Source organism: Budorcas taxicolor, chromosome 6 (genome assembly GCF_023091745.1).
Source record: "Budorcas taxicolor isolate Tak-1 chromosome 6, Takin1.1, whole genome shotgun sequence".
NCBI lineage: Eukaryota > Metazoa > Chordata > Mammalia > Artiodactyla > Bovidae > Budorcas > Budorcas taxicolor.
The window spans coordinates 92,301,703-92,567,338 of NC_068915.1; the positions used below are offsets into that span (position 1 = coordinate 92,301,703).

General features: G+C 39.6%; 2 protein-coding genes across 2 annotated transcripts; one reads left to right on the forward strand and one right to left on the reverse strand.

Annotated features, from left to right (window-relative positions):
- Positions 1–8,877: 8,877 nt before the first annotated feature.
- Positions 8,878–14,557, forward strand: CXCL13 (C-X-C motif chemokine ligand 13). The gene is made up of 4 exons (XM_052642365.1): positions 8,878–8,941; positions 10,509–10,641; positions 14,129–14,206; positions 14,503–14,557. Exons 1-4 carry the CDS (start codon positions 8,878–8,880, stop codon positions 14,555–14,557), a joined length of 330 nt encoding a protein of 109 aa, XP_052498325.1.
- A 113,665-nt stretch (positions 14,558–128,222) lies between these two features.
- Positions 128,223–220,193, reverse strand: CNOT6L (CCR4-NOT transcription complex subunit 6 like). Its single transcript, XM_052642050.1, has 12 exons — positions 220,108–220,193; positions 187,650–187,771; positions 184,130–184,316; positions 181,659–181,744; positions 167,770–167,859; positions 157,213–157,281; positions 154,801–154,958; positions 152,362–152,516; positions 139,952–140,103; positions 136,520–136,747; positions 133,589–133,791; positions 128,223–128,483 (listed from the first exon to the last, which is right to left on the reverse strand). Exons 1-12 carry the CDS (start codon positions 220,176–220,178, stop codon positions 128,271–128,273), a joined length of 1,734 nt encoding a protein of 577 aa, XP_052498010.1. The 5' UTR covers positions 220,179–220,193; the 3' UTR covers positions 128,223–128,270.
- Between the last annotated feature and the right edge of the window lie 45,443 nt (positions 220,194–265,636).

Consider the following 265,636-nt stretch of genomic DNA (forward strand, 5'->3'; position numbering starts at 1 on the left):
TAGTATTGAGATATATACATTACCATGTTTGAAATAGATAGTTAAGTGGAAGTTGCTCTATAGCACAGATAGCTCAGCCTGGTGCTCTGTGACAACCTAGAGGGTGGGATGTGGTGGGAGGGAGGTTCAAGAGGGGGGTGACATGTGTATACCTATGGTTGATTCATGTTGATGTATGGCAGAAACCAACACAACACTGTAAAGCAAACCTTCCAGTTAAAAATAAATTAAAAATGAAACAAAAAGTCTACAAATAATAAATTCTAGAGAGAGTATGGAGAAAAGGGTATGCTCCTACACTGTTGATGGGAATGTAAGTTGGTATACAGTAACTCCTGAAAACAGGATGGAGGTTCCTCAAAAAACTAAAAATAGAGTTGCCATTTTATCCAGCAATCCCACTCCTAGGCATTCAAACTAGAATGCCTTTTCTAGTTTGAAAAGATACATGTACCCCAGAGTTCATAGCAGCACTATTTACAATAGCCAAGATACAGTAACAACCTAAATATCTACTGACAGATGATAGGTAAAGAAGATATGGTGTATATAAATGATGGAATATTACTCAGCCATAAAAAGAATGAAATAGTGCTATTTGCAGTAATATGGATGGGCCTAGAGATTAACACTTAAGTGAAGTAAGTCATAAAGAGAAAGACAAATATTATATAGCATTACTTATATGTGGAATCTAAAATATGACACGAATAAGCTTGTTTACAAAATAGAGACAGACTTATAGACATAGCAAACAAACTTACAGTTACAAAAGGGAAGGGGGAAAAAAAGGGAAGGGGGGAGGGATAAATTGGGAATTTGGGACTAGCAGATACAAACTACTATATATAAAACAGATAAAACAAGGTCCTGCTGTATAGCACAAGGAACTGTATTAAATATCTTGTAATGTACCATAATTGAAAAGAGTATGTATGTATAACTGAATCACTTTGCTATACACTGGAAACTAACACAACATTGTAAATCATTTCCAGTCCTGGTGCAACACACAGTTATTGAGAATAAATATAACTGAAGCCATAGGAATAAGGCTAGAGGAAAAAACTTTAAATATCCAGGTACAGCCAATGATGAAGGAAGTATTCATTTGGAATACAAAATTAAAATCTTTAAAAAGGTGTTAACCTGTGAACTTCAGACTCCTAGTTGGGGGTGGTGGTGGTGGTGAGGGATTACAAGGGGTCCTCAAATCTATCTTTTGAAAGGTGGGGTGGAGAGCAAGGGAGTGAGGCAAGAGATGGAATTGCAAAGAATGTCAGGATCCACAGAAGGGCTGATGCATATAAGGACAGTGAGAAGCTTCTAGAATACCAATGACATAATCAATTTTCTGTCCTGAAAAGATGATTCTGGCTGCAGTGTAGGAAATGGGTCAGAAGGGAGATGGAAAGAGAGCAGTTAATGGGGCACTACAGGAGTTCTAACAATGGTGGTTTGGAGTAAGGGGTGGCGATAAAAGTGAGGAAAGTAGGCAAAGCCAGATACAAGTGGCTGCTCTTGGAGATAAAAATGGAGATTAAAGGTTCATATAGTCAAAGCTATGGCTTTTCCAGTAGTCATGTACAGATGTGAGAGTTGGACCAAAAAAAAAGCTGAGTGCCAAAGAATTGATGCTTTTGAACTGTGATGCTAGAGAAGATTCTTGAGAGTCTCTTGGACTGCAAGAAGATCAAACCAGTCAATCCTAAAGGAAATCAATTCTGAATATTCATTGGAAGGATTGATGCCGAAGCTGAAGCTCCAATACTCTGGCCACCTGATTGGAAGAGCCAACTCACTGGGAAAGACTCTGATGCTAGGAATGATTGAAGGCAGGAGGAGAAGTGAGCCTCAGAAGATGAGACGGTTGGATGGTATCACCGACTCAATAGACATGAGTTTGAGCAAACTCTGGGAGATAGTGAAAGACAGGGAAGCCTGGTGTGCTGTAGTCCATGTGGTCACAAACAGTCGAGCAGGACTTAGCAACTGAACAACAACAAGGGAGAGGAAGGAATTAAAGATGACTTACTGGTTTCTGACCAACTAGGTGAATGATTTCATTTACTCAGACTTAGAATACTGGAGGTAAAGCAGATTTTAAACTAAGTTCAGTTTGGGATATGATTGGTTAGAGGAATCTCAGAGGCCTCTATTAGCCATGACCGCCAGACTATTGAATAGATACTGATGTGAATGGACTTCCATCTAAATTGGAAGTAGGGAAGAGACAAGTTTGCCTTGGGGGAAACTGCACAGTAAGAAGAGAACGTTGAAGTCTGGTTAGAGAAAGAGGAGACACTGACAAAGGAATACAAGGACAAGAGGATTATCTAGGGACACCTGGGGCTGTAGAGCATTAGACATTACAGAGTGATACACAGAAACCTTCTAAGTTAAATAAAGGTGCTCTTGCTGGAAACCGTTGACTTTTATTCTTAGCATCCAGAACCCCATCCATACATGGCGATAACATAAATGCATTGACAGCTAAGATAAAGGGCTTCCCTGGCAGCTCAGTGGTAAAGAATCTGCCTGCTAATGCAGGAGACACAGGTTCAATCCGTGAGTTGGGAAGATCCCCTGGAGAAAGAAATGGCAACCCATTCCAGCATTCTTGCCTGGGAAATCCCATGGACAGAGGAGCCTGGTGGGCTACAGTCCCTGGGGGTTGCAAAAGAGTTGTACATGATTTAGTGACTCAACAATAACAAGCTAAGATAAAAAGGCAGATGATGAGTTAATATGTTCATTACAGAGTCTGAACAGCAGAAAGAGAATGACCTTTTTGTTACAGCTCACTGGGCTGAGCTGGAAAACTTGACCATCACTTTGACATTGGTAGGGGATAGCCTCACTGTTCTCAGAAAACTTTCTAATCTCAGAAGCTTCACACTCAGCTGCTGCTGGGCCTAACGTGACTGCAGAGCAGACAACTGATGCACAATCTGATTTTGCAATCTCAGGGCCAAGAAGTTGGACAGGGCCCAGAATTTGTTGGATTACTTCAGAGTTTTAGGGGTTTTTCTCCCCTCTTTGAGGAACATTTCAGCCTAATGAAGAAAGTCTCAAAACCCACAATATTTAATTTCTTTAAAAAGCAATCAACCAAAATCAGATAAAGCTTTGAACACAGAAATAATAGGCAACATAGCCCTCTTGTCAGTACTGCAGGATCTTTACCGGTGGGCCTGCCTTTCCCTTTCAGCAGGCTGGTTTGGTAAGTAACATCGCCACCTAGCAGTTTTCTGGAAAAATCACCACCCGAGTATAGAGGAAAGAAGATTTAGACAGTTTAGATTTGTCTGGGATTCACTATATGTGAGATGAATTTGAGCAAAACTTGAAATATGAATGTAATTACCTTTGAAAACAGCTTTTCCTCAAATATGGGTATTGAAATGATTGTCTGATAAACAACCTTATAATAGGCTGTAATAAGCAATTCCGTCAAGACGAAAATGATGGCAAAAGGCAAAACAGTCAATTGATAAAACCTCAGTACATTTGTAGCTAATACAAGCCTCCACTGGTGGCTTCTTAGGGAAAAGAGATCAGTAATTTTGTTCAAAGTGTATAGTGGGGAACAGTTTTTTGGCCAGAGAGCCTTTATATAAGAAATCACATGTGTTTAATGGAAACCTAAGTGACATTTTAATTCATGTCAGGAGCTTGACTCACAAACTAAGCCAAAGTTGCTTCTAAAAAAGATGAATAAGCACTTGAAAATCTGCTGGACCAGACTGTACCTATAGTCAACACTAATGTTATTATACACTTAAAAATTAAGAGGATAGATTTCACGTTGTGTTCCTATCACAATAAAACAAATTCAAAATAATAAACTTTGGTGTTTTCACAAAGGTAAAAAATCGAACATTTATTGAGTGCTTACTGTTTGCCTAAACACTGAGCGAAGCACTTTTCCATCACTGGTAGGCTTCCTGTGTTGCTGTTGTTTAGTTGCTAAGCTGTGTCCGACTTTCCGACCCCGTGTACTACAGCCCACCAGGCTCCTCTGTCCATGGGATTTCCCAGGCAAGAATACTGGAGTGGGTTGCCATTCCCTTCTCTGGGGGATCTTCCTGGTCTAGGGATTGAACCCAAGTCTCCTGCAGCTAAGCCACCAGGGAAGCACCAGGGAAGCCCCTATAGGTCTCTCCAAGAAGGTCTCTGTTACTAGTGCCAATGGCACAGAGGAACTGAACCATGGGGACAGTGTAAGGCAGGTAAGTCTTAGAGTGAGGATGCAAACCCAGACAAGTCTGATTTCAGAACCTGAGCTCTTACCTGCTAGGCTATAATACTTTCCTGCTATGCTAAAAGGCTGAAGTAAATGTCAGATGTGCAGCAAGTTAAAACACTAGTTAACAGAATAGAGAAAGTTTCTCTTTTCTAGTCGAGTTGCTTTTGAAATGGGATGAAAGAAAATGCTCTCAATTTGGTCACAATGGCATTTGTCTCCTATGATATTACAAGCTGCTTAAAAATTACCAGGACTTTATCCCTTGAATCATTTAAAACTCTGCCCTGGATCCTCTGTTCAATGCCTTTAACTAGCTAGACTGGTAGGTACTTTGACCAATCATGCTGTCTCTTTAGTGACATTTTGCTATTTTTTTAAAGATTTTTTTTTGGATGTGGACCATTTTTAAAATCTTTATTGAATTTGTTACAATATTGTTTCTGTTCTGTGTTTTAGTTTTTTGGCCGTGAGACATGTAGCTCCCCAACCAGGTATCAAACCCACACCCCCTGTGCTGGAAGGTGAAGTCTTAACCACTGGACCACCAGGGAAGTCCCTCATTTTGCTTTTTGATATCTTGAGAGAGAATTCCCTTCTTGTCCCTGTCACGGCTGTGCCTTTAGCCATGTGAGTCTGTCTGTCCTGTCCACTTTCACGAAGGGATCTGAGTATCATACCCTGAGGGGATGACTTGTGCAAATATTTCTCTGCAGGTAATTTGTATATTGCATATGGCTCATGCAATACAGATCAGTGCTTCTCAGACTTTAAGGTTGCATTTAAATCACTTAGGAATCTTGTTAAAATGTAGGATCTGAGATTTTGCCATTGTAACAAGCTCTTAGACAAAGCGAATGATGCTAGTCCGCAGACCACAATTTCAGTACCAAGGTGCTCAAGTATTCTTGCTGGGAAATCCTTGGACAGAGGAGCCTGGCAGGCTACAGTCCATGGGGTTGCAAAGAGTCAGACATGACTAACTGAGAAAACAACAATAACTCAAAACTACCCAGTTTTCCTTGGGTCTAAGAGAAAATCTGGTTTGATTCCAAATTCATGGAGAAAAAAAAAAAAAACCCTCCCTATCATTTTCTCATTTTCCCTAAGTTTGTATATATATGATCATAAGAAATCATATTTGCTATAAACCAAGTTAGGTTTTTATGTTTTCAAACAAAGGTATCTACAAAAATTACTTTTTACCTAAAAAATTTCCACGTGGGCCCTAAATCTATGGTTTCAAAACATTTTTTCTTCTTGGCTTCAAAGTTTTTGAAATGTATATCCCTATTGTAAATGAGATCATGGAGAATTTGATTTGAAACTTCTAGAACCATCTGGCTACTAAAGAGCTGCCCATTCTCCAATCCGATCTTGGGGCAGGCAAGTATAAAGTTTCTTCGGTCAGTATACGCTAAATCACAAACTCTGGACAATAAAAGGAACAAAATCAGATTTTAGAACTGTTGTGAAATTAGCTCCTTGACAGTCCTTTTTAAATAAGAGCCAACTGTGGAATTTCCTGGATTTATTCAGAGTTCTCTTTCAGTTACCTTTGTTCCTACGCTCTTCCTGTTACTGTCAGCATCTCTCATTTTTGTTCTGACAAGGAGATATGCAATCTCCATAACAGAGGCAAATGGAAAACTCCTACACTTGGGTCCCAAACTCAAATTGCACAAGCGGCCACAAATGAAATGAATGAGACATAGTCAGAAATTGATCACATCAAAAGAAAAACAAATCATTCCCTGAAAATTCAATATAAATGACCAGAATAATGTTATTCAGGGGAATGCATTAGTAGAAGAACAGTGCCTACGACAAAGGAGGTGATGGGTTTCCTCTGTTTTGTATTGGCAAAGCTATATTTGGGCTAGTGTGGTGTTCAGAAGTGTGTGCATGCAAGAGTGCGTATGAGAGAGAGTCAGAGAAGGCCTAGTGAGACAGAAGGAGGGGCAGTCATGATTTTAGGAGAAACAAAGAAAAAGATGAACAGATTTCAAAAAGATAATCCAGCTGGTGGTTTATCTTTCTGAAGATAAATGATTGGAAAAAATATGGTGAGAAAGCTTCAAACTGTCATAGATTAAAAGGATATTTACCTTTGAAATGTGTTCATTTGGGTTTTAGAGTGAAAGTTAAACCTATTGATAATGGATGAATTGGTGGATGGATGGGTGGACACACAGGCCATTGACTGAACACATTCTAGGTGCCATGCACTCTGTCAAGAATTCTAAATAGACTACATGATTTTATTCTCCAAAAACAAATCCTTTAAAATTAGTATTATCCTCATATGAAAACTGATAATTCTGAGGCGTACCAAACTAAAGTCATTGGCCAAGTGACTCCATACTTTGTACTGTTAACATCCAGTTCACAACCCTGTGCAGTGATCATTGGAAGTTCACTGCTCAGATCTCCCTCAAAGAAACACCTTGCTGGCCAACTGGCAGAAGTGCAGTCAGCCGACAGTCTCCAGCTGCTGACACCCTCAGGCTCTGCCCCAGCTTTCTACCAGTGACCGTGCTGCTTCTGAGAAGCCCCTGCCAGTGACTGGACATGCCAGTGTCAGGGTAGAGGGGATGGTAGGGCTGGATCTCTGTCCACCATGGAGCTCATTTGATGGACAGTCTTTTCTTGGGAGCTCCCGTTGAATTGTCCCAGACTGTCAGATCAGTGTTGCAATCAGACGAGTGTTGCCTCACTGGGCAAACCCACCCCTGTCTCCTCCCAACTTTGATCTATCCTAGGAGTTAGTTGGTCTTCCCAGATGGCTCAGACAGTAAAGAATCTGCCCACAGTATGGGAGATCCAGGTTCAATCCCCAGGTCAGGAAAATCCCCTGGAGAAGGGAATGGCTACCCACTTCAGTATTCTTGCCTGGGAAACCCCATGGACAGAGAAGCCTGGCAGGCTACGGTTTACGGTGTTGCAAAGAGTCGGACACGACTGAGCAACTAACACATACATATAGGAGTTAGTCAACAAGGAAAAAAAAAGGAAGAAAGAAATTTCTTCTCCTCCAACATCCATCTCAGCATCTGTTTCCTGGGAGGCCCAATTCACACACCGTATCTTCAAATATTTGGAGTCCCATCACATGAAAGAGCAAGTGCTTTTATACAGTGGTAAGCGGTTGAATTAGTATTATAAAGTGACTGGAATAGTAGGGAAGTGGCTTTTATATACACAGAAGGAAGAACTTTCTAACAACTGTTGTTGTTTAGTCGCTAAGTCATATATGATTCTTTGCAAACCTGTGGATTGTAGCCCGCCAGGCTCCTCTGTCCGTGGGATTTTCCAGGCAAGGATACTGAAGTGGGTTACCATTTCCTTCTCCAATTCTAACAACTAGAACTGCCCAGACAGTGAAATGGGCTGACTCAAGACTGATGAGTTCCTGGTCACCACAGTCATTTGGGCCAGTTGGAGGACTGCTTGGCATATGAAGGCTGTATGCCATTATTATTATCCCCATCCCATACACACGGGGGCATCTAACATGCTGAACATCCACAGTGCTGAGTAGCAAAAATCAAATTAATTAATTAGGAAGCCACACCAGGAGGACCAAACCTCTGAGTTCTCAGTGGCTCCAAGCTTCTGGGTTCACACATCCACACTTGTAGACTTCCAGGGCAGCCCAGAGGTGCTCCCGGACAGATCAGCCTTTGCCCACATATTTTTCTTTTTCTTTTCTTTAATCAAAGCGCTCTAACAAGTGAGTTAAGGCTGTGGTTCATTAGGTCCATGGGCTATTTAGCCGGATCAAAACCAAACTGCACACATGCTTTATTAAACAGACTGTAATATGAGGTTCAGTTATTTGATGAAATTCTAATGATGCCCTCCACCGACACCCGGTTCTCAAGGTCAATACCTTGCATACCAGAGCTAGAAAGATTCTCCTTTTCAGAGCTGTTATTAAAATTCTTCTCCCTTCAAGACACACCCACATCAATGAGGGGATACCCACTTGTCCCCTTCCAGGACTTCTATGATGGTGAGATTACTTAAGTAATCATATATTTCAGATAGTGAAATAAGGTGTGGGAAAGTCTGATAGAAAAATAGTAACCTAGTCAGCATAGGGATTTGTCTATAAGGAGATATTCATTATGTCTACAAATATCTACTGAGCACCTATCAAAGGTTAGGGAAGCTTGCAGAAACACAATGATGTGCCTGACAAGTTTCTGATTTCCTGGAGGATATAGTCAGATGCCATTGAGACAGCCCACTGACCCTTCATTGAGAGCAGCAAGCAAAGCCACAATTCCTGAGTGTGAACCTACAGAGAGAGTGCCGGGGAGTCTCCAAACTTCCCTCTCTCCCACCTCCAAATTCCAGCAGCATCCCTGCCATTTAGAGTCCACATTTTCAAGAAATACTTTATTATACTACTAGTGCTCTGAAGCAAATGCATAAAATTCGCAAGAGGGGTTTTAAAAAAAAGCAAGCTCAGCATATTGGGGAGCTTCTAAAACTGATGATGCAGCTGACCTCCTGGAGACAAAGGCAGTGGGAGGGCTTTACTGGTCTAAATAAATAGGAGTCTCTGGGCTGAGAACCCACAGTGTGGATCTGAAGCTGAAGCGGGAACTCCACCTTGAGGCAGAATGAGGTTCACCCCTGGAGCTCTGCTTCTTATGCTGCTGGCCTTCAGCCTCTCTCCTGTCCATGGTGAGAATCTTCACTTGTGTTATCATTTGTTCTTTGAGCTCAAATGGTCTTCAGCCATTTCAATTTTTTTTCCAATCAGAAAATGAGGGGAAGTGTGAAAGAAGAGGGGGAAACTGCTCAACTGCTCCTAGATTTCTAAAAGTAAGGTGTTCAGAGATTCAGCTCTTAGAGGCCGGAAACATTTGTATGTTTCTCCGGTGGAGGTGCCGGAGGCCCCAAGTCCGTGGGACTGACACTCGGCTGCCAATTCCTAGCCTCTTTCAGATGCCACTCTGCCTATAACTCATTTTTTCCAGATATCTCTTCTTTACTTTGCCTCTCAACGCTACCCCTTTTTGATCAAACGCTATTGACTCCAACCCATTGGTCTCCTGCAGAGATAGTCTAATACAAATTTTTAGGGTCAGCTCTGACATGAAACATTGCAAGTACAACAGGAGTACTTGAGTACACACTTTCTGCCAAGAAGCAGACTTCCAAGTCTAAACGGGGAGGATTTCTTTGTGTAAATAGGTAAATATCTAGCTGAAAGGTAAATTTTTATGCAACTGAAGGGATCATGAAATTCCACCAGGAATTATCATGTGTAGGATGAGATAATTTGCTCAGGTGCAGAGGACCAGTTTTTGTTCTTAAAATGTGGGCATTTTTTCCCCCGATTTTAACCCTGTTTCACATCATTTCATTCTTTAAGACCCTCGTCTCTTTCTCCTTCCAGGAAGCTTTTCCATGGCTGCTGGCAAAGTCCTCTGTTCTCATTCATGCAGTTTGGACCTTGGGGGAAATGCAGCATTGTGCGATACTTTTGTTTTTGTTCCTTTGTTTCCCCTACTAAAGTGTAAACACCTTGAGAGCCTGGTTCCTTTAATTGCAATTCTGTGTCCAGCGGAGTGGTGGGCACTAGGGTTAAAGAAAGTAGAATTCCTTAAAGTGCATAAGACAGGTTACCTATTAAAGTACCTAGCACATTTTTTGTTGTTGAATACAAACAGTTGACTTTTTATTATTGGCAGTTTTTGATAATGGTTTGCAACTGAGCTGGAGGACCAACATATTAAACAAAAAAAAAAATATCTTCATGGTATTTCCTTAGAGAAAGAGGGCGGGTTGGGAGAGTAGGGAATAATGATAAGAAAGAGCTTGATAGAGTTACAACTTGATAATGCTCTGGGAGACTCAGTTAACTAGTTCATTTCTGGTTCTTTATGTATTGGGAGTGAAGATTGATCAATTTTATGTTGCATGAATTATAACTGAGTTGTAAGTTCCCACAGTGGCCGTTCTCAAATTTTATTATATGGGCAACCACCTGAGTATCAATATAATGCTGTCACAAATTTTAATAGCTATTGTGTTTTTAAAAAGCTGATTTTATTTTTAAGGTTTTGATAGAAAATGTTTGAAAATAAGCCAAGACAAGCAGAAATGCACAAACTAAAGGCATATCGGTGGAAGCATTGACTTGAAATGTTTAAATCTTCAAATGCACAGTATGAGAGATTACTGATTAATTCTAGTTGTGAATTATATGCCAAAGGGATTAAAGTAACTGATTCTGTGTTTATAGGTGTTCTGGAGACCAATAACACAAACTTAAAGTGTAAATGCATTGGAAAGATTTACAACCGTTTCCCCATTCAGCTCATTGAAAGACTTCAAATCATCCCCCGTGGGCGTGGATGTCCAAACACAGAAATCATGTAAGTTGCAATAAAAAATAATGTATGATTCCTCAAAGTGATTAATTTGGAGTGTTACTAGCAATTAATTCTCAAACTAATAATGAGAATCAGTAAAACTTGTTAAGTACATACTTTGTGGGGGTAGGGGTGAGGTTCTAGCTAACGCACATGCTTCGTGAACATTCATTCACTGTATTCTTTCAAGAGCCCTTTCAGATATATCTGTTGTTACCATTCCTTTACAAATACAGAAACTGAGGCTTAGGGAAGCTAACTAACTTCCCTGAGACATACCACTAGACAGGGACAGAACCAAGATTCTTCTCTATTCTGTCAAAATCCAATTGCCAGCAGAAGCAGACAATTTGTTCCCCAGAAGTTAAAGAGCAAGAGAATAAGTACCCACATCAGTCCCTGGTCAGAATGTCTGTCTATCTTATGGAATCATCCTTTAGGTTCTGTCAACTGTGAACCCCTAACTCTGCTTTAAAAATTAGGCTAAGGGGACAGTAATGGCTACAAGAAATTTAATAGACATTTTCTTTTATTGAGATGGTATATCCCCTTTCAATAAGCCCTTTCCTGTACTCCCAGAGACATCTGTGGAATCCTTTATTAGGGCATTTTCCACGGCATATCAAATGAGACAAACATTGCATGTAAAGCCCCTAGTACAGTGCCAGACAGAGTAATAAATGTTCAGTAATTGTTAGCTGTAATTATTTGGCATCATTGTGTTGAAACATTCAGGTTGGTTTGTCTGTTTTTCTCTTTTATTCCATCAGAAAATAAGTTCTTTACAGATAGGAATCAGACATTATTCATTTCCCTATTCCTGATGTTTGTCCCTTTCTTTTCAGATGTGAGAGGGTCAACAAATGTTGGATTGACTATTTTTAGGGGAGCTTGTAGATCTTTTAACTATCACTGCCTAGAACTGTGATTTCTTCTTCCTGGATCCACCTTGAATGAACCAAGGTGCCCCGCAGCACCTTGAACTACTGTCAGAGCAGCCTTCTCAGGGCAGCCCTGGCTTGGCTTTCATTAGCAACTCTTCCCTTGGTTGCTTTAACCTTTGGAAACATTTGCAAGTAGCTACTTTTTGTTTGGGCTTCCCTGGTGGCTCAGATGATAAAGAATCTGCCTGTAATGGGGGAGACCTGGGTTCGATCCCTGGGTTGGGAAGATGCCCTGGAAGAGGGCATGGCCACCATTCCAGTATTCTTGCCTGGAGAATCCCATGGACAGAGGAGCCTGGCGGGCTACAGTCCACGGGGTCGCAAAGAGTCAGACACAACTGAATGACAAAGCACAGCACATTTTGATATTAGGGCTTTGGGTTTCAGACTAGTTGTGCTTAACTTGTAATAAAGAAGCATTCAGTTCAGTTCAGTTCAGTCGCTCAGTTGTGTCCGACTCTTTGCGACCCCATGGGATAGCAAAAATAAGTAGGGACATTTTTCATTAGAAAGACATTACCTTTTTACTACTATCATTGACAATAAAAATTCTGACTAAACCATGATTATTGCCCTCCAACTTGGAGATGTGAAGTGTAGTCATGACCTGGTTAGGAGTAATTCCTCTGGCTGTCTAGAGCATCAGTTCCCAGTCTTTTGGGCACCAGGGACTGGTTTCATAGAAGACAGTTTTTCCACCGACCAGAGTTGGGGGATGGTTTTGGGATGATTCGAGTGCATTACATTTACTGTGCACATTATTTCTATTATTATTACATCAACTCCACTTCAGATCATCAGATATTGGATCCCAGAGGTTGGGAACCCCTGGTCTAGAGAACAGAGGCTTCCTTCTGTTTTTTTATTACCAGTTTCTCTGTCATGAGTTAAGTCTCTCATCTCTCTACCAGGGGAAGTAATACACCCTAATTTTCTCTACTTAAACCTTAATTGTTTTAAAGTGATAAAAATTTATCTTCTCACCAGAGTCTACATTTCTGAATTTTAACCAGATATACAAGCAAAAGTTGCAAATAATTATGAAAAATTCATGGCAGTCAGTAGTGAAAATACTCTAGTCCAGACAGTCAGAAATCTGTATTTCTATCATGAATTCAGAAACCAAATTGGAAGGCTCTGGCCAAGAGCCCAACAGGTCTATGACCTCTGATTCTGTAGTTTTCAATTACAAGAGTAGAGTTTCAAAGCTAGATGGATGGATCTTTGCCATCTGTCATTTTATAGCTCAAATGAGACTCATCAAGAAATCACGTTTTGTACAAAGTCACCCCAATGGAGAGTAGACTCTCCCAGTTTGCTGTTACCTGGTAAACCTCATTTCTTTCACTGCTGGTAAGACATTTTGGCACTTGGTAACCATTCAGATATGCCCAGGTGGAGCAGCGGCTAAACTGGGGGTTATGGAGTCAGCCAACCTTTATTTGAATCCTGCTTTATCATGCATTTCTTGTGCAATCTTGGGCAAATTATTTAAAGTCTTCTTGAGGAAGCCTCAAGTTCCTCATCTGAAGGTGAAGAAATAGTATTTCCTTTAGCATAGGATTGTTGTGAGATTAATTGAGATAATTCATATTACCTGCTGAGCATAGTGGCTGGCACATTTTAAGTGCTTGATCAATATCAATGGATGATTATCCCTACTGCCTTTGCTGTTGCTTAATTTTCAGAACATTGAAAGTCTTGCTCACTGATGGTTCCATCAAATGCAGATGTCACTCAGAGCAATCGGCTCTGTAAACCTCTCCCACAATAAATTTCATTGGATTTTTTTTCACATAAAATGTCTTTAAGAGAGAGTTTTCTTTAGTCTATTTTGTTTTCCCAAGCTCAATGGACAAATACATTTTAAAGATATTATGATACAGCTTTTGGCGAGGGAAATGGCAACCCACTCCAGTACTCCTGCCTGGAGAATCCCATGGACAGAGGAGCCTGGCAGGCTACAGTCCATGGGATCACAAGAGTTGGATAAGATTTGGTGACTAAATGGGCTTCCCTGGTGGCTCAGCTGGTAAAGAATCCACCTGTAATGCAGGAGACCTGGGTTTGACCACTGGGTTGGGAAGATCCCCTGGGGGAAAGGCCCACGGGAAAGGCCCATTCCAGTATTTTGGCCTGGAGAATTCCACGGACTGTATACTCCATGGAGTCACAGAGAGTCAGACACGACTGAGTGACTTTCACTTTCACTTTAGCAACTAAACCAACGTCCTAAAACTTCAGGAGTGAGCCAGACTTGGAGTCAGTTATTTGTTCCATCTCCAATTCATTAAAGGTTGTCAGCAAAATACTAACCTCTGACAACTGAGAGTCTGTCAATTCATATTCAATTCCACCAACTCACACAAACAGTGAGTCTCAAATGGGGTTTTTCTTAATGATCAGACTTCATGCTGCAAATCACCTGCTTCACATCTAAAACTGCCCACCTCCAAATACACCTCATGTGGGAATCTTTATTTTTATACTCAACTCTTTCCTAAAATGCAGGACTGATTGCTTTATTTTTATTTATTTCCCCCCAGAGTCTGGATGAACAATAAGCCAGTTATCTGCTTGAACCCTCAAGCCAAAAGGACACAAACACTAGTGAAATTGTTAAGGTGAGTCAGGCATATCCACGGTTTGTAGATTTCAATTGTACCGAAGGGTTTCCTTTTTCCAGATAGTCAAAATGGGGATCACTTTAAATTTATGAAACACTACTAAGACAAATACCTGTTCTTCACTATTATTACTTATCAGATGGAGTCGAGATGGCTCATTCTGGCAGCTCAGTAAACTAAACTGGAAACCAGTGGGCACAAAATTCCTTATTTGAAATCTCCGGGGGAAAGCCAGTTTCTGGCAAGTCTTTCTCTAAGCCTGACTCTCTTGTTTTATTTTTGTTTTCTCACAGCAAACATATTTTGTCAACTTCACCAGCTCCACTGGTTAAGAAAAGGAGTGCCTGATGCCAATATTCCCATCAAGGACACCTGTGTTCCCCCATCATTCCTGCTCTGGGTTTTAGTTTTGTGTTTGGTTGAATCTTTTCCAGAAAAAGATCATCCCCATCTGCTTTATTTTAAAAATACAGTACCCTACAAACTCAGAATTTGGAGGAGGAGTCATTAAGGAGGAAAGTTTCTTTAAGGCTAGTTCCTTCATTATAAATGATAAAGGTTACTTTCAATAATATACCTGTTGTTGAATGCTGAATTTTCCTACAAAACAAGTGGCTTGAATTAAGGAGGAAATGATGGAATGCGTTTCAATCATTTTATACCCTAAGAATAGCAAGCTTCCATAAGAGATTTAAAAAGCTGCCTGGGAAACCCATGGAATTTTAGCCTTACAAGGAACAGAGAGTTCACATAATAGACATCCTTCATTTAAAAGCTCACTATTGAGAGAAAAAAGGTCCTTCTACTTTTAAAGAGTTTCTTTATAAGATTTACTCTCACAGATAAAGCTTAAGAACACTTAAAGACCCCCAGACTTAAATTCATAAAATTTTCAGGAAAAGCATTTAAAGGATGATATTTAGATGTATTCTTTCATTCTTTCATGCAAGTTCATCAAAGTTCAATGCATGAACTTTGATGAACTTTTTTTTTTAAATCACATCTTTTGCACAGACTTCTTTTCCTTTTTCTTTTGGTCTTTGGAGTTCAATTCTTTAATGCTTTCTATTAATCTAATGCTGTTCAATAAACTTAAGCAAATGTTTCATTTAACTATGAGCAATTCATTCTTAATGGAGCATTTTTTCAGAGGACTGCTCCTGAAACCATTTACCTCAAACCCAGCCAAAACTCAGTTTAGGACTGGAATTCACATGGCCAGGGCTTGAACCCAGCCAAAACCCATGATCTTCCAACCGAGATCACAGACTGGTTTCAGGACCTAATGAAGTTCATATTCTTGATGTCTCATAGCAGAAAGAATTCAGTGAGAGACTAGGTGATAGCTAAGAAGCGGATTTATTCAGAGAGAAACACATTCCACAGATAGAATGTGGGCCATGGCAGAGGGCAAGTTAGTGGTCCCAAAATGTGGCATGGTTAGTTTTTATGGGGTGGGTAATTTCATAGACTAATGAGTGGGAGGATTATTCCAACTATTTTGGGGAAGGAATGGAGATTTTCAGGAGCTGCCCACTCTTTGGTCTTTTAATTGTGCCTTGGGACTGTCATGGTGACTCTCAGTGTCTCATTTAGCTTGCTGATTGAGGATCAAGGTCTAGTTGAAGTTGACTTGTCTGCCATCTTGGACCCATGTAATTCTAAGTGGTATGTGTTGTGTCCTGGGGCTATGCAATTCTTTCAAAAGTTGTTCCCTGCCCCCTTCCCTCCTGTTTCACTCCCAGCATGCTCAGGTTCCAAGCTCTACTTGGTTCCCTCTTTTATTTTTTGCTTTTGCTTTTTAGATTTATTTTTACTAAAGGTTTCTTGGGAGGGAGTAAAGAGTATCTATAAATGCTACATTTTCTGTTGTCCACAATTCAATGTTTACTTCTTTATTCCTAACACACACGCACACACACACATGCAAGGATTATAAAATGCCATCAAAATCCTGCATTCATTCTTTAGTTTGATTTTGATCTTTTTGAGAATGTAGCTAGCATTCAGGGCACTCAAAAAAACCCCCAAACTTACTCTTGCAATATTAGGTGGGTTAACACCCTGGGTTTGCATATGTAGAAGCTGAGACAAGAGGGGTTAAGTTACATGCTCAAGGCCTTACAGCCACTAAACAGCAAGTCAAAATTTGGTGCCAGACTGCCTGGGTTCAGAATCCCTGATTCTAACACCTCCACTAAACTGATTCCATATAGGGTAGGTACCATCAGCTTCATTTTACAGAAGCAGGAACTAAGTCAAAGAGATATTCACGAGTTCCAAGTCACATAATTAGTAAGAAACAAAACCAGAATTTGAACCCAGGGCCACCTGACTCCTAAGCTAATGCTCCTAATTGTGATACTACACTGCCTAAAGTCTTCTTGCCCCTAAATGTGTTTTTTACTCCAATTCCTCACCTCCTCCCCTCCTTTCCAAGACCAATCAGAGCCAGAAAAAGGATGGGAGTTCCAGGATGTTCAGGCCTCCACCTGAGTTGGCATATCTATTGAGCGTGACCCAGGGGGATTGGACAAGTGGGAGGGCAAATGCAGAATGAAATGTAAAAATCAGGGCCCTTGAGGACCTATAAAATTGCTTTAAAAAAAAAAACAAAAAAAACCTAAGCACCCATTCGTCAAAATTCACAGTAGATTAGGGGTGTTTGGCCTGATTTAGAACAGGAATAGTAACCCATAATTAGATGCAGGATAACTTGTTGAGTCAGTTAATTGAGTGAGGAAAAGGGATCCTTAGCTGATCTGAATGGGTTGGGGTCTAGAAGGGAGAATGGTGAAACAGTAAGGCAGAATTTAGGCCATTCATGTCTATATAAATACGTTGTTGTTGTAGTTTGGTTGCTAAGTCATGACTGACTCTTTTGCGACCCCATTTACTGGAGCCCACCAGGTCCCTCTGTCCATGGGATTTCCCAGGCAAGAATACTGGAGTGGGTTGCCATTCCCTTCTCCAGGGGATCTCCGTGACCCAGGGATTGAACCCGCATCTTCTGCATTAGCAGGTGGATTCTTTACTGCTGAGCCACCAGGGAAGCCCACACACATACATATAAACACATGAATTATTTAAAATCCATATAAGATAGAATTGAAGAGAAAATACAAGCTGATCCTGACCAAAGCAGAATGTTCAACTCTGGAAAAATGGAATAAGAAGCTGTAAGGCCAAGCTACACAGGATCTTAGATGGAGAAAACAGGGAACCTTAACGAAGTGAGTTGAGCCCCACTGGCTCTGCCCACACTCCTCTGAGCAGCAGAGGCCCAAGGGCGGAATCATCTTGATTCTCCAAAGGAAGCAGAATTCTCCTCTGTTTCAACTGAGGAAGCTCAGCCCCACCTCACTGGGAAATGGGCTTCCCAAAACGATGAGTTCTGTCCTAGGGTTTTCCTTTTCCCACTGCCTTCCTTTCTACAATTCTCCCCTCTCATATGACATTTTACAGCTCCCAGCTCTAGGTAAGGATTGGCATACAGCCTAAGCTTTACTTGCTCTGAGATGACATTTAGAGGTACTTTGGAACAGAATGAGTGGTCAACAAAAAATCTGGTAGCATTGAGAAAAAGAGATGGGCCGTGAATCAGAAAGGTAATATTTGAGAGACATGCCCTTTTGTGACCCTCAAGGACAGAAGTTCTCTTGTGTAGTCTCTGTGAGAAGCAGCATCTGGAAACTTTTTAAAATATATATTTCTCAAGCTCTTCTCCAAACCTAATACATAAGACACTCAGGAGTTGGGCTCAGCAATTTGTAGTTAACAAACTGTGGTATAATAAAAATTATATTTGGTCCTTGTCCCTGGTTCCTGGCATAGCGCTCCAAAAACCCTTGGAATTGCCTGACTGATAGGAGTGTTTTTGTTATTCACAATGAGCCCTGTTCAAACACATCCAATTTTATTCTAGTGAGGTGACTATTGGTGAACTCCTGAATAACTTCAGGGTCAGGGATGGTTGCCAGAAGAACCAACCACGATATTAGAGGGTTGGAACTTTCTGGCTGAGTTCAGTCATCAATGGCCAATGGTTTAATCAAGCATGCCCCATAATGAAACCCCCGTAAAAACTCCTAAGCAACAGCATTTGGAGAGCTTCTGGGTTGGTGAACACACTGAGATGCTGGGAGGGTGGTGCATCCAAAGAGGGTATGGAAGCACCTCCTCCCTAACACCTTATCCTAGACAACTCTTCTATTTGGTTATTCTGGAATTGCATCCTTTGTAATAAATCTGTAACAGTAAGCAAAGCACTTTCCCAAGATGTGTGTGTCATGCTAGCAAATTATCAAATTGGGGGCAGGGGAGAAGTCATAGAAATCTACAAATCTGTAGGTGGCAAGGCAGAAATGTGGGTAGCCTGAATACCCCATTTGCAACTGGTGTCTGAAGTGGGGGCAGCCTTGTCAGATTGAGCTGTCAGGATGTAGGGTCTATGCTAACTGCAGATGATTAGTGTCAGAATTGAATTGTTGGACACCTAGTTAGTATCAGAGAATTGGAAAGTTGGTTGATGTCAGTAAGCACTTACAAAAAAAGTTTGACACATCCTCCAGGTGGTTATGATGCCAGTAAAATTTGAAAAGCACTGTTGTAGGGTAACCATTTCCAACGCTTACAGTATATTAGAGCTATGTAGGGAGTTTTCTTTTTTTAATATTAGGTTAATTGTTATAACTTACATACAGTAAAATTCACCCTCTTTAAGTTTTCAGTTCAATGGTTTAGTTTGAATAGTCCCTTAGTCAGCTTGGGCTGTCCTAACAATGTATCACACATAGATTGGATGGCTTATAAACAATAGAATTTAATGTTCACAGTCTGGAGCCTAGAAGTCCAAGATCAGAATGCAAGCATGACAGGATTCTGATGAAAGCAGAGAAGTGAGTTCTCTGGTGATCCTTGTAAGGGCACTAATCCTATTCAGGAGGGCTCCGCCTTGACATCATTGTAATGCTAATTACCTCTCAAAGGTCCCACGTCCTAATATTATCAGAATGAAAGGTAAAGTTTCAACACATAAATTTGGGATGAGACTACCCAGTGAAGAGTGATGAGACTGCCTGCAATGCAGGAGACCCAGGTTCAATCCCTGGGTTGGAAGATCTTCTGGAGGAGGACATGGCAACCCACACCAGGATTCTTGCCTGGAGAACTCCGTGGACAGAGGAGCTTGGCGGACTACAGTCCGTGGAGTCGCAAGAGTCAGACACAACTTAGTGACTAAACCACCACCACAAACATTCAGTTCATTGCAGGCTCAGCCCCTGTTCTGTTCCTATGATCTTGTCATTTCCAGAATGTCATACAAATGAAACCATACCATGTACAGTCTTTTGTCAATTTTCACTTTGCATAATGGCTTTGAGATTCATCTATTGTTGAAGGTATCAATAGTTTATTCTCTGTTATCCCTAACTACTGTTCCGCTGCATGAATATGCCACCATATGTTTAGTCATTCACCAGTTGATAGTTCAGTTGTTTCCAGTTTTGATCTATTGTGGATAAAACAACTGCAAATATTCATGCACAAGTCTTAATAGAAACATATGATTTTGTTTCTCTCAAGCAAATACTGAGAAGTGAGATTGCTGGGTCATGTGGTATATGCATATTCAACTTAATTAAGAAGCTGTTAAATTGCTTTTCAAAATAGAATTCCAGATAATCAATAGGCAACTCTTGTGCAAAATGAAGAATGTCTTGTACAAGGTATCATCTGGAATATTTAGGAAATAATTGTCTTTGTCATATTAGCTAGAACACACGACTAGGAGAAAACAGGACCTAACCATGTATTTTTAACTGCCATTGTGCCCTGAACATGCCAGTGGGTTTGAATTAATTGATAATTGTTATTAAGATTTAATGGCTTCCCAGGTTGTGCTGGCACCCCACTCCAGTACTCTTGCCTGGCAAATCCCATGGTCAGAGGAGCCTGGTGGGCTGCAGTCCATGGGGTCGCGAAGAGTCAGACACGACTGAGCAACTTCACTTTCACTTTTCACTTTCATGCATTGGAGAAGGAAATGGCAACCCACTCCAGTGTTCTTGCCTGGAGAATCCTAGGGACGGGGAAGCCTGGTGGGCTGCTGTCTATGGGGTCACACAGAGTCAGACATGACTGAAGTGACTTAGCAGTAGCAGCAGCAGCTGCAGCAGGTTACGCTAGAGGTAAAGAACCTGTCTGCCAATGCAGGAGATGAAAGAGACCCAGGTTTGATCACTGGGTTAGGAAGATCCCCTGGAGAAGGAAATGGCAACCCACCCCAGTATTCTTGCCTGGGCAACCCCATGGACAAAGGAGCCTGGCAGGCTATAGACCATGGTGTCGCAAAGAGTCAGACATGACTGACTAAGCACACAACAGCACATTAAGATTTAATACAATTTCAAATTATTAAGATTTTCAAGTTAAATTGCACTAAAATTATTTCATGATATTGATACTGTGCAGGGCCCTGTGGGGCTTCTGGGCACAGAGCCTTTCTGTTTTCCCAATTTCTTTGATTATAGGAAACAGCCTTCATTCAGCCTCCATGACCTTTGTGCTGTGTGCTTAGTCTCTGTCACATCTGACTCTTTGTGACCCGATGGACTGTAGCCCATCAGGCTCCTCTGTCCATGAGGATTCTCGAGGCAGGAATACTGGAGTGGGCTGCCATGCCCTCCTCCAGGGGATATTCCCAACCCAGGAATCAAACCCAGGTCTCCTGCATCACAGGCAGATTCTTTACCATTTGAGCCGCCAGGGACGCCCTCCATGATCTTTGCTGCATCCCAGTGGGCAGATCTAAGCAGCTGTTAATTAGAGAAGGGAGGGGGTGCAAGACCAACGAGAAACAGTCAAGAGCAGCCTTGGGGCAAGGCCCCGTTTCCCCATCCATGGATACACACAATAATATCTGAGCTATTTTGCAGATACCGAAACCCTTTCCAGGTGGGAGAAGCGAACAATTAATGATGGTGTACTGTCCACAAGAATGTAGACCTCAGACCAGTTGGACCTGAAGGTTGATGATGCTGACTCTAACTTAGCTCACCAACAATCCATCAGAAGAATGTCCATGAGCTGCTTGCAACCTCTTTGGAAAAATTACTAAAAAACTTGTTGTTATCTTCTACATATGGCTTTGAGGGCATTACCCCACTGTGTCCGCCTTGACCTGGCAAAGCAATAAATCTACCCTTTTCTACTTCACCCAAAACTCTGACTCTGAGGTTTGATTTGGCACTGGTGTATAGAGAACCTGAGCTTTCAGCATCAACATTAGGGTACTAGTATATATTACCGTAAAAAGAAAAATCAAGAATGCATCCATTCTCATCGGAAGTTTAAGATGACCAGCACTTATTAGATTCTTACCTGTGGTATTATTTAGGGTTCCACCAGGAAAAGCACAGTCAGCTGGGACTTTGAAGGAAAGTCATGGAGGCACTGTATCAGATGTATGGAAGGAACCAACAAGGAATGTCAAGGCACCCAAGGACTAGCGGGCATGACTACATCTGAAGGAGAAGGGGAGGAAAGGGTTATGGAAGAGTGTTTGGAGAGCTGCTGCTTGGAAGCTAAATTTCCTGAAAGGAACCCTGGTCACTGAGGGATCAACCCCAACCAGAACTGAGTACAAACAGGGTGAGGAGGGAATAAATTCTTCCACTTCTATTTTCTCCCACCCTCTCATCTTCTCCCCTGGCCCCGCCCCCAGGACAAGGAAGTGTTTTTAAATGACTGGTTTTTATTTGTCTGCTTTTGGCCATGCCCCAAGGCCAGTAAGATCTTAGTTCCCTGACCAGAGATTGAACCCAGGCCCTCAAAAATGAGCATGGAGTCCTAACTGTAACTGGAGGGAAAGGAGCAGGGCACAGCTTTTGAAAGAACAGCATAGCCCAAGGACACAACATAAACTGATTAGAATTAATGGGACCAAGATGGCAGACAAGACTAGACCTTGATCCTGAATCAGCAAGTGAAATGACACACCCAGAGGCACCATGACAGTTCCAAGCCATTGTTAAAAGACCAAGGAGAAGGAAGTGGCCCAAATCCTGGAAACCTCTGCCCCTCCCCCAAAATAGTTGGAATAATCCTCCCACTCACCAGCCTATAAAAACTAACCATGCCAGACTTCAGGCTGAGCTGGCCGTCCGCAATGGCCCACACTCTATGGAGTGTGCTTCTTTCTGTATCTGAATAAATCCACTTCTTACCTATCACTTTGTCTTTTACTGAATTCTTTCTGCAATGATACATCAAGAACCTGAGCTTCATTAGGTCCAGAAACCAGGTACTATGGGTTTTGGCTGGGTCTGAGTCCCAGCCACATAGTTCAGGTCCCAAGTAGGGTTTTGGCTGCGTTCGAGTCCCAGCACATGGATTTGAGTCCCAGTCTGTGGTAAATGGTTTCATAATCACTGAACTGGCAGGGAATTCCTAGGAAGCATTTTTTTCCCAGAAAAACACCTGCAGCATAATTTTCTCTCTTCAAAACAGAGAGCCCTATAAAATACAATCTCTATTTGTATTTACCCAGGGAAATTAGCAGCTGGAAGGGGGTTAGAATGGGAGAAAAGCCAAGGCTAATTCTATTTTAAAAAGCAAGAAACTGCATTTAAAAAGGCGACACTCCAGACTCATCCAGATGGGATCAAATGAGGAAACTAAAGTTCTGAGGGGTTAAGGAATTTTCCCAGAGTCACACAGCTATGAATGCCAATTCTGGTATTTGAATCCCAGCAGGCAAACTCCATATGCCACAATCTCATTATTTTATTTGCCCAATGAAGGACTATCCCCACTACAGCTCATACAATAAAAGTAAGGAAGCCTACATATTAAAAATAGTTCACTCCTATGATAGAAAATCAGTTTGATTTGCAAGCATTTTTTTTCTCATCTGGATGACAATGTCTCCATTGGAGATCTGAAGATCAAATAAATAAACATCTTGTTATATTTCTAAATTGAGTAGGTCTAGAAGCTCCAGGTTGCATCCCTGATCCAGCCCTCTCTCCTGGTGAACTAGACAATGGGACTAACATCTTTGTCCCTCAAAGGTGAAAGATGAAGTGGGATGGGGCCACTAATAATGCCTTCCTGGCCTGATTCTTTCTGGTCATCTCTGGGCAGTGCTCCCAGCAGGGGCTCCAGTCTGACACATCCTCTGACCTGGAGGCCATTCTGTTTCTCATCCACTCCTGAACAACTGCCCTCCCCATCAATCCAGAGGCTAACCTAATGCCTTCTGGTGACCTCACATGGCTCTGCAGCTTTCAAGGAAGCTCTTCAGCACCTCCAGGTGGCTGGTCCCCAAAAACACCACGTTCAAATTGGAGACTGGGACAATGAGGGTGGTGACATCATGCTGGGTATGAAAGCCCTGCTTCCTTCCCTAATCAGAGTGAGACCCCTAACTGCATCTTCCAGGGGTTGCACACAAGTGTCAGTGCCCAAACTCAGGACCCTAGTGTCTTGCCTCTCAAAGTCAGATCCCCCAACCAGCAATATTGATATCATTCGAAAGCAAGTTAGAAATGCAGACGCTGAATCGGAAGCTACAGTTCAACAAGATTCCTGGATGATTCCTATGATTTCTATCATTTCTATGAGAAATGATGTGATCACTAATCTAGAGCCAGACATCTTGGAATGTGAAGTCAAGAGGGCCTTAGAAAGCATCACTGCAAACAAAGCTAGTGGAGGTGATGGAATTCCAGTTGAGCTGTTTCAAATCCTGAAAGATGAAGCTGTGAAAGTGCTGCACTCAATATGCCAGCAAGTTTGGAAAACTCAGCAGTGGCCACAGGACTGGAAAAGGTCAGTTTTCATTCCAATCCCAAAGAAAGGCAAGGCAAAAGAATGCTAAAACTACTGCACAATTGCACTCATCTCACATGCTAGTAAAGTCATGCTCAAAACTCTCCAAGCCAGGCTTCAGCAATACGTGAACTGTGAACTCCCTGAGGTTCAAGCTGCTTTTAGAAAAGGCAGAGGAACCAGAGATCAAATTGCCAACATCCGCTGGATCATGGAAAAAAGCAAGAGAGTTCCAGAAAAATATCTATTTCTGCTTTATTGACTATGCCAAAGCCTTTGACTGTGTGGATCACAATAAACTGCGGAAAATTCTGAAAGAGATGGGAATACCAGACCACCTGACCTGCCTCTTGAGGAATCTGTATGCAGGTCAGGAAGCAACAGTTAGAACTGGACATGGAACAACAGACTGGCTCCAAATAGGAAAAGGAGTACGTCAAAGCTGTATATTGTCCCCCTGCTTATTTAACTTATGCGCAGAGTACATCATGAGAAACGCTGGACTGGAAGAAACACAAGCTGGAATCAAGATTGCCAGGAGAAATATCAATCACCTCAGATATGCAATGACACCACCCTTACGGCAGAAAGTGAAGAGGAATTAAAAAGCCTCTTGATGAAAGTGAAAGAGGAGAGCGAAAAAGTTGGCTTAAAGCTCAACATTCAGAAAACGAAGATCGTGGCATCCGGTCCCATCACTTCATGGGAAATAGATGGGGAAACAGTGGAAACAATGTCAGATTTTATTTTTTTGGGCTCCAAAATCACTGCAGATGGTGACTGCAGCCATGAAATTAAAAGATGCTTACTCCTTGGAAGAAAAGTTATGAGCAACCTAGATAGTATATTCAAAAGCAGAGACATTACTTTGCCGACTAAGGTCCGTCTAGTCAAGGCTATGGTTTTTCCTGTGGTCATGTATGGATGTGAGAGTTGGACTGTGAAGAAGGCTGAGCACTGAAGAATTGATGTGTTTGAACTGTGGTGTTGGGGAAGACTCTTGAGAGTCTCTTGGACTGCAAGGAGATCCAACCAGTCCATTCTGAAGGAGATCAGTCCTGGGTGTTCTTTGGAAGGAATGATGCTAAAGCTGAAACTCCAGTACTTTGGCCACCTCATGTGAAGAGTTGGCTCATTGGAAAAGACTCTGATGCTGGGAGGGATTGGGGGCAGGAGGAGAAGAGGATGACAGAGGATGAGATGGCTGGATGGCATCATGGACTCGATACCCGTGAGTCCGAGTGAACTCCGGGAGATGGTGATGGACAGGGAGGCCTGGTGTGCTGTGATTCATGGGGTCGCAAAGAGTCGGACACGACTGAGCGACTGAACTGAACTGAGTGAGAAACCTATATGCAGGTCAGGCGGCAACAGTTAGAACTGGTCATGGAACAACAGATTGGATCCAAATAGGAAAAGGAGTACATCAAGGCTGTATATTGTCACCCTGCTTATTTAACTTACATGCAGAGTATATCATCAGAAATGCTGGGCTGGAAGAAGCTCAAGCTGGAATCAAGATTGCCAGGAGAAATATCAATAACATTAGATATGCAGATGACATCACCCTTATGGCAGAAAGTGAGGAGGAACTAAAAAGCCTCTTGCTGAAAGTAAAAGAGGAGAGTGAAAAAGTTGGCTGTAGCCTACCACGCTCCTCCATCCATGGGATTCTCCAGGCCAGAATACTGGAGTGGGTTGCCATTTCCTTCTCCAGAGGATCTTCCCAACCCAGGGATCAAACCTGGGTGTCCTGCATTGTAGGCAGACACTTTACCATCTGAGACACCAGGGAAGTCCATAGCTTTTGTCATAGCTCAGTTGGTAAATCTGAATCTGCCTGCAATTCAGGAGACCCTGGTTTGATTTCTGGGTCAGGAAGATCCCCTGGAGATGGGACAGTATACCCACTCCAGTATTCTGGCCTGGAGAATTCCATGGACTGCAGAGTCCATGGGGTCTCAAAGAATCGGACACGACTGGGCGACTTTCACTTTCAAAAACCTGTAAAATTAGGATCTCTTATGCCAGGAGACGTAAAGAGACACAATTTCAATCCCTGGATCAGGAAGATCCCCTGGAGGAGGAATGGCAACCCATTCCAGTATTCATGCCTGGAGAATCCCCATGGACAGAAGAGCCTGGTGAGTTATAGTCCATAGCGTCGCAAAGAGTTGGACATGACTGAAGCGACTTAGCATGCACACATGCTTTAGTTATCTATTCCGTATATAGTAGTGCATATATGTCAGTACCAATTTCTCAATTTATTCCTTCCTTCCCCCTTGGTAACCATAAGTTACCAGAGTCCAGCCCTGGTTGGAAGACAGCGTCGGCATCTGAAGTGTGATGGCATCGGCAACTGAAAGAGATTAATTAGAGATATAGGGAGAGATAAAGAAAGAATATTGCAGTTAAGAAAATAGAGGAGAGAAAGAGGCTGATATACCTTGGTTTGTGCAGAAAACCAATAAAGCCCCAGCATGGGACTTGCTCTGTTCACGTAAGCCACAGGTGCCCTCTTGAATAGCGGAAGGTGCCTCACCTTGGGCACCTTCTCGAGTGGGTCTTAGAAGCCTGGGCAGAAAAGTGAACTCAGAGAGCCCCTGCGCTCCAGGGAGTCAGCCTGAAAAGGAAGAGGAGGAAAGAAAGAATGGCTCGGGGTGACCAAGCTTCAGTGAGCAAGGCCCATCACTTTATTTTCAGAGGGAGCTTTTATACCTTAAGTTGTACATTGAGCAACGTGAAAAATGCAGTCAGCTCAACATTCCATCAGTATTAACTTTTATCAATACCAGGTTTCTTCCTGCATACCGTTTCATAAACAAGGGTCTTATTTTTTGTACATTATCTTCTGGCCCAGAGGACTGTTGACATTTTATGACCCATTTTTGATAAAGGTTGGTCAGCTAAAACACTTACTTTTCCTTGAAATGTCTTTTCTTAAATTCCTTAGCCTGCATTACCCTTAAAGTACAGAGTTACATTTGTATGGAGCAAAGATTCAGTGGGTTACAGCAAAGAAAGAACTTATTAACTCAAAGTCTAATGTTGCTAATGCTAAGGCTACTACTTGTTTTTTCTACATCTTAACTATATGCACTCCCAGCAACACAATGAATAAGGGATGTGGAAACTTAGCAGCAAGCATTGGCTCAACAATGTTGCAAGAGTCTAGATAAACCTGCCAAGTAAGCTAAAATGCTAACAGGGGGTTTGAAATGAAATACTCCTTTCATGCCCAGGAGATTTATCAACTAGAGCCCTAAGTTAATTTTTTCCAGAAAAAGGTGGTCGGGGATAGTCCCCTGTTAATGTCAGAAGAGTTGGTGAAAGGCATAAAATAGTAAGACAGATAGATTCTGGTTTGCGGGTAGATGCTTGAGCAGGTCTGGGGGGTCCCTCGAGTCCTGATTCGCCTTTGCCCGTCAGGTCTCTTCCTCATGACCTTTGTCATGGGTGGGATCTGCCCAGGGAGTCCCTTGAGTCCTGAAGCCTTGCTTGTCAGGTCTCCTTCGCATGACCTTGTCATGGGTGGGATCTCCCATGCTGGCTCCCGGTAATGTTTGTCTTCTATATCTGTGACTCAATTTCTATTTTGTAAATAGGTTCGTTTGTCCCGTTTTTTAAAGATTCTATACATAAAGAGATATCATATGATGCCTGTCTTTCTCTGTCTGACTTTATTCAGTATGATAATCCCTAGATCCATTCATGTTGCTGCAAATGGCATTATTTCATTCTTTTTTATGGCTGAGTAATATTCCTCGGTGTATATGTACCACATCTTCTTTATCTATTCCTCCATTGACGGGTATTTAGATTGCTTCCGTGTCCTGACTATTGTAAATAGTGTAGCAACGAACACTGGGAAGCATATGTCCATTCAAATTAGAGTTATCTCTAGATAAATGCCCAGAAGTGAAATTGGTGGATTGTATGGTAGCTCTATTTTTAGTTTTTTAAGGAATCTCCATACTGTTCTTCACAGTGGCTACACCAATTTACATTCCCATCAACAGTGTTGGAGTGTTCCCTTTTCTCCACACTCTCACCAACATTTATTGTTTAGATTTTTTTAATGGTGGCCATTCTAACCGGTGTGAGGTGATACCTCATTATAGTTTTGACTGCATTTCTCTAATGATCAGTGATATTGAATATATTTTTGTGTGCCTCTTGGCCATCTGTATGTCTTCTTTGAAGAAATGTCTATTAAGGTCTTCTGCCCATTTTGTTGGAGAAGGCAATGGCAACTGACTCCAGTACGGTTGCCTGGAAAATCTCATGGCCCGAGGGGCCTGGAGGGCTACAGTCCATGGGGTCACTAAGAATTGGACATGACCGAGTGAATTCACTTTCACTTTTCACTTTCATGCATTGGAGAAGGAAATGGCAACCCACTCCAGTGTTCTTGCCTGGAGAATCCCAGGGACGGGGGAGCCTGGTGGGTTGCCGTCTATGGGGTCACACAGAGTTGGACATGACTGAAGTGATTTAGCAGCAGCAGCAGCCCATTTTTTGACTGGGTTGTATTTTTTATATTGAGGGGCATGAGCTGTTTGTATATTTTGGAAATTAATCCCTTGTCAGTCACTTCGTTTGCAAATATTTTCTCCATTCAGCAAAGTTTGTTTTTTTTTAAGTTAAAGCATCTCCCCACATTCTCCCACCTAAGATAACCATATATGCTGATATACTTTTCACTAAAGTCAATGAGAATCTGACAATCTCAATCTCAATGAGGACATAAACTGAGGCTATGAAGATTCACTGTGCTACAATTATTCTATCCTGGGTGCAAGTCTTTTTCTTATTGTCAAAAATAAAAATTTTTTAAATCTTCCTTATTCATGTCCCCTTCTTTACTATCCAACTATGCCTTTAGGTTTAACAAAAGAAATTTGTTTCTAAGTACTTCTTAGAGCATGTGTGTAATGTGAAATGAGTGCTATGTGGTAGTTTGAGCATTTTTTAGCATTGCCTTTCTTTGAGATTGGAATGAAAATTGACCTTTTCCAGTCCTGTGGCCACTGCTGTGTCTTCCAAGTTTGCTGGCATATTGAGTCCAGCACTTTCACAGCATCATCTTTCAGGATTTGAAATAGCTCAACTGGAAGTCCACCACCTCCACTAGCTTTGTTCATAGTGATGCTTCCTAAGGCCCACTTGACTTCACATTCCAGGATGTCTGGCTCTGGATGAGTGATCACACCATCGTGATTATCTGGGTCATGAAGATCTTTTTTTTTGTACAGTTCTTCTGTGTATTCTTGCCACCTCTTCTTAATATCTTCTGCTTCTGTTAGGTCCATACCATTTCTGTCCTTTATTGAGCCCATCTTTGCATGAAATATTCCCTTGGAATCTCTAAGTTTCTTGAAGAGATTTCTAGTCTTTCCCATTCTACTTTTTTTCCCTCTATTTCTTGGCACTGATCACTGAGCATTTTGAGTAATGCTCAAAATTCTCCAAGCCAAGCTTCAACAGTATGTGAACAATGAAATTCCAGATGTTCAAGAGGGTTTTAGAAAAGGCAGAGGAACCAGAGTTCAAATTGCCAACATCTGTTGGATCATCAAAAAAGCAATAGCATTCCAGAAAAACATCTACTTCTGCTTTATTGACTATGCCAAAGCCTTTGATTGTGTGGATCACAACAAACTGTGGAAAATTCTGAAAGAGATGGGAATGCCAGATCACCTGACCAGCTTCCTGAGAAATCTGTATGCAGGTCAAGAGGCAACAACAGTTAGAACTGGACATGGAACAATAGACTGGTTCCAAATAGGGAAAGGACTATGTCAAGGTTGTATCTTGTCACCCTCATTTAACACATCATAAGAAACACTGGGCTGGATGAAACACAAGCTGGAATTAAGATTTCCAGGAGAAATATCAATAACCTCAGATATGCAGATGACTCTACCCTTATGAAAGTGAAGAGGAACTAAAGAGCCTCTTGATGAAAGTGAGAGGAGAGTGAAAAAATTGGCTTAAAACTCAACATTCAGAAAACTAAGATCATGGCATCTGGTCCCATCACTTCATGGCAAATAGATGGAGAAACAGTGGAAACAGTGGCTGACTATTTTGGGGGGCTCAAAAATCACTGCAGATGGTGACTGCAGCCATGAAATTAAAAGACTGTTACTCCTTGGGAGAAAAGTTATGACCAACCTAGACAGCGTATTAAAAACAGAGATATTACTTGGCTGACAAAGGTCTGATTAGTCAAAGCTACGGTTTTTCCAATAGTCATGTATGGATGTGAGAGTTGGACTATAAAGAAAGCTGAGCGCCGAAGAATTGATGCTTTTGAACCATGGAGTTGGAGAAGACTCTTAAGTGTCGTTTGGACTGCAAGAAGATGAAACCAGTCAATCCTAAAGGAAATCCGTCCTGAATATTCATTGGAAGGACTGACATTGAAGCTGAAACTCTAATACTTTGGCCACCTGATGCAAAGAACTGACTCATTTGAAAAGACAAATGGCAACCCACTCCAGTACTCTTGCCTGGAGAATCCCACAGAGGGAGGAGCCTGGTAGATAGGCTACAGTCCATGAGGTCGCAAAGAGTCAGACACGACTGAGCAACTTCACTCACTCACTGATGCTGGGAAAGACTGAGGGCAGGTGGAGAAGGGGACGACAGAGGGTGAGATGGTTGGATGGTATCACCGACTCAATGGACATGAGTTTGAGCAAGCTCCAGGAGTTGGTGATGGACAGGTAGGTCTGGTATGCTACAGCCCATGGGGTTGCAAAGAGTTGGACATGACTGAGCGACTGAACTGAACTGAACTTCTTAGAGAGACTCTTTAGTATGCAATCTGTAGATTCCTCGAAGGAGCACCCCTAGTGGCTTGTGAGGCAAGTAATTGTGTGTTTATCTACTGGTGTGATCAAGTCAAAAAGTATTAGTCGCTCATGGTGTCCAACTCTTTGGGACCCCATGGACTGTAGCTCACCAGACTCCTTTGTCCATGGAATTCTCCAGGTAGGAATTCTGGAGAAGGCATCTTTCCAAACCAGGGATCGAACCCTGGTCTCCTGCACTGCAGGAAGATTCTTTACCATCTGAGCCACCAGGGAAGCCCAAAAGGCAGGTACGGGGATTCACTTTCTATGAATGCCTGTGGTTCCTGGAGACTCTGGCCAGTTCTAAATCCTACTGACTGAGAGGGACCTTAAAATTCCCTCTAGGTCTCTTTTGTCACAGTAAGAACTAGAAAGGTGGTTTTTTCCTAGCCAAAACTAAAATTCCAAGGAAGATTAAAATTGAGGAAGTCTCCTCACTCCTTTTTGCTCCCTTCAATTGTCTGTGTCCTCCAGTTCCACACTCTTGAGTTCCTCAGAACAGAACTGGGACCTCGGTGTTAACCCATGACTAATAAGCCCATCCAACCAATTTAAAGTAAAAAGTCTGTATAACTTTGGGAAAACCTTGGCCAAAATCTGTGTTGGTTTTTGGCAGTGCTAAAGTCAACATGTATTAACCACAAAAATACTGTTTTGTGTCCTGCAACTTTGGGATTTTGACATCTAGCATTCGTGTTCATATCTAGCCCATGATGTTGGTGGAGTGTGGCATCTAACCCAATGCAAAATAGCTAGGTTGTTGTGTACCTGCCTGACTTACAGCTTTAAAAATAAAATCTCCTTATCTTGCATCATATCACCCCAGGCTGTGAGCAAAATCGTGGAAGCAATTTTTCTACTCTTTGCTTTGTCTGTCAGTGTTCCAGTACTGGCAGGACAAGAACAATGTCTCCAGGATCCCACTGCATCCTGTCTATTTTTGAGACAGATAAACTGAAAGGAAGTGAATCCAGGAAAAAAGCATGTTTGTTACTCTCTAGCTACATACACTGGAAAAACTTTTTTTAATTGAAAAAGAAGATGATTTCTGAGTCTTGGTCTCCTTATTTGTAAATGGGAAGAATAACAGCTGCTAAGGCATCTTCCAGTCCTTAGGGTCATGCTGCTACCCTCCAGGCAGCCTTTCCTCCTCCAACATTCCTGTTGGCACTACTATTCATTAAAATTAAACCCAAGTGCCATTTTTGACATTCTCTCCTTAACTTTCCTCTTTCAGTTACTCAGCAAGAGCGACTGACCCCACTTCCTTAATACCTCTGGGATCTGGCCACTCCATTTCCACCACTGTGTTTGATCATGTGAATGAACTTGTTCCTTAGTTGAATAAGTGACTTTGTAAGTCAGGAAGGCTTAAAATTACATTTAGAGCTGATGGAATAAATCAAACTCATGTATTTGTAAAGTCTGAAAGAATTTGGTCTCTCAGAGAAATACAACTTCAATTTGATGTGTAGCTATTTTAAGTCTGTGATTTTCAAGCTGAAAAGTTTAGTATCAATTTTAAGTGTATTAGAGTATATAAGAAAACTTGGTATGTAAAAATTCATCATTGTATATATTTGATTACAAGATTTTCTTAAGTAGTCAGGAAGACCTGTCAAGGTTGTGATTTTTCTCACGTATTTGAAATACCTAGAAAAAGTGGAATATATTAATATTATATTAAGATATTCTACAATCTTAAGAGGAATTTATTCATGTTTGTAAAGATGAGTTTAAGATGAGTTCTATTTATTGGACTGGAGTTGAACATTAAAATCAACTAAAATGGATTAATATTTATATGAATCTTAGAATAAGATTTAGAGGTTAAACCTGATAAAAATGTAAATTTGAAAACCTAAACTTTAAAACAGCATTAATTTTAAACCCAAGCAACTGTTAATAATAGTTCTCTCTGCTCTCAAAATTCCCCCTCCAGACACTGACTTCACTAACAATAGTAAAAAGAGTACTTTTATCATAGAACTGCGAATGCATAGGGATTTCATCTGAAACACTGTAACATGTATCTTGTCTCAATTAAATACATGAGTGCAAAGTCAAACCAAGTTCCAGAGCAGACACCAATTTAAATACTTTGGTTCCAGTATAACTTTTTGTGATTCAGGAAGAGAAAGCCACAAGGTATCTCTTGGGGTCCTACTGAATTGCTGCACTCCAATGTATTTCAAAAACAGAGAAAATACCTTAGCCACTTGATTTTCTCCAAACTACCATATAGGCTTTACTAAAAACTTGTGATTCACTCCATGAAGCTAGAGCAGCATCTAGGCTGCTTCTTTGGTCTGGCTGGGGCTTGCTGCTGGTCAGATGATAGTCCTTAAAGCACAGCTGTCACAGATGGATACAATTTATAATACAAATTTGGTTAGCCTATAAGATGTTTGTCAGGTCTCTGGGCAGCACGAGGAAATTTCTCTGTATTCACTTTGCTGACATCCCCACTCTTATCATCGGCATTTTACTTTGATTCCCCTTGAATGTGCTTTATCATTTTAAACTCAAAATAAATAAATTGTGAAGGAGTGGGGGTGGGATGAATTGGAAGATTGTGATTGACATATATCCACTACTACGTAAGTGAAAGTCACTCTGTCGTGTCTAACTCTTTGCGACTCCATCCATGGAATTTTCCAGGCCAGAATACTGGAGTGAGTAGTCTTTCTTTTCTCCAGGGGATCTTCCCAACCTAGGGATCGAACCCAGGTCTCCTGCATTGCAGGCGGATTCTTTACCAGCTGAGCTATCAGGAAGCCCAACTACTACGTATACAGTAGATGAATGAGAACTGACTGTGCAGCACAGGGAACTCTACTCAGTGCTCTGTGGTGACCTAGATGGGAAGGAAATCCAAAAAAGGCACATATATACGTGTATACATATAGCTGATTCACTTTGCTGCACAGCAGAAACTAACACAACATTGTAAAGCAAGTATACTCCAATAAAAAGTAATTTGCTGAACTATCCAGGTTTCTTTGAAAACAGAAATATTTCTATATCCAACTGTCTTCTCTCAGGATACTCATGTTCATTAACAGGAACTGGCAAAACTGGACCAACCTGCTTGTTTCTGTAAATAAAGATTTACTGGAACACACACACACAAAAAAAAGTAATTTAAAAAATAAGCAGCGAGAACTGAATGAAGGGTTCTGCTACTTTACAGATTATCTTTTCCTTCACTTTAAGAAATTTTGGAAGGAATACAGCTTGCTACACTCTGACTCATAGCTGAGTACAACTTTATGAAGCAGGAAAGTTTGTGGGGAGAATTCCCGAGCCAAGTCCTCACAGAGGCCTGTAACCATGTGCTGAACTGAATGTGAACAAACCAAACATGAATCTACGTAGAAAGAAATCCACAATGTGGCTCTCCTCTACTTTCTTACCCCCTCACACAACCTTGCTTCACAGCCCACTGGATGTACCTTTGATGCTATTCCTTTATAGAAGGTAGAAAGTGAAAAGACTCAAGGATTATCTTCCTTTGGTTTTTCAACAGGAGAACCGTTGGCATGCTGAGTCCTGGACTGGGTGTGTCCTGTGCATGGGAGATGCTCTCATCTCTAGCCCCTGGCCCCTAAACACTACTAGTCATTGAAAATCTATGGGAGTAGACTTGTTTGCCAACAGCATCCCACCTACGAGGGCAATTTTCTTCCCCCATCTCTAAGAACCACTTACCACAATAGAACCGAAAAAACCTTCCACCTTATTTTTAACCTTTTGAACTCTGTGTAGGGGCCAAGCTCTTTGCCTTGTCTCTGCTTTAACACAATGAGTAGCCTCATAAACAAAGGAAGTAGTAAGGCTCATCTGTGCAGACATCTCTTACCCCATCCTTCTGCTGCTGGACACAGAGCCCAGGAACAAGGAGACGAAGGAACTTATGTTGTGACATGAGCAGGAAAGGAGATGGTAGAACATTTGAGTTTGAAGGGCGCTTAGTAATCATCTATTCAAACACCATCACTTTAGAGATGAAGAAAGGTTGTGACTTGTTGCCTGTAATAAGTATTCCAAATGTGATTTATTACTGCAATAGCTATCTTAAAACTGCCTAGCCACATGCAAGGCTGTTTTAATTCAAAAGTTCTCCAATTCAAGGATTTGGGTGAAAGAACAGTAGCTAGAGATGATCCAGGCAGTCAGTGCAGTGAGGATTGGGGAAGTGATATGGGCTGTGAGGACTGTGCTGGGCTGCCAGATCCACCCTCAGGGCTGAAGCACTTACTTCCCCCAGTTGCAGCTGGCTGCAGCTGACAGTCTTGGAATTGCTTTCACCCAAGACTCCCTTCTCAAGACTGGTCAATGCGAGTGGGTATATGTCCCACCTTCACCTCCCTACTCCCATCAAATCTGAATGGTGACCTAGCTTCAAAGCTGCCTTTGGGGGTCACTGATGCCTTTGCTGTAACTGCCTCATGTTCAAAGCCTCCCACTGCCTAATCTTGCTTCCTTCTCTCTCCCTACCAGGGTTAATCCTAAAACACTCCCAAATCAATGTTCTGCTTGCTAATCTCCTTATCACTATGATTAGCTGGGGAGCCTACCCTGCAAAGGTGGGTACCAGATGTTGTTAGAGAAAGCAGAGGCTAAAAAGGGATTCTGGAAGTGAATTCCCAACCAGCCAGCCAGCAGTAAGGACCACATCCCTGGGAGCCTGCCTGGCCCCTGCCCTAGGTAGTAGTGCAGTTGTGAACGCTTTGACCTGTTGTGAACTGGGATGGATGGCAAGCTGGTAAAGAAATGTTTTAGGAAGTGGATCTGAGAAATATTGGGGAATTATAATTCTAAGAAAAATAGAATTGGATGGCTATGCTGTAGGCATTAGATAATTTGGAAAAAGATCATAGACGGCACAAAATGATTAATCAGCAAGTAGACTAGATATGAAAGGCAGACAGCCTCCTTGGAGCACATCAGATCCTCCTCTTCCCACTGGCAAAAGGCAGGGAAATCGAGGGACCACATCCAGGACTTAATCATAACAGTGGCAGAGCTCCAGAGAAGGTTGAACTCAGCCTAGCCAGGTCTATAATCTTGGGACCCCACAAACTGAGATGACCACATCTGGATTAATGCACTAGAACATATTAAACTCTCAGAATCCACACGGGGCCCTGAGCCTGCAGAAGTGGGCAGCACTGTTGAAGGCAGCACATTCCCACTGGCCGTGCATGAGGACAGGGGCCTCCTTTGGTCTCTGCCCCACCCCACCTCCTGCCACCAGATCAGCAAATAGAGTGAGTTCACAACACAATGCGAAGGAAGCAAAGGATTAAACCCCAAAGGACCTGCAGCACCAAGACAGGACATGGGAAAGTCAACTCCAAGATGTCAAATCAAAGGGCTGGCTGGTAGGACACAAGTCAGGGTTAGAAAGAGTTTACCAATATGGGGACACACTCTTGGGATAAAGGATTTAACACCATGGCAAACACCTCAAGGCAGATACATTTCTGGGGTGGTTTAGTCTGGGCCATCACTTTCTCAAGCTCCTAAATGAAACAGAACTGCCAGATTTGCTGTAGCAGACAGTGAAATGGGCGATGAAAAGGTTCAGGAAAGTGGGTGTGCTAAAATGGATATGCTATAACACAGGAAACCTCATCACATAACTATGTTTAGTGGAAGGGCCTTCAGTTTACTGAAACAGTAAGGGATACTGCTGGGCAGGCCCCTAGCATCCCTGAGATGCCTCCTCTGTAGGGCAGGGCACTTATAAGGGAGGCCACTACACAACTAGTCTCCCTGATAAAAAATGAGGTTGAAAATATATACAGCGGCATATTACCCAGCCATAAAAAGGAATTAAATTGTGCCACTTGCAGAGTGTGGATGGACCTAGAGGCTCTCATACAGAGTGAAGTAAGTCAGAAAAAAACAACAAATATCATATATTAATACATATATGCGGAATCTAGAAGATGGTACAGATGAACCTATTTGTAAAGTACAAATAGAGAAATAGAGACATAAACATTGACAACAAATGTATGGACATCAAGTGGGTAAGTGGACGTAGGATGAATTGGGGGACTGGGATTGGGATTGACATATATAACTATTGATACTACATATAAAATAGATACCTGTTAATAATAAAGAATGCTCAAACTACCACACAATTGCATTCATCTCACATGGTAGTAAAGTAATGCTCAAAATTCTCCAAGCCAGGCTTCAGCAATACGTGAACCATGAACTCCCTGACATTCAAGCTGGTTTTAGAAAAGGCAGAGGAACCAGAGGTCAAATTGCCAACATCCGCTGGATCATGGAAAAAGCAAGAGAGTTCCAGAAAAACATCTATTTCTGCGTTATTGACTATGCCAAAGCCTTTGACTGTGTGGATCACAATAAACTGTGGAAAATTCTGAAAGAGATGGGAATACCAGACCACCTGACCTGCCTCTTGAGGAATCTGTATGCAGGTCAGGAAGCAACAGTTAGAACTGGACATGGAAAAACAGACTGGTTCCAAATAGGAAAAGGAGTATGTCAAGGCTGTATATTGTCACCCTGCTTATTTAACTTCTATGCAGAGTACATCACGAGAAACGCTGGGCTGGAAGAAGCACAAGCTGGAATCAAGATTGCCGGGAGAAATATCAATAACCTCAGATATGCAATGACACCACCCTTATGGCAGAAAGTGAAGAGGAGCTAAAAAGCCTCTTGATGAAAGTGAAAGAGGAGAGTGAAAAAGTTGGCTTAGAGCTTAACATTCAGAAAACGAACATCATGGCATCTGGTCCCATCATTTCACGGGAAATAGATGGGGAAACAGTGGAAACAATGTCAGACTTTATTTTTTGGGCTCCATAATCACTGCAAATGGTGACTGCAGGCATAAAATTAAAAGACGCTTATTCCTTGGAAGAAAAGTTATGACCAATCTAGATAGCATATTCAAAAGCAGAGACATTACTTTGCCAACAAAGGTCCGTCTAGTCAAGGCTATGGTTTTTCCAGTAGTCATGTATGGATGTGAGAGTTGGACTGTGAAGAAAGCTGAGTGCCAAAGAATTGATGGTTTTGAACTGTGGTGTTGGAGAAGACTCTTGAGAGTCCCTTGGACTGCAAGGAGATCCAACCAGTCCATTCTGAAGGAGATCAGCCCTGGCATTTCATTGGAGGGAATGATGCTGAAGCTGAAACTCCAGTACTTTGGCCACCTCATGCAAAGAGTTGACTCATTGGAAAAGACTCTGATGCTGGGAGAGATTGGGGGCAGGAGGAGAAGGGGATGACCAAGGATGAGATGGCTGAATGGCATCACTGACTCAATGGACGTGGGTTGAGTGAACTCCGGGAGTTGGTGATGGACAGGGAGGCCTGGCGTGCTGCGATTCATGGGGTCGCAAAGAGTCGGACACGACTGAGCGACTGAACTGAACTAAATAATAAAAACCTACTCTATAGCACAGGGGAGAAAATAAGGTACAATTTACTTGTAGGATAAATATTGTTAAGCTTAAAAATTCATTCCAATATATATTAGGTACAGACAAATACTGTTTGATTCCACTTATACAAGGTACTAGATCTTCCCAACCCAGGGACTGAACCTAGATCTCCTGCATTGCAGGTGGATTCTTTACTGTCTAAGCCACCAGGGAAGCCCAGTCCTTGGCCTGTAGGATAAGCACTATTATATCATGAAAACTCAAGTAGAATGCCTGCTTTTTTATAATCAGGCAATATAGTAAATAAAAAAGTATTGTATCACTTGGAAAACGGCAAAGATTAGGACTACTCTTAAAGACCTAAGGGATGCAGGAGTGATGGTCCCTTTAACTCACCAGTGTGGCCTGTCTAAAAGCCAGATGGATCCTGAAAATAGCCTACTACAAGTTTCACCAAATATTTGGGGCTTCCCAGGTGGGGCTAGTGGTAAAGAACCCATCTGCCAATGTAGGAGATATGAGAGATACAGGTTTGATCCCTGGTTGGGAAGATCCCCTAGAGAAGGAAATGGCAACCCACTCCAGTGTCCTTGCCTGGAGAATCCCATGGACAGAGGAGCCTGCCTGGCTAGGCTCTAAAATCCAGATGGATCCTGAAAATAGCTTACTACAACCTTCACTAAATATTTACATTAATTGTACATTGACCAAGGTGTGGTATTTTTTAATAGAGCAGATTAGGAAATCCTCAGCTACATGGTATACAATCATTAATCTGGTAAATATTTTCTTTTCTATTGTCATCAAAAAGGAAAATAAGAACAGCTTATGTTCACTTAGAACAGACTGTAATGTACTATAAATACTATAATTATAGTCTTGCCCCAGGACTAGGCTTAATTCTTGTCCTCCGTCGTAATATAATCTCACTCCCCAGCCTTGAATTTCGCCCTGGCCCACACTGTGGATGACATCATGCTAACCTGACTAGATAAGTAACAAGCGGCAAGTGTGTGAACAACCTTAGTAAGACACATGTTCTCCAGAGAGAGTAAGACAAAACCTATGAAAATTTCAGATTCCTATCAACGAAGTGTTTAGGGATTCAGTGGTCTGGAGCTTGTCAGGACTTCCCCTCCAGAGTAAACGATGAATTTTTGCATCATGCACTTCCCATCATGAAGAAGACGCACAATGCCCAGTGGGCTTCTAGGGTTTCCTGAGGAAGAACAATCCATATCTGGAATACTACTTCAACCTGTAAATTGAGTGAATGAATGGCTGTCAGCTGAACATGAATATGTTCAACAACAGTCCCCTGCTATAGTCACATGGCTTAGATTTTTGCCCATGTGACCTAGCACAACTTAGGTGTTAGCAGTATCTATGTGGAGTTTATAGCAAGCCTGAGAAATCATAATGTAGACCTTTAGGGTCCAGGAGCAAGGTTAGGCCATCTAAAGTGAAAAGTTACCCTCTTTCTGGAAAAAAAACAAAGTTTCTAATGGGTGGCTCAGATGGTAAAGAATTTCCCTGCAATGTGGGAGACCCACGTTCAATCCTGCGTTGAGAAGACCCCCTGGAGAAGGGAATGGCAACCCACTCCAGTATTCTTGCTTGGAGAATTCCATGGACAGAAGAGCCTGGTGGGCTACAGTCCATGGAATTGCAAAGAATCGGACACAACTGATAGACTTTCACTTCCTGTTAGCAAGGGAGCGACAAGCTATCATGTGGCCAGAGCTGTCATCATTTACAACCCATAGGTTGTAAAGTCAAGCAGGCAAGCAACAATCCACTGTGAGATGAAAGTTTCATATTTGATACCGGCCCTGGGTGGGTGGAGCTAGGGGTGGAGAATAAGAAAGCAGTATGATCAGGTATCCCAAGTCCTTGTCATCCACAGCTAATCCACCAGTACCTCACCCTCAGCTCACACCTATGGCCACACTCAAAGTGGGGAGCTTCCCTTACAAATAGCTCATCAGTTCAGTTGCTCAGTCATGTCTGACTTTTTGTGCAACATGCTAGGGTTCCCTGTCCAACGCCAACTCCCAGAGCTTACTCAAACTCATGTCCATCCAGTTGGTGATGCCATCCAACCATCTCATCCTCTGTCATCCCTTTCTCCGCCTGCCTTCAATCTTTCCCAGCATCAGGGTCTTTTCCAATGAGTCAGTTCTTCATATCAGGTGGCCAAAGTATTGGAGTTTCAGCTTCAGCATCAGTCCTTCCAACGAATATTCAGGACTGATTTCCTTTAGGATGGACTGGCTTGCTCATGGAGAAGGATAAAAGCTGAAGTGAGTCCACACATGTGCAACTCAATACACCCAAATTGACAGCAGCTGCACTTAAGCTTGATCTTGGGTGGGTTTGAAAGACAGGAGGAAGGGGAAATCTTCTCAACATGCCAATGAAGAGAGCTTTGAATGGTGCGCTTGATCATTCACTTTGTGTGGAAAGACAAGTGGCCTGAAGTTAAAATGTATATAAACTGCTATAGATTGAATGTGCTGCACCCCCTCCAAATAACATGCTGAGGCCCTAATCCCCGAGGTGATGGTATGTGGATATGGGCCTTTGACAGGGATCCAGAGGTAGATTTGGCCATTGTATCTAAGCCCTGATGTTGTTTCTTATTTTATGTAACGCAAGTGCCTGACTTAGGCAGCACCACCACCAACAAGGGCTTATAGAGTATTTGTTCCACATCACATCACACCAGGATGAGTGATTCCCTTTACAGAAAAGGAGATGTGGCATTGAACACATGATCTCTGGATCTACTGGTAATATCCCACACCATGCCAGGCAGATGCTGCTAGTCTAACATTGGGATGAAAGGCCTTCTGAAGGTACAGCTGAGGTGTCTGCTCAGAGACAACAGACAGGGAGGATGAGGCCCACTCAAGGATGCACACTCACTTGAGGGTACACTCAAGGATTCAGTGCACACTTTAAATCAGTGACCACTCTACGGCTGTGTCCTCAACATGTGAATATGTGGTTCCAGAAACCAAGGGGTAGGAGCAGGAATAATATTTATCATTATTTCTAGTGACCCCCTTTGGAATATTTTGCTTCCCATCACCCTGGCATTTCTAGGCCCTACGTGTTGAGGTATACTGGCTCTGGAAAAGAAAAATGTTTCTACTTGGGATAAATCGGGAATCCCATTAAGCTTTATGCTATAGCAGCCACTGAGAATTTTGGACTACTCATTCTGAAGGAGAAGCAATCAGGAATTGTCAATCAACTAACCACTCACTCAATCAGAGTCACTTTCCTGGCAGATCACTGGAGGGATATCAGGCTTCCTTTACATGCAGAGAGGCATACAGAAATATGTTAGGCACCCAAGAAATTCACTTAGGCATCTCCTGGTATTATTTCCTTGCCCAGTTTTGCCTGTAAATGAATAAGTATAGCAGCCACAGCTTGAGAATGGAATGGGACCAGCCCTCAGGAATGAGTTAAGCAGAAGTGCCAGCTGAGTGTCAGGGAAATCCACCGTGGATAGTAGAAGAGGGAGGAAATGGGCATGAGTCACGACTTTGAGACGAGCACTAGTAATGAGGCTGCAGCTCATCCATCTAACTTTCCTCTTAGTTTACCCCCACAGTATGCCAGAAGCACACTAGAATTCTAAAGAGCTGCTCCAGAACTTAGATGAAGGGAATCAGAGTGGTGCAAGGGGCACAGTGTAGTGAACACTGTGATTGCTGCCCAGCTCTGCCTCCATGATGGAAGGGTCCACTCCCCAAGCTGCTCAGTTCAGTTCAGTCGCTCAGTTGTGTCCAACTCTTTGCAACCTCACGGGCTGCAGCACGCCAGGCTTCCCTGTCCATCACCAACTGCCAGAGTGTACTCAAACTCATGTCCATTGAGTCCGTGATGCCATCCAACCATCTCACCCACTGCCGTCCCCTTCTCTTCCCGCCTTCAATCTTTCCCAGCAGCAAGATCTTTTCCAATGAGTCAGTTCTTCACATTAGGAGCCAAAGTACTGGAGTGTCAGCTTCAGCATCGGTCCTTCCAATGAATATTCGGGACTGATTTCCCTTCGAATTGACTGGTTGGATCCCCACGCTTCTGGGAGTGCTGGAAAATACCTTCTTCCTCAGCTGCCAACACACTCCAAATACTGCCCTCAGCTAAAAGGACCTGTTTCACAACAGGTCTCTGTCTCCTAGGGACAGAGTGAATTTGGTAATAACTTGTCCATGCAGGGGTATCATGGTCTTAGCCCTTTGATCCAACTGAGACAATTTTGAAGACTGATCTCCCTAAGGGGGTCAGTGGATGCTTTTCTAAATTACATGACTATTTAACTTCTCCCTTGGCTCAACCCTCCGTCCTTCCTACCTTCCTTCACATGCACTTATCCTGAGAGCACTTTCCAGTAAATTCCTTGAATGCTAATCTCATTCTCACAGTCAGCTTGTTGGGGAGCACAATCTGCAACAGACAGAAGGAAGGTGAAGAGGCATGTACATACTGAGAAGCATGTAACTACCGTGAACAACTGGGGCTCAGACTCCCTTGAGTCCCTTCAGAAACATGTCTTGGAATTTCCCCATTGAGGAATGAGGGGGTCAGAGTATTTATCCACAAGTTCCTACCCTTCACTGATTGAGGGGTTCCCTCTGGGGGCGTTTAACACTCTGACATCTCCTTCCTGCTCTGTGTGTGGGCTGAGGAAGCCCCAGCAGCTAGAGGGCACCATCAGGTAGAATATCTTAGGAAGCCAGTGGTCAATAAGGGGACTGTCCACAGGGTAGGTGTAGCGGTTACAAGAAGAACATTGTAACATCATCTGCAAGAAGTCACACGAAGCCATGCAGTTCATTTCCACTGAGGCGGAAGAAAGCTAAATTATGCTTGTGAATGATGATAGAAATGGACCCAAGATGATGGCTGGAATAAAGCAGCACAGGTTGAGGCCGTGAAGAGGGAAAACATGGGACGACTCTCTGTCATCACGTGTCTTCAGGATGGGGTGAGTGAGACAGCACCAGGGAAGGGTGCGTGTGATGGGGAGCTTGGGAGGGAAAGGCATGTTATGACCACATTTTACAAATCTACAAGCATTTTACTGGCTCCTGTCTTGAAGCAGAGACAAAGCTCTTGAAAGGAACCATCATGTTCATCTTCAATGTGGACGAATGGCAAAGGTTTGGGGGCCCCTCTTCCCTCACTGGCAAACATCATGATTGATGTCATAAGAGAAAAACTGGACTTAGATATCAGCTCTGCCACTCAACAGCTCTGTGGGCTTAACTCTGCTACTGAAACTCTTGAAATCAGTATTATCTCACTTATAAAATGGAGATGATAGTATCTATTTCATGGGGCTGTTAAGAGGAGTCAAGGAATATGAAACGACTGATATGACTCTCAGCAGATAAGGATGCTTAATAAATGCCCACTGCCCTTTCTTCAGAAAAAATTTGGGAGTGAGTGAGTGAATGAACCTAAACTTACCTGAAAAGGTAACATATAAATTCATAAGTTGTCATAAAAGGATCAATGAAAGACTAATGTCATGCCATGACAGAGCGTGGTCCACTGGAGAAGGGAATGGCAAGCCACTTCAGTATTCTTGCCTTGAGAACCCCATGAACAGTAGGAAAAGGCAAAATGATAGGATACCAAAGAGGAACTCCCCAGGTCATTAGGTGCCCAATATACTACGGGAGATCAGTGGAGAAATAACTCCAGAAAGAATGAAGGGATGGAGCCAAAGCAAAAACAATACCCAGTTGTGGATGTGACTGGTGATAGAAGCAAGATCTGATGCTGTAAAGAGCAATATTGCATAGGAACCTGGAATGTCAGGTCCATGAATCAAGGCAAATTGGAAGTGGTCAAACAAGAGATGGCAAGGGTGAATGTCGACATTCTAGGAATCAATGAACTAAAATGGACTGGAATGGGTGAATTTAACTCAGATGACCATTATATCTACTACTGTGGGCAGGAATCCCTCAGAAGAAATGGAGTAGCCATCATGGTCAACAGAAGAGTCCAAAATGCAGTACTTGGATGCAATCTCAAAAATGACAGAATGATCTCTGTTCGTCTCCAAGGCAAACCGTACAACATCACAGTTATCCAAGTCTATGCCCCAACCAGTAACGCTGAAAGAGCTGAAGTTGAATGGTTTTATGAAGACCTACAAGACCTTTTAGAACAAACACCCCCAAAAGATGTCCTTTTCATTATAGGGGACTGGAATGCAAAAGTAGAAAGTCAAGAAACACCTGGAGTAACAGGCAAATTTGGCCTTGGAATGCAGAATGAAGAGGGCAAAGACTAATAGAGTTTTGCCAAGAAAATGCACTGGTCATAGCAAACACCCTCTTCCAACAACACAAGAGAAGACTCTACACATGGACATCACCAGATGGTCAACACAGAAATCAGATTGATTATATTCTATGCAGCCAAAGATGGAGAAACTCTATACAGTCAACAAAAACAAGACCGGGAGCTGACTGTGGCTCAGATCATGAACTCTTTATTACCAAATTCAGACTGAAATTGAAGAAAGTAGGGGAAATTGCTAGACCATTCAGGTATGACCTAAATCAAATCCCTTATGACTATACAGTGGAAGTGAGAAATAGATATAAGGGCCTAGATCTGATAGATAGACAGCCTGATGAACTGTGGAATGAGGTTCGTGATATTGTACAGGAGATAGGGATCAAGACCATCCCCATGGAAAAGAAATGCAAAAAAGCAAAATGGCTCTCTGGGGAGGCCTTACAAATAGCTGTGAAAAGAAGAGAGGCGAAAAGGAAAGATAGAAGCATCTGAATGCAGAGTTCCAAAGAATAGCAAGAAGAGATAAGAAAGCCTTCTTTAGCGATCAATGCAAAGAAATAGAGGGAAACAACAGAATGGGAAAGACTAGAGATCTCTTCAAGAAAATTAGAGATACCAAGGGAATTTTTCATACAAAGATGGGCTCGATAAAGGACAGAAATGGTCTGGACCTAACAGATGCAGATGATATTAAGAAGAGGTGGCGAGAATACACGGAAGAACTGTACAAAAAAGATCTTCACGACCCAGATAATCATGATGATGTGATCACTAATCTAGAACCAGACATCTTGGAATGTGAAGTTAAGTGGGCCTTAGGAAGTATCACTGGGAACAAAGCTAGTGGAGGTGATGGAATCCCAATTGAGCTGTTTCAAATCCTGAAAGATGATGCTGTGAAAGTGCTGCACTCACTATGCCAGCAAATTTGGAAAACTCAGCAGTGGCCACAGGACTGGAAAAGGTCAGTTTTCATTCCAATCCCAAAGAAAGGCAATGCCAAAGAATGCTCAAACTACTGCACAATTGCACTCATCTCACGTGCTAGTAAAGTCATGCTCAAAATTCTCCAAGCCAGGCTTCAGCAGTATGTGAACCGTGAAATCCCTGATGTTCAAGCTGCTTTTAGAAAAGGCAGAGGAACCAGACATCAAATGGCCAACATCTGCTGGATCATGGAAAAAGCAAGAGAGTTCCAGAAATACATCGATTTCTGCTTTATTGACTATGCCAAAGCCTTTGACTGTGTGGATCACAATCAACTGCGGAAAATTCTGAAAGAGATGGGACTACCAGACAACCTAACCTGCCTCTTGAGAAATCTGTATGCAGGTCAGGAAGCAACAGTTAGAACTGGACATGGAACAACAGACTGGCTCCAAATAGGAAAAGGAGTATGTCAAGGCTATATATTGTCACCCTGCTTATTTAACTTCTATGCAGAGTATATCATGAGAAACGCTGGACTGGAAGAAACAGAAGCTGGAATCAAGATTGCCGGGAGAAATAGCAATTACCTCAGATATGCAATGACACCACCCTTATGGCAGAAAGTGAAGAGGAGCTAAAAAGCCTCTTGATGAAAGTGAAAGAGGAGAGCGAAAAAGTTGGCTTAAAGCTCAACATTCAGAAAACGAAGATCATGGCATCCGGTCCCATCACTTCATGGGAAATAGATGGGGAAACAGTGGAAACAGTGTCAGACTTTATTTTGGGGGGCTCCAAAATCACTGCAGATGGTGACTGCAGCCATAAAATTAAAAGATGCTTACTCCTTGGAAGGAAAGTTATGAGCAACCTAGATAGTATATTCAAAAGCAGAGACATTACTTGGCCGACTAAGGTCTGTCTAGTCAAGGCTATGGTTTTTCCTGTGGTCATGTATGGATGTGAGAGTTGGACTGTGAAGAAGGTTGAGCACCGAAGAATTGATGCTTTTGAACTGTGATGTTGGAGAAGACTCTTGAGAGTCCCTTGGACTGCAAGGAGATCCAACCAGTCCATTCTGAAGAAGATCAACCCTGGGATTTCTTTGGAAGGAACGATGCTAAAGCTGAAACTCCAGTACACTGGCCACCTCATGTGAAGAGTTGACTCATTGGAAAAGACTCTGATGCTGGGAGGGATTGGGGGCAGGAGGAGAAGAGGATGACAGAGGATGAGATGGCTGGATGGCATCACGGACTCGATGGACATGAGTCCGAGTGAACTCTGGGAGATGTGATGGACAGGGAGGCCTGGCATGCTGCGATTCATGGGGTTGCAAATAGTTGGATACAACTGAGCGACTGAACTTAACTGAACTGAACTGAACTGAATGTCATGCTGATTGCTGTCATGACAATTCTTGAGTTGTCATGGAAAAGACAAATTTGTGTTAGTTCTGATTTCAGTGAAATTGTCAGAGAGAGTTTCTAAAAGACTCCAATATGGACAGTATTTAATTTTCAGACTACAATATGTTTAAGTGAAAACAAAGTGACAGCCACAGTGGTGATTGATTAGCTCATTAGGAATCTGTTTATTATTAGAGTCTTTAAAATGCCTTTTTGAACCAAGGCCACTCTACTCAACTTGATCTTTTTATGACAGCTCAAAATTTAAGAGAGCATGTTCCATTTCTCCAGAGCTGGTTTTTTTTTTTTTTTTTTTTTTTTTACTATTTTTTGATGCATTATACCTTAAGTGGGAGAACAAAAAAAAAACCACTTAATACTTAATCCCACTAATTTTTCCTCTGTAGAGTTTAATTCATCTTTCTAATCATTCCCCATTCATTTTACCCACTCAGTGATACTCAGCATTATAAAGAATAAAATAACTTATTCAAGGTCCCTGGGTGAGAGAGTTTTAGGATAAGTTTGGGTGGTTTTTATTCATCTTCTTGAAACTTCAAATCCTTACAGTTGCAGCTACACCCCAAACCCCTGAATCTGTCATCACTAGATCTTTAAAAGAGAAAATACAGAAAGGTCTTGTGCTTTGAGGATTGAAAGAAATATTCTCAACTGATGGAAGTCTTCAGAAAGTCATACACACACCAAAAGAAATGCAGTAGATCCGGGGAAGGATGCCAAGGAAGCCGGGGAGGACAAGGCAAATAAAGGTGATTTGTGGTAAGAACTGAGAGTGGGATTTAGGTTTTGTAATCTGCTAATCACTGTTTCAAATTTATCAACAGTCAGAAGTGGCTTAAAGCCATCTCAATTTATTTGCAAATGGCAAGCAGTAACAATGATTAAAAAAAAAAATAGCTAATTTTGCTGAGTCAGTAGTCAATGCTTTGTATTAATAGTCAGTATTAATACTTTGTAACATTAATACTTTTGTATCAGTACTCAGTAAACTGCTTTGCACTAAGTGTGTACTTACTAAATATTAAGTACAGTGTCTACTGTGTGTATTGGGGATTGTCAGGTGGCTCAGTGGTAAAGAATCCACCTGCCAAAGCAAGAGAACCAGGAGACATGGGTTCGATCTCTTGGCTGGGAAGAGCCTCTGGAGTAGGAAATGACAACCCATTCCAGTATTCTTGCCTGAAGAATCCCATGGATAAAGGAGCCTGGAGGGCTACAGTCCATAGGATTGCAAAGAGTCAGATATAACTGACCAACTGAGTGCATGCACACACACACACACACACATACACATTACCTTGTAGTAAGTTCTTTACAAGGGTTATCTCAATCCTACTCCTGCTCAATGAATTGAGTTCTTTTATTATTGTTGCTGTTTAATTGCTAAGTCATGACCCACTCTTTGCAATCCCATGGACTGTAGCCTGCCAGGCTCCTCTGTTCATGGGACTTTTTCAGGCAAGAATACTGGAGTGGGTTGCCATTTCCTTCTCCAGGGGATCTTCCCAACCCAAGGATCAAATCTGAGTCTCCTGCAATGGCAGGCAGATTCTTTACCACTGAGCCACATGGGAAGTCCCTCTTTTATTAAATCCATATTATAACAGGTGAGCAAAATGAGGCTTACAGAGGTCATGTCATTCAGGGTTCTGACAGGGAAAAAATGACCTCCTAATGGGTTTATATAATGAAGCTTCTCTTTGGCCTCCTTTATACAATTGTGTAAGAGCTGACTCATTGGCAAAGACCTTGATGCTGGTTAAGATTGAGGACAGGAAGAGAAGGGGATGATAGAGAATGAGCTGGTTGGATGGCATCATTGACTCAATAGACATGAGTTTGAGGAAACTCTGGGAGATAGTGAAGGACAGGGAAGTCTAGTGTGCTACAGTCCATGGGGTTGAAAAGAGACATGACTTAGCAACTGAACAACAGCAACACAACTGTGGGCAGAGCTAAACGAAATCAACAAGGGAGCCAGCAAGAGCTGGAATCATGAAAGATGTCCACTGCCAAAATCCTGGCCCCACAGCAGAGGGGGCCCCTAACTCCTGCCCTCAGACATATCTGGTGTTCCCATTGGCTAAATCATCCAGATACCAAAGGGCAAGGTAGTCTAATTGCTGCACTTGGTGGAAGTAAGCCTCCCAGGGCACAGACCAAGAAGGAGAAGGATGGAGAACAGATCCAGGAGGGCAAATGGTGAATAACTTTGCTACATGGCCATATAGTTTGCTCATGGTCACTTGGCAAGAGTGACTTGGAGATTCATGCCATGTGACATATGGTAGGTCCAAAGGAACTGCTTCATAATTGTTCCCAGCACAGGCCCTAGAAATGAAGCTGAATATCTTACCCAGCCATACTCTACCTGGGACAAATTCAACCTCCATTCTTTTGAGCCTGAAGAGACAGTGGAGACCAGAGAGGGAGCCAGCTGACCCCCAGAGCCCTTAGAGGTAGATGGACAGGCCTGGCCTGTGTGGGTTACCAGCTTGGGGACCGAAGAACAAAAGTGAATATCTCCCTACATTCTCTCAAGGCACTGATATCTCGGGTTCAACAAACAAGACAAAGTAATTTCATTAGTGTCGCCACCATTCTAGTTTAAACTTTGCTCCTTCCTAACATCTTCAACAGATGACATAAGGCGCAAATACAACTGCCATCAGATCCTTTAGACTTGGAAAGGATATTCAGATTAAAATAATAATAATAACATTACATTTCAACGAAGCCAAGGCTCCTGCAGCCTTTTTAGTTTATTTATTTTCAAATGCATTAGTTCAAGGAACGTTTAAAGCAGTCCTATGAAGTGTCAAGGCAAATATTATAAGCCTCCTTTATAGGTGGCCCTTAAGTGGCAGAGATGGGGTTCAGTTCAGTTGCTCAGTCATGTCCGACTCTTTGCGACCCCATGAATCGCAGCACGCCAGGCCTCCCTGTCCATCATCATCTCCCGGAGTTCACTCAGACTCACGTCCATCGATTCCGTGATGCCATCCAGCCATCTCATCCTTGGTCGTCCCCTTCTACTCCTGCCCCCAATCCCTCCCAGCATCAGAGTTTTTTCCAATGAGTCAACACTTTGCATGAGGTGGCCAATGTATTGGAGCTTCAGCTTTAGCATCATTCCTTCCAAAGAAATCCCAGGGTTGATCTCCTTTAGGATGGACTGGTTGGATCTCTTTGCAGTCCAAGGGACTCTCAAGAGTCTTCTCCAACACCACAGTTCAAAAGCATCAATTCTTCAGCGCTCAGCCTTCTTCACAGTCCACCTCTCACATCCATACATGACCACTGGAAAAACCATAGCCTTGACTAGATGGACCTTAGTCGGCAAAGTAATGTCTCTGCTTTTGAATATACTATCTAGGTTGCTCATAACTTTTCTTCTAAGGAGTAAGCGTCTTTTAATTTCATGGCTGCAGTCACCATTTGCAGTGATTTTGGAGCCCCAAATAATAAAGTCTGACACTGTTTCCCCATCTATTTCCCATGAAGTGATGGGACCGGATGCCATGATCTTCGTTTTCTGAATGTTGAGCTTCAAGCCAACTTTTTCACTCTCCTCTTTCACTTTCATCAAGAGGCTTTTTAGCTCCTCTATGGGGTAAGACCTATAAAATCACTTTTACTGACATAAGTCAATTTCTCTCTGTTTCTGTCTCTATGTGTTCCATGCCCCCCTTAATCTTTAGGGACTCATTAAATATATGTGTACATATACTGCATATATAGAGGTATCCCCATTTTTCAAAAGCTTGCTTTATGCCACTTGGCTTTTATAACACTAGTACCCATTCTCACTATCTGAAAGAAATTCAAACAGAATTTTCACTTTTAGGAAAAATGGCAAAATGTAAAAACAGTGCTCAGCTTTTGCTTTGCAGCAGCTAGTATGGAGCCAGCTCCTACACCAGCAGAGAAGGTGCCACATCCAAGCTTCCTCCCTGGGAACTACCCTCAGCAACTCAGCATCAGGCTGCCAGAGCTTTGAACTGTGTCTGTGAGCATCTGTGCTTTATTTTGACTTGTTTTGAGCATCCATTAGGAAGATGTGCCTTAAGGTAACTGCTTCTTTGCTTTAACCCATTTCTGCTTAAAAAGAGTTTGATACTAACAGTCTGCTTTGGCCTAGCAGGGGAAAGGGGTATGTGTGTGTGTGTGTATGTGTAAAAACCTTAGGATTAGACTCTGTCCTCTCCAAAGTTGAAGATGTAGGTACCTTCCACAACCATCAAGGCCAGAGTATAGCTATCCAAGTCAGGTGAGAATTTCTATGCACAAATCCTGGAGGAAGTAGAGAAAGCCTTGTGAGCAGAAGACACTTTTCAGAAGAGAAATGCTGCAAATGTCACCCATTCCCGGTTCCTCACTACATATATCCCTAAGACATGCCCGAGCTAGGGAGATTTAACTTGTATCGGAGATTTAAAAACTCCAGTTCCTTCTCATACAAGCATTTCAAGCTCCTAAAAAAATTCAATCTTCCTTAATCCCTGAGAGTAATCAGAAACACTTGGACAGATACCCCAGATTGTCCAAGACTTTGTAAAAGTTCTGAGAAGGACAAATGGTAACAAGAAAGAAAGCTGCTTTCTGCTCACCCTACAAAGTTCTGTTTATTCCACAAAGGAGACACTGAGGTCAATGGTGACACATGTTGGGTGGGGAGGGGGGGTGGTGGGGGAGGTGGTCTGGTAGCAGAGCCAGCTGGGCTGGGTTCAGGAATGAGAGGGACTGAGGAAATAGAGATGGTACGAGCAGTAATGTACCTCTTTTAAAATTCCCATTTGAGAAGTTAGGTTGCGAAGGTAAGAAAAGAGATTAGGCATCAGCTGGAGGTGAATGGGAAATCAGTGAAGTTTCTTTTCTTAAGGAGAGAAAAATGGAAACATGTTTAAATACCGTGGGGATGACCTAATGGAGAGACAAGGGTTGAAGACAGAAGATAAAAAAAACAAACAAGAAATGGCATCAGTTCAGTTCAGTCGCTCAGCCGTGTCCAATTCCTTGCGACCCCATGAACTGCAGCACGCCAGGCCTCCCTGTCCATCACCAACTCCTGGAGTTTACTCAGACTCACGTCCATCGAGTCCGTGATGCCATCCAGCCATCTCATCCTCTGTCGTCCCCTTCTCCTCCTGCCCCCAATCCCTCCCAGCATCAGAGTCTTTTCCAATGAGTCAACTCTTCACATGAGGTGGCCAAAGTACTGGAGTTTCAGCTTCAGCATCAGTCCTTCCAAAGAAATCCCAGGGTTGATCTCCTTTAGAATGGACTGGTTGGCTCTCCTTGCAGTCCAAGGGACCCTCAAGAGTCTTCTCCAACACCACAGTTCAAAAGCATCAATTCTTTGGCACTCAGCTTTCTTCATAGTCCAACTCTCACATCCATACATGACTACTGGAAAAACCATAGCCTTGACTAAACAGACCTTAGTTGGCAAGGTAACGTCTCTGCTTTTTAATATGCTATCTAGATTGGTCATAGAAATGGCATACAATTCCAAATTGGGGGGGTGGGGGCAGGGGCAGTATCGGGGCAAACCTGACCTTGGATGGGGAGGAAGGACAATCACTCCATTCAGCAGAAAGGAAGGAGGAAAGAACAGGTGAAAATAGGAGAGGCTGTGTAGATCTGGAAGTGGGAATTAAGGTATGTTTCAAGAATAGTTGCCATTAACATGGATGGACATAGAGATTGTCATATTGAGTGAAGCAACTCAGATAGAGAAAGAGAAATATCGTAGGACATCCTTTGCATGCGGAATCTAAAGAAAACGACACAAATGAACTTATTTACAAACTAGAAACAGACTCACAGACTTAGAGAACTTCTGTTACCAGTGGGAAAGGGTGCAGGGAAGGAATAGTTAGGGAGTTTGCGATCAACATATACACACTGCTATATTTAAAGTGGATAACCAACAAGACCTACTGTGTAGCACATGGAACTCTGCTTAATGTTATGTGGCAGCCTGGATGACAGGGAAGTTTGGGGGAGAATGGATACATGTATATGTGTGGCTGAATCCTTTTATTGTTCACTTGAAACTGTCACAACATTGCTAATCAGCTATACTCCAATATAAAGTTTTTTTAAAAAGAAAAGTCATTTTCCTTATGAATTTAAAAATTGGTCCATATTCACCTCAATTCCTACATACCAGTTGCCAAAAGCTATTGGAGAGTTCAATAAATGGATAAACTTGAGGATTCTTTGTGTTTGTATGATTGATTCTGTGTTTAGCAACATTGCAGCAAAGAAGGTTTCAAAAATTCCAGATGATCACTTCCAGCTAGCTTTTTGGACCACCTATAAATGCATCATTTCACAGCAGTTACAGTGAAGTTTGGAAGTCCCCTGCTCAACTGTAAACAGAACACTCTCTCCAATTCACTTTTCTCTTTTCTTTCTTTTTTTATCCTAAGTCAGGAGGGCCCAAAACTCCCCTCACTCTGAGTGTGCAAATTGGAGGGAAGCAGTGCCTATGTGTATAAAGACCCTAATGCTAGGAAAGATTGAAGGCAAAAGGAGAAGAGGGTGGCAGAGGATGAAATGGTTAGATGGCATCACCAACTCAATGAATATGAATTTGGGCAAACTCCGGGAGAGAGTGAAGGGCAGGGAAGCCTGGCCTGCTGCAGTCCATGGGGTCGCCAAGCGCTGGACACAACTTAGTGACTGAACAACAGTGTGCCTGTGTGCAGCCCCTGTGGATGGATGCTGTTTCGCATTTACAGTCTCTAATCTTCACTGAGTCCATAACATTGCTCATGATCTTTTTGCTTTTTTGAAGGAAAAAAAAGTAGATAGAAAAGGTATAGAGGCTAAAATAATAAATTTCCATGTACCCATCACTAGAATCAACAAATCTGAACATTTACTTATATTTAGTTCAAATCTTTTTTCTTCTTACTAAGAGGCATAAAACATAACTGATAAAGCTGAAATTTTCTTGAGTGTGGAAATGCCTCAGTACAGCAAGGGGATAATCAGTTGACCAAAGTTCCTAGAGGGGAGATTGGTGGTTCATGGCAGTTTTGAGGTGAAGCACAGGTGAAGATATAAACCTAGGACAGCAGGGGCCTCCTCTTGGCTCTGGCAGGAAGGGAGGAGCAAAGGGTGGCTGTCTGCTCTGAGCTGGTGGTGGAGAGTCCAGAGAGTTTTTTATTATAGCTTTTATTTTTTTCTGCAACTGAAGCCCACTTAAGCCCATTCATTTCTTGACAGTGAAGGGAAGTTGTGTTCAGGAATTTAGGGGAAATGGAAATTGGAAAGAGCCTTTGGTGCTGGAGGCAAAACAGGACTTGATGTGGTTCTAGGTCAGAATATTTCTTCGTCTGGGTCTTTAATCAAATCTCCAGAATTTCTTCTGCCTTGATTTCCACGTAAAATGGCAGATTTAAAGTAAATGGTTTCTAAGGTCTTTAGGTTGGGACTCATAAGGCCTACTATCACATTGACCCAAACTGTTATTGACCTAGGTTCCTGGTGTGTGTGTGCTCAGTCGTGTCTGACTCTTTGCAACCCCATGGACTGTAGCCTACCAGGCTCCTCTGTCCATAGGTTTTCCCAGGCAAGAATACTGGAGTGGGTTGCCATTTCCTACTCCAGGGGACTCTTCCCAATCTAGGAACAGAACCCACATCTCTTGCGTCTCCTGCATTGGCAGGCAGATTCTTTACTACTGTGCCACCTGGGAAGCCTGGACTCTTATAATTAATAGAAATTGAGAGGAGGCCAGAGGAGAAATCAGAGAAGGGTTTACTAGGACTTGTGCTGTAGCACGTGGGAGCAAGAACAAACAACAGGCTTGTTTGTTCCCTGAGACAACAGGCTTTGCTTATTTCCTGAGAAGGGGGTGAGCTGGTCCCTTAAATGGGGTAAGGGTAGAAGCAGGCCCAGGGGTCTGGCAGGAGGGGTGACTTGGGTGGTTTGCCCACCCCCTTGGTGGTGCTGTGTGCGGGGATCATTTTTGCTTTTGCTCCTGGAACCTCAGAAATGGCAGTTGGATTTTGGTCTTTTTGTATCTTATTGTTCATAATCTGTTGCAACTGCACATGCAGGCAGTTATTTTTAGGCCCTTATGGTTTGTATTCTGTTGATCCAGGAGAAGTTTATCCAGATGCAAGCACTGTAGTAAAAGGTCCCCAAGTCCCAGGTCCCAAGTCCCAGGTCCCAGCCTGTCTGAAAATGACTGGAAAGGCTTCTAAAGATTTCACCCAGAATTCTCAGATTATGAATGTTCCAGGGCTCAATTAATCTGCATAATATGATTGATTCTATTTCATGGGCTGGAAGGCTGGTTGGTTGAAAAATGTCAATATACATCTCTTCCTTTTGAAAAAGGCCCTTGGTTACAAAAACGGCACTTTGCCAGCAGTAACTTCATTGTTCACAGAAATAATTTTTTGAAAAGGAAATGATGACAATCTGTCCGAAGCCTTGAGTATTTTCTGCCATTTAAAAAAGGCATGAAATCATCAAATATCACAACTTAAAAGGATTTTAGCAATCATATCATCCTCACATTCATCCAGAGTCGCGGGTCATGTAGAACACTGCACGAACTATGCTGACCGGTTTTGCATCCTCTGTGATTCATGTGCGCTGTATTGTTTTCTTAACCGATGACAAAATAGACTTCACTATGACAAGTATAATCTACCAGGAATATTGGGACAATATGAACACTATCACTGTCATTGTCAGTATGACAGCAGATAGATTTCTTACATATTTTAGGGGCAGCTCAAAACAACATCGGCTTTCTTACAAACTTTAACAATGGTAAAAAACTACTTTGCCAGTTTTCCTTTCCCCAGTTATTTTTGGATGGCTGAAGTTTGCCCTACAGTAGACTTAAGATAAGGCCCCTGGAAACATTAATTCATGATTTCTTACACATCTAAAACTTTAATTGTCTTTATCCTTCAACGGCTGTTTAGCCAGCATTACCCAAAACCACACATGATCACAGGCAGGAGTTTCTGATCCTTGCCTCACTGCATCCTTTCTTGCTTTGAAGAAAGGTGGCATAGCCAGTTTTTCATGAGGGTAGTTAATATTATTACTTGAAGGGCAAAGAGAATTTTAAATTAACATTCAGTGCAATTATATTCCACACCCCTTCTGAGTATGCCTTTGGGGAAAGTGGTATCTGTTCTTTGAGACCTGGCTGGAAATTACACCTCTAATTTGTTTTATTGTTTGAGAAACAAACTACTTTGTCAATCTGAAGATTCACATATTCGCTTAATGTTCAACAGTAATTATTAACATTCCACTCCTATTTGCCAGTGAATATTGACTCTAGGTTTTCTATGTTGAACATAAGAAACCCTAGAAGTCCTCTTTACACCATGAAAAAATTTATGACAGTATAGTATTGTTCTGTATTACTGAGGTGATGGTAGAATAGCTCTCTAATTGGGACATTTTTCTTTACGTTTCAGCATGAGTTAAATGAGCAACTAGCTTTGTTTTGTTCAGGTTGAGGATCTTTTTCACAGGAACCTCATATAGAAGAGAAAGTGAAAGTCAATATATTTCAGTGTGTCAAGATGTCTGACTTCAACCAAGCAATCTATCGTTTTTGGTCTTGAGCTCACTCTAGCCTAAGAAATGCTTCCTTCCCCTTATTAACCTTTCTCAGTAGAAACTGAGATACTTAGAAGCTGACCTTTGGTGGGGTGAAAGAAGCATGATGGGACCACAGACTTTCAGAGTCGGAACAGACAGCAGAAGTCATCCAACCAAATTATCTCATTTTCCAGATGGAAAAGAGTAATGCAAGCTAGTTAACAGCCTTGCCAAAGTCAGGAAACTAGCAGATGTCAGAATAGAACAGAGCCAAAAAGGGTCATTCAACAGTTCTGTCACCTGATCCTAAACTTGGGACAGGCAACAAAAAGATACATGACTCTAATTAGTTGATTAATTGAGTTTACGATCAAGTGTCTGAAGTGTCTCCATCATCAATGTGCCCAGTGGTTGCCTACAGATTACAAGAGTCAGCAAAAAAGAAGTTCCAAGAAAGCTTAGTTGAAAAAATAAACATCAGAGAAAGTACATAATGAATTACATATTTCAGACACCACAGTGAATATACCACTACTACAAGGCAGAGAATTTTTTTAAATTTTGCTTGCATCCCATTTCACAGGTTATAAATAAAGCCCCCAAAAGCTAAGGCCTAAAAAATATCCTTGGCATAGCCAAAAGGAAGAACCCCAGTCCTCCGATAACTTGTCAGCTGCACCATATTAAGCAAACCCTTTTTAAACCATTCTCTATACCTCATTCTCCTATAAAATAGTTTTATAATAGCATTATCACCCTAAGCTTGTTAAGAGGGCCAAAGCATGAATATGTGTTATAAACTAATTATAATATAAAAATCCAGATATTATATCATTATCTCATATATAGATTCACAAACTGTGTGGCACATAGTGAAACCATATAGGTGTTTGCTATTCTATTTTGTAAATGGATCTTAAAGGATCGTTTTCAGCATAACTCACTTTGGGGAATGAAAGCTTGAAAGAGAAGTTTGAACTAATACTTACCAGATAGAAGTAGGAAAAACAAAAATTCCCTGAGGGTACAGAATTGCACAACTGAGTTTGAGAGCAGGAGGAGGTTAAGGGGAAAAGGCCAGAGTGTGGTTCCAGGAGAGCTCAGGGCACAAAGCTTGTCTCCTGAAACCATCACCTTCAGTTCAGCTCAGTTCAGTTCAGTCGCTCAGTTGTGTCCGACTCTTTGCGACCCCATGAATTGCAGCACGCCAGGCCTCCCTGTCCATCACCAACTCCCGGAGTTCACTCAGACTCACGTCCATCAAGTCAGTGATGCCATCCAGCCATCTCATCCTCTGTCATCCCCTTCTCCTCCTGCCCCCAATCCCTCCCAGCATCAGAGTCTTTTCCAATGAGTCAACACTTTGCATGAGGTGGCCAGTGTACTGGAGCTTCAGCTTTAGCATCATTCCTTCCAAAGAAATCCCAGGGCTGATCTTCTTCAGAATGGACTGGTTGGATCTCCTTGCAGTCCAAGGGACCCTCAAGAGTCTTCTCCAACACCACAGTTCAAAAGCATCAATTCTTCGGTGCTCAGCCTTCTTCACAGTCCAACTCTCACATCCATACATGACCACAGGAAAATCCATAGCCTTGACTAGATGGACCTTAGTCGGCAAAGTAATGTCTCTGCTTTTGAATATGCTATCTAGATTGGTCATAACTTTTCTTCCAAGGAGTAAGCGTCTTTTGATTTCATGGCTGCAGTCACCATCTGCAGTGATTTTGGAGCCCAAACAAATAAAGTCTGATACTGTTTCCACTGTTTCCCCATCTCCACAATGGTGGCTAAGCTTTAACTGAAACTCTCGCAGTACCAAGCAGATTGAACAATCTCAGGCCTCTTTCTGAATTCTATGACTTTAAGGGACTTACCTGAGGCTACACAGCTACTTAGGAGAAGAAATAAGGTTGAAATTCACATTTCCTGACTCATTGCATTTTCATTTCTTCTCCATTCTTGCTATCACACAACTATTTTTGTTTCTACCGGGTCACTCTTTACTCTTTTTAAAGTTGAATATTATTAAATTGGATAAATGTTTTATTCTAATTTAAAATAACACATTCAATTTCAGTCACTTGTCAAAATTTGAAAAGCAGCAGGCTGTGTGTGGTTAATAATGAGTTAAGAAAGTGTGTGTACACTCAGTCACTAAGTCATATCTGACTCACTGTAACACCACGGACTATAGCCGGCCAAGCTCCTCTGTCCATGGGATTTTCCGGGCAAGAATACTGGAGTGAGTTGCCATTCTCTTCTCCAGGGGATCTTCCCAACCCAGGGATTGAACCTACATCTCCAGCATTGGCAGGCAGGTTCTTTACTGCTGAGCCACAAGGGAAGCCCAAGAGTTACACAGACTTGGTTCAAATTCTGATTCTGTTATTTAAGAGCCATGTGAGTCTGGCCCAACTACTCACCTTTCCCGATTCTCAGTTTCTTGTTCTAAATGATGGACTGGATAATATCCTCTTCTCAGATTTGGGTGAGGATTAAGATAACGTATTTTTAAGGACAGTCTACACCTCCTCCCTTGTGTCAGCCATACTCTCAGTAATGAGTAATAAAGCGTTTTTTAAGCTGAGCTATGAAACACAATTTCATTTGTGCCATGTAACTCAAGGGTGGAAGGTAGAGGTGCGTGGTGTGGACACAAAGCCGGGTGCAAGCCCGGAAGTCAGAGTGCTCGCAGGTGAAGGGAGTTGAGCCAACACAGAACCAGAATCAGAGACAGCTGAGGACAAGAGGTGCTGACATAGGGGTTAAGAGTCCTGTGATCAACGTGGCTCCCCAGGGAGAGCGAGCAAGCGAGAAATGCCATGCAGGCACCTGAAGTCCACTATTCCCCGCTGTGAACACCGCGATCTGATTTGCATCACAGGCAGTCTGTTGTGAATGCATGTCTTAGGCCAGATACACAGCATCAAATTAATCCTAGCTCATTTCAGTAATATATATTTCCAATATTATGCCTCACCCTCCTTGACCTTATGATCCTAGACTCCGACTTGACTAGCCATAATCTGGTTCACCTCATTTCCAACTATTTTCCTCTTTTTTGGTATCTCAATATTCATTGATACGGAGTTCCATTTTGGTCACATAATCTATTTGATCTTGCCTCCAAAGTTTCATTAGCCTAGAAAAATATCATTTTTCAAAAAGTTTCCACGCATGGTTCAGCTATATTTATCCACACATAAATCTTTTAGTGAGTAAACAAATGGTCAAAAACACATCTAATCATCTGATTACAGCACATGAAAACAGTTATAAAAATTGTATTGTTTCTGAGCATTTATTTACTTAAAGTTCAGAATAGGAAACACATGTTTAATTTAACCTGTGCCAAAGATTCTAAAATTCAGTAAACAATAGTTTACAGGTCTATTGCATAGGAGCCAAACTTCAGGCATCATATTCAAACCTAGCTCCACCATCTCTCAGCTTCTGTCTTACCTTACTCTTCTCTTTAATTCTTAGCACAGTTAGAAAAAATTTTCTTCATGTCCTGTACTTGGAAGCTCTGTCTTCACTTGGACTTTCTTCAGATCTTTGTTTGTTTTCCAAATGGCTTATCAATAAATGTCTTCTGAATAAAAATAAAGTGCTCTCGATGAAAGATTCCATGTAATTTGTTTCATCTCATTTCAAAGCACATTCAAATCGACAGAGCATTATAAAGTGTAAAGTTTTATATTCCAGATATTGATAATGATTGTCATCAGAAAAAGTTTTAAAATTTTAGGCATTGATCAAAGATGTAGGAAAACTTCTGGGGGGGCCTCTAAAAAAGTCACACCACTTAGTAAGTAGAATCTACTTTCATGTAAATAACATTGGTCCTTCCCCCTTTATTCATACTTTCTTCAGTGCAATGACTTAGCTCTTGAATCTTTTTCCTGAGTTTCAGATGATGAGATTGTCTTTTCTAGGTGTTTCCTGGGGTCAGTGGGGCCAGGACTGAAAACTGAGCAATTTGTTATAACAGGTTTCTGTAGTTTTTAAAAACAGTTGACAGTTTCTACATAGGATAGCCTAAAAAGCATTAGCTACTCCTTCCCTACTTTTTCTGCCAGACTTCAGTATCTCCATTTTTCCAAGATTTTGAGGCACTATGCCCAAGAGTTTGAAGACACCCAGCACACCTTTTTTGCCATCTTCCCCTACTGAAGCATCAGCAGCAACTCTGACCTATTGAAGGTAGCTGAGTGCATGTCCATAAGCAACTGAGAGTCAGAAAATCAACCTCATAGTTAAAACTCATAGTTTCCTCACCTGAAATCAATGACCTTGGAGATCCCAGCCTAGCATTTCTGAGCTTCTCCTTATAGGACTATAGGAGAAATATATATTAGGAAAACCCAGTCCCTACTTGTAAGTTGCTCATCATTTCACTGGGAATTAACTATAACGCCAGGCAAAATGTAACAAGAACTGTGACAGCAGTATCAAAAGAAGATTCTTGAGTCTTACATGGACAAGGAAACATCTGCTGAGCTTTGAGGATTAAGCAGTACTTTGGTCACCAGATATGAAGAGCCAGCTCATTAGAAAAGACCCTGATGCTGAGAAAGATTGAAGGCAGGAGGAGAAGGGGATGACAGGATGAGATGGCTGGATGGCATCACTGACCCAGTGGACATGAATTTGAGCAAGCTCCAGGAGATGGTGAAGGACAGGGAAGCCTGGTATGCTGCAAAGAGACAGACATGACTGAGCTACTGAACAACAAATACTTGGGAATATAAGAGAAAATGACATTTCAGGCAGAGGAAAGAACTTGTACAAAGGCATGGAGACCTACAAGTGTGTTGTAAAGAGACGGAGCTGGGAGAAATGCCTGTCATAGAAGGGCAGATCTCCTAGGTAACCATGTGCTGCTGCTGCTGCTAAGCTGCTTCAGTTGTGTCTGACTCTGTGCAACCCCATAGATGGCAGCCCACCAGGCTCCCCCATCCCTCTGATTCTCCAGGCAAGAATACTGGAGTGGGTTGCCATTTCCTTCTCCAATGCAGGCATGCATACTAAGGTGCTTCAGTCATGTCCAACTCTGTGCGACCCTATGGACAGCAGCCCACCAGGCTCCTCTGTCCACAGGATTCTCTAGGCAAGAACACTGGAGTGGGTTGCCATCTTCTTCTCCAAGATAACCACATGGAGCCACCCTATAGGCCATGAAGTGAGTGAAAGTTGCTCAGTTGTGCCCTACTCTTTGTGACCCCATGGACTACACAGTCCATGGAATTCTCCAGGCAAGAATACTAGAGTGGATAGCCTTTTCCTTCTTCAGGAGATCTTCCCAACCCAGGAATCAAACCCAGGTCTCCCACATTGCAGGTGGATTCTTTACCAGATGAGCCACAAGGGAAGCCCAAGAATACTGGAGTGGGTATCCTAACCCTTCTACAGCAGATCTTTCCAATCCAGGAATTGAACCGGGGTCTCCTGCATTGCAGGCAGATTCTTTACCAACTGAGCAGTCAGGAGTCCCTGTTCACTTCCTTCATAGCACCTATCACAATTAGCATATAAATGTTCATTTATTTACTTGCTTATATTTTCTAATTTTTTTTATAGCTGTATGGATTTCTCACATAGTTAAAGCATCATGTGCTTAATTAATTTGTGTGTGTGTTCCCACGTGACGCTAGCGGTAAAAAACCAGCCTGCCAATGCAGGTAGACATAACAGACATGGATTTGATCCCTGGGTTGGGAAGATCCCCTGGAGAAGGTCACAGCAACCCACTCCAGTATTCTTGCCTGAAGAATCCGATGGATGGAGGAGCCTGGTAGGCTACAATCCATAGGGTTGCAAAAGTTGGCCATGACTGAAGTGCCTAAGCACGCACCATGCACATATATGTGTATAAATATGTATATAGATACAAATTATTGTCACCCTACCAGCCATTTACCACTCACATTGCTTTTCATTTTCCAGCAAGAATTCTTATGTTAAGAGCTATAGAAGGAGACAAAGAATTTAATCATCATTACTAAAATATTTGTTGTACTATCACTCTTGCCAATTTTTCCATTTTAATATTTGGAGCAGTTGCCCTGAGAGTACCGTTTTTTCAGACAAATCACTTCCCTCTGGTTCCCACTGAGACATCTTACCTGTGTCACGGCTTTGAAGCCAGTGAACAGAATCTCCTTGCACTGATTTTACTTGTGCAATGCTGACACTGAATCCACTGTTACCTTTTTTCACAAGAGGCAAAGGGAAGCGGCATTTTTGCTATGCCTTCCTTACAAGTGGCAGAACAGGCATAATTCAATCCAGGACCATACAAGAGACTTAGAAATTCAGCTGACTAGAAGGATGTTTTTCCAAGTTCTTCTCTTTTAAAAATTCAAGAGAAGTTTTAGATTGTCCTCAGAGATTATGTGACTCTGATACCATGACTGTACATAGCATCGCTTTGGGGCGATTCAACCTTGATTTAACCCTCTGAAATTGGAGCCTTCTGTCTCTGCCTCTTTAACTGTAAATGGAGTCTGCCATGCTGACTTCTTGAAAGAATGGTTTAACAACGTGGCTGAGTGCCAGAGTTACAGCTTTTGCTATTCCATCACCGGCATCAAAGAAATACAATAACCATGGTAAAACAGGAAAGTGTCTATCAGAACACATACATAAAGAAAGGTAGAAGAATCAGCTCAGACACCCAGTATCCATCTGTCCTGATACAATTCTGAACTTTTTATTATTCAGAAACCTTCATGGAAGAACATATGCACATCGGATAACTACGTGATGAATTAAGTAACATTTTAAGCAGTTATTTTCATACTGCTTCTAAATATTCAGTTAAGGACTAATGCCCTTTAAGGGGACCATTGATCATATCTGTGTCTGTGTAACTTTTTGAAATTGAGTATAGGTATTCAAAACCTGATTTCAGTATTGACGATTTAGTGATGTCCATGTGTAGAGTTGTTTCCTGTGTTGTTGGAAAAGGGTGTTTGCTGTGAACAGAGTGTTCTCTTGACAAAACTCTGTTAGCCTTTGCCCTGCTTCCTTTTGTACTTCAAGGCCAAACTTGTCTGTTACTCCAGGTATTTCTTGACTTCCTACTTTTACATTCCAATCCCCTAAGATGAAAAGGACATCTTTTTCTGGTGGTAGTTCTAGAAGGTCTTATAGGTCTTCAGAGAACCAGTCAACCTCAGCTTCTTTGGCATCAGTGGTTGGGGCATAGACTTGGATTACTGTGTTGTTGAACGGTTTGCTTGGAAACAAACAAAGATCATTCTGTTGTTTTTGAGACTGTACCCAAGTACTGCATTTCAGACTCTTTTGTTGACTGTGAGGGCTACTCCATTTCTTCTAAGGGATTCTTGCCCATGTAGTAGATATAATGGTCATCTGAGTTAAATTCACCCATTCCAGTCCATTTTACTTCACTAATTCCTAAGCAGTCAATGTTAACTCTTATCATGTCCTGACTGACCACATCTAATTTACCTTGATTCATGGACCTAACATTGCAGGTTCCTATGCAATATTGTTCTTTACAGTATCTGGTCCCATCACTTCATGGCAAATAGAAGGGGAAAAAAGTGGAAGCAGGAACAGATTTTATTTTCTTGGGCTCTAAAATCATTGCAGATGGTGACTGCAGCCATGAAATTAAAAGACACTTGCTCCTTGGAAGAGAAGTTATGATAAATCCAGACAGTGTATTGAAAAGCAGAGACATCACTTTGCCAACAAAGGTCTGTTTAGTCAAACTATGGCTTTTCCAGTAGTCATGTACAGATGTCAGAATTAAACCATAAAGAAAGCTGAGTGCCAAAGAATTGATGCTTTCAAACTGTGGTGTTGGAGAAGACTCTTAAGAGTCTCTTGGCGAGCAAAGATATTAAGCCAGTCAATCCTAAAGGAAATTAACCCTGAATATTTTTTGGAAGGACTGATGCTGAAGCTGAAGCTCCAATACTTTGGCCACCTGATGTGAAGAGCTGACTCATTAGAAAAGACCCTGATGCTGGGAAAGAATGAGGACTGGAGGAGAAGGGGGCAACAGAGGATGAGATAATTGAATGTCATCACTGACTCAATGGACATGAATCTGAGCAAACTCCAGGAGATAGTGAAGGACAGGAAAGCCTGGCGTGCTGCAATCCGTGGGGTCACAAAGAGCTGGACACGACTGAACAATAACAACAAATTCAAAACCTGAGAGAGAGAGAGAATGAACATTTATGTTGTCCCACAGGGAAATTTTTCTACAGTGTTAAATAATACGCTCTTGACGGTTTCCTTCACTTTTTAAATATTTTTTGATAACTTTTTAATTAATTTAGTTATTTTTGGCTGTGCTGGGTCATCACTGCTGCACAGGCTGTTCCCTGGTTGTTGAGAGTGGGAGCTGCTCTCTAGTCGTGGTGCACGAGCTTTTCTTTGCAGGGGCCTCTCTTGCTGCGGAGCACTGGCTCAGGGCATGTGGGCCTCAGTAGTTGCAGCTCCTGGGCTCTAGAGCACAGACTCAATAGTTGTGGTGCACAGGCTTGGTGGCTCCGTGGCATGTGGGATCTTCCCAGACCAGGGATGGAACCCATGTCTCCTGTATTGGTAGGCGGGTCCTTTACCATTGAGCCACCAGGGAAGCCCACGATTCCCTTAACTTTTAAAGAAGATTCTACTTTCTCTGGTCCACCAAGTCAGTTTTCACTTTTCAACTTGTGATACAGCTTCCTTTTCCTCTCAGCATTTTTGCTCTTGAGATTTTGCCTTTTTAAAAGGTTTTTTTATGTCATTTTAGTGGACGCTGAAGGTTTTGGTCTCTGCTGATGGATGGGCCCCAGTACAACTGGACGAGGGCGGTGCTTGCCTTCTGGAACCCAGGACAGACTGGAGAGCACCCCTCCACTCTCAGAGCCAGGCTCCCCTTGCTCTATGACTTCTAGTGAGGCCTGAGGCCTCTGAGTTCTGTGAGGCAGAATCAGGACACTCCATTTCCAGGCTGGGAGAGGGCCAAGGATGCCCAAGCCAAATCAAATGTTGACTGTTCTTTAGGCATTTCCACCACAGTATTGGAACTGGGCACACTGGCCAAATAAAGTTGATTTTTTTTTTTTAAAGGCAGGATGAGAAAAAGAGGGACATTGTTCAGTCTTGAAATCTCTGGGTTTAGCCTGCAAAGCGCTGGAATCACTCTTCGTCAGAGAACCCAAGGCAGCTACAGTTTTTTCTTGGTCAGTGTTTCCAAATATTTTTTTATCACGGTCCCCTTTTATTGGATATATGTCCTCTTGCTACCTGAATTTTTTGCTCCTCCTTTTTTTTTTTTTTTTAATGAATCCATCCATTTTCCTTTATTTATTTAACTGCTGCTACTGGTGCTGCTAAGTCACTTCAGTCGTGTCCGACTCTGTGTGACCCCATAGACGGCAGCCCACCAGGCTCCGCCGTCCCTGGGATTCTCTAGGCAAGAACACTGGAGTGGGTTGCCATTTCCTCCTCCAATGCATGAAAGCGAAAAGTGAAAGGGAAGTCACTCAGTTGTGTCCGACCCTCAGTGACCCCATGGACTGCAGCCCACCAGGCTCCTCCGATCATGGGATTTTCCAGGCAAGCGTGGGCTGCCATTCCTAAGCAAAAACAAAAACACCCCTGTATGCTCATTACATTTTTCTATTGGTGTAATTAAACCAATCTATTAACAAGGTGAAGAGTCGATACACAAAATATTCAATGAAAATTATACAAAGTCACTCTAAAAATACCATTAGTGCAAGTACATTTGTGATTCATATTCCAAGTAACTGGTGAAACTCATCAGTCAGAACTTCTCTGCAACCATACTAAGGACAGACTTATTGGCAGCTGACCGAAGACTGTGGCGTGCACTACCATGGTGGATTTAGGTGAATGGCATATTCATCAGTTTCCCCCGGAAGGCTGCTTTTCCCTCGGAACTGTTCTCCCTCCCAGGACAAACGTGCTGCCTATGTACAGAGAGGGGACCTTCCCAGGTGGCTCAGTTGTAATGCAGAAGACAGGAGTTCAATCCCTGGGTTGGGAAGATCCCCTGGAGAAGGAAATGGCAACCCACTCGAGTATTCTTGCTGGGAAATCCCAAGGACAGAGGGGCTGTGACACTGTGACACTGACTCAGTGTCTCTCACAGGCTTCAGTGAAGGTGTCAGAAAGACTACAGTCGCCTGAAGACCTGACTACAGAAGAGCCTTCTTCTCAGCTCACGTGCATGGTTGTGAGTAGGATTCAGGTCCTGGCAAGCTGTTGGAGTGAGGTCTGTCAATGACAAATTGGTGCTTGCCAAGGGCATTTGCCATCTGCCTCTGAGGGCATTGAATCCTGCTGCTGCAGCTGTTGACCTTTGACAGGCCCTGAAGGGAGTTGAGGGTGGAGAAGTAGGCACTTTGTGCTCCAAGAAAGCGGGCAGAACAGGTCTTCTGATAGTTAAGCATTTTCAGGAACTGATTTTATGCGCCCAACCCTTATCTCTCTTCATATCTAGAAAAGCACTAAAACCCTTCATGGTGACATAACTCCTTGTGACTAGCAGAAAATCTTTTGTAAAATAAGGGTTTGGTTGTATGAAATCCCCCTTCACCAAAATCACATATATTGACCTTTGACCTTCCCTGTCTTTCTTTTTGGAGAAGTTTCTCAGAGTGATCTGAGGTGCTGTCTCCTGGGCTGCAGTCCTCATTTTGCTTCAAATAAAACTTAACTTGCCACTTTCACGTTGTGCACCTTTTTAAAGTCGACAGGATTTCAGTGCCTTGTAGCTGGTGGCCAGAAAGAAGACAACCAGTTTCTTGCCACATGGCCTTCTCTGTAGGGCAGCTCACAACGGCAGTTTGCTTTATCAAATAAACACATGAAAAGGGTCAGAGAGACAGGGAGGGCAAGCCAGACAGAACTCACTGTCTTTTATGACCTTGTCTCTGAAGTAATACCCCATCACTTTTTCCATATTCTATTAGTTGTAAGTGAAAACATCAGTAATCATTAGTTAAATCCACTTCAGCTACCTTCACTAATCAAGACTGTTTTAAGACTTGCTTGTCCTCTAAGTGGCATGATAGTTAAGCCAGTATTTAAACCCCGGTAGTATGGCTCTGGAGAAGGCAATGGCACCCCACTCCAGTACTCTCGCCTGGAAAATCCCATGGATGGAGGAGCCTGGTAGGCTATAGTCCATTGGATCGCTAAGAGTCGGACACGACTGAGAAGCTTTCCTTTCACTTTTCACTTTCATGCATTGGAGAAGGAAATGGCAACCCACTCCAGTGTTCTTGCCTGGAGAATCCCAGCGACGGGGGAGCCTGGTGGGCTGCCGTCTCTGGGGTTGCACAGAGTCGGACACGACTGAAGCGACTTCGCAGCAGCAGCAGCAGCAGTATGGCTCTACAGGCTTCCCAGGTGGCGCTAGTGGTAAAGAACGCACCTGCAATGCAGATGTAAGAGACACAGGTTCAATCTCTGGGTTGGGAAGATCTCCTGGAGGAGGGCGTGGCAACCCACTCCAGCATTCTTGCCTGGAGGATCCCATGGACAGAGGAGTCTGGCGGGCTACAGTTCATAGGATCACAAAGACTCGGACACGACTGAAGCGACTTAGCAAGCACACAATATGGCTCTACAGCCCTTAACCATCACAGTATTCACCTTCTTATTAAAAAATGGTAGGACACTAGAGAGCAATAGATTTATAGTTAGATCTAGACATTGTGGAGTGCCCACTAAATAAATAACTCTGGAGCAATTTTCTTTCTTCTGAGCTTTTCATTGTGCTGTTGTAAAAAGACAGGATAATAAATATCTCTATATTAACTTTAAATTTTCACAAACATTCTTTTCATGGGAAAAATTATGATTGGAGAGATTTGAGTGACTTGCCCTAAGACAGTACACTGTGCGCTGCTTTCCTCATATTCATAAATATTTTTCCATGTCATCAATCATTCTTGAAATATATGACTGCTCATATCTGTGCTTCTTGAGCTTTAATTCAATAGTCATATTACATGCTTTATTCTGAGAGTGCTTGACACATCTGGATTAAATCCTTTAAAGTCACAGTGTGTTGCTATGTACTATTACAAACTCTGGAGAAAAAATAATGTTTCAACCACACTGGCAAAAATCATTAGAGTGCCAGGCAATATGGCAGTTGGATCTTCCCTGCCCTTTGAAATTCCCACTGCATTCCAAGGTGCAGACAAACACTGTTTGATTCCACAAACATTACCTGGAGGTACCTAGAATAGTCGAATTCATAGTGTCGGAAAATACGGTGGTAGAGGCCAGGGGTAGAAGTGTAGTGGAGGGGAGGGGGAGTGGGGACTGAGTGTTTAATGGGGACAGAGTTTCAGTTTAAGAAGGTGAAACATTCGGGAGATGGAGGATGGGAAGAGTAGCACAACAATGTGAAACGTACTTAGTGCCACTGAACTGTACAGTTAAATATGATTAAACTAGTGTATTTTATATTACGTGACTTTCACAACAATAAAACGTCATTAAAGAAAGAAATTTCCATTGAAATGGGGGGGCCTGTTATAAAACTAGGGGAGTACAGTACCAACTCTGGAACCACTGTCCACATATAGGACTCTGAGGAATTTCTGTTAGATGTTTTGCGATGAAAATGGATTTTTTATAGCACTGATTTCCTTTTTAAAATTATTACACAATAACATTAAATCTTGAAGAAAAATACTCATACTCAGGAGATCTGTAGTGCTGCTGGAGACATAGCTAGCCTGCAGTCATAGCTCCTCAAATTTCATCCGTTGGGCCAACCATGATTTTGGGGGAGCTGGGGCAGGGGCCACTGGAGGAGTCCAGGAGCATTTCTGTCCACGTGGGCCAGGCTGGGTGCAGAGGGCAATGCCTGCTGGGAGCTCTAATTCCTAGGGTACCACATCTGAGCCAAAGGCACCGCGCCCAGCAATGAGGTGCTGGAGTGAGACAATAACTAAAACACTTTCAGTGAAGCGGGGGCCATCTTCATGGCCCTTTCAAATACTTGGGGTAAGAACTGGCAGGTGTGGGCAGCAATTCCACCATGAGCAGCTGATATCTGGCAAGGAAGATGCTACCAACAGCTATGCCAGAGGTGACTACACAGAGGGCTCCCTAAGAGGTAGACCATCAGACGGGTGCTAGAGTCAATCCAGAAACTGGTGAGTGGACCAAGTTCCCTTAGCACCAGCAGGAGATCAATGCATTGTTAAACCTCCCTCCTGGTCCTAGAAGGCTGGACACTTGTGGAAGAAAGGAAAGCACAAGCCTGTGGCTGTGGCTAGTGCCTGTGGTGTCCACGTGGTTCCTCCAGCCTGTCCCTCCACTCCTCTTCCCCTAGGGGGAGCTGTGTGTCTTGGTGTGGATCTGGGGATTGGATGCCTGCTCTTGCCCTGAGTCTGTGGACCCTAGGCTTCTGCCCTGCTGGGTCCTCGTTTAGCCAGGCCTGATTGTCTGTTCCAAGCCTCCTTTAAATTTTTTTTTTAATTGAAGGATAATTGCTTTACAGAATTTTGTTTTCTGTCAAACCTCAACATGAATCAGCCATAGGTATACATATATCTCTTCCCTTTTGAACCTCTCTCCCATCTCCCTCCCCACCCCACCCCTCTAGATTGATACAGAGCCCCTGTTTGAGTTTCCTGAGCCACACAGCAAACTCCTGTTGGCTATTTTACATATGGTAATGTAAGTTTCCATGTTACTCTTTCCATACATCATACACTCTTCTACCCTCTCCCATGTCCATAAGTCTGTTCCCTTTGTCTGTCTCTCCATTGCTGCCCTACAAATAAATTCTTCAGTACCATTTTTCTAGATTCCGTACATATGCGTTAGAATATGATATTTATCTTTCTCTTTCTGACTCACTTCACTCTGTATAAGTCCTAGGTTCATCCACCTCATCAGAACTGACTCAAATGTGTTCCTTTTTATGGCTGAGTAATATGGAGACCTGGCGTGCTGCGATTCATGGGGTTGCAATCCATTCATTTGTCGATGGATAGACATCTGGGTTGCTTACATGTTCTAGCTATTGTAAATAGTGCTGCAATGAACAATGGGATACATGAGTCTTTTTCAATTTTGGTTTCCTCAGGGTATATGCCTAGCAGTGGGATTGCTGGGGCGTATGGTGGTTTTATTCCTAGTTTTTAAAGGAATCTCCATACTGTCTTGCAATTTACATTACCACCACCAGTGCAAGAGCATTCCCTTTTCTCCACACCCTCTCTGGCGTTTATTGTTTGTAGACTTTTTGATGATGGCCATTCTGACCCGTCTGAGATGATATCTCATTGTAGTTTTGATCTGCATTTCTCTAATAACCAGAGATGTTGAGCATCTTTTCATGTGTTTGTTAGCCATCTGTATGTCTTCTTTGGAGAAATGTCTATTTAGGTCTTTTTCTCATTTTTGATTGGGTTGTTTGTTGTTCTGGCATTCAGTCGTATGAGGCACTTGTATATTTTGGAAATTAATCCTTTGTCAGTTGTTTCATTTGATATTATTTTCTCTCATTCTGAGGGCTATCTTTTCACCTGGCTTATAGTGTCCTTTGCTGTGCAAAAGCTTTTAAGTTTAATCAAGTCCCACTTGTTTACTTTTGTTTTTCTTTCCCTTCCTCTAGGAAGTGTGTCATAGAGGATCTTGCTTAGATTTGTTATTGAGTGTTTTGCCTATGTTTTCCTCTAAGAGTTTTATAGTTTCTGATCTTACATTTAGGTCTTTAATCCATTTTGATTTTATCTTTGTGTATGGTGTTAGAAAGTGTTCTAATTTCATTCTTTTACATGTAGCTGTCCAGTTTTCCCAGCACCATTTATTGAAGAGGCTTTCTTTGCCCTAATGCATATTCTTGCTTCCTTTGTCAAAAATAAGGTATCCATAGGTGCATGGGTTTATTTCTGGGCTTTCTATCTTGTTTCATTTGTCTATATTTCTGTTTTTGTGCCAGTATCATACTGTCTTGATGACTGTAGCTTTGTAGTATAATCTGAAGTCAGGAAGGTTGATTCCTCCACCTCCATTCTTCTTTCTCAGGACTGTTTTGGCTATTCAGAGTCTTTTATGTTTCCATATGAATTCTGAAATTTTTTGTTCTAGTTCTGTGAAAAATGCCATTGGTAATTTGATAAGGATCGCACTGAATCTGTAGATTACCTTTGGTAATATAGTCATTTTCACAATATTGATTCTTCCTACACAGGAACATGGAATATCTCTCCATCTGTTTATGTCGTCTTTGATTTCTCTCATCAGTGTCTTATAATTTTCTGTGTACAGTTCTTTTGTCTCCTTAGGTGAGTTTATTCCTAAGTATTTAATTCTTTTTGTTGCAATGGTAAATGGGATTGATTCCTTAATTGCTCTTTCTGATTTTTCATTGTTAGTATATATAAATGCAAGTGACTTCTGTGTATTGATTTTCTATCCTGCAACTTTGCTAAATTCACTAGTTCTCTGCTAGTCTAGGGTTTGGAGTCAGTGCTCCCACTCCAAAGGCTCAGGGCTTGATCTCTGGTCAGGAACAAAGATTTCACAAGTGGTTTGTTATAGCATTAAGTAAGATTAAAACAAATACCCAAAAATGAGACACCAAAGATGAACCCCAGACAAATGGCAGTTATAAAATCAGGCAAATAATAATTAAAATAATGGAATATACACAAATACATATACACCCACGAGCAAAGTCAAAACAGTCCAACAAAAATTAAGTACAGTAGATTGACCTGGTGAACAAAGGAAATCAAAACTTATATTTAGCAGTTAAGAACAAAACTGACTAAAGCACAAACTGGAAACCAAAACTAAAGCAAGGTGCCAAGTGGGGAATAAAGCAGTGAAAACAAAACTAACAAACATGTTGAGAGGAAAGGAAAGAAAGAAAGAATAGCTATGCAAAGATAAAGAATATTTATATACATTAAAGATTAACTGCAAGAGGAAAAGAACAGTAGGAAAAGCAAACAAAGGAATAAATGTAGAAAAAAATAATAGGTTTAAATTAAGAAAGGAGGGAAAAAAAAGGAAAAACTGCACAATACTGCAAAAGCCCAATGTAGAGGCAGAGGTTTATAACAACAGTAAAAAATGTGACTGAGAAAAGGAAAAAGAAAAGCTCAAAGGTTTAATTAGATTTCATAGTGCCAATAAAATCAACAACTACAACAGAGGGAGGGGAAAAGGGAAAAAAAACAAAAATCCAAAAGAATCTACAGAACAAGTCAAAACATAAGAATAATAAATGTTTTCCTTGAGTCACTGCTGTCAGAGTCCTTTCCTTCACTGGGAGTCAGAGTCTACTTCACCTCCCTAGGATGCCCTCCAACACTGTGCTGATCTCTGGACCTGCTGTAGGGGCAGCTCAGATTCTAATCTGGTCCTGCTCCTGTATGTTCTTGCTTCCAATGTCCACAGCTATCAGAGCTAGTGCATTTTCTTTCAGTTTGCTCCTGAGGCTGCCCTGGAGGACTTGGGTTTGCCCCTGTGAGGGCCAGGTGTGCAGGTGGTGCAGCTGCTTGGGTTGCAGGGGTTCTGGTAGCACCAGGTACTTGGGGGAGTTGTCGGCTAGGGAAGCAGGAAATATAGTGCTCTAGAAGGGTATGCCAATCAGTATTGGCCAATACACTCTAGTAGTCTTGCCTGGAGAACCCCGTCCCTGGCAGAGAAGCCTGGCAGGCCACAGTCTACAGGGTTGCAAAGAGTTGGACACTACCAAAGCACCCTGCTCGCATAGATGAAAGACTTTTTTTGCCTGTAGCAGCTCTGCCCCGGTGAGAGTTGAGCGTGAGGTGGCACAGCTGCTTGGCTTGCGGGGACTGTGGTGGCGCCGTGTGCAGGGACACGACTGCCTCCGCCACAGAAGTTATGGCCCTCGCAGAGTCTGTTTTTGATCCTCTTGTAGCTGGCGATCAGAAGGCCTCTTTGGCCAGTCTTTCTATGTAGCTCCGGCCGTTCAGGTACATAAAGGACTCCCTTGCCTGGGGTCCTTCTCTGTTGTTCAGCACGTCAGGCACATAGAGGGGCCCCCCTGGTTGGGGTCCTACTCTGGATCGGTACATCAGTCACTTAAAGGAGCACCCTGGATGGAGTCCTGCTCTGTAGTTCAGTACATAAGGCATATGATGGGCCGGCCTCTCTGTTGTTCAGCTGCCGGTGCTGGCGTTTGGGGAGACAGTGTATGGTGATGGCTCCACCCCTACTCGTGACTCGGGACTCGCGACTCAGGCTTCCATGGCTGCCTGGCTTTCCCCCACAGGCATTTCTCACCACAGCGTTCTCCCTCGCATCCCCTGGATCCGTCCCTCCACAGTCAACAGCAACCCTCACTGTGGGATTGCTCCACAATCCCTAAACTCCAGCTCCCAGCTGCTGCACCTTCCAGGCGACCTGCGTCCCTGTCCGGGGTAAGTATGGCTGCAGCAAGGACTGTCTGATTCTCATTCCATTTAGGTTGCCACAGATCAGCTGTTTCACTCTCAGCCTTAAATGTTTCTCCTCTCACTCAGACAGTTGCCCCCATGTGGGGATTGGATCCCTGCTTCAGTTCCTCCACCCACCAAGGAACTGAAGGTCCAGTCCTACTAACACTCCTGTTTTTTCCCCTAGTTCCTTCGTCCTACCGAGTTTTGCATGGTTCTATATATTCTTTCCCTCTGGTCAAGTACTCCTGTCCACTCTCAGCTGGTGTTATGCTTGCATTTCTGTGTCTGAAAGTGTATTCCTGATGTATCCGTGGAGAGAGATGTACTTCACGTCCACCTACTCCTCTGCCATCTTGTTCTATCTTCATTGCACTTTGATCCATCTCTAGCCCCAGAATGTGGGAGGAAGCTGCCTGGCTGCTCAGTCTCTTGTTTTAACGTGGCTGCTCCACTTACTGTTCTTAGACTCCTACGTAGAACTGCCCAGCTGAGAGAGGCTCCTGCTTATATCTTTTAGCTGCTTTGTCAGTTCACCACATCCCTTGCCCAAGAAACTGAGAACCAGAAGTGAGGCTGGCTAGGAGCCAGCACTTTGGAGTATTATGCTAAGTGAAATAAGTCAGAGAAAGACAAATACCATATAATCTCACCTAAATGTGGAATCTTAAAAAACAAAACAAATGAAGGAAAACAAACAAACAAATTAATAAACATAACCAAATAGAATCGCAGTCACAGATTCAGAGAATAGACAAATTATTGGCAAAGGGGAGGGGTGAGGTGAGGTGATGAGTGAAATAGGTGAGGGAAATTAAGAGGTACAAACTTCCACTTACAAAATAGAGTCAAAAGGATGGAATGTATAGCATAGGAAATGTAGTTAATAATATTGTAATATCTTTGAATGGGGAAGAAGGTGGTCAAAAAGTACAAACTTGCAGTTGTAAGATAAATCAGTACCAGGGATGTAATTTACAACATGATAAATATAATTAACACTTGTTGTTGCTGTTGTTTAGTAGCTCAGTCGTGTCTGACTCTTTGCAATCCCATGGACTGTAGTCCACCATGCTTCTCTGTCCATGGGATTCCCCAGGCAAGAATACTGGAGCGGGTTGCCATTTCCTTCTCCAGGGGATCTTCGCAACCCAGGGACTGAACGTGTATTTCCTGCATTGGCAGGCGGGTTCTTCACTTTTGAGCCTCTAGGGAAGCCCAAAGTGGTGATTAAGGCTGGTGGTTCCCAACTGAGGTGCCCTGGGGACTGTGTGCTATTTCACTGCAGTCACGTCTGACTCTGCAATGCTATGGCCTGTAGCCTTCTAGGCTCCTCTATCCATGGGGATTCTCCAGGCAAGAATACTGGAGTGGGTTGCCATGCCCTCCTCCAGGGGATCTTCCCAACCCAGGGATTGAACCCACATCTTTCATGTCTCCTGCATTGGCAGATGGGTTCTTTACCACTAGCAACACCTGGGAAGCCCCCAGTTAACCCTGCTATGTGTTATATATGAAAGTTGTGAAGAAAGTAAACCCTAAGAGTTCTCACCACAAGGAAAAACATTTACTCTTTTATTTTGTATCCACATAAGATGATGGATGTTTACTAAACTTACTGTGGTAATCATTTCATGATATATGTAAGTCAAATCATTATTTTGTACACCTTAAACTTATAGTGCTATATGTCAATTATCTCAATAAAACTAGAAGAGAAACAGTAGGAGTTCTATTGAGAAAAGGGGGCAGATGAATCTGACAAGCACTCAGGACTCTCCTCAATGATATACAGCAGCAGGACACATTGGGACAAATGTCTAACCGTTCAACTTTAAACAAAACAGAACAGTTTATAAGTTTTCTTTTTGGAAAAAAATCACATAAAAAAATTTTTTTCAATTAATTTTTCCACCATGTAATGCCAATTCGGACAAAAGGTCATTTTCCGTGCTTTGGCATCACTTCTGTCCTTCCTCAGCCTGTTAGAAGCTTTATAAAAAGTGTGACTGCTAAGCAGCCCTGTGGAGAGAGAGGCTATTTATTTAATACCCACAAGGGGAAATGACCCCAATAAGAACTGAATCTAATGAAACAAAGCATCTGAGATCATTCTTAACCTCAATTTTCCCTGAAATAGCATTTCATAAAATCTTAGAGGGATTCATACCCTGGAGTTATGGACTGTATAGAACTTTACGACAAATATATACTCCTATTCCACTTTGCTTTGTTTTGTTTCCGTTTCTCCTTGGGCCCTAAAAAACTATTTTGAAATCTCAACTGCCGTCAAATGTTGTCCAATATGGTTGTAGACACCAAAAGCATGAGCAGCAAAGCAAAGACAGACAAGTAGAACTCCATCAAACTAAAAAGCTTCCCCCAGCAAGAGAAGCAATCAACCAAATGCAAAGACAGCCTACAAAATAGGAGAAAATATTTCCAAGTCATACATCTGATAAGGCATAAATATCCAAAATATGTATATATATATATATAAGAAAAAACTCTTACAGCTGAGTCACAAAAAAAAAATCTGATTTAAAAAATAAACAAAGGAATTGAATAGATATTTTTCCAAAGAAGGTATATAAATGGCCAGTAGTACATAAAAATGATGCTCAATATCACTAAAGAGAGAAATCCAAATCAAAGCCACAATATCTCTTCACACCTGTTAGAATGGCTATCACTAAAAAAACAGGAGGTGACAAGTGTAGGCAAGAGTATGAAGCAAACAGAACCCTTGCACACTGCTAGTAGGCATGTAAATTGGTGCAGCCACTATGGAAAAGTATGGAGGTTCCTCACGAAATTAACAATAGAACTATCATATGATCTTGTGGCTCAGACTGCAATGCAGGAGACATGAGTTTGATTCATGGGTCAGGAAGATCCCCTGGAGAAGGAAATGGCAACCCATTCCAGTACTCTTGCCAGGAAAATCCCATGGACAGAGGAGCCTGGCAGGCTACAGTCCATGGGGTCGCAAAGAGTCAGACACAACTGAGCGACGAACACTTTCACATGATCCAGCAATCCTACTTCTGGGTGAATAACTGAAGGAAATGAAAACAGAATCTTGAAGAGATATATGCACCCCCATGTTTGTGCTGTGCTAAGTCACTTCAGTCGTGTCTGACTCTTTGCAACCCCATGGACTATAGCCCACCAGGCTCCTCTGCCCATGGGAATTCTCCAAGTAAGAGTATTGGAGTGGGTTGCCATGCCCTCCTCCAGGAGATCTTCCCAACCCAGGGATTGAGCCCAGGGATCAAACCCAGGTCTCCCACATTGCGGGTGGATTCTTTACCACCTGAGCCACCAGGGAAGCCCGCCCCCATCTCTACTACAGCATTATTCACAATAGCCAAGACATGGAAACTACAGAAATGCCCATCAACAGATAAATAGATAAGAGGATAATGAGAACAGATGTGTAGTTGCCAAGATGGGTAAGGAGTGGGAGAGGGGTGGATTGGGAGTTTGGGGTTAGCAGATGGAAACTACTATATATAGGATAGATATACAACAAGGTCTTACTGTATAGAATAGAGGTGAAGTCGCTCAGTCATGTCCAACTCTTTGCGACCCCATGGACTGTAGCCTACAAGGCTCCTCTGTCCATGGAATTTTCCAGGCAAGGTTACTCAAGTGGGTTGCCATTTCCTTCTCCAGGGGATCTTCCCCACCCAGGGATCGAACCCAGGTCTCCTGCATTGCAGGCAGATGCTTTACTGTCTGAGCCACCAGGGAAGCCCCCAACTGTATAGAATAGGGAACTATATTCAATATACTATAATAAATGAAAATGGAAAAGAATATAAGAAAGAATATATATATGTATAAACTGAGTCACTTTGCTGTACAGCCCAAATTAACACAGCATTGTAAATCAGCTTTACTTCAATAAAATTTTTTAAAAAGATGTGAGATAGATAAATATTATTATTGTGTGGAATGTTATTCAGCCATGAAAAAGGGAAACTCTGCCATCTGTGACAACGTGGATGAAAGGAGAAGACATTATGCCATGTGAAATAAGTCAGACAGAGAAATACAAATACTATATGATATCACTTAAATGTGGAATCTAAAAAAGCCAAACTCATAGAAACAGAAACTAGAATGCTGGTTACCAGGGGCTAACAACATGACATGCTCAGTTGCTCAGTTGTGTCCAACTCTGCTACCCTACAGACTGTAGCCCATCAGACTCCTCTGTCCATGGGATTTCCCAGGCAAGAATACAGGCTTGGGTTGCCATTTCCTTCTCTGAGGGATCTTCCTGACCCAGGGATCGAACCTGGGTCTTCCACATTGCAGGCTGATTCTTTCCCGTCTGAACCACCAGGGAAGCCCAGCTTATACAATGCTCTACGTCAATTATATCTCAATACAGTCAGAAAAAATGCAAATATGAAAGTCTAAGGAAAAGGGTCTTATAAACAACTTGTGGCAAAGACAATACTGGCTACAAATAGTACCTTAGCTTCCTTCATACTCAGCCTCCTAATCTCTCGGTTCACTCCATATTCAACCCCTGGTCTGTAGATTCCACATGTGCTCAGCCCCTTGCAGTCAGGGAGGGGCACATGACTAGTTCTGACCAATGGGCTGTGAAGAAGGTGAATGTGTACTACTTCTGGGCCATGACAGTGAAAGCCCACGTGATCTCTCCAGCACTCTTCCTCATTCCTCTGTGAAAGCAGAGGATGCTCCTTATTCAGAGAGGAAAACCAGAGGATCAAAGCAGCTTAAAGGGCTGACTCATTGCTGGAAGACAGGTGCTCTGAAGAGCCATTTAGATCTACAAATGACTTTACATTAGCAAAAAATAAACCCTTATCTCTTAAAAAACATATTTTGCTGTTGTCCTTTGTTATAAACCTAGATTTTCCTAATATATAACCCAACAGAGCAATACAAATGTTCAATAATGGGGAGGGGTGATATATATAGTATGCCACCACTATTCAATGAAGTATTATTAAAATTATTAAAATTGAAAATAATTGTTACAAAACTACTAACAACATAAGTGTTATTAAGTGGCAAAAAGCAAAAAACAAAAATATGATCAGAAAGGTCGATGGTAATAAAAGGCAGGGCTTTCCAAGTAAAATTGACAGAGTGGATGAAATTGTAATCAGAATTCTCCTTAAAACGTTTTCCAGAAAACTACTGACAGACCAGAATATGTGTGTTTGTTGGGGAGGGATATGGAGATGAAGAATGGGGTGGTCCCAGCTGAGCCTAAACTCATATTCAGTCTTGTTCAGATATACATTGACTATCTGCTAAAGAAGGAACTTCCAAGAAAAAAACCATTTTAAGGAAGGAAAGAGTAAAGACACATGTGTGTGTGCTTAGTCACTCAGCCGTGTTCAACTCTTCACAACCCTATGGACTGTAGCCCACCAGGCTTCTCTGTCCATGAGATTTTCCAGGCAAGAATACTGGAGTGGGTTGCCATTCCCTTCTCCAGGGGATCTTCCCAACCCAAGGATCGAATCTGTGTCTCTTACATCTCCTGCATTGGCAGCGCCACCTGGGAAGCCCATAAAGACTCATATTTTGTTCAGTAACAATATATCAGTCTTTGGCGTGAATGGGGAACTCGTTTCTGAGCACTTGAGTTTGTTCTCTGACCCAGACTCCTTGGACTCATGTCAGCTCTTGAGAGCTGTTTGGCAACATATCTCTGTGTGCAATGTTAGAAGCCTAAGGCTGTGCAACTTCAGGAAGTAGGGGTGGGAGTTAGAAATTCACCTAAATTCAGTGAAGAGCAGCACTGACCCTTGATAATGTGGAGCCAGGACATAACAGAAGATGACCAACATCAAAGGCATAGATAACACCAACATGCCCACTTCTGGGGGGCAGCAGGAGGGCTACACATGATAGGCTCAGCATGGTCCCGCATGTCCCTGTGGCTTAGAGGTGCCAGCAAGCTCAGAGAGAGGCAGCTTCTGAGCATTGGGAGCACTCCTCATGCAGACATCAGGGCCATTGATGGCCACCCTTAGTTTTGGGATAGCAGGGACCATGGGCTTTCCTGGTGGCTCAGACAGTAAAGAATCCACCTGCAATGCAGGAGACCCAGGTTCAGTCCCTGGGTTGGGAAGATCGCCTGGAGAAGGGAGTGGCAACCGACTCCAGTATTCTTGCCTGGAGAATCCCAAGGATGGAGGAACCTGGAGGGTTACAGTCCATGGGGTTGCAAAGACGTGGGGCTGACTGAGTGACTAACACTTGTACTTCCAGGGACTTCAGTGGTCAGTGGGAGCTGCAAGAATTTATTCATGAGCTTTTATGAATTGGATCCTGGAAACTCTCTGAAGAGAGGGCAGGAAATTTGCAACAGGTCAGTCTCTGCAGAAGAGGGCAAGAGATCCCAAAGTCAGTGGAGAGAGCTAAGCCAAGGACACATGGTTTATTGCTGTTGTAACCTGCATTATCTGCCCAGACTGTACAGCTTTGGGCAGGTATGCTTTCAAATGACAAACAGAAGAAAAGAAATTAACCTGGAAATGGACAAAACAGAGTTAAAGAGGCAGCATTTCTTAGAACTTTCCTCCCAGCACCATCCACTTTGATCTGGAGGAAAGGAGGCTTTAGGTCATGGGAAAAGAGTCTATTGGGTACATATGAACCCCCTCTACCAACACCCATTTTGACATCCCAGGTGCCCTGATTCTTGAAAGATGCTGCTCAGGAGGGTAACATGACTGTTTCAATCATTGTAAACAAACCCATTGGTAAGGAGAGTGCATGATCAGCCATAGTACAAAGTACACGGTCCCTTTCCTAATCATTAAAAAATAAAGAGGCATTCTGGTTATCAGGTCAGTCTCTTGGTGAAAAAGGACCTGTACTCAAAAGACTGAATGCCCTTGGGTTACAGTCTTCAGATCGTTTTTGAACACACAAAGCTGACATTTGTGGCTCCAAAGTAATGTGAGAGATCTGACCATAGCTGCTGTTTAAATTGCTAATATTGTTGGCACACTCTAAAGCTGCCACAAAAATTGTCAAAAGAAAAAAAAGACACAATCATCAAAATATCACCATATTAAAATTTCTATAATAATAAATTGACACATATATGTACACATATATATAAGAACAAAGGAAAATGCAGAAAAGAAGTGTGCTGGAGGCTGTCTCTCCAAATTAAATCTCCACCCTTCCCCACCCCAACTGATGCCCTTGGTGGATGGCTCCCAGTGACTATGTGAACCTAGTCTCTTCTCTATTCACTTTGTCTGTGGTGTCCTTCTAGAATACTTGATAAGGTCAATTCCAGCAATATTTCACCTACATTTTATACTTTTAGGCCCTGATTTTAAAAGACATTTCCTACTCCAAAAATTACAAAAATATTCTCCTATGCCTTCAACTGCTAGCTCTATGATTTTATTTCACACTTATGTCTTTTTCTGTTTTTTGGCCACAACACACTTTTTGCAGGATCTTAGTTCCCTGACCAGGATTAAACCCAAGCTATGGCAGTGAAAATTCTGAGTCCTAACCACCAGACCATGGACCACCAGAAAAATCACGCAATTGTGTCTTTCATCCTTCTGGGGTTTACCTTTGTGTGGTAGAAGGCAAACATCCAACTTTTTCTCTACATAGTGAGCTACTTTCTCCAAATTCATTTGGAAACATTATATAATTTCCTCATGGTTTGTGTTGATGTTCAGTCTCTAAGTCATGTCTGACTCTTTGTGACCCTATGGACTGCAGTGATCCCTTTAGAGAGAATTAAAATCTCTGTAATACATACTAAGTGAAGTAAGTCAGAGGAAGACAAAAATCACATGATATCAGTTATATGTGGAATCTAAAAAAAACTTATACAAATGAACTTATTTACAAAACAGAAACAATTTAGACATGGAAAGCAAACTTGTAGTTGAAAGTGAAAGGCTCTCAGTCGTGTCCAACTCTTTGCGCCTCCATGGACTATACAGTTCATGGAATTCTCCAGGCCAGAATACTGGAGTGGGTAGCTGTTCCCTTTTCCAGAGGGTCTTCCAAACCCAGGGATTGGTTACCAAAGGGGAAATGGCCTTGGAGGGGAGGAGGGATAAATTAGAAGTTTCACATTCAGATCAGTTCAGTTCAGTTGCTCAGTCATGTCTGACTCTGCGACCCCATGGACTGCAGCACACCAGGCCTCCCTGTCCACAACCAACTTTTGGAGTTTACTCACACTCATGTCCATTGAGTCAGTGATGCCATCCAACCATCTCATCCTCTGTCATCCCCTTCTCTTCCTGCCTTCAATCTTTCCCAACATCAGGGTCTTTTCAAATGAGTCAGTTCTTTGCATCAGGTGGCCCAAGTATTGGAGTTTCAGCTTCAACACCAGTCCTTCCAATGAACACTCAGGACTGATCTCCGTCAGGATGGACCGGTTGGATCTCCTTGCAGTCCAAGGGACTCTCAAGAGTCTTCTCCAACTCCACAGTTCAAAAGCATCAATTCTTCGGTGCTAAGCTTTCTTTATAGTCCAACTCTCAATTCCATACATGACTACTGGAAAATTATAGCCTTGACTAGACAGACCTTTGTTGACAAAGTAATGTCTCTGCTTTTTAATATGCTCTCTAGGTTGGTCATAACTTTCCTTCCAAGGACTAAGTGTCTTTTAATTTCATGGCTGCAGTCACCATCTGCAGTGATTTGGGAGCCCCCCAAAATAAAGTCTGACACTGTTTCCACTGTTTCCCCATCTATTTCCCATGAAGTGATGGGACCAGATGCCACGATCTTTGTTTTCTGAATGTTGAGCTTTAAGCCAACTTTTTCACTCTCCACTTTCACTTTCATCAAGAGGCTTTTTAGTTCCTCTTCACTTTCTGCCATAAGGGTGGTGTCATCTGCATATCTGAGGTGATTTATATTTCTCCTGGCAATCTTGATTCCAGCTTGTGCTTCATCCAGTCCAGCGTTTCTCATGATGTACTCTGCATAGAAGTTAAATAAGCAGGGTGACAATATACAGCTTTGATGTACTCCTTTCCCTATTTGGAAAGGAGTCTATTGTTCCATGTCCAGTTCTAACTGTTGCTTCCTGACCTGCATACAGATTTCTCAAGAGGCAGGTCAGGTTGTCTGGTATTCGAATCTCTTGAAGAATTTTCCACAATTTGTGATGTTCCACACAGTCAAAGGCTTTGGCATAGTCATTAAAGCAGAAATAGATGTTTTTCTGGAACTCTCTTGCTTTTTTTGATGATCCAGCAGATGTTGGCAATTTGATCTCTGGTTCCTCTGCCTTTTCTAAAACCAGCTTGAACATCTGGAAGTTCACAGTTCATGTACTGTTGAAGCCTGGCTTGGAGAATTCTCCAACTTTCACATTAGCAGATACATACTACTATATATGAAATGATAAATTAGCCAGTTATAAAACTGTAGTTTCAGCATTCTTTTCATTTACTATTTTGAAATATTTTCTTGTCTCCAATATATATTTGGTGTAATTTTTATTCATGGTACTTAATAAGAGGCCTTTATCTTTTGAAGTTTTAAGAATTTTTTTTTATCTTTGATTTTTAAAATTTCATAGTAATTCCCTGGTTGTCCAATGGTTAGGACTCCACCCTTTCACTGCCATGGCCCAGGTTTCAATTCCTGGTCAGGAAATTAAGATCCCATAAGCCACATGGCATGGCCAAAGAAAAAGGTTTTTTCACAATATAACGTACCTGGGGACTTTTAGTAATGAGTACTTTCAATCTGAGGTCTTTCACTTTCTTTAAATCTGGGGAATTTTGGTAATTATCTCCTCAAATATTTTCTCTCCTTTGTGTATTTATTCCTACTACCTTTCTGATTCTACAATAAAACAGATGTTTATATGACTACTATGATTCTCTTAATTTTCTCTTTCATATTTTCCAATTGTTTGTCTGATACTTCATGGAAGAATTTCTTAATTTGATTATCCAGCTCTTTCATTTATCTTTCAAACTGCATGCATTTTGTAATTCATCTCTATTATTGTTTCCTTTTTCAATCATTTAGTTTGTAAATACATTATATGAAGTCAGATTTAATGGGCTAGGTCTTTAAGAAGTATCCTTCTTCCCCTCACATGGTCTCAGGATATAGAAGGTGAGGCCAGAGGGAGAAAATGTCCAGAGGCTGAAGGCCTGTGCATCTTTGCCATCTTGTTTTCCTTCCAAACAAACTAGAATACGTTCTGATATCACCCTATCATTGGACTTGCTCTTTCTTCCAAAATCAAGTTGGTGGAGAGAAAAGGGGATGGGTTATAAAGTTTTTCCCTGGTCTTTCTGCATCAAATGCACAAGATCCATTCTGGGGTACTATTATCTTCTACACCAGGATTCAACTACCTTTAAAGTTTAATCTTAGTTTTTTAGCTTTATCGACTCTCTTCTACTTCTGTGGCTTCGCCAGAGCTAAATTTGAGTGAGGGGTCAAATCTTCCGGTTCGTTTGCCATCTTTGTTGAAGTGGAATGGGGAAATCCTTTCTAAGTTTAAATGCAGAATAGGAACTATTTTATGGATATAAATCTGACAACGTTTTGCAGGCATTCCTTGGGAATTGCCTGGTTAGCAGCCCTAAATTCATTCACAGAGACTTGTTAGCACTGCTTAAAAGAGAAGAATAAAGATTTCCTTAGGGACATTCAATGCAATTAGGAGTATTGTCTTCAGTAGTAGAACTCACCACTAAAAAATGCTCTTTTAAAAAATTTGAGAAGAAAAGTTTTGAGAGTAAAAGGGAGAAGAGAAATGTCAAGGGGCTCCCCTTATATCTCATAGAGAGCAACAGAAACAAAGGACTGGAGCTTTTGTGTTCTTCCTGTGCCTCACAGAGGACTAGTATAGTAAGCAGGTGAGGGCTGAAGTCTTGGCAGTCATTGCTAGCTGGAAGGTGGGTTGAAAAAAGAGTGGAAAGTGAAGAAGGAAGAAGACAGAGTTGAGCAGCAAGATGGTGGAAAAATCATGAATATGAATAGAACAGGAGAGATATTTAATGGCTGGATGTGTGTAAACATTTAGGGAACAGAAAGAATATGTAGAGGAAATCTTTGGGAAGACTTCTATGTGCTGTGCTATGTAAAGTCTTTATTCTTCTTCAAGGCACCTGGAGTCTTATTTGTGTTTTCATTTCCGGTGACTATGCATAAGCTGGGCCACTTAGAGGCTTGGTTTTTATTTAAAATGTTGATAAATAAACCCTTTGTCCAGGTGCAATTTGTTTTAATTTGCTTTTCCAACTCATCGAATCCTGAATTATCTCATGTTTACCCTTTAACACAGCACTTGCCAAAGTGGATTCAGCAATGATATAAAAGAGGGTTCTATAGTCAAATAAGGGGCTTCCCAGGTGGCACTAGTGGTAAAGAATCTGCCTGCCAATGCAGGAGATATAAGAGATGCTGGTTCAATCCCTGGGTCTGGAAGATCCTGTGGAGGAGGAAATGGCAACCCACTCCAGTAATCTTGCTGGGAGAATCCCTTGGACAGAGGAGCCTGGTAGGCTACAGTCCATAGGGTTGCAAAGAGTTGGACACAACTGAATGTCTGAACACATAGTCAAATAAGTTTAGGAAGGGTGGCATTATATAGTATTAACATAAGTTCTTTGCTTGCAGAATTTCTTAGAGCCATTCATATGCAAATGTTACTATCATTTCCCAAGAAGGAGACAAAGTATGCTCTATTTCTCAAATTTGGCCATAGAATTATTTTTTTCAAGGCATCTTAAGATACTATTGATACTACTGTTCCATAGACCCGACTATGAAATATTCTGATGGATTGCCTACCTTTGCTTGAGTTATAATGTGGACTCAGTAGACATAGTCAAGGGCAATTGGCAATTTTTTTACAGTGGTTGTGAAATAGCATCTTGCAAGATGCCTTTTTCATGGTATTAGCAATGACTTTAAACATATAGCAATTGCTTTAACCATGAAAATGTAATCTGTCATTTCTGTCAATATGCATGATTACATTCAATTAAGTAATTTCTTCCAAAGGACTTGTATTGTTCTCTCTTTGTGGTACCTCATGTGGTTAGTCTTGTTTTCCTAAGACTGTGTCAGCACCATAAAGGTAAACAGCATGCTTATTCCTTTACTGAATGATGGTGCAATGCTAGATGCAAGATCAAGATTCGATACGTACTCTTTGATTAGAAAAAATAAAAGTGCAACAGAAGCAAACTTTTATAAACTTCCTATGTATTTGATATCATCTAAGTGTTTTTGTGCTTTAATTATCACTCCCTGCTCCTTTTTTCTCTCTGGTCCTTTTCAGCACTAAGTACACCCTGGAAGGAAAATGGGCACAATAAATCTAAGCAAAGTCGTCCTGAAAAGTGTTTTTCTACTTGTTCCAATATTAAGAATAAATCTTGGCTAACAACTTCAAACTATTCCAACCCATCTATCTTCTTGATCCTCCGCCTCCTCCCCACCCCACCATCCTCGCCCAGTTTATTCATTAATTGGTTAACATTTTTGTTCCTACTTATTCATGGCTGTGTTTTCCTTAAATATAAAATTCAGCATCTTTCAGAACATTTTCTTTGCTTTGCAAGTTAGGAAAAATTTCCCTACCATCTCATTCTGGAAGCACTTGGCAGGTAAACTTCTCTTATCATTTCATTGTATATGAAGGTCCTTAGCTTAGTCTAATGGTGTTTTGCCAAGTAAACAATTTACAGTCTATTATTTCCATTGGAAAGTCCCCTTTTCAAATAGAAGAATTTCATAATTTAAAAAAACCACTGGTCAAAGAAACCCCAAGTTCTTCTTAGCATTGGTATTTGGGGTTTCAAATTAATGGGATCATTATTCTCATTATTCATACGACCACGCTGATGACACCAATATATCAAATTTACAATGGAAATTTAGGATCAAGTAGTTCTGTCAACAGCTCCATTGTTCCCAGTTCCCTTGTCTGTCTGCCCCGTCTCCCATCTCCTTCATCCACAGACTCATTGGCCCCTCGGCAGGGACGAGATCATGCCCTTGCAACCCCTTAGCCTTATCCCCACCCCTGAACTTGTCTCGTACCTTTGCCTCTTCCCATTAATGACCCCTGCTGGTTTCTTTCACTGTTCCTTTCCAAACCTCATTAACTGTCCACATACTTCCTCGTTCTTCTCAAGTCTCTCAATTAGTGGCCTTCCTTTCTCAGACCCCAGTCTAACACCAAGCCAAGAGATGTGACTGACATACTCCTCACTGGAGCTTCCAGACCATAGCACCAACCATTTTATCAATAACCCCACTTACTCTCATAGCTCAGTTGCTAACAAATCTGCCTGCAATGAAGGAGACCCTGGTTCAATTCCTGGGTGGGGAAAGATCCCCTGGAGAAGGGAAAAGCTACCCACTCCAGTATTCTTGGGCTTTGCTTGTGGCTCAGCTGGTGAAGAATCTGCCTGCAATGCAGGAGACCTCGGTTTGATTCCTGGATTAGGAAGATCCCCTGGAGAAGGGAAAAGCTACCCACTCCAGCATTCTGGCCTGGAGAATACAGTACATGGGATCACAAAGAGTCAGACACGACTGAGCGACTTACACTTTCCACTTACTCTGCTCATACAGGATTCTCCCAACCTTCCTATGACTGTCACCCATCAGCCACCAGTGCCACCCTTCAGCTTCACTGATGACATGCTCACTGTTTTCATTCCTACTACGTTTCCTATCATTCTAGAAATGTGTGTGGTGTTAAAGCTGACTATCCAGTCAACATCCTGGCCTTCTAGCTTCAGACTTTTCCTCTTCTCTGACTTCCTAATCCACTCCACCATGGCGCCTCCCTACTACACACATACACATTTCCATATCTTAGAGGTTTATATTGAGTGCTGACCAGGTCAAAGATCTTATAATTAGCCTATTAAATAAGTTAGAGTCAGTAGGAGGGGACATTATAAGCTAGTTTAATGTTTATTTTCACACAACTGCCTTTGACTCTATTGAGCTTCTTCCATCTTTGCCATCCTGAATAAAATTTCAGGTAGATCCTATATTTTCACTGATTATTCTACTCCAAACTATTAATAAATAGCTACATCTTTGATTTAGTAAAGAATTTGAATTTGGTCTAAATCAAAGCTTCACTCTCTGGGTCTATTTAAATGTTTCCCTCCCCCTCTGTCAGGTTATTCTCCCCATTCTTCCCCGTAATTGTTGGTGAAAATGTTTCTTGGTACAGCAGAGCAGTCTGGAAGCTCCCCAAAAAGATGAACATAGAGTTATGTATAACTCAGCAATTCCACTCTCGGGTATACACTAAAGAGAATTGAAAACAGGCATTTTAACAAAAACTTGCAACACAAATGTTCCTAGCAACATTACTTAGAATGTCCAAAAAAATGGAAATAACCCAAATGTCCCTCAACTGATGAACTGATTTAAAAATGGTAATCCATTCAGCCATAAAAGGTAATGAGGTACTGATTCATGCTACAACATAGATGAAACTTGAAAATATTATGCTAAGAAGCCAGACTCCTCTCCCAGAAAGGCAATACATTGTGTAATCACATTTATATGAAATACTCCAGACAAATCTATAGAGGCAGAAAGTAGATTAGAGGTTGACTAGGGCTGGGCGGGTAGAAGGAATGGGGAGGTGGCTGCTAATGAGTACAGGGTTTCTTATAGGAAAGATAAAACATTCCACAGTTAGAAAATGGTGATGTGCAAATCAACTATACGTCAATAAAATTTAAAAATTAAAAAACTTCAAAAAAAGAAAATGGCAATTGTTCCACAACTCTGTGAATATACTTAAACACTTTAAAAGGGTGAACTTTATGATAAAATAAAGCTGGGAAGAAGAATAACAAGAGAGTGGAAGAGAGGAAGGAGAGAGAATGGTTACTATATCAGGTCCATATTGTTGCTTACAGTGGTCCTTTCTCCTTCCTCTAACCATTCACCCTCTAAACAAGACTTACTCTTTTAGACATTTTTTTTTCTTTCCAGAAACAACTCAGGAACCAGTCCCCGTGTCATCCAAATTTCAGGAAGCAAATGTTAAGCTCTTAAAAGTGATTCTTTTGAAGTCTCCTCTCCATCTCTTGGCTTCTGTTTGTGAATGAGGATGGGAAAAGCATCTCTGTGCTTTGCCCCATGGAGACATCGCACACTAATTCTCCAAAGCAATCCTTACTGTGTCTGAGCAACTGTGAATTCTTAGCCTCCTCTTAAAAAGCTGTTAATGGGTGAATGGTGGGAGAGTTGGAGTAGAACCACCCTCTTGGCAAGTCCTTCAGAAACGGTATAGTGCGTGGCTAAATCAGGGGTCAGCAAACTTTGCATCAAGAGGCAGCTAGTAACGATTTTAGGCTTTGCAGTCTCTACAGTCTCTGCTGCGACTCCTCAGCTCAGTCACTGCAGTACAAAAGCACTCAGAGACAAAACATAAACGAATGAGTATGGCTGTGCTCCAACAAAACTTAAAAACAAAAGGTGGCTAGATGTGGTCCATGGACCTTAGGATGTTGACTCCTATTCTAGAGTCACTTGGAGGAGTTTAGATAGAGAAAGGGGATACTTGATACCTTTTGTTTTGACTGAAGCAAACGAACCCATTTTAATGTCCCGTTGTGGTTCAGATGATGAAAATCCTCTCTCCAAGCATATTCTCTGGTCCAGCGCTCTCAGTGTTTTCCCAGCACTGAGCCTACACTGTGCTCTCCTGTCCTTCCTGACCCTTTACACCTTCCAGTTTACCTGACTGCTTAGCTAACTGCCTTATTTCAGTCACTTCCTCACATCTGGGTCCATGATCTCAAATTTGCTTATCTTCCTCTTAGGTTCATTTACTTCCTTGACCTCCTACCAAGCCATTAGAATTCCCAAGAAAATCCAGCTATGTGGTACTTTCTGTGCTCCCAGGCTTCCCAAAGCTGCCAGGGCAATCTCACAACCAAACAGGTGAATTCATGGTTAACTCTCCAGCTACATCAAGAACTTGCCATAAACCAGCAGGCATTTCTCTAGCTCTCAACCAGGACTTTTTTTTAAAAGTCAAAGAATAGTTGACCTATAATAACATGACATTTTCAGTTGTACAGCATAGTGATTCAGTATTTTTGCAGATTATATTCAATTAAAAGTTATGGACTATAGCCCGCCAGGCTCCTCTGTCCATGGGATTCTCCAGGCAAGAATACTGGAGTGGCTTGCCAAGCCCTCCTCCAGGGGATCTTCTCAAATCAGAGATCGAACCAGCATCTCTTACATTTCCTGCACTGGTAGGTGGATTCTTTACCACTAGTGCCACCTGTGAAGTTCCTATTATAATATAATGGCTATAATATTCTATGCTATACAATATATCCTTATTGCTTATCTATTTTTTACACAGTAGTTTGCATCTGTTAATCCTATATCACTAATTTGTCCTTCCCTCCTTCCCTCTCCCCTTTGGCAACCATGAGTTTGTTTTCTCTGTGAATCTGTTTTGCTTATACATTCATTTGTTTTATTTTTTAGATTCCATATATGAGTAATATACAATATTTACCTTTCTCTGTCTGACATGTTTCACTATGCTTAGTATTGTCTAGGTCATCTAGGTTGCTGCAAATGCAAAATTTCATTTTTTTATGGCTAATATTATACTACATATACATATACACACACACACACACACATAGCCCACATCTTTTTTGTCTATTCATCTCTTGATTGGCACTTGGGCTGCTTCCATGTCTTGGTTATTGTAAATAGTGCTGCTATGAATGTTGGGATACATGTATCTTTTTGAATTACTGCTTCTGTTTCCAGATATAGACCTAGGAGTGGAATTGCTGGATTAAATGGTAGTTCTATTTTTAGTGTTTTTGAGAACACGGGGTTAGGGGCACTAAACCTCCACACAGTCAAAAATCTGGATATAACTTGTAGTCAGCCCTCTGTGCATGCAAAGTTCTTCCCTATCCATGGTTTGGCATCTTCAGATTCAACCAACCATAGATTGTGCAGCATTGTGGTATTTACTACTGAAAAAAATCCCATGTATAATTGGATCCACACTGTTCAAACCCATGTTGTTCAAGGGTCAACTTACACTGAATTTAAAAGACTTAGAAAGAAAAGAAGAATATAAAAGAATTCATCAATAGTTTCATATTAAAATATCCCATGTATATAAAAAAAAAATAGTTTCATATTGATTACCTGTTAAAATGACAATATTTTAAATATTATTTCTATTGTGTAGTGCTATGCTATACTCTTCTCAGTTCTTCCTGTATCAGAAGAATAAGTCATCTCATTTTTTTTCTTTCAGAGCCATCTCCCACAGAATGTATGAATCCTAAATCCACCTGTTCTAAAAATGCCACATGTATTTTCCCCCCTCAATTTTCATCAACCTTTTCCTCTCTACTAGTTCATTTGTATCAACAAAATATTGAGAAAGAAGGGAGGATGTTTGGTAACAAGTTCTGCTGAGACTTCTAGGAAGAATGAAGAAAATTACTTGGAATCAACTCAAATAACTCAAAGGTAAGGGCTCAAAGTCCAAAGCAAATTGCTTTCCTCACCCAGGTGATTAGAGACCAAGAATTGAAGGACTGATTCACATAGAAAAAATTGAGGAGACCCTCAGTACATTTGCATTAGTATTGCGTCTAGTTATATTGAGCTAAGTAATAAGAGGCTTAACCCAGGACTTAAGCCAGAATGGATTCTAAAAATCGACTTAGTCTTCTAATTGGGATTTTGGAAATGTGACTACAAAAGGACATGTGTGTATGTGTGTGTGTGTGTTAGTGTCTCAGTCATGTCTGATTCCGCTACCCTATGGACTGTAGCCTGCCAGGCTCCTCTGTCCATGGAATTCTCCAGGCAAGAATACTGGTGTGGGTAGCCATACTCTTCTCCAAGGGATTTCCCAATCCAGAGACTGAACCTATGTTTCATGTCTCTTGCATTGGCAGGCAGATTCTTTACTGTCTGAGCCAGCAGGGAAGCCCACAAAAGGAGATAGCTACATCCATTTCAGTGAAGGCCAACAACTATTGGTGTTTTGGGGGGACTTTTCAGTGCTATTTCTTATTGTTAACACTATTTTTTAGTTCTGCATGAATATTACAAAGAAGGCAATGGCAACCCACTCCAGTACTCTTGCTTGGAAAATCCCACGAACAGAGGAGCCTAGTAGGCTGCAGTCCATGGGATTGCTAAGAGTCGAACAAGACTGAGCGACTTCACTTTCACTTTTCACTTTCCTGCATTGGAGAGAGAAATGGCAATCCACTCCACTGTTCTTGCCTGGAGAATCCCAGGGATGGGGGAGCCTGGTGGGCTACCGTCTGTGGGGTCGTGCGGAGTCGGACACGACTGAAGGGACTTAGCAGCAGCAGCAGCAGCAACATGAATATTAACCATTAAAGGAAATAAGAAAGGACGAAAGTGTATCCTCTTTTCAGGATGTACAGTGGAAGGAAATTATATTTCTCTCCCCCTGAGACTCACTGGGAGCTGAACCCAGCTTCCAATTGAAAATAGAGGCCAACAGATCAAATCCCTTGGGTTTCCATAAAAAAGCAACTGCTAATCTTTACAGAGGCTCAAGCAGAGCTCTTGCAGGTATTTTATTCCCTAACAAAAAAGAGTGCTGGATCCATATTTTATATATGATTATTTTATCTAAAGTCTATCAAATCAAGAACTAGCAGCTTGTTTCATCTCTGAATTTCATTTTGGAATGTACCTACATTTTTAAAAAATTTCCCTTTCAAACATATGCTTTCAATCTGCAGTCCCTGATGAACTTCTGGTACAGAGAAAAGGTCATACACAAAGGCTCATTTGTGTATGAACACATGTTTTGCATTCATGCATACCAATGTATGACACAGTACAGAGTAATGCCACAATAAAATTAAAATAAAACTGGAATTCTGGAGAAATTAGAGCTGCTCTCAAAAGTAGGTACATCTGACTTCTTTCCAAAGTGTACAGTATGGAAATGGAGCAAAAGAAACATGATAAACACTATCATCAAGCAGGTAGTACAGTCAACATCAACAGTGATAACCCATGTTCATGGTAGGTCCCCTTGGTACAATGTGATGACGGCCTTTATCTCTGTGACTTTCCTCCTCAAAACATATAACCACAGTCTGACCATGATTTTGAAAAACTCAGAATAATCCCAAACGGGGGACCTTCTACAAAATACATGATAAATACTTCTCAAAATTGTCAGGGTCATCAAAAACAAGGAAAGTTTGAGAAACTATCTGAGACAAGAGGAGCCTAAGTAAAATGACAACTATGTGTAATGTGATATCCTGAATGAGATTCTAGAACAGAAAAAAGATAATAGATAAAAACAAAGGAAATCTGCCTTCGCAACTCACCTATATTTTGTCTCATGCATTTCAATGTCACTTTTGCCTCCTTTGAAGATTGCTGGGAAAAAGTAATAGTAAACATAGCTACTTTAAATTTCAAAGGTAATATATCTGCTTTTTAATATGCTGTTTAGGTTGGTCATAGCTTTTCTTCCAAGGAGCAAAGGCATCTTTTAATTTCATGGCTGCAGTCACCATCTGCAGTGATTTTGGAGCCCAAGAAAATAAAGTCTGTCACTGTTTCCATTGTTTCCGCATCTATTTGCCATGAAGCTATGGTGCTGTTTCTCAGATTTAACCTGGCTGAAACAACTAGGCTAGGCCCCTGCAGGGCAGAGGCCAAGCACAGCAGAAGCGAAAGCCCCCACGGTGGAAGGTGAACACAAAGAAAACCCAGGGCAGTGGAAGTGACAAGAAGCCCAGCTTGGTAGAAACTGAGAGAGCAAAATCAATTCGGCAGAAAGCTCACATGGCTCAGTCTCAGATTCCAGGAGACCTCTGGTTAAGCTAGGACGTCCTCACTCCTATGGCTGGAAGGACATATGGCTAAGAAAATCTTAATTCCTTTACAAGCTCTCATTTCTTTTCCTCAAACCCCCTGCAAACAGGCGAGCAGCAGTGAGTGCAATTGAGGGACTCTGGCAGGGGCTACTTAGTAGCTGTTGCCCAAGTGGGTGGGGCTTCTTTTGTCCTTAATCTTCTTTGTGCCAAGGATCAGTTTAATGAAAACTGTGGGCACAGGTCAGGTATTTAGCAGATTTTCTGGCAAGTTATGAAGGGGATTCCTCAGCAAGTTTTTCCCACTGTTTTTCCTCCCGTCCTTCAGCTCCTCTCTCCATCTATGCCACTGCTTACAAAGTATTGGGCAGGTCATCATCTTTCCATTTCTGAAAGTTGTGTTTGAAACTGTCTACCTAAGATTGGGACTCAAACCCACGTGGCAGGGACTCTGTGCTATGCTTAGTCACTCTGTCTTATCTGACTGGGACTTGAGCACAGCCAAAACCCACAGTGCGTGGTTTTAGGACCTAATGAAGCTCAGGCTCTTGATGTCTCATTGCAAAAAAAAAAAAAAAATTCAGTGAGGGATACAGTGATAGGTAAGAGGTAGATTTGTTGTTCAGATTTAAGCAGAGACATTACTTTGCTGACTAAGGTCTGTCTAGTCAAGGCTATGGTTTTTCCTGTGGTCATGTATGGATGTGAGAGTTGGACTGTGAAGAAGGCTGAGCGCCGAAGAATTGATGCTTTTGAACTGTGGTGTTGGAGAACTCTTGAAGGTCCCTTGGACTGCAAGGAGATCCAACCAGTCCATTCTGAAGGAGATCAGCCCTGGGATTTCTTTGGAAGGAATGATGCTAAAGCTGAAACTCCAGTACTTTGGCCATCTCATGCGAAGAGTTGACTCATTGGAAAAGACTCTGGTGCTGGGAGGGATTGGGGGCAGGAGGAGAAGGGGATGACAGAGGATGAGATGGCTGGATGGCATCCCTGACTCGATGGACGTGAGTCTGAGTGAACTCTGGGAGTTGGTGATGGACAGGGAGGCCTGGCGTGCTGCGATTCATGGGGTCGCAAAGAGTCAGACACAACTGAGCAACTGAACTGAACTGAACTGACACTCCAAGAGTGTGGGCCATCACAGAGGGGAGTGTGTCGGCCATGGAATGTGGTGTGGTTAGTTTTTGTGAGTTGGGTGATTTCATATGCTAATGAGTGGGAGGATCATTCCAACCACTGGGGAACCATCAGCTCCTTGGTCTTTTGATAGTGTCTTGGACTGAGCGACTTCCCTTCAATTTGGAACAGTTCTGGTGCTTCTGGGTGTGTCATTTAGCTTGCAGATTGAGAATCAAGGTTTTAGTTGAATTTGACTTGTCATCTTGGACCCATTTCATTTTCATCAGTTTATGTTATGCCCTTGGGCTATATCATTTTTTCAAAAGTTGTGCCCTGCCCCCTTCCCTCCTGTTTCTTGCTCTTTTCCTGAGCCCTGTCTGGGCCCACAATGTTGCCTCTACAATCTTCTGGAGGGACAACCAGAAAACAGCTGGCCCTTTGGAGGGAAATACTGTATAATATCCAATCCCTCTAGATATTCAGGCCTTCCTCTTCCATGTTTCCTACAATGTGCAACAACAGCATCTCTCAGTGAATCCATAGGGTGGGTGACAGGCACACAAAGCCTGCTAGAAGTCCATCTGTTAGTGGAATCCCTTCAAGGGCAATTCAGCTTCCTGGGATAATGTTTGCTACTTTGGGAGTTAGCCCTGCAGGCTATTTGGGCCCAGACCCTTAACACTCTTCTCTTAAAGCTACAAACATACTTACCCCTGGATTAAATCTCTACTCCACTTTTATGGAACATCTGGTTTGTTGCCTCTTATCAATTTGTTTTTAAGTCACTTACTAACTCCTACAACCAGGACCCTGCCCTCTGGTAGGCAATATCGCTCCACCCTGATTATTATTAAAATACTCTTAATGCCCTTAACAAAGCATTGACATGAGTTTGGGTGAACTCCAGGAGTTGGTGATGGACAGGGAGGCCTGGTTTGCCGCAATTCATGGGGTTGCAAAGAGTCAGACACGACTGAGCTGACTTGACACGAACTGACTGACTGACTGATGAAGCAGTAGATGTTTTTCTGGAATTCTCTTGCTTTTCCTATGATCCAATGGATGTTGGCAATTTGATCTCTGGTTTCTCTGCCTTTTCTGAATCCAGCTTGAACATGTATACCCATATTGTTCTAAAATTAAAAGTTTATTAAAAATAAAAAGAGAAATATTATGTTTGTTCCAGTGTAGGTCTCTAGTAGATTATTAAATAAAATGAATATAAATGACTTGTTATGAACCTTGCTATAATAATGTTCTTGAAAGTGAAAGTGAAAGCCGCTCAGTCATATCCGACTCTTTGCGACCCCATGCTAGGCTCCTCTGTCCATGGGATTCTCCAGGCAAGAACACTGGAGTGGATTGCCATGCCCTCCAGAGGATATTCCCGACCCAGGGATCAAACCTGCATTTCTTACGTCTCTCCTGGATTGGCAGGCAGGTTCTTTACCACTAGTGCCACCTGGGAAGCCCAACGACTTTGAGTTCATGCCATAGAAATACCTTATATATGATCATTGTAGGAAGAGCTTCTGTTAGTGCCTCAGTAATTAAAAATCTGAAACATTGTTCCCCATCCCCATGAAAAAGTGAGTAGATCCCTGGTCACACAGAACTTAAACAGACAGTGGTTTCATCCTCTCCCACTCATCCTGTCCCATGTATTGCCCATTCTGCTGCTGGCCTAAACCATGCTATTTATAATTGGATTTTCTTGGAAAAAATATTTCTCAAAGAAATAAAAAGTACTATGAAGTTCAAACCCTGGGAAGCAACTCTTAATAACCCAATCTGCTCTCCATTGCAAAGTGAACTAATTTGGAAAGCAGCTTGTAGACATATGGAATAAGGTATTTGTTTAATTTGCTCACCACACTTTGCTGTTCAGTTTTTCTCAATTAAGCTAATAAATTATAGATTGACTAATACTCATTTCCAATTAAAGAGCAGAATCTCTATCATTTTAACCACATCATTGATTTTCGAAGACAAAGCTAAATTTTTCAAAAGCCGCTGCAAATTGAATAAGGTGGAATTGTGCTTTCATGGATGATTGCTTTTAGAAAGACTTTAATTATCATTAGGAATGTGTGCAATTTTTTTAGTTAGGACACAAAAATATGGTAAAGAGAAAAACAGATCATTCAGGCTACTCATTCAGCAAATACTGAATCAAAATCTGCTCATAACAGGCCATATCCTGATGGGAGCCCAAACAGATGCAAGCCCTGACTCCTGCTACAGGATGACATTAACCAAGCAATTTACGTCAAACTATGTAGCTAATTTGACTGAGCAGTCTCAATAACTTGGTCATAAACATAGACGTGTTTTATTTTTCCAGTAAATATTGTCAATTCTACTCTGTTAATTTTCCTTTTCGCTAGGCAGCAGGATGCCTAATATCATCTCAGTTCTGGCCCATAATTTGCTGTCCCTCTCAGCTGTTAAAATACAATGTCTTTGGTTATTAGGACTCAGTTCTATTTACTTTTAAATTTCAATCACTAGTTTGATAGAGGCTCTCCTTTCCTACCTTGCAAACTGATTTTCAGCTTAGGCGAGTATGGGTGGAATATTATTGGCTCTTTCACACCACACCCCTCCTTCCTTGAAGTTTCCTACCTTCTGAGCCCTAGCACAAAGCAATGAGAGAGAGAAAAAAAAAAGACATCTGGTTCTGGGACAAACTGAGCAATGCTGATGTTTCCTTTCTCCTGGTCATCTCCATTGATCATGCTTACTGCCCATAGAAATGCTGTGGAGAACCAAATTTACTCCAAGTAACTCTCCTAGGTCTAGTGGTCCCTTGGGAGATCCAGCCATGTCTTCCAGCTGGTAGCCTCGTACTGTATTCCTTGGATGTGCAAGCTTTCCCACCACCCTGTAACAAGTCTAGCCCTCAAACTTTGCTTCATGGCCCCAATTCTTGAGTGCATGGGAATGGGCAAAATTCATTTTCTGTACCTATCTGGAAACACAAATTTTCTACCTGGCCTGACATTACCACGCAGTGTGTCCTCTCAGCTCTCTTTCCTGATCTTTACCCTTCTCTGTTGCAGGAGAGTCCACTCTGATGTAAATCATAACAATATTTTTTGAGGCTGTTTCCTAAGCCAAAGGAAACAAAAGCAAAAATAAACAAATGAGACCTAACTAAACTTAAATGCTTTTGCACAGCAAAGAAACCTTCAGCAAAACAAGAAGACAGCCTATTGAATGGGAGAAAACATTTGCAAATGATATGACTGATAATGGTTTAATATCTAAAATATATAAACAGCTTGTATAACCCAACACACCCTCCAAAAAAACCTGACTTTTAAAACAGGCAAAAGACCTGAATAGACATTTTCTTCCAAAGAAGACACCAACTGGGCAACAGGCATGTGAAAAAATGCTCAGTATCATTAATCATCAGAGAAATGCAAATCAAGACCACAATGAAGTATCACCTCACACCTGTTAGAAACAAAAAGTCTACAAAAAACAAATGTTGCTAAGGATGTGGAGAAAAGGAAGCCCTCATACAGTGCTGGCGGAAATGTGAATTTGTACAGCCACAATTGAAAACAATATGGGGAATTCATCAAAATACTAAAAATAGAACTACCATATCACCCAGCAATTCTACCCCTGGGTCTATATTCAAAGAAAACAAAAAACATGATTTCAAAAAGATACATGCACCCCAGTGTTCATGGCTGCATTATTTACAGTAGCCAAGGTATGGCAGCAACGTAAGTGCTCTCAACAGATGAATGAATAAAGATGTGGTTTATACGTATAATGAAATGAAGTGCTGCCGCTTGCAACAACATGGATGGACCTAGAGGGTATTATGCTTAGCAAAATAAGTCAGATGTACAAAGACAAATACTGTATGTTATCACTTCAATATGTAGAAGCTAAAAAATAAAATGAATGAATATAACAAAACAGAAACAGACTCACAGCTATGGAGAACAAACTTGTGCTTGCCAGTGGGGTGAGGAAAGGGGCAAGAGGCATGACAGGGGTAACGGATTTAGAGGTTAAAAACTATTATGCATAAAACAAGTAAATTACAAGAATAAATTATATAGTACAGGAAATGTAGGCATTATTTTATAATAACTTTAAATGTAATATAACCTAAAAAATTTTAAATCACTATATTGCATACCTGAATCTAATATAATATTGTAAATCAACTATACTTCAGTTTAAAAAACAGATTGTTATACTATAAAATGTTTTAGATAATCCCCATGGTAAGAAAATACCTAGAGAACTAGAACAGAATCACTGCCTACACTGTAAAAAGCCAATGAAACACAAAGGAAGACAGGAAGACCAAGACATAAAGGAAAAATGAACAAAATGGCAATAGAAGTCCTTCCCTATGATTAATTACTTTAAATATAAATGAATTAAACTTCCCAAATCAAAAGACATAAAATGACTGTATGAATTATGACAAAACAGAATCCAACTATATGCTGCCTATAAGAGACTCACCTTTTTATACGTTTTTTAAACATTAAAGCCAGATAGCTCAGTTCAAATTTTTCTTCTCTTTTCTTTTTTCTTTTATCTCCACACCACAAAACATACAGGATCTTAGTTCCCTGCTTGGGATCAAATCCACATCCCCTGCAGTAGAAGCATGGAGTCTTAACCATTGGACTGCTTGGGAAGTCCCAAGAGATTCACTTTAGATGTAAGGCCACACATAGGCTGCAAGTGAAAGAACAGAAAAAGATAGTCCTTGCAAATTGTAATTAAAAGAGAGCGGGGATGATCATATTTATGTCAGCAGAGACTTTAAGTCAAAAACTGTCACACAAGATAAAGAAGGACATTATGTAACTATGAAAGGTCAATATAATAATTATAAATATATATGCTCTAACATCAGAGCACTCAAACATTTGAAGCAAACAATGACAGAAAGGAAGGAAGACACAGTTACACAGCAATAATAATAGATTCCATATCCCACTTTCAGTAATGGATAGATCAACCATATGGAAGATCAGTAGAGGAAACAGAGGACTTACACAATACTACAGACCAACCGAACATAACACACACACATACAGTCTGCCCAACAATAGCAGAACACAAGTTCTTCTCAAGTATATATGGACTATTCTATAGGTACATTCTATAGCATATGTTAGGCCACAAAGCAAGTCTTCACAAATTTAAGATTTTGAAATGGTACTGAGTATCTTTTCCTTTCACAATGGAATACAATCAGAATTGTGTGCAACTAGAACTCAACAGAAGTTATTAAGAAGAGGTGGCAAGAATACACGGAAGAACTGTACAAAAAAGATCTTCACGACCCAGCTCGTCACGATGGTGTGATCACTCATCTACAGCCAGACATCCTGGAATGTGAAGTCAAGTGGGCCTTAGAAAGCATCACTATGAACAAAGCTAGTGGAGGTGATGGAATTCCAGTTGAGCTGTTTCAAATCCTGAAAGATGATGCTGTGAAAGTGCTGCACTCAATATGCCAGCAAATTTGGAAAACTCAGCAGTGGCCACAGGACTGGAAAAGGTCCATTTTCATTCTAATTCCAAAGAAAGGCAATGCCAAAGAATGCTCAAACTACCACACAATTGCACTCATCTCACATGCTAGTAAAGTAATGCTCAAAATTCTCCAAGCCAGGCTTCAGCAATTCATGAACCGTGAACTTCCTAATGTTCAAGCTGGTTTTAGAAAAGGCAGAGGAACCAGAGATCAAATTGCCAACATCTGCTGGATCATGGAAAAAGCAAGAGAGTTCCAGAAATACATCTATTTCTGCTTTATTGACTATGCCAAAGCCTTTGACTGTGTGGATCACAATAAACTATGAAAAATTCTGAAAGAGATGGGAATACCAGACCACCTGACCTGCCTCTTGAGAAACCTGTATGCAGGTCAGGAAGCAACAGTTAGAACTGGACATGGAACAACAGACTGGTTTCAAATAGGAAAAGGAGTATGTCAAGGCTGTATATTGTCACCCTGCTTATTTAACTTCTGTGCAGAGTACATCATGAGAAACGCTGGACTGGAAGAAACACAAGCTGGAATCAAGATTGCCGGGAGAATATCAATAACCTCAGATATGCAGATGACACCACCATTATGGCAGAAAGTGAAGAGGAACTAAAAAGCCTCTTGATGAAAGTGAAAGTGGAGAGTGAAAAAGTTGGCTTAAAGCTCAACATTCAGAAAACGAAGATCATGGCATACGGTCCCATCACTTCATAGGAAATAGATGGGGAAACAGTGGAAACAGTGTCAGACTTTGGCTCAGAGGTTAAAGCGTCTGCCTCCAATGCGGGAGACCTGGGTTCGATTCCTGGGTTGGGAAGATCCCCTGGAGGGTTCGATCCCTGGGTCGGGAAGATCCCCTGGAGAAGGAAATTGTAAACCACTCCAGTATTCTTGCCTGGAGAATCCCATGGACGGAGAAGCCTCATAGGCTACAGTCCACGGGGTCGCAGAGAGTTGGACACGACTGAGCGACTTCACCGTCACCTTCAAAATCACTGCAGATGGTGACTGCAGTCATGAAATTAAAAGACCTTACTACCTGGAAGAAAAGTTATGACTAACCTAGATAGCATATTCAAAAGCAGAGACATTACTTTGCTGACTAAGGTCCATCTAGTCAAGGCTATGGTTTTTCCTGTGGTCATGTATGGATGTGAGAGTTGGACTGTGAAGAAGGCTGAGCGCTGAAGAATTGATGCTTTTGAATTGTGGTGTTGGAGAAGACTCTTGAGAGTCCCTTGGACTGCAAGGAGATCCAACCAGTCCATTCTGAAGGAGATCAGCCCTGGGATTTCTTTGGAAGGAATGATGCTAAAGCTGAAACTCCAGTACTTTGGCCACCTCATGCAAAGAGTTGACTCATTGGAAAAGACTCTGATGCTGGGAGGGATTGGGGGCAGGAGGAGAAGGGGACGACCGAGGATGAGATGGCTGGATGGCATCACTGACTTGATGGACATGAGTCTGAGTGAACTCCGGGAGTTGGTGATGGACAGGGAGGCCTGGCGTGCTGCGATTCATGGGGTCGCAAAGAGTCGGACACGACTGAGCGACTGAATTGAACTGAGAACTCAACAGCAAAATAAAAACTGAAACATTCACAAATATTTGGTAGATAAAAAAGCACACTCTTGCACAACAAATGGGTTAAAGAAGAAATCACCTGGGAAATTTTAAAGTATCGTGAGATACGTGGAAATGATAGGGACCTCCCTGGTGTTCTCCTGGCTAAGACTGTGTCCTTCCAATACTGGAGGCCTGGGTTTGATCCCTGGGCAGAGAACTGGACCCCATGTGCTGCAACTAAGAGTTCACAGGCCACAACTAAAGATCCTGCATGCTGCAATGAAGTTCAAAGATCCCGTGTGAAGCAGCTAAGGCCCCGTGCAGCCAAATAAATAAATAAATAAGAATATTTTAAAAAGAAATGGTAATAAAAGCAAAACGAAACAACGAAATGGTAATAAAAGCAAAAGCAACACGGAAAGAAGTTTATAGTAGTATGCCTTGGTCTTTGGTAGTATGTCTCCTTTATGCCTACATTAAAGAAGAGATCTCAGCTCAATAACCTTACTTTTCACCTCAAAAATGAAAAAATAGAAAAAGCCAAGTCCCAAGTTAGCAAAAGGAAGGATATAATAAAGGTCAGAGCTGAAATAAATGAAGCAGAGAATGGGAAAAATTCAATAAAATTAAGAGTTGGTTTTTGAAAAGATCAACAAAATTGACAAACTCTTAGCTGGACTAAGATAAAAGAGAGAAGACAATAAAAATCAGAAATGAGAGAGGAGATACTATAACTGATGCCAAAAAATAAAGAATTATGAAAGATTACTATGAACAATTATATGTCAGTGAATTGAATAAGCTAGAAAAATTAATAAATTCTTAGAAACCTACAACATATTGAGGCTGAATCATGAAGAAATTTAAAAATATGAACAGACTTCTAACTATCAAGGGGATTAAATCATTAATCCAAAACCTCCCAACAAAGAAAAGCACTGGACCTGATAGCTTTATGGAATTCTACTAAACATTTTTAAAAAGAATTAAATTAATCCTCAAAGCTTCCAAAAATTGAAAAGATGGGAGCACTTCTAAACACATTTTATAAGGCCAGCTTACCAAGGTTAGAGAAAGGTACTATAAGAAAAATTTAAACCAATACCTCTGATGAATATTGACATGAAAATCTTTAACAAAGTACTAGCAAACTGAACTCAATAGCACATTAAAAGACTCATACACCACAACCAAATGAGATTTATTTCTGGAATGCAAGGATGCTTCAGTAAAGATCAATCAATGTAGTCCACTGCATTAACAGAAGGAAGAGTGAAAGTCCACATGATCATCTCAATTGATGCGGGAAAGGTGTTTACAAAATGCAACACCCCTTCATGATTAAAAACACTCAACAAACTAGAAAGAAACTACCTCTAGAGAATGAAAGTCATATGGTGTAGCGGTAAAGACCCTGCCTGCCAATGCAGGAAACATACGGGACGTGAGTTTGATCCCTGGGTCAGGAAGATCCCCTGGAGGAGGAAATGGCAACTCACTCCAGTATACTTGCCTGGAAAACTCCATGGACAGAGGAGCCTAGTGGGCTAATAGTCCAAGGGGTCACAAAGAGTTGGACATGACTGTGCATACCCACACATGCGCACATACATGAATAATCCACAGCAAACATCTTATTTTGCTTATTTTGTGATATAAGCCAGTCATATAAAGACCAATATTATGTAATTCCCTATATAATAAAACAGTTGAAATTTTAGAAACAGAAAATAGATTGGTGGTTGCCAGGGACTACAGGGAAAAAAAAAGGGAGTTTCTGTTCAGTGGGTACAGAGTTTCAGTTTTATACAATGTACTGTACACTTAAAACTGGTTAAGAGATAAAACAACCTTGCAAATCACCTGTGCTCCAATAAAATTTTTTAAAATGTCTCAGAGAGTACATTTTACATTATATGTTTTTACCACAATTTTTTTAGTGTCCCAGTTAAGTTATATGTTATACATAGGTTGTTATGTTATATGGTTTCGCTACATAACCGAGTCATTCAAGTAATCCTTTCTTCCTGAAGCAATCCATCTCCAATACTCCTCCCCACCTGCACCAGAGAATGAATCACTCAAAGCTGTGTTTTATGATAAATCTGCCTGGAGGTGGGGGTGGTACAACATTCAGATTTCCATTACTTTGCATGTGCTCTTCCCCAGTTTGAAAACTTCAGGGTAGGAATAAAGATGCAGGCTTAGAGAATGGATTTGTGGACACAGGGTGGGAAGCAGAAGGTGGGATGAATTGAGAGGGTAGCACTGACATACATACACTGCCATCTGTGAAACAGACAGCTAGCAGGAAGCTGCTGCACAGCACAAGGAGCTCAGCTCCGTGCTCCGTGATGACCTAGATGGGTGGGATCAGGCCTGGGGGGTTTGGAGGGAGGCTCTAGAGGGAGGGAGTGTTTGCATACATACAGCTGTATATATATATAAAAACATCACTTTGTGATGCAAACATCATTTCTTATATGCTCTGCAAAACCAAAAAAGTGTGTGCCTTGCCTTATTGTGATGTTTGCGGTATGGAATTGAACCTGAATTACCTCTGAGGCATGCCTGTAATATATTTTCATCTGGGGAAAATATTTTAATACAATGGACATGGAAACAACCACTTTGGAAAATTTTTGGTAATTTTTGGCAAAATTTGGTAGTATTGAGTCAAGTTGAACATACTTATATCCTAAGACCTTGCAAGTCCACTTCTGTCTACAAACCTTACGGAAAGTCTCATGTATGTGAAAACTGGGACCAATCAAAATGTTCATAAACTGGAAAATGGATAATGAATGGTAGACTATTTACATAATGGCATGCTGTATAGTACTTATGAAGATGGATAAATCCTAAAAACCTATTAAGCAAAACAAAAAAGTTGCAATGAGATACATATGATACCATTTAAGTTTTCAGTTCAGTTCAGTTCAGTCGCTCAGTCATGTCCAACTCTTTGCGACCCCATGAATTGCAGCACGCCAGGCCTCCCTGTCCATCACCAACTCCCGGAGTTCACTCAGACTCACGTCCATCGAGTCAGTGATGCCATCCAGCCATCTCATCCTCGGTCGTCCCCTTCTCCTCCTGCCCCCAATCCCTCTCAGCATCAGAGTCTTTTCCAATGAGTCAGCTCTTCACATGAGATGGCCAAAGTACTGGAGCTTCAGCTTTAGCATCAAAACCTGTTATATAACACTAGAAAATAAAGGAAGAGGCTTATAGAAAGGAACAGTGCATCAGAGGTCTTAATTATATTTATGACCTTTAATGTCATTGAAAAAAGGACCTGCATAGGTAGCCTATAATGTTAAGATTTGATGGAGGTGCCTACACTGGCGTTCATTACCAGATTCTCTATTCTTATTCATATGCTTGAATATTTGCAATAAAAATTGCAAACTGAAGTAGTCAAATGTCTACTGTCCTCTAAACTCACAAGAGTAGTACTGTGTCCAGTATCTGCTAAAGCTGCAAAACAGAAACTAGGCCACGTCTTTACCCTTGAACAGTCTCTGTAGAAACAGTGACACCCCTGGTGCACCAGCCAGGGAATTCTGAGACACTCATGCTCATTGGCTTTGATTTTGGGTGACTCAACAATTCTCTTGTGACCTTGAGCTATTCATTTTACTTGCTGCTGCTAAGTCGCTTCAGTCCTGTCCGACTCTGCGGTTCCATAGATGGCAGCCCACCAGGCTCCCCCGTCCCTGGGATTCTCCAGGCAAGAACACTGGAGTGGGTTGCCATTTCCTTCTCCAATGCATGAAAGTGAGAAGTGAAAGGGAAGTCGCTCAGTCGTGTCCGACTCTTCAAGACCCCATGGACTGCAGCCCACCAGGCTCCTCCATCCATGGGATTTTCCAGGCAAGAGTACTGGAGTGGGGTGCCATTGCCTTCTCATTTTACTTTGGTCCTCAATTATTTCTTCAGCTCTTCTTCAACTAATACAGCTTAAATTACCTTGAATTTAGAGGAGAACCTGAATATTACAGTGACTCTTAAAAACTGTAACAAGGATAGCTACCATGTATTGCTACATGTCAGAGATTCTGGGAAGAATTTTAATTTGAATTAGAAGGTACAATGCATCCGTGTCCTGTTATTATTAATATCTCTAATCCATACATCAGGAAACTGAGACTTAAGTTAAATAACTTGTCAATGACACAGACAAAGCCAGGATTTTAACCCAGATACGTCTGTCACTTTCTGACTCCAATGCCCATGCATGGTCTTATCCAGACCCAAGGACCCTTGCTAGCTCAGATCCTCGCTATTAGTAAGTACTCATCCTAATATTCTGAGTAGGGGGCCCATATAACTTAGTCTCCAGACCGGGACATGGAGAGTAAAAGGGGTACTACCAGTAATTCTCTTGGGGCTCAGCTGGTAAAGAATCTGCCTGCAATGTGGGAGACCTGGGTTTGATCCCCGGGTTGGGAAGATCCCCTGAAGAAGGGAAAGGCTACCCACTCCAGTATTCTGGCCTGGAGAATTCCATGGATGTGTATAGCTCATGGGGTCACAAAGAGTCGGACATGACTGAGCGACTTTCACTTCACTTCACTTCACGAGTAATTACTCCAGCATAAACCAGGACTGTCTCAGGAAAATTGGAACACATGGCTGTCACAGTCCTGACTCTCTAGCAAATGAGGTCCAATGGGCTTTTTAGAGATTCTGTCCAAGCATAGTGGATTTCTAGCAGCAATCGAGCAGCTTTAGATGCCCAGTCCACAGGCCTGCTGCTCTGGTAGCATCAGAAGTCTTCCCAACTCAGCTGGCAAAAATAGACGCTGGAACCCTGCCTTCTGAGGACAGCTATTGCTCACAGAGGACGCAGCAGCTGCTCCAAAGTCCTTCCACAGTTTATCTCTTACTGTTGTTGTTTGCTGTTGTTCAGTTGCTAAGTCATGTTCGACTCTTTGCAACCCCATGGACTGCAGCAGGCCAGGCTAACCTGTCCTCCACTATCTCCTGGAGTTTGCTCAAATTCATGTTCATTGAGTCGGTGATGCCATCCAACCAGCTCATCCTCTGTGCCCTTCTCCTTTTGCCTTCATTCGTTCTCAGCATCAGGGTGTTTTCCAATGAGTCGGCTCTTCACCTTATTCATGTTCTGGAGCACAGTTTCTGATTCCTTCCTTGCTGAGGCATTTAGAAAACTCCTGTCTGCTGAGAGGACTCTCACTTCTGGAAGCCTTAGATGTAAGAATGGGATGATGTCGCCCTCTAGTGTGACCAAGGAGGCTGGGAGTGCAGACCTGGTCAGGACAGAACTGAAGGCAAGGAAAGCAGTTCTTACCAAGAAAATGTGTTAACATGTTTTTCTACTTAATTCTTACAACAACTATGTAATGTTCATTCTTACGATATCCATTTTTATAGATATTAGCTCATAGATATTGAGTAACTTATTCAAGGTCATTCAGCTAGAAAATGGATTGAAATTTAAACTCCAATCTGTCTAGTATTAAAGCCCATTGTCTTTCCTTGTGTCATTCTGTAGGCTAGTATTCAAATATTCAAAACATATTTATGAACACAGTATTTAATGTCAGAAATTGAAGTTGAGGATAGATTTATCTATTCCATAAGGCAACATCAGAGTAGTTGAAGATGATGTATATGTGTGCCTGGCCGTGTGTGTGTGTGTGTGTGTGTGTGTGTGTGTGTGTGTTCTGTGTTAGGCTGGTGTGGAGCAGGGGGAGATGAGGGTAGAAGTTCCTTGGTGCCTTTTTTTATGTGATTCTTTCACTTCTACATCTTCATTAATATTTTTCTATATCCTTCATAAAAATTCAGCCTTCCTCACTAATCCTTGTCTCTCACTTCTGAACCACTTACCACTTTCTCTGTAATAGTTTTCTGAGTGAACTTAGTATTGGGTTGGCCAAAAAGATCGTTCGGGTTTTTCCATAACAGTTTACAGAAAAATACAAATGAACTTTTTGGCCAATCCAATATTATAGCAATCATCAGCACATCCATCTAACTCCTCTGTTCCCTGCCCATGTATTACTTAGTAAACTGTCTGAGAGCCAAAACTGTCTTAACTTTATTTTCCATTTCAAATCCCTAAACATCTATCACAGTGCTTCACAAAGAATAGACCCTCAAGGCATTTGCAGAAATTGGGCTGCAGTAGATGTCAATCACTGTCCTTGATGAGATATTAATTCCAAGACATTAATAGCTTCTTCCAACTTGACAACATCCCACTGTGTCCTCTTACAGAGTGAATTAGCCACATTAAATGTCTAACTGGCTGGCAAGATCAAAGCCCTCCTAACTCACATCCACATACTGGTGAAAATACAGGACGATGATCCCTGGAGTTGGGAAATGGACTAGAGGTATGACAGGCTACAGTCCATGGGGTCACAAAGAGTCGGACACGACTGAGTGACTAAGCACAGCACAGCGTGGTCTCTCTCCTCATCTGAAACCTGGAGGCTGAGGGGCAGTGCTCCCCCAGGTTTATCGGTCTTCCTTCACCTCCCCCTCCTCCCCCCCGTCTGTATCTGGTGCACTCGGTTCTATCGTAACACCATCTACCCTCTCATTCAATTGCTCCCTCCAGTAGAACTCTGCTTTTTCCTTTCCCTAAATGGCTTTCACTGATCCTGACTGGTGTGTCCTCTGTGTTCAGGGAAATGTGACTAACCTCCTGACCTCTAATTCTGCTGCAGACCAGCTGTCCTCCATGTATTAACCCTGTTTAAGCAAGTCTTTAAATTCCTGGGCTGCTCAGTCAGCAGCATCAAGAGCAGCAGCACCATCTGCTGGGAGTTTAACCCCTGGCTTCCTGGTTGTAACGGAGGAGGTGGATTAGAAACCCAAGTCTCAAGGGGCCCAGGTCTGAGGCACATAATATCTTAATGCTCCTCTGCAATTCCAGTCATTCTAAATGTTGGCAAAGTAAGTTTTGATATTGAAAATGTAAAATTTTAGTACATTTATGTTAGTTCCAGCAAAATATAATAGCAAAAGATTATAGCTATTTGATTTAATAATGAATATTATATTCATTAAATAAAAAATTCAGCCCCATGAAAGCACAACCAAAACATTTTAAATGGCTCTATCATATTCTGTGGTTTCAAAATTATATTTATTAACCTGGAGAAATGCTCAAGTTATAATGGTAAGTGGAAAAGAAGTAGGATATAAAAATGAATTAAAACCTAGTAACCATTTTGATGTTTTCATCCAATTTTTTTTCTGCACAAATATTCTTTAAAATATAAAAAGGGAACTGCTGTTAATTTAAGAAGCACTTTTGCATGTTCATAGTAATAACAAATCAATGCAAATACATTAGCTCTGCTGTAGGTACTGCATATTAACCAGCATAAACCTACAGGTGAACTAAACCATGTTTATTGCTTCCTCCAGGTCCTAGAATTCCTTCTTTTCTACTACCAATTCTTCAACACTATCAACATTAAAAAAAAAAAATCAAGCCTTTCATTTCTCTTCTTCTCTCTCTCTCTTCCCAGAGTCATCCCAGATCCTCTTCTTTGCACCTGAGTCTCAAATAAGGGGAACAAAACAGCAAATCAAAGCAAACATTCCTCCCCATTTCATCTTTTCTCCAAGAACCTCCTCCTTGCATTCCTGAAAATACACAGGGCACTGTCACTAGAGAAAAACTGGTGGCCCATGAGTCCACAATTCCATTAGAAATGAGAGTCCCACTGCAGTTTCAGACAAGATCAGAATTTTGAATGTAATTGTATAATTCTGGCAAATACACAAATAAATATTATATGTGGTTTTAACAACTGTACTGTAAGCACTCTCAGACCCTTGGCATGAATGCTGAAAGGATTTCTTATTCCTCTCTCCCACATTCATTTTCAGGACAGGGCAAAAGACTCTGAGAGCTCGTATGACATAACATTTGTCCCTCCAGACAGCTGAGTATTTTCCACGGATAGATAATGGCATTTACTTGGAGGAACTTCTTTAATATGTATTTAGACAGCAGATTTTTATTAATAAAACAGTTCAGCCATGTCAAACCAAGAACCATTTCTAATCGTTCCATTTGTATTCAGAAAATAATCAGGTCAGAGGAATACACCTAGATAACGTTAGAGCAAAAGAAACGTTCTGTATTGGCCAGAAACAAAATCCACCTGATGTGGCTTGCACTGGGGAGGAGGTTTGCAGAGGAGAGGGACAAAGCAATATGGATTCAATCAATTCCTTGATAAGCCTTCCATTTTTATGAATCCCCACACTTGGATTATTTTTTCATTGCTCATAATCTATTATAGCAAGTGTGTGTATATATATATATATATATAGGAGCAGTTAAATTTGAGAAACTTAAGAGGCTAAAGTGTGAGCAGAGTTGGCAGACCAAGATCAGTATTAAACTTTTAGGATAAAAGTTTTAGAATGAAAACTTTTAGGATAAAACATAAAATAAAACTGTGAAACAGCACAGCAGATTATTAATGATTTTTGGTATGACTTAATAATAAGTATTCTTGGGCTTCCCTGGTGGCTCAGATGATTAAGAATCTGTCTGCAATTCAGGAGACCTGGTTCGATCTCTGGGTTGGGAAGATCCCTTGGAGAAGGGAAAGGCTACACACTCCAGTACTCTGGCCTGGAGAATTCCATGGACTGTATAGTACATGAAGTTGCAAAGAGTCGGACATGACTGAGTGACTTTCACTTCACAATAATAATGGACTTGTACTTAATCAAATGGAGAAGAGAAAGATACTGGTTATTAAGTCCTACCAGTCATACATCTGTTATACATCTGACTGACCTCTTTCTTTCCATGGTTCCCTAAACCTTAGACCTAGTTCTTCCTGACGGGAATCTTTCACTTACTCTACCTAAGAAACTAAGAGGAGGAATGGGGTGAGTGATGGAAAGATTCATTTAACTTGGAATATAGTGAAATTAGGTGCGTCCAAGAATTTCCAAAGAGGCAGTCAGAAATAGAGGACTAACGATAAAGAAAGACATTAGAGGTGGAGATAGACACTAGGGAGTCATCTAAGTAGAAATGATGGATGGAATAATGAAAAGGAAAGGCAGCAAATAGGGCTGATGCTTGGAATAATTCTAGGCGAGTGAGGAGAAAAACAGGAACAAACAGAGAAGAAATAATTTTTCTTGAGTCTTTTTCAATGCTTTTGAAGGTTCACAATGGCTGAGAACGGAAATTTTTAGAAGCAATGGATGTTTATCATGAGTGAATGTGACAGAAAGGCTGTCAAGGTCAAGGTCCTTGATCGGATGTTTGGCAGTTGCCAAACCATCTCCAAGCCAGGCTTCAACAATACGTGAACTGTGAACTTCCAGATAGTCAAGCTGGTTTTAGAAAAGGCAGAGGAACCGGAGATCAAATTGCCAACATCTGCTGGATCATGGAAAAAGCAAGAGAGTTCCAGAAAAACATCTATTTCTGCTTTATTGACTATGCCAAAGCCTTTGGCTGTGTGGATCACAACAAACTGTGGAAAATTCTTCAAGAGATGGGAATACCAGACCACCTGATCTGCCTTAAGAAACCTATATGCAAGTCAGGAAGCAACAGTTAGAACTGGACATGGAACAACAGACTGGTTCCAAATAGGAAATGGAGTCTGTCAAGGCTTTATATTGTCACCCTGCTTATTTAACTTATATGCAGAGTACATCATGAGAAACTCTGGGCTGGATGAAGCACAAGGTGGAATCAAGATTGCCGGGAGAAATATCAATAATCTCATATATGCAGGTGACACCACCCTTAAGGCAGAAAGTGAAGAACTAAAGAGCCTCTTGGTGAAAGTGAAAGAGGAGAGTGAAAATGTTGGCTTAAAGCTCAACATTCAGAAAACGAAGATCATGGCATCCAGTCCCATCACTTCATGGGAAATAGATGGGGTAACAGTGGAAACAGTGTCAGACTTTATTTTTGGGGGCTCCAAAATCACTGCAGATGGTGACTGCAGCCATGAAATTAAAAGACACTTACTCCTTGGAAGGAAAGTTATGACTAACCTAGACAGCATATTAAAAGCAGAGACATTACTTTGCCAACAAAGGTCCATCTAGTCAAGGGTATGGTTTTTCCAGTAGTCATGTATGGATGTGAGAGTTGGACTATAAAGAAAGCTGAGTGCTGAAGAATTGATGCTTTTGAACCATGGAGTTGGAGAAGACTCTTGAGAGTCCCTTGGACTGCAAGGAGATCAACCAGTCCATCCTAAAGGAAATCCGTCCTGAATATTCATTGGAAGCACTGATGCTGAAGCTGAAACTCCAATACCTTGGCCACCTGACGCGAAGAACTGACTCATCTGAAAAGACCTTGATGCTGGGAAAGACTGAAGGTAGGAGTAGAAGGGGATGACAGAGAATGAGATGGTTGGATGGCATCACTGACTCAATAGACATAAGTCTGAGTAGACTCCAGGAGTTGGTGATGGACAGGGAGGCCTGGCGTGCTGCAGGGGTTGCAAAGAATTGGACACGACTGAGCTACTGAACTGAACTGAAACCATCTCTGAGCTTCGTGACCCACTACTCCACTAACCTGATTTTTCTATGGGTCCAGAGGGTCTAAAGAGAGAGTGAGCAAGGAAAGAAACAAAGAATAAGAATTCTCCTTTCCTTCACTGTCAAATTTCTTAATATCCCTTTCTTTTGTCATCCTTTCAAGATAAGAGGAATCAAGTGAACATTCTACAGAACAAAAGAGGCTATGTCCAGTTGGGAGTTGAACTACTTATTCAATTACTCATATATATAAATAAATTGGCCATTACATTCCCTTTAGTTCCACTTATATTTTAATTATTTGCATACTTTGAAGACATTTTTATTAATGACTATGAACATAACTCTCTGAATGATGATGAATATTGAAGATTCTATGATTCTAAATGCTGGGAGGCCAAATAGTTAGTGGTCATTTAGACTGTCTACAGAAACCATATTTTCTTCTATGATGCTTCAAGAAGTGGTAGTAAGAAAATCTCCATGTGGTCAGTTTTTACATATTTTTAATAATTTTAAATTTTAAAGATTTCCTCAGTGGCTCAGTGAGTAAAGAATCTGCCTGAAATGCAGGAGACACAGGCGATGAGGGTTCAATCCCTGGGTCGGGAAGATCCTTTGGAGGAGGAAATGGCAACCAATTCCAGTATTCTTGCCTGAAAAATCCCATGGACAGAGTAGCCTGGTGGGCTACCATCCCAAGGGTCACAAAGAGTTGGACATGACTGAGCGCCTAAGCAATATTTTTAAAACTCCTCTATTTATTTTCTCTGGGTCTTTAAAAGGAGGAAAACTCAGAACAGAGGGTGGCTATTAAAGAGAGGCTCAATCATTCCTGGCCCATATAACAATTTTCAAATTTTCAAGGGCTGTCATATTTCTAGCTCTTCTTTAATGAATTCATTTAATAAAAATGTTCTTGAGGGCACTGAGAAAAGATGATAAAAGCTGCTGCACTGTCTAAAAATGGAAAGTTGCAAAAGAAACCCAATTTTTGGTATCTTCTCACATTCCTCACTTAAGTCTACACATTTCCTAATGGCTCTGTGCCGTTTTCCCCCCCAAAAGTATGGCTGCAAGCTGGCCTGCATCAGGACAGTAGAAGCAGCGTTCACCTTTTGCCATCTTCACGCTGAAGCCAGTATTCAGTGTCACATAGCGTGTACATGGTGAGTTTGTCAGGTCAGATGTCTGTGGTGATGGCCAAATATATCTTCTTGGTTCTAATGGAAGGCATTACTATATAAAACTGAGAACCTGGTCATGTGGAGGGCATCCAAGACTCTTCAGAAACAACTGCTTGGCCAGTTGTGTTGAGGAGAAACCCAATCTGGAGGCTTAAAAGAAGTAGCACATTCTCATGCTGTAAGCCTCTCTAACAAATCTTCCCTCTATCCTCTTGGTGGGGTGGGGGAAGAACAAAATGGAAGCTGCTACCTGGATCATAGGGTCAATGCCTGAATCTAATTTCCTGATCACAGGGAAGAGAATTCACATAGTCAAAACATAATCTTTCTTTTTCAAACTTGATACAGAATGAAAACTTTCTAAACTTATCTGATTTTTTGCTAGATACCGTTCACAAACCGTCAAGGGCATAAGCAAAAAGTTTGGCATGAGTATCTTCACTTAGAATAAGACTCTTACAAAAGAAAAGAGTTCCCCATTTCCCCGCTCAATCGTGTCTGACTCTTTGCTCTCCCGTGGACTGTAGCCCATCAGACTCCTCTGTTCATGGAATTCTCCAGGTAAGAATACTGGAGAGGGTTGCCATTTCCTTTTCCAGGGGATCTTTCTGACCCAGGGGTCAAACCCAGGTCTCCTGCACTGCAGGCAGATTCTTTACCAACTGAGCCACAAGGGAAGCCTGTCCCCCCATAGAATATTTTATAGATGTGGAAATACTAAAGTTTCCACAGAAATAAATATCTCAGAGCAGGTTTCTTCATACTATTTCTTCATATGTTTACTACCTCATTTTGACATGTCATCTGTAGTCTACTAAATTTAGACAAATCATCTTAGCTATGTAGTTGTAAATTACTGAAGAAAGCCAAGCTTATAGAAGGGAAGGTGCGTTGTTCTTTGGGTTTTCTTATTTTCTCTATTTACAGGTGAAACATTGAATAAAGTAGTCAAAATAAGAAAAGTATTACACTTAGAACCTCATTTAAAAGCTTGCTATTTTAATTCCATGCCTCTTACAAGATGATATATATGGTAATATCTTCTATATATAAAAAATACGGAGGTATCCTTACCAGGAAATAATGTTAAGATTACATAAGATTCATCTAGCATTCATGCTGTTACTATAATGACACAAATATAGCCATGTATTAGCAAGTTTTTCTGAAACAAGGTCTGTACTGCATCGTCTCTGTGAATCCACGGATAGCATCAAGCGTACACATAATTACAAAAAAGGGATATACTTCTTGTGCTGGTCATTTCCCTCCTTGCTCTCAGATTCATTCCTGTCCTTTCCCGGTTCTGCCTGTATTTCAGGATCTGCATTTCCCAGGGTCTCTTAACAAGTGGTTTCTGAGAAGGTTTGGCAAAAGGGAAGCCCTGCTGGATTATGTGGGAGCGGGAAAGAGAAGTGGTCGGGTATTTTGTGCTCTCCTCCTCTGCTTTTGGTGGCATCTCTGGCATTGGCTGTGTTCCCTCCATAACACCAGTTCCCATGGGATAATCATTCCTTTATATTTCAGATCTCACAAGACAGCCACTGAGAGGCTCCAGCTCCCATGAGATGGTTCATCTTGAGCCCTGGTAGCACTCTGCCTTGCTTACACTCCATTCATCCAAGTGGTGGTAACAGCTTCCTGCTAAAATTGAGGCAATTTTAGAATTGCCTCAATACTTTATTTGGCTTCCTAGTTCTTCCATTGCTGCTGCTGCTGCTAAGTCACTTCAGTTGTGTCCGACTCTGTGCGACCCCATAGACGGCAGCCCACCAGGTTCCCCCATCCCTGGGATTCTCAAGGCAAGAATACAGGAGTGGGTTGCCATTTCCTTCTCCAATGCATGAAAGTTCTTCCATTAACTGTAGCCAATCCCCTGCACTAAATTTCTTGTTTGCAGTGGCCAAAGTGGTTTCTATTTTTCTGAATGGCTCCTTACTGATAAAGCTCTTGGGACCAGGAATGGTGGCATAAAACTGATAGCCAACATGCAGCTCTGGGATTGGGTTATCTGTTTAAGCATGAATACAGTGCAGACCTCCTTATAGGTGATAAATGAATACTAGTAAGCAGTGGCATCATAATTACTTACTAAGCTGTGGTTTCTTAAGACATAGTATAGGGTTAAGACAAAGCTTTGGTCAAGTAACTGATGCACTTTACTGCTATGATAATAATTATTATCAGTAAGAATTGTTAGATGGTATAGATGCTTCTGATTGCCCTGAAGAGTATACACAAAGAAAAAGATCAACCTAATGCCTAAAACTTTTAACATAAAACCTGAGGCTTCCTAGCCACATTCCATTGTCCTGTAGCCTAGGGCAGACATGGCTGATAATAGGGCTGATAATATAGATTGAAAAGTTGCAACACTGCCTAAATGTATAGGACTATCAGGTATTTTATGCTAAGATAAGGGCTCTGGATGCAAAGGAGTATTTCACTGAGACTTTGGATGGTAACATCTGAGCGGAGATGAATCTGCAAACTCTGAACTCTCCAACTCCCTGGATCCTCCCAGCTAGCAGTAGTAGTAGTAGAGTTATCAATTTCTCAATTTAACATCCCACTCAAGGCAACCAGCCTTCACTTGCATAAAACCTTTACATGACGTCACTTGTGGCAGTTGCCTGAGAAGAGGCTTACTCCTCACAGAACATGTTCTGACCGCCCATCCTTGTCTTCAGTCTCATAACAAAAGTTCTTTCCCAACCAAGCCCAGAGGGAAAAGTGCAGGACCTGCTCCAGAAGACAGCAAATACACCAAAAGGGATGCAGAATTTTGTCAGTGTGCATTGAAAGAAATCTGGAAGATATGTTTAGGAACATGTCTTAATCCATTCAGGCTGCTATAACAAAATACCACAGACTGGTAGCTTATAAATGATAAAAATTTCTCACAGTTCTGGAAACTGGAAACACTAGATCAAAGTACCAGTATGATCACCTTCTGGTGAGGCCCCTCTTCCTAGTCCATGCGCTCAGATGCTCGGTCATGTTCGATTCTTTGCTACTGCATGGACTATAGCCCGCTAGGCTCCTCTGTCCATGGGATTTTCCAGACAAGAATACTGGAGTGGGTTGCTGCTTCCTCCTCCAGGGATCTTCCCGACAGAGAGATCTAACCCTCATCTCTCCTGCATTGGCAGGTGGATCCTTTCCTAGTGCCACCTGAGAAGCCTCTTTCCTAGTATGTAGCTGGTGCCTTCTTGCTGTGTCATCACATGGTGAGGAGACAAGGGATCTCTCTGGAGTCTTTTATATAATGACACATTAATCCCACTCATGAGACATCTAACCTTAAGGTTTAAGCCCCTTCCAAAGGCACTACCTCCTAATCACGAACCTTGAGGGTTAGGACTGAAACATGAATTCTAGGGTGATACAATCATTCAGATCATAGCAGAATATATTCTAAGGCTATCTCGAAGAATGACATTCAGAAGATTTAATCACGGTGAACGTATTGACATGGGTACACCTGCCTGGGATTCAGGATTAAATGTGTTCATTGAAACACCAGAGGATGGAACTAACCACTCTGTTAGATTAGTAAAAATAATGCCAAAAACGTGTGAAGTAGAGATGGCAGACCTTACTTGGCATATTGAGGAACAACGCTCTCAGACAGAAATGTAATATGAGCCACGTCATTTCTAGCTTTCTAGTACCCATATCTGAATCTGATTTTTTAAACTATCAAGTACTCAATAACTACATGAGGACAGCTACCATACGAGGAAGCACGGGCATAAGCAAAGGCAGCTGGAGAATCCTAGGGATGAGAATTTGGAATGGGTTCATAATGTGCGAACTGCTTAGCCACTGCCAAACATTCCCTCACCTCGAAAGGCTCAGGAGACAGTCTTTTGCCACAATATTTAGAAATAATCCGTGACGGGAACACGGCTGTGTAATGGACTTGCCGGCCGTTACGAAGCAGCATCAGGTTGTGGTTGTTATTCGAAGTTAAGCTTAGATGTGGAGAAGGACCTCTAGGAAGACGGCAGAGTAGGAAGCACCAGGAATCTGTCTCCCCACCTAGAGAACCATTACACTGGCATAATCGGTCTGATGGAACTCTTTGAGAACTCTGGAGTCTACTGAAGACGTGAAACTTCCAGGGGAAGGCTTGGAAGGTAAAACTGTGATTCATTTTGGTCCATGTCAGCTCTTAGGTAGTAGCAGCTCCCCACCAACCCCCCCAATCCCCGCCTCAGCCACATGGCATGCAGCAGCTGTGCACTGTCCCTGGAGCAGCCAGCACACAGCTTGCAAGAGGCAGGGTGAGCAAAAAGAACCCAGTTCTCCAAATACTGGGCACTTGTGCAGCACCCAATTGCTGCTTCTGATCACCAAAGGTGCAGAAAAACAGGCAGCCAGTGCCCTTCCCCTCATTGTTGCAAGCCTCTCCTCCTCTGGCTCAAAAGACTTCCAGAAAACTTAAAGGGCTAGTGCCCTTTCCCGCTGCTGACATCCCAGCACAGACTGCGCAGAGGAACACACCACAAGAAAACAACTTTCCCAAAGAATTCTAAGACCTGGGCTAACATTATGACCAGGAACTGGAGATACACATGGACTTTGGAAGTGGGGGCCTGAGAGACCTGAATAAGAGCATGTAAGGAACGATTTATTGACACAGTGGCATTCTCCAGTGACTCAAGAGTTAATCTTAATAGAGATCTGGAAGCAGTCCTAATATGCTTCTGGCATGACTCCGTAAAACCTGGTGTGGCAGGTTCTGTTCCTTGGGAAGCATAGGACCAAGGGCGTAGCTGGGTTACAGTCTACACCAAGCACCACGGGGAGCTCTGAAGAGTCGCTGGGGTGTGGACTAAGATAGGCTTCTATGCCCACGTGTTGCCCAGGTGTTGGAATGTAGGCTGCCCCCAAGAAGGGGTCACGTAGGAAGCAGGGGTGTACCACGCAACAGGAGGAAGCATATCTGGACCCCAAGGGATTCACTGGGGAGCTCTTGGTTCTCTCATGCCAGGGATGAGCTAGCAAATTCAGTCACCAATGCCCCAATAAGCACAAAATACCTCATTGGGATGAAGGTCTGGGTCACCCCCAAGTTAGGGAAGCAACCTAGACCCACTGATGCAGTGGTGCAAAGCTAGGATGTGGAATGCATGGTGGAGGATGACGACATTATTTGTAGCCGCAGCCACATCAAATGTTTCTCACTTTCTGTACCACCACATCCCATTTCTCTATTATTGTATAGGACACCCGCAGGCAGGAACCTGCTTAGTGGATTTGATAGGTGCACAAACATGGACGCAAGAAGGAATGAACACCCAGGGAGTAACCTTTGCCTCATGGGAGATGGGAGTCCATAAGCAAATCCTCTCCTTGCCCATCCCTCATGAAGACAATTTTGAGGTGCATTCCATTCAGGTTTTTAGAGGGTTCATGGCAGGTTTATCCCCAGATGCTCACAGAGGTGACAGGCTCAATAATGCACCCTTGACATGGCTTTCCTCATTTCCTATTTCATTCTTCCCAGTGCCCTACTCTGCTTTCCTAGGATCACTTCAATAAAATACCTGCACACAAGCCCCTGTTCTGGTGTCTGCTTTTTGAGAGAACCATTTCACGAGATTTACTTTCTTACATTCATTTTACCAGTGATGATGATGTTTTGCCTGAGATCACATGGTGAAATATAATAAGCTCACCTGCTGAACGTCTTGATTGCATCTGCATGTCTTCTTAACAAGGCAGTGTCCTGATACCTGGTCCCTTCAAGATCCACTTCAGAGGTGAGTGACTACTTTTGCAAGACTTACGAAAGGCTGGCCAACATCACGGCCTCTGTAAGGAGAGGGTCCTCAGGGTCAGGAACAGGCTCACACTGGGTCCTTTGGTAGGAAAGACCAATCAGTAGGCACTGAGCTTTCAGCCTAGGGACTTGTTCTTGGCAATCTGTCCCAAGCAATCTGTCAATATCTTTCCTCAACACTTGTTAAACTGGACAGTTCAGTTTTTTTGTTTTTTTGTTTCCACTCTCTTCAAGAATAATCTTGTCTCGGAGAAGAAAATGCCAATCCACTTCAGTATGCTGGCCTGGGAAATCCTTTGGACAGAAGAGCCTGGCAGGCTACAGTTTATGAGGTAGCAAAGCCGGACACAACTACACGACTAAACAAAAAATTCTCGTTCCTTTCCAATGCTGTCTCCTTGTTAATCTTCTTTTTTACATTTACTACTAGCTACTGCAGTAGCTTTTGTTTTGAATTTTACTAATAAATGGGAAAAAACTTGGCTTTATTACCCTTTTTAATATCCTAAAACTTTTGAGTACTCAAATTTGCATTTAAAAAAAGGAATAATCTTATCTCAATCATACCGTGCCTTAATAGTATTTTTCTACTTAATATCTGTAATTTTCAGAATTCCTAATTATTTCACTGTGTGCCTTTCCCTCCCCTCCTCCAAGATTCTAAGGTTTAAGACACCTTTAATTACAACACTTCATTCTTAGTCATAAATAGAAGAGGATCTGGAATGTAAATTCTTGGAGGATGGGGAGCCTGTCTATCTTTATGCCGCACAAAGCATCTAGTTCATAGCAGAGACCTGTTTGTTGAATGAATTTACTGTACATCTTGGCAGGTCTGCCTGTTGAGACTGGTCCATACTGGTAACTCAGCATATCTGGCTGATAGCTGTCTTGTCAGTCAGAATGGGCTAGATTATGCTTTAATAACAAACATTTATTCAAGGACGACCCTGTGACTTGGCAGTTGTTTTCACTTACACTACATGTCCTATGCTGATCAGCAGAGGAGCTCTGTTCATCAAAGCTACAAGGACCTAGGATGAAAGTCTGATCTCAACATACATTTCTATGATCATCAAGGCAAGAAAAGGGAATACCTATGACAAATTGTACACTGGCTATTAAAGCCCCATTCAGAGGTCACATGTTTCTTCAGCCAAAGTAAGTCTCATAGCTACAATTATCTTACAAATCTTTTCTAAACAAAGTGTTGCTTAAGGAGTACTGTACTTTGCTCTAGGAAAAATATTACATAATATGAATTTGTAATTTGTGCCTGACCCTGGCTCCCGACTTCACTTTAGAAGAGACGTGCTGATCTTAGAGCAGACCCTTACACTACACACATCAACAGTAAAAAACCAAGACAAAGGTATGCAGTTGCAAAATGGCCATTTATTGCCTACAGGGGAAGGACGGGAGGGAGAGAAGGGGAAGTACACAGGTGCAAGGAAACAAGCATATATTTAGCCCTATACATCATGTGTGAGCAGTACCCAATCTCCAAAATGGAAAAAAGTATTTTGTCATCTGACATAGTAGTTAAGGTTCTTAAGCACCTCCCTCCTGAGCTGCCACAAGATTTAAAAGGCAGGACTGCTTTGTTTAGTCAATGTTCACATTAATGAAAAAATACTACCACCCAACTGTGTCCTTTTGCACACACATTTTGTACAGTGTCTATTGTGAAAAACATCTCAGCTGAGCAGTTTGGTCAAGATTCAGACCTCATGAACTGTTTAACTGTAATAAATAGAAAAATAAAGCAGCTGGTGATTTTGTCAGAGAGAATGGGTTCCCTAAGAGCAGAACCTCTTTCTCTGGGGATGACAGAGTGTTAAATGCTTAGAACACCACAGAGCCAGTCTATTAGACATTAAACACTAGTAAGCTACAATTCATGGCGCTTCATTAAACCTAATTTTTTAAAAAAAGAAAGGAAGGAAATCTCAGATTTTAAACTTATTATTAGAACACAGTAACAAACTGATTTAGTGCTTGGCTTTTTCTTAGGACAAAAGCAAAGTAAACACACAACTTAAAAGAGAAGAATCCATTCTGGAATAGTATCAGTAGAAACTAACCAATATTTAGGGAAAAAAAAAAAAAATCACCAAAACTTCTTGCTCAGTTTCAAACTCATGTGCTTTGCTCTCCAACCATTAAATTAGTTATAAAAACACTTTAGAGGCCACTGAATGACAAAAATGTATGCAAAACAATGAATTATTAATTTAATGCCAAGTAAGGAAAATAAATGAACCCTTCTCTATTCAAATAGTAAATTGAGTGGAAGAGTAAGTCATCTCATGGACAATTAGTTGGCACTTGTTTTATGGTTGAAAGAAATCACAATAGAAAAAATATATATATAAATTAACACGGTGAACTTGACCAACACTCTGGTCCTTTCAGAGAGAAAAGGTACATACACACTCTCAAAAAAAAAAAAAAAAAAAAAAGAAAGAAAGAAAAAATCATCTCCCTCCTTACCACCCCATTCCACTCACAGACAACAAAACCCAAAGCTGAAACATTCATTCCCCCTCAAAATATACCAAGTACTCCAATGAACTCTATTCCTCCACTTCTCCTAGATGAACGAATTGCTTGCATTTGGACAACTGTACGAATGCCCATAGTGCACTTCTCAGTGCTGCTGGTGTTTAAGAAATTTGCCACTCACAACACTGAACACTTCCAGATCCAGTGTGCAGTAACACAGCCATCCAAACCCCTACCCACCCCCCTCCCCACCCCCCTCCCCACCCCCGCCCCAAACTTGGCAGAGCACCGCTCAGGAATTTCAAAGGTAAGGAAATATATTTTAAGCAAGTTAAGCACAGAGAAAAAAGGACAGTACAGTTTCTGAATAAATACACACCCAGACCACTGCATCGCTTACTGCATCAAGATCTAAACAAGTAGCGAGAAACTAAGCCTGTTTCAGTAAGAAGCAAAGCCATTGATTGACACATCAATGCTGAGCCAATTGTGTGAGTTAACTAATTAAACAAATGTGATACATATAACCATTGATAAATTGAAAGGAAATACAGTCATATATCAGTAATTAGAAATTAATGCAAAACTGAAGAGAGCAATAAAGGACCACTTTTGAGAGGGCTACCATGATTCTTATGCTTAACAGTGGAAAGTGACAGACATACAAATAGGGACATTATCTCAATTTGGGGAGACTTTTAACAAAAACAACTAGGAGGCATCAAACTATGCCTTCCGAAAGCTGAATATATCCAATGCTACTGTGCCAAGAGAGTCATATCACTTGGTGTTTGCATATACTCTTCATAATGTGGTTTGTTTCTGATGACACAACTTCTCATTTCAGTACAATGCTACTAAATTTTTACCACTGCAAAGAAAATGCAGAAATGTCATTTCTTATGCTTTGAAAGTAAAAATTACTTTACCTAAAAACATTCCATTTCTTCGGTGTCATAATGTTTGTTGAACAAAACTTCAACATGCTTGTTTTCCTTTGGTTCCAAGAATAACCCAAGTCTAACCAAACAAACTTATGCCAAAAGAAGTGACTAACTAGGCTAATGAAGCTTGCTTTCCCTGGAATCTCCCTATTTCTTATAGAATTTGTGATTGTTTAACAGAGAAACTTCCACAAAGAAGGTATTTGGTTAAAAACAAGAAACAAGCATGTTTACTTACTACCATCCTGAAAAGAACTGCCTTTTTTTTCTCCTTTATGTAGATCTTGCTCAAAACATCCTGTAGTACAAAAAACTTGTTTCTTTTAAGCTCAAAGGTAGACATACAATAAACATGTATCATGTTGTAAAATCCAAGATGCTTTTGGCACCATGTTCCTGAACAGATTACAATTTTGGTAAATAGGCCAGGGTAAGATGTACTAATTTACTTGTGTTGGAATTCAAATTTAGTGATCATGATGCCGTTAAAAAAAAATTACAATCACTCAAAGCAACCGTAAGTATAAAAGTTCTCCTCTGTCTACAAATTCAAAACTTTAACTGAAGTTCCTGGCTTAGAAAAATACTCTAATTTCCCTAGTTAATTTATGAACCTATAATTCACAGAGTTCTAGAAACAGCATACAATTCAGAAGGAAAAAGTTAAATCTTCCACACATTAGAAAGGTGATTTTTTTTTAAAGGGAGAGGACAGGTGGAAGAGAAAGACTACCTTACAATGTGAGAATTCACACTTCTGTCAAACTGTTAAGTATATATGAGTGCTATTTTGAAAATGTGCAATAAAGCCTTTGCCTGCTATGAAACTGTTATTCTTATGGTCTGCCAAATGTATCAGAAACTGATGATGCTGTTTGTGACTGAAGCTACTCTCAGTCAGTACATTTTATAAAGTGATTAAAATCCCTCAGGAACTCAGAATATAAGGCCTTAGAAACAAAGTAAGTAAGTACTGGGACACAGCTGACTTTTATTGCTAGAAAATCTAGCCTTGGATTAGGATTGCCAAACCATATGCCTCTGGTTCTCTCGAAGAACACATTTAACCTATTTTTTCCTTGTGCTTTCTCTATTCCTTGCTTTTTGATTTAAAACTATAGATGGCACTAGTGATTTTTAGAAGCTCTTAGAAATGCAAATACAAACTTAATTTTTCACCCACCTAAGTATATACTTAGGAGATACAATTTTAAAATGGAACACTGCATGTTTGCCCATGTTCCAGTTTTAATGCGTCACATCCTCAGTCCTAATACAACCCACCACAGAATCAAGTGATATGAGCCTTCAGTATCTTTCAGCTTTCTCCCTTGCTTCTCTTTGATTTAATATATAACTTTAACATGGTTAAATATATAACTTTTATCAAAGAATAGGGACAAATAAGAAATGAAGCTTTATATTTCTGCAAACTATAACACTAAAACACAGTGGCTTCTTTAATACATTCACACAGAATGCTTATTAGTAAAATTAAATATCTGCCTATGACCATCAGAAAAGTAATTTGAAAAGAAAGAGCTTGGAAAAAGGCAAATGGGAGGGAGGAAAAGCTGGTCTCAGAACCCATTGTGCCATACCTGACTTTAACATGTGATATTCAAACGAATGGTCACATGCCTTACATCAAAGAAATGAAACAAAAATATTCAGCTACATTGTACAAAATTTTTTTTTACATAAAACATCATAAATCTTGAACAGATTTACTATATCTGAATTCTAAAAAGTTGCCTATAGAATGGTGCTGGGATTCTGTTCTCTGCTTGCTTTTAGGCAGTGCTGTTGCTTAAAAGTTGACACCAGGCACAATATTTTAAAACAAAGTCAACAAGCAAGGAGCAGTAAGTGGATCTGAGCCTTTCTCAGATGTCAGTCCTGAGGATGCTGCAAGATTTCCCCATCAAAATATGTAAAGCTATGAGGCGGATACTGATGCCTGAGAGAGTGGGTGACGTGACATGCACTTGTATGACTGTTGTAATGGCAAACAGTGCAGTTTTCCCTTCCTCAAACAACACTGTTTTGATAAATTTAAAGAACACTCCAGTTCTTAGACAGATATCAGAAATCATATTTAACTGTTTAAAAAAATAAAACATTTTCACAATCTAAAAATGCCCAAATTTTCTTTAACCTTCAGATAAACTATGCAGCAGTCCCATGGCATAAAGCTTATTAACTTATTCTGAGAACCAGAAAGTATATGAGCATAAATATTTTACTTTCATTGAATATACACCGTATGTCATTCACCTCTTCCTTTTGGCTTCTCATGCCAAGGTTCCAAATGGCATGCGTTTTCAACAAGACAATACTGAGGGGAGCAGCATTTCTGATCATCTGAATTGGCAGCTCAAAACAGATACCACTCCTTTTACAAAGGGAACAAAGGGTGAAGGGTGTGTGAAATTTGGGCAGTGGGCTCAAGGGAAACCGTGCACATGAGATTTGGGTTACCATGCCCCAAGTGTGTTTGCCACCCAAAACATAACACAATTACCTACTTCAACAGGGCTACTACCAACATTTACTAAAACCACATTAAAAATACACAGGATAATGAATGGTTTGAAAGAGTGCATTTGGAAGCAGAGAGAACCCAATTACACACCTTCCTGCAACAGAGTGCCTCGATCATACACAAAATAAACTTAAGCTGTTTACAATGTTTCCCAATTTTTTTTTTATTTTTCCCTCTACATTTAACTATTAAAAAAGTTTTTTTATTAATAAATGGGCTCCTCTGTGGTTCATATACAATCATAAGTGAACTTTAAATTCCATTTTATACAAACATCTCAAAAAATATTGGGAGTGAAGTATGGTAAGAAATATTGCTCACATTGCTAATTAACATGCGTATATGAGAAGAGGAAAATGTATTAGTTAGTGCATATACCTCCAGAGCAGAAAACCCACCCAAAACAAGAGATAAAAATAAAACATACAGTAGCTGATTACAAAAAAAGGTAATGTCCACAAAATTAAGTTTTTCATGCTATTCTACTTTCCAGTACTATGCTTCAGGTAATCAATTTGCATGGCTAGATGTTGAATGCTTGAGGTATATAAGAAGGGATACCTGCACACTGAGGAAAATCTCTCATCTTAAGGGTTGTTTATTGTGTTTGTTTATTCTGGTATCTTGACATTTTTAAAAGAATATTTTATTTACATCAAACTTCACTCAACTATAATGACATTCCAATTATAACAGATGACAAACCACGCCTCTATCACTAGGCACTTTTAAAAGGGAGTTTAGGCTTTACAGAACCCTTCTGATGCAATCCTATATCTGATATCACATCATCCCACCACCCTTGTCCCACTAAAATTACCCTTCAGGGGAAATATTATCTTATGTAGCCTGATTAATTTACTACGGAAGAAATTAGTATAAAATGACCAAAGGAAATGCATTATTTAAGACTAATAAAACAGCCTAAGATGTCAGCTTTCAAAGAGGAGACAAATTGTATATATTTAAAACTAATTAAATAATTTAAATTTGACCTGTACTTTATATATTAGTGAGACACAAATATAGGCTATTTTCTTTTAAAATTTCATTCACATAATGGAAAATTTCTTGTTTATTAAAAATATCACATTTTGAGACTAGAAACAGTAAAGTGCATGAAAAGTTTAAAATATAAATTTCAGAAAACTCTTATAGCAGCAAAAAAGCAGAATAAAGAAAAACTTAAAAACACAGACACAACCTTTTCCTGTTACTGTGCCATAATTAACATCAAGTAGCCAACCAATTTTTCCCCCAGAAAACGGTATTGTGTTCATTGTCTCTTGAGTCACAGATTTTCAACTGGCCCCTCCTGGGCGAAAAAAGGATTCCAACGTATCTAAAGAGCATATCAATAGTTGGGAATAAACCAGTAGCTTCTTAATTCAACCCTGACAGACAACAGAAACAAAGATTAAAAGCATATAATGGCCATTTGGCAACTAGAGTCAGGAAAAATGATTCAAGGTTTTCAACTACTTCCTGTTCTCTCTCTCCCCCAAATCCTTTCCATTGTCACCTCAAAAAGCCAAAACCAACAGCCACTTGACCTACTTTGGGAAACATGAGAAATATCTGTATAGCTTTCCACCTCTAAAACTTTGATCAGGGCCTTTCCATTCAGTAGTTATTTCTTTTAACATATGCCCATAACAGCAAAAATGAAACAGATCATATAGTATCTGTTTTTCCAGCACAACCAGACAGAAAAGGGTGGATGGAAATAATTAAAAAAAAAATACTGGACAATAATTTTAGGGGCATCCTAGACAGGCCAAATTCTGTTTTCAAGGTGTGAGGCAGTAGAAATTACCCGTTGTTTTCCTATAAATAAACTGGAGAGACAGGCTTAGAATTAATATTTCTAGTAAGGTTATAACTAATAGGGGAACAAAATACAGAATGATTCCTCAAAAATCAAAACAAAACAAAAAAATCAACCAGCGCTTGCCTAACAAATTGTGTGCTGTTAAATGCTTGATTTTTAAAGCATACTGTGCAATCATCTTTAATTCCTCAATTCTTCTCATTATGGCTAGTTTATGTACAGATCTAGCAAATATAAGTGCTTTGTTAATGTGCAAATGACTGGGGAGCCAAAAATCAGTTTGTTATGGAAAACGAATTCAAGAAAGTTTCCTTCAAGGCATACCATCATTCAGTTTAAAATCTCACATTTATAGTCTTTAAAAACTGCCTTTAACAAAGATGAAAAATGGTTGGCTCACTTGAAAACATTCAAAACAAAGTATTTGTTTTGGAAAAACAAATACATTTGTTGTTGGGCCTTGAATTGGTGATTTATCAATTATGAATGCTGACTCCTAATATAATATGAAGACAGTCCAACTTAAAAACATGTTAAATCAAAAATTTGGAAACAGTAATACTTTGGTTCCAGCCCTAGTGCCAAATGATACCAATATGCACAAAACTGTACAAAATCTTATAGCAAACACATAATGAAAGGAACCTGAAGAAGCAGCTTAAGGATGGCCATACTTCACTCCTACATACTTTGATTTACAACTGTACAGGTCCATAGCAACAGATCCCCGTCTTGGCGGGGTAGTACTCCACTACCTCCGGTTAGGCAAGTGAACACCATTGACAAGAGGCAGGAGTGGAGGGTGGAGTTCAAGTTGTGTTAACAGTGAGAAGTGGTCTGAAGGGATGTGAGGGTGTGGACACCCAGTGATGTTGTTCTCAACCAGCCATTGAGGATCTAAAGGCCCCAGGACACCAAGCACGTTCATATGAGTCTTGGAATAGAAAATGTAGTCAATCACACCCTGAAAAGAGATTGGGGGTTGGAAAAAGAGAGAAAAATATATGCTTAGATAAAAAGAAAAACCCAAGATATATAAAAGAACAATTCATAATTTGCAAATGACAAATACCTGAGTAACCTGTATTTCTGGTACCTGCTGTCTTCACAATGGGTCAAATAAAGCTCAAATCTTGAATAAGAATTATGTGAAATAAAAGTGGCTAGAGGGAAACACAGTACCTGGCAGAACCACAACACCTTGCACATGTGCTCATCTAAAGCAGACTAATGAAATAAGTCGTGTCTGACTCTTGTGATCTCATGGAGTGTAGCATGCTAGACTCCTCTGTCCATGGGATTTTCCAGGTAAGAATACTGGAGTGGTTTGCCATTTCTTTCTCCAGGAGATCTTCCCAACCCAGGGATCAAACCCGGGTCCTCTGCACTGCAGGCAGATTCTTTACCGACTGAGCTACAGGGAAGACCTCACATGTGCACAATGGTAAGCAAACTGAGAAGCTAAATAAGCCTACCAAATCATGTCTAAGCCTCTCCAGAATTGGCTTGCTTGGGCCAGTGAAATCTCATTTATCAGTATAAACATTATGGAAACTGCACTGACTCTTCTTGTTCCAATAAGCAGAAAATAAAGATATTTATACATATACAGTTAATTAAAAGCTATGACAAAAATAATTCTTTTAATGAAAACTAGCATTACTTTCAGTTATTTGTACATCAACCCAACACATCTGAATGAAGCCATTGTAAAGCATGTATCCAGACTGCTAATTCTAGCTCAGCTTTCCCAGATTTTATACATGTATACAAAATATTGCATATATTTAATCATTCTAATCTGTTCTTTAGTTTAGAATACTCATTTTCACAAATCCCGGTGTACTGTAAATTCTGGATTCCTTGCTGCATAAAAATACCTCAGCAAAAAACATTCAGCAGAGACCTATGTACGTATTCAGTTGTACATCTTAGAATTAGATGATTTGCTTTATCTGAACTGTAAGTTTCAAAACAAGTGTGTTTGGTTTTGCCCTGGGCTGTGCATATGCAAGAAGGTAAAGTCAACTTTCTTCCTTCCCACAGCAACAGAGCCTGAACCCAAGCATGGAGAGACTTTCACACTTGGAAGTACTTGTTTTATTTATAAATACTATATATAGTGAGTTCCAGCTAATATTTTAGAGTATCACAGTGAAATGGGCTACAAAAAAAAAAAAAAAAGAACTTAATGAAAACAAATGATACTGTGAAATTTTCTGAACAATTACCTTAGTTTGCTAATTTGGACACAACCAAGACCAAAACAACCAAATAGTTCTTTTGAGGGAGAGGGCTTTATTCAACAATAAGTATACTCTAACCCTACTTTACCACAAATTAAGGAACCTACTTGAATCCAGGGGAGTACGCTCTGCCATCAATGTTCCAAGTCCAAACAGTAAAGAAATGACATTAGTACAAAGTATTTTTATCCCTTCCTTTTGACTAATGCCTAGTTTTGCAGTGCCATTTTAGAAAAAGGTCAACAAGAGTCACAGTGGCTTTCCTTTCCTTTATGAGACCACCTTTTACTTCAGCAAACACATTTAAAACATTTATGTTTTACACAAATAAAACATTTTCAACTACTTCTGTTGAATAAAACCTCCTATATCTTATCATTTTCTTATAAAGTGTCATTATGCACATTAGTTACTAGGGCTAGAAAAACCTTTGTAAATACAGACCCCAATAAATATGTTAAGCATTCTAGAAAGTAGATGTATTTTAACTGGAGACATCACTTGTAACTATTTTCTTGGTTTGAAACATCCAGAGTAAAAGCTCTTATCACAAGCCTTAGAAAGATTAAGTCTGATAGCTGGAATATTTATACATATGTAGGTAATTTGTACACTGTATCATATTCACAAATAAGGTTACAGACTAACAATTCTCAACCTTTTCTGATTCAAACTCTTTCTTTTTTAAAAGACACTAAGGCAGGAAAATAGTCTTTGTATTAGTAAAGACTGCAGGTAAATCTAGAATGGTGTATGAGAAAAAAGTAAAAAGCAAAAATAGTTTATGAGCTAGCAATGTGTTAAGCTTTGTTTTGTAAAGAATGTGAGAAAATTATACACTATAAATTTCATAATGTAACAAAGATTTACTATTTGACATAACAGGTAAAAAGTCTTCCCTCTTTTCATTAAACGGTTCAGACACACCCTTGGACTGATGCAAGCAGGGATGGGTGGTAAAAGCAGCAGCCAGTTTCAATCAGCGGTTGATTCAACTGATTGGGTGTCATGCACTGAACATTTGTATTCCCCCCAAATTCATGTGAAAATTCTAATCCCAAAGTATAAGGAGGTGGAGCGTTTGGCAGATGACTAGGTCATAAAGATGAAATTCTCATGAATGGGATTGAAGTGAAGTGAAAGTCACTCAGTCGTGTCCGACTCTTTGCGACCCCATGGACTATGCAGTCCACGGACTTCTCCAGGCCAGAATACTGGAGTGGGTAGCCTTTCCCTTCTCCAGGGGATCTTCCCCACCCAGGGATCAAACCCAGGTCTCCCGTATTGCAGGTGAATTCTTTGCCAGCTAAGCCACCAGGGAAGCCCATGAATGGGATTAGTGCTCTATAAAAAGGAGTCCCAGAGAGCTCTCTCTTCACCACGTGAGAATGCAATGAGAAAACAGCTGCCTGCAACCCAGAGAACAAGCCTCACTAGAACCTGATCATGTTGGCACCTGATCTTAAACTTCCAGCCTTCAGAAATGTAGAAGTAAAGTTTGTTGTTTTATAAGCCACACACTATATGGTATTCTGTCATGGCAACCTAACCTCACTCAGATACCTGGTCTACAAGTAATTCTCCTAACTGCTTCAAGTGACTCCAAATTACTTCCAGATTAAATGACTCAGTTCCAAGTACCACTTTTCTACATTTCTAATTTATTCAAGAACCAAGAAAGTAGACAAATGCTAGGTCAAATGAACAAAATTTAACTGTTCTCCACTGATGCAATGGCAGGATACTAGACTTGGATCTGTATTTAACACTAAGCACATGACATTTTTATATTTGACGTTACCTATCCTTTTCTACCAACTGCCTTCAAAAGTGGTACATCACCAGTTACATAAAATTCTTTGTATGAAACTGAAGTTTATTGTCTGCTACTTACTCCAAAATTAATTCTCTCTAGTCAGGTATGCCCTTAGTTTTTCTCTCTGATCATTCTTCTTTTCCACTCTATTCCACCCTCCTGTCTATCTACTAGCCAGAGACCATATTTATCTTCCCATTCATGCCTCTCTCACACATGCTTATAGTTCTGTCCTTTCTCATCCTATCATATATATGCAAACATCACTCTCTGAGCTATGCACTTTTGATTCTTTAGCTGTACTTCTGTAAACAGTATAAATGGTTCAACAAGATTTTTTAATTCAATACTAATACATTAGATCTTTTGAAGAAATATCAAGAAGAGATTTTAAAACTACTCAGATGATTGAGGAAGATGGCTTAAATTAACATTCTAGATTTTATTTCCCTAATTTTTACTTTATGGACAAGGAAAGTAACCTTTATAAAAGCCTAGTTAAGGGAGAAATGATTTAAGTCTTTTTAAGTACACACATACCAAAACAACACTAAGAGTTGTAGAACCACTGAATATTTACCTTACGGAGCCTTTTGTAGGTACTCTGGGTTGTGCTGGCAGAGATGTATTATATACCACTGTATAGGATTTAACCTATATATTTAACTGTGTATCATTAAGTCCAGAGGTTTTCCTTTAGGCTTACACTGGAGCAGTGGAGTGATAGAGTCAGCTGGACATTTCATCCCAACTCAAGTGTTCAATGGTATGATGTTGGGAGCTTGAAATGTACTACAATGAGAGTACCTGTACCACAGAAATCTGCAAACACTACAAATTTGGTTTTTTTTCTCAGAAAGCTGGTTGTTAAATATTCATCAGCACATTATTGCATATGAGTGATCTGAACAAAATCAATTATCTCTGCATAGTATTACCTACTCTAACAGTTAAAACACTAAAATTAGATTCAACCTATAAACAATTTGTTTCCATTTCTTGATTACAAACACTGATGAATAACATCAGCACATAAATTTCCTGTTTTCTTCCTACTATCTGTTTCCTGGAAACAGGCTAACAAGCACTGAAATGGAAAAAGGTTACTGGAGATGTGCCAGAGCCCAATTCATAAATTTCCTTTGGTGTTTTATTAAATTCCCTTTAGGCTTCTTACTCCTAACTATTTTCCAACATCTGCATTTTTAGGATAGTATAAGACTTTAGGATAGATTCCTGAAATGACAAAAAGTCAAACAAAGGTACAAGAGAAGAGCTACAAGCAGACAGAATGATCAGAAAATTTGCAAATGCAAAGGGATTAACTACAGAAAACCCACTATCAATCAGTGCTTCAAAAGAACAACTGATCCTATAAAGCTGATCCTCTTAATTTTTTTTCTTATTTTGCAAAAAAAATCTTTCTTGTTCTTTTACTAAGCTAGAGTGGTGGTCCACTGCCTGGTAATCTATTAGTATGACCACGTGGATATAAAATAAACCCTAAGTACAACCTTTCTAACCACATCTCCCCAAAAAACACCTGGAAAATTTTAAGATAAGTATCAGTGGAAAGGACTAAGAAAATTTTGAGGGAATACTCTACAATTCATTCAAGATGAGTTTAGCTTTATCAAGTTGCTTACTATTTGGATCCTTACTGAAAGTCAGGGATGATATGGTTTATTATTATTATATTAATAAACACAAAGTGCTTTTGAACAGTACCTGGCACATACACAGTATTTTGGAAATTTCTGCTATTATCATAGTTATTTGAAATTTGAAGAAATGAGTTTTCAAAGAGGATTCTCAGTTCCACAATAACAGCCACAAAACCTAACAAACCTCCTTACATATTTAGGTGTACACTTAGCCAAGACATTTAGAGAATATAAAAACTCCTAAAGATTATACAATTAAACGTAAGTAACATATCTCCAGGTCTTTCTTGTCACATGTTTGTATTTGACATAATTTCTACGCCAGCCCAGAGGCTTCACTCACTTTGAAATCAAAGGTGTAATTGGTGTAAGGCATCAAGTTATTTTCATAGGCGCTCTTCAGTTGGAAGCCATGTGTGATTCTCCCTTCTGAGCTTCCATTCTTCCCATTGCAGCTGAAGTTCATAAGACATTCATTGTACCTTAGTTCCTTGAAGTCTTTGTGGTTGTCAGCTACTCCTCCATTGCTTAAATATTCCACAACACCTGGCAGAATAAAGAAAGAAGAAACACTACCATTTAGCATTTAGACCTTACAGAAGACTTCACAGACAAAATCTGCTGCCCAGTACATGTACCCAAGTTCAGAGTGGATTTATTACACTGAACATTTATTTTTACTTATGAAATTGCCTTCTTTAGGTTAATGTTGCTACTGCTGCTAAGTCGCTTCAGTCGTGTCCAACTCTGTGCGACCCCACAGACAGCAGCCCACCACGCTCCCCCGTCCCTGGGATTCTTCAGGCAAGAACACTGGAGTGGGTTGCCATTTCCTTCTCCAATGCACGAAAGTGAAAAGTGAAAGTTAAGTCGCTCAGTCGTGTCCGACTCCCAGCAACCCCATGGACTGCAGCCTACCCGGCTCCTCCATCCATGGGATCTGCCAGGCAAGAGTACTGGAGTGGGTTGCCATTGCCTTCTCCAAGCAGCCTCTCCCATTTCTCACTGTTGTTGGCTTCCTCTCCATTTCCGTCCTGACCAGTTCGGACCCCTCTCCCAGGCGCCACACCCTTCTATATCCTCTTAGACAATCCCCTTAAACACCTCCCTATGTACACCTTAAACAGTTTTGCCCCGAACTCATTTTTTTCTGCTAAACCTGCTCTTCCCCTCCTTCCCTAACCCAGTAATGGGCCCACCATGTGCTCAGAGACCCAAGCCCCAAGCCTGGGAGTCATTTTGACTCCTCTTCCCTCACCCCCACCCCTCTTCTGTCAGTTATCTGACCCCGTTCATCATCTCACTCCCTAAATATCCCTGTTAATGTTAGGAAATCAAATATCATCAATTTCATATGGTTCAATCAAACTGAAGGGTATTTATTTGCCTATTTCAGAGCAAAATATCTGGATCACCCTGTAACAGAACAGCTTCAGTTTTCTTAATGGCTCTTCAAGATGAACATGATTCCCAGGGTCTAGGGCAGCATTCACTAGGAAAGTCTTGACCCTATATGTTTGTAGAATATCATTCCAAAGCAACCTCTTTAGTATTTCACCATTCTATCCAGTCAGTTAACAATTTCTAGACTACATTATAAAAATTTTTAAATCATTCACAACAAAAATAGACTTCTGCATCTTCAACATTGCAACGTCTAGCTTCAGGAAGGCAACATCAATCTTTGTTTCAGGCTACAGTGAGACTTTTCAGTCACACTAAATAAGACTTTATATGCTGGAGGTAGATCACTTGGTCAAAAATATCAGATGTGTCTAAAAAGCTAAAGAGAGTAGAAGCATTCAAAAACAGAATACCACCTCCACTGGGTAAGTAAACATGGAAAAAAAATACCGCAATCTTTCTGATGATGATTAGTTAACACTGTCACACATCTCTTTCTATTTGTGAGTCAGGAAAGGCAGTAACATACATAAAGAAAAAATGATGAGCACAACATCAGTACTGTGAATAGCTGAAAAGGGGCTATTATTTATCTAGCAGTTACTACATGCTCTTACACTGCTGTAAGAGCCCTATACATTTAAACCTTACAAACAACTCCATGAAGTGGATAAAATGATTATCCCTTTATTTAAAAATGAGGAACTGAAGTCATACATTGCATACATCCTAAGAGGGAGAACCAGGATCCAGCCCTGAGAGTCTGGCTTGAGCCAACTCACTCTGCTGTGATGGCAAATGACAGTCAAATGAGATGGGAGAAACCTGTGCAGGAGGGCAACAGAGGAGGACATGGGTAAGGTGTCAAAGGGGCCAGGAGCTGGAAACAAACTTTTGTCAATGGATGATTTCGGCATTTATTTGCTAAGGAGAGAAAGCAAAGCTATTTTCTACATGTGAGACTTTTATTTATATTATAGTTTTAAGTGTTTGGGTTATTTTACATTTATTATTGAGTGGTTGTTTTAAACAATTTAAAGTAGATTACTGAATATATACAAAATTTAGAATATGTTTTGGTAACAGCAAAACAACAATAATGTTTTACATTTGAATTTTAATATCTAAGTGCAGAACTGATTTTTTTCTTTTTAACAAAGATCTAAAATAATTTAAGTTAGGACATAAAGAGGTTAAAAGGAGCTCAAGATGTAATGTGAAATCCTAAGATAATTCTGATCATTCTTCTGTCACCTAATATCAGAATTAAAGGATTTTAATGAACTCACTCAAAGGTTACCAACGTTATTAAACTAGATAGCTATATGTGCTGAACATTCTAGTTGCCTCTCAGGTCACCCTTCTCCACTGCACTCTCTGACACAGGAGACTGACCTTGACTTACATCAACTGCAAACCCCTCCCCACTCTTGGATTTGGTCAGTGGACAGCAGCGGTGAGAGATCAGAGGACAGAAGCAGAGAGAGGCTAAGATATATACTCCCCTGGCTCCCTTCTTGTTGGTTTGCCAGCGACTGATTGCATCCCAGTTCAAATCCGTGGCTCCTATTACATGGCCCTCTCCTCATAACTACTGTTTCCAAGTTCTGATAGCAGCTCCCACCCCTTTCCCTAATTCCCCCTGGAGCAGGGTACTGTGTCATTCATTGTTTTGTGTCCCTTAACCTTTGGAAATAGCTTAGCTGAATAAACTCTTCTCAATTACCCCATATCCTATTCCTGGGATTCTTACAGATACACTCTTGAATTTAGAAGAGAAATTCTCTGCTCAAAAGTTAAGAGCCAGCTGACCTTTCAACTAGAAGTAAAAGCAAAGTTGAACGCAAAGAGTAAATCATGTTATCAATACCTGAATCTGGCAATGAGTTAAGATCTGCACATAGCACCAGCGGGATGGAATTAGGATCTGCGGTTGGGCTGCCAGGCCTGCTTGAGGCTTTCTCCAGAATGTTTTTAACCTCTGAGACAAACATCATGGTCTGAATGAGTTTCACATCAGAATACTCTGGGTCCCAATGCATGTGGGCATTTGCCACTATAAGCAGCTGTTTGTCTGCAGCATGAATAGGCTTCATACCTAAATTTAAGCATTAGGGAAAACAAAGGTAAGATTATACTTTATTATAAAAAAAGCAGTATCTTAAAAAGAGTTTTTCCCCCAAACCCATAATCACTTCTTTACTCTTTTCCATTAATTTCTATTTCCCCCCTTTAAAACATAAAACAGTTCTTAGAAGCTAAAGTGCTGAGATTCTGATAATCCCAATATGGCAGTAGACAATCTGTAGCCCATAGCTCATCACCTGTGTTTGTACAGCCTGTGTGAGCCGAAGCTGGTTTTACATTTTTTAAGGGTTCTACAAAAGGAGACTGTGACAGAGACTGTATGTGTCCCACAGAACCTAAACTATTAATTAACTATCTGGTCCTTTATAGAAAAAGTTTGCCAAATCCTGCTCTCTATCCAAGTTAGGATCTATCCCATCATATAACCAGTATTTGATTATACTGGTTTGATTTGCTTGATTTGCTGAGTTTAGTATAAAAAAGTAGTTTAAATATCTGTCACGTAAATATCACAATAACCTAGTGAAGTAGGTTTTTAGTTATCTGAATCACCTAAACCTTAATTTAAATCCTTCCCACTGTCCAGTACTCATTCACTTTGCATTTTCTGAGCACATCAGTGACAAAGTCAGTAGTTAAATGCAAGAACATGATATTAATCTACACAAAATAAAGGAAGGAAGTGAATTTGCTATGAATCTGCTACCAAAATCTTCATACCATACACTCAGAAGAAGTTAATTTTAAAAATGAGAATTAGGAAGTATGCTCTCAAAGTCTGGCATGGCTTTCAGATGTGGCTTTGTTACTTGATGCTGGGAGGGATTGGGGGCAGGAGGAGAAGGGGACGACAGAGGATGAGATGGCTGGATGGCATCACCGACTCGATGGACGTGAGTTTGAGTGAACTCCGGGAGTTGGTGATGGACAGGGAGGCCTGGCGTTGCTGCAATTCGTGGGGTCGCAAAGAGTCGGACACGACTGAGCAACTGAACTGAACTGAACCTTTACTACTAATAACTTAACCATTCTGGTATTCAGGCTCATTTGGACAATGAGATATGCAACTACAAAATTTCTGAGGTTATTTTTTCCCCGAAAATACTGTTTTATAATTCTGCCAAAATAAATATTAACATGGTGGGCAAGGATAACACATTAAAAATTTGCCCCTTGAAAGAGACGATAAGCATGTTTGGAGGGAAAAACTGAAAATTCAACTCAGTTAAGATACACTGACAGAGAAAGATATCCATAAAAATTTTAAGGCATAAAACTCAATATGCATGGGGTGTATGCGTGTGTGCACACTCAGTTGTGTCTGACTCTTTGCAACCCCATGAACTGTCACCCACCAGGCTCCTCTGTCCATGGAATTTTCCATGCAAGAATAGTGGAGGGAGTTGCCATTTCCTTCTCCAGGGGATCTTTTCAACCCAGACACTGAACCCACATCTCTTATGTTTCCTGTATTGGCAGGTAGATTCATTACCAGCTGAGCCACCAGGGAAACCAATATACATGGTATGATGCCATTGGGCTTCCCTGGTGGCTCAGAGGTTAAAGCGTCTGCCTGCAATGTGGGAGACCCGGGATCAATCTCTGGGTCGGGCAGATCCCCTGGAGAAGGAACTGGCAACCTGCTCCAGTATTCTTGCCTGGGAAATCCCATGGACGCAGGAGCCTGGTGGCCTACAGTCCATGGAGTCGCAAAGAGTCGGACACGACTGAGCGACTTCACTTTCACTTTCATACACATATACACTAGTAATGTGTAAATAATGAGTAACAGTTACTCCTAGAGTGTATGAATAAGATGGGACGCTCATGTTTTACTCTATATACTCTGGTACTGTTAGAATACTAGATACATACAAAATTAACTTTTCTATTGAAATTTTTGTAACAGATTTCTTAAAAATTTTTCTATTGAAAATATAAACTCTGCAGAAAGACTGGATTTTCTCAGTCTATTATTTTGGTAAAGTTAAGTTTCCATCTTACCAAGCTATAATTATCTTTAATGTTGAGTAAACAAGTAACTGAAGTATCTTTTATATGTGATAGAAACAGTCATTTTAAAGCAATTTTGTCATAAGACAAAAAACCTGCAGCCCAAATTCTCTAAGCTATCATCTTTTCCTAGAAGTTTTATAGTGTCATTTGTGGCTGTAGATTAAATATTCACTATATTAAATATTAAAAACTTGCCCCTTTAAAGAGGCCATAAGCACCTTCTATAATATTAAATTCCTCCTCTAGGAGTATGAGAGATATTTCAGAATATGAAAGTGTCAACTGTATAATTTACAATTACTCTTCTACAGATTAAAAGGGGAGTGAAACTCCAAAAGAAATTCAATGTTCGCATTACCAGAAAAAAGGTACCAAACTTTTGAGAAGAATGAGACTGGAAAGGACATAAAAGTAAGTACAAGTAAGAGGCTAAAAAAGAAGAAGGAATTTTAAATCATATATCAAAGACTGATCATCTTTGATGACAGATAAACTGAAGAACAGTGAGAAAAGGAGGTATGACAAATATACATGGTTTGAATAATTCAAATCAATACTTAAGGCAAAAATCTTTTCTTCTACAGGTAGTAAGTAAAGAAAAACATTTTAAATAAAAGCCCTGATGGGGTCTTGACACGTTCTCCCTGATTTTACCTGAAATATGGTAAGGTAAGCAATGAAATGCTCAAAGGCAGGCAGTAGGAAGGGGAGGAAAAAGGTCTGGATATGCAAAGTACATAATGAGTTTCTGACTTTGAAGGAAGCTATAAATATCTAAAATAGAAAAGAAAAGTACCAGGTAGAAAAAAAGATCCCGCTCTTACCCTGACAATGACTGAGATGTAACAAAGAAATTAAAAGAAAATGTGCCAAGTACTTAACCTTAAAGACAAAAGATTTCACAGTCAAGAAGCTAAAAATACAGCTAAAAAGTCATCATAATTTTCAAATTCAGCTTAAAACAATTCTTATTTCAAATAACCTTTTGGAATTAATGGCATATTAAAGACTTTCCTTTTTACAGAGTACCTGGCAAGTAATATCCAAGACATGAATGACAAATTAGGACTATTTTCCTCCCCATCTCCTTTAACTTTCCTCAAAAGATGAGAAAATAACTATGCAATAAATACCAGCATGACACGCTGCACTTGAGATGGTGTTTATTTTTAGTAGGAAGATTTTAAATCATACTCACCTGCTCCAAATAGTTCTTTGTGGACCTCTAATACCACAGCGACACCGATATTATCTTTTGTCATCACTCTGTTCAGCATAGCTTCGGATCCATCTGAATTAGCCATTGCCACTTGGTTAAATTCCACCGTATGCTTCTGCACCAATGTAAATCTAAAAGGTCACAATGCATTAGTATTATGATATCAGGTATGAGAAGAGCACAAGATATAGACACTACTCACTATCTTAGTCATTTTCTAGCTGCCAATGGGTCTTGTGATACGGTCGATGAGAGGAAAAAAGTCTGATTACTGTAGAAACCTTCTTGGAAGTGCCACCTAGCAAAGATGGTGTGTATGTGTGTACTCCTTTACCCTTTTCCATCTCTACCCATGTGGTAAGAGACAGGAAGGCAAAACACAGCCCATTACGAATGGAGAAGCGGCTTGGACTGCCCTGTGTGAGAAAATTACTCTTCTCCTATTTCTTTAAGTGGCAGTTGGGATTTTCTGGTATTCAAAGGTAAACACAACCTTAACTGAGTCAGCAAGTTAATAAGACAGAAGAGAAAAAAATCTACCTACCCTGTTGGCAGTTTTATTCTCACCACATCAAGAAATCTGTCAAGAAAATGCAGGGACACACCCTTTTCCCAGCTAACGTGAAGCCAATTTTTCCATCTGGCTTCTACTAGAAAGTTGGCATTGGGTGAATATAAGTGAACAGAAGGAATGATTCTATAAGATGAGGGATGGCTTTCTCTGGGATTACAACTTGTGCATCTGTACTAACAGTATTTTCTTTCCTTAGTGCCAAAGTAGATATTGTAGGATTTAACAGAATTGAGTCCAGCACTGCCATTTAATAGCAGGATGACTTTAGTCAAGCCATTTAACCTCTGTTAGTCAAGTTTTACTAAGTTTGTAAAGCATTTATAAATAGCCAAAACCTACCAAATATACTGTCTGCCTTTCACTAGATTTTAAGAGGAGAAAAAGACATCTCTACTTCTATAAAAGGGCCCTACCCCATCATCCTCCTAGCTTTGAAAGTGAAGCCTGCACACATTCATTCAAAAACACTAAGACTGTGTTGTGTTGCAGGACACTGTGCTAGATGAAATAACACTCCTCTCCCGACTCCAAGTATGAATGTCTCAGATGGGCTGAGAAGAATATAAGGTTTGGTCATGTGCCTACTCCCAAGCCAGAGTGATTAAAGGAGTGGAGTTTCCACCCTCTGAAGAGGTGATATTTAAACTGGAACATGAATGATGAGAAATTACCAAGGTGAAGAATGGAATTAAGCGCATTCCAGATAGAGGAAGAAGTGAGAGGTTCTGGGCTAGCAAAGAACTTTGTATGTTTATGGGTTAGAAAAGAATGGAAGGGTATGAAATGATGTTGGAGATTAAGAGGAAGAGAAGTGACTGAAGTAGATTCTAAGCAAGGATATGATAGTATTTGATTTATATTTTTTAAGATCACTGCAGCTCCACTGTAGACAATGAATTGCAGGAGCCAAAGTTTGGGAACTGTGAGATGAATTAGAAAGTTTCTCAGGTTGTTTGGATGACTGATAATGATGGCTTAGGGTAAGGCAAGAGAAATAAAGAGAAGTAGGCAGATACAATATAGGTTCTACAGATATAGTGGATTATCCTCAATATCAGGACTTTTAAAAACGTCTTTAAGCAGTAGAATTTCTTTCTCAAATAATTCTTCATAAGATTATCATATATAAAATAGATAAAAGCAGTATTATATCTGAATAAATCAATCATTAAAAATGAATCTGTTTTGATGTTTATAAAAATTTGAAATCAAGAGGGTATAGATGATAATTATAGTCTTCTATCAGTCTCAGTATCCAGTTTATTTCTCTATTCTGTTTTGGTTACACAGTATTAATAAAAACCCTGATTCACACAAACACACAGATACAAGTGGTAAATAACTGGCTTTGAAAGCAAGCAAGTAGGCAAAAACTCAATTCAGAGGTCTGCAACAAGTCAACTAAGCAGTGTTATCAGAACATGTTATTGATTTCCAAAGTGTTAAAATTTGGTATTTGGAAATTTGAGTGTTATTTTAAAATTACTTAATTTGGATTTAACTTTTGAAATATCTTGTAAATATTTACACAGTTCTTAAGGCTTCTTTATAGGAATCTAGGGTCCTGCAGGAAAGTCTGAAATTGCTGTTTAACAGCTTAATACTGTAATATTTTTCTTCTACCAGAGTCAGGATATTATTTGGTAGGGGTGCTGGAGTGAGACTATCTAATTATAGAACTGTCTTTACTAAAATTTGTTTCCCTGTATCTTTCTTCAATCAATCTTAAATCTAGACCATTTCTTTAAAGGAACACAGAACTTCTTTTCCATTTGACACTACTTTAAATATAATTCCCAAGTCTTCTCCAGAAAATAAATCAATTCTTTGCATGATATATGGTGTAAAACAGCTGTTCATTTGAAAAACTCAAGTTTAAACTCAAAGGTGCAGTATCCAGAACTGGAGATAAATGAACTACTGTCTTCTTCATCTTGGACTGCTGCTGTTGCTGCTAAGTCGCTTCAGTCCTGTCCGACTCTGTGCGACCCCACAGACGGCAGCCCACCACGCTCCCCCGTCCCTGGGATTCTCCAGGCAAGAACACTGGAGTGGGTTGCCATTTCCTTCTCCAATGCATGAAAGTGAAAAGTGAAAGTGAAGTCGCTCAGTCGTGTCTGACTCTTAGCGACCCCATGGACTGCAGCCTACCAGGCTCCTCCGTCCATGGGATTTTCCAGGCAAGAGTACTGGAGTGGGGTGCCATTGCCTTCTCTCGGGAAAGCCATATTAACTGTAAGCTAAATAAGTAATAATATATCTCCACAACTTTTTGGTATTTTAGTTCTTAAACCAGGTCTCTTCAGTTCCATATTTATAGTTGCTTAAAAACAAAAATGTGAAAAAAAAATTATTTTATTAAGTAACATACAGAGATTGGGAAATGAGAAAAAAATAAAGAAAAAGTCAAGTCACTTGCAACCCAACACCCCCATCAAGATCTCAACGTATTTCCCCAGACTTTTCTCTCAAGCGTGTGTGTGCATTTTTTATACAATTAGAATAATACTTGAAGTTTTACTTATTAATAATACTCTAAGTAATACTCTAATATAGACAGGAACATTTCCCTATAAAATACCATATGCTTCATTCCCTCTAAGATCAGGAACAAGAAAAGGGTGTCCACTCTCACCACTATTACTCAACACAGTTTTGAAAGTCCTAGCTATGGTAATTAGAAAATAAAAGGAAATAAAAGGAATACAGATCGGAAAAGAAGTAAAACTCTCACTGTTTGCAGATGACATACTATACATAGAAAACCCAAAAGAAACTATTAGAAAATTACTAGAGCTAATCAGTAAATTTAGCGAAGTCATAGGATATAAGGTCAATACACAGAAAGTGCTTGCATTTCTAAATATTAACAATTAAAAATCAGAAAGAGAAATTAAGGAATCAATTCCATATAACATTGCAACAAAAAGAATGAAATATCTAAGAATAAACCTATTTAAGGAGACAAAAGACTTATACATGGAAAATTGTAAGACACTCATGAAAGAAATCAAAGACAACATAAACAGATGGAGAGATGTTCCATGTTCCTGGGTAGGAAGAATCAATATTGTGATAATGACTATACTACCAAAGGCAATCTAGAGATTCAATGTAATCCCTATCAAATTACCAATGGCATTTTTCACAGAACTAGAACAAAAATTTCACAATTCATATGGAAAAACAAAAAGACCCTGAATAGCCAAAGCAGTCTTGAGAAAGAAGAATGGAGCTCGAGGAATCAAGCTTCCTGACTTTAGACCATACTATAAAGCTACAGTCATCAAAACAGTATGGTACAGGCACAAAAAAAAGAAATACAGACCAATGGAACAAGACAGAGAACCAAAAGATAAACCCACACACTTATGGGTACCTTCTTTTTGACAAAGGAGGCAAGAATATACAATGGGGCAAAGACAGCCTCTTCAATAAGGGGTGCTGGGAAAACGACAAGCTACATGTAAAAAAATGAAATTAGAACAATTCCTAATGCCACAGACAAAGATAAAGTGGATTAAGGACCTAAATGTAAGACCAAAAACTATACGCAGAACACTCGATGACATAAATCAAAGCAAGATCCTCTATGACCCATGTCCTAGAGTAAGGGAAAGAAAAACAAAAGTAAACAAGTGGGACCTGATTAAACTTAAAAACTTTTGCACCGCAAAGGACACTATAAGCAAGGTGAAAAGCCAGTCCTCAGAATGGGAGAAAGTAATATCAAATGAAACAACTGACAAAGGATTAATTTCCAAAATATATAAGCAGCTCATACAACTCATTGCCAGAAAAACAAACAACCCAATCACAAAATAGGGAAAAGACCTAAACAGACGTTTCTCCAAAGAAGACATACAGATGGCTAACAAACACATGAAAAGATGCTCAACATCACTCATTTTTAGAGAAATGCAAATCAAAACTATAATGAGGTATCACCTCACACGGGTCAGAATGGCCATCATCAAAAAGTCTACAAACAATAAATGCTGGAGAGGGTGTGCTGAAAAGGGAACACAAACTGATACAGCCACTATGGAAAATGGTATGGAGAGTCCTTAAAAAGCTAGGAATAAAATCACCATATGAGCCAGCAAACCCACTCCTAGGCATATACTCTGAGGAAACCAAAACTAAAAGAGACACATGTACCCCAAAGTTCACTGCAGCACTATTTACAATAGCTAGAACATGGAAGCAACCTAGATGTCCATCAACAGATGAATGGATAAAGAAGCTGTGGTCCATAAATACAATGGAATACTACTCAACCATAAAAAGGAACACATCTGAGTCAGTTCTAATGAGGTGGATGAACCCAGAGCCTATTATACTGAGTGAAGTAAGTTGGAAAGAGAAATATAAATACTGCATACTGACACATATATATGGAATCTAAAAAGGTGGCACTGATGAATTTATTTTAGGGCAGCAATGGAGAAACAGACATAGAAAACAGACCTATGGACATGGGGGCAGGGGAGGAGGGAGAAGATGAGATATATGGAGAGAGTAACATGGAAATTTACAATACCATATATAAAACAGATAGCCAATGGGAATTTGCTGTGTGACTCAGGGAACTCAAACAGGGACTCTGTGACAGGCTGAAGGGTGGGATGGGAGGGAGATGGAAGGGAGGTCCAGGAGGGAGGGGACCTGGGTATATCGATGGCTGATTCCTGTTGATGTATGACAGAAAAATCACAAAATTCTGTAAAGCGATTAGCCTACAATTAAATATATATATATATATATATATATATATATATATATTTGCTTCAACAACCAATTTTTATGGTTGCATTATAGTCCACTAAATAAATTCACCATGATTGAACTATTCTGTTAGGCATTTAAGGTACTTCTGATATGAGCTATTATAATTAATGAGATTAGTTATAGTAATAGATTCATTAGTGAAGTAATAAGTTGTTTTACATATAAACATTTTTCTGTGATCTCAAATAATTTTCTCTCTTCCTCTTTCTTATAATAATTGAAGAATTGCAGACTTTATTTCTGTTGAGTATCATTTATATTTCTGCTCATTAGTTCACCCTTTCAGATATTAAGGGCACTTTTAAACAACATTCTAGTTTTCCAAAGGATTGAAATATCCTTGCCAGCTTTTTGTTTTTTTATAAATCTTATATGTATGCATGTGTCTTCTCTTATATAATCAAAATTCTGAACAGTGCAGTACAAATTTAAAACAAGAATAAGCCATCTATTATTGAGGATCTACTCTGTATCAAGTCCTGTGAAATTACTTCATATTATTAGTCCTAAAACTTTGTTAAAACTTTGCAAAGTGTGGACACGAAGAGATGCTGCCTGGATGCCTCATCAGTCCTTCAGGAATTGCTCCAGTTGCGGAGGGCTGCCTCACCAAAGTCCAAGTACTTCTGGGAGTGGCACATTACAGATCAAAAACAAAAGATAAAGGTCTGGGGATTTTGGTTCCTCCTGGATTAACTCTCACAGGCCATTTCAGCTCCAAAGCTACAGGTGGGGTCAACTGAGGCTGTCTAATGTGCAACACAGTTCTACTTTCTCTGTTCATTTCTTCTTTCCCCCATTCCTCGTCACAGCTTTTGATCCCTAATAAACTCCTGAACACCAAACTAACGTGGGAGTCTTGTTTCTGGAGAACTCAATTGTGACAGACAATACTACTGGGTTGGCCAAAAAGTTCATTTGAGTAATATCTTGTGGAAAAAGCCAAACTTTTTGGTCAAACCAATGCTCATTACCACTAAAAAGATGAGGAAAACTGAGGCTTGCAAATGAGGTGGTTTATTCGTCTCCAATATACTAGAACTGCTCCTATACTCCAATGCTCACTATAGATGACTCATGCCATCTACTTCTATAATCACACTTTGGCAAGATATTTTAATACCATGGGATATAATTATATTGATTTGGAAACCTAACTAGTTAAGGCAGTTTAGTGATTTGCTTGGCTTCCCAAGCTCCTCTTCTTGGTTTCCCAGTCTCCTCCTTACTTCGTCTTAGTCTTTTCAGTTTGAAAAGAATTCTCCTCAATAGAGACCATGAAAGCAAAACAGAACTTGCAAGACTCTAGTTTTTTTCCTTGATCATTAATTAGCGATTGCACAATGCACATGGGTATAGTGCAGATGTTATTTAAAATATTCTCCTTGTTGCCTTAGCACGTTCATCCAATTTTCCCTTTTTTCTTAATTTTCATGGCAAAGAAGATAGGTTCATAAGCTCTTTTTTTTTTTTCTTTAACACATGCTTGGTTATTGAGTTTTTTATTGGGAAAAAAAAAATACTTCTTTTAAAATGAATCCTGAACAATTACCTGGTTCATTAACTGCCTCAAATTACCCCTTCAGTTTTCTTCCTCATTGGTATGCTTTATTACTGTGTTGCCCTATTCCTGACATAAACATCCCAATCCTCTTGAGGTATCTACTTTCTAATGTCTTTGGTTTCAAAAAGTTCAGAAAAATGAAATCAGGTTTCCTAAATAGAGCACATGTCATTATAACCAAACACTCCCCTTTTTAGTGCTTAGAGATACAGAAACGGTCAGAATGATACTCTCAATCTTATTATTTCAGTTTCACCAACAGCTGAAGAATCAAAGAGATAGCTGAGAACTGAGGAACCACAGAAAACTCCTTTTTTCCGCAAAATTCCTTTTTTTCCAGTGAGAATTAAGTAAGGGCATAGATATGCTTCTTGGGCTATAAGAACTTTTCAGGGACTCTGCTTTTAGAAAATAAGATTTCCAGCACCAGTAGAGCTAGATAATCTCCTACAACTCATCTTGTTTCTGTGTTTATTTTATACTATATTTATAATACATCTATAATATAGTAAGAAAGTTTATCTATGTTCTATTCCATACTGCAAGAATAATACTTCTTACTTTCTCCCCTCTCACCTCAACCAAATAACCTCTACTCTGCTTCTCCTTTCTATGAACCATGACCCTTTCTAATCGCATTAAACTCACTCTTAAACCTAAACCAAATAGAAATTTTTATTGTATTTTCAGTATAAGATGCTATAAAATGTGTTCTTGGGTCCCTTCAAAATAATCATGGGAGTTCCAAAAAACAATCTGCTAGAAAAGGTAAGCTTAGAGAGTGAGATAAATAGGGAAGAAAAGTGGATATTCACCATTCTAGATATATTTGTACAACTCTTTTAACCACTGAAAGTATTTTCACATTTTTGGTCATTTTAGCCCCATTAAAAACCTCTGAAGTCAGGCAGAACAGTTATTATTAACATCTATACTGGAAAGGTAATGAAACTGGCATAAAGCAATGTTCCAGATTAAATAAATGGGAAAGCTAACACTGGAAACTAGAAATCACAACCTCCGACTTTAAAGTTCTAAATGCAACCACCACCTATGACAGACAAAATTAGTAACTGAGAAACTAGTAAGACAGGATTATCAGAATAGGTCATTTGGGGACGATACTATATAATCTATAAATGAATGCCCTCTTCTCAGCCACAAAACAACCTGTTATAAAATGCAAGGCAAACAAGGACCTGGTCTTACCTGGTATCTCTGAGGCAGAGAGCAGAGGCAATGTAACAAGGACTAAGCACCACGACAACCTAGTCGCCAACCCTACTGGAAGAGACTGCCTCGTCACAGTGCAATGGTCACGTTGTTCTAAAACTGCTGTTTTCATCTTTCCCTTTCTCACTGATTTGAAGCAAAGTATGATTATATCAGAACTGCTAAACTCAGGAACAGCAAGTATGTCTAGTATCTAGGCCTGCTTTCAGCTCCATTTTTTGACATTTTTGATTTCTTCAAGTCGTGCACTGGACTCCAAGACTCCATTTCTACTAACTGTTTAGTCTACAGGACAAAATACGGCAAAGAGAAACTTCTCGACTTAAAAAAATTTACCTATTGTAAGTTTTCCAAACACAGAGAGACAAAATACATGCCTCTATGCATATGTGTGTTTTACACAATATTTCAAAGTGAAAAGAATTCACAGCATTTTAAATAATTCAAGTCTGTTTTCAAATAGTTATCTAAAGTTTCCTAAATAACAGTTGTAACTGTTAGTTCAAATCTTATTTACCTCTAATAAACTACCAAGGCATTTTAGATTTCCCTCTCAAAACTGTGAAAGGAATGAAAAATGATAATATCATCCTTCAGAAAGAAACAATGGCAAATGGAAAAACAAGCTGATGTTACATCTCATCACATCTCATCAGTGTTATCAGTAATTTTTTTAAATTATGATGTTTCAAGGAAATTTGTGTGTGAATACAGGTAACAAATATGAAATTCAAGGTAATTTCTCCAAATGAGATAACCTTTTAAGAGGTACAAGTGATACCAGAAGCTGAAATAAGCCTAAGCAACAAGGACCCAGTGTACAGCACAGGGAACTATACTCAGTATTTTCTAATAACCTGTATGAGAAAAGAATTTGACAAAGGATATATATATGTAAAACAGAATCACTCTGCTGCATACCTAAAACTAACACAATACTGAAAATCAACTCTATTTCATAAATATACAAATTGTATATATATAAAAGAAGTCTAAAGAGTCAGTTTAGTACAGTGGTTAAAAGCACTTGCTGTGAAGCCAGGTACTTCCCATGTCTTGGTTTCCTCATCTGTAAGAACGAGGAAACAGTTGTATTCCTAACTCTGAGGATTGCTTTAAAAATTAAGATAATCAGTGTGAATAAAAGAAAAAGGGTGACATGCAAATACTACAAAGTAATGGCTATTGTTAGGCTAAAATCTGTTTAAAAAAAGAAGATATCACATCAACCCACTAGAAGAGTATACAGCATATTCTGACCTCAAATACTACAGGGCTGTGTACTAATTATTAAACAAATGAAAAATCTCTATTAAAAATTCACAGAAAAGATATGAAAGTAGGGACAAATAAATGAGAAGTGACTCAAACAGCTTTCAAATTCACTTATTACTCAAAACAAGAAGTCATGCTGGTAATAAATAGGCCTATATTAATAGAGACATTGAAATGCTTTGTTATAACAGGAAAACAGTCACAAGTGTTTATGTGCCTATTCTATTAGTAGACGATTTCTTATCTAATGTATCAAACCCAAGTTATTAACTATATAATACCACCTCTATCTCACTCCATACATTCCAGTCTTCTGAAGGCTGGAGGTGCTTTCAAATTGTCTACTGTAAAACTGGCAGCCTTTATGAGGCAAAAATATACTTCTCTCTTTTCCTCAAGAAGATAACCAAAAGAATCTGCCTCTAACCATCCAGTCACTCAGTCAGCTATTCAAAAGATAGCATTCTATGAAATACGACCATGTGCAGCAACATCGATGGACTCAGACCTCATCACACTAAGTCAAGTCAGTCAAAAAGAGAATGAAAAATACCATATGATATCACTTATACGTGGAATCTAAAATATGACAAAAACAAACCTATCTGTGAAACAGAAACAGACCTGTAGACACAGGGAAGAGATCTGTGGTTGCCAAGTGGAAAAGGGAGGGGAGGTAGAGGGTGGATGGACTGGGAGTTTGGGGTTAGCAGATACAAACTAATGGATAAACAACAAGGTCCTACTGTACAGTACAGGGAACTATATTCAGTATCTTGTGATAAACCACAATGAAAAAGAATATTAAAAAGGAATGTATATATGTATAATGGAATCACTTTACTGTATAGCAAAAATTAACACATTGTAAATCAACTATATTTCAATAAAATGATAAATAAAAGAATGAAACAGAGAGTAATATAATAACTCTTCATAATTCCAAACCAAAAAAAAAAAGAAACAGAAACAGAAACAGACACAGCCTTCTAAGCTTGTTACAGTTTTGAACCCTGAAGTCAGAAATGCAATTCCTAAATTCAATGCACAGAGCATCATAAACCTAGTAAGAGAGAAATACTAAAATTGCAAAGGATTACAGAAAGAGAAATATGACAATAATAAAAATATTTCTGGGACACTAAGTACCTCTCCATCCATTACCTCATTTAATTCTTGTAACTACCTCTGAATATATACTTTTTTCCATTTTAAACTCAAGAATATTAAAGCACAAAGGCCTCTACAAGATTGTCCACATATTTTAATAAGCAGTCGTAACAGGTTTATCTTTGACCGTACTTTCATCAACTATATTATAGCCCTGAAAAAACAAAAAGGTCATGTTTTCTGTTTTCCATTTCAGGTCATGACCACTTTCCATTGTTTTGTCTCAATCAATCCTTTAACTCCCTACCTCTGTAAGCTCTGTGCTTCTCTTCACCTTCCCTTATCTATCGAGGCATATCTCTAACACATATATACCATACTATACTGTGATATTTACTCCTTCCTTTTCCTACTGGAGCTCTGAGTGGGATCAGAAACCATGTATTATTGGGTCTATAGTGACTAGCACAGCACTCATCATAAAGCAAATGCTCAGTAAACATTTAGTGAATAAGAAAGTGACTAAGCTTTCCTGTTGACTCAGACAGTAAAGAATCCACCTGCAATGCAGGAGACCCAGGTTCAATTTCTGGGTTGGGAAGATCCCCTGGAGAAGGGAACAGCTACCCACTACAGTATTCTTGCCTGGAGAATTCCATGGACAGAGGAGCTTGGCAGGCTGCAATCCATGAGGTCCATAGAGTGGGACATAACTGAGCAACTTTTCATAAAACAGGAAATAAACATACACAATATTAACTGGAAAAGGTGAAAAGTTGATTTAAAAAAAAAAAAAAGAATGGTTCTGAAAAGGGCCAACTAAAAGCTGGCTTAAAATTCAACATTCAAAAAACTAAGATCATGGCATCTGGACCCATCACTTCATGGCAAAGAGAAGGGGAAAAAGTGGAAGAAGTGACAGATTTTATTTTACTGGGCTCCAAAATCACTGAGGATGGTGACTGCAGCCATGAAATTAAAACACGCTTGGCTCCTTGAAAAAAGCTATAATAAACCTAGACAGTGCATTAAAAAGCAGAGACATCACTTTTCTGACAAAGGTCTGTCTAGTCAAAGCTATGGTTTTTCCAGTAGTCATGTATGGATGTGACAGCTGAACCATAAGAGGGCTGACTGCTACAGAACTGATGCTTTCGAATTGTGGTGCTGGAGAAGACTCTTTTGAGAGTCCCTTGGACTGCAAGGAGATCAAACCAGTCAATCCTAAAGGAAATCAACCCTGAATATTCACTGGAAGGACTGATGCTGAAGCTGAAGCTCCAATACTTGGCCACCTGATGCTAAGAGGTGACTCACTGGAAAAGACCCTGATGCTGGGAAAGACTGAGGGCAGGAGGAGAAGTGGGTGAGGTGACAGATGACATGGTTGGATGGCATCTCTGACTCAATGGACATGAGTTTGAGCAAACTCCAGAAGACAGTGAAGGACAAGGAAGCCTGGCATGCTGTAGTCCATAGGCTCACAAAGAGTCAGACACGATAACAACAAAAGAAAAAAAATCACTCAAAGAAACTTCAGATCACTTAGTTCCAATCTTAAAGAGTACTACTTTCTTTTTTACACCAAAACTAATATTTTACTTCATGGAAATATATATAAAATTATGATAATATCATATTTAAGTATATACTCCTTTTAATATTTTTAGTGCAAGTTGGTAAAAAAGCATAAAGAATATGATAAACATTCTAATTTCCAATACACACCCTAAGAAATAAAATCTTACCAATAGTTTTAACTGTTTTTTAGCTTTTTGTCTATTTTAGGGTCAAACCAAAGACAACTTCAAATGTGTGGTACGCTTTGTTTCTGTAACTCACTTTTCTGTTTTGAAGAATATTGCACAACCGTCCACATGCTTTCTCTCCTGCTCAGACATGATTTTGGCACGTGACTTTGGAGAAAAAAATCCATCATATCCACGCTCCTTCAATGCTGGCAGAAAGAGAGTGAAGTATTGCTCTGTTTCCACTTCCTGAGATGGAAGATACATTATCACCGACATGATAGAAGAAAACTAAGATGTAAAACTGTGCAACACTGTGAGTGAAGTGCGACTAAGTTAAACACTTCACTTAACAAACATTATCTAACTACCTTGCCTTATTGATAGCAGCTACCATTTGACAATGGCAGCTTTGTAAAGCCTAAAAGAATAAAAAAATAATATGATTTTCTCGGGTTTACACAGGTAGTTAGTTGGTCCCAAATCTCTTGACTTCCAATTTCGAGTTCATCAGGGAAGCCTGGCATGCTGCAGTCTGTGCAGTCACAAAGAGTGGGACACGACTTAGTGACTGAACAACAACTGCTGTTCTTCACTTCCTCAACTGGTAATTGAACAAAATTGAAATACAAAATATGAAAGTTGGTCATATTACAGATTAAGCAGTAGGGAATTGAAAATTTTACATTAAGAGGTAATTTTTTAAAAATAATTTGTATTTCTCAACTGTGGTGGAAAGGAATGATAGTCAAAACTGAGAAGTTTAAGATCAACAAAAAATCCTACTTAAAGGAATTTTTAGTTACCTGAATACCAATAATCCAATGGTCTGTGTTAATTTGGCAGTTATTAAGTTAGACTAATTTATTACTTGACCCATAACATACTTTTAAGAAATCTTTCCAAATGGAATAATCAAGCATGAAGATAATGATTTATGTGTGCCAATGTTTATAAAAACGTGATATTGTAACAATGAAAACAGCCTTAATGTCCAACAGCAGGGAAAATGCTAAATCAATTAGTATATATTCATATAATTGGCTTTGAGAAATTTTAGTAATGCATAAAATGTATATTAAATGCAATAAGCAAGAAACAAAATACATTAATAGTGTGATCTCTATTTTGAAAACATACCTATAAATAAATAGGCAAGTGAATGTTTTAAAAAGAATATAAGAAATACTCCAAAAGTTTTAACCCTGGAGTTGAAGCAACTTTCTTTGGGGTACAGGATTAGATGTTTTACTCTATTATTATTTATATTCTTTTCATATTTCGAACTTCTCTCGAATGAACACTTTATAACATAGTATTACATTTATTACATTATTACATTTTTACATTTTAAAATTATGATGCCTCTATGCTTCATACTATACTTAACTAAGGAAGAGTGTGAGGCTGTTATTACTATAAATACTGAATCAAAAGGAAGGAAATTAAATAACATAAGCCTATGCTTATTTGTCTCCATGTGTGCTAAGCAGCTTCAATTGTGTCAGATTCTTTGCAATCCTATGGACTGTAGCCCGCTAGGCTCCTCTGTCCATAGCATTCTCCAAGCAAGAATACTGGAGCAGGTTGCCATTCCCTCCTCTAGGGGACCTTCCTGACCCACAGATCGAACCCGTGTCTCCTGTCTCCTGCACTGGCATTTGGGTTGTTTACCACTAGCGCCACCTGGTAAGCCCATATTGGCCTCCTCCTCCCCTCATTTTGTGTCAGTTCTTAGTGTTTAAAAGAAAATTTAGCCTTTGAAGACTTCTACTACTTCCTTATTTTCCAGAGTCAAATGAATCATGGATAATAACACAAATATAAGTAAATAATAAAGCTACTCTAACACAAAAAAATTTATTATAAAAGTAATGACTTTATTCTTAAGCTATGCAGAAAAGGAGGTGTGAAATTATAACACTTAAAATTTTAAAGTACCTTAAAGCATTTAATATGCCTTGAAAACTGCTAACAAAAAATGTACTAAAAACTATGTGTAAACCTTCTTGGCCATTCATTAGCTGAGCATTGAAAAGTAGTAAAACACTGTTTCAATCAAAAGGTGCTTTGTCAGTTAAATTCAATAAAGTATCTAAATTTCTGAGGTTGCTTTTAAAAATAAGGCAAAAATGCGTGATTTATAGTACAATATTTTTATATGTATATCACTGAGGAACAATGGTAGACAAGTAATTTTTTTTTACAGATCCCATTATAAATTAAATTTATATTTCTTAAAGATTCAATCTTCAGTAGTTTTCTCTTTCAGCAATACCAATGATTTGTTCATAACACGAATTAACATGAATAACGTGGTGAAGTTATTTTCGCTTAAGCAATCAGTAAATGAGTATAAGTTTATGGCTTATACAAAACTGTTTCACTGTGGAAATATCCTTTTTTCTTAAGAAGAGAGAAAATAATTCCTTTGGATTTTTCTTCAAACACAAAATCTCTCCCAAAAGTAAGATCTTTTGTAATTTTTAGATTCACCTTTAAGTTACAGACAATTCAATCTCTATAGTGTTACCTGAAGACTAATGATATCTGCGTCACAGTTAACAATTTCTTCCATAATTCCCTTTTTCCTGTATTCCCAGTTTAATGCCCAGGATGGGCAATAGCCATATAGCTGCCGGGTGGCATATTTATCACATAACACATTGTAACACATAACCGTGAATGATGCTAAGAAGTGGGAGAAAAAAAACAAGACAAAAGGGAGAAAATTAGGCAACCTTTTCTAAAGCAATATCACATGTACACCTACACAATCATACAAGCCACACAAACATAACTCAAATATCACCACTGTGAAAAGCCTTGGGCAAGATTCTGTTAAACTATATAAAAAACTTCACCAGAGTCCATCCACCATACCAAAGTTCTTTTACCAGAATCAGACTTATAGCTCATATTTGAGATTGTTTTTAAGGGTATTTTAATAAATAAAAATTCAAGTTTTAGGGAATTCACTGGTTGCTCAGTGGTTGGGACTCTGCACTTCCACTGCTGGGAGCACAGGCTCAATCCCTGGTCAGGTAACTAAGATCCTGCCAGTCATGCGGTGTGGCCAAAAATAATCTAATTTTAAATCAATACTAACTTTTTGACACATAATTTGCTGAGCAAAACTTTTCTCTATAAATGGAATAAAAGTAAATTACAAAAGTAAATTTTAATTTTTTTCTCTTTAAAAGGCTTTCATTACCTTTCATTAACAAAATTTTCATACTTAGTACTTTTTTGAGTCTCTTATTTCTCTCACTGCTCTGAGCCAGAAGAACACAGACTAACAAAGTTTAGTTATAAGAAAAACCTTTTTAACCAAATCAAATGCTCATTTTTAAATTTTTAATTCTCATTTTAAAATTCCCTTAAACTGTAAAGGGACTGTGTGCATGCTCAGTTGCTAAGTCATGTCTGACTCTTTGCGACCCCATGGACTGTAGCCCACCAGCCTCCTCTGTCCGTGGGATTTCCCAGGCAAGAATACTGCAGTGGGCTGCCATTTTCTACTCCAGAAGATTTTCCTGACCCACGGATCAAACCCGCATCTCCTGCATTGGCAGGTGGGTTCTTTGCCACTGAGGCACCAAGGAAGCCAGTAAAAGGACTACAAGTAAACTAACAGGAAAACACAGCTTGTATCCACTGCTGCTCAAAAGTGTGCTCTAGGAAGCAGCAGCATCAGTTATCACCTTGGAACTCAGAAATGCAGAAATTTCTGGCTTCACAAAGACTTACTGAATTGGAATCTGCAATTTAACAAAATCCTAAGGTGATTCTATGCAGAAGCACACCAGTTTGAAAATCCCTGATTTTTATCACTAATTTTCTATCCTATCTATCCATTAGACTCATGTTATAGAACTTAAAAAAAAAAATGTTTATCACTCCAGACTAATTTAGTATGTTACGATTTGGGCATTAATATTTCAAAAAAGCGTCCCAGGTAATTACAATGGGCAGGTATGGGTGAGAATCAATGGTAAGGAATACAAGAAATGAAGTAACGCTCAACTGAAGTTGATTCAGCGTCAGATGATAGGAAGATATTATGAGAAACTTAGTTCAGAGGTCTCCTGGGGATCTGACTGGTGGTCATTATGTATACTGGTACCTCTTTCACCATCTAGGATTAATTCTTACATAGTTTAATTACCATTATAGTTTTGGGGCTATAAATCACTCTTTTAACAATTGAATGTCCCCAAAATTAAGTATCAGCATTTGGTTACTTCATATTAAAACAGTAAAATTTTCATCTTCAAAATAAAATTAGGTATCATAAAAACTATGACTTGTAAGAGGAATATTAATAACAACTTATTTTAAGCAGAATTCCGAACTATAAAATGTCTAATAAACAGTAAGAAGACTATAAATATCAAATTATCATTGGTCTGCACAAAAAGATAAAGGTTTATATTTTCTACATTTACTGCAGTTCAAGAAATGCTGAATCCTGTAATTAAACTGCTCAAATCTTCACCCTATACCATTCCTATACCCCTGGCCTGGTATCATATTCTGTTTCCAATACAGTAAATTTGATTCAGTATAAATTATCCCTCTACAAGAGTTATCAGTCTACCCACTAAAGAAAGATAAATCTAAGTAGTTTGAAATTTTTCAGAAGAAAATTCATTACTCCTCATTTTTCTTAAATCACCAAACCTTATGTGAAGATGCCATTTGGAAAGCTCTATTATAAGAAGTAATTTTCAAACCAAGAGCCCATCATTGTGAAAGATATGAGATTCTTGTACATAAGCCTCAGGGTGGACTTTAACTCTACCCATCAGTATTTCTAAACTCATCTAAACTCAGGGGAGGTAAAACGAAGGCCTAATTTGAAGGTTAATTTCATCACAAAGCCCAAATGGCATTTCAAGTGTATCTGAAAAAAGTCAAGAAAGAATAAGAAAAACTATTTTACCTGATGGCAGAATTTGGTCTCGTTCTTTTAATGTAATCCATGGCCTCGGAGGAAGCTGCTCTGGATGAACTGGAAAAAAAAATATTTTTTTTAAATGTAATTTCCTGTATTTCTAAAATTAGTATTATTTACTAATTTAAAATGTCAAATCAGCTTCTGTTTTCTCTTCAGCTATAATAGCCCATGTGTGTACATGCTAAGTCACTTCAGTCCTCCCAAATCTTTGTGACGCTATGGACTGTAGCCCACCAGACTTCTCTGTCCATGGGATTTTCCAGGCAAGAATACTGGAGTGGGTTGCCATGCCCTCCTCCAGGGGACCTTCCCGACCCAAGGACTGAACCCAAGGACTGAACCGTTGTCTCTTATGTCTCCTGCACTGCAGGGGGTTCTTTACCACTAGCACCACCCAGGAAATCCATATGGTCTTAAAAATCTAGTACTGAAATATAATGAAGATTTAAAAGCTGAAGGAAGTTGATGAAGAGTTATGCAGAAAACACAAAACTAACATCTGAAAAGAACACAAAGAAATTCATTAATGGCATTTATACTTACACGGTATTTATTTTAAAAAGTACCTATTTAAATCCTTAAGTAAGAGGCTTATGTCTTAATTATACATGTAAACTGTACTGATTCAGTCTTGTTCCCAGAGGGAAAATGAAAGCTACGTGAAGTTTCAACACACTGATGAACAAAATTACTCAAATATTTTTAAAACAGAAAAAAAAAATGCATGCATAATAAAAACTACTGAATTTTCTAATAGGGCTTTCATTTCCTAATTTTAATCTTTCTTTTATAATGCTGATACAAAGCCAGAGATTACAATGACGCTATACATATAGAAAAAAGGAAAGCACTGGTTAAACATTAATTGCTCAGATATGACTGTCAATACTAATGGAACTAAATTCTACCAAACTATCAGGTGAAAGAAAATGCACTAAGTTAAGATTTAACTACCTCTTTTTTCTTCTCCCTTTTAAACACAATTGCAATTACAGGACAGTTTGATTCAAGTTTGCAGATTTACCCAGCGAATTAGTGGCTAAGAAATGTATCCCATTTAAGCAGAAACACTCCATCATCACCCAGCCACAGAAATTTTCAACCAAGTATCCAAGATCTTTAAAAAAGTGTTATTTTACTAACCATTTTAGTGTTCCAAAAGTCTAGCTAAAGGATGCCTCTTTTAGCAGCCATATTGTTCACAAAGTTAAATGAATGTTATTTTGCACAGTCCGTATCTTGCCAAGAAAGTAATGAAGGTCATCATAAGATAACAAACCATCCAGCTGGTTCAACACACTGAATCCTGGAAAATAACCTTGCCTCCTAGGAGTGCCGTGCCAGAACTATGGCAACACTCTCTAAAACAGAAGTTCATTATAGAAATATAATGGAGAGTAAACAAAGAACTCCTCAGCTGCTGGGATCCTTATTAGCAAATAGTTAAAAACTCAGAAAGCATGAAAATTATCAAAATAAAAGTGATGTCAACATTCGATGCTTCCCATATCTTAATACAGCCAAATTTAACAGTGTAAGTAAAACATATACTATTCCCCCAAAATAACTGAAGAACAAAAGCATAGGAAAAGATACTGTATCTCACCAGTAACCAGGAAAAACCTAAAAATGAGATAGCATGTCTTTATCTAGGTTGACAAAAAATTTTAAGTTTAATAATATCCAGGGTTGGTGAAGGTGATAAGAAATAGATACTTGCACATACAACTGGTGGGAATACAAACTGGTACAGCTATCTGGATGGACAAATGGGCATCATCTTTTAAAATTTAAAACATTCATGTCCCTATGACCTAGCAATTCTATTTCTTGGGATCAGCCCTATCTGCTTAAAGCAGCAAACATATTCATTATGCCAATGTTTAAAGGAAAAAAGATACATGCATGCTTAAGTGGAAAGGCATGTAAGACATTCTGCTGGGTGAGGGAAAAGTAGAAAATATATAATGATAAAATATATTTTATTAATAATTAGATAATAATATAGTAGGATATATTTTATTAGAAAAAATTTAAAACACATATGCAAAGTAATACAATGCAAGAAAATTTCTACTGGTTTAATTTTTATATATAAATGTCTAGAAATGTCTATAAGGATACACACCCAACTTCTAAGTGTGCTTACTTACACAGAAGGGACTGGAATTAAAGGTAGTGGTCAAAGGAAATTCTGGTCTTAACCAGAATTTTAATATTTCTCTCAAAGAGAATAATATATTCATATGTAACATATATTTACTTAACATTGACTTTTTTCAAAGATAAAATTGCATGGCTAATGATTTGACAAAGCATCAGTCAGTTTAGTCACTGTCGTATCTGACTCTCTGCAACCCCATGGACTGCATCATGCCAGGCTTCCCTGTCCATCACCAAGTCCCAGAGCTTACTCAAACTCCAAACGATAGGACTATATTTATATAAGCCAACAATCAAATAAAGACTGTTTAACAGCTAAATCTGTAAGGTCCTAGCACAGTACCAGAACGTGGATCAAAACTGAAGACTACTCTCATCATGAACAGAAGAGACAGCAGTTAACATCTTTCAACATCATACCTAAATATGTGATCTGAAACAATTCTCCCATTTTTATCTTCCATACATGCCACACTAAGTGCTAGACAGCCCTGAAGCCATGAGGAATAGACCTGGAGGGAGACGGGGAGAGGGGGTGAGAAAAGTGTGATTTTCCACACCTCACAGTGATCAACAGCACTGGGCCTGGATTCCCACAGTGAGGGTGCCAGCTGAGCCTGAAGAGCCAACAAAACCCACATGCTAAACCTAAACTGGGCAGTTGCCTGCTACTGAGGTTTTTAAAAGGTCATGAGTTTCCTAACATAGTATTAAAAAATATCCAGGGCACAGGTGAAAACCACTGGTCATACCAAAGACCAGGAAAATCACAATTTATCTGAGAAAAGACTACCAACAGACAATAACACAGAAGTGATTCAGCTGTTGAAATTATCTGACAGAACATTTTAAAGTAGTCAACATAAAACTGCTTCATAAAGTAATTACCAATTCTCTTGAAACAGATGAAAAAATAGAAAACCCCAGCAAAAAAGTGGAAAGTGAAAGTAGCTCAGTTGTGTCAATTCTTTGCGACTCCATGGACAATTCTCCAGGCCAGAATACTATAGTGGGTAGCCTTTCCCTCCTTCAGGGGATCTTCCCAACACAGGGATCGAACCCCGGTCTCTCGCATTGCAGGCAGATTCTTTATCAGCTGAGCCACAAGGGAAGCCCACAATAGAAGTGGACGGGCACAATAATATAGACAACCAAACATAACGTTATTGAATTTGAGAACAAATCAAGAGAATTTACTCAACAAGAAGAAGAAAACAGAAAAAAAAAAATGAAGAAAGCTTTAAGAACCTGTGGGTTCCTCAAAAGATCTGAGATTCATAAAATCAAAGTTCAGAAAGAGAAGAGACAGAATGTAGACTTAAAAAATATTCAAAGAGATAATGACCCAAAATCCCCAAATTTAACAAATAACATAAATCTACACATTCAAGAAGATGTACAAACTTCAAAAAAAATAAACCCGAAGAATCAGACACCAACACCATCATAACAAAACTGGTAAAAACTAAAGACAAAGAATCTCAAAAACACCAGAAAAATGACACATCACCTAAAAGGAAACAACAGGTTTCTTTCTAAAAGCCATGGTGCCAGAGGAAGTGATACAATATTTTTTCAAGAGCTAAAAGAAAACAACTGTCAACCTCAAATTCTGTGGCCAACAGAACTTGCCTTCATAAATCAAGGAAAAAATAAAGATGTTATCAAAGGAAAACTAAAAGACTTCATTGCCAGCAGACTGGCCCTTAAGGAATGGCTAAAGGAAGCTCCTTAAGATGGAAAGAAAATGTTAACAACAGAAGAAATGGAACATCAAAACGGAAAGAACAAGGAAAGAGTGAAAGGATAAACATAACAGATTAACCTTCTCTGCATGAGCTTCTTATATTGCATCTAATGGCTGAAGCAAAAATTGCAACATCTATGTGGTACTCAGTGTAAGTAGAGGACATACTGGAGACAGTTATATTTGGCTGCAGTCCATGGGGTCGCTAAGAGTCGGACACGACTGAGCAACTTCACTTTGACTTTTCACTTTCATGCATTGGAGAAGGAAATGGCAACCCACTCCAGTGTTCTTGCCTGGAGAATCCCAGGGATGGTGGAGCCTGGTGGGCTGCCATCTATGGGGCTGCACAGAGTCGGACACGACTGAAGTGACTTAGCAGCACCAGCAGCAAGGCAAAGGGACACAAATGGAAGTAGGGCATCAATAATTGGCTTAAAATGAGAAGACACTATTATCAATAGACAGTGTTAAGTATGTATATTGTAATATCTAAAAAGTCATCATTAAGAAAACTATAAAAGACAGTATCCTCTAAAACAGCATAAATAAAACAAGATGGTATCCTAAAAATGTTTAAATAGCCCATAAGAAACCAAGAAACGACAAATAAAGGAGAAACAAAGGAAACAGACTACAAATAACAAAATGACTGATTTCAAGTTCTACATATCAATTCTTACTTTAAATGTAAACAGTCTAACAAATATACAAATTAAATGAGTGGAAATGTTCCCTTGGTATTTCTGATTTTCTTGAAGAGATCTCTAGTCTTTCCCATTCTGTTGTTTTCCTCTATTTCTTTGCATTGATCGCTGAGGAAGGCTTTCTTATCTCTCCTTGCTATTCTTTGGAACTCTTTGCTAGACATGGAACAACAGACTGGTTCCAAATACAAAGAGGAGTACATCAAAGCTGTATATTGTCACTCTGTTTACTTAACTTATATGCAGAGTACATCATGAGAAACACTAGGCTGGAAGAAGCACAAGCTGGAATCAAGATTGCTGGGAGAAATATCAATAACCTCAGATATGCAGATGACACCACCCTTACGACAGAAAGTAGAGGAACTAAAATGCCTCTTGAAAGTGAAAGAGGAGAGTGAAAAAGTTGGCTTAAAGCTCAACATTCAGAAAACGAAGATCATGGTATCTGGTCCCATCACTTCATGGGAAATAGATGGGGAAACAGAGGAAACAGTGTCAGACTTTATTTTGGGGGGCTCCAAAATCACTGCAGATGGTGATTGCAGCCATGAAATTAAAAGACGCTTACTCTTTGGGAGAAAAGTTATGACCAACCTAGACAGCATATTAAAAAGCAGAGATTGAAGGCAGGAGGAGAAGGGGACGACAGAGGATGAGATGGTTGGACGGCATCACTGACTCAATGGAGATGAGTCTGAGTAGACTCCAGGAGTTGGTGATGGACAGGGAGGCCTGGTGTGCTGTGGTCCATGGGGTCGCAAAGATTCAGACACGACTGAGTGACTGAACTGAACTGAAAATGAACATTGTTCCTAAACCAAAAGAGGAGGTTGCACACAAGAAAAAGATATCCTAAAAGAAACTGAAGAAACAAAAACTTACAGTCAGGGGTAGGGGAGGCTGCAAAAAATAAATGCAAATAAAAATAAAAATCAAGGAAAATTGGAAGTTGTCAAACAGGAGATGGCAAGAACGTTGACATTTTAGGACTCAGCAAACTAAAATGGACTGGAATGGGTGAATTTAACTCAGATGACCATTATATCTACTACTGTGGGCAAGAATCCCTTAGAAGAAATGGAGTAGCCATCATAGTCAACAAGAGTCCGAAAAGGAGTACTTGGAAGAAATCTCAAAAACGACAGAATGATCTCTGTTCGTTTCCAAGGCAAACCATTCAGTATCACGGTAATCCAAGTCTATGCCCCGACCAGTAATACTGAAGAAGCTGAAGTTGAATGGTTCTATGAAAACCTACAAGCCCTTCGAGAACTAACACCCAAAAAAGATGTCCTGTTCATTATAGGGGACTGGAATACAAAAGTAAGAAGTCAAGAAAGACCTGGAGTAACAGGTAGATTTGTCTCTGGAGTACAGAATGAAGCAGGGCAAAGGCTAATAGATTTTTGCTAAAAGAACTCACTAGTCATAGCAAACACCCTCTTCCAACAATACAAGAGAAGACTCTACACATGGACATCACCAGATGGTCAATACCAAAATCAGACTGATCATAGTCTATGCAGCCAAAGATGGAGAAGCTCTATATAGTCAGCAAAAACAAGACCAGGAGCTGACTGTGGCTCACACCATGAACTCCTTATTGACAAATTCAGACTTAAATTGAAGAAAGTAGGGAAAACCACTAGACCATTCAGGTATGACCTAAATCAAATCCCCTACAATTATACAGCAAAAGTGAGAAACAGATTCAAGGGATTAGATCTGATAGACACAGTGCCTGATGAACTATGGACGGAGGTTCATGACATTGTACAAGGATCAAGACCACTCCCAAGAAAGAGAAATGCAAAAAAGCAAAATGGTTGTCTGAGAAGGCCTTACAAATAGCTGTGAAAAGAAGAGAAGCTAAAAGCAAAGGAGAAAAGGAAAGATGTACCCATTTGAATGCAGAGTTCCAAAGAATAGCAAGGAGAGATAAGAAAGCCTTCCTCAGTGATCAGTGCAAAGAAACAGAGGAAAACAACAGAATGGGAAAGACTAGAGATAGTGGCTCAGATGGTAAAGCATCTGTCTGCAATGCAGGAGACCTGGGTTCTATCCCTGGGTTGGGACAATCCCCTAGAGAAGGAAATGGTAGCCCACTCCAGTATTCTTGCCTGGAAAATCCCATGGACCACGGAGCCTGGTAGGCTACCATTGATGGGGTCACAAAGCGTCAGACACGACTGAGCAACTTCACTTTCACTTTCAAGGGAACATTTCATGCAAAGATGGGCTCAATAAAGGACAGAAATGGTAGGGACCTAACAGAAGCAGAAGATATTAAGAAGAGGTGGCAAGAATATAAAGAAGTACTGTACAAAAAGGGTCTTCATGACCCAGATAACCACAAAAGTATGATCACTCACCTAGAGACAGATATCCAGGAATGCGAAGTCAAGTGGACCTTAGGAAGCATCACTACGAACAAAGCTAGTAGAGGTGATGGAATTCCAGTTGAGCTATTTCAAATCCTAAAAGATAATGCTGTCAAAGTGCTGCACTCAGTATGCCAGCAAATCTGGAAAACTCAACAGTGCCCAGAGGACTGGAAAAGGTCAGTTTTCATTCCAATCCCTAAGAAAGGCAATGCCAAAGAAGGCTCAAACTAATGCACAATTGCACTCATCTCACACACTAGTTAAGTAATGCACAAAATTCTCCAAGTCAGGCTTCAGCAGTACGTGAACTGTGAACTTCCACATGTTCAAGCTGGTTTTAGAAGAGGCAGAGGAACCAGAGATCAAATTGCCAACATCCGCTGGATTACTGAAAAAGCAAGAGAGTTCCAGAAAACTATCTATTTCTGCTTTATTGACTATGCCAAAGCCTTTGACTGTGTGGATCACAATAAACTGTGGAAAATTCCAAAAGAGATGGGAATACCAGACCACCTGACCTGCCTCTTAAGAAATCTGTATGCAGGTCAGAAAGCAACAGTTAGAACTGGACATGGAACAACAGACTGGTTCCAAATCAGGAAAGGAGTAAGTCAAGGCTGTATACTGTCACCCTGCTTATTTAACTTATATGCAGAGTACATCATGAGAAACGCTGGGCTGGAAGAAACACAAGCTGGAATCAAGACTGCCGGGAGAAATATCAATAACCTCAGATATGCAGATGACACCACCCTTACGCAGGAAGCGAAGAAGAACTAAAGCGCCTCTTGATGAAAGTGAAAGAGGAGACTGATAAAGTTGGCTTAAAACTCAACATTCAAAAAACTAAGATTATGGCATCTGGTCCCATCACATTATTCCAAATAGATGAGGAAACAGTGACAGACTATTTTTGTGGGCTCCAAAATCACTGCAGATGGTGGACTGCGGCCATGAAATTAAAAGTTGCTTACTCATTGGAAGAAAAGTTATGACCAACCTAGACAGCATATTCAAAAGCAGAGACATTACTTTGCCAACAAAGGTCCATCTAGTCAAGGGTATGGTTTTTCTAGTAGTCATGTATGGATGTGAGAGTTGGACTATAAAGAAAGCTGAGTGCCAAAGAATTGATGCTTTTGAACTGTGGTGTTGGAGAAGACTCTCGAGAGTCCCCTGGACAGCAAGGAGATCCAACCAGTCCATCCTAAAGGAAATCAGTCCTGAATGTTCATTGGAAGGACTGATGTTGAAGCCGAAACTCCAATACTTTTGCCAGCTGATGCAATTTGATGCAAAGAGCTGACTCATTTGAAAAGACCCCGATGCTGTGAGGGATTGAGGGCAGGAGGAGAAGGGGACAACAGAGGATGAGATGGTTGGATGGCATCACTGACTCAATGGACATGAGTTTGAGTAAACTCTGGGAGTTGTTGATGGACAGGGAGGCCTGGCGTGCTGCTGTCCCTGGGGTCGCAGAGTCAGACACAACTGAGTCACTGAACTGAAAAGTTTAAAAAAAAAAGGAAGAAGAAGAAAATGCACTATTGTAAATATACTGATTCTTTGCAAGACAAACTACAGTAGATTCTTGAACAAAAACAGGATAGTGACCCTGACCCCTGCACAGTCAACACCTTCACATATAACCTTCCAGCCCTGCGTATCCTCGGTTCCGCAACACATATTCAACCAAATTTAGATCCTATAGTACTATTCATTGAAAAGAAATCTGCATCTAAGTGGACCTGTGCAGTTCAAAGCTGTGCTGCTCAACAGTCTATTGCATCCCCCAAAAAATCCCTACACTTACAGTTGCGGGAGTGGAGAAATTTGAAAGGCTGTTCCTAGCAATTTTAATGACACTGTAAGGCAAAATAAGCATGGGGCCGAAATAAGCCAAGACTTTATAATCAAATCAAGAGGGAAGATTTACTCTACTGCATCTCAAAACATTTTACAAAGCTACCATAAATAACAACCTTATATTGCAATAAAGACTAACAGAAGGTAACAAAAAACAGAGGTTCTAGAAACAGATCCATATACATGTTGATGGTTCATGACAAAAGGGCACAAAAAATAGTAATGAAAGGACAGCCTTTTCAATAAATGGCTATGGGTTAATTTAATATACAAATTTGGAAAAGTTACAAAAATTGAATCCTGTGTTACACAAACATCAATTCCGGGAAGCTTATAGCTCTAAATGTTGCAAGTGAAAAACAGAGCTTCTAGATAATAACACAGAATACATCCATAAGCATGAAGTAGGGAAAAATTCTTAAAGAGGACACAAAAGCAGTATCATACTAAAAAGATCAATAAAGCAAAGTATGTTAAACTTCTGCTGTTCATCAACAGACAAATTAAGAGAGTAAAAACCAATAATAGCATGGGAAAAGATATTTGCAACATATGTAGCAACAAACAACTTATATATAAAACACAAGAAAAACTCTTTAAAAATCACATACACACACACCACATATGCCATATGGCTGGGTCAACAGGGTATATTCATACAGATAAAACACATACTATTTCAAAAAAAGAAGAAAATAACAAACACATGCTTTGTATACAACCTAAAAACCACGTATTCTTCATACTAAAAGGACTTCTTTAATAAATCTGATGTCTCTCTCCATCAATCAATTTTGTCTTTTTGGCCAAAAAAATTTTAAATAACATTAATTTGATTTCCCCTTATTGTAAATCTTAGTATTTTTTTTAAATTTTCATATGTAGATGGGTGTCTTCTATGACAGAATTTAAGAGTACTGCAAAAATATTGTGATGATGGCCTCTATGCTTGAATCTAGATTTCTCTAGCACTGTTTCAGGATTCTGTATTTTAGAAAGGCATTATTCCAAGAAAAATATTTGAATTTAGCAGCATCTCCATTATTTTACCTGTATTTTGAGTGTTTAAGCAAAAAAAAAAAAAAATTCAGTCAAAATACTTAAAAGCTTTCTTATATTAAAGATTTTTCATTTGGAATACAACTATATTAATCAGATAAATGTTATGTACTTAATTAAAATCTTGCTGGCATAATTTCCACAAAGGTGAGTGAATCAAACAAATCATTTCATTCATGAAAAATGTGTACCACGTGTGGGTTCCAAGTAATCTGCACCCAATTCAAACAACTGATAACTAGGTATCTTTGTGGTTAAGAGCAAGACCATCTTGGGTTCACAGCTTTTGACATTAGTCAGCCACATATTTAAGTTAATTACTTTATTCTCTCAATTTCAGAATGCCAGTAAAAATTCCTATCTCCTAGATTCCTTAAAAGATTTGACAAGATAATGTTAACTAATGCTCCTAATATATTGCTTGGTAAATATAAAGCACTGACTGTGTGCAAAAAAGATTGTCCCACTACAATACTAATGCTGGGATATACTAATGCCAGGAACTTCCATCATATAAGCAGTTTTAAAAACTGATCAGATGCTCTTAAGCAACATGGGATACTTGGCTAACAGTAATATCTGTTGAGTTTACTGCTTTGTAATTAACATTTACCTGCAAGATTGTCAAGCATGAAGTTCAGTAGCTTTCGGGTTCCATCTGGGTCCTGGTATAAATTGAGAATATCCTGTGATAAAGGATTGCCTAAAGAACAGAAAAATAAAATCTGTTAAGAGTTACAATTGGAAGACAAAACAAACATACATGATAAAACAAAATTCTAATTTTCTAAAGTGAATTTTACTGTACTCAGTCTGTTACATAAATTGAAAGAAGTCATATGAATTAAATATTCTGGTGAGACAGTTATAAAGAAAAACTTCAAAAGATCTAGTTAGATTTCACTGTTTATACTGCATATCTATAATTTGGGTGTGTCAAAATCACATATATACATACATACACACACAAATATACATATTAATCTTGGTCAATTCTGAAGTAATATCACAAATTGGCACTTTGAAGTAACCCCATAGGTTCCACATATATCTTTGAAGGCAATATTCTAAATGAAAGAAAAACAGCCTTGTGTGAGAAAGAATGAATGATATTATTAAAAAGGAGAGTCTTCCTAGTTAGAATATTATACATGGAGAAAAGGAAGATCCTTCAAGTGAAAAGAAAACTTATCATTACCAAGATGAGTTAGTGAAATATAGAATAACAATTTTTTAAATGACAGTGATCAGGGATATCTGAATACTATAACAAAACAAGCTACTGTTAACAGCCTAAATGTTTACTTAAGGAATAAAGACAGTATTTGTTAAGACAAGCATGCAAAAACAGTAAACGGATTTGAAAAAAACAAAAAGTATAGAACTTCCAGAAATGAAGTTCCAACTATTAAAACAAACAAAACCTTCAATACAACATACACCAACACAAATATCTAAAATTAAATGACACTGACCAATTTAGTGGTTAGAAAGAACATGGAGAACCTGGAACTCTCAGAAGTTGCAGGACACTGGTGGAAGTGTAAAATAATACAACCATGGTGAAAACCTGGTGAGCGGTTTCCAACTGACTTGAAAGTGGAAAAGGAAACTTTCTGGGTTGATGGAAATGTTCTACATCTTGAGCTAGGTAGTGGTTGCACAGATGTGTTTTTGTCAAAATTAGCCAAGCAGCATCCTTAAGTATTTAGATATTTTACTATATGCAATCAGGCTTCCCTGGTGGCTCAGTGCTAAAGAATTCACCTGCAGGAGACCAAGTTCAATCCCTAGGTTGGGAAGATCCCCTGGAGGAGGGTATAGCTACCCACTCCAGGATTCTTGCCTGGAGTATCCCATGGACAGAAGAGCCTAGCTAGCTATGGTCTACACGGTCACAGAGTTGGACACAACTGAAGCAACTGAGTGTACATGCAAGCACACACTGCATGTAATCATAACTAATAAAGTACTAGGGGTGGGGACCATGAATGAGGGACTTTCCTGGGAGTCCAGCAGTTAAGAATCCACACTTCCACTTCAGGGGTGCAGGTTAGATCCCTGCCTAGGGAACTAAGATCCCACATGCTGTGTGGCACTGCCCAAGTATGTTAGTTGCTCAGTCGTGTCCAACTCTTTGTGACGCCAGGGACTGTGGCACACCAGGATGCTCTCTGCCCATGGAATTCTCCAGGCAATAACACTGGAGTGGGTTGTCATTTCCTTCTCCAGGGGATCTTTCCAATCCAGGGATTGAACCCAGGTCTCCTGCACTGCAGGCTGGTTCTTTACCATCTGAGCCACCAGGGAAGCCCAAAAAACAACAAAAACAAAATGAAACAAAACAAGAAACCATGAATGAGTTAGGTAGTAGATTACACCAGCTGAAAATAAAACAAATGAACAGGAAAACTATACCCAAAGAAATTACCCAGAATGCACCACTGAGCATCAAAAAGATGTAAAGCACAAGACAATAAAAATATGGGACTTAGAGCAAGAAATCTTAATGCACAATAAATTGGAGCTCTGGGTAGATCAGTACTGTTTTCTGCTCCAATATGTAAAGAGATTAGAAGTTGATTCCTGCCGAGAGTTAAGAGACTTCTTCCTGGAGGAGAAGGAGGAAGTTATCATTGGCAAATGTCTTAAATTTGTAGGTGGCCAAGATCAAGGAAACACCTGGAGCAAATAGCAGACTAACCAAAAGGTTTAAAAGAAAATGCTGGAAATGAGATGTAAATATGGGCTCTGAAAAGCCCAGACATATTCCTGGGACTCTAGAAGATAAAATGTATATGGAGACCTATGCTCATGTTTAGGAAAAAACCTAAAAACAGCCTAAGCTCTCACCTCTGTCTGACCCTGAGGTTATGCAATGAAAGAAGTGAAGGACAAAGCCGAATTATAAACTTTCTGGCTGATTACTGATTGTATGCCCCCAAACACACACTGAGCCACTTGGCCAAGAGTGGGAGACTTACTAGTGACAGGCATTTATCAAAATCTCTGGCCAAGCACTAGCTGACTATAAACTGAATAAAGGCCTTAATGGCCACATATGATAAAGCACACAAAATTAGTTCTGAGAAATCACTAAAGCAACAAACAACATACACAACAAGCAGCAACAACAGACAACCCCGGGAAGGGGAAAGAGTCCAATTTCAAAGTTGCCACATTATTTTAAAAGTCCAATTCTTAACCAAAAACCTATGAAACACACAGAGAAACAAGAGAGTATGTCCTAACCACAGGGAAGAGATCCATCAATAAAAACTGTCCCTAAGAACAATAAAAACTGTACCCAAGGATTTACTAGAAAAAACTTTGAAATCTACTATTTTAATATGCTTAAAGAGCTGAAGAAAACCATGCCTAAAGAATTAAAGTATGAGAATGACATCTCACCAAATAAAGAATACCCTAAAATAAACAGAAATAATAAAAGGAACAAAATAGAAATTATTAAATTTTTTTGAAAATCACTAAAAGGGCTCAAGAGCAGTACCGGATGGGTAGAAGAAAAGATCTGTGACCTTGAAGAGAAGTTATTTGAAATTACACAGTCTGAGGAAAAGGAAGAAAAAGGAATGAAGAAAAATTAACAGAGCTCAGAGATGTATCAGACAACAAGTATACCAACTTATATACAATGGAGTCCCAGAAGAGGAGGAGAGAAAAGAACAGGAAAAAAACTAAAAGAAATAATGGTCAAAAGCATCCCATATTTAATGAAAAACATTAACAGAAGAGGCCAAATAAATTCCAAGTAAAATAAAATGCAAGAGAGGCCCTGGACAAATTGTAATAAAACTGCAAAGTCAAAGAATCTAAGACAGTCGTGACACATGGTGTACCGAGCCTCAAAATAAGATTAACAGCTGATTTCTCATCAGAAACTATAGAAGCAAAAAGGCAGTAGAATAACACATTCCAAGTACTAAAGGAAAAATAAATGAACCATCAATCTAGGAATTCTATATCCAGCAAAAATATCCTTCAAAAATAAAGGGGACAGAAAGATATTCCCAAATAAACAAAACCTGAGTTTCTCACTAGCATACTAAGCCCTCAGCAAACACTAAACAGATTCTGTTAGCTGAACTGAAATAAAACAGAACAGTAACTTGAATCCATATGAAAAATCAGAGTACCAGTAAAGGTATTCCACACAGTAACATATTAAAGACAGTGTAAATTTAATTTTCTAACTTTTCCCCTCCTATTTAATATAAGAGATAAATGCACACAGCAATAATTATAAATCTATGTTGACAGGCACACAACATAAAAAGATGGTATTTGTAATGATAGCAGCATAAAAGAGAAGTGAATGGAGATACAGATGCAAAGTTCTTTTATATTACTGAAATTAAATTGCTACTAATCCAAATTAAATTACTGTAAACTAAGATGTTAACTGTAATCCTTAAGGTAATCACTAAGAAAATGACTCAAAATAATACAGTAAAAGAAACAAAGGGATTAAATTGGTACATTGGGAAACATCCACGTAGAACAAAAGGCATTAATTGAGGAAAAGTGGAACAAAAAGAACATAACACATACAGAAAACAAATAGCAAAATAACTGACATGAATCCCACTTTATCAGCAAACACATTAGATGTAAGTGGATTAAACTCAGATTAAAAAGCAGAGAACTGCAGAATGACTAATAAAACAAGACTTATATGCTGTCTAAAAAAGGCACACTATAAGGACAAAAATAGACTGAAAGTAATCTTTTACAGAAAGAGATACACCCTACAAACAGTAACCAAAAGAGCAGAAGTGGCTACACTGAGATAAGGATAACCTCAGTGTCTTGTATTAATGAAAAACTGAATTAGTAATTAAGAACTTTTCAACAAAAAAAATTTCAGGCCCATATATTTTTACTGGAAGAGTCATCCCATAAGGTAAGAAAGCAATAATACAAATGGAAACTATTCAAGATGTCTGAGTAACACTTTTCAGTTCAATTTACAAAGTCAGCAGTATCCTGGTATCAAGCCAGACAAAAGCACTGCAAAAAATATACTACAGAATGTCTTATTATCATAAATGTATAAATCTTCAACAAAATACTAGCAATACAGTATTTCAACAATATATTAAAAACAGAACACATTATGGTCAAGTGGTATTTAAAATGGGACAAGAAGGTGAGTTCTATCTATTGACAAAAGGCTGATTATTACTGAAAACCACCAATGTAATTCAGCAAATAAAGTGAAGAAGAAAAGTCATGCGCATCTCAACAGCTGCAGAGAAAGAATTTGACTAAATTCAACCTGTACTAATGACAGAAATCCTCAGCAAAAGTGAAGTAATAGAAAAGTGAAAAGTGAAAGTCATGTCTGGCTCTTTGCCCCCCATGGACTCTACAGTCCGTGGAATTCTCCAGGCCAGAATACTGGAGTGAGTAGCCTATCCCCTCTCCAGAGGATCTTTCCAACCCAGGGATCAAACCCAGGCCTCTTGCACTGCAGAAGGATTCTTTACCAGTTGAGCCACAAGGAAAGCCCAAAGTAACAGCAGGGAAATTTATTTAACCTGAAAAAGCATCTACCAGAAAGTTGCAGCTATTAATAATATAATTCACAATGAAAGACTGAACACAATTTTTCTCCATAAAATTGAGAATGGAGCAACAATGTGCAGTGTCACCATTTCTATTTAATATTGTCCTTGGCAGTGTGATAAAGCAAAAAAAAAACCACACACACACACAGAAAGAAATGAAAAGATCTGTACTCACAGATTAAAAGGTTGTAAAAGTTCCTAGAAGTAATAAGGTTACAAATGTTTCAAGGGACAAGGTCAATATACATTTAAATAAACTGCATTTTAATTATATAAAACATCAGTGAATAATTGGACATTTAAAAGGCAACATCATTTACAATAACATCAAATAACCAGCAAATCCAGCAAAAATATATAAATCTAGCAAAATATTTCCAAGATCTACATACTGAAAACTACGAAACATTGAAGGAATAAAGAAAACTTGCATAAATGAAGAGGTACACAGTATTCATAGATTGGAAGACTCAATATTAAGGGTTAAGATTAAGATATTTATTCTTCGTCCAAACTGATCTACATATGCAATACAATTCCAATTAAAATTCCAGCAGGATATTTTGCAAAAATTATAAGCTGATTCTAAAATTTACATGGAAATGCAAAGCATTTATATGTGTCAATGCAATTTTGAAAAATAACTACAGAGTTGGAGAACTCATACTATATAATCTCAGAGCTTATCATAAACCTACAGTAATCAAACATTTTGGTATTGGCAAAGATCAGTGGACAGGATAATATATCTAACAGTAGACCCACATATCTTTGGGTCAAATAATATCTTTGTCAAAGTTGCAAGAAAACTCATGTAGAAAGTATAACCTTTTCAATAAACAGCTGGAATGACTGGGTGTGCATACATAAACGAACAAACTTTGCACCATATACACAAAAATTAATGCAAAACAGACCACAGACCTATATGTAAAACCTAACTATAAAATTTCTAAAAGAAAATCTTCATGTACTTGGATAAGGTAAATAATACATCTTAGGTATGACACCAAAGACAATCCATAGATGAAAACAAGTGATAAATAGGACTGCAACGAAATGGAAAATTGCTTTTTAAAAGTTTCTAATCGAGGAAATAAACATACAAGCCATAGACTGGAAAAAACATCTGTAAAACATACTTTAAAAAGGACTTGAATCTAGAACATTTAATGAACTCTCAAAATCTCAGTAATTAGAAAATATCAATTAGGCAAAAGTTGCCATAATTACTCATCAGAGAAAAGACAAATTTAAACCACGATGAGATATTACTATACCTTACTAGGATGAAAAAAAAAATAGAACATACTGATAATACCAAAAAGTGCTGACAAGAAGGCACGGCCAAATAAAATAGTCTCATATATTTGGCAGGAATACAAAATGAAAAATCCACTATACTCCATTATCAGCCAGATAAACAGTCTGGCAGTTTCTTACGAGGTTTAACATACATTTACCATACCACCTGGCAGTTCCACTCCTATCTATTTACCCAACGAAAAGAGAAACTTACTTTACATAGAAATCTATACAAATGTTTACAGTGCTTTTATCCATAATCAACCATAACTGGAAACAACCCAAATGTCCTTGAACTTGTGAACAGATAACATTTAGTAGTATATCCACACAGTCAGAAACTACTTAGCAACAGAAATGCACTATCAAAATACACAACACTGATGAACCCCAAATACATTAAGCTACATGAAAGAATCCTGACTCAAAAGTTTACATACTATGTTTCCATATATGACATTTCTGGAAAAGTACTTGCCGAGGGCTGATGATAGTAGGAGAAGGTGTTGACTTCAACTAACGCAAATGAATTCTGGACGATACAAGAACAATCTTATCTCTCAACTATACTGGTGGTTATGCAACTGCATACATCTGTCAACATTTACCAAATGTGAATGTCTGTCAACAAAGAGGTCATTTTCACTCCAAATAGTTTAGTAAAAAGTTGATAAAAATTTAATTTTTTCAAAACTATATTCAAGATCCAATTTCAAGAGTGACCACTAAGAATTCAGAAATAAAATGTACAAATCCCAAACCAAAAGAAGTATACAGGTTAAGAAATGAACAAGGGGGAAAAAAGTCTGTTTTAGAAAGGCAAAAAGAGAAAAATCACAAAGAATGGAAGCAAATTGTAGGATAGCAACAACACAAGAATATCAACAACTGGAATAAAGTTAAGGTAACTGGTTTGAACCCACACATTAAAAACAAAAAAAGTCAGACTAGATTAAGAACAAAGACCAATTATATACTATTTGTAAGAGACATCTATCTAAGCATAAGTACATAGAAAGGTTGAAAGTAAACAAATGAAAAAAAGATACATTCAAACAATTTCCAAAAGAAAACTTGCATAGCTATTATATTAGATAACAAAGACTATAAGATGAAAACACTAACAAAAGGCTCAGACATACTATCAGGTTCAATTCACCTGAAGGTAGAGCAATTCTTTGGCCACCAACTCACTGGAAAAGAACGACCAACTCACTGGAAAAGACCCTGATGCTGGGAAAGACTGAAGGCAAGAGGAGAAGACGGAGACAGAGGATGAGATGGCTGCATAGGATCACTGATTCAATGGATATGAATTTGAGCCAACTCCGGAAAATAGTGAAGAACAGGGAAAGCTGGCATGCTACAGTCCATGGGGTCGCAAAAAGTCAGACACGACCTAACAACTGAACAACAAGAGAAAGATACAGGCATAGATGGTATACCTAATAAAATAATCTCAAAGGCTATAAAGCAAAAGCTGACAAAACTGCAAGGGGAAAATGAACAAATCCAGAATTTAAATGGAAATGTTAGCATATACAACTTAATTATTCAAAAAACAAACAGCCTAAAATTTATAAAGATACAGAAAATCTGAGGAACACCAACAAATTTGATATAATGGAGAAATATTTATAGACATGAGCCTAACAATTAGAGAAACAATACTCTTTTCAGATAAAGTAAAACATTTATAAAAACTGATCACATACAAGGCCATAAAGCAAAAATCAAAAGATGTCAAAGAACTGATTCATACAGGCTACCTTAACTGCCTATAATGCAATTAAGTTTAAAGCTAACAAAAAAAGAAAGCTAATCTAAAGTCACACATGCATGGAAATTCTAAATAACTGATGAGTCAAAGAAGGTATAATAACCTATATTAATAATAAAGTTTCCCAGGAGGCATAAATGGTAAAGAACCTGCCTGCCAATGCAGGAGACATGAGAGACACAGGTTCAATCCTTGAGTTTGAAAGATCCCCTGGAGGAGGGCATTGCTACTTACTCCAGTATTCTTGCCTGGAGAATCCCATGGAAAGAGGAGCCTGGAAGGCTACAGTCCATAGGGTCACAAAGAGTTGGACACAACTGAAGAGAATTAGCAGGCACACATGCATAATAATACTTAGGCCAAAACAATGAGAATGTTTCATATCAAAAGCATAGGATGCCAAAAAACTGCCAAGTAAATTTATAGTCTTGACAAAAAAAGGATGATCTTAAATACTTTTATTTATTTTCAAATAAGGAACTCTAAGTATGAATAAGCCATATATCCAACTTAAAAAAGAAAAAAATTGTAATACTGATAAATGGAACAATAGAATAAAGAAAAACAAAAACAAACCAGTTTTTAAAAAATGAAAAGCAACACTGATTCACTGAAAAGAACATAACTGACAAACCCCTGGGGAAATAAATTAGAAAAAAAGATAGAAGACACAAATAATCTTACTAATGAAGAAAGGGATAATATAAACAGAGCCTAAAAATATATCTAGAGAATATCATGAACACTTTTATGCCAACAAATCTGAAAACTTTAAAAAGCTAAAAAATTTCAATATTACAGATATGGTCCAGCAAAACTGACTCATGAACAATTAGAAGGACTTGACGGTTCTTATAACTACAAATACATTGAGATGACAGTTTCACCAGGCAATGATAGTTTATGGCCTTGTTCCACAAAAATTTCAAGAAATGGATTAATTACATACTATACAAACTCTTTGAGAAAATTAAATAAGAACAGTAAAATACAGGTCTATTTTATTCGTGAACAGATAAGAAAACTCTTTAAAAAGTTGTTGGGAAAGGCAACCCATCAGTGTCCCTGTGTTCCGTTCCTCATTCTTCGAGAGTGTAACTGATTGTGAGGTTTATCTGTCTCATGATATGGAGCAGGTTCTGTAGCTAAATAGGCAACTATTAATAAATAGGTCAAGGCAGCCAGAGCACTACTTCCATGTAACTCTTTGCACCTCTGGGGAAGCAGGACTAGTTTTTTGTAGTTAGCTATAATATTTGTTGCTTGCTTGCAAGGTGCTGGACCTTTGGACTTGGATTACTCAACTGCAATGCAAACTGTGTGTACACAACGTGTGTCTGGACCCATCTTGTAGCTTCAATGATAATGTTCTTTGTCTCTGACCCAAGAGTCTCATGTCTTCTACCACTATCCATGAAACAATAATTGGCTAACTTAATAGCTTGTTCAAACTACCATACAACTGAACTCATTTCACATGCTAGCAAGGTCATGCTCAAATCCTTCAAGCTATGCTTCAACAGTACGTGAACCAAGAATTTCCAGATGTACAATCTTGATTTAGAAAAGGCAGAGGAACCAGAGTTCAAAGTGCCAACATTCCTAGAAAATGCAAGGGAATTCTAAAAAAAATCTGCTTCATTGACTACGCTAGAGTCTTTGTGTGGATCGCAAAAAACTGTGGAAAGCTCGTAAAGACATGAGAATACCAGACCACTTTATCTGTCTCCTGAGAAACCTGTATACAGGACAAGAAGCAACAGTTAGTACCAGACATGGAACAATAGACTGGTTCAAGATTAGGGAAGGAGTGTGTCAAGGTTGTATATTGTCATCCTGCTTATTTAACTTATATGCAGAGTACTTCATGGGAAATGTCGGGCTAGGAGATTCACAAGCTGGAAGCAAGATTGCCAGGAGAAATATCAACAATCTCAGATATGCAGACAATACCATTCCAGTGTCACAAAGTGAAGAGGAACTAAAGAGCCTATTGATGAAAGTCAAAGAGGAGAGCGACAAAGCTGGCTTAAAACTCAACATTCAGAAAACTAAGATCATGGCACCTGGTCTCATCACTTCCTGGCAAATAGATGGGGAAAAAGTAAGAACAGTGACAAATTTTATTTTCTTGGGCTCCAAAATCACAGCAGACAGTGACTGCAGCCATGAAATTAAAAGATGCTCCCTGGAAGAAAAGTTATGACAAACAGTGTATTAAAAAGCCAGAGACATCATTCTGCCAACAAAGGTCCATATAGTCAAAGACATTATTTTCCCAACAGTCATGCATGTTTGTGAGAGCCTGACCATAAAGAAGGCTGAGCACCAAAGAATTGATGCTTTTGAACTGTGGTGCTAGAGAAGACTCTTGAGAGTCCCTTGGACAGCAAGGAGATCAAACCAGTCAAATCTTAAAGGAAATCAACCCTGAATACACATTGGAAGGACTCATGTTGAAACTCCAAAACTTTGGCCATCTGTTGTGAAGAGTCGACTCATTGGAAAAGACTCTGATGCTGGAAGAGATTGAGGGCAAGAGGTGAAGGGAGTGACAGGGGATGATACGGTTGGATGGCATCTGTGACTCAATCGATATGAGTATGAGCAAACTCTGGGAGATAATGAAGGACAGGGAAGCCAGGTGTGCTGCAGTTCATGGAGTCACAAAGAGTCACACACTACTTAGTGACTGAACAACAATGCTCTCTGATAGATTATCTTTCACTTATTGATTTACAGACACTCATTAGATAATACAGAAGTACCTTGCCTCCTATATGAGTGACAACTAGATTTTTTAAATGCCACTTGTAAAAAGGTACTGAGAATGTTAGATAAACGGGTATGTAGTTATTCATTATATTATTTTCTTTAAAATGTTACTCTTTTTATATTATGATATATTTAGTGAATTTAAAAGTTCACATTGTAAAAGAATCTTCAACTGTCACACTCCTTTTTCTTTCAAGGGTGATGAGCAATTCGTGGGAGAAAGGTAGAAATTTTCAGTTACTGAAGTCAGAAATTTTTTATTATTTGGGGACATAATATGTTTAATGCTTGAGGAACTCTTTGGCCCGTATGTCACAGAAAGTATTGCTTTACCTTAGGACATGAATTTCAAATTATTTAAAACTTACACCTTTTCTTTCATAAAACTAATACAGTTTGAATTTGTCTTTTAAGTGACTTAACAGAACATTTCCAGCTTACTGGACTGGCCATGTATGTAGTTTTTAAATTGGCCTTCTTCATATCCTAACTCCTAAAATACCCAACCCACCACTCATATTCAAGTCTCAAAACAGAATTTCTAAAAATTAACTTGGTGAGCCAGGATGATCAAAATCATTATCAAAATGTCAGTATCTATGCTTCAGAGGAAGACAGGAAATGGAAGAAAGGCACTCCTTTTTCTAGTTTGAAGACAAAATGGAATCCCAGAGGCAATCCATTTTCATTGTTTCTTTTAAATATATCACAACACTATTTTAAATGCTTCATTCCACCCCCTCCCCCTTTTCTAGACACAAAATACTACTATGTGGTTATTAAAACTGATGATGAATTATTTCAAGTTTTACCTCCCTAAGAATATACAGCTACCATTCATTAGGGACACTTTATTCCTTCAATTCCTTCATAAAACCAACCCTGTTTTTTACCATCTTAAAGTTATGAAAGAAGGTTGGAAGGGCTCTGATTTTCTTTCATTTCTAAAAGGTCCTTACTCTTCCATACTGATTACCTGAACATAAAATAGCACTGCCAGAAAAACAAATCTTCACAGAAGAGGAAAGGGCTGCATATAGGCATTTCCCATAGAACAAACTGAAGTTTACTGAAAAGGAATTTATTCAAGAGCACAGAGAAAACTAAGTTGCATCTAGTAAAGCCTAACTGGTGCCTGACTTGAAAGGCTAAACGGAGATTTTAACAAATGTGAATCATCAGCAGACAGATCTCTAAAACTAAAGGCCGACCAAAGATTATAGTTTGGAAGACTAACATTTTAACCAATAAAAAAGAAGCAAGGACTAAGGAGACAATAGATGTTCAGGATGATTCATTCAGTTGATACACAGTATAAATTTTCTGAGAACACATCTCTACATGAGATAACATGGAATAGAGTTGAGAAACAGAAGATATATAATATTTGCTTTTTTAGGAATGTTACACAGTATAAAGGGTAAGTCCAATTGGGTTCAATAGCAAATTATTCATTTGTCATTAACATGCTCTGCATCAATATGAGAAAGAGGAAAACAGCTCTTCTGATTATTCTTCAAAGTAAGAAACAATGGTTATCCTTGGAGACAAAAAATATACAATTATTATAATCAGTATGAAATTGTGAGTTCCATATTTTTTGAAATCTAAAATTATACAAAATGATAACCATTCATACTTATTAAGAGGAACAGAAGCCCCCACTCCAACTCTAGCTGGATAATTGTTTCAACTATAAGAATAAGATTTAACATACAGAGAATAAGGTGAAATTCACACCTTGGGTGAATCCTCAAGAAAATATTTTAGATAAGTATCCCCCTGTCTGTTTACTTCTTACATGATTTAAAAAAAAAAAAGGCAGTAAAATCCTACAAAGAAACTAAAATCACAAGTTAGACCATTCATATAATGACCCAATTTACAAAGGGTTAATTGTATAAGGCAGAGAAGGCAATGGCACCCCACTCCAGTACTCTCGCCTGGAAAATCCTATAGATGGAGGAGCCTGGTAGGCTGCAGTCCATGGGGTTGCGAAAAGTCGGACACGACTGAGCGACTTCACTTTCACCTTTCACTTTCATGCACTGGAGAAGGATATGGCAACCCACTCCAGTGTTCTTGCCTGGAGAATCCCAGGGACGGGGGAGCCCGGTGGGCTGCCGTCTCTGGGGTCGCACAGAGTTGGACACGACTGAAGTGACTTAGCAGCAGTTGTATAAGGAAGCCTAATACCACTTTCTTCATTTCATTCATTTCAACAAATAACATCAGCAATCCTACCACTCTTATTCGAGCTTGTTTCTTAATGCTCCATTGTATGACTTGAGCAAACACAAACAGAACATGTTCATGAGACTTAGTAGTCTTTGAAGAAGGAAAATAAAACATACAAAAGTGTATATTTTATAAGGCTTTGATTAACGTTCATTCCTTATTAGCACAAAAAATGTTTAACCAATACAGTAAATCTGCATTTAGTCCTCTGCATTCAAAATAAGCCCTTCTTCCTATGCTATGCTAAGAGAAAAATACACAAAACAATTATTTATGTGATTTGAGTATGACTTTCATCCCAAACTGAGATGACACCATCAGAGGATGGATTAATATGCTTATATATAAACAACTGCTCTTACTATGTGTGGCTTATTTTTACTGTTATGCTTTTCCCTTATATAATATGTTAATGCTATCTACTCTATCAAAATCAGACATTCTGACTGAGGTTATAATTTATTATGTTACATCATTGTTTTTAAATTTTTTTAAATGGGAAAAAAAAACTATAGCGCCAAGTGTTAACTTAAAATATCTCCTCTAAGAAAATTCAAAGGTTTACAGAAAATTAAAAATAAAATTAAAAAATTTTCCTTCCATACAAGCTTGTAAAAATGATGGGAGCTTGTTTAAATCCTGAAGCTCAATTTGATACAGAAGAACCACTTTTCTCTTAAGAGGAACATATAGTTATAGTCTCAAAATTATACTAAAACCTGACCTAATTGTAACCAAAATGGCCTTTAAAAGGTTAAGACAGCTTCAATACTGAGTGTCAATGCTATCATTTAGAAAAGAAAAATCACTCACCTTTCAAACCTAGAGTTTGTAGCTGGAAGAGCCGACCAAGTTCATAAGGCAAAACCCGTAACAGATTGTTATTTAAAAGCAATTCCCTGTTTTAAAGAAAAGAAAAAAAAAAACTATTTTAACATATCAAACTTTATTAACACACCCACAGTTGCTATTCTTAACCTGCCTTTTAAGATACCATGAGTGATATCTACAATCAAGGCATTATTTCTCTATATTCATCCCAAAATGTTGTAACTACCACATTTATTAAGTGTTTCTGTGAATTTACTCATTCTCAAACACAAATTAAAGATACAGGAATTGTGTATCACTCTCAAATCCACTCCCTTTTCTTGCTCACCCAAAATTCCTCTCAGATACAAATCAAGAGAGACAGATATTTTATGTATTCAAAGACAACAGATACCCTCGAACCTAGCCTCCTCAATCACAGAAAAAAAAAATTTTTTTAAATAAACTTCAGGATTCACTACACAGCAGCCAGTAATTTTACAGCATTACAACTATAATCACTTCAAGATACAACAATCACTGACAGAAAATATAAACATTAAAAATAAATAGGATAGTATAAACAGGATGGCACACATGAAGATCTGAATTTATGACTGTGAAATTTGGGGCAGATTATAGAGAAAATAAATGGCCAGTGTTATTAATTAATGACTAAAAGGTATAAAATCACACACCTAGGAAGTATAAAAAAATAACAAAAACATATAGTAAAGGGATGTTGAAAAAACAAGATTTTCAAAATTTTAAATTTAAACATGATAGCAATTTTTTAACATTACTACTCAACAGTAAAAAGGCAGGAAAGTAATCCTGATTTTCATTGGTTCCCCCATGCCTCAATGAGTAAAGAATCCATCTGCAATGCAGGAGACATAGGAGATGTGGGTTCAATTCCTGGATCGGAAAGATCCCCTGGAGAACGAAATAGCAACCCATTCCAATATTCTCGCCCAGAGAATTCTACGGACAGAGGAACCTGGCAGGTTACAGTCCATGGAGTCACAGAGTCGGACACGACTGAGTGACTAAGCACACCACATACAAGGTCTCAAGATGCCTATAAAATTTTCTCCTATGAAGAAATTCTTAAAGAATCCTGTTTTTGTTTGTGTTAGTCACTCATTCATGTCCAATTCTTTGAGACCCCCATTGACTGTAGCCCACCAGACTCCTCAGCCATGGAATTTTCCAGGAAAGAATACTAGAGTGGGTTGCCATTCCCTTCTCCAGGGGATCTTCCTGACCCAAGGATCAAACCCAGGTCTCCCACATTGCAGGCAGATTCCATCTGACCCACCAGGGTTTCTTAAAGAATCCTGAAAGACTAGAAATAAATCCATTTATTATCAGGTTTTTAAGGTTTCCTTAAGGAGTTGTCCCATCACTTCATGGGAAATAGATGTGGAAACAGTGTCAGATTTTATTTTGGGGGGCTCCAAAATCACTGCAGATGGTCACTGCAGCCATGAAATTAAAAGACGTTTACTCCTTGGAAGAAAAGTTATGACCAACCTAGATAGCATATTGAAAAGTAGAAACATTACTTTGCCAACAAAGGTCCATCTAGTCAAGGCTATGGTTTTTCCAGTGGTCATGTATGGATGTGAGAGTTGGACTATGAAGAAAGCTGAGCGCCAAAGAATTGATGCTTTTGAAGTGTGGTGTTGGAGAAGACTCTTGAGGGTCCTTTGGACTGCAAGGAGATCCACCCAGTCCATTCTGAAGGAGATCCCCTAAAGGGATTTCTTTGGAAGGAATGATGCTAAAGCTGAAACTCCAGTACTTTGGCCACCTCATGAGAAGAGTTGACCCATTGGAAAAGACTCTGATGATGGGAGGGATTGGGGGCAGGAGGAGAAGCGGACAACAGAGGATGAGATGGCTAGATGGCATCACTGACTCGATGGACGTGAGTCTGAGTGAACTCCAGGAGTCGGTGATGGACAGGGAGGCCTGGTGTGCTGCGATTCATGGGGTCAAAAACAGCCGGACATGACTGAATGACTGAACTAACTAACTAACTAAGGAGTTGTAATGTGTAAGTATACCTTGCTCGTAAAATATGTTCCTAAAAGCTTTACTAGTAAGCAAATTTTCCCAATTATTTCTGATTAGTCTAGACTAGTCTGGCCCCAAATACTTCTGATGAGATTTGTCACCTGAGTGTAAAGCAAGAATAAAGTATTTTAGCCTATCCCACCTCAAGTCTGTTAAAAGAAATTGGTAATACATGCCCATTTCCAGCCAGAAAACTCCAAATTTAAAGGAAGGAAGGAAAAGAAGCACTCTATGGAGGCCAACTCAAGTACTATGCTCAGGCAATTTATATCATTTAATCTTCACATACATATGGAAAGCCTACTTACTGTAAGATGAGTAGCCTCCCGTAAATATTTGCACTTGGTAAATTTACAGTTTTAAACAGTTGAGTCACATTTACATTTTCTCACCTGAGAGACACCATGTTTCCTAGTTCTGCTGGTAAACTTCTGAGTTTATTGGATGACAGATCCAGGTAAACCAGATTATGAAGCTTGGCAATATCAGGTGGAATGCGACTAAGGTAATTGTCATTTAGGTGCAGCGCTGTCAAGTGTGTCAATGACCAAAGTGATGTACTTAAGCTCCGCACTCTACCTAAAAGGCAAGATATGGAATCATCAAACTCTAGGGCCAAGACAAAAACTGAGCTACGAGCACCAAAAAGTGGGAGAAAAGCCCATAAATGCATACAGATACTCTGACTGTGACATTTTAATTTTGCATTAAATGCTTTTGACTTCTTCCAAACACAACTGGTCCTTCTTTAATTCCATGCAACTTCTGTCTGACAACCATTCTTTCTCATGAATCTACCATGTATTAAAATAAGCTGCAACATAACAAGGAGACCCTTAGATTAAGGGTGATCACATGTCTCAAGGAGAAAGCATGGGGCTCACCTGAGCTTTTGCAGTAGAATGGTTGTGAAGTTTAAGTCATGGTACTAACTTCTCACATACTTCATGAAAATTAACAGTACAAGGCTAATCTACACCTAGGGTTTGAATTAGTCTACATACTTTAAACAGACAAGAGTAATTGCTATGATTTAGAACTAATCTTAGATTAGCCACCAGGAAAATCATTTTGCTCCCAGAGGAGATATCTTCCCCAGCTTTCTCATATTTCAATTATACATTAATAAATCTGATTCAAGATTCTGCATTAAGTGCAACACACTCCAGGAAATGGTCACACATTAAGCTTTACCAATGAGTCAGCATTCGACAGCTAGGGTAGAACACATACTGGAAAAAGAAGACTCGGTTCAGAGTCCTGATTTGTTAGCCATATTAAGCATAAGCAAATCACAGAGTTTCAACTTCTGTAAAACGTGCTATTATCTTAACAATAAACTTATATGAAGAGACTTTTAAAACTTTTTACCAAAGTGAAATGGTAAAAGATTCTGATTAAAAGAGCAGTGGAAGGTACAGAGGGCAAAAAAATCTTAATAGGGAAGTGTTGCTTCTCGTGCGGCTATCAAGCAGTAGACTCAAATTTAGATCTTCTGTCCAGGGTTCTTTCTATCACAGGTTCCCTGACCTTGTCTATAATCAGGCTTTAAGTATTAACTAGGATTTTGCATTTTAATAGGAAACAAAGTTTTCAATGATAGAGGTTCTAATAAATAAAACACTTAAGTTTTTACCTAGGGGTAACCAAGGGATTATCAACCAGAGACAACACCGGGACTCCGGCAATCTGGAAACATTTTAGCTTGTCAAAACCAGAGGAGTGCTACCACTATCTAGTGGGTAGAGGCCAGGAATGCTGCTGAACATCGACGTGCACACAACCACTTCCAACAACAAACAACTGTCTACCAGGAAGTGTCAACAGTGCCAAGTTGAGAAATCCTGGGTTAACCTAGTAGGATTTGCTCATATTCATTATTTTAAAATTACCAATCACCTATCCACCCAGTTAGTTACCTTTTATCGAAGATACACATAGTTCCTGCCAAACTCTAATGTGGGTTTATTTAACTCTTCCAATGAAAGCATACTGAGGAAAAAATTACATTCTATGTATAGTCTGTATTATATCGATTCATAAAAGAAAAACTGTACTTATACTTTTATTTTTAATAAGTTTTTAACTTTATAATAATTGTAGATTTACAGCAAGGTTACCAGGACAACACAGTTCCTATATACCCCTCAGCCAGTTTTCCCTACTACTAGCATATTATATTGGAGAAGGCAATGGCACCCCACTCCAGTACTCTTGCCTGGAAAATCCCATGGATAGAGGAGCCTGGTAGGCTGCAGTCTATGAGGTCACTAAGAGTCGGACACGACTGAGCGACTTCACTTTCACCTTTCACTTCCACACATTGCAGAAGGAAATGGCAACCCACTCCAGTGTTCTTGCCTGGAGAATCCCAGGGATGGGGGAGCCTGGTGGGCTGCCATCTATGGGGTCGCACAGAGTCGGACACGACTGAAGCAACTTAGCAGCAGCAGCATATTATACTACCACTGTACATTTGTAAAAGGTTTCCTAGTGGCTCAGTAGTAAAGAACACGCCTGCCAATGTAGGAGACTGGGTTCAATCCCTGGGTGGAGAAGATCCCCTGAAGGAGGAAATGGCAACCCATTCCAGTTTTCTTGTCTGGGAAACCCCTACCTGGGAAAAGCCTGGCAGGCTACAGCCCATGGGGTCACAGAGAGTCAAACACAACTTAGCAACTAAAGGAATAAAACCCGGGTCTCCTGCATTGCAGGCATATTCTTTACCATCTGAGCCACCGGGGAAGCCCGTAAAGTGAAAGAATTAGTTACTCAGTCATGCCCACCTCTTTGTAACCCCACTGGCTGTAGGCTGTCAGGCTCCTCTGTCCATGGAATTCTCCAGGCCAGAACACTGGAGCCAGTTCCCTTCTCCAGGAAATCTTCTTGACCCAGAGAGCGAACCTGGGTCTCCTGGATTGCAGGTAGATTGTTTACCATCTGAGCCACCAGGGAAGCCCAAAAAGCAACGTTTGTCAAAACTAGGAAACTAAGATTGCTACTTTCATATTAACTAATTTACAGACTTTATTTGAATTTCACCAATTTTTACACCTTTTTGTTATAAGATTTGATCCAAGATACCATTTTGCATTTAGCTGCCATGTCTCTTTAGTCTTCTCTTGTCTAGGACAGTTTCTCATTCTTTCCTCGTTTTCAGGATCCTGACAATCACTCTATGGAACATCCTTCAGTTTGTCTGATGTTTTTCTCACTATTAGACTGAGGTTATGAGTTTTCAGAAATCAGATTCTATTTTAACAAATCCTAAACATGTAAAGTCATGTAACACAGTTATCACTTTATAGAATAAACAGATAGCTTTTAGGATTCCTACTCTGCCAACAATGGGATGATAGGATGATGGCAAAGATATCAACTTGCAAAAATGATTACTCTGTGATAGAAAAGCAAAATCTATTATATCAAAGAAGCAGGCTTTACTTAGAAACTGCACTCCCAATGCCTTCAGTTCTAGATGCCACCTGTGGCCCACGGTATTAATCTCAAAAGAAACAATGGGAACAAAGACATTTAGTCACAGATAAAACAGTAAGTTGAACACTAGTAAGTACCTCAGCATCTTATATTTTTCAATTAATTCATTTAATTCAAAATGTATAGCAATGACAAAAATGTAATACCCAACTCTTGTTCATTATTGCGATCATGTGTATGTGAGGTGTGAAGTCGCTCAGTCGTGTCCGACTCTTTGCGACCCCATGGACTGTAGCCTACCAGGTTCCTCCATCCATGGGATTTTTCCAGCCAAGAATACTGGAATGGGTTGCCATTTTCTTCTCCAGGAGATCTTCCCAACCCAGGGACTGAACCTGGGTCTCCTGCATTGTAGGCAGACACTTTACTGTCTGAGCCACATATCCCAGATTAAATGTTTCAGATTTCACTCACCCGAGATTTCTAATTCTGCCCAGTGAGATTTTTTCCCATTGGCTACCTCCTCTGCTGACATGATGGTATAAATTCTGCGAGGATCTGGAGGATCATATTTTTCCTTTGGCATCCCTATTAGTCTGTGAGAAAACAGAAAAAAGATGACCAATTATTATAGTCTTATACATAAAACAGAGGGAGAAAAATGGGACAGTAAGTTTTCTTTTGCTTCCCCCTTACCAGTCTACCCTTAAATTCTCACTAGAAGGAAAACACACGCAAAGTAGGCTAGGCTGCAGGAATTTAGTAACAGAGGCCTCAAGGAAAATGCAAAGAAGCAGGGACACTGGACTTCACAATAAAACACGGCGTTGCTTCCCAAACATTCACTGCACCCCTTCCTCTTCATTTAGCTGCTGTGCTTTCCAAGACAGACTGACCCTTTGAGAATTTCCTTGATGGACTCTGATTGGTCTAAGAGAACCAAGGTAATTCTATCCTCCTTGCCCCATGCTATTCAAATATTCCATGTCTAAGACAAACAATAAGCACAAGATATTCTCCCTGTCACAGAGATTAGCTCAGAAATATCTAATAATCACTAGGCCTAAGACTAATTTTACATTTATGGGAAGAGCAAACTTGTTTCTCCTATTGGTCATACATGAAAAAGAAGATAACCCCAGCTACTCTTGGCAATCATTCAACAACTAGAAGGGAAACCATCCATAGCAGTCAGAGACTAGAAAACAGAGAAACAAAGCCAGAGTCCTCACCAAACCACTCCTGTAGCACTCTTCAGCACTGGGCTTTTTGACTATACAAGCCAGTCTATTTGCTTATTGTTTAAACTACTAGTTTGTGTTTTCTGTTACTTGTAATCAAAAGCATCTTAATTAAGATCATATATCTTGGTTTACATGGGCCAATCTTGGTTTATATCTGTAGTTTTAGGTCACTATTAATATAATTCTCAAAAGTGTCCAATTTGGATGATGAGTTACATGGCTGCCCTAATTTAAAGTAATATTATGCAGTTTTCTTTATATAACAGCAAAAATAACTGAACAATCATCAGTGACAACCAAATAGACATAAAACTCCTCAAGTGCGCAATGTATGAATCAGATGACAAATGGCCATAAAAGTAACCACTGAAGAGGTCTTAAAACTCCTGCATGCTCTCACTTCAGTTCAGTTGTTCAGTCGTGTCCAACTCTTTGCGACCCCATGAACTGCAGCATACCAGGCCTCCCTGTCCATCACCAACTCCAGGAGCCCACCCAAACTCATGTCCATTGAGTCAGTGATGCCATCCAACCATCTCAAACCCTGTCGTCCCCTCCTTCTCCTGCCCTCAATCTCAGCATCAGGGTCTTTTCAAATTAGTCAGCTCTTCCCATCAGGCGGCCAAAGTACTGGAGCTTCAGCTTCAACATCAGTCCTTCCAATGAACAGCCAGGACTGATTTCCTTTAGGATGGAATGGTTGGATCTCCTTGCAGTCCAAGGGACTCTCAAGAGTCTTCTCCAACACCACAATTCAAAAGCATCTATCAGTATCTGCATACTATTTATAGTTACTTCTTTGCTCACACTTTAACACACACAGATATACATACAGACACCAAAACCAAGTGTCTAAAACTGGGACTGTTTCCAAGTAGTTTAGAACCTCTATCTCAATGGAAGAGTTACTTTCAGATGGTCTGAAATTTGTTACATAGAAAGAAAAACAGGAAGAATTCTATTATGTATCAAGAAATCAAAGCTAGTTTATAAGAGTACAATCAAAATTTCCCATCCCATAATTTGCCCTAGTATTTCTGAAGGAAAAACCGTCATTTCTCCCCATTTACTAAAAGGAGCAAAGGGGAAGTTTTCCAGGTTTTTTTCATCTGTTCACAGTAATTAGCTTCCAAACCTGGTTAAGCTCTTCAGCTCTAATCTTATCACATAACTGTGTAATATTGAAACATGTTTTATTTTCCATAAATGCCTCAGATCTTCATACAGCACAAAGAGTATGATCATTTTTCACAGGGGAAAAACTTGATTTTTACCCTATGTGGCCTATGTAAAATATTTCTGAATATAACATTTTTAGGTAATAAGGTTTTTAGAATTTCTACTATGCACCATAAGGCACATGTATCTCTGTGCGTACTCCTACACACTACTGTAAGATTCTACAAAAACACAAGATTAATAAGCAAAACCAAATAAAATTTATTCAGATCCAAAGACATGCTACAAATTCATCATCAACAATAACAATGGGAAAAACTAAGACTATGAAATTTTCAAATTATCTTTCATTAATTTCAAATAATTTTCATAAAACATAGTGCAAAAAATGGTACAGATGCACCTATAGCAGGGGAGGAAAAGCGATGTAATCATAAAGAACAGACAGGTGGATACAATGGGGAAAAGAGGAGAGTGGAACAAATCAGGAGATTAGAACTGACATATATATACTACCATGTGTAAAATAGATAGCTGGTAGGAACCTGCTATATATACAGCATGGGGAGCTCAGCTCAGTGCTCTGTGATGACTAGAGGGGAGGGATGGGGGAAATGGGATGGAGGTTCATGAGGGAGGGGATATATGCGCATAGCTGGTGTATAGCAGAAACTAACACAACACTGTAAAGCAATTATACTCCAATTTAAAAAAAAAAAACTGCATCAGTCAACTTAATTTGGCAGTTTAATCAGGACTACCATTGGACAGTGTGTTATTCAAGGGGATAATGAATATGGAGGCATGCCCTCTTTGTCTCTATACAGTTCCTATCACATGTGTGTGTGCTCAGTTGTATCTGACTCTTTGCAATCCATGGACTGTAGCCTGCCAGCCTCCTCTCTCCATGGGATTTCCCAGGTAAGAATACTGGAGTGGGTTGCAATTTTCCTACTCAAGGGGATCTTCCTGACCTAGGGATCAAACCTGCATCTCCAGCATTGGCAGATAGATTCTTTACCACTGCAAAGCACTCCTGTCACACAGTGGGCACCTAATAAACTATTTGTGGAATGAGCATGTGGTTTATAATCCTAAAAACTACCAGCTCTCTCCCACCTATTCCAATCAACAGTCAATGCTCTTCTAAAAATTAATCTCATGAAATGGTCATTAATCAATTTCCCTAAATAATTTAAAAATCTAGAGAGGAGATTAATAGTCATCATCTCTTCTGGCCCACAAATGCTAATATCTGAAATTGCTACTATATAATATTTCTTTTTAAAAAATTGTTATAAGTCTCCATCTTTGTAAGTCTATTAAAATTTACAAAATCTGTTTATCGTATCCATAAAATGCTTACCAATGTCTATAATATGTAAAAACCAAAGTACAATTAATACTGTTATATTACGTGTCAAAGGTCTCTTTTGGATTTGATTACGAAGTCAATAAAAATACAAGTCATTTAATCCTTCAAAATGACACTAAATTTGGATAGTCTGATTGAAGTTAAAACACTTATTTGCATTAACTAATGTAGTAGAGTCTACAGTTTTGGTGCTCACTACTGTCCTAGCATCAGGACATGCTATTTAAAAACTTAGCTCAAATTTAAGAAATTGGCATTACTGAACCTCCTATTCAGCTCTATCTTCCTGCTCAGTTTCTCAGCATCAGTCTTCCATCTTGGAAACATTATCACAAAAACCTATTTCAAAATAACTTAATGTATAAAATAATAATTCAAATATAACTTAAATCTATAAATGTGACACTGATAATGTGCTTTCTCAACAGTCTAAGATAGAGGTCAGTCCAAGGCTTAAAGACTGGATGAACACACTTCATCCAAGGAAGAGAAATGTTTTATTTTGTAAAGTTTAACGGCTAATTCCTTTCTCTAACTTTATTAAATTGATGAAACGCAGGTTTTTCAATTGGTTTTTCCAAGAATTTCTCATTTCTGCAGTATCTTACATCAGTTCCCAAAGGATCATCCCATTACATCAACCTAATTTATACTAGGGAGGAGGTCCTGATAATGTAACAAGAGTAAACTAAAAACCCCTTCACAACAGCCTTTTTAACTTGCACTCTTCAATCCCATTTCAATACTATGAAAAATACTCCACATAGCTCCCCAAATACTGACTACATAAGCTTCTTTGAACTTGCCATCCTCTCTCCTCCATTCCTTGAATCTTAGTATATCACCATCACAGGCTTCTCAGAATCTAGTGTAAAATTTCTGAGAGCAACTGTCAGTCCTGAACAAAGAACTTGATTATTTCTTAGTTCCTACATGAACTATCCTGAAAGAAAATCATCACTGAAGGACGATTAATTATTACATACAGTGAAGATTTTCATTAGTTTATTTCTCAGAGTCTTCTGCAAAATTATGCAAAAACTTCAAGTAAAGTTGTAAAATACCAACTTCATGGAAAATGTATTCCAGTCCTTTTCTGGCTGAAAGTAACACTGTATGTAACACTAGGGCTACTTTGCCCTAAAAAATTTACATTTCCAAAACTGTAAATAAAATACAAGATTCCTATATAACATTCTGTTCAATGAGTAGGTTGTTGTAAAATATACATGAATTACCACCAAATACACTATTGCCAAGGAACCTCAAATCTCAGGTTTTGTATCTGGGGGTAGGAAAACAATGCAACATGACTCCTCCCTGCCCTATTCTCCTCCCCCCTAAATAATAATCTGAGCCAAATCAGAGCAAAGTATTAAAGGCCAGAACTAAGCTTCTGCTAATTTTGGTTATCTGGAGAAGCTTATTAAAAACAAAAAAAAATAGCAGACTCTATAGTGGATATAAAGATATAAGTCATTATGATGTTAAACCACAGATTCCCTCAGATTACCCCCTTCTCTAAATTTAAGGTCATTTTATCTCAGTCTATAGTTCAGCAGAGTTTTAGAAATTAATCATACTTCATTTAGAATTCAGAATAAGAAACAATGCTCCAATCACCAAAGAGTGCTTCATAGTGAACCAGGCCTCTAATTCAATGAATCCAACCCTAAAATATAAACCAGTAGATAGGCACTTGGAGCCACAGACATATTAAGTCATCATCTCAACAGCAGTTTGCAGAGCAATCTTAGACAGAGATGTAGAGTTCTCAAAGTTAAAAGAAGACAAAATTAAGCCTACGCTGCTTATATTTTAGAGCAAGATGTCAGTGTCTTACTACATTTTACATATTCTCAGATAAATCTATCTTCTGTCAGCATTTATTTCCAAAGGTTATGGAACACATTATTTGCTATTTACTGAATACCCACCTTAACTAACATCTGTCCTTGCCATCTGGCCTTAACCATTAAGACCACTTTGCTTTCTGAGAAAATATGTCTAAGTTTACCATTTTTAATAAAGAAAAATAACCACTGCACTGCAGCATTGGAAGTTTCTATTTCCTCATCAATATCTATTTTTAACTATACACAAGTATTAATCATTACAACTGTCATACAAAATTTATACCTTGCCTGTGAGCTCAGGAGCTCACAGCTGATACTTAAAAAACAGCTTCCAGCAAATCACACTGGATAAAGTAGAATCATACTGATAAAAATAAAGATTGATGGCAATCACAAGAGCTTAGAGGACATCTTGTGATAAATAACAATTTCATCCACATTCCTACTCCTATACCAAGGGCCTCCAGGTGACATTTGTCTTCAATGACATATTCAGCTCAAGTCTGTAGATGACAATAATGAAACATTCAAAAAGAGCCATTCAAAATCTTCATTATCTCCCAATCTGTCACCACTCTAAATAAAAACAAAACAAAATTCAAGTTTTACAATGGTAAAGCTACGCATCATTAAGGAAAAAATTACCTTCAGACTTCTGGAATTTCCTGTTTCAGACTAGTTTAACATTTATTCAACAAACATTTACTGCAGGCCTGCTATCATCATGCACTGTATCAAGCACTAGGACTTCAACAGTGAACAAGACAAAGGGCATCCTTGCCCTCATGTAGCTTACACCATTTTCATGGTACTGCATGAAAAATAAAGTTATAAAATATTCTAATTTCAAATAATTTCACAAAGAATTTTTCATTTCTTCTTGTTAGTACTTTTTCCCCCCTCATCAGGTAATTGCATTTCTCCCTATAGCCACAATGGAAACATACAGCTAAAGAGAGAGTAAAAGATCTTAATCACAGAAGATGAGCGTAATGAATAATAGATAACCTATAGAATGGACAAGGATAGGATTAAAGAGTGGCACACCTAGGACAAGAATGGCAAATTTTAAACAGCTTAAAATTGGGGAATAAGATGAAAGATAAAAGGATAATACACATCAGTACATTTAACTTAAGGTGATGATAGCAAATGGTTTTCTAATCCAATGATCATATTTTTTCTATGATCCTTATTGACAAACTGAATAATGAGGAAACAGTAGTACCAAGGATTCTTCTGCTCTTTAAAAATACTAGTACTCAACATGTTTTATTTCTAGTCAGTTTATCCTTATGGATTTCCTTCATAACCAGTTATTTACCCGCCAAATGCATCAGTAATGTTTCATTTGCTCAGTCGTGTCCAACTCTTAGCGACCCCATGAATCACAGCACACCAGGCCTCTCTGCCCATCACCAACTCCCGGAGTCTACCCAAACAACCCATATCCATTGAGTCGGTGATGTCATCCAGCCATCTCATCCTCTGTTGTCCCCTCCTCCTCCTGCCCTCAATCTTTCCCAGCATCAGGGTCTTTTCAAATGAGTCAGCTCTTCCCATCAGCTGCCCAAAGTATTGGAGTTTCAGCTTCAACATCAGTACTTCCAATGAACACCCAGGACTGATCTCCTTTAGGATGGACTGGTTGGATCTCCTTGCAGTCCAAGGGACTCTCAAGAGTCTTCTCCAACACCACAGTTCAAAAGCATCAATTTTTCAGCACTCAGCTTTCTTCATAGTCCAACTCTCACATCCATACATGACCACTGGAAAAACCATAGCCTTGACTAGACAGACCTTTGTTGACAAAGTAATGTCTCTGCTTTTTAATATGCTGTCTAGGTTGGTCATAACTTTCCTTCCAAAGAGCAAGTGTCTTTTTATTTCATGGCTGCAATCAGCATCTGCAGTGATTTTGGAGCCCAAAAAACAAAGTCAGCCACTGTTTCCCCATCTGTTTCCCATGAAGTGATGGGGACCAGATGCCATGATCTTCATTTTCTGAATGTTGAGCTTTAAGCCAACTTTTTCACTCTCCTCTTTCACTTTCATCAAGAGGCTCTTTACTTCTTCTTCGCTTTCTGCCATAAGGGTGGTGTCATCTGCATATCTGAGGTGATTGATATTTCTCCCAGCACTCTTGATTCCAACTTGTGCTTCCTCCAGCCCAGCGTTTCTCATGATGTACTCTGCATAAATAAGCAGAGTGACAATATACAGCCTTGACGTACTCCTTTTCCTATTTGGAACCAGTCTGTTGTTCCATGTCCAGTTCTAACTGTTGCTTCCTGATGTAATGATAAAGCCCCTGGATAAAAATGAGATAGCTGTAATGACTGTTATACTTCTTTTTTAAACGGTAATCCAAAGAAAACTTTAGGGTTCCAGAAAGATAATTTATTTCTCTGTAAAAGGTAAGTGTTAGGGTTAGTCTACTAAAGTACTATTACAAGGTGGGGGAAAGCAGAAAGAATAAAAATATAACTCCTTTTCTACATAGCTAGAAATTTTCTCCCACATGTGGCATACCAGAAAAACAACAGCGGCAGCAACATAAAACATAATTTCTAAGCGGAAAAATAAAGACCTGGAATGACAAATCTACAAAGCACTTCAAAATTCCAAAATAATGCTGTTATTAGACAAGTTTCATTTTATTTCACTAGTAGTCAATTTAGACAACCAAAGCTTATGACTCTTGCCCTAGCATTCCAAATTAGGTCTTGGTCTCCATCACACAATGTCCTTAATGCTTCTTGTATTTAATGCCTCCCATTCAATCTAAAGATGCGGAATACAATTAACTATCTCAGAAAATGGGAGGTAACTAGACTAGATCAAAAATTTCAACACCAATTTTCCCAGGACTATGACTTTTCTAAAACCCTATCTTCCCCTTGCCTTTTTTTCTTCATGTAGCCTGTGTTTTCTACTTCCTCTAGTATGTACATTCTCATCTTTTTCAGTGATGTCAAATTCCTATCCATTCTTCATGGCTTAAGTCATCTTTTCTCTTTTCTTCAGAATATTTCCCCATCTAAAAAGCAATATGAACTTGGATGTGCCCACTATCTAATATTAAGCCTTACTAGACAGCAATGATAATCCAGACCATTTGGTACTAATGGAAAGATAGACACATATAGTTCAAAGAAACAGAACTGAAAAACTAGAAATAGACCCACGCACATAACGTCAATAGATTTTCCATGAAGATAAAAAGGTAATTCAACAGAGAAAGGATAGTGGTACTGGAACAACTGGACATCCATATGCAAAAATAAAGAAGCATCAATCCATACCTTGCACCATACACAAAATTAACTTGCAAGGATCGTAAGTTTAAGTGTAAAAGCAAAATCTATAAAAGTTACAAAAGAAAATGTTAGAGAAAAATCTTTGTGACCCTGGATTGAGCAAATATTTCTTATATAAAACACAAAAGCATGACCCATAAAAGAAAAAGATACTGATAAACTAGATTTCTTGAAAATTTAAAACATGTGCTCTTTGAAAGATAACTAAAAAGATATGCCCAGTGATTGAGAATTTTTGCAAAATAATTATTTGAAAAAGTACTCCTGAATATATAAAGGATTCTCAAAACAAAACAGTAAGAAACTCCAATTTTTTAAAAAATGGCAAAAGATTTTAACAGATACTTCACCAAAGACGATATACAGATATAAAATAAACACATGAAAAGATGCTTGGCATTAGGCATTAGGGAAATGCAACCTAAAACCACAATGAGATACCGCTACATGCCTATTAGGACAATTACATTGAAAATTTAATAGTTAGGACTGACAAGGAAGCCACACATACATACATGCCCCACATCCTTGTACGAATGCTTCTAAATATATACGTATTAGTATATAAATACTTACACCCTCATATTTTACGGATGGGAAAGCACAATGGTACTGTCACTTCAGAACACAGTCTTGTAGTTTCTCATAAAGGTAAACATACATTTACAGAACCCAGCAATCTCATCCTTAGGCATGTGCCCAAGTAAAATTAAAACTTATGTTCACAAAAAACCCACATAGAAACGTTTTCAGCAAAAGTTTACTGATAATCACCCAAAATTGGAAACAATACAATGCCCTTCAAGTGATGAATAACACTATGGTATAGCTAGACAATGAACTACTACTCAGCAATAAAAATGACTGAATTACTAACACACGCAACATGGATGAATGTCAAATGCATTACGCTAAATTAAAGATGGCAAACTTAAAATGCAATATTCAATAAATTTCAATGTAAAAGAGGCCACATACGACAAACCCACAACAAACATCATACTCAATGAGTAAAAACCTAAAAAATTTTCCTCAAAGATCAGGAAAAAGACGAGGATGCCCACTCTTGTCACTTTCATTCAGCGTGGTACTGGAGTCCTAGTCAGTACAATTACGCAAGAAAAATAAATAACAAGGGATCCAAATCAGAAAGAAAGTAAAACTGTTTGCAGATAACATGATATGACACATTAAAAACTCAAAAGGATGTTAAATGAAACCAGTACAGTGACAGGATACAAAACGAATACATAAAAATTCATTTTATTTCTATACACTAATACAAAGCTAGCAGAGAAATTAGGGGGAAACCCCATTAATATTTGCATTAAGAAGAATCAAATACTTAGAAATACTTTCATCATGGTAAAAAAAAGACCTGTACACTGAAAACTGTGAGACACTGATGAAGGAAATTAAAGACATAAAAAGATGAAAAGATGTTCTATGCTTATGGATTGAAAGAATACTGTTAAAATGTCCATACTACCCAAAGCAACCTGCACATTCAATGCAAACCCTATCAAAATTACAGTGACATTTTTGACAGAAATAGAACAAACAATCCCTAAATTTACATGAAACCACAAAAGATCAGAGAAGCCAAAAAAATTTAGAGAGAACACAGCTGGAGGCATGATGCTTCCTGATTTTATACTATATTACAGAGCTGGTGATGGTGGTGGTGGTTTAGTCGCTCAGTCATGTCCAACTCTTTGCAACCCCATGGACTGTAGCCCTCCAGGCTCCTCTCTTCATGGGATTCTCCAGACAATAATACTGGAGTGGGTTGCCATTTCCTTGTCCATATTATGAAGCTACAGTAGTCAAAATAGCAGGATTGTGGCATAAAAACAGATCAGTGGGACACAACAGAGAGCCCGGAAATAAACCCATAAACATGTGATCAATTAATTGATAACAAAGGAGCCAAGAATATACAATGGGAAAGGATAGTCTCTTCAATGAACAGTGTTGCAAAAATTGGAGAGCCACATGCAAAAAAAAAAAAAGAAAAGAAACTGAACTGAATCCTTATCTTATGCCATACATAGAAGTCAATTCAAAACTAAAGACTTGAATGCAGACTTGAAACCATAAAACTAGAAGAACACACAGGGGATAAGAAATTCCTTAACACTGGTCTCAGTAATGACTTTTTGAATTTGACACAAAAGCAAAGGCTACAAAAGCAAAAATAAACATATTGGACTACATCAAACTAAAAAAACTTCTGCTCAGTAAAGAAAACCATCAATGAAATGAAAAGACAACCTACAGAATGGGAGAAAAGTACTTGCAAATCATATATCTAATAAGAGATCTAACAAGAGTATTTGCAAATCATATATCTAGATATCTCTTCAGGAAAATTAGAGATGCCAAGGGAACATTTCATGCAAAGATGGGCTCGATAAAGGACAGAAATGGTATGGACCTAACAGAAGCAGAAGATATTAAGAAGAGGTGGCAAGAATACACAAAAGAACTGTACAAAAAAGATCTTCACGACCAAGATCATCACGGTTAGAGCCAGGCATCCTGGAATGTGAAGTCAAGTGGGCCTTAGAAAGCATCACTACAAACAAAGCTCGTGGAGGTGATGGAATTCCAGTTGAGCTCTTTCAAATCCTGAAAGATGATGCTGTCAAAGTGCTGCACTCAATATGCCAGCAAATTTGGAAAACTCAGCAGTGGCCACAGGACTGGAAAAGGTCCGTTTTCATTCCAATCCCAAAGAAAGGCAATGCCAAAGAATGCTCAAACTACTGCACAATTGCACTCATCTCACACGCTAGTAAAGTCATGCTCAAAATTCTCCAAGCCAGGCTTCAGCAATACGTGAACCATGAACTTCCAGATATTCAAGCTGGTTTTAGACAAGGCAGAGGAACCAGACATCAAATTGCCAACATCCGCTGGATCATCGAAAAAGCAACAGAGTTCCAGAAAAACATCTATTTCTGCTTTATTGACTATGCCAAAGCCTTGGACTATGTGGATCACAATAAACTGTGGAAAATTGTGCAAGAGATGGGAATACCAGACCACCTGACTCGCTTCTTGAGAAACCTATATGCAGGTCAGGAAGCAACAGTTAGAACTGCACATGGAACAGCAGACTGGTTCCAAATAGGAAAAGGAGTCCGTCAAGGCTGTATATTGTCACCCTGCTTATTTAACTTCTATGCAGAGTACATCATGAGAAATGCTGGGCTAGAAGAAGCACAAGCCGTAATCAAGATTGCTGGGAGAAATATCAATCACCTCAGATATGCAGATGATACCACCCTTATGACAGAAAGTGAAGAGGAACTAAAGAGCCTCTTGATGAAAGTGAAAGAGGAGAGTGAAAAAGTTGGCTCATAGCTCAACATTCAGAAAACTAAGATCATGGCATCTGGTCCCATCACTTCATGGCAAATAGATGGGGAAACAGTGGAAAAGGTGTCAGATTTTATTTTGGGGGGCTCCAAAATCACTGCAGATGGTGACTGCAGCCATGAAATTAAAAGACGCTTACTCCTTGGAAGAAAAGTTATGACCAACGTAGATAGTATATTAAAAAGTAGAGACATTATTTTGCCAACAAAGGTCCATCTAGTCAAGGCTATGGTTTTTCCAGTGGTCATGTATGGATGTGAGAGTTGGACTGTGAAGAAAGCTGAGCGCTGAAGAATTGATGCTTTTGAACTGTGGTGTTGGACAAGACTCTTGAGAGTCCCTTGGACTGCAAGGAGATCCAACCAGTCCATTCTGAAGATCAGCCCTGGGATTTCTTTGGAAGGAATGATGCTAAAGCTGAAACTCTAGTACTTTGGCCACCTCATGCGAAGAGTTGACTCACTGGAAAAGACTCTGATGCCGGGAGGGATTGGGGGCAGGAGGAAAAGGGGACGACCGAGGATGAGATGGCTGGGTGGCATCATGGACTCGATGGACATGAGTCTGAGTGAACTCCGGGAGATGGTGATGGACAGGGAGGCCGGTGTTGCTGTGATTCATGGGGTCGCAAAGAGTCGGACCTGACCGAGCAACTGAACTGAACTGATACCTAATACAGGGTTCATATCCAAAATATGTAAAGAACTCACTAGTCAATGGCAAAAAAAGTCCAATTAAAAAATGGGAAGCCCTCCCCCCCAAAATGAACGAAGTATCTGAACACACCATTTTTCCAAAGAAAATATACAGATGGCCAACAGGTACACAGATTTGCATTTCCCTGATGATTAGGGGCTCAACCCCACTAATCATCAGGGAAATACCAATCAAAACTACAACGGAACATCAACTTTCACCTGTTAAAATGGCTGTTATTGAAAAGACCAGATAAATGGTGAGAAAGTGGAGGAAAAGGGTGAACCTGTGTGTACTGTTAGTAAAAAATGTAAACTGGTGCAGCTGTGATGGAAAACAGTGAGGAGGTTCCTCAAAAACTTAAAAAGCATAACTACCATATGAACTAGCAACTCTGCTTTGGGTATTTATCCCAAGAAAACAACATCACTATTTAGAAATGACATCTGCACCCCAAGGTTCACTGCAGCGCTATTTACAACAGCCAAGACATAGTATAAACAACCTATATGCCCATCAACAGACAAATGAATAAAGAATATGTGATATAAATACACAATGAAATATTATTCAGCCACAAAAAATAAGGAAATCTGTCATTTGCAAACAGATCTGAAGACATTATGCGAAACGAAGTAAGAGAAAGAAAAACATTGTATGACTGCACTCATACATGGAAGCCAAAACAAACAAACACAGGCATAAGATACAGAGAACAGACTGGTGGCTGTCAGAGGTGGTTATCCAGGGGGTGCAGGGAATAGGTGAAATGAGTGAGCGGAATCAAAAGGTAGAAACTTCCAGTTAAAAAACAAGTCCTCAGGATGTAATGTATAACATGGTAACTACAGTTAACAATACTGTACTATATATTTGAAATTTGCTAAGAGAGATCTTAACAGTTATCATATACACACAAAAAATGTGTGTGTAGGTGATGGATGTTAACTAGACCTTTCCCATTGCAATTATTTCACAGTATATACATATAACAAATCATTGTGTTGTATACCTAATATCATGTGTCAATTACATCTGAATTTTTTTAAAGCTATGTACTATACAAATCAATTTACATGATATTCCAGAATAATTGAACCTATGGGAACAGAAAACTGGTAAATGGTTACCAAGGGTTAAGGGTGGAGGGACGGATGGACTATATGTGAACTAGACACAGTGGTTAATCTGTAATTACTCATATCATCATCAGAAATACACTCAGGAAACAAAACAACTTAAGCCTTCTTGTCTCTTGGTAAAGCAAAACAATCTGGGGAAAATAGCTTTCTCATTCAAAACGCCACTTAAGTGGGTATAAACCAAAAATAAACAGAATATATGATTCCCTATCTCTAGCTTCATCTTGAGGCATTTATAAAATATGTTAGCCTAAAAACAGTATAAGTGAACTTCAGCAAGTCAAATCAGGAAAGTTCAGTCCACAGCATTTTGTGAACTCTTAGTAACAATGTCAAAGAGTTATAATAAGTCTACTTCATTATTAAGGAATAAATGCTATCAGAGCTTATGTGACCTAGGCCATTTGAAAAGGAAATCCCTCCCCCGCCACTCCCCCACCAAATCTTCTAACACATGTGCACACACACAGTACAGGGGGATTATAAGCAGTTCAGGGTTACTAAAAATATCACTGTAGGAATGGAGGGATGGTGCTATACAGGTGGGCGGAGGAAAGATCACAGAAAGTTCAAAAATCTGTTTATGCTTTCCTACAGATCATTTTCCTAACATGAAAAACTGCCAACCATGAGAGACTCTAATAATAAACATGACACTATCAATCCTGGTTGCCTCCTTCATGCATTCTGTTTTACCTTCTTCTGCTCAACAGCATTTCTTCTAGTCTCACTTCCAAGAGGACCTATATCTACTGATTCAGCTGTCACAGTCTTAAACTATAAACTTGTTTTAGAAAATTAAAATGAATAATAAAATGCATAAATTATCTGAAAAATTTATAAAGGCCTTAAAAACCCTGTATAGTATTAGTCACTCAGTTGTGTCCAACTCTTTGCAAGCTCATGGACTGTAGCCCTCCAGGCTCCCCTGTTCATGGGATTCTCCAGCCAAGAATACTGGAGAGAGCTGCCATTCCCTTCTCTAGGGGATCTTTACCCAGGGATCAAAGCTGGGTCTCCTGCATTGTAGGTGGATTCTTTACCGTCTGAACCACCAGCGAAGCTGTATAACAAAAAAAAAGTTATAGCCCAAAGGTCAAGCCACACAGAATTTAAAAAACATTGAGAAGAATCCAACAGTTAATAGTATAAAATTCTAGCCAGCATCTACTTTTGTGTAAGTATAAAATTACCATACAGAAAACTTCTTCTGTTTAAAGTATCTTCCAGAAAAGGAAGAAACTATATAGAAACAGACTATGTTGGAGATCTAGTTAAGTGCCCTCCTTTTACAAATTAGAGACTGAGACTCAATTTTAATAAGCAACGTGTTCAAGACACATCTCAATGGCAGAAGAAGGACTGATTCCTCAACCTGACTTCTATTCTGGGCCCTTGTTTACCTATCTGTGTTCTGTCATTTTGTGACTTAATCATATCATTTATCCACTACATTTTTACTTTAAATTTAGAAAATTAACAAGCAATGAAATGTCATCTACCCAACAACTATCTAGTTTTTCTCAAAAATGAGCATAGAAAGAACAGGATGCAGTTCATAACATTAGAACACTTGCTTAACTTCATTAAGAACTTCACACAGGAGTTCACTTTACACAGAATTTAGTTTGGCCAACAAAAATCTTACATAAAAGTCACAAACTTTAAAACCTCTTTAATCTATATCACAGTAACTTCATATGTTGCAGAACAGTTTTCTCTAATCTTGACATTTTCTTCAGATAGCCAGTTTTCCTGTTTTAGCTGCCTTGTTAAGAGCTTCCAAAGATTTCAATCTCCCTAGAGTTTGTTGTTCTTATAACTCAAGGTGAGTTATCTTTGAATGTAGTTTAGGAGACTTTCTGCCAAAGATGTTCCTTATTTGCCTCTTGTCTGTAGTAAGAATGCTCAATCTGTAAACCTTGTCTCATAGTCTACATCCTTATATGATCCATATAAAATAGAAAATATTCTTATTTCTTCCCATCATAAAAGCAGACTACAGAACAATATTTGACTGTTACCACATTTAACCCAAGTGTTTCAGAATGCACAATTATAGTCACTAGATCGTAACAGATTCAGTTAGTCTAAGACTCAATTCTCTTTTTAATAACATAATCACATTTACTTAAGAATGCATTCCAATATCAAATGGCAAAGCTGGACAATACAAAATCGATATCACTTTTGTACCAACTTAATAAAGACCCAATCCTAAAATGTGCACTCATATTCTTCTTTGAAATTGAGAGAATACACTTAAATATGACTACCTCAAAATTCAGAATTCTTTAGTGTCAGCAACTAACCTATATTCTAGTTCTAAACTAAATCCTTTTTGCAGGTTTTGAAAATTAATGTAATGTAGAAATCCAGATTTAGATTACTGCATCTAAAAGAATGATTTTATGCCACAGAAGAAATGCAACAAAATCTCAAGCTTATGCCCCCAAGGGTTAATTTAAAATTCCTACTTACCAACAGTTGACTGTAATTTTAGAAATGCTTCATTACTGGTTGTCCCAGCAAATTCTATTCAAAAACTTCAAAATTAACACATACTTAATGAAAAACACTATAATCTAATATATACATAAACTGCTGCATTAAAAATACTATATGATTTCTAAATTAATACTTATTTAATGAAAACCCTGTAATTTAATTGTCTACAGAGACATATGAAATACAGGATTAAAAAGAGCTATAGCAGTCCAAGTCCACAGAACTGAGGTAGGCAAATGAATTGCCTCAGGGGAGGTTTTCTCTACAATTCAGTTTCTTCATGTTTCTCTTTGAAGAGGGAAAGTTAAGAGTGCAAGAAATTTAACTATTAAATAATAAACTTCCATATTCTCAGGAGTCAATTTCAAAGTGAATAATTCCAAAATGAAAATGGACTCTCCCATGATGGTTAAGAAGTGATGTTAGTCATCCCAAAATGGTGACCAAAAATATGTACAATAGTAACCAAAAGATCATATATTCTATACAATCTTAGTAAAATTAACTTCAACCAACATTCATTGTTTGTTATTCTTGTTTTTAAAAGCTAGTCTCCAGTAAAACTAGTAGCTCTTTTACATTGATAACAGCCTATTATAAGTTTCCTTTAATAAATAAATGCCTTGCTGCTGCTGCTGCTGCTGCTAAGTCGCTTCAGTCGTGTCCGACTCTGTGCAACCCCAGAGACGGCAGCCCACCAGGCTCCCCCGTCCCTGGGATTCTCCAGGCAAGAATACTGGAGTGGGATGCTATTTCCTTCTCCAATGCATGAAAGTGAAAAGCGAAAGTGAAGTCGCTCAGTCGTGTCCGACTCTTAGCGACCCCATGAACTGCAGCCTACCAGGCTCCTCTGTCCATTGGATTTTCCAGGCAAGAGTACTGGAGTGGGGTGCCATTGCCTTCTCCGAATAAATGCCTTAAAATCCCATCATTTACTTTAAAAAAACACATGATATTCAAATAATGGCAAAATGCACGAAGTATAGATACTACAGAAATTGGTTTACCCATCATTTGGTCCTAACATCTAACATTTGTGCCTATCTGTAATTCTATTAATAAATAATCCTAAAGAATAACATTGTTATAATCAGTATAGCATGGATGCTTATTTTTTGTAGCCTAACCAGAAAGTCAGTAATCTATATTTAGCAAAGTGAAAGTGAAGTCACTCAGTTGTGTCCCACTCTTTGCGACTCCATAGACTGTAGCCTAGCAGGCTCCTCTGTCCATGAGATTTTCCAAGCAAGAGTACTGGAGTGGATTGCCATTTCCTACACCTCTAAAAATCAGAACAGTCCACTCTCCAACTGTGGAAGAGCACTAAATCAAGTTTTAAAAAAATTTTGAACATTTAAATCTTTGGGAAAACATCAAGATGTACTGCTAACTGAAAACAAAAACTGACTCCATATGGCATAATCCTATCTTGGTAACAAAACAATGTGTACATAATCCGTACCAATGTGCAGAAAAATATCTAAAACAATAACAGGAATATAAGTAATTTTTCTTATTTAGTTATATTCGCTATGACAAATATAAAATATATAACAATGGGCTTCCCTGGTGGCTCCGACAGTAAAGAATCTGCCCACAATGTGGTAGACCCAGGTTTGATCCCTGGATCAGGAAGATCCCCTAGAGAAGGGAATGGCCTGGTGAGCTACAGTCCATGAGGTAGCAAAAGAGTTGGACACAACCAAGCATCTAACACATTTTCTATGACAAAAGAACTTTTTAAATTATTAATAAACTTTTATTTTTTGGGCAAATTTAGGTTCATAGTTGAGTTTACCTGGTGGCTCAGTGGTAAAGAATCTGCCTGGCAATACAGGAGAAACAGGTTCAATCCCTGGGTCAAAAGATTCCCCCAGAGAAGGAAACAGCAACCTGCTCCAGTATTCTTGCCTGGGAAACCCCATGGACTGCTACGGTCCAGCACACACATAGCTAGGTTCATAGTAAAATTGAGCAGAAAGTATATATATTCCTGTCCGCACATAGCACAACTGTCCAAAACATTTGCTATAATCAACGAACCTATGCTGACACATTATCAAAGTTTATAGGTTACAACAGGGTTCACTCTTGCTGTTTCACATTATGCCATTCTTGCTGTTTGACATGTGTATGATGACAAGAATCTACCAGTGTAGCTCCATGAAGAATAGTTTCACTGTATGAACAATTCTCTGTGATCTGCTTATTCATCCCTTCCTCTGGCAACCGCTGATCTTCTTAACTGTCTCCATGGTTTTGTCTTTTCCAGAATGTCACATAGCAAGGAGAGCAAACCAGTCAAGGCAAACTAAAAGAAATCAATCCTGAATATTCACTAGAATATTCACTAGAAGGACTGATGCTGAAGCTCTAATACTTTGGCCACCTAATGTGAAGAGCAGACTCACTGGAGAAGACCCTGAAGCTGGGGAAGACTGAAGGCAGGAGAAGGGGGTGGCAGAGGATGAGCTAGTTGGATGGCATCAGACTCAGTGGACATGAGATTTGCGCCAACTCTGGGAGACAGTGAAGGACAGGGAAGCTGGTGTGCTGCAGTCCATGGGGTCGCAGAGTCAGACACAACTTAGCGACTGAACACCAACAATACAGTTGGAGTGATATAGTATACAGCCTTTTCAGACTGGCTTCTTTCACTCAGTAATATGCATCTAAGGTTCCTCCATGTCTTTCGTGGCTTGATAGGCTCATTGCTTTTTAGTGTTGAATAATATTTCCACTGTCTGGATGTGCCACAGTTTACTTATCCACTCACCTACTGAAGGATATCTTGGTTGCTTTCAAGTTTCGGCAATCTTGAATAAAGACTGTTATAAGTATCCAGGTACCAGTTTTTGGGTAGCTGTTAAGTTTTTAATTCATTTGGGTAAATATCTAACAGCTGACTTCTGGGCTGGATCATATGATAATATATTTACTTATATAACAAACTGGGCTTCCCTGGTGGCACTAGTGGTAAAGAACAAACCTGACAATGCAGGAGACATACGAGACCTAGGAAGATCGCCTGGAGGAGGGCATGGCAACCCACTCCAGCATTCTTGCCTGGAGAATCCCATGAACAGAGGAGCCTGGTGGGCTACAGTCCATGGGGTCGCAAAGAGTCAGACATGACTGAAGTGATTTAGCATGCATGCATATAAGAAACTGCCAAACAGTCTTCTTTCCAAAGCGGCTATACCAATTTGCATTCCCAACAGCAATGGAAGATCTTAGTTCCCCAACTAGGGATTGAACCCATGTCCCCTGCATTGGAAGGTGGAGTCTCAAGAACTGGACCATCAGGGAAGTTCCTTTAATTACACATTTCAAAGGCACCTGACATATATTTGAAGGTATACGTAAAACTTGCACATTTTATAAAACAGTATTTCTCATAATTCTGATAATAACCTACTTCACATATTATCAATACTCATAAAGTTGTATCTTACCTAAAGATATCTGCAAAAATATCAAGATAATAAGCTCCCACTGTAAAATACAAAGATTAACAAAACAAGAAATAAAATTCTGCCAAGAAAGGTAATTAAAGAATACTTAGGTTTACAACATTAATGAGTCATGTAAAGAGATCACTGTCCAGCAGTATATGCAAGCCATTTCTATGTTTAACTGGTTTTTTTAAATTATTATAAGCCTAAGACTATAGATGCATACTATGGCACATAATTTATCTAAAGTTTATTCATCCTTTGAACCCATATTTTTCTAATTTTTTTTCCATTTTTCAGTTAAGGAAATTAATCTGATTTTGCTTGGTATTATTTAAACTATAAATGTAAGCTATTTTTCTTCCATCAATCATGCATATACACAACATAATACTAATATTTTAAAAATGATCTGGCATTAAGAAAAATGTTCTAAGTCAAACCACGTCTAAAAGAAATGGTAGTTGTTTTTTAGTTTATAGATTCAAAACCATATTCTTCCCAGAAAATGAACACATGCCTGAGGCATAAACAGCATATTCAAATTTATGTTTAAAAACTTATTACTAATAACACTTTACAATGTATTTATTCTTGAGTTGTTCAATAATTTTAATTCAAATAAATTACCTTGCATTACTATTCTTTTAAAGAATGAATACCTAAAGACAACAGACTACCTTCAAGCAAAAATTTCCTTTCTTATATTAGGAAATACTTGTTTCCCCAACCACCTCTGAGAATAAAATAAGAAGTGAAATCTTCAAAAAGATAAGTGATTTCCTGTCTCTTCTTTTTGAAACCAAAGTACAATGACATATAAAAAAGGCTGGGTGCTATTATCCACTGAAAAATTCCCTAACACAACACTGTAAAGCAACCATCAGTTCAGTTCAATTCAGTTCAGTCACTCAGTCGTGTCCGACTCTTTGCAACCCCATGAATCATAGCACGCCAGCCCTCCCTGTCCATCACCATCTCCCGGAGTTCACTCAGACTCATGCCCATCGAGTCCGTGATGCCATCCAGCCATCTTATCCTCAGTTGTCCCTTTCTCCTCCTGCCCCCAATCTCTCCCAGCATCAGAGTCTTTTCCAATGAGTCAACTCTTCCCATGAGGTGGCCAAAGTACTGGAGTTTCAGCTTCAGCATCATTCCTTCCAAAGAAATCCCAGGGTTGATCTCCTTCAGAATGGACTGGTTGGATCTCCCTGGAGTCCAAAGGACCCTCAAGAGTCTTCTCCAATACCACAGTTCAAACGCATCAATTCTTCAGCGCTCAGCCTTCTTCACAGTCCAACTCTCACATCCATACATGACCACTGGAAAAACCATAGCCTTGACTAGGCGAACCTTAGTCGGCAAAGTAACGTCTCTGCTTTTGAATATACTATCTAGGTTGTTCATAACTTTTCTTCCAAGGAATAAGTGTCTTTTAATTTCATGGCTGCAGTCACCATCTGCAGTGATTTTGGAGCCCCAAAAAATAAAGTCTGTTGACACTGTTTCTACTGTTTCCCCATCTATTTGCCATGAAGTGATGGGACCAGATGCCATGATCTTAGTTTTCTGAATGTTGAGCTTTAAGCCAACTTTTTCACTCTCCTCTTTCACTTTCATCAAGAGGCTTTTTAGCTCCTCTTCACTTTCTGCCATATTCCAATAAAAACTGATTTTAAAAAACAGAAAGAAAAATTCCCTAGATGCCTAAATCCACTGCATCTATATGGGCAAGAAAAGATTTTTTCCAAGCCATCAGTTTGAAAAATCACCAAAAACAGAGAGAGAACATACTGATCAATCCCAGGAGCAACAAATAATCAAGCAGCTATGCCAAAGTGAAAATATGAGAAAGATCTACTGAATAAAACTAGTAGCAACCTAAAAAATAAGTGCTGATTAATAAAACCATCTCAGCTATCTCCCAGAAATACTAAAATAACTACTCACAGTCTCCTATCACAGCATATAACAGGAGTCTGCTCTAAAAAAGGAGTTATCAAACCAGGTCTGATCTTCTCCTTGGGAGACATACGGCAATGTCTGAACATTATCTTTGGTTGTCATGATCTGGGGGTATACCACTAATGGTATCTAGGAAGCAGAGGTCATGGATACTGCTAAACATCCTAAATACTCAGAACAGGTCCTCAAAATAAGAAATATCTGACTCAAAATTGTCAGTTGTGCCAAGGTCGAGAATCCTGCACAAAAATGAGACCAGAGTATAATGTATGTTAAATAAGTGTTGGGAGAAATCAAGTACTATTACAAAAAAAATCACATGATAGGGAGGGAAAACTCAAAGGTTAGGAGTTATATTTATTCATAAGTTCTTGACTAAAAACATTCTGGCCAATTAAAGTTGTCTCTAGGTGCTAATAGAAGGAGACAGCAATCCCACCAAAGGCTGAGCATCTCAGCAATTTCCACCTTGAGACAAATACTAGATTACAGCTAGTATTCAATGAGCACCAACCATATGAAAACATTATCTATAGTGTTTTATGTATGTTCACTTGGTAATTATAAATACTCTATGTTGTATGTGTTTCAATTACCTCTATTTTGAAAGGAAAGGGAACTTGCTTCTGGTCATATGGCTGGTGGGTAGCAGAGCTAGGATTTAATGCAAGCAGTCTGGGCCTACAGTCTCAGTCTTAGCCAATGCACCAATAATGCTTCATATGCTGGAAATGGGAAAGTCTGAGGACAGAGCAACAGAAAAGGAAGAAACTTCACCAAGAACTCAGGGTCTTGAGTACTAAGCAGAAGCCATCAATTGCTGAGTGTTGGGTAGGGAAGCTGAGGAACACAAAGCCAATATAACAAACTACAGGAACTGATAAAAGAAATCTTTGAAAAACATCATACTTAACAGTGAAATTCTGAATGCTTTCCTACTAAGACCATGAACAAGGCAAGGATATCTGATCTCACTTCTATTCAACTTTGTACTGATGATTCTAGCCCATACAATCAAGACAGAGATGCAAAAAGCTCCAAAATCACTGGAGATGGTAACTGCAGGCATGAAATTAAAACACTTTTGCTCCTTGGAAGGAAAGCTATGACAAACCTAGACACTGTATAGAAAAGCAGAGACATCACTTTGCCAAAAGAGGTCCTTTGCCAAAAGGACTATGGTTTTTCCAGTAGTCATGTACAGACGTGACAGTTGGACCATAAAGAAGGCTGAGCACTGAAGAATTGATACTTTCAAATTGCAGTGCTAGAGAAGACTCTTTAAAGAGCTCCCTAGACAACAAGGAAGTAAAACCAGTCAATCCTAAAGGAAACCAACACTGAATATTCATTGGAAGGGCTGTTGCTGAAGCTGAAGTTCTAATACTTTGGCCACCTGATGTGAAGAGCTGAATCACTGGAAAAAACTTTGACACTGGGAAAAACTGAAGGCAAAAGGAGAAAGGGGTGGGACAGGACGAGATGGTTAGATAGCATCACCAACTCAGTGGACATGAACTTGGGCAAATTCCAGGAGACAGTAGAGAACAGAGAAGCCTGGCACGCTACAGTCCACATGGTTGTGACGAGTCAGATACGACTTGGTGACTTAACAGCAATAACAACACGTGCAAAGACTCACCTGAACCCAAATGTTCTTGTTACTTTATCTGTAAGAATGAAAAACTGGGGGAAAAGAAAAGACTATCAACAGCTTAACAGATAAATAGAATTGGTAACTACATGCACATAATGAAGTACTACTCAGCAATAAAATGAAATTATCTATACTACATTATGGTCAAAAGATCAATCCAAGATAAACATATAACAATCCTAAACATACATGCACCCAACAAGGGAGCACCTCAATATATAAGGCAAATGTGAATGGATATGTAAGGAGAAATTGTCAAAAACACAGTAAGGGGAAATTTAACACCCCACTTACATCAGTGGATGGAAACTCAATAAGGAAACATAGATTTTAGAGGATACATTAGACCAGATAGACTTAATTCACACGTACAGAGCATTCCATCCAAGAGCAGCAGAATATATTTAAGTCCACATGGAACATTCTCCAGGATAGATCACGTAGCTGGTCACAAAGTAAGCCTTGGTTAATTTAAGAAAACTGAAGTCTTATCAAGCACCTTTTCCAACCCTAATGCTATGAGGCTAGAAATCAACTACACATACACAGAAAACAAAACAAAACAAAACAAAAAAACCCTACAAACATGTGGAGGCTAAATAATGTTATGAAACAACCAATGGATCACTGAAGAAATCAAACAGGAAATTTAAAAAATATACCTGGAGACAAATGAAAACAAAAATATGATGATCCAAAACCTATGGGACACAGGAAAAGCAGTTCTAAAAGAGTAGTTTATAGTGATACAAGCTTACCACAGGAAAAAATAACAACATCAAATGAACAGCCTAACATCTATAGCAACTAGAGAAAGAAGAATAAACAAAACCTAAAGTTAGTAGAATGAAATAAATCATAAAGATCAGAGCAGAAATAAATGATAGACTAAAAAAATTAAAAGAAAAGACAAAAAAGCTGACTCTTTGAAAATATAAATAAAATTGATAAACTTTTATTTAGTTAGACTTATACAGAAAAAAAGGGACAGGGCTCAAATCAGTAAAATTACAATTTAAAAATGGAGAATTTGTAACAAACACCACAGAAATACAATGACTCAAAAGCGACTACAGTGAGAAACTGAACAGTAATAACATGGGACAACCTAGAAGAAATGGACAAATTCTTAGAAAGGTACTATCTGAGAAGGATGAACCAGGAAGAAATATAAAATACGAACAGACCAATTGCCAGTACTGAAATCAAATTAGCAATTTTAAAACTCTCAACAAACAAAAGTCCAAGACCAGATGGCTGCACAGGTGAATTTCAGCAAACGTTTAGAGAGAAGAGTTAACACCTATCCCTCTGAAACTATCATTAAAAAAAAAACAAAAACCTGCAGAGGAAGGAACACTTTTGAACTCATTCTATGAGGACACTATCACCCTGATACTGAAACCAAAGAAATCACACAACACACACACACACACACACACACACAATCACAGGCCAATACCACTGATGAACATAAATGAAAAATTCCTCAATTATCAAGCCAAATCCAACAATACATTAAAAGAATCATACACCATGACTAAGTGGGGTTTATTCCAGGGATGCAAGGATATTTAAATATCTATAAATCAATCAGTCTGCTATACCACATTAACAAATGGAAGAAAAACCAACTGATCATCTCAATAGATACAGAAAAAACCTTTCAATAAATTTCAACATCCATATATGATAAAAATTCTTCAGAAAGGGGCATAAAAGGGCATACCTCAACATAAGAAATACCACATATAACAAACTCACAGCTAACATAATACTCAACAGTGAAAAGCTGAAATCATTTCCTTTAAGATCAGAAACAAGCAAGGATGCCCAATTTCACCACTTTTATTCAATATAGTTTTTTAAGTCCTAGCCACAGCAATCAGACAAGAAAAACAAATAAAAGGACTACAAATTGGAAAAGCGGTAGTAAAATTCTTACTGTTTTCGGATGACATGATGCTATACAGAGAAAATCCTAAAAATGATACCAGAAAACTAATAGAACTCACAAATGAATTTGGTAAAGTTGCCGGATACAAAATATACAAAAATCTGCTGCATTTCTATACACTAACAATGAAATATCACAAAAAGAAATTGAGGAAACAATCTCATTTACCATCACATCAAAAAGGATAAAATAGCTAAGAATAAACATATCTAAGGAGGCAAAAGACCTGTATTCAGAAAACTTTGATACTGAGCAGAGAAATCAGAGATGAAACAAACAGATGGACAAGAGATACCATGTTCTTAGACTAGAAGAATCAATACTGCAAAAATGACTATAATACCCAAACCAATCTACAGACTCAATGCAATCTCTATCAAATTACCAAGGGCATTTTTCACAGAATTAGAACAAAAAATTTTACAATTTGTATGGAAACACAAAAGACCACGAAAAGCCAAAGAAATCTTGAGAAAGAAAAGTGAAGCTGGAGGAAACAGGCTTCCTGACTTCAGAATATACTATAAAAATACAGTCATCAAAACAGTAAGGTTCTGAGACACACACACAGAAACATAGATCAATGAAACAGGACAGAAAGCTCAGAAATAAACCTAAGCACCTATGGTCAATTAATCTACAACAAAAGAGGCACAATATATAATGGAGAAAAGACAGTCTCTTCAGTAAGTGGTATTGGGAAAATTGGATAGCTATGTGAAAGAATGCAATCAGAAATTCTCCAACATCATACACAAAAAAAACTCAAAATGAATTAAAAACCTAAATGTAAGACCAGATGCTACAAAACTCAAAGAAAATATAGGCAGAACACTCTGACATAAATCACAGCAATAGTTTTTTGGATCTGCTTCCTAAAGTAATAACAACAAAATAAAAACTAAATTAAACTCAAAAAGATTTTGCACAGCAAAGGAAACCATAAACAAAACCAAAAGACAACCTACAAACTGGGAGAAAACACTTGCAAACAATATAACCGACAAGAGCTTAATTTTCAAAATACACAGACAGTTCATACAGCTTAATATCCAAAAGGCAGCGGGGGTGGGGGGGGGGGCGGGCAGAAGACCTAAATAGACATTTCTGCAAAGAAGACAAAAATGACAAGCACATGAAAAGATTCGCAAAATTTCTAACTATCAGAGAAATGGAAAACAAAACTACAATGATTTATCACCACAAAACAGTTAGAATGGCCATCACCCGCAAGTCTACAAATAATAAATGCTGGAGACAGTGTGGAAAAAAAGGAACCCCTCTACACCATTGGTGGGAATGTAAATTGGTACAACTACTATGGAGAACAGTACAGAGATTCCTTAAAAAACTAAAAACAGAGTTACCACATGATTCTGCAATCTCATTCCTGGGCATGTATCTGAAGAAAACCCTAATTTGAAACATGTGCCTCTCAATATTCACTGCAGCACCATCTGTTGTTGTTGCTCAGTCGCTAAGTTGTGTCCCACTCTTTGTGACCCTATGGACTACAGCGCACCAGGCTTCCCTGCTCTTCACTTTCCCCTTGAGTTTGCTCAAACTTATGTCCATTGAGTCAGTAATGCCATCCAACCATCTCTGGCACCTTTCTCCTCCTGTCATCAATCTTTCCCAGCACCAGGGTCTTTTCCAACGAGTCAGCTCTTCCCATCAGGTGGCCAAATATGGGAGCTTCCGCATCAGTCCTTCCAATGAATATCCCGAATTGATTTCTTTTTGGACTGACTGGCTTGATCTACTTGCTGTCCAAGGGACCTGGAGAGTCTTCTCCAGCACCTGAGTTTGAAAGCATCAATTCTTCGGTGCTCAGCTTTCTTTACGGTCCAAATCACACCTGTACCTAACTATAGGGACAGTCAATATACAGAAGCAAACTAAATGTCCACCTACAGAGGAATAGATAAAGATGTGGTACATATATACAATGGAATGTTATTAAGCCATAAAAAGAATGAAATAATGAAATAACCAGCAAAGCCCAACAATACTGGAGTGGGTAGCCTATCCCTTCTCCAGTGATCTTCTGATCCAGGAATCAAACTGGGATCTCCTGCATTGCAGGCAGATTCTTTACCAACTGAGCTATCAGGGAAGTCCAAGAAATAATGCCATTTGGAGCAACACAGATGGAACTAGAGATTATCATACTAAGCAAAGTCAAGTCAGACAGAGAAAGACAAATATCACGTGTGTTCTGATTGCTCAGTCATGTCCAACTCTTTGCGACCCCATAGACCGTAGTCCATGGAATTCTCCAGGCCAGAATACTGGAGTGGGTAGCATTTCCCTTCTCCAGGGGATCTTCCCAACCCAGGGATCGAACCCGGGTCTCCCACATTACAGGCAGATTCTTTACCAACTGAGCTTTTAGTGAAGCCCAAAGTCAGGGACAGTGTTAGTTGCTCAGTTGTGTCTGACTTTTTGCAACCCCATGGGCTGTAGCCTGCCAGGCCTCTCTGTCTATGGGATTCTCCAGGCAAGAATACTGGAGTGGATTGCCATTCCAGTCTCCAACATATCACATGATATCACTTAAATGTGAAATCTAACAAATGACATATGTGAACTTATTTACAAAACAGACACAGAAAACAAACTTATGGTACCAAGGGGAACATCAGAGGGAGAGGGGAGATCCAAAATAGGTGTTTTGGATTAACATACACATATACACACCACTATATATATAGTGGTGAACAACAAAGTCCTACTATATATACAGCTTCTTCTTCTGCATCACTTCAGTCGTGTCCGACTCTGTGCAACCCCACAGATGGCAGCCCACCAGGCTCCGCCATCCCTGGGATTCTCCAGGCAAAAACACTGGAGTGGGTTGCCATGTCCTTCTCCAATGCATGAAAGTGAAAAGTGAAAGCGAAGTCGCTCAATCGTGTCTGACTCTTAGCGACCCCATGGGCAGCAGCCTACCAGGCTCCTCCGCCCATGGGATTTTCCAGGCAAGAGTACTGGAGTGGGGTGCCATTGACTTCTCCATATATATATAGCACAAGAACTATATTTAACATCTTGTAATAGTCCCATCACTTCATCGGAAATGGATGGGGAAACAGTGGAAACAGAGACTTTATTTTGGGGGCTCCAAAATCACGGCAGATGGTGACTGCAGCCATGAAATTAAAAGACGCTTACTCCTTGGAATAAAAGTTATGACCAACCTAGATAGCATATTAAAAAGCAGAGACATTACTTAGTCAACAAAGGCCCGTTTAGTCAAGGCTATGGTTTTTCCAGTGGTCATGTATGGATGTGAGAGTTGGACTGTGAAGAAAGCTGAGCGCCAAAGAATTGATGCTTTTGAACTGTGGTGTTGGAGAAGACTCCTGAGAGTCCCTTTTTCTGCAAGGAGATCCAACCACTCCATTCTAAAGGAGATCCAGTCCTGGGTGTTCACTGGAAGGACTGATGCTGAAGCTGAAACTCCAATACTTTGGCCACCTCATGCAAAGAGTTGATTCATTAAAGACTCTGATGCTGGGAGGGATTGGGGGCAGGAGGAGAAGGGGACGACAGAGGATGAGATGGCTGGATGGCATCACCGACTCGATGCACATGAGTTTGGGTGGATTCCGGGGGCTGGTGACAAGGAGGCCTGGCGTGCTGTGATTCATGGGGCCACAAAGAGTCGGACACGACTGGGTGACTTAACTGAACTGAATAAGCTATAATGGAATAGAATTTGAAAATATATATCTATACATATATATATATCTGAATCACTTTTCTGTATGCCTGAAACATACACAACACTGTAAATTAACCACAATTTCTTAAAAAGGTTAAAAGAATAAAAACAAAAATAAAAGAAGTTTATGGAAAATGGGAAAAAAGACCAACCAATTGATATACCCAACAACATGAATAAATTTCAAAATAATTTTGCTGAGTGAACGGAATTAATTTTGGTAATTTCAGCAAACTGATTCTTAGGAAAATTGATTTTTCAAGCAGTTCATCTAAAAACAGAGGAGTTGAGGAGTAGGAAGTCTATACAGGTCTTGACTTTAAAACAGCTCAGCACAAGGCCTGTATATTAATAAATTGCTAATTCAGTTGTCATTTTTCTTCATGTATATAGTCCCCTCAGAAACCTCAAGGACGGAGGAATGGATGAAGAAGATTTCCCCATGGACGGAGAAAGGGATAAAGATTTACGGCTGAAATATTACTCAACCATAAGAAAAGAATGAAATAATGCCATTTGCAGCAACATGGATGGACCTAGAGGCTATCATACTAAGTGAAGTCAGAAAAAGATCTAATACAACACAGCAAATCAACTACACTCCAATAAAATAACAGGAAAAAAGAAACCCCAAAGAGACAAGTACAACTCTAACTAGCTGGATAGGTAGGCAAATGAGAGAGTCCAGTCAGAGTTCCAGGGCTACCCAGATCCTATTGAAATCATATTCCTAACATGAAATCATATTCCTAACATTCCAAATCCAAGTAACCTGGAGTACACAGTAACTCAGAAACAGTTCTATTTTCTGTCACAGGCACAACAAATGTAACATCCATTATAGTGCAGCTTACTGTTCAACAAACTTTGAGATAACACAAGGGAAAATATTTTCCCATTTCTCTAATGAATTCTCACACTAGCAGTTCCTTTCTTTCATTTCCTACTTCAATCACAAATACAATGACAAAATAAGAAAAATGGTTTGGGATTTTTATATTTTATACTCTTATCTGCCAAATTCTCTGAGGATTTAATTCCACAGACCTCACATCCCTCTTTGAAGGACAGTTTTAAGATACCCAGGTAAGCAGGAAAAAAAAAAAAAAAAAAACACCACAGGATGAGAAAAAAATTTCCATACTGTTATATACTCAAGATGCTATTATGTGGTCGAGAAGGAACTATCCAACACATCTGGCATGTGTTCAAAAATAAACAAGCAAAGTTGTTGGTCTATTCTCCAGCACTGTCCTTAACATACTAACCATGAAAGGTCACTCTATCTGATTGCTAGGAACTCTCCCTTGAATTCCTCTTCTCCACCATAGTTAACCTACCAAAGTTAAAGGGAGGGGAAAAACCACAAGCAAAAGTATTCTATTCTCAAGTGAAAGTGAAAGTCACTCAGCCATGTCTTGACTGTTTGCGACCTCATGGATTATACAGTCCATGGAATTCTCCAGGCCAGAATACTGGAGTGGGTAGCCTTTCTCTTCTCCAGGGGATCTTTCCAACCCAAGGATTGAACCCAGGATTCCCAAACTGCAGGCGGATTCTTTACCAGCTGAGCCACAAGGGAAGCCCTTCTATTCTTAAAGATGTCTACAATTTAAGATCAGAAAATTCACTGCAAGCATTCTCCTAAAACTGCTAATCAGTAACAAGTATTACTCAAAGAAAACTATTCTCCTCAACCAGTTCTCTGTGCAATCTGAAAGCATTCTAAATAAGAATCCACAGCAGAGTCTGTTGTTTTGAACGTACCAGAAATGAAAACATCTTTGCCAGCATAAAGAAAGTGAAGAGTAAGTATGTTCACATCCAAACTGAGACAGGCTACAAGGGCATTTATAAAAGGATCACAGATCATCTAGATAAGTCACACACTGTTTAAAAGTAAGCACATCAAGGGTACGAAAGTTCCTATGATTTGAAATAACAAATCTACTAGAAAAATTGGACTTAGTCCAATGCATTAAATGTGAAGTATTACGCTAATACTTCATAACAAAACAGAATACTTCATCTTTTTCTTTCTCCTGTCTTCTAATTTCAGGTTCTGCCTCACTAGCAGTATGTAAAGGCGGGTTCTTTACCACTAGCACCACCTGGGAAGCCGCATGTAAAATCAAAGAATTCAGTAATATTTTGCAAGTATAATGTCTTAAGTTGGTTTGCTGCTGCTACTAAGTTGCTTCAGTCGTGTCCGACTCTGTGCCACCCCAGAGACGGCAGCCCACCAGGCTCTGCCGTCCCTGGGACTCTCCAGGCAAGAACACTGGAGTGAGTTGCCATTCCTTTCTCCAATGCATGAAAGTGAAAGTGAAGTCGCTCAGTCCTGTCTGACTTTTAGTGACGCCATGGACTGCAGCCTACCAGGCTCCTCCATCCATGGGATTTTCCAGGCAAGAGTACTGGAGTGGGCTGCCATTGCCTTCTCCGTAAGTTGGTTTATATAAGAAAAAAAATCATCTGTGTATTAACTATGAAAGTTGTATTACATCAAGAAAATTTAAACAACTAATTCAAGAAAACATTTGGTTTCCATTACTAGAAAACTGAACATGATACCGGAATCAAAAACTAAGGATTTAACTAATGAACCTTTTTCATAATAGCTTTTCTATTTTTGGGGGGGGAATAATTTAATTAAATCTTGAATACTAAGTTTTGTTGACTAACATCAAAGTCTGACAGTAATCATAATCGCTGTCCCATACTTTTTGACCTGAACCAAACTACACAATGCTGATGCAAACAGCCAAGCTGATTCATTGGAAAAGACCGTAATGCTGGAAAAGATTGAGGGCAAGAGGAAAGGAGGCGACAGGACAAGATGGTTGGATGGCATCATCAATTCAATGCACATGAGTTTGAGCAAACTCCAGGAGATAGTGAAGGACAGGGAAGCCTGGAGTGCTGCAGCTCATAGGGTCACAAGAGTTGGACAAGATTTATCAACAAAACAACAGCAACCTGCCTTAGATACACATAGCCAAATATACATAGAGAGGTGTTAAAAAGTCTCACTCATCTGAGAACCAGAGTTTATTTAGAATTTGGAAAAGCTGTATCTAAATCTACACATCTCCATTTAAAACAGTGAAATAAAACTGAAAAACCTTAGTACCTAAACTCTAGGATCACACTCAATAAAAGGCACAAAGAAAAGCTCCATCCAGGAAAAGGTTCCAAGGTGCCAGCATCTTAATTATTAAAGAATTTAAAAGGCAAGGCCAATGCAGATTCACACTGATCCAAACGAGATAGCATTAAACAATGCAGCTAATCCACCTTTTGACAGAAATAAATGCCTAAGGAGAGTACCCACTCCACTCATACAAAAGACTGCCAAGAAGGCGGTGTTTTTGTGCTGAGAGGAAAAGATTTGAACGGGAGGGGTGTCAGCTTTAAAACAGTTCCTAAAATAGTTGCTTAAAAGGATAAAGAATAAGAGAACTTACAAAGGCTTTGAGTCACGCTTGGTTCCAGGAAAAGGATACTCTGGCTCTATGTGAAAGCAAAACCCAGCCATTGTAAAACAGATACCCAGATTTTGTCAGCAAAATGAAGAGTAATGTCCATTATTTCCCACAAAGGCAGCAGAGCCTTTAACTTGGGAGTCCTGTTTTTTCCTGACAGGTAGATACTCTGCAAAAGCAACAAAGTAAACTAAATATGAAACGCTTCTAAATTTCAACCCTATAGTCAAAATGCCAAATTCACAAATGCATCAAAGGTCACAGAGGAACAAACTTCCTGTTTTGTTACTTAAACTCATTACCTTCCTCCTGAGCTAACCAATACAGAATTTCCTCCTTCTTGTTTTGAGGCTGACAAAATGAGCACGGTATACTTCCAACATACTAGGAACAACAGACAGTTATCCAGGATCAAGGAATAAAATTTGGTATCATTTACTAAAACCCAGTTGCACATAATCCATGTCTTTTATTTTTTCATATGATGAAAGCTAAAAGTTTTATTAACAAATTTTTAAAACTCTGAGGTTGTTTTAAAAAAGACTGAAACAAAATTGAATGCTTTAAAAACACATCAAAAATCCATTATATCTTTAATTACTAGAACTGTGTTCCTTGGCCCAAAAACCTTATAGTCTAGGAAAGATGACCACATTGTAAACATTTACATCTTTCCCATCTCTTTCTAAAATGTACTTAAAGTTGCTTACCACAAAGAATATTTAACTATTTACAAAAAACTGTAGTTTAATAAAGAAATGTGTAAGTTCAACAATAAGCTACTAAGAATAAAAAAATTTGAATGGAGCAAGAGTCTTCAGGGGTTGATGATTGTGAAATGTGCTTTAAGTATCATAATTTGTAACTAATAGCAGTAAAAGTTGGTGTATAATTTATACACACAATATACGTTGTACTGCAATCCTATCCTCTAACCAACATGGCTCAGAGGTTAAAGCGTCTGCCTGCAATGCGGGAGACCTGGGTTTGATCCCTGGGTCGGGAAGATCCCCTGGAGAAGGAAATGGCAACCCACTCCAGTATTCCTGCCTGGAGAATCCCATGGATGGAGGAGCCTGGTGGGCTACAGTCCATGGGGTCACAAAGAGTTGGACACAACTGAGTGAGTGATTTAACATTCTACCTATGAGAGAAAAAGGAAGAATTACAACCATTCCTCAGAGATACACTAATGATGAATCCATGCTGCATTTGTGAAAATCATCTTTCATGTGATCTATTTCTACTTCACTGACTAAAGCATCTACTTTTGCTTCACTGACTACACTAGGGCCTTTGACTGGGTGGATCACAAACTGTGGAAAATTCTCAAAGAGACCAACTTACCCGCCTCCTGAGAAACCTGTATGCAGGCCAAGAAGCAACAGTTAGAACCAGACATGGAACAATGGACTGGTTCCAAATTGGAAAAGGAGTACGTCAAAGCCTGTCACCCTGCTTATTTAACTTCTATGCAAAGTATATCATGAGAAACGCTGGGCTGGATGAAGCACAAACTGGAATCAAGATTGCTGGGAGAAATATCAATAACCTCAGACATGCAGATGACACCATCCTTATGGCAGAAAGCAAAGGAGAACTCAAGAGCCTCTTGATGAAAGAGAAAAAGGAGAGTGAAAAAGCTGACTTAAAACTCAACATTCAAAAAAATGAAGGTAATGGCATCTGGTCCCATCACTTCATGGAAAATAGGGAAACAATGGAAACAGTGAAAGACTTTATTTTGGGGGGCTCCAAAATCACTGCAGACAGCGAGTGCAGCCATGAAATTAAAAGACACTTGGCTCCTTGGAAGAAAAGCCATGACAAACCTAGACAGCATATTAAAAAGCAGAGACATTACTTTGCCAACAAAGGTCTGTACAGTCAAAGCTATGGTTTTTCCAGTAGTCATGTATGGATGTGAGAGTTGGATCATAAAGAAAGCTGAGTAGGAAGAACTGATGCTTTTGAATTGTGATGTTGGAAAAGACTCTTGAAAGAGTCCCTTGAACTGCAAGGCGATCAAACCAGTCAATCCTAAAGGAAATCAGTCCTGAATATTCACTGGAGGGACTGACGCTGAAACTGAAGCTCCAATAGTTTGGCCATCTGATATGAAGAACTGACTCATTTGAAAAGACCCTGATGCTGGGAAAGACTGAAAACAGCAGCAGAAGCACATGTCAGAGGATGAGATGGTTGGATCACATCACCGACTCAATGGACATGGGTTTGAGCAAGCTCTGGGAGTGGGCGATGGACGGGGAAGCCTGGCGTGCTGCAGTCCATGAGGTTGCAAAGAGTCGGACATGACTGAGCGACTGAACTGAACTTGTCCTTCATGTACATTGTATGGCTTTATTTAGTCCTCATCCTATTAAAATATGTCTGTCTCTCTTACACTCTAATAAAAAGTATTCTTATTAAACATATATGGACTCAAATTACTAAACTGATTTTCAATCCCTTTTTCAGTCAATATTCATTCTGCGTGTTTCTCTGGTTTTAAAAACTGAGGACCATTCTCTTCTTGAAACTTTCCCATCTTATCTTCAGAATTAGATTTTAAGTAGGCTGAAGGAAGATAAGAGTTTATAAATGTGAGAGAAGAAAACATGTATCGAAAGCCCAGTATATGTCCAGATATGTGCTAAATGATTTGCATGCATTATACATTAAATTTTTCTAAAATTATAAACTACTTGTTAAATGCCATTTTACCAATGAGAAAGCTGAAATACAGAGAAGTTGTGAAACATCCAACACCTCACAGCTAGTGAGTGACTGGACTGGAATTTAAACATGGCTAAATCCAACTGCAAAATCTAAACTGCTTCTACTAAACCATGACAAGTTTAATTTAGACATTTCTAGAAGAAAATGAAGAATAATAATCTTGTGATTTTGGAGTAAAAAAGACTTTTCAAAGCAAGGTAAAGACTGTAAAGAAAAATAATGACAAATTAAACATCATAAAAAATTTTCAATGTCCATAAGACAAAGAGCAAATTCATAAACTCAAGAGGAAAGTGGAGCAAAAGGTCTCTAATATTTTTTATGGGCAATGAGGTAATGTTTCCAAAATACAAACAGCTTTTACAAATCCATAAGAAAAAAATGTGGACCTCCCAAAGGAAAAATTAGGGTTAAAGGTCATGATCATGCAAATCACAAAAGAAGAAATACAATGACCAAAAAAAGTAAAAAAAAATGTAACTCCACTAATCATCAGTTGAAGACTTTTAATCATGTGACTTTATTATCAAAATGGCAATAATCTTTGAATAATTTTTGAATATCAAAGTGTGGGGAAATAGGCACAACTGGCAGGAGTATAAAAGTACAACCTGATATCAAAATTTTGAATGTGAAATCTTAATCTAGCAAGTCCACTTTTAGAAATTTACCCTTTAAAACAGTAGACAAAGGTGTTTGTTGATAAGTGCAGAAAATAAGGAAATCAATTAATTGCCAATCAATAGGGGACTGAATTATACAGCACATCAATAAGATTGACTACAATCCAGTCATTAAAAAGCATAACCAACACAATATTGTAAAGCAATTATCTTTCAATTAAAAATAAATTTAGAAAAAAATTTTTACTTAAAAAAAAACAAACATGATACATGGAAATATAAAATGATGCAGCTGCTGTGGAAAAGTCTGTCAGTTCCTCAAAAAGTTAAACCCAGATATACAGATGATCCAGTAATTCCACTCCTAGGGATATACTCAAGAAAAGAAAATTTATGTCCAAAAAAGAACCTTTACATGACTATTTCCAGGAGAATTATTTTTAACAGCCAAAGAACTGGCACCAACCCAAATATTTATCAGCTGCAAACAGGTAAAATATTGTCTATCCAACTCTTTGTGACCACATGGACTATAGCCCGTCAGGCTCCTCTGTCCATGGAATTCTCCAGGCAAGAAAACTGGAGTGGCTAGCCATTCCTTTCTCCAGCAGATCCTCCTGACCCAAGGATCAAACTCCTGAATTCCAGGTAGATTCATTACCGTCTGAGCTACCAGGGAAGCCCATATTCATACAATGGCATAAAAAGGAATGAAGTCATGTTTCTTGGTTCAACACGACATAATCTCGAAAACATTATGCCAAGTTAAAAAAGCCAGACACAAAAGGTCATACATTATATGATTCTATTTACATTAAATGCCTTGAATAGGTAAATTTACAGAGACAGAAAACACATAGGTAGTTGCCAGCAAATTAATGAATGGGAAAATTTGAACAGCTAATAGGCATGAGATTCCTTTGAGGGTGATGGAAGTGTTCTGAAATTAATAGTGGTGGTTCACAACACAGTGAAAACACTAAAACCACCGAAATGTACACTTGAAAATGGTGAATTTTGTGTTTGTGATATATATCTCAATTTTTTAAGCTATAAATTTTAAATGCATATCTACTGATAGAAAAATTGTCAATAATATGCTGTTAAATCAAAAAGCAAGTTTTAATAACAGTATCAGTTCAGTTGCTCAGTTGTGTCCGACTCTTTGCGACCCCATGAACTGCAGCACGCCAGGCCTCCTTGTCCATCAGCAACTGCCGGAATCCACCCAAACGAATGTCCATTGAGTCAGTGATGCCATCCAACCATCTCATCCCTCTGTCGTCCCCTTCTCCTCCTGCCCTCAATCTTTCCCAACATCAGGGTCTTTTCAAATGAGTTAGCTCTTTGCATCAGGTGGCCAAAGTACTGGAGTTTCAGCTTCAGCATCAGTTCTTCCAATGAACACCCAGGACTGGATCTCCTTTAGGATGGACTGGTTGGATCTCCTTGCATTCCAAGGGACTCTCAAGAGCCTTCTCCAACACCACAGTTCAAAAGCATCAATTCTTCGGCGCTCAGTTTTCTTTATAGTCCAACTCTCACATCCATACATGACCACTGGAAAGAAAAATCATAGCCTTGACCAGACAGACCTTTGTTGACAAAGTAATGTCTCTGCTTTTTAATATGCTGTCTAGGTTGGTCATAACTTTCCTTCCAAGGAGTAAGCATCTTTTAATTTATTATGAAAGTGAAAAAGGAGAGTGAAAACGCTGGCTTAAAACTCAAACATTCAAAAACAAAGATCATCCCATCCAGTACCATCACTTCATGGCAAACAGACGGGGAAACAATAGAAATGTGACCGACTTTATTTTGGGGGGGCTCCAAAATCACTGCAGATGGTGACTGCAGCATGAAATTAAAAGATACTTGCTCCTTGGACAAAAAAGCTATGAAGAACCTAGACAGCATATTAAGAAGCCGAGACATTACTTTGCCAACAAAGGTCTCTATAGTCAAAGCAATGGTTTTTCCAGTAGTCATGTATGGATACGATAGTTGGATCATAATGCTTTTGAACTGTGATGCTGGAGAAGACTCTTGATAGTCCCTTGGACTGCAAGGAGATCAAACCAGTCAAACCTAAAGGAAATTAAGCCTGAATTTTCATTGGAAGGTTTGATGCTGAAGCTGAAGCTCCAATAGTTGGGCCACCTAATGTGAAGAACTGATTCATTAGAAAAGATTCTGATGCTAGGAAAGACTGAAGGCAGGAAGAGGAGAGGATGACGTCAATGACTCAATGGACATGAGACTGAGCAAGCTCCGGGAGATGGTGAAGGACAGGGAGGCCTGGCGTGTGCAGTCCAGGGGGTTGCAAAGAGTCAGACACGACTGAGTGACTGAACAACAAGAAATTTTATTATGTTAATATGGTTATATAAGGTCATATTACCCAGAAATAGATAATGGATATCTATTCCTATACATATTATACTACTAACAGTCTTGATTTCCATGAGACAGGATAACCAGAAAATTATGGTCTTTAGCATTTTTTTTTTTTTACACAAAGAGCACATAATTATTTGCAAAAGTAAACATGAAAAAATATTACCATCTGCAAAGAAAAAGAATAATATGATAAAAATACACACAGCAAATTAAAACCAGGAGACAATACAGCAAAGATTATTAACCTGGGATCCAGAAATCTCAGAGAATGTAAATTTGTAAAAGAAAAAAAATTTTATCCCTAGGTTCATTAACCTCTAATTATTAAAGTTTAGTACCTCTTTCAACCAGACCTAGACAATCTACCATAGTAATATTAGCAGTACTCGTGATTTTTATCACTAATACAAGTTGTATTTTCATATCACATTAGTTGTTACATATAACTCAAAATATCATCTACATATATATCACTACTTTAAAATTATGGTAGTTATTAGACTCACCGCTAGATCTTGTTTTATAACACATTCCTTTTTAATCTTATTTCATTCAGTTAAAATCATTATTCTAAAAAGGCTCCACAGTCTTCTCCAGACTGCCAAAGAGTCCATACAACCAAACATCCACTCATAGCCAAGTGCAACACATTAGACAGAGGAAGGGAAAACCAATCATAGTGTATTCTAATTATTCAGGCATAAAGTAAGCAGGGCCTAAATTCAGACAAAAATAAATAAATTCCAATTTTAATCAGTTTGTCTAATACAAAATTCAAAGTTTTCTTCCCCAAATCATATCCTCCTCTAGATTTTTCAGCTGCCTCTGACTTCTTCCTTCATTTTCTATCACTGATGTCACTTAAAAGCTTTCTTTTCTATCCCAATGGACACAGATCTCTCTCCTGATGTATCACTTCATATTTTAATTCTTTAAAAAAGAGCCTCCCTTCTCTCATTCTGATCTCAACTGATTCTGCATACCTCAACCAGATTAATCTTCTTAAATAATTATTTTCAAACTGCCCCAATCTCTCCAAATCACTCAATGTTCCCAATGTCTTTAATAGTATTGATAACGACATGATTCTAGAGCCATATCTGCAATAACTATTAATAATTATTAATCAAAACAATTCTGTAGTCATGTCCTATATCATTCAAACAATATCATGACATAAAATTCATGTATTAATAACAGAAATCTAATTTACAGATGTAAAAAGCCACCCACTGCTCTACAGTTAAACCTAGGAGAAAACTGAAATTCCTCATTCAAGCCTCTCCATAATAATCATACTCCAGTTTGCCTTATCACCTCCCTGTTCACACTGAAATTCCAGAATTTAACCAGATATTAACTCAATGTCCCTTTCCTCCTCGAATCTGGATGCATGACTTTCTGCTACTACGTATTTGCAGATATAACTTCTATGATTTACAATGACATTTGATTCATTCATTCATTCATTCATTCATTCAACAAACAGTTACTAGGCCCCTAAAATATACTAAACACTTAGTACATAGTAGGGGTTAAGCTCCTATTTTGTAACAAATACTTAAATCTCAGTCTAGGAGACTCCTCTTGGCTTCCCAGGTGGCACCAGTGGTAAAGAACCTGCCTGCAGACATGAGACACTGGTTCGATCCCTGGGTTGGGAAGATCTCCTGGAGGAAAGAGTGACAACCCACTCCAGTATTCTTGTCTGGAGGATCCAATGGACAAAGGAGCCTGGTGGGCTACAGTCCAGAGGGCTGCAAAGAGTCTGATATGACTGAAGTGACTTAGCACACAGACTTCCTTCGTGGTCCACTGGCTAAGACTCCATGTTCATAATGCTGGAGCCCAGGGTTCAACCCCTGGTCAGGGAACTAGATCCCAAATGGTGCAATTAAAGATTTTGCATGCCACAACTAAGACCTGGTGCAGTCAAATAAATATTCTTTAAAAATCTGTCTAATGAGAAAGCAGAGACATAAACCATGTAAATACAAGACAGTGTGGTAAATGTCACAAAAGAGGGATGCACATATGCTAGGGGAGCACAGAAAAAGAGCATAAAGCAAAGACTAGAAGGGGGAGGCAAGGTCTCCTGGAGTTGGAGCACCTAACGTAAATTATTAAAGAAGTCCGTGAGGTCATAAAGTATAAGGTATTGTAAGCACATATAAAGCACAAACCAGACTATATAAAAGTCACTCATTCTGGCCAGGCTCGAGAATATGTTTGAAGAGAGAAGAGTAATAAATGATGAAACTGGAAAGGTACAAGGGGACAATATCATAATGAGCCTCACATATAATGCTATGAAAGCTCCATTTTATTCCAAAAGCAGTAAGTAGCAGCAGGATATGCTGGAAAGCAGACAAGCGGAGGAATTCCCATGACCTAAAGCTGAATTCGACCTCTTGTGTCATTTATTTGCTATGTGACTTTCATCAAATTTGCCTCTCTAAGCTTCAGTTTCTTCAAATACAAAATAGGAATTGATAATATCAATTTTGCCAAGATTCTGACAAGAAGTTAATTCATGTAAATCTCCTAGCACAGGAGTCAATAAACTACGGCTTGGCCTGCCAGCAATGAATGGTTTTACATTTTTAAAGGATTGTTTACTTAACAAAAAAAAGGAAGAAAGAAACCAAAGAAGAATACAGAACAGAGATCTTGCGACCCACAGAGCCAAAATGTTTACCTTATGGCCCTTCACATACAAATTTTGCCAACTCCTATTCTTAGCACAAAATAGGCAACCAAAAAATAGTAACATTATTAAGAATTTTAAATACTGAATAAATCTTCAAAGGATTTCTCTGGTGATAACACATACAAAGAAACAGAAGTTGAAACAGCAATAATGGATGTTGGGAAACAAGCAAGAATGCTGCTGTAATCCATTAACTTTTCCTTTCCTTCCTTCTAACTATACAGGTGAGATCAACTTTTACCTCCTGTCTGTATCCCTGAAGGCTACACACCCATATGTACTCTGGTATACGATACAGCACTTAATGTTCTTTATTACTTAGCATACTTGCCTTCACTAGCTTACTACTTATTCAGGCTTACATCCACTCTAAGTGAAAGCAGTGTTAAGAGTAAATATTTTGGAGTCAAACAGACCTTGTTTTAAATACTGGTTTTTCAATGTTTGCTGCTAAGTCGCTTCAGTCGTGTCCGACTCTGTGCGACCCCATAGACGGCAGCCCACCAGGGTCCCCCGTCCCTGGGATTCTCCAGGCAAGAACACTGGAGTGGGTTGCCATTTCCTTCTCCAATGTTTAAGGTTTGTTATTTAACTTGTATGGCTCCTAACAAGAAACAGTCATAGCTATCACATAAGAGTTTTCTGGTTTTGCTTTGCTTTTTTACTTTGGATGTGCCACACTGTTATAAGCACTTTATGACTATTTCATTTAACCCTCACAACAACCCTGTAAGATAAGGACTATCAATTAACTATCTCCCTATTACGGATGAGGAAACTAAAGCATGGAGAAGTTAAATAGTTTTCCCTAGAACTAGAAAAGTGAGGATCGAAGGCTCAATTCTTAAGCAGCAAGAGAATGAGAATCATACTGTCTAATTCACAGGATTTTTATGAATACTAATTTAGATTACATATTTAAAAGTGAAGGGGATGGCTTTCACAGTCCTTAGTATTCAATAGTCCAATAAACACAAGTTCCACTTTCTAGTATGAAAGACTATATTCTGAACGTATTCCCCAGAATCCCGAATATAACAGTACATAGCCAGTAGAAGCTTAATAAATATTTATTAATAGGTTAGATATACTTTGGTGATTCACATTCTCATTATTTCAAGGTTATCATTCTGTACATAATCGCAATATATTATTTCATAAATATGTATGTCAATTTTGCAGGAGACTACACTACATAGGAATCTATAGCTCAACATATGCTGTCAGGTTTTTTTTTGGTTTTACTTAAATATAAACAGTATGATCAGAAACCAACGGATATATATGTAAAGATCCCAACAAAGTCTTTGTATAGAAAGAAATTAAGGTTGGTGTATCTTAAATTTATTCTATTCTTGTAGCAGTATTTGTAACTGGTATTATATAACTGATCAATTTTATTCACTTAGGGCATCTAAGTAATTTAGGAAAAGAAAAATAAAAAGATTCTAAACTGTGTAAGATTACAGAGAGAGGTTCAAGATGAATACTAAGAAAGATAAAGTGTAGTAACTTCTATTTTGTATCACCAATCTGGGTCACTAATTTCTACTGTTAATAAATGAAAACAATCTAAAAGCCCTGATTACCAGATGTCCACTTAGTATGAAATATTGAGCCTCACAGCGAAGTGAACTACTTATTCTTCAAAAAATTAGAAATAAAATTTTACTTGTAGAGAGATTGTAAGGTGACTAAAAAATAAATGAAAAGTAATAATCCTGCTACAAAAGAGAATACAAAACAAAAATTCTGTTACTACTTATCAGTTTTTGCCTTGTAAACTGAAGGATTCCTAGCTAGACCCAAAGTTACTTGATTTCTGAGGCTTACATGAGGGACAGAAATTTTTTTAAAAAAACATTATTTAATCAGAATGTAGCTGCATGAAAACAATTAAAATTTCAAAAAGTAAATGAGGAATAATCACCACATCAAGTGAAATATAACCTTACCTTGGAGCACAAAATTTCCTTTAAAAATCTACTAAATTTCATAGAAAACCATGCAGAAAACTATGCAGAAGCAAAACAATTGATTCTGAAATGTTTTGGGAAAAAAGTCAGGTGACAGCCAGGTTCAAAGTAAACATGGAATTCTTAATTAAACATACGCTTGATATCACAAAGGTTTGTTCCCTTTTTTTCAATTGTTTTGTTGTTGTTCAGTCACTAAGTCCTGTCCAACTCTTTGCGACCCCATGGACTGCAGCACACCAGGCCTCCCTGTCCTTCATCATCTCCCAGGGTTTGCGCACTCATGTCCATTGAATCGGTGATGCCATCCAACCATCTCATCCTCTGTCGCCCCCTTCTCCTGCCCTCAATCTTTTCCAGCATCAGGGTCTTTTCCAATGAGTCAGCTCTTTGCATCAGGTAGCCAAAGTATTGGAGCTTCATCAGTCCTTCCAAAGAATACTCAAGGTTCTATGTTTAGTAATTCATTTATGATTTAGTTTCTCCCTGCTTCCTGTGTCCCCCTCCAATCTAGCCATCAAACTAATTTTAAAAATTCTCCACATTGTTTTTAATAAATGTTTTCAAAAGAAGCAATATTCTCCACTGATCAAGAAATATGAATTACTCAAAAAATCTTCACTAAAGGACTAAAGATCCTCCAAATGTGTATACGGATTAATAGGAAGACAATTAAAGAGCATGAAAGGGATAGGGAAGAGAGAAAAGAAGGGGGAAAAGCTTAGCCCCTCTTTCCCAAACAAGTTAATCATCGTTATCTGCCACTTACTACCGGTCTTAGCATCTTCATTTTTTTTTTCACTTATTTCATATTTCCCTCAAAACTCAACCTCTACACCCCTTCATGATAAAAACACTCAACAAACTAAAACAGAAGGAAACTTCCTAGATCTGATAAACAGCATCTATGAAAACCCCACAGCCAGTATCATAGTTTATAGTGGAAGAAAGAATGCTTTCCTCCCAAGACCAGAAACAAGACAAGAATATCAGCTCTTGACACTTCTTTTCAACAAAGGACTGAAGGGTTTAGCCAGGGCAGTTAAGTAAGAAAACAAAATAAAACGCATTCAGACTGGAAAAGAAGTAAAACTTATTTACAAGTGACATGATCCTTGGTATACAGAAAACCAGAGGTAATCCATTTAAAAAACAACTATTAGAACTAATAATCAAGTTCAGCAAGGCTGCAAAATACAAGATCAACACACAATAGTCAATTGTATTTTTATACATTTACAGTGAGCAGCCCAAAAATGAAATAAAGAATTCATTTTACAACAGCATCTAAAAGAAAAAAATATTAAGGAATAATACCACAAATGAAGCTTAACACTTACACTCTGAAAACTACAGAACACTGTCAAAACAAATTAAAGATCTAAATAAATGGAAAGATTTTTCATAAAGCATTTTCATAAACAGGAAGACTTATTTAAAATTGTCAAAATGGCAATGCTCCTCAAATCGAGCTACAGACTTACACAATTCCTATCAAAATGCCAGCTGACTTCTTTGCAGAAATTGATAAGCTAATCCTAAAATTTATATGGAAATACAAGTAGACCAGTGTTAGCCCAGAATTAAGGACACAGGGAAATGAAAGACAACTCAAAGAATACAGGATTTATATTTCAGGTGACTACAATGTTCTATAAATTTTGGGACAGCTGCACAAATGTGAATATACTAAACACTACTGAGTTATATATTTTAAATGGGCTACTTCTATAAGTGAATTATATCTCAAAAAAAGCTGTTAACCAAAAAAATCCTCAACTTTGAATAGTCCCTGGCCCACCCACCAATCCATTTTGTTACTCTCTCTCAGAATGCCTGTAAAGAGTTTATATTGTAGTAACTCCCACTTGTTCGCTTACTGTATTGAAATAACTAAATTATATGTCTTACTTCACTTATTCATAAGCTATAAGCTTTACAACAGTCTCTTCTATTTCTTTCTTTTTAGAACCAAGTACAATAATGGGTGGGCTTCCCTGGTGGCTCAGTGGTAAAGAACCTGCCTGCCAATGCAGGAGACGTGGGTTCAATCCCTGGGTACAGAAGATCCCCCTGGCAACTTGCATCAGTATTCTTGCCTAGGAAATCCTGTGGACAGAGGAGTCTGGCAGGCTACAGGCCATGGGATTGCAAAAAAGTCAGATACAACTTAGTGACTAAACAACAACATAATAATGGGTACAGAATAGGCCCTCAAATAGGGTTTCTAATTTTCAAAATGCAAAAGATTACAAATTACTTAGCATATAGAAGTTAGTCCGACTTACTCTAAAATCTTCCTTTTGGGGAATACAGAAATACATAAAACTCCCCAGATTCCTAATCAAATTCTTCAGAATAAAGATAAATAAAAGTGTACCTAGAGCAAGTTTTCACATTAGAACAATCCTAGACAATAAAAGAAAAAAATGCAGTTCAATTAAAATTAAAGTTGTCCAGAAATAAAGTTAATTTAAAGGTTCAGTATTAGTGCAGGTGGTCAAAGAAAGTTGTAGTATTTTCATCATGAAACATGAGCACAAGTTAATAATTAAGTCTTCGTTGTTTACTTGATGATTTTATTGCTCTTTCTGGGTTAAGGCTCACAAAATATTAATTACAATGACTTCAGAATTACAAAAACAGCAACAGAAAACATTAAAAAACAGTAAGGTCCATCTAAATGACATTTCTTTAAAGTAATAATGATAATGCTCTATCCCAACAGAAAAAGAAAATTCAAAGAATGTTTCCCACAAAACTATACTTCAGAAACTGAAATTCAAAGTTAACAGCTTTCAAAGTACAAAGAGAAATAACTCAAACAGCCAGAACCCAGTAGACCACAACCGCAATCAACAACTGGAGAGTACAGGAGAGACCCACTAAAGGTTATAAAATCTAATTGTAATGCTCTTTGTAAAATCTGTATCTTTAAATAGCTCCTGACATTTACTTGTCATTCAAACCCACCTTAGAAGAGAGGTCCTTCTCTCCTCCTCCTCCTTCTGTGGCTCTTACCCTTCCCCTTCTCTTCCCACTGCTCCCCAACCTCTTCACACAACTTTACTTTTTGAAGAAGGGAAGCAATTTTAAGTATTATAATTCACCTTTTAGACATAATTTCACAAATATATGTTACCACCTGAAATAACTTCATGAAATGCCCCAAGCTGTTCACCACCCAGGGACTACAATCCCATCCCCCTTGCATTCAAATAAGGCTCTGACAAATTATTACCAATGAAATGTGGGCAGATGTTTGTCTTTGGGGGTTCTTAAATGTCCTGTAGGTTACAGGCAGGGCTCCAAGGCTCCAGGGAACAGTGGAGACATAAGATGTAAGGCGTCTATGTCCCTCGATTACCACGTGGAGAAAAGCCACAAGCCTGCTAACAAGGAGCACCTGCACTAGTCTGTTAATGTGAGCCAACTACAAACTTACATGTGTTAAGCCACTGAAATTTTGGAATGTATTTATTACCCTAATTAGCATTACCCAAAGTAAAATATGCATGAATCTTAAATATTTCAACTCCCCCTAATTAAAAACATTTATAAGGGCTATTTTGGAAAGATTATCTAAAAGCCCATTTAAGTAACATTAAATTTTAAAACCTTAACAATTTTCCACCTTAATTTTCTTGTAAAGTAAATACTTTAAATGACAGCAAGAGTCCCACTGTAAATAATAAAGTTCACTGTTCACTTATTATTTCATTAACACTTATTTTCATGATTATTACAGAAAAATGTCTTCCTTGATTCTCCCAACTAAAAAATTACAAATTATTTTATTATAGCAATATTCATATCTAATAATAATTCAAAATGTCTAATGAAAATTATCCAATTTTGCCTGAGTTAAGGGCAAAATTCATTTCCATTTTATTGTTTTTAAAGTATTAAAAATTATCCCTAATTGTAAATAATTTTTCCTTTAAATATGATTCTGTCCGCTGTAAACGCACACACACCCATAACATACACACTTTAAAAAAACCATGACATTTTTCATTCTAATAAAGTTTTCCCCCCATCCTTCACAAACATACTTCATAAATGTGTTAACATTTTAATGCTTTACTTGGGTTTTTTTTAAGCTTAACATTGCTGATATAAATAATAATGATACAAGGCCTAAGGAAACCTGGTGTTAGTAAACAGAGATATTACAAATTTAAACTAATGAAACTCCTCCCACATCATCTTCACCCTGACTTCAGCAAATAAGAAAAAAAACTATTTGATCTCTCTGTTGCCTTTACCTTAAACTCCATATCACTATTTTTTCCCACCACAATACAATTAAAATTAAATGAACACATTTACGACTCCTCACAGAATTTTAAAAAATGGAAAATTACTGAAAGCTGATTTTTGATAGAAGATTTTTGAAATTACTGATAGAAAATTTTTGCTTCCATTCAGGAAAATATTCCAAAAGTTTTTGGTTTTGAACTGAAACAATTGCATGGGAATTGTGTGGCACTTATATTTATAAATAAACTCTAGGCCCTTGATCCTTTTTCACACTTGACTGTCTTAATATCTATGTGCTATATATAGCTTAAAATTTTTTTCCAGGACTACATAGCAAGAACTCAAAAAAAAGAGTAAATGAAACTGAAAGATGCCCTATTCAAAAATATGAAAATAAATCAAGTATGACCAGACAGTCTCTATAAATTAGGACACTAGGCTATTTTACTGACAGTCTTCGTTCTAAGAAAAAGACATCTAACATACATTTAACGTTGTGTTGATATATTCAATACCTTAAGTATATCAAAGGTATATCTGAAATATTCTATTGTCTTGATTTTTAACATATGGTGACATAACATTGCTCTCAGTAATCCAATGAGAATTTGTACTTACGTTTCTCAGTGCCCACAGTCAGGGCTGCAGGAGGAAAAAAAAAACTAATATTTAACTAAGCAGCTACTATGTCCCAAAGTTGGGTTGTTTTTTTTTTTCAATTTATCCTCAGGATCTTACTACGAATGTCTTATCTCCTTGTTACTGATGAAAAAAACAGACTTAAGAGACATTGGGTACCGTGCCTAAAGTGAAAGAACTAAGAGAAATGGCACAGCCAGAGTTCTGAGGTCCGTAAAACAAGTCCTCTGCCCACTAAATTACGTGTGTTGTTTTTCCAGTAGTGGTCACAGAAAACAGCTCGCCACCCTTCGTCCTCTTCCCCTTGACACTGCCCCACGAACAGCAGGAAACGTTTCTTTGTGAGACCAGGTTCAGAAAGGAGCAACCTCCGTACATGACACAGAGCGTGGCCGGCAAGGATCGAATCTATATAAAGATTTCATCCATTGGGCTTTCAGCTAGATGAGCTAACTAGACCTAATCAGAGAGTGAGAAAGATAAAGTAAACAGCAAATAAGCATCCAAACACCACTGATAACTTGGTTCTGAGATGCAGCGTACGCCTACTGGCAGCAGACCTACCTTTACAGCTGCCTTCTGCTTAAACTACTCTCAAAATAGCTAAGAGCACACGCTTAGAGCAGACAAAAGAGGAGGCTTGCTCTAGGTTTCGGAGACTGTGAGGGGAAACTTGTTTGTACTCAATACGTGACTGTCCTGATTGATAATTAAGGGAACTAGAGCCAGTAAGGCAGTATCCCCTGAAATACAGTCCTGAGCTTCCCCTGTGTACCAAACTCCCTCAACACAATGCATCTCCCAACAGCCTAAGCTCGAGAGTTGGCCGTGCTGAGGAGGATGACAGCTCCAGGAACTTCCTCTTCCTCACCAACCTCCTCAGCTCGGCGCGTACACGCCTTTCCCCCTAGGAGGCAGGATAAAACAATTTCAAACACACAGAATCCATCCAATCCTACCATCACCACAGGACAGGGAAGCCAGCTTCCATTTCTTCCCCCGCCCCTCTGAGAAAAATTGTATCTTAAAAAAAGCGCTTAAGTATTATCAACGGGAAAGTATTTGCGACGAAAAAAAGAAAAAAGGAAATATGCACTTCGTCCCTCCACACACAGCCTTAAGGAAAGGATTAAAAGAAGGGACCTCGACACCGCGTCTTCGCGAGATTTACTGCTTAGATTCACTTTCCCTCGGGTCCCACCGCCGGCCAGGGACAGAGCTCGCAGTTGGAACGCCAAAATCTGCCTTCGCCTCTCCTCAGGAGACGCGGGGGCGGCTGAGGCGGCGGCGATCCGCGCGTCCCGCCTCCGACCCTCACCTGCCCAGGCCTGAGGCAGGGCCCCGCGCCCCGCGAGGCCGGCGGGAGGCAGGGAGGCCGGTCGGCGGGCGCGCGGGAGCCGAGGAGGTTAGGCCGCGCTGCAGGCCGGCGCGCTTCCTGCCGCGGCCCCGGCAACAGCGGCGCGGCCCCGACCCGCGGCTCCCGGGCCCGGTTGCTGTGCGTGAGCCGCGCACACACTCACCCTCCCCGATCCCCGCGGGGCAGCTCTCACCTGCGAGGCTCTCCCGAGCCCCGGCCACAAAGAGGGGAGGGACGCGCCACCCGGGGGTCCCGGACACTCTGAATCGGCCCCCACAGTCCCGGGCCCTGGGCGCGGACCACCCCCCAACACACACACACACATACACCGCACGCGCGCACACACACACACACACCGGAACCTTCGTCGCCTCCGAAAGAGACGCGGGTCAGCCCCGCACCCGACACACACCCACTCGCTGTGGGTCCTCGCCCGCCGGAGTCCCAACTCGCACAACACCCCCACGCACATTCGGCCCTCTCCCACCTCATTTCCCCGGGAGTCGCGCTCCTCTGCCCAACGCTCTCGATGCTACTCGAAGGCACGAAAACACTCTACCTCATTCTCTTCCTCCGGCCCAGAAGAAGCAACAGCAGCCATTTCCCCGCGGCAGGGGAAACACACATACAAACACGCGCGCGCGCGCGCGCGCGCACCCGGCCCCCACAAATGCTTCCCCTCCGGAGCCGCGGCCGCAGACGCAAACACAAACACCCACGGGCGGGCCTCGCTCCCGCCAGCCCGCCCCGAAGGGAAGCCGCGGCGGCGGGCGGCCGGGCCCAGATCCCGGCTCGCGCGGGACGGGCGCGCAGAGCGCCCGGGCCTGGGGTCCCCCGAGGGCCTGCGCCCCCCTCCTCACCTGCATTCAGCGCGCCGGGGTCCGGGCGGCGACGGCGGCGGCGGCGGCGGGGCGGCTGCTGCTGGTGCTGCGGCGGCGGGGGAGGCGGCGGCGGCGGTGGCGGCGGGGCTGAGGGCAGCAAAGACATGCAGGCAGCCCGCCGGGGGGAGAGGCACCGGCCGGAGGGGACGCGGGGCGGGCGGGCCGGGCCGAGCCGCCTGAGGAACCGCAAAGGCGGCGGCGAGGAGAGCGGCTGAGGGGAGCGAGAAGGAGACGGATGGGGGGCGGGGAGGGGACCGAGGGCCGCGCCGCCGGGCTTCGGGGACGGTGACCCTGGACGCGCAGGAGAGGCCCCGCGGCCGCGGCCGCCGACGCGAAGGCCCCTGCCCAAGGAAGCTGCGCCCCCGCAGCCGCTGAAGCCGCGGCTATTACTCCGAGAGCCCCTCAGAGCCTGGCCTTGGCCTTGGCCTCCTGGCGCTGGGGCTGCCGCCGCTGCGGGGGTTGCTGCTGCGCCTGCCTGCTGCCGGGGCCGAGAGTGCTGCACCGAGACGCCAGCTTTCGGTGCCTCCGCTCTCGCTCACACACGTTCACACCCCCGAGAGTCGGGGGAGAGGCGTCCGCGCGATATCGGTATTGAGATTAATAACAAGGTGCGGAGAGTGCGTGAAGGAGGAGGGTTGATTGACGTGGAGGGGCTGGCGAGAGTCAGTCACTCCCCCGCGCGGAGGGGTGGGGTGAGGGGGGAGGAGGCGGAGCTTCAGCACCGAGCCTTGGCCCCGCCCCCAGGGCGCCGCGTTTGGTCGTAGTGCGCGTGCGCGCGGGGCTGCCAGTTCTCTTGCCCGTTTTCTCCTTTACCCTTGCTGTTTTCTTACTCGTTTCTCTTGGCATGAGTGAAGAGCCGAGCTGGGGAGGCTGGTCGGTTATCAGAAAGACACAGCCTCAAAGCCACGGGGGGTGGCGGGAAGACACTAGCGATCCCGCCTCACCCAGTGTTCGCGCCGGGACTCGGCGCTGTTTACTGCGCGCTCGCCTGAGGCGGCCTGACCGCGAAGCCCAGCCAGCGCTGCTCAAGGCGGCGATTGGGACGCCAGGTGAGATGAAGGAAGTGACCGAAGAAAAAGTTTCCTGACATCTTCTGTGGTTTAATTTTTTCTTTAACGTGTAACATCTGTAAGTTGCATTGCGAGAGGTAAATAAAAGAACCTGTGGCGCTCTACGTTAACTCTGTCCTATTTATTTTCTGAGGCTCCCCTCACGGTAGAAATACGTTTGGCCGTGCCAGCATCATAATGAAAACGGCAAAGTGTAAACTAGGAATATGAATGTTTACTTCGGGTATACGGCCTTGACATTTTAAGTTTATGGGGTTTAATTTTGTTTGTGTGAGTCAGCTTCAGCTTTTACCACGAGCAGTCCAAAAACAAACCAGCGCTACAGGCGAAATACGGCTCTGTTTACAGAGTTTTGCATAATCTTCCCAATGCATGCTCCGGGCTTGCGCACTTAACCAGTGCCAAGGGTATATTAGCAGTGTTCAGGATTCCCCACGCACCCACCCACCCACAGGGGCGGTGTTTAACACACTAAATACGTGGTGTTGGTTGCAATTAATCTTGGGCCCTATTATTGAATGTAAAATGTCTTCATCTCTTGGGGTAAAAGTTGCCGTAAAAATGCAAATCATCATTTAGCCACAACGGAGCAGTTATTGAAAGAGTCCACCAAAAGAAGAATTGCACTATTTTCAGCTTTGTCACCAGGAAGTGTGAGTGAGTAATTAGAGAAGCCCCTCAAGACGTAGAAGACCGCAGGCTACTTTGTTTTCCATCTGCGTTGTTTCCATTTCCCTGCCTAGCAACATCACCCCCAAACCAGCTTCTGTAATGGGTCTGAAATCGTAAAAGAAGTTCCACTCACTCCTAACCGTCTTGATTCTAAGGCTTTGTAATGGACAAAGCCAAACAAGTCACTTCAGGAGCCCAGAATAGTAAACCCCCCTCAGTGGCAAATTGCCACAGCATTTCTCCTTGGCATAGAAACATTTGCCCCAAGGAGAAATACTACCAAATAGTGAAGTAAAGAGGAAAATAAACACCTGAAAAACATAAATCAGATGATGGGACAGTCTCACAGATTTAAACTTTTTCAAATACCTGTGAATGTATATTCAATAGATTCCTAGGTAGTCATTCACATACAGTAAACATCTCTGGAGGGTGTGTTATATTCCAGACATTGTATTTCTCATCAGAGATACAAAAATAAACATATATGGTCCCTGTTCTTAAGTAGCTTGCAGCCTTTGTAGGGGAAGCCAACGCATAAACAGGAAACAGAACACACCAGAAAGGAAAGTTTGAAAGTAACAAAAAATTAATAGTCACAGTGAGGCCCAGGAGGATAAAGCTGATGGCACTAGCAGTTTCACTGGAGCCATGAGATACCTGCCAGTCTCACAGGGCGGACTGTCAGTAGTGACTGGAGTGAGGAAGGAGGAGAGAACCTCTGTGGATGGTAAAGAAGCACTGATAAATGTTTGGGTTTGCTGGTCTGGAAGTTCAGATTTACATAGGCCATGTTCATTGTTGGCCTTTAAATTTAAATACTAAATGCATCACCATCCACTGAGTAATTAGAATTGTGATAGAGTTAATAATAGTGAATTTTATTATTAAAAAAGAGCAGTTGAATGAAAGTTAAGCTTAAATAATCTCTACTGTCAGGGCTGTTCTCTTTACACCGTGGAAAATAGATTGGCTTGCCCTAAAAAACAGGAAAGCCATATTTTCATATATTAATGAGTATAACCATATTGTCCAAAAAATAGGTTGTTTTTCTCATTTGGAAGAAGATTGAAATTAAAGGAATAATAATTTTCAAATAGCTGGCCCTGTACAAAATCTGAGAAATCTTTATCTTCACTGATATTTTTAAAATTCCCTCATAAGTCTCCAAAAGACATTCCAATAACAAAAGAGTAGTACCTAAGCCATTTTTAAAAAGCAGTTTTATAGTAGTTCAAAGTTAACAAAAGAATAGTAACCTGATTTTGATAGCTAGTTTCATGAGGATTTTCCATGTTTGACAGAGGTTGCAATTTTTCAATGACGATTTAAAAGAAGAGAGAAAGAGAACACAAGTCTATGAAAGCGAAAGTATAGAAAAAAGTAGAGAGCGATTTTGAAAACTGAGTTTTTAGGGAACTGAAAGGGAAGGAGGCATATATTGAAAAAAAAATTTTTAATAACAACACAATAAGAAAATATTTCTTTAAAGAAGTGATTTATTCAAGTAAAAATCTGGGTTAAGTAAGGCCTTTTTGACCAAAATGGTTTAATAGTAGAACTGTAGGGTACAACTTGTTCTGAAAACACTTATGTTTATTTGCATTATAACAGAATTGGTTCATTATTTCTCAAAAAAAAAAAAAATGTTCTAGTGACCACCTGCATCTTTTCCAAATTAGCAATTAATATTTTATCTGCGTAAATCTGATCTCTCCATGTTTTTTCTGTTGGTAGCATGGGTAGCCAGATCTATAAAATCCCTTATAACTATATTCCTTTGTTTTCTGAAATTCTGTTGAGCAGCTTGCTCAAAAGGCAAAGATTTAAATTTTAACTTAAGAATGTTATTACTACTTTATAAAGAATCAAATATTATTTTATTGATATTAGTACACATTTCTATACTAATAGCTGTAAAACTTTTCAAGTATTACATTTAAATTATTTAGTAAACAATAATTAATAAAATAAATATAATTTACCTGATATTCATTATAACAACATTTAAATAGGTATTAATCAAGGTGACCTTAAATTTTTAATTCCCAGACCTCCTGACAGGGCCTCCAAACTATATTCCAGTGACATATTCTATCTTTTATTGAATTATATTCCTCTCCATCTTCCCATCTTTACTCATCTTCTTCGTCTTCCTCCCTCCCCTTTGATCCTCATGTCTAATATTTTTTGACCTTGGGTATGTTCATCTAAGAAAAAAATGGCTTCATTCATTGCCTCCACACCTCTTCCAGTCCATCAGCTCTCTCTTTTCATCAACTTCCTATTTGTTCCTTTCTCTAGTATGATTATGGACGACACCAAGGACCATTCCACTCTCTTGGTCAAAGATAAACATTTTCCACCATTTTTAATAATACGGTTACTCTATGATACACTGTGTGCTCAGTTGTGTCCAACTCTTTGCAACCCTTTGGACTGTAGCTCACCACGATCCTCTTCCATGGGATTCTCCAGGCAAGAACCCTGGAGTGGGTTGCCATTTCCTTCTCCAGTGCATGAAAGTGAAAAGTGAAAGTGAAGTCGCTCAGTCATGTCTGACTAGTATCGACCCCAGGGACTGCAGCCTACCAGGCACCTCTGTCCATGGGATTTTCCAGGCAAGAATACTGGAGTGGGGTGCCATTGCCTTCTCCAATATGATATGCTAGTCCTAGACAAAATAATGAAGTAGACCCCATTCATTTTGATGTCCTCCTGCTTCTTCTCTCTATACTCCAAGGGTCGAGTCTCAAGTCCCTTGAACCCCGAATATTCAGAATCTCCACTCCAGCCCCATCAGCAACAGCACCATTCTTTCCAGTATTTCCCTACATTCTAGAAATGTTCTGGAATGTAAGTTCTATGACCACCACCAATAAATATCCAGTGCTTCCATTTTTTAAGTATTTGGAGGTAACTGGTGTGCTATTCAATCAATAAAATCAATTATTTTGATGTTGTACTTAAATGATCTTCATGGAGTCTTAAGAAATATGCTTCAGAAACCACTTAGGGCATGCAGAGGGGAACAGATAGGTGGGATCACAACTAGAAAGCCTCTGTTTTACATATAGACCATCTATTTGACTGCTTCTGAATTTTCCTTTTTCTGTGAACAAAGCTCCTTCCCTTTGGAGAAACTATTCCTCATACTACAAACAGATGATTCTAGTGACAGTTGCATCTCAAGAGAGTCCCCCAAATTCCTGACTACGTGGATACGTGTTAAGTCACTTCAGTCTTGTCTGCCTCTTTGCGACCCTATGGACTGTAGCCCTCTGGGCCTTCTGCCCATGGGATTCTCCAGACAAGAATAGTGGAGTGGGATGCCGTGCCCTTCTGGGCATATGACTCAAGTCAAAGCAAGCAGAGTTCTTCCTCAGAATGTTTCCAGGCAGAACTAAAGGAAGAAGAGCTAGTCCACCATCATAGTAATCTGAGACGAGAAGGCAGGAAAGAATAAGGAAGTTTTGAGAGTGGCCAATGGCTACCCTCCGCTTTGTGTAGAGTGAATCCATCACACAGAGATGAGAAGTGTGGAGAGTAAGTCCCGGGGGGTACACCAGTGTCAGGCTCCAGTCAGCCTGGGGATCCAACTACTCACAGTGCAGTTATATTAACTAGTAAATTCTCTTGTATGTCTGAACTAACTTGACTTAGACCTCTGCAACCAAACATCCTGATCAATATGCTGTGTTTATGCATGAAAGGTCTTTCAAAGAAGGTTAAATTTTGCTAAATAAATTTGAAAGTTACTGATCTAAACTACAACAGGACAGTCTTATTGATTGAATCACAGTTTACCAAACGTTGAAGGTCACCTGATCTTACTTCCTCATTTTCCGCATGAGGAACCTAAAGCAAAGTGACTTGCTGAATATCACCCAGGCAGTCAATGGCGAGTCAGTTTTAGAAACTGATTTCTAGATACCTAGTTCAGTTACTCTCTTCGTTCTTCTACCCTGTCATTTGTTTAATTCTCCCCAGTGATATTTTTAAGAGGTGGTTACGTAGAGATACAACTGTAACTTAAAAATATAAATCACAACAATGGCAATTTAAGACACTGCTTAGTGAGAAGATATTTGGTGGCATGTGACCATAATAGACCCCTTTTTCCTCTTTGAGACTTCCATATATTTTTTAAATTGGACTCAAACACACTCTTCGAGTCTTTGATAGCCGTGTCTCCAAGTTTTAACTACCATCTTTATGCTTATAACACCCAAATCTATGTCTCCAATTTAGAGTTCTCACCAGACATTCACATCTATATTGTTAATTTCCTCCTGGGTATTTCCATTCGGACAGTCTGCATATTTCAAGATCAGTATGTTTAAAACAGAGCTTGTTGTCTTTCCTCCAAAATCTATTCCTGACCTTTCCCATTAAAATTGTACTACCATGCTAATGATTCTGTAACCATATGAATGGTCACCCAATTCATCCTAGGAATCATTTTTAACTTTTCTTCCCATAATCAGCTTGACATACTAAATATTTGTATTACTCTAGTCCCTCCATCTCAATGCACCATAACGTGGTATCGCCTGAAGCCTGAGTTTTTTGCATTTTGTCCATTAATGTACTCCTTGTTAATCAGGCTTTGCAGGTGGTACAGTGTAAAGCATCCACCTGCCAATGCAGGAGATGTAGGTTCGATGCCTGGCTCGGATAGATGCCCTGGAGAAGGGAATGGCTACCCACTCCAGTATTCTTGCCTGGAGAATCCCATGGACAGGGTAACCTGGCAGGCTACAGTCCATGGGGGTCACAAAGACTCAGACACAACTGAGACACAACTAAACATGAGCACAAGCACAACATCTTCCTAGAATATATTTTATTCATATTACTCTGCTCTTTAAAATCTCTCAGTGACTTCTCCATAATTTGTAAACTAAAACCTAATTTCACAAGCATAACTATTCCTTAATGATCTCTTACTTACTATCACTATCTCTGTCACTCCTGGCCTTTAGTGAGCTATTGCTGTTTCTGAAACAGGGCATGCTCTCTTAGGTATTTTTGCTGATGATATTCCTTCAGCATGGTGTGCTCTTTCCTATTTTGTCCTCCTCTTGAAATCATCCTTCACAATTTAACTCAAGCATCACTTCCTTTGCAAAGCCGCCTCTGGAAGCCCTAGTGAGTATTTTCTTAGCACACTGTGCTCACCCCTACTACAGTAAGTATGATTAAATTAACTAGTAATTTTCTTATACATCCAAACTAATTTGAGTTAGACCTCTACAACCAAAACATCTGAACATCTTGTTCCTGCATGAAAATTCTTTCAAAGAAGGCTAAATGCTGCTACAATAAATTTGGAAATCACTGAATGAAATGCCAATAAGGCCTTATTATTAGTTGAATTATAGTCTTTTTTTTTTTTTTGAAGTGTCCCATTTGTGGAGATGAACTAGAAAACTTCTCCCTCTGGGTGAACACAATCTGACAGAACACAGCTCCCACTGACCTCTTCAGTTCAGTTCAGTTCAGTTGCTCAGTTGTGTCCAACTCTTTGCGACCCCATGAATCACAGCACGCCAGGCCTCCCTGTTCATCACCAACTCCCGCAGTTCACTCAGACTCACATCCATCGAGTTGGTGATGCCATCCAGCCATCTCATCCACTGTCATCCCCTTCTCCTCCTGCCCTCAATCCCTCCCAGCATCAGAGTCTTTTCCAATGAGTCAACTCTTCACATGAGGTGGCCAAAGTACTGGAGTTTCAGCTTTAGCATCATTCCTTCAGAATGGACTGGTTGGATCTCGGGCAGTTCAAGGGAGTCTCAAGAGTCTTCTCCAACACCGCACTTCAAAAGCATCAATTCTTCGGCGCACAGCTTTCTTCACAGTCCAACTCTCACATCCATACATGACCACTGGAAAAACCATAGCCTCGACTAGATGGACCTTTTTTGGCAAAGTAATGTCTCTGCTTTTCAATATGCTGTCTAGGTTGGTCATAACTTATCTTCTAAGGGGTAAGCGTCTTTTGATTTCATGGCTGCGGTCACCATCTGCAGTGATTTTGGAGCCCCAAAAAATAAAGTTTGACACTATTTCCACTGTTTCCCCATCTATTTCCCATGAAGTGCTGGGACCAGATGCCATGATCTTCGTTTTCTGAATGTTGAGCTTTAAGCAAACTTTTTCACTCTCCTCTTTCACTTTCATCAAGAGGCTTTTTAGTTCCTCTTCACTTTCTGCCATAAGGGTGGTATCATCTGCATATCTGAGGTGATTGATATTTCTCCCAGCAATCTTGATTCCAGCTTGTGCTTTTTCCAGCCCAGCATTTCTCATGATGTACCCTGCATAGAAGTTAAATAAGCAGGGTGACAATATACAGCTTTGACGTACTCCTTTTCCTATTTGCAACTAGTCTGTTGTTCCATGTCCAGTTCTAACTGTTGCTTCCTGACCTGCATATAGGTTTCTCAAGAGGTGATGTTTTTATGCAGTATGCAGACTGAACCACCCTATTACTGTATGCTGCAATTATCTATGTAAGTACATATCCATCATTCACTTCCTAGACTGTAAGCTCTGTCTCTATCCCTGTGTGCTGTCAGACACAGCATCACAGACTGTCTGACAAATAATGCTCAAGGAACATTTGTTTAATTCATTAATTGAGAATAGTACTTCTCAAATCATACCATATGTCAATTTACTAGCAATTCGCTGCTAGTAAAAGAAATCAGAAATAACAGTCACAAACGAAATACATTTTATTTTTCTCTCACATAAAAGAAGTCTGAAAATAGTTGATTCAGGGCTAATATGGCCCATCTATGATCGGTAGGAACAACTTTCCTTCTCTCTTTGGTTTTGCCTTCTTTAGAACATACCTTTCTTTCCTTCCTCATAGTCTGAGATGGCTGCCAGGACCTTCTCATATGGTTGTGCCATTTGTTTTCTGCAAAGGCACCCTGCCAAGAAGTGAGATCACCAATGGAACATCTACCCAGTGGAGGAACTTTCTCTAATTCATCTACAAGAATGGATGCTTCTTTCTATCAGAGATACTATGGCCATTGGGATCCCAACTATCTCATTCATTTTCCTGGCAGGGCAGAATTATCCTCAATTTATTTCTGGTGGCAGCGTGTTTACTGGAAATACCATTTCCCAGCTTCCCAAAGGAAGCCTAGGTATAGGTGTAGCATATATATAATCCATCACCTCAGTGGTGATTGGATGGTTGCTGTATCTAAAGAAATAGAGTCAAAGCATTGCATTGAGTTTCCTAACTAAAAGTTTTTACTTTAGAAAACTTCTAATTACGTTTATCTAAATCAAAGCTAGATACTTTCACCAAAATTTTCATGATTTGTTTTCAGAAACCAATAATCTTTCCTTCTCTCTCTGTCCCTCTCTGTCTCTTTTTTTTCTCTCTCTCTCTTTCAACTAAAGGTCAGTAGAGTTTGTTTTTGGTATCCCAAACACCATCTATCCTTAAGTCCTATGTTGTCAATTAGAAGGTTCCATTACTCTTTGCAAATCAAACAAACAAATCTCCCCTTAATAGGGTCATTCTCCTAATCCAGATACCATCGAAATTTGAAGACTGAGAGTTTTATATTCATACCCATCTGTGTAAGCCACTCATAGCAAAGACTGTCCACCGCCTTTTGTTCAAGGATCTTCAGAACCTCAAACACGCTTCCAAACTTAGCACACTTCTCCTTCATTCACTTTAGGTTCTATCCAAACTTGTTCTCTACATATGCTCTGACTTTCCCTCTCTTTGTTCACACTGTTCTTGGCTTATACTTCTCAGCCTTGCATTTGTGCATGATCAAAAGAATCACATCTTCCAAGCACTAGGTCCAATGCTCCTTCATTCCAAAGCCTTCTGGATCCCACACTATCCTCATCCCCGCCCAGCCAGGTATATACCTTTATCCCCATCTGAACACCCACAGCACTTTGAGAGAAGAGACTGGCATGTTAACTTGGTGGAGTAGAAATCCTATGGCTTTTAGAGTACCACCAATCTGTGTACAAATTCTGGCTCTGTCACTTACTTTACGATCCCAGGAAAATTGCTCAACTTCATCTGAAACATAAGAATAATATGTACTTGCAGGGTTGGTATGAAAACAAGTAAAATAATAAATGTTAAGCTTGACAAGAGCAAACAGTGTTTCTTGACTAAAATAGTAAATATGGTATACAGGCTTGTGCTGACTTGTATTAACACTGTGAATTTTTCAAAGATACTTTCAAGGAATAGCTACTGTGCTTTCTTCCATAAGATTTTATCCAAAGAGGGTCGGGGGTGGTGGTGTGCAGAATCGTGAAAACAAAACACACTGACACAATTGAAAGATGAAACCACAAGTAGAAAAATTCAGAGTATGTGTTAAATTCAAGAAATCTCCTCGCAAATAATCTCTAGGAAACCATAGCCTGAAAACTTGTGGAAATACACATATCTGTTTGCACTGGAATAGAGGCAGAAGTGATGTGTTCTGCTTCCAATTCTGTCATTAAATAGTTTTGTTAGCTTTGGCAGTTTGCCAGGATTTTCATTTCGAACTTTCTTTGTCTATCAAACATAGGGGAATAAAAACAGGATATTACATACCCTAAACAACTTGAAGATGAAGATAACTGAGTGAAAATATTTTGAGAAATAAAAATAACAAAAAAATGGTGTATATTAATTCTTGTAATTATGTTATTATAATAAGGCAAATAAATGGTTTAAGAAAGTATGTCTCTTTTGGCTCTCTTCCTGCAATGAATCGCTTTATTGTCAGCTAAAATGACTTGTTTGTTGACAGCACCCACTAAGCCATTCCCTAGGACCAACCCACTCACTTACCTTACTTTTTTTCTTCCTTCCTTTCTTCCTTTAATAGCACAGGACTTACGATTGTCAGATAAATTAATATTTTTACCTGACCAACCTTTTTCACAGATGGAAGATGATTACATGCTAATGCTTGGATTGACCCACATAACTGCTTTACCAAAAATACCAAATGTCATCGCGTTCTCTTGCTGAAAGCATTGATATGCTTTTCTGTTGTTCCTGTACTTGTTTTTCAGGGTAACATGGAGTTCTGTGTGGCAAGCATGAGCTAGGGCTTGAAAATCCGAGAAAGATTATATGACATCAACCTAGGCTTCACATTGATATATAAATCTGTAGAGAAAGTTATAGTCAGTTGCTATAAGGATGATCTTTCAGATGAGAAGTTTCCATGAATTCGCAAATTTCCAAAAAAAATACAGATGTCCAAACTTTGAATTTATTTTTGTGTTTATTATTATTTGTATTGTCTACTTTTAAATTAAAATATTAGCACATTCAATAGAGAAGTTGAAGTGCCTGAAAAAAAGACAGTGTATTTACATTTATCAAGATTTTACTACCTGCCACATTACTCTGAAAGCATGCATAGTACCATAATTTTGTTGTTGTTGTTGTTATCCATTTTATCATTTCTTAAACTACTTTTCATTGGAGGATAATTGCTTTGTGGTGTTATGTTGGTTTCTGTCCTACAACAACATTAATCAGCCATAAATATATATATTCCCTCTCTTGAGCCTCCCTGCTACCACCCACACCATCTAGGTCTTCACAGAGCACTGAACTGAGCTCCCTGCGCTATACAACAGCTTTCCACTATCTATTTTACATATGATAGTGTATATATATATATATATCAATGCTGCTCTCTCAATTCATCACCCCTGCTCCTTCTACTGTGTCCACAAGTCCATTACCTATCTCCAGGTCTCTATTCCTGCACTGCAAATAAGTTAATCAGTACCATTTTCCTAGATTCCATACATATGCATTAGTACCGTAATTCTCCTGAAGAATTGTAAGGAATTGACATTCCGTGTTCTCTAAACATTCTACCTGAAGTTTGTGTGTGTGTGTGTGTGTGTGTGTGTGTGTGTGTGTGCTGCACCACTAGCCTTGTGGGATCATAGTTCCCTGACCAAGGATTGAACCCACACCCTACACAAGGAAAGCTCAGAGTTTTAACCACTGGACTGCAGGCGAATTCCCTGAAGCATTTTTATATTTCTTCCAGAAACCAAGTACATATTTCTGAGATTTTTCCCTGTCAACAAAGGACATTTATCATATAGCCTCTAAATCTATGTCCCATATTGTGCTAAAAGAGACTGTTGAACTAGCTACACTCTTTGGACTGAGGCCCAAGTCAGGCATTCTTTCCCACAGAAATGAAAAAGGGCTGGTTGGCTGAGTTACCCAGCGGCACATGAGAAGCAGGATCAGCAAGAAAGAAACTGCTGGACAGGCAGCAACAGGTGGGACAGAGAAAAGATGGCAGGCCACGTCCCCACGGTGGGAGGCACTGAGGAGGCTCTGCCCAGATGTCCAGCTAAGATTTCGGAGCCAGAAACACAGTCTACTCCATTGATGTGAGAAAGAGTGCAGAGCTGCGTTTTAGAGCTGGTAGCCCTTTGCATCTAGTTAGTATGACTGAGTTTCTCTGCATCTAGGCACTTCCCAGTTGGCACTAGTGGTAAACAAACTGCCAGCCAATGCAGGAGACATAAGAGATGCTGGTTAGATTCCTGGGTTGGGAAGATTCCCTGGAAGAGGGCATGACAACCCATTCCAGTATTCTTGCCTGAAGAATCTCATGGACAGAGGAGCCTGGTGGATAGAGTCCACGGGGTCACAAAAAGTTGGACATGACTAACTGATTAACTTTCAAAATATATACTACAGTATTGCTTTTGCCCTTAAAGATCTTATATGTTAATTAAGCCTTAAGTTGGTTTTAGAATATATAACCTGTTTTGTTTTGTTTTTATTTTGATGGTAGACTTGCCTTCATGATTAAATTTTACTTGGTATGCTATTAAGATCAGTTTTCACAAACCATCTTGTGAAGTAAACTGTGACCCAGAAGCACACTATACAGCTGGGCAAGTGAACCTAGATGTTTAAATTTTTCAACAGATATTCCACTCATCAAATAATTTGCATTCTGAAATTTGAAATTTATACAATCTAAAATACTTCTTTAAATGTCAAATATTCGGGAGTTTTTAGACTAATACCAACTGCTGATACACCTACGCAAAACAAATTCAGTGAATTTCCACCAGCTGACCTTTAAAATAATCATCAGTTAAAGGAATTATACTCTTTTCTGCAGCTGGGATGATCTTGTTATTTATGTTCTTTCTAGAATTATACTCTAGTTTTTAATTTAGGTTGTCTGTATTGGTGGCCAAATCTTCCTAAAATAACCGAGAAAGCACAATATTTCTAATATTTCAAATCACCTAATTTCTTCCTTTCTCCATATATAATATTACATTCCTTCTATATCTGCACTGTGTAGTTTTTCTATAAACAACTTTCAGACCCACTATTTCGACTTAATGGATACATCACACTTGGTATTTTTGGACAAATTTTTGTCAGTCTTTTGATGTGAAGAGAGCTCTGTGTCACCTCTTAGCTCTAAAATGACTCGTGCTCATCATACATTACAATTTGTGTTCTTTGTTAACCTTCTTGGTTCCTTCTTTCTATTCAGTTCAGTTCAGCCGCTCAATCATGTCCAACTCTGTGACCCCATGGACTGTAGCACGCCAGGCTTCTCTGTCCATCACCAACTCCTGGAGCGTGCTCAACTCATGTCCATTGAGTCAGTGATGCCATCCAACCATCTCATCCTCTGTTGTCTCCTCCTCCCGCCTTCAATCTTTCCCAACGTCAGGGTCTTTACAAATGAGTCAGTTTTTCACATTAGGTGGCCAAAGTATTGGAATTTCAGCTTCAGCATCAGTCCTTCCAATGACTATTCAGGACTGATTTCCTTTAGGATGGACTAGTTGGATCTCCTTGCTATCTAAGGGGCTCTCAAGAATCTTCTTCAACACCACAATTCTTTGGCGCTCAGCTTTCTTTCCAACTCTCACATCCATACATGACTACTGGAAAAACCATAGCTTTGACTAAATGGACCTTTGTTGACAAAGTAATGTCTCTGCCTTTTAATATGCTGTCTAGGTTGGTCCTAACTTTTCTTCCAAGCAGCAAGCATCTTTCTATTAACCTGAATTTACACGTTCTGATTTCAAATGATATGATTTAAGAGAATCTCTATACACACTCTTTTCTCTGTTGCTTGTTATAATGCCTGAAAATTAACCATGGGGAGACAGTCTTTTGAAAGTAAAAGAAAATCTTGTAAAATATATTAAAACATACACCATCTTAAATTAGTGTGGCCCAGCACTTGCTATGCAAAACATTATTTCCATGGAAGTCTCAGGGTATATGAACCAAAATTCTGTGGTCAAATATATACAGGAAATGCTACACACTGTACTTCTCTTGAAAACTCACAACATTCTTAAGCTTAACAAGAAAATTAAAAAGTCGTACCTACAAAAACATGTTTTACTTCATTTAGCCCAGTGTTTTCTAAGATACACTAACCATAGAACTCTATTTACTTAATAACCATAAAAGTCCCCAGGTAGAGCATTGTTGGGGAAATATTACTTAAACCTGTAATCAACAAACATTTGCTTTAGAATCAAAGTAACAGAAAGCTTGGAAATCTTGTGTTATTGATGATGTATCTTCAAGTTTTTCAGATTGCAAAATAAACCTGTAAAAGTTAAAGGACTTAGTTTAAATAATAAAGCCAAGGTTAAAATCCATATTTCATTACCATCTAATCCCTGCAAACACAAACAATACACTTCTATAATTCACTACTATAATTTAATTGAAATAAAGCAAAAATATTCCATCAAAGTGTTACAGAACTGCGGAGCACATAGAGATCTCTTCAGCTGGGTTACTGTGATCCCATCTTACAGGGAAAGGAATGTGAGTTTTGTAAATTTTGTTCATTTTGTTTATAAAACTGGGATCAATCCATAGGTAATGCTTTGAATCTACTTTTTCACTTAATCTTATGTTGTTAATATATTTTCGTGACATTAAATATCATTCTAGAAAATGGTTCTCAACCTATCAGGCCCAACACTCTCATTCATACCAAATACTTTTTAATACCTTCTTCATTATCCTAGATGAAATATATATAAACAATTTATTTTAAACAAGGAAATGGCAACCTACTCCAGTATTCTTGCTTGGGAAATCTCATGGATAGAGGAGCCTGGTGGGCTACAGTCCACGGGGTCAGAAGAGTTGAACACGATTTAGTGACTAAACCACCACGACCAAACAGTTTATTTAAAAAATGCCTTAGCTACAATACAGAGGATAATTAAAAGTGAAGCAATTTATAATGAAATAATATATGAAGTGCTGAGGCATGACTTCACTGGAAGGCAGAGTGAACAAGTCAGGTTTTGTATACCTTTAAGGAGCTTTCTTTTTTTTTTAATTTTTATTTAGGTAACAGTGGTTTATAATACCATATCAGCTCATGTGTACAACATTGTATTACTACTTCTGTATGCACTAAAGTGTACTCATTACTAAAAATTTCATTTCTGTCACTATACAATTGATCCCTTTGACCCATTTGGCCTCCCCAACATCCCCGTTTCTCCTCTTGAAACCATTACTCTATTCTCCATATCTACATGTTTGTTTTTGTTTGGTTTAACTCGTTCATTTTTAGATTTGTTTCTTTGTTATATTCTACATAAGACTGAAATCATATGGTGTTTATCTTTCTCTTGTAGCTTCGACTCTAAAGTCATGACTACAAAAGCAGACTGATACACAGCTGTGTTGGTTTGTCATCGGGGTGATACTGTCAAGAGTCACATGATTTTACCAAGATGGTGAACTACCCTCGGTAAAATTCCAAACAAAACAAAATACCTCCTTTCCTTTATTTACATAATAATGGCTTTCCTAGAAAATTTACATTAAAATCATGAAAAAAACCATTTATGTTCATGTATAATGGAGTAGAGCTCTAGATTCAGATCATATACCTCCATGAATGTCTAGAAGGACATTTGAAAATCACATAGGATGCAAGGGCATGCATCTTTTTATGTGTAGAACTTTCCAGAGAATTCCGGAACATCTAGCATCTCCAATCCCTGTCCATTAATCCGGAGTATCACTTTCCACTGCTATTCCTGTGATTACAATGTCCTAAAACTTTCCCTTCAAGCTCTCAAAATGCCCCCACCCATGAGTAGGTACATACTAATTAAGGATTGCTGCTGTAAATGTATTTTAAAGATAGCTTAGCATTCCATTGAATTAATAGGCACCAGTGATTACCAAATGTTCACTAAGTTCAAGGACACAGTCTCCTTAAATTACTGAATCATCATAAATAGGAACCACCAACTGAGAGCACACAATGTCCCAGGCATTTTATTTGCATTCGGTTACTTAACCTTTAAGCTGCCATGTAAACAAAAGAGGTATTATTATTTTCCCCATTTTACAGATGAGAAACCTGAGGCTCAAAGATACCCGGATACACCATTTCTCAGGGAAGCCAGAATCTAAATCCAGGTCTTTTTAATGTTTACGTCCACGTTTTTAGTCATAACCGTATGCTGCCAGACATAGTTTGTGTTACTTCTTAGAGCAGCCATTCTCTTTCTGCTCAGTTCTTTTCTTACCTTCTGATTCAGCTTCCCTTCATAATTGTCTTTCTTTTCTTGATCTTTCTGGAACAATTCTTTTCTGAAAACATGAGGTTGTTCCCCTACTCCTTTCTCCCCCTGCCTTTTAAAGTGGAGAGCTGTTTTAGATTCGGATCTGCCACAATTGGTTCTAATTAATGTCCCTACCCTCAGGCTGTCTCTGAATAAATGACTCAATATAACTGAACAAATTCAATTTTTAAAGTAGCTTGAGAATTTTTAACCTGAACTAACACATCCAGGGAGTATTCAATTACATGTTCATTGCCTCTTTTTCCTCACCAGCCACTCATTTTTTAAATGACTAGAGGGTTACTTTCATTCCCTGACATTGACATCTAAAATATTATTTCAGTACTTATGAGTGACCTTCTCATTAGTGTAGTGTTTTTTTCTTTCATTACTGGAGTGGCATAATTTGAGGACAGAGAATGTATGTCACTGTGTCTCTGCTATGTTATATTATAATGCTTATATGTAATTAATTCACAATAAATATCTATTGAGTGAAGACATGAAGCTAAAGTTTGCACAATAATTACAAGCTAAACATAAACAGATTTACTCACTTCGATCCTTGCTATTCTGTTTTCCATACCTATAAAATGAGCTGAATTCCTAGAACTGTTACAAGGACACAGGAGATTATTTGTGTGTTGCTAGAACTATACTCGGAGAAGGCGATGGCACCCCACTCCAGTACTCTTGCCTGGAAAATCCAGGGACGGAGGAGCCTGGTAGGCTGCAGTCCATGGGGTCACTAACAGTCGAACACAACTGAGCGACTTCACTTTCACTTTTCACTTTCATGCATTGGAAAAGGAAATGGCAACCCACTCCAGTGTTCTTGCTTGGAGAATCCCAGGGACGGGGGAGCCTGGCGGGCTGCCGTCTATGGGGTCGCACAGAGTCGGACACGGCTGAAGTGACTTAGCAGCAGCAGCAGCAGAACTATACTAGCACTAGGGGAAATTTGAAGAGTAGCTTTTCTTCCTCCTCCAATTTTTTCCCTGCAGTCTCTTTTCCTTCATAGAATGCTTTGAGCCAAAGTGTTCAGGATTCAAATTTTGGATTTGTGTTCATGTGGTGGTGTTTTTTTTTCTTTCTGCATGACATGCATATGCAATTTGGTGGGATATACGGACATAGTCAACAAACTTTTAGCTCTATGTTGTTATTATTTTAAAAGATACAGAGCCCATTTCCTTAATTAGGAGTCAAAGTTGAAACTAGAGCATATCTTACCCACACTGCATGGATTAACTTTCTCTCTTATACTGAACTATATGTATCTCTTGAGAGAATTCAGCCTATTATGTTGTGATGCAGTCTGAAGGACTAGGTTTTTCTTGTTGATACATGCCAAGGAGAGAAGCTAGTCTTCAGACAGGAAAGTTTGACTGAGTGGGTGGGCCCATAATTGATATGAAATGAAATTTGATCTCCAAAGATTGGGTCAGAATGTTTGGAAATGTATTTTTGTAATTACTATTAAAGGTGGCTCCCCATACCCTCCATGTGGGAGCCAAGAAGGAAGGACACAGATAAGATCTGTTTGTTTTTTGTCATTTTCCCCCCGTAGGGTAGCACATGAGCTTTGAAGGCAGAGTATAGCTTCAACTCAGATCTCCCAAATCCATGCTATTATTTAGGTTTATTTACCTTTTGTTATCCACCAATCTTTAATAAACTATTCTAGCTGGATTACAGGAAATGAAGACAGGGTCATTTGTCTATCCTTGGACCAAACTGCCTAAAGGAGGATCTTCACTCCATTCCCTACCCTCAGCATGGTTATCTCAGGGGCAATCAGTTTATTTTATTCTGTTATTTTAAGGAACACTTATTTATTTATTTTGGCTGTGCTGTATCTTAGTGGAGGCATGCAGGATCTTTGGTTGGGGCATGTGGGATCTAGTTCCCTCACCAGGGATTGAACTCAGGCCCCCTGAAATGGGAGCATGGAGTCCTAGCCAGTGGACCACCAGGGCCATCCCAATGGCAATCAGTTTGAAGATGCCAATAGCTAGAGAAAGCCAGGGGAAACAGACAGGGCCGTGTGGTACAAGTGTCACCTGATCATCTGGAAATTGTTCTAATGCTAAACTTGGAAGATCTGGGTTATATTTTGGTAAAGAAAAGCAAAATCCTAACACATATGATTCATTGTTCTATCCTCAGAGACTTCCTAGTACATGGTGTTCACTAAGAATGTCTATAATAAATAAGTGAGCCTGTATATACTTACTGAGCCTTGTCTTGCTATGTCTCTATCACTGTATTTCATAACCAGAATCTAAACTGCAGCACAGGCAACTTTTATTCAGTTCCAACTAAATACTCTTTGAGTAACTTCTATGAACAAGAAACTGAACTAGTTGCTCTGGGAGACACAAGCATAATGTGAATAAAGCTACGTCATTTATATGTTTTATTTATTTATTTCTGTCTGTGAGTGTGATTGCAGTGGTTGCAGCTCCCGGGTTCTAGAGCACAGGCTCAGTAGTTGTGGCGCATGCACTCAGCTGCTCCACAGCATGTAGGATCTTCCTGGGCCAGGGATTGAACCTGCGTCTCCTGCATTGCCTGGTGGATTCTCGACCACTGAGCCACCAGGGAAACCCAAGGTATGCAACTTGCTTTAAGAAGCTGAAAATCTAATGATGGAGATAGACACAGACACAAATAACTGCTTCTTGAACATAAAACCTCAGGGATGTCTCAAGTTCCCCAACTCATTACCTTTCTCTCTTTTTGCAAGCATTTTTCAACTTCTGTTTCCCTTAAGAACACTTGTACTTTTGTGCTTTATCTTCCTTGCCTTTTTAATTCCCTTGACACCATTCTTATGTTCTTTGATATCAACAATTCTTATTGTTCTAATGGCTCCTTCCTCTCTTTATTTGAACAAGCTTTGAGCACATCCTTCTTGACTGGAGAAAAGACTTACCTGAAGGCTTTTCTTTATTTTCAAGTTTGGTTTCTTTCCTTTAAAAAAATTTTTTTCTGTACTTGAAGTTGGCCATTTGTAACTTTTGGTAGAATAGTAGAAGTAGAAGTGCGTGTGCTGTCGTGTCTGACTCTTTGAGACCCCATGAACTATAGCCCACTAAGTTCTTCTGTCCGTGGGATTTTCCAGGCAAGAATACTGGCATGGGTTGCCATTTCCTTCTCCAGGGGATCTTCCTGACCCAAGGATCGAACCTACGACTCCTGCATTGACAGGCGGATTCTTCACCACTGGGTCACCTGGGAAGCCTTCTCTATATTTTCTCCAGAAGGTACTTAGTAAAAGTTTTGTTAGTAAAGTAAAAAAAATCAATGCCTAGTATGCTTCTCTCCATCCTTCACCTCTTAACACATAATATATTACAGAAACTGGTTGAAATTCTTAATGGCAAACATATGCGTGCTGTTATAAACAGTATTGCATCATTAAAATCAGATGAGTTAATAAAAATTGTTATCTGAATTGTGTAGCAAAGGTCCAGTAAAATGGATTCAGGGCCAAAAAAATGTCATGCCACTGTAAACCTCTCTAGTTTTTTTCTGATTTTAGTGAAAGAAAAATGAGATACTACTTTGCATTTTTAAACAAATATTTTATCACTATAGCTCTGATTTCTTACAGCACTTTAGAAAACTTTTTGATGTACAATCAGCTCATTTGATCTTTACAATAACATTGTTTTGAAAAAATCAGAGTTATGTCACAACTATCATTTTTAGCAGATAAGAAAACTCAGAGATGCTAAATGACATCTTTAAATTCATAAAATCTGCTTTTATGTGGCAGATCCAGATCTCAAATACAGGCATTCCTATCCTGCTTATTTAACTTATATGCAGAGTACAGCATGAGAAACGCTGGGCTGGAGGAAGCACAAGCTGGAATCAAGATTGCCGGGAGAAATATCAATCACCTCAGATATGCAATGACACCACCCTTATGACAGAAAGTGAAGAGGAATTTAAAAGCCTCTTGATGAAAGTGAAAGAGGAGAGTGAAAAAGTTGGCTTAAAGCTCAACATTCAGAAAACGAAGATCATGGCATCTGGTCCCATCACTTCATGGGAAATAGATGGGAAAACAGTGGAAACAGTGTCAGACTTTATTTTTTGGGGCTCCAAAATCACTGCAGATGGTGACTGCAGCCATGAAATTAAAAGACACTTACTCCTTGGAAGGAAAGCTATGACCAACCTAGATAGCATATTCAAAAGCAGAGATATTACTTTGCCAACAAAGGTCCGTCTGGTCAAGGCTATGGTTTTTCCAGTGGTCATGTATGGATGTGAGAGTTGGACTGTGAAGAAAGCTGAGCGCTAAAGAATTGATGCTTTTGAACTGTGGTGTTGGAGAAGACTCTTGAGAATCCCTTGGACTGCAAGGAGATCCAACCAGTCCATCCTAAAAGAGATCAGTCCTGGGTGTTCATTGGAAGGACTGATGCTAAAGCTGAAACTCCAACACTTTGGCCAGCTCATGCGAAGAGTTGACTCATTTGAAAAGACCCTGATGCTGGGAGGGATTGAAGGCAGGAGGAGAAGGGGATAACAGAGGATGAGATGGCTAGATGGCATCACTGACTTGATGGACGTGAGTTTGAGTGAACTCCGGGAGTTGGTGATGGACAGGGAGGCCTGGCGTGCTGTGTTTCATGGGGTCGCAAAGAGTCGGACATGACTGAGTGACTGAACTGAATTGAACTGAATGCAGATGGTGCTTCTTGAAGTATAGGAGCTGGAGAAATATGTATATTCTCACATGTTCCTTAACCATTCATCCACTGATGGACACTTATTATTTCCATGTCCTGACTACTATAAATAATATGGCAGCGAACATGGGTACCAATATCTTTTTGAGTCTGTGTTTTCATTTCCTTCAAATAAATGCCCAGAGTTTGAATTGCTGGATCAACTGATAGTTCTATTTTTAATCTTGGGGGGAACTTCCATACTGTTTTCCACAGTGACTACACCAATTTACATTCCCATCAATAAAACATAAGGGTTCCTTTTTCTACACATTCTCACCAACACCTGTCATTTCTTGCCTTTTGAAAGTAGCCATTCTAACAAGTATGAGAGTAGTTTTGATTTGCATTTCCCTGATGATTAGTGATGCTGAGCACCTTCTCATATACCTGTTGATCAATCTATATGTCTCCTTTGGAAAAATGTCTGTTACGATCCCATCCCATTTTTAAATTGGGGGTTGTTTGTTTTTCTATTGAGTTGTAGGAGTTCTGGAAATATTTTAGACATTAACCTCTTAAGAGACAGAGTTTTCTGATAGAAGGATTCAATGGAAATGACAAGCTAAAAAATAAAGTAAATATGAAAGACCTTATAATGTTTTCCCTCAATAGTCTTCAGAAGTCTTGTATATATCTAAGTCACATAAGACTAAATCTTTTAAGTGTCATAAGTCTCAGGCCCTTGGTTGTTGGCCATATTGAAGGACAAACTGGGAATCAGCTGATCAAAAACATGTTTTTAAAAAACTCTTTTCTTTCCCATACTCTTCACATAAGACCATATTCCAACAAACAAAAAATTTCTTTCCACAAATGAATTTTTAAGGCAGTTGTTTACATCCTGGTGTTTGTGAACTGGATGTTTGTCATTCAAGGAGTACAACAATGTCAAAATCAGGTAAGAAAATTCAGTAAGGTCACTTAAGATGTGGACTAAAATCTTTAACAGCTCTTATTTCTATTATATTTTTATTCCTGTGATTATACATTTGCAGACTAAGATGTGACATAAAGCAAAGAAAGCATTAGAACAGAAATATTTTGGCATCAACTTAATCTATCACATAATTGAGAGTAGAGCCTGCTCCATAATAGTAAAAAAGGCAATAGGCTCATCATTCACGTACTCCTAGGATTTAGTTCCGGGTTTTGTTCTGGCTGTCAGAAAGTCTTTTGATCTAAAACATCTTATTAGCAGTTTATATTGGGCATTTAGAATGTTTTACCCAGAAAAAAAGACTAAATTGTTAATCTTGTGTGTGATGTCTCGTGCATTGTTTTGCTTTTCTGCTCTTGGTAGTAATTTCTGGAAGTCACAAAGGAATTTTAAACAACTAAACATGGTGTATTTTGTATACTTTTTTTTTTTTTTTTTTGTCTGCACCAGGTCTTAGTTGCCGCATGCAGGATCTCTAGTTGAGGCACTGAGTTCTCTGACCATGGATCGAAACGAGGACCCCTGTGTTGAGAGTCTTAACCACTGGACCACCAGGGAAGTCCCTGTTTATCTTAAAATGTTGTCCTTTTTTTTCAAATTTTGTTTTGTTTTCTTGCTGCATTAATGTCTCCTATAAGTTTCTCTCCTTATACTAGTACCCTAACCTGGGTACAGACCCAGGTCCTGAGGTGACTGCTTAACCAGCCAGCCACGTAAATTTGGAAGAGTCTTTTCACTTGGCCTTGATGTCTTCTCCGGGTCTTCCTTCTTAAATGTTCATCGAACTGAAGCACGTGTTGAAAAAAATTAATTGAAGGAATAAATATTAACCTGTTTTTCACATGCATGTTTGGCCAGTATTATGATAGTCTCTCAGATCTGAATGAGAGTACAAGCTGGGAATGTGTGTTAAAGGACTCCTTTCTGGAAATATCCAACATGTGGTCTCATGAAGTTAAAGTCTGGCAATCATCAATGGGATGAGCTAAAGCCCTGTGAAGACTGAAGCCCAAATTTTAATATGTGATTGTTTGGAAGTTTTTAACTCTTATTTTGATGGACATCAATAGGACTGGGAAGGGGTTGGAGAAATATCCTCTCTTGCAACCTGCTACTTATACACTGCTCTTCCCTGGTGGCTCAGACAGAAAAGAATCTGCCGACAATGTGGGAAATGTGGATTCAATATCTGGCTTGGGAAGATCCTCTGGAGAAGGGAATGGCAACCCACTCCAGTATTCTTGCCTGGAGAATCCCCACGGACAGAGGAACCTGGCAGGCTACAATCTCTGGAGTCTCAAAGAGTCGAACATGACTGAGTGACTAACACACACACACTTATACCCTAGCATGGGAAGGATGTTGAACGCACCACTGACCAGCTGGGAGAGGCACACAGTTTTGGCGATCTTTGGGTAACTTAAGATTATCCTTGTGCCTTCTCTGACGGCTCAGTGGTAGAGTTCACCTGCCAATGCAGGAGACACATGTTGGATCCCTGATCCAGGAAGATCCCAAATGCTGCGAAGCAACTAAGCCCATGCACCACAAGTACTGAGCCTGTGTTGTAAAGCCCGGGACTCCCAACTACTGAGCCCACATGTCACAACTACTGAAGCCCCCTCACCCTAGCTCTACAACATGAGAAACTACCGGAATAGGCCCCGGCTGTCCACAACTAGTGCAAAGCCTGCTGCTGCTACTGCTGCTGCTGCTAAGTCACTTCAGTCGTGTCCAACTCTGTGCGACCCCATAGACGGCAGCCCACCAGGCTCCCCCGTCCCTGGGATTCTCCAGGCAAGAACACTGGAGTGGGGTGCCATTGCCTTCTCCTTAGTGCAAAGCCTAAGCAGCAGCAAAGACCCAGCACGTGCGTTCATGCTTAGCCTCTTAGCTCGTGTCCGACTCTCTGCGACCCTATGGACCATGGCCTGCTAGACTCCTCTGTCCATGGGATTTTCCAGGCAAGAGTACTGGAGTGGGGTGCCATTGCCTTCTCCAAGACCTAGCACAGCCATAAATAAATAAGTCAATAAAATTATTAAAAAATAAATATTAAAAGGAGAAGGCAATGGCACCCCACTCCAGTACTCTTGCCTGGAGAATCCCATGGACGGAAGAGCCTGGTAGGCTGCAGTCCATGGGGTCACTAAGAGCCGGACACAACTGAGCGACTTCACTTTCACTTTTCACTTTCATGCGTTGGAGAAGGAAATGGCAACCTACTCCAGTGTTCTTGCCTGGAGAATCCCAGGGACGGGGGAGCCTGGTGGGCTGCCGTCTATCCGGTCGCACAGAGTTGGACACGACTGAAGTGACTTAGTAGTAGTAGTAGTAGTAATATTAAAAATAATTTTTTGGAAAAAAGATTCTCTTTGGCACTTGCCAATTATGGAAGAGGTTTAACTGTCAAATTTCCTAGTACTTTGAAAATTTATACTTTTTTGGATCATCTACTATAATTTAGTGCATAGAAAAAAATGTCTAGATGAATAAACGTGTAAATAGTGGCTGTTCTTAGGGAGAGGTATTACTGCAGGGACACTTCCAGTTTTACTTTACATGCTTTCAAATTACTATATTACTTTTGTTATAAGAAATAAAGAACTATAATGTACTCTATTAATAACCCCAAACTGAAAAAGAGACTTGTCATCCAGACACTCCATGCAATGGATATGATTCTCAGGGTGGAAAAAAAAAAATCTCTACTTTCTAAAGTAGGTTTCACCAAGATGGCTTGTATTTATGAGTACTTAGAAAAAAATTATTTTTATCACTTTTCTGCCTTCACAAATATTTCATTATGTGACGGTACTCAGAGATTCTTGTGTGCCTAAATTTTTCAAGGAATAGAATATATTTTTGGTACATAATAGGTACTCAATAAATGTTTGTTGAGTGATTACATTAAATAAATCTTCAGTTCAGTTCAGTTCAGTCACTCAGTCGTGTCCGACTCTTTGTGACCCCATGAATCGCAGCACGCCAGGCCTCCCTGTCCATCACCAACTCCCGGAGTTTACTCAAACTCATGTCCATCGAGTCGGTGATGCCATCCAGCCATCTCATTCTCTGTCATCCCCTCCTACTCCTGCCCCCAATCTCTAACTGTACTCTATTTTGAAATCAGAATAACTTTAAAAATAGAAGGATACCAGTTTGGGCCCTAAAACTTTTTTTCCTGGGAATCTAAAAGATTTTACAATAATCTCTAAACACTGTCTTTAAAAAATTTCCTACTTATTTTTAGGGAATAGTTTATATAATCAAAACTCTGATTTAACAAATAAGTTATATATAATATAAAAATTTGTTAAATTGTAGTATAGTTGATTTCCACTGTTGTGTTAACTTCTATTGTATAGCAAAGTGATTCAGTTATACACATATTGGGTTGACCAAAAAGTTCTTTTGCGTTTTTCTATAAGATCTTATGTAAAAACCCAAATTTTTAGCAAACTCAATATATACATTCTTCTTAAAATTCTTTTCCATTATGGTTTATCACAGGATATTGAATATAGTTCCTTGTGCTATACAGTAGGACATCATTGTTTATCCATTCTATATATAATCGTTTGCATCTAATATTTCAATTTCTAGAGGAATTATTAAATAAGCATTTTATGTTAACAAAATTCTTTCATGTTATTTATCTTTCCTTCATGACTACTCTTTTGGTGCTATAATCTCAGTTTTTAAAAAGTGATTAAATGAATGAATGCATGGATGAATAAGTGCTTTGCTTAAGATCCTAAAGGCAACAAATGGTCAAGACAGGTTAATGTTCACTGACCCTGTCTCCCCAGACTACTGTTTGGCCCCTTAACCCCTGTTGTCTCTCCAGAAAAAAGAGGTAGTGCTGTAATGGCTTTTTCCCATGGCTGTATATAAACAGGTTATTTGATTCAGTAAATGTTTGACAGGAAAAGATGAAAGATTAAGCCAAATGAACAATGTCTGCTTACCAAAGGTAAGGCTTAACATCTTGGTTTATAACTTTTCTGGGGCTCCAAAATCACTGCAGATGGTGATTGCAGCCATGAAATTAAAAGACGCTTATTCCTTGGAAGGAAGTTATGACTAACCTAGATAGTATATTAAAAAGCAGAGGCATTACTTTGTCAACAAAGGTCCGTCTAGTCAAGGCTATGGTTTTTCCAGTAGTCATGCATGGATGTGAGAGTTGGACTATAAAGAAAGCTGAGTGCAGAAGAATTGACGCTTTTGACCTGTGGTGTTGGAGAAGACTCTTGAGAGTCCCTTGGACTGCAAGGAGATCCAACCAGTCCATCCTAAAGGAAACCAGTCCTGGGTGTTCATTGGAAGGACTGATGTTGAAGGTGAAACTCCAATATTTTGATGCAAAGAGCTGACTCATTTGAAAAGACCCTGATGTTGGGAAAGATTGAGGGCAGGAGAAGAAGGGGACGACAGAGGATGAGATGGTTAGATGGTGTCACCGACTCAATGAACATGAGTTTGGATAAACTCCAGGAGTTATGGATAGACAGGGATGCCTAGCGTGATGTGGTTCATGGGGTTGCAAAGAGTTGGACACGACTGAGTGACTGAACTGAGACTGATAAGAAATGTTATAATCTCCATCAGCAAGTCTTTACAGTCTTTAAATATACAAACTCATATTTCTTTTCCAATGCCAAAAGTTAATTTCCCTCTATTCTATATCTGGAAAGAGAGAGAGAGAATGAACAAAGTTAAAATGGATCTGAATTACTGAAATTTCTTTGCTATATTTTATTTAATTTCACATCTTAAAATTGAGTTGGAATGGTGCTTAATAAAAAAAATTGTTATTGATAGATACACTCTGAAAAAAAGAAAAAGAAAACTCAAGTTTTGGCAGTAGTAGCTTCAGTTTCAGTTTCAGTTCAGTCGCTCAGTCGTGTCCAACGCTTTGCGACCCCATGAATCGCAGCATGCCAGGCCTCCCTGTCTATCACCAACTCCCGGAGTTCACTCAGACTCACGTCCATCGAGTCAGTGATGCCATCCAGCCATCTCATCCTCTGTCATCCCCTTCTCCTCCTGTCCTCAATCCCTCCCGGCATCAGAGTGTTTTCCAATGGTCAACTCTTCACATGAGGTAGCCAAAGTACTGGAGTTTCAGCTTTAGCATCATTCCTTCCAAAGAAATGCCAGGGTTGATCTCCTTCAGAATGGACTGGTTGGATCTCCTTGCAGTCCAGGGGACTCTCAAGAGTCTTCTCCAACACCACAGTTCAAAAGCATCAATTCTCCGGCGCTCAGCTTTCTTCACAGTCCAACTCTCACATCCATACATGACTACTGGAAAAACCATAGCCTTGACTAGATGGACTTTTGTTGGCAAAGTAATGTCTCTGCTTTTCAATATGCTATCTAGGTTGGTCATAACTTTCCTTCCAAGGAGTAAGCGTCTTTTAATTTCATGGCTGCAGTCACCATCTGCAGTGATTTTTGGAGCCCCCCAAAATAAAGTCTGACACTGTTTCCACTGTTTCCCCATCTATTTCCCATGAAGTGATGGGACCAGATGCCATGATCTTCATTTTCTGAATGTTGAGCTTTAAGCCAAGCTTTTCACTCTCCTCTTTGACTTTCATCAAGAGGCTCTTTAGTTCTTCTTCACTTTCTGCCATAAGGTTGGTGTCATGTGCGCATCTGAGGTTATTGATATTTCTCCCAGCAATCTTGATTCCAGCTTGTGCTTCTTCCAGCCCAGCATTTCTCATGATGTACTCTGCATATAAGTTAAAAAAGCAGGGTGACAATATACACCCCTGACGTACTCCTTTCCCTATTTGGAACCAGTCTGTTGTTCCATGTCCAGTTCTAACTGTTGCTTCC

Bases quoted from the DNA above. Each gene is read 5' to 3' on its own strand.
- CXCL13 (XM_052642365.1), top strand. From the start codon at position 8,878: ATGAGGTTCACCCCTGGAGCTCTGCTTCTTATGCTGCTGGCCTTCAGC. The intron at 8,942-10,508 runs GTGAGAATCTTC...CTGTGTTTATAG, and splicing joins CAGCCTCTCTCCTGTCCATG to GTGTTCTGGAGACCAATAAC. The intron at 10,642-14,128 runs GTAAGTTGCAAT...ATTTCCCCCCAG, and splicing joins TGTCCAAACACAGAAATCAT to AGTCTGGATGAACAATAAGC.
- CNOT6L (XM_052642050.1), bottom strand. From the start codon at position 220,178: ATGGCTGGGTTTTGCTTTCACATAGAGCCAGAGTATCCTTTTCCTGGA. The intron at 157,282-167,769 runs GTAAATGTTAAT...TTTTTTTTCCAG, and splicing joins CATGCTTGACAATCTTGCAG to TTCATCCAGAGCAGCTTCCT. The intron at 128,484-133,588 runs GTGAGTGAAGCC...ATCTCTTTTCAG, and splicing joins ATTACACCTTTGATTTCAAA to GGTGTGATTGACTACATTTT.